Genomic DNA, 254,816 nt, shown 5'->3' with positions numbered 1-254,816 from the left:
GCTAGGGTGTTTCTAGGTGGTTGCTAGGGTGAAAAGCATGGTGAAGAGGTCGTGACCCGGGTGGGCGGGGTCTGCCATGATCTTCCTCGCCCTCCTCAAGACCCTGGAGGAATGTAGGGACTCGAGGGAGGGAAGGGAGCAGCCGATCACACTCTCCGCTGATCGTATCACCCGCTGCAGCTTGGCCTTGTCCCTGACCGTGGCTGCAGGGAACCAGGTGATGATGGAGAGGGTGAGGATGGACTGGATGATGGCTGTGTAGAACTGGACCATCATAGTCCTCGGCAGCCTAAACTTCCCTAACAGGGGAGGCATCATTGGGACAGGTCTCTGCTCATCAGCAAGGAAAGGTACTGCTTTGGGGAGAAAGTATATCATCTATCACTACTTGCACCTCATGGTACCAAAGCACCTCAAAGGCGCTAAGGCCTAGCAGGCCAGCCTGGGTTAAGTACACATGATTGTTGTGTGATAGCCCAGCATTTCAACCCTAACAGGGGAGCCTAGGCATCATTGGGACAGGTCTCTGCTCATCAGCAAGGAAAGGTACTGCTTTGGGGAGAAAGTATATCATCTATCACTACTGCCACTGGGTGTTGGAGGGTGCAGGTAGTATTAGGAGAAGTGTGGGTGTGTGGGGAATTACTGCGAGTCGCCCTGGAGGGCAAGAAGGACCAGCGCACTACCCCTAGGTTTGTAAATCCTAGTCCTGTGTTGGAGTTTGCTGCCTGGACTGTAAAAGTATTTCTTCGTTTTCTGTCTTTTGTCTTTCAGATAAAGATATCGATGAGGAGGCGTTTCAACTTTTAGATGACGAAACAATCCGGAACTGCATCCCCAAAATAGGCCCCCAGCTCAAGTTCTCAAAACTTTACAGAGAATTTGTAAGTGATCACTAAGTTAAGAGTTCTAACATATCAAGGCAGATGGCGTATACATGCTTTAAATGCAAAAGGCTAATTCCTGGTGATGCCAAGTCTCTCTTTTCACATTTACGAGGAGCACACAATATAAACGCTTCATCCACTTATATCCAATGTTGTGAGGGAGTTTGTAGCAGAACATTTTCTTTCATTCGGTCTTACAGAAAGCACTTGCAAGGAGAACATAACGATAACCAGGCCCTGGCCCAGCCACCTAATGTACCAAATCAGGCTGCTAATATTTTCAATGCTGAAGAGCTTTATTCTGTTCTTCATCTTGGTTCTCATCCTGTTCTTGTCCTGGTCTCTGGTCCTGCCAGCCTGGTCCTGTGTTTGAGTTTGCTGCCACTGGATGGCACTGAAATTACTGTAAAAGTCTTTCTTTGTTTTCTGTCTTTGTCTTTCAGATCAAGATATCGATGAGGAGGCACCACCAGTACCCCCCTCACCAGAACCAGCAGTACCTCCCCTCACCAGAACCAGCAGTACCTCCCCTCACCAGAACCAGCACCTCCCCTCACCAGAACCAGCAGTACCTCCCCTCACCAGAACCAGCAGTACCTCCCCTCACCAGAACCAGCAGTACCTCCCCTCAACAGAACCACCAGTACCTCCCCTCACCAGAACCAGCAGTACCTCCCCTCACCAGAACCAGCAGTACCTCCCCTCACCAGAACCAGTACCTCCCCTCACCAGAACCACCAGTACCTCCCCTTACCAGAACCAGCAGTACCGCTTTTGGAGTCCGCAAAAGAGGGGTGGAGTTCTAGAGGAAGCAAGGTAAGCAAAAAAAGCCATATAATGCGCAGCTCCTCCCCCTCAGGGAATGCTACACCCATTTGCAAGGGGGCAGAACAGGAAGCACAGCCCCCCTCGTCCTTCACATTGGCTTAGCGGGGCAGGCAAAGCAGCAAGCTTCAGAGAGCCTATCTGCTGCTTCAGAGAGCCTATCTGCTGCTTCAGAGAGCCTATCTGCTGCTTCAGAGCTTCAGAGAGTCTATCTGCTGCTTCAGAGAGCCTATCTGCTGCTTCAGAGAGCCTAGCTTCAGAGAGCCTATCTGCTGCTTCAGAGAGCCTAACTGCTGCTTCAGAGAGCATAACTGCTGCTTCAGAGAGCCTAACTGCTGCTTCAGAGAGCCTATATGCTGCTTCAGAGAGCCTATCTGCTGCTTCAGAGAGCCTATCTGCTGCTTCAGAGAGCCTATTTGCTGCTTCAGAGAGCCTAACTGCTGCTTCAGAGAGCCTTCAGAGAGCCTATCTGCTGCTTCAGAGAGCCTATCTGCTGCTTCAGAGAGCCTATCTGCTGCTTCAGAGAGCCTAACTGCTGCTTCAGAGAGCCTAACTGCTGCTTCAGAGAGCCTATCTGCTGCTTCAGAGCTTCAGAGAGCCTATCTGCTGCTTCAGAGAGCCTATCTGCTGCTTCAGAGCATCAGAGAGCCTATCTGCTGCTTCAGAGAGCCTATCTGCTGCTTCAGAGAGCCTAACTGCTGCTTCAGAGAGCCTATCTTCTGCTTCAGAGAGCCTATCTTCTGCTTCAGAGAGCCTATCTTCTGCTTCAGAGAGCCTATCTGCTGCTTCATCTGCTTCTAACTGTCTATCACTGTGACAGACCCTCTAAACACTGTGACAGACCCTCTAAACACTGATAGACCCGACAAACACTGTGATAGACCCAACAAACACTGTGATAGACCCGACAAACACTGTGATAGACCCGACAAACACTGTGATAGCCCTCTAAACACTGTGATAGGTCTATCACAGTGTTTAGATAGAGGGTCTATAACAGTGTCTATAACAGTCTATAACAGCCCTAAACTCACGCACCACGGCTTATAACCTGGGCAGAGAGTCAGGAAATATGGAAGAATACAAGGCTTCAGTCTACACTCTGCGCAAGGCTGTTAAACTTGCTAAGAGGACATATGCTGAGAAACTGGAGACACAAATGGCACAAAACGACACAAGAGGCTTGTGGAGGGGACTGAAGACAATAACTGACTACAAAGTCAGCGCCCCCGCAATGGGGAGCGACGACGCCTCTCTAGCGGACAAACTCAACTCCTTCTACGCTCGGTTCGGTGTAGACAGTGTCGCCACTAGCCCTCTGGCTAGTGACGTCACTGGCGCACCGGCTGTTGTGGAGGGGGGGGGGCAACCGCGGGGGGGCGGGGGCGCTCTCTCGTTGTCGGAACACAGTGTGAGAAGAGCATTTATGCAGGTGAACACCAGGAAGGCTGCAGGCCCAGATGGTATAACAGGACGCATACTTAAGTCCTGTGCAAACCAGCTTGCCCCGGTGTTCACCGCCATATTTAATCAATCCCTGGCGGAGTCAGTAGTCCCTGCCTGCTTCAAGATGTCTACCATCATCCCTGTACCGAAGAAACCCTCCCCAACATGTCCAAATGATTACAGACCGGTGGCACTCACCTCTGTGGTCATGAAATGTTTCGAGAGGCTGGTCAAGGACCACATTTGTGCCTCTCTCCCCAGTGATATGGACCCTATGCAATTTGCATACAGGACAAACAGGTCCACTGATGACGCGGTCTCCCAGGTACTGCACAGCACTCTCTCCCACCTTGACCGTCAGAAGGGGGGCTATGTGAGACTGTTGTTCATTGACTACAGCTCAGCGTTCAACACCATAGTCCCCACCAGACTGGTGGACAAGCTGATCGAGCTAGGCCTGAGCTCCGCCCTGAGCGCCTGGGTACTGGACTTTCTGAGTGAAAGACCCCAGGCGGTCAGGGTGGGGGGTCAGACCTCCAACACCATCACCCTGAGCATCGGGTCCCCCCAGGGCTGTGTTCTAAGCCCCCTGCTGTACTCACTCTACACACACGACTGTGTGGCCAAGTTCAGCTCCAACTCCATTGTGAAGTTCGCCGACGACACGGTGGTGGTGGGGCTGATCTCGGACAACGACGAGAAGGCCTACCGGGAGGAGGTTGAGGTACTGGAACGTTGGTGCCAGGACAACAGCCTGCTCCTGAACATTGGTAAAACCAAGGAGCTGATCGTGGATTATAGGAGAGGACAGCGGGAGACACACACACCACTGAGGATTAACGGGGCTACCGTGGACAGGGTGAGCAGCTTCAAGTACCTGGGGGTCCACATCTCAGAGGACCTGACATGGTCAACACACATAGGCACAGTAGTAAAGAAAGCGAAGCAGCGCCTCTACCACCTGAGACAGTTAAGGAAGTTCAGAGTATCGGGGAAGATACTTCAGTCCTTCTACTCAGGAGCTGTAGAGAGCATCTTGACCGGAAACATCACTGCCTGGTATGGGAACAGCACGGCACAGGACAAGAAGGCCCTACAGAGTGTGGTGCGCTCAGCCGAGCGTACCACGGGTATTGCGCTACCTCCCCTGCAGGCTCTATACAACAAGAGGTGCAAATCCAGAGCCTGCAGGATAATGAAAGACCCCCACCACCCCAATAACAGCCTGTTCCAGCTGCTGAGGTCAGGCAGACGCCTGCGAATTCTAGAGACTAAGACGGAGAGGCTTAGGCTAAGCTTCTTCCCCCAGGCCATCAGAGCCTTGAACAATGAACATTGAGAGACACAGAAACTGAACTATCCACACACAAGTACATACACGACACGCACGCTGAGCACGCTCACACACTAGCAGCCACTTTAACACTCATGCCGCACACACGCACACTTATGGCCAGAGGAAAGGCCACTTAAAATAGTATAACATCAGGAACAGTGTATTGCACTACTAAAGCTAACTAGCATGTCCTATATGCTCTGTAAATACTAATGTACAGATACCGAGATGGCACACCATGTACCTGTTTATTGCACTGTTTTATTGGATTCTATTAATATGTTGTACCACTGTATTTTATTGGATTCTATTATATGTTGTACCACTGTATTGCACATCGTCGCGGGCAAGACCAGCCGCATTTCATTGTATACCTGTATGCCGTGACAATTAAAACTCTTGAATCTTGAATCTTGAATCTTGAGTGTTTGTAGGGTCTATCACAGTGTTTAGAGGGTCTATCACAGTGTTTAGAGGGTCTATCAGTGTTTAGAGGGTCTATCAGTATCAGAGTACCACACACTTCCGATTCATTCATTATTTATTTATGGTATACTATACCATGGTATGGCATTGTAGTATGGGCTACCATACCAATCTTAAGGTAGGGGTAGTAAGTCTGAATGTAGACAAGCAGCCATATATATGAAAATGTGATTTTGGCGGAAATGGTGGAAATCCGCCAAAAAAGATATGCACATTTTCAATCAAAAAACGGGGTAGGTAAATAAAGTCTAACCCAATTTTTGGCTTTTGATTATGGTTTATTATATCGTAATACAGCTTAAAAGCATAGGGCCACATCTCATTTAGCTATTTTCCATTTCTTGACACATCCTAGGGGGCAAGAACCTTTTTAATTTTTTTTTTACATTTTAAAGTTAAATGCATCAATTTGGTGCACTTTGAGAGCAAAATAAAGAGGCTAGATCTATGATGAACTTTGTGCTCAAAACACAAAATCGACTAGACTAGTGCTACCAAATCATCTCCTCGAAGCACCCCAGCCGTTCAATGCATTTGTTAAATTCCACCACCAGCACACCTGATTTAACTTAACTAGCCCTTTATTAGTTGAATCAAGTGTGCTGGTGGTGGAATTTAACAAATACATGGAACGGCTGGGGTGTCTCGAGGAGAGGTTTGGGAACCACTGGACTAGAGCAGGGGCTCGCAAGCTGCCGTGGGGGGGGGGGGGGAGTCGCCAGATGATAATAAAAAAAAAATACTTTTATTTCATTAAAAAAAAAATGTATGCAGTCAGGCCACTAAACTTAGAGTCAGGCCAGGCCAATAGTTAGATAACCTAGGTGGGGTACAACCAGAATCGTTCACTGCAACCCACACAAGTTGGAGAACTGTCTCTCTCTATCACTCTTGCTCACACACACACACACACACACACACACACACACACACACACACACACACACACACACACACACACACACACACACACACACACACACACACACACACACACACACACACACACACACACACACACACACACACACACACACACACACACACACAGCCGCATGTGATTGGTGGAGGCGGGACCCTTACAAAAAACTAAAGATCCATCAAAATCAGTGTTATATGCTAGCCTGTTTTTTAACAATAATTTGTGATGCCATCACAAACACTGGCATTTAAAGGGTACAAATAAAAAAAATGCCTACACCAGAATGCAGGAAATGAAGTCTTTGTAACAAAATGTCCTGGTGGGGACCCCCAGACCCCCGCTTAAAAAGTGGCCTGACTGGGGCTATATTTCGCACTATATTTCCTGGCCTGAATGATTTCCCCAGTCCGGCCCTGGTTAAAAGCCTCCAATGCTTATTAGTGTGTGTGCGTTTGAACGTTTGCATGTTTCAACCATACATTTCCATTTATAAAAAAAATTATACATTTAAAAAATAATTTATTACCTCCTGTAATAGTGGGGGTCGCGGCTCTCTGACACTGTTATTTCGGGGGTCGTGGCCTGAAAAGTTTGGGAACCCCTGGACTAGAGCATACATTTGAGCCATCAAAGAAATTAAGCAAAAGTGGTTACCTGTGTTGAACTGGTTTATTTTTTAGAAAATAAAAAAATATAGTGGATTACTATCATGACTACTACAACTGCCAATACTACTGATACATCCCTATTGGCAAACTTTATATTTAAAAAAATAGTACAAAAATAAAAAAATAATAAATAAATAATTTTTTTTTTTAAATTCGTTTTTTTTAATCTTTTTATTGTGAGGATGATCCAACAAGTTTGAACTAGTAGCAGTCTTCATCAGGGTGTGGTGTGGGAAAAGACACAGGTGAGCACCTTGATAAATGCTGAGTCTATTTAAAACTGAAACGTATCTTTGCTTATTAACAGGTGCTTCTTGGGCATCAACCCGGAGAAAGGCTCGAGGGCAAAGAAGTGAAGCGCCATCAACCCTCAAGTGACCACCCTTCTTCGTAAACTCATAGACTTTGAATGGTCTGCATAGACAATCGTCCTTCTCCTGTCGTCCCCTGACGTGACCACCCTTCTTCGTAAGTAAGCTCATAGACTTTGAATGGTCTGCAAAGACAATTGTCCTTTTCCTGTCGTCCCCTGACGTGACCACCCTTCTTTGGAAGCTCATAGACTTTGAATGGTCTGCAAAGACAATTGTCCTTCTCCTGTCATCCCCTCACGTGAACACCCTTCTTCGGAAGCTCATAGACTTTGAATGGTCTGCAAAGACAATTGTCATGCTCCTGTCGTCCCTGCGCCTCTTTTGTTCTTTTGAGTGCCTCTTTTGTTCTTTTGAGTGAGTGCATGAAAAGTGTATTCATTAGTTCCATTTTCGGGTAAGACCTGGAAGTACTAGTTTCATGGCGACAGTGGCTCGGGAGGTAGAGCAGTCGTCTGGCAATCCGGAGATTCCCGGGCAGTGTGTCGATGTGTCCTTGAGCAAGACACTTAACCCTTACGTGCTCCCGATGAGCAGGTTGGCATCTTGCATGGTTGCCGCTGCCGTCGGTGTGTGAATGGGTAAAATGTGCACAAATTGTAAAAAAAATTATTAAAAAAAAGCAGCCATTTACCATTTTACTTACGAATATGATTACTTTGTCTTAGTTTTGCCGTTTTGAGCAGTGTTGACCAGCAGTTTATAAAATAATATTTAAAATGTTTATTAGCAATGCCATTGCGTTTCTCTGTCCGAAACTCTCGTGCAACTGTGTACCTTTGAATTTTCTCTGTGATACTTGTACAACGAGCGTTTCGCAGAGGACCAGTTCTTCAGAGTTAATATGGGATTTTCCTATGGGTAAAATGTGCACAAATTGTAAAAAAAATAAAAATAAAAAAAAAACTATTTACCATTTCAAGAATAAGAATATAATTCTTTGTAATATAATTCTGTCTTTTGACAATAAAATCCCATAATTAACTCTGAAGAACTGGCGAAACCCTCGATGTACAAGGCGCATCAGTCAGCTAAAGCCGTTTTGAGCAGTGTTGACCAGCAGTTTATAAAATAATATTTAAAATGTTTATTAGCAACGCCGAGCTTTCAAACCATTGCGTTTCTCTGTCCGAAACTCTTGTGCAACTGTGAGTACCTTTGAATTTTCACTGCGATACTTGTACAACGAGCGGGATTTTCCTATGGGTAAAATGTGCACAAATTGTAAAAAAGAAAACAGCCATTTACCATTTCAAGAATAAGAATATAATTCTTTAATATAATTATTTGTAATAATTCTGTCTTTTGACAATAAAATCCCATAATTAACTTTGAAAAACTGACGAAACGCTCGTCGTACAAGGCGCATCAGTCAGCTAAAGCCGTTTTGAGCAGTGTTGACCAGCAGTTTATAAAATAATATTTAAAATGTTTATTACCAATGCCGAGCTTTCAACCCATTGCGTTTCTCTGTTCGAAACTCTCATGCAACTGTGAGTACCTTTGAATTTTCTCTGCGATACTTGTACAACGAGCGGTTCACAGAGGACCAGTTCTTCAGAGTTAATATGGGATTTTCCTATGGGTAAAATGTGCACAAATTGTATAAAAAAAAGAAAGAAAACAGCCATTTACCATTTCAAGAATAAGAATATAATTCTTTGTAATATAATTCTGTCTTTTGACAATAAAATCCCATAATTAACTCTGAAGAACAGGCGAAACGCTCGATGTATCAGTCAGCTAAAGCCGTTTTGAGCAGTGTTGACCAGCAGTTTATAAAATAATATTTAAAATGTTTATTAGCAACTCCGAGCTTTCAAACCATTGCGTTTCTCTGTCCGAAACTCTTGTGCAACTGTGAGTACCTTTGAATTTTCTCTGCGATACTTGTACAACGAGCGGGATTTTCCTATGGGTAAAATGTGCACAAATTGTAAAAAAGAAAACAGCCATTTACCATTTCAAGAATAAGAATATAATTCTTTGTAATTCTTTGTGTAACTGAGGGGTTACAAAACCCTGACTGTATTAAAGATTGTGATAGATTAAACCACTGCTAGGTATGTACTTTAATTACTGGCCAGACAGTACATCGAATATAGATGGTGAACACTCATAATAACACGGCATTGACAAAGAAATAGTATTTGAGGGTATTTTATTATTATGCAACATTAAGTTACAGAATGAGAATTAGGGTTGCGCTTGTATGGCGAAGAATATGCATAAAGTCAGTCAGTAGCATGAGTCACTGGGAATAGCAGGATTCCTACGATGGGTACTAAGCTGACGCCACCTGGCGTATAATAGCAATTATAGAAGGCAACGCTGGTACCGCCTGGAGACACTGGGTTCCTCTCAGAGTTGTAAGTCTAGAGGATAGAGGAATGTTCGGATACTCAGTCTGATTCAATGAAGAATAAAGGGACTCCACGTACAGAAGCCAGTCCTTGTAAATCCAACGATCAGCAGCAAAAGCAATAACTGTAATCCAATGCTCGATAGCAAACGATGATAGCTAGCCAGCCTCTGTCCATGAGGCCAGCCCGAGTGTAATCCTCACGAGGTTAAATCCCAAACGATAGTGGAAATCAACGAGGCTCTTCTCCGGGTAACACGTTCCAAATCAATATAATCCAACCAGTAATGGTTCTGCAATCGCCGCCGCTGGTTCTCCTGTGCACATGTCCAACGGTTCTCCGACTAGGCCTCCTCGGGTACTGGCAACGTATTTAGGCCACGCACCCTGGCTAAGGTTCACTAGCTAACACGAACGAACCGTTAGGTAATGCTACACACGAACGAACTGGGTTGCACGATATACAATAATGAACGACTATTTACTTCACATTAAACTAGGTCGAACTTGACGTTACTGCATTAAACTCTGACACTTTACTATTCTATTCGCACGTGTTCTCAACGCACGGTTGCTCACTTTACTACCCGCTGACTCGGGATGAACGAAGTGCTGCTGTGCGCACCTGCGCCGTATATATACTTAAGTGATTATCTAGTCCCAAACCTCAGTTCTTGTCTGGAATCAATACGCTGTCTCCGGGCATGTTACGACATGCCTGAGCTTGTCTTTGAACCTGACGTTGGGGGCTTGCGGGCTGGCGCCTAGGGCGCTATCCAATAAGGAGAGCGAATATTACTATGGTTCGAACGCCGGTTTAAAGGGATATACCGTGTATATATAAATAATATACAATGTATATAAAACAATAAATGTAGATTCTCAGCTTTAATCTGGCCCTTCACAACACTTTGTATATAATTATTTGTAATAATTCTGTCTTTTGACAATAAATGCCGGCTTACCTCATTTGTGCGTTTGGACTGTTGAATATCCTACGTGCATTTTTGAAGTCCAGCTCCAGTATACTTCCTGGCAGAAGCTCACACTTTGGTTTCCTGTCGTGATTAATCACGTCATCCAATAGTATTTGACAGGAAACTATTGTATGAGCTTCCTCCAGAAGTATACTGGAGCTGGGGACTATACAGTTATGCATACCATTGTAAATTGACAGTTATTTTGCCAAATTATTTATAATTATATAATATAATTATTATTATTATTCAATTATTTTGTTGGCAAGTCTGAAAAGTAATGCAAAAGACTTGCCAACAAAATAATTGAAAAATAATAATTATTATATTATATAATTTGGCAAAATAACAGTCAATTTACAATGATAGACATGCATAACTCTATAGTCCCCAGCTCCAGTATACTTCTGGAGGAAGCTCATACAATAGTTTCATGTCAAAATACAATAGGATGACGTGATTAATCACGACAGGAAACCGAAGTGTACTGGAGCTGGACTACAAAAATACATGTAGGCTATTGTAAATACACAATACATTGTTGTAATATATATACAACAAAATAATGTGATATCACAGTAATTTCTTACAATTTGATGTTGTGAAGTCACAATACATTGTTGTAATATATATACAACAAAATATTGTAATATCACAGTCATTTCTTACAATATGATGTTGTGAAGTCACAATACATTGCTGTAATATATATACAACAAAATAATGTGATATTACAGTAAATTTCTTACAATTTGATGTTGTGAAGTCACAATACATTGTTGTAATATATATACAACAAAATAATGTGATATCACAGTAATTTCTTACAGTAAGAAGTTGTGAAATTACAACAATGTATTGTACTACCATTACTGTGAAATTACAACACATTGCTGTGAAGCCATTCACAGTAAATTATTGATGATAAAAAAAATATTGCCAGTAAGCTATTGTAACTTTACAGTGAAAAATCTTACAGTGTAGTTTTCGCTCTACTAGATGGCTGCTCAGAACTTGGTAGAGCAGCTTTCTCCTATTCTGCACCCTGGTCATGGAATAACCATCAGAACACAGTACACACTACAGCTTCATGATTTAGTTTCCATGGGAGAGTTAAAAGTTCTGGTAAAAATATGTTTTTATAACTGCTATTCGTAAACAGGACTTTGTATTGTGTATTTGTTTTTAATGTGCTCAACTGTTTTTAACTGGCTCTATTTTATAATTGTCCTTTGTCTGTTTTTAACTGGCTCTATTTTATATTAGTCCTTTGTCTGTTTTTAACTGGCTCTATTTTATAATTGTGTAACTTTGTAATGGTGTGCTATCTTGGCCAGGTCTCTACTTTTATTCTCATGGGACTTCCTGTTTAAATAAAGATGAAATAAAAAATAAATACAAACAGTAGAACCTTTTGTTATCAAACCCCTTGGTAATGGAAGTGATATGGATTACAATTCATATGACTGAAATGTATTGAATTTATGAGAAAAGCATATACAAAACATGAAAGATACCTAAACAGAATATCCTAAAAAGCCCTGCACAGTGTAATATGCAGCTAGGAGGCTTCTGATAGCAAGGGATGAACAGGGAATTTACAATAATGTTGGAGGAATTAACAAATCATGTCTGCAGTTTGGTTTACTGGTTTGGACAGCTGAGGTTTAGATAAACAAGGTTCACATTTATTCACAGTGAATGTTTATTGAAGATAGAGATGACTGGAATTTGTTACGATTCGGCATGAAGAAGGACCCAATATGCGGTTAGAAGTACAAAGGAGACGGTGGTTACTCTTCTCAACGGTGTTCTTTAATATAGAACTCAAGGCAAGAGCAAGGCAGGAAATATATATCATACAAAACAAAAGGGCACAGCGGCGCTGGCGCTCACTATTAACACGGACTGAGATACGAAAACAAAGATGACAAAAACAGAATTCTAAATCACTTACTGACTCTAAATACAACAGCAGGGCAAGGTAGACGACAGCAAGGTACAACGAACGGGTAACACGGAGGTATGACGCCACAACAGGAAGTGGGAACAGGACAACCTAATATACTCAACCTAATTAACAATGATTACCAACGATCAACAGCTGGGGGAAGACACACTAGAACTGATACAATACAAAATACAATACAACCATCAAAGAACAAACACAGGCTAAATACCAAAACACAGAATAAGAATACTAACACAGAACAAACCTAAACAGACAACACTTGTAATAAGGACGCTAATTGCCACATTAGGACGTTATTGATTTGAATCAACATGTTCAGGGCTGAGTGCATTGTCTGCAGGTGGCCGCTGGTGGCTGGTGACATTCTCTCTCCCAGGCATGAGTTGATCTTGGAGCGTTACAGGAATTGATAAGATGATGTGATCTCCCTCCAAATAAAACACATCCAAAAGAAAAACATGTATGTGTTTGTTGCTGTTTGAGTTCCTTCCTTTCCTCTCTCCTTCCCTGTCACCTTATCCTTCCCTGACTGTGAGTCGCTATCAGGGACCGTGTGAAACACCTGGCGCTCCATCAGCTGTCAGGGACCGTGTGAAACACCTGGCGCTCCATCAGCTGTCAGGACCGTGTGAAACACCTGGCGCTCCATCAGCTGTCAGGACCGTGTGAAACACCTGGCGCTCCATCAGCTGTCAGGGACCGTGTGAAACACCTGGCGCTCCATCAGCTGTCAGGACCGTGTGAAACACCTGGCGCTCCATCAGCTGTCAGGGACCGTGTGAAACACCTGGCGCTCCATCAGCTGTCAGGGACCGTGTGAAACACCTGGCGCTCCATCAGCTGTCAGGACCGTGTGAAACACCTGGCGCTCCATCAGCTGTCAGGGACCGTGTAAAACACCTGGCGCTCCATCAGCTGTCAGGACCGTGTAAAACACCTGGCGCTCCATCAGCTGTCAGGGACGTGTGAAACACCTGGCGCTCCATCAGCTGTCAGGGCCGTGTGAAACACCTGGTGCTCCATCAGCTGCAGTGTCGGCGCCATGGGGGGGCATTCGCGGGCCATGCCCCCCCAGATGGGGCACTGTGCCCCTCCAACCGGCATGGTCAATTATTATAAAAAAATAAAATAATTAAACATACATTTTTTTTATTATAGTAAAAGTCAGATGTTTTCCTTTATAAATAGGCTATTTAGCCTATTATTAAACGAAATTAAACAAAAAAAAGTCTTAAAGGAAGTGTATGTTTGATCTCACGCCACGGCTCACGCACGCGTTATTATTGGTCACGTTGAGTTGACGGGTAGGGCGTGACTGCATTTGAATTGATTTTGATATGGGTAGGGCGTGACTTGAGTGAGGTCAGTGAGCGCGAAAGTCAAAGATAGAGTCAGACTCAGGTAAAATATAATAATCACTTCTTGGAGACGGACATACAAATAAAATGGATATACGAAAATGGTTGGCTGGGGCAGGCGCACCTAAGGCTTCTTCACGGCAATACCGGCAAGGAGATTTCGACACTTGTCAACACAGACCAGCTACGAAGGAACAGGTACTACTTCTCGGCTCTCGTGGATGTTGTCGGGTTTTTGGTAGAAAACCAGTTGCCTTTACGTGGAAACCTAGATGCTTTTGGTGACATGTCTGAGTGGGGAAGTGGTCTTTTCCTGTCCTTATTGGACTACACAATTAAAAAGGACCCAGAATTGGCTGACATAGTGAAAACTATCCATCGAAACGCCACATACACTTGTCATGACATGCAAATTGAACTTATAAGTACACTTAGCAGTGTGGTGACTGAGGCTATAGTGGAAGAAGTAGGCGACTCGCATTACACATTAAAAGTGGACGGAACACGCGATCCCACGGGATGTGAAAATATATCTGTTGTCATTCGTTTTGTAGACCAGTCATTTGAAGTGACAGAGCGCCTGGTAACCATAGTGACAGCTGACGCAGGTGATGCACGGACATTGACAGACACAGTCTTAGCTGAGCTAAAAGAATGCTGGTTTGGACTCGTCAAAGATTCTCAGCCAGGTGTATAATAATACGAAAACGAAATACGTGATCTTTCACTTTGTGTGTGTGCGCAAGACGCCAGTGTGTTTGTGACGTGACGTGCGAGAGAGAAAGAGAGAGAGAGAGAGAGAGAGAGAGAGAGAGAGAGAGAGAGAGAGAGAGAGAGAGAGAGAGAGAGAGAGAGAGAGACTGTCTTATCTCTTATGCCTGCAGTGCGCTCATGTTTTGAAATGCGTGTTGGTTTGCGGGAAATGCGTTTTCTGAAGCGTATATTTTATGCCCCCCCAAAATTACCATATGCCCCCCTGATAAATTCGTTCTGACGCCGACACTGATCAGCTGTCAGGGACGTGTGAAACACCTGGCGCTCCATCAGCTGTCAGGACCGTGTGAAACACCTGGTGCTCCATCAGCTGTCAGGACCGTGTGAAACACCTGGCGCTCCATCAACTGTCAGGACCGTGTGAAACACCTGGCGCTCCATCAGCTGTCAGGACCGTGTGAAACACCTGGCGCTCCATCAGCTGTCAGGACCGTGTGAAACACCTGGCGCTCCATCAGCTGTCAGGACCGTGTGAAACACCTGGCGCTCCATCAGCTGTCAGGACCGTGTGAAACACCTGGCGCTCCATCAGCTGTCAGGACCGTGTGAAACACCTGGCGCTCCATCAGCTGTCAGGACCGTGTGAAACACCTGGCGCTCCATCAGCTGTCAGGACCGTGTGAAACACCTGGCGCTCCATCAGCTGTCAGGACCGTGTGAAACACCTGGCGCTCCATCAGCTGTCAGGGACCGTGTGAAACACCTGGCGCTCCATCAGCTGTCAGGACCGTGTGAAACACCTGGCGCTCCATCAGCTGTCAGGACCGTGTGAAACACCTGGCACTCCATCAGCTGTCAGGACCGTGTGAAACATTCCTTCCTGGTAACCTATATGCAATGTTTTTTTGTACTTGTAACTTGTAACTTCAGGTTTAATCCAAGGAGTAAGTTTCCCCATATTGTTCAGCAGCATTCTTGTTTTGTTATATTATGTATTGCCAAGAGACAGGCAGAAATGGAGTTAATAGCTGCAGCATCATTTGGTTCAGTTTGGTTCAATTGTGTGTCATCCGCGTAGCTATGGAAGCATACATTGTGTTCTCTAATGATGCCTCTTTTCAGTTTTGTGTTTAGAGTTTTGAGAAATCGAGCTATAGTTTCAGGAAATGCATTTAAACAATTGAGCAAAAACTAGATCTACTGGACAATGAAACACAAGGAAAAGGGAAACAAACACTAGGGGGCAGGATAGAGACAGAGGGTGAAAGTCACAACAGGGACAATAACAGCGTCATTCGGGTATTTCGGAGACACCATACCGTTGCCCCGCGGCTTCCCACAGTATCTCTTCCCTCAGGCGACACGTTTCCTCCTCACTGCAGATGTGAACGGGTCAGGGAGGCTGTTTAATATCAGAGTGCAATTTTGCAGCTTTCGCCTCCGGGCAACAGTGGCAAGCATGGGGTGGGGAGTGGTTGGGGCTTGTAGGTCTATAGTGTGTGTGTGTGTGTGTGTGTGTGTGTGTGTGTGTGTGTGTGTGTGTGTGTGTGTGTGTGTGTGTGTGTGTGTGTGCGTGCGTGTGTGTGTGTGTGTGTGTGTGTGGGGGGGGGGGGTTGCACGTCTTGTAGCATGCTATTAAAAGGCCCCCATCCATCTGCCTGTGCTGATCTTTAATACACTGTGAAGGATTCAGTGTGTGTGTGTGTGCCGCATTTGTGTGCTTGTGCGTGTTTGTGTGTACATTTGTATGTATGCGTGTATGGAGTGCACGCACACACCCCCCCCCCCCCCCCAGACACACACACACACACACACACGCACGACCCAACCCCCCTCACATTTCACTACATGTAAAGCAGATAAATAACTATTTTCTTTTGCAGCCATACAAAACGGTTAGCATGAACGGTTAAATGAACATAGACAAATAATCTGGTGTGTGTCTGTGTGTTGGGTAGCGTGGGGGTGGGTGGGTGGGGGGCTTGTCCAGTGGAACAAGCTGGAGAGAGAGAGACCAGCTTTGCCGTTGAATTTTATGACCCACAAGTCAAGACAGATTAGGCCTGATCTGATCGACGACACCATGTGTGACCCACAATCTGTACTGCGCTCCTATTGGCAGATCGGGAGAGTCACTGATCTCCCTGGGTAAAGGTTTCCATGGGAACCAGCCCAGGGCTCCCTCTCTCTTCCCCCCTCTCTCCCTCTCTCTCTCTATCTCTCTTCCTCTCTCCCCCCTCTCTCATTCCTCCACCCTCTCTCCCTCTCTCTCTCCCTCCCTCCATCTCTCTCTCCCTCCCCCCTCTCTATCTCTCTCCCTCTCTTCCTCTCTCTCTCCCTTCCTCCCTCCACCTCTCTCTCTCCCTCTCTCTCTTGTTCTTCCGCCCTCTCTCCCTATCTCTCTCTCCCTATCTCTCTCCCCCCTCTCTCATTCCTCCACCATCCCTCCCTCTCTCTCTCCCTCCCTCCATCTCTCTCTCCTTCCCCCTCTCTCTCTCCCTCTCTTCCTCTCTCCCTCCCTCCCTCCACCTCTCTCTCCCTCCCTCCCTCCACCTCTCTCTCCCTCTCCCCCCTCTCTCTCTTGTTCTTCCGCCCTCTCTCCCTATCTCTCCCCCCTCTCTCTCCCTCCCTCCATCTCCTCCCATCTCTCTCTCTCCACCCCCCTCTCTAATATGCTGTTGTGCAGCTCTCACTCATCTTGAGGCTGAGTTCTGCTGGATTCCTTTATGTCAGGCCCATGTCCTTCTGCTCTATTTCCTCAGTCTCTAGATCCACTCTCTCACTCTGCCGCCCCCCACCCCTCCCCTCTTCCCTCTCTCTCTCTGTGCTGCCTGCGCTCACTCTGCTTAACCTCTCTCTCTCTCTCTCTCTCTCTCTCTCTCTCTCTCTCTCTCTCTCTCTCTCACTCCAGCATGTTTAGAGCTTCATTGAGTAACGAATCAGCCTTTGAAACCCTCAGCCAGGCGGTTCATCTCTGATAGACGTGTTTATGTTCAAACAATCTAGATCTCTGTCTGTCTGTCTGTCCGTCTGTTGGCATCAAATACAGAATTAAAGTAGGTTTCAAAGGGAAGTAATGTTTAAAAACACTATGGGGAAATGTATTGTGAAAATGTAAAACAAATGTTTGCAATTTAGGCAATTTAAGCCCACATGAAGCAAAGGGGGTAAATAAGCTACAAGTTACCCTAGACCTTTATACTTATTATAGCATGTCTGCCATTTAATTTTCTTTATCAACAATACTAAGAGGCATTTGAGCCATTGGTAATACTTTACAATACTTACTTACTTACTTACTTACTTACTTACTTACTTACTTACTTACTTACTTACTTACTTACTTACTTACTTACTTACTTACTTACTTACTTAGGCCCATCACTCCCAATGGAGCATAGGCCATCTACGACTTTTCTCCATCCAACACGGCTTTGGGCTGTCCTTTCTGCCTCCCCCAGCTAGTTCCTTGTCTCTTGAGCTCCGCCTCAGTGTCCCGCCTCCAGGTGTTCTTAGGCCGCCCTCTCTTCCGCTTCCCCTGGGGATTCCAAGTCAGGGCCTGGCGTGTGGTACTGGTAGCCGGTTTCCTAAAAGTGTGGCCTATCCATCCCCACTTTCGTCTCAGGATCTGCTTCTCCACTGGTTCCTGTCTTCCTTTCAGCCATAGTTCCTCATTCTTGTCTGTATCTTCTGCAATGTTCTTTTCGTCATTCTCCAAGTCTCTGAACCGTAGAGAAGGAATTTGAATTGAAGAGCCGCACTTTGGTTGTCATGGTGATGTCCTTGGAGGACCATATGTTCTTCAGAATGATGAAGGCTGCTCTGGCTTTGCCTACTCTGGCTGTGACGTCGCCGTCTGTGCCGCCCTTCTTATCCAAGATGCTGCCTAGGTAAGTGAAGGAGTTGACTTCCTGTATGGATTCATCACCTACTGTGACTGTGTTGTTGGTAGAGGTGTTGATCATCATTAGGTTGGTTTTCTTCCTGTTTATTCTCAATCCAGTCTCAAGGGATGTAGTTGCCAGCTTGGTTGTCTTGTCCTGCATCTGGTTGTAGTTGTGTGACAGGAGAGCCAGGTCATCAGCAAAGTCGAGGTCATCCAGTTGTGTCCATAGGGTCCACTTTACAATAAGTGTACATTAATTAACTTTAGTTACAGTAATATGCATGAACCGTTAACTAATTGGCACTAGGAAAATGTCAGGTCACCAAAATCAATAGGTTTCTTCCGCTAGAGGTCATGAATATTCACAGCAAATGTTGTGACTGTACAACTAACGAGTCAGGAGATAAGCTCCTTTGATTTTGGCCTGATGGTGGCGCTAGAGGAAAGGTCATGAGGTTTTGTTAAACACCCATATGCATTTAAGAAGTGTTACTTAAGGGACACCCGTTTGTAACTTTACTCTTAATAAGACCCCCAAGAGCATGAATCAATGGCTAATTATGGTTGAATAATGCTTATTAAAGCGTAGTGTGCATTTAGTTAGTGTTACTTAAGGGATAAATGTTTACAACTTTACAATTACAACATTAACGCACATCTTTATACACTATTTAATAATATATAAATGACTACCTTAGTTAACATGTACACCATTAGTAAATGGTTACTAAAAACATTGGATAACTGTTAATTAATGCTTTTGACTGTATTAACCAATATCAATTGATCCTTATTGTAATTTATTACAATAATGGTTATGGAGATGGTGATGGAGATGGTGGAGACACAAACGTTCCTTGGAGTACACCTGAACAACAAATTAGACTTGTTAGGGATTGTGTTGTCGAGGACCCAATTGCTGAACAGGACGAGGAGAGAATAGGCAGACAAGACGTGGAGCCAGGGGTGAAGTGTATCAAAATGACTTTACTTAAAAACTAAGAGTAACTCATAATGAGAGCATGTACAAAGGCACAACAAAAAAAACACTGCAAAGCAGGCAAGGAAAAAGGGAACAAGCTGACAAAACGAGACAAACTTTACACGAAAACAAAGATGGAGGAAACAAACAAAAAAACACTAACACTTACTGACAAAGGGAGGAGGCTCACGGGAGAACATGGTACATGGTACAGCACAGAGAACATGGACGAGGAAGCAACAGCCAGGAATAGTAGACATGTTATGGTTTGTTACCAACCCCAACAGCACGGCACAGACAGGTAGTTCAGAGTTAGCCAAAAACCAGGGCGTATTTATTTCCAATAACAGAGAATAGCAAAAACAACAAAAGCACAAGTGGGGAATGTTCTTGGCAGAGTTGTCTGCGGCTCTGCAGCTCGTCTCGGTGCAGAGACGGCACAGTGGCGTTGCGCCTCTGACTCTGCGGCTCTGCAGCTACTCGAAGATCCAACTCGGGGAGGAACGGAGAGAGAGAGAGTTGTCAACAAACAAGCCAACGGAATACAAGGCAGTCCAGTCCTCCTTAGCTGAGTCCAGTATAAACACAAGTGACTTAATCTTCAGTGTTACCAACACACAAGTTTAGCTGAGTCCAGTACAAACAAAAACAGCAAATCTTCAGTGTTACCCAAACACAAGTTTAGCTGAGTCCAGTACAAACAAAAACGGCAAATCTTCAGTGTTACCCAAACACACAAAAACAGAAAGGTCCCGAGTCAGGAAGATGCAAAGAAAAACAGAGTATCCAAACTCACCAAGGCGCAATTGCGCAAAGCGGGCAACGAGGCACAGATCCAACGGATGACAGAGAAAAGCAACAGCGGCGACTTCCATAGACGTCCTGGAGAAAAACAGACGAGGTACAACACGGGAGGGAACAAGCAGCAGCCAGTGGTAATCCAAAACGACCCGACACAAAACGTTAGGAACACCAGAGTATATAAAGGGCTCCACCGAGCTGATTAGAACTCACTTCAGGTGCGCGAAGGTAATTGGTACCTTGAAGCGTGCGGAATCGGACCAATCCTCACAAGACATCAACAGCAGACAGACCAGGAACACAAACACAAGCAATGAACCGACACAGGGACGCTGGCAGACAAGACAGATATACACAGACTAATTGACACATGAGGGTGATTGGGAACAAGACACACCTGGGAGGGAAAACAGACTGAACACACTGGGGCAAAATACTAAAGACAACACAAGGCCAAAACACACTGGGGAAAACACTAAAAGACAGAATAACACTTAACAAAACCACGGGAGCACAGAGGGTAACAAATATACAGGGAGGGACAGCAAAATGGGGAGAAAACACAAAAACACTGACACTTTAACAATACGAAGAAGCAGGCCCGGACGTAGAGGCGGGACCAGACGAGGAAGCAGACCCGGACATAGAGGCAGGACCAGACGAGGAAGCAGACCGGGACGTAGAGGCGGGACCAGACGAGGAAGCAGACCCGGATGTAGAGGCGAGACCAGACGAGGAGGCTGGGCCGGGGTGTAGCGGCTGGGCCAGGTGTAAGAGCCGGACCAGGTGTAGAACCGGACTCGGGTGTAGAAGCCGGACCGGACGAAGAGGCAGGGCCAGGCGTAGAAGCCGGACCAGGTGTAGAGCTGGACTCGAGCATAGAACCGGAAGCAGGTGACTCCCCGGGGACAGGAGCAGAAGCAGGGCCCGGACCAGAAGTTGGGGTCTCCCCGGGAGCCGGAGAAGGGACAGGAGCAGCCGGGGCTACACTAGCAGGGGCTAGGCTGGCAGTAGAGGCTGGGTTAGCTACCTGGGCAGTGCTAGCTGCAGGGCCTATGCTAGCTGTAAGGGCTACATTAGCAATAGAGGCTGTGCTAGCTGCCTGGGCTGTAAAACACTGACACTTTAAAAATATGCAAATGTGGGAGGAGCAATGGCAGCATCTGTCCAGTAGGTGGGGACGCGATCGGACCGTGTGTCTGTGGTGTGTGTGTGTGTGTGTGTGTGGCGTATTACGTTGGTTGTGATCAAAGCACAGAGGGGCGGCTTTCCACCCCCCCCCCTTTCATGCATCCATGATGAAACATAATACTGTTGATTTCAGATTGATTATTGATCCAGGCGAGGAATGGCACGATTTATAGTGAAATGCAGTAAAACGCTGTTTGGCGGAGTTTCCTGGGATTACACAGGATCACTCTAAAACTATACTCATATTCACCACGGTATAACGGGAATGTATTGATGAACAAATTATCTGTTTTTTGCATATTGATTGGAAGAAACTCAATGATAATCGACTATATCATTTGATACATAGCTATAATATTTAATATAGTTTTAGCACTACAAACACCGGCATGTACCCCCATTTCATTACAGTTCTGGCACACGCGGCCATACGCCCACAGCGACCTCTGGCGTCCAATGAGTTAATTATATTGTTTATACTGTTTATTTTTCCCCACATTTTTGTATTCAGAGTCAATTATATTGTTTACACAGTCTTTCTTTTATTACTTCTATTATTCTATATTTATTCTATATAGGTCTTTCTTCTATCACCTGCAGCTTTATCTACAGCATTCACCTTCACTTCATTTCACTTCTCTCACACACCACAGCCCTCCAGATGTTGTGGAAGCACTGGTCTTCTGACCTCTCCCTCATGGACTACAAGCATTATATCACTACCAGATCTCACCATCTTTTCTCTCGTATTCAGTCAACCACTGTGGTAGAAAATAGTATATGTATTGTATGAATTGTATGCATTTAACCAAATAGTCTGTCTGACACATGATGACACATTTCACAACCAGTAAACACACAGCCCCTCACACATTTCACGTGTGACAAACTTCCCACCACAGTCAGGACAGCTGAAACCGACTAAAACACACCTCTTCAAACAATATCTTAAAAAAATTATAATAAAAACATCTTACTGCCTTTTTTCTATTATGTACCTTACTATTTATGCTAATATGTCTATACTACTATGCGCTCATAGTCTAACACTCAAGTTCAACACTATTAGACTTGTTGTTCACAATTTGTAAGTTCTTTGGATAAAAGCGTCAGCAAAATGACTAAATATAAATGTATTACCTTGCCCATACCTGAACCCCCCCCATGCTGCTATGACACCCGAATTTCCCCAAGGGGATCAGTAAAGGAATATCTTATCTTATCTTTCTGAGCCCCATGTCTTCAGTTTTTGGGGTCACTTTAAGTGGTGTCAGCGACTTGTCAGAGAAAGGCGATGACTAAATTGGGGTTAATACCAGGTTACTCTGTGTTTTTTTTGGCTGTTCTGTTATGGTCAAAGATCAAGTGTTTGTCTCAATATGCCCTGTAGCCCAGATAAGAGTTTTTCAAAGTGTGGGTCAGGACCCACACGTAGATCTTGGGAAGATTAAAATAGGTCCCCAAGAAGGATCTCAATTCCATTGAAAAATAGACGTGTTGAAAACACAAAACTCTTTAAAGGAACATGCCAACATTATGATGAATGCACTTACCGTCTTCTCCAGAGTCAAAGAAGAAGATATGTCCTCTCTGTACGTTCAGTAGAAAGATATCTGGCTGAAAGCTAGCCTATAGCCTAGCACAAATGAATGGAAGCAGATACGGACCAGCTAGCTTAACCAATGGCCAAAAACATGCCCCTCTCCCGGAGTTTTATGCTTGTGGTCTGTATCTGCTTCCATTCATTTGTGGCAGCTAGAAGATAGGCATTATGTCAGAGTGTACTATTTCCCCACTAGCATTCACAATGGCGATGGAAGTAATTATTAGAGCCTGAAAATGGGTGGTAGGTGGGGAGAGACGGCAGGGCGGGCTGCGCCAATTAGGGCTTACATGGATGACATGACATTAGTGACCAAAACAGTGTCTTTTACAGAAAGGTTACTAGAGAAGTTAAATGATAATGCTAAATTGGCTAGGATGAAGATTAAGCCTAGTAAATCGAGGAGCATTTCATTGACCAGAAGGAAGGTATAGTAGAAAGAACGTTTTATGTATATGAGGAGGAAATTCCATATAAGGACAAGCCAGTGAAAAGTTTGAAGTGGTATAATGAGGAGTTGAATGATGGTAAACAGCAACTTAGGAAGGATGTTGTAGAGGGGATAGAGAGGATAGGGAGGATAGAGAAGTCAGGGCTTCCAGGCTTGAAGTTGGGGTTTTTGCAGTTTGGTTTAATGCCTAAATTGATGTGATTGTCAATATATGAAGTGCCAATATCAAAGGTAGAAAGAGAGGCTTGAGAGATTGGTTAATTTGTCTATTCGGAAATGGCTAGGAGTTCCTCTGTGTATTAGTAGTGTGGCATTGTATGGGAAAGGCATTCTCCCGCTATCAGTAACTAACAGAGGAGTTTAAGTGTGTGAAGGTGAGAACAGAGCTGTTGCTATCAGGAAGCAAATATACAGTAGTTAGTCATTTGGTCCCAAATCCAACTAGAGCCTATAAGAAATGGAATCCAAGACAGGCAGTACAGGAAGCAGAGGCAGCTCTTAGGCATACAGACATAGTAGGAGTTTGCTAAAAGCTGTAAATGAGATGTCTGAAGAAGCAGAGCACACAGAGATACATAGATATAACATACAAAACATTGAATGAAATTAGAGTTTATTTGCACAGTTTTGACTTTTTAAATACAACCAAGGACTGGTATGGGTTTATTGTAATTATTATTATTTATAAGTTATCCGTTTAATATTGTTTTGTTTATGGATATGATGATAAAATTATCATCTTTCACTATTATCAAATACAATGTTGTGAATGATCATGGTGACATGTGAATTATGATTTAAAAAAAATACCATGTGTAATAAACTATTTATTGAGGAATTTAATTATTAATTAATTATCATTTTATTTTATATTCTGTTTATATTATTTTTATTATTTCTATTCTGTCATTATTCTTATGATTATTATTGCTGTTATTGTCCTGTGAATTTTTGCTTATTATTATTGTTACTGTAATTGTTGTGTCTTGTTTCATCATGTGGGAGAAAAAATTAAATAAAATAAAAATTGTATCACAATTATTTTTATTGAGAAATGTAATTCATAATACAGCCTTCAACGCTTTACCCTTGTGTGTGTGTGTGTGTGTGTGTGTGTGTGTGTGTGTGTGTGTGTGTGTGTGTGTGTGCGTGCGTGCGTGCGTGTGTGTGTGCGTGCGTGCGTGCGTGCGTGCGTGCGTGTGTGTGTGTGTGTGTGTGTGTGTGTGTGTGTGTGGTGTTCAGGTCTGTGTGATTTTTATTAAAAAAAAATTACTAAAAGAGAAATTACAATGAATTGTTTTTTCTACTTGAGACTCAATGGCCTTGGCTCATTTTCTGTGAAGAACATAAAACAACACATTCATTGAGTGCACACTGTGCAGTGTGCACCCCCCTATGTATATTATTACGTGGTGTTCGTTTTTTTTTTCAGACATCACATTCTATCACAAAAGATAATAGCACTTTTATTGATAAATGTGATCTAATAGAGGTAAATGGCAATAGTAACCATGCTGTCATTGTTTGTAATTAAGATTGGATTTAATTTTTTAATTTTTTACATTCATTGTTATTCAGTGTTTTTAAATACCTATAATGTTGTGGGTCCACCAGACGGTCCAGACCCGTGAACATTGTGTGAGTAACAAAAATGCTAACACCACACACGACACGGCCCACGGGTTAAATGGTCAGTTAGCCTGATATCATCTGATTGATTGATTGAAAACTTTATTAACAGATTGCAGAATGGGTACAATACAGTACAGCTCAATACACACAATTGTTAAGGGGATGCAGACCAGAGAAAGACTTTCGTCTTGTTTACATCAGGGTCCCCCATTTTCAATTCATCATTCATCTGCCTGCCATGTTATTAGTTAAATGGTCCGAACATGTAGACATTCTTTCAGATTTTCCGTGTACCTTACTGCTAAAGAATTGTAAGGCAATAAGTTACTGATGTCAGATAACAGCCAACAGCCTTTTCTACAGCGAGTCGCGCTGACAGACATGCCCCCCCCCGGCTCTGTCTCTTTTGGTTTAACCCAAAGTTGCCTGAAGATCGGTGTTTCTCCGCAACTGCAGTTTATTCTTTGGTTGGGACTCGGGAGCGTTTGCGCGTCCGTAGACAAATGCTGTCAATGGCCTGAACGTGGACCCGTTTTATATGAATGCATTGGCTTTTTTAGTGTCAAATGCGAAGCATTTAAATTATTATGGATATATTGTGTTTTTTATGGATACTGCCGGCGGTGTGGGCTGTCGAAGGTAAGATGTTACAGTATTATGTCTCATTTGAATGTACATAACATAACGAGCGACATGAAGCAATAGGTAGCCTACGACCAAATTATATACCCATTAGTTAGGCGCACATTATTCGTTGTAAGGAATATTGTAATTATTGTAACCGCAATGTATAGAATGATGTGGAACGCAAAAAAGTGGTGTTTGCTGTGGTTGCACGGGGCGCTGACTGTCATTATGCTGGTCTTTACACGCATCAATGTTATCCTTACGACAAAGTATCATGGTATTACCAAAAAGCCATTAAATAATGGTTTGAATTGGATTATATAATGGATTGTAAATGCAAAATGAAAAATCTGTAATCACTTACTTTTCTGGCCATTAGCCTATATCATTGCCACTTTGTAACAAGACTCGTCTACAGGTTATGATTACTTTGTAACAACATGATGTAGACTAGTCTACAGGTTATGATTACTTTGTAACAACATGATGTAGACTAGTCTACAGGTTATGATTACTTTGTAACAACATGATGTAGACTATAGTCTACAGGTTATGATTACTTTGTAACAACATGATGTAGACTAGTCTACAGGTTATGGTCACTTTATAATAATAACATGATGTAGACTAGTTTACAGGTTATGGTCACTTTGTAACAACATGATAAACATGCCTACAGGTTATGTCACTTTGTAACAACATGATGTAAACATGCCTACAGGTTATGTCACTTTGTAACAACATGATGTAAACAGGTTATGTCACTTTGTAACAACATGATGTAAACATGCCTACAGGTTATGTCACTTTGTAACAACATGATGTAAACATGCCTACAGGTTATGTCACTTTGTAACAACATGTCACTTTGTAACAACATGCCTACAGGTTATGTCACTTTGTAACAACATGCCTACAGGTTATGTCACTTTGTAACAACATGCCTACATGCCTACAGGTTATGTCACTTTGTAACAACATGCCTACAGGTTATGTCACTTTGTAACAACATGCCTACAGGTTATGTCACTTTGTAACAACATGCCTACAGGTTATGTCACTTTGTAACAACATGCCTACAGGTTATGTCACTTTGTAACAACATGCCTACAGGTTATGTCACTTTGTAACAACATGCCTACAGGTTATGTCACTTTGTAACAACATGCCTAGGTTATGTCACTTTGTAACAATGATGTATAGACTATACAGTTTATGGTTGAGAGAAAGGAAACAGCAGCAGGCTACTATAAAGGTGTCAGTGTTGGTGGTTTAGGGATGGTGCAAGGTGTTTTTTTCTAATATGATTGTGGGACACTCGTCTCCCAGAGGACATCACTACACCTGTTTTAGATGATGGAGCCTTACAATAGTAGGAAACATTTCAGAAAATCCAACTGACACTGTTTTTCGATTATATTACTGTTAAAGCCATGCAATTCATCATGGCCATGTAATAGTTTGAATGAAGTTGATTTCAAGCTATGTTAGCATGTACAAAAAATTACATACACAAATCAATTAACATAAATTGGGCCGCTATGGCATAATGAGCGTGCAGTACAGTGTAGTGATTCATGATTCAGAACGTGCCTCGTTTTTCCCAGTATTCCAACACTCCTTGCTAACTTGGACCTGACATAATTGATATGGGGTTTCCAGCTGAAATTGTGGTAGATTATGACTCCATATACTTTTTCCATGCTAACGCTATAAATCTTTTTATTTCACCGAAGTATTCAAATGTAGGTTCCATTTCCCAAAAAACATGATTTTTTCTTTTTATATTCAAAGATCATTTCTTAACATCAAACAACAACTTAAGCTTGCCCAGTTATGCTGAGACAATCTCCAAATGATTCTGAAGGTTCTCCCCTGCACAGAAGACATTTGTATCATCAGCAAATATAACGCATTTTAATATATTAGAAATACATCATTAATGTATTGTATAGTAAAAACTATTTAGGTCCTAAAATGTACCCTTGTGGCACACCACATGTAATGTCTGAAATTGGAAACCTATATTCCTCTATCTGCACAAATTGTTGTCTATATGTATATCACTTTTTAACCAGAGTGTAGCCCTACCCCTCTAATCCCAAACCTTTCCAGTTTTTTTTTACAGAATCTCATGATCAATTGTATCAAATGCTTTCTTCAGATCTATAAATATGCCTAATGCAAACATCTTATTGTCAATTGTACTAGTTAGTTCTTCTACAAGATCCATTATCGTCATTGAGGTTGATCGATTCCTTCTAAAACCATATTGACTATCTGTGAGCAACTCATATTATTCCAAGAAACTGTCCAAACGTACAACAAAGAGTTTTTCCATACTTTTAAGCAGGGAAACGGGCCTGTAAAGAGATAAATTGTTAGTAATTAGTAGGGATGGGATAGAATATTCGAATTTTCGAATAGTCAATGCCAGTCTCCACATTCGATTTTCATGTCAGAAAATCGAAAATCGAAAACAAAATATATATATATATATATTTTTTTATAAAATACTTTTTTTTAAATTGAAGCAAACCATTCTTATTTAATTCCTTTTTATATTTAGAGGCAGCCTAATTTTCATAGCCTAATTGATCTAAAAGATGCACATGCTGTTTCTGTTTGTTTATTAAAACCGGTTGATATGCCAATGCAATGCTGTTACGCTACGATGGTGAATGGTGTCATTTTGATTTATTGTCGGTCAGCTGAGACAATCAACGTTCTGAAAGATTATCTGAACTTCAGATTCTGAAGTACCTATTTATGTGCAATACCCTTTGATTTTAATGATCAATTCTATTAAAAAGAATAACTGAATTGAACTGAAACTGAACATTTTAACTGAATTTAAACTGAAACAGAAAATAACAATATATTTTAAATATAATAAAGAATTAAATTCCAATATTCAGTCTTAAGAACCAGGAAACTAACTTTTGTCTGGAATAATCTTTGCCCTTATCACCTAATCATGCAATCGGGCCATGAATAATGCTACGACAGTGTCTACTCTCTCAGTCATGCTAGCAAAGAAAGATCATATTCTCAGAGTTCTGCAAAGCAACCGACCAGAGGGCAGCGGAGTAAGTAGGTCAGGGGCTGTTTTGATGCTGGATATTCACTGCTCCCAGAAAGGGATGAGCATTATGTACCGCTGTATTGGCTCAACTCTGAATATTGATTGGCTTAGATGGTGTTGTGGAATATTCAAATGAGCCAAACTGTTAGGGTTTGAAACCGACCTCAACAGCACGGCACAGACAGGTAGTTCAGAGTTAGCCTAACACTAGGGCGTATTTATTTACAGAATCAAAAAGAGTCAAGTAACAATTCTGAACAACAAAAAAAGGAGACTGCCTTTGGCAGAGTTATCTGCGGCTCTGCAGATCCTCCCGGTGTTAGAGGTGGGGAATCGGCGTAGACGCCGTTGCGGCTCTGCAGATACTCCCAGCTCCAACTCGGAGTGGAAACGGAGAGAGAGAGAGAGAGATCAACAACAGTCCAACAGTACACAGAGGCAGTGCAGTTTAGTCCTCCCTTAGCTGAGTCCAGAACAAAACAAAACGGTACTTCTTCAGTGTTTATCCAAAACACACAATTTAGCTGAGTCCAGTGCAAACAAAAAACGATACTCTTCAGTGTTATCCAAAACACACAATTTAGCTGAGTCCAGTGCAAACAAAAACGATACTCTTCAGTGTTATCCAAAACACACAATTTAGCTGAGTCCAGTGCAAACAAAAACGATACTCTTCAGTGTTATCCAAACACACAAAACAGATCATCCAAAAAGGGTTTGGTTCCAAAACTCACCAAAGCGCAACCGCGCAAAGCGGGCAACAAGGCGCAGCTCCAAACGGAGGATCAAGATATTCACCAGCGGCAATCCTAAGATGTCCTGGAGGGAAAGTAGACGAGGCACAACAACGGGGGGAAAGCAGGCAGAAGCAGTAGTATTCAAAACGACCCGACATCGATTGAAAGAAGGTCCCAGTATATGAAGCCTCTGGAGCGCTAATCACAAACTACGACAGGTGCGTGATGGAATTGGATAATCGCTCCTGAAGCGTGTGGCGGGGAATGGACCAATCATCACAGTACCTTAAGAAGCGTGTGGCGGGGAATGAACCAATCCTCACAGTACCCCCCCCTCCACGGGAGCCACCCGGCGACCCACTCGGCCCCGGCCTGCCCGGATGGGACCGAAGGAAGCCGGCGATCAGGGGCACTGGAGAGGGGGACAGAGACAGAAGCCCGGAGAGGGGGACCGGAGACAGGGACAGAGGACCGGTGAGGGGGGCCGGAGACAGGGACAGGGAACCGGCGAGGGAGGTCGGAGACGGAGACAGAGGCCCGGAGAGGGGGCTAGAGACAGGGACACAAGGGGAACCCCGGGGCGAAGGACTGGACGGCACCTGAAGACACTGGGCATGACAGGAGGGGCTCCACCCCCTGATGGTGCCGGAGGACCAGGCAATGTGGGGCTCATGCAGCGCGAGCCAGGGCCGACCCAGGACTACCGGGACAAGAGGGGATCTGGTAATGAAAAACTGGAGTCTCTCAACGTGGTTACCAGCCACGGTGAGGAGGACAGGACAGTTGCGTTGAGTGATGTCAGCCAGGTGGCGATGATCCAGCGCGAAGACCTCCAAGGGCCTCACGAGGTCCTCTAGCGGAATGTTGGCCTGGGTAGCAAACTCGAAATCCAGGAAACTCTCGTCAGCACCCGAGTCGATGAGTGCCTCCACCGTCGCCCGTTGGTCTGCCCAGGCCAGGGTGACGCTCATCAGACGACTAGGTGGTGCACGGTTCTGGGAACGAGAAAAACGGCTCACCAGGATCTCCCGGGGTCCCGGCGAGCCTGGTCTTTTGGCCGGGTGGGGCAGTTGGAGATACGGTGCCCATCCCGGCCGCAGTAGAGGCAAAGGCCGGACCTGAACCTGGCCTCCCGTTCAGCCGGGCTAAGGTGTGAGCGTCCCAGCTGCATGGGTTCCTCCTCGGGCACCGAACGGGAGGGGAAGGAACCACCAGTTGTGGTGGGAGCAGGACGGACCGCTGTACCGTCACGAGTGCGGGGGGTCTGGGGAACTTCTGGAGGTCCCAGTCGGGCTCTCTCACGCCTTCTCTCCCGGAGGCGTCAGTCGATGCGAATGGCGAGGCTGAATAGGTCCTCGAGGGACTCAGGTTCCTCACGGGTCGCGAGCTGGTCCCTTACAGCGTCGTTGAGCCCCCTCATGAAGGTGAGACGAAGCGCTTGATCGTTCCAACCGCTCTCCGTTGCCGCCAGTCTGAACTCCAGCACGTAGTCGGTGACCCCACCACTGCCCTGCCGGAAGGTGCCCAACCAAGCTCCTGGGTCCTGGCCACGGGCTGGGTGGTGGAAAACCCTGCGGAGCTCTGCCACGAAGTCTGGGTAGGAAAAACAGAAATCAGCCCCCATTGCCCAGGAGGCAGTAACCCACTGTGCTGCCCGGCCTGAGAGCAGGTTAGTCATGTAAGCCACCCGGGCTCCCTCTGAAGTGAATCGGCTGGGTTGATGAAGAAAAACCAACTCACATTGCATGATGAATGTGGCACAATCCTCGAAGTTACCATTGAACAACCGTGGTTCGGAGAGACGGGGCTCCCGAGGTGCGGGATCGGGAGGCGCGGGGCCTGCCACGGCTGCGGGTGGTGCTCTGGCCGAGACTCCTGAAGCAGGTGGGGTTACAAGCAGGGCGTTAAATGCTTCACTCAGAGTTTGCAATTGGTGAAGAATATCAGCCTGCTGATTACCCTGGGCTGTCTGCAGGGTAGCCAGAGAGCCAAGGGACTCCTGAATAGGCAGGACCTGGGCTCGGAGCTCCTGTACAGCAGCCGCAGCCGCACCTAACTGTAGGCTGTGGTCGTTGGTTAATTCAATCTGGACCGCCAACGCTGTTCTGACTCTGTCTGTGTCGGCTGAGGTCGTCATGGTCGGGTCGTAATGTTAGTGTTTGAAACCGACCTCAACAGCACGGCACAGACAGGTAGTTCAGAGTTAGCCAAACACTAGGGCGTATTTATTTACAGAATCAAAAAGAGTCAAGTAACAATTCTGAACAACAAAAAAAGGAGACTGCCTTCGGCAGAGTTATCTGCGGCTCTGCAGATCCTCCCGGTGTTAGAGGTGGGGAATCGGCGTTGTGGCTCTGCAGATACTCCCAGCTCCAACTCGGAGTGGAAACGGGGAGAGAGAGAGAGAGATCAACAACAGTCCAACAGTACACAGAGGCAGTGCAGTTTAGTCCTCCCTTAGCTGAGTCCAGAACAAAACAAAACGGTACTTCTTCAGTGTTTATCCAAAACACACAATTTAGCTGAGTCCAGTGCAAAAAAAAAACGATACTCTTCAGTGTTATCCAAAACACACAATTTAGCTGAGTCCAGTGCAAACAAAAACGATACTCTTCAGTGTTATCCAAAACACACAATTTAGCTGAGTCCAGTGCAAACAAAAACGATACTCTTCAGTGTTATCCAAACACACAAAACAGATAATCCAAAAAGGGTTTGGTTCCAAAACTCACCAAAGCGCAAACGCGTAAAGCGGGCAACGAGGCGCAGCTCCAAATGGAGGATCAAGATATTCACCAGCGGCAATCCTAAGATGTCCTGGAGGGAAAGTAGACGAGGCACAACAACGGGGGGAAAGCAGGCAGAAGCAGTAGTATTCAAAACGACCCGACATCGATTGAAAGAAGGTCCCAGTATATGAAGCCTCTGGAGCGCTAATCACAAACTACGACAGGTGCGTGATGGAATTGGATAATCGCTCCTGAAGCGTGTGGCGGGGAATGGACCAATCATCACAGTACCTTAAGAAGCGTGTGGCGGGGAATTAACCAATCCTCACACAAACAGTAAGCTGTAGGACAGGGGTCGGCAATTAGGTTTGGCCGCGGGCCAGATTTTCCCCAAGCCGTTGCTTGGCGGGCCAGGATCAAAAACAATGGCTAATTTAATATACTGATATTGAAAAAAGACAAACGTTTTTCTCTGGTCTGCATCCCCCCAACAACCGTGTGCACTGCGCCGCACTGCACTGCACCCACTCTGCAATCCGCCAAACAAAGTTCTCACTCATCCATTCATTCATGAACAGCTCTCAGCTGTTGCAGATCACCGCGGCGCCGGCGGGTGATGAACAGATCAGAATGCATGAAAACACGACTCACCATACCTCCTTGTTTGTTGTTAAGTCCTCCAAAATCCCTGCTAATGTTTGAAACATGTCATATCCACTCGCCGCCCTCCAATTCCAGATTGGCGTTGAATGCAGCTACTTCATCTGCCAACTTGCCTCGTTGTTGTTGTTGTTGTTGTTGTCGCCACATATTATGCAGAGAGGACGTCGGCTCGGCACGCAAGAATCACCGACCTGTTGCGATAAACCCGTATTTTAAGTATGGCTCCTGTTTATTAAAAGAAGCGTTATATTTCCCCGTTGCTATCCAAAGATGTTTGTTTTGTTTTCTTCAACTCGCTCGCGAGTCGCATCTCGAACGCGGAAGTGAAAGTGCGTTAGGGAAATAGACACGGGGCCCGGTGGGACTATTCCATTGGTTCTCCCAGTCCACCTGACCATTTCTAGCATTTCAATTGGCTATAGTGACAGACATGCTTTTGATGACTGCCGGTAGATAGATACAGCTTCACAATAAAAGACACCCTGGCGTCCCGAGTGAATATTTCCCGCGCGTCAAATAAATATCATATTCTCAAAATAATCTGACGGGTCAGAAATTATTGCTGGCGGGCCAATGTTGGCCCGCGGGCCGCCTATTGCCGATCCCTGCTGTAGGAATTCAGACGAGTCAATTTGTAATAGGAAAATATAGAACATATAATCTGTTTCCACAGAGCTCAGTTTACAATCAGACATGCTAAACGTCTGACCAGAAAGTGAGAAAGAGCTCTGGTCAGAACTTAGATTAATAATAAACTTTATTTGTATAGCACCTTTCATACAGAAACTGCAGCTCAAAGTGCTTCACAACAGAAAAAAGACAGGCATAAAATGAGCACATAAAGTGCAGACATATAAAATCACAGTTTTTTACATTAGGATCTAACATCCCAACAGGCCACCTTGTTAATGATTTGATTCAGTTTTAAATAGACAATAATAAAAAGAGTAAGATAAAATAGACAGAGTAAAATAGTGCAATAGTGTGCAGTGCAATAAAATTATAGAATAGAATAGATCAAAAAAATATATATATTTTACAGTGCAATAAAATAGTTCTGGATTACTGTTCAACAGTTCAAAGTCGTCTTTTCCTTCTCTGTTTGGTATCCACAGTTTAAAACTTGACAGTCTTCCCTCCTGTTTTATACCCACTTTGACCCTTTGAATCTCCCCACCCAGGGCAAACCTCCCTCTCAGGGTGCAGTTCCCTCTCTCAGGGTGCAGTTCTAGGCCTGGGTCCTACACAGTTTTAAAGCCTGACAGTCTCTTGTTTGATACCCACACAGTTTAATACCTGACAGTTTTGAACCTGTAATAAAAAGCAATAGACAGAGTAAAATAATACAGTGCAATAATAGAATAGTAGAATAGAATAGATAGTAAAATTATGCAATAGAATGGACAGAGTAAAATAGTGCTACAGTACAATCAACAGCGGGGTGTATTAGAAGGCTATGGTGAAGAGGTAAGTTTTTAGCTTATTTTTTAAAATATTAAGAGATCTAGCTTCCCTAGTAATGTCCATAGGTAGTGTGTTCCATAACTTTGGTGCATAGTTTGCAAAGGCTGCATCCCCAATTTTCCTTAGACTGTGGCTTGGAACCTTCAATAGACCAGTAGTAGATGATCGCAATGTTCTAGGAGGCACATAGTTGACTAGAGAATTTGCAAGCTTGGTCCTGTTCCATTTAGTGCTTTGATTATAAGATTAAATAAATACATAATCGAAATGACGTACATGAGATACCAGATATGACAAGAAAAGGTAAACAAAATATGCCCTAGTGAGAGAATGAATAACAAAGATTGGCTCTAGGGCATAGGCGGCGCGTGAGCCGAACATTAGGGGAGGCTATATCGCGCACAATTTTTCCTTTTTTGTCAATACACACACCCACTAGGCTATGCGAGGCGAGCCCCACTCATTTAATATATAGTGCAAATTAAGTGTTCAAATGAAGGCATCCAATAATAGATTAACCATTGTCTTATCTTAATGCAGCAAAATGCGACGTTTCGTCTTGGCATCCATGATCTTTTCTGCTTTAACTTTGTCTGTCTCTCCTGGCGCATTGTTGTTCAGTTTCGGATGTGATGTGCCTCATTGCTGAGAAAGACCGTTCACTACTTGAATCACAAGTTGCGGTGCTGACAGCAATGAAGGGAAAGTTTTTCCTCATTTGGATCTCATCATTCTTTGAAAACAATGTACCGGTACATACAGTAGCTCTAAAAAGTTTCCACTCTGACTCTCATCATGTCCTCTTAGAGCAAGCCCTTGTATGCCAAGATAAAGCAACATACAGCCTCAGGTGATCCGTAGTTATGCCCAGGGGCAGCCCGTTGCAGCTTCTAAATAACTTTGTTTATATGCCTTGGAAAAATACCGTATATCCATTTTGCTTTTTGAAATGTTCGCTACAAAGCGAATTCGGAACGCAGATGTTTGCTTTGCTGCGGCCTGCGGGATCAGGATGATCATGTGATTGGCTACATTATTTAACCTGAGCCTACGCGTGATTGGTTACTGCCTGTACTTGGAATGTTAAACGCCGCCACCTAGCCGATTGACACATTGGCCGGCCAGCGGGCTGCAGCACAAGAAACACACAATATAGTAGCCTATATAATGCTGCGCTGCAGCCTGCACACATATATTATAATATACATTTAAAAATTCCCAGCATAACATTTGATTTGGGTAGGCCTAGCCTAGCCTAGCCTTCATTACCCGCCGCCTATGCTCTAGGGCAGTGATTCCCAACCTGGGGTCCGCCAGACCACAGATTTATTTTTATTTTTTTACTTTTTTTTTTTATTATTTTTTTCTTTCAGAGAAATATTTAATTAGCATATTTTTATCATCAGAAGCATGAATAGTCTCTCCACTACAATACAAAATAAAGATAAATAAATAAACATCTAGACATGATTTTTGAACGTTAACAGTAGGCTACCGGGTAGCCGCTAAAACGCGAATCAGTTGACTGTATCACTTTCCGTAGCTAGCCTAGCACGCTAGTTAACTTTCTCGGCTCGTCTGCAGTCAGCCGCCAGAGGCGAAAATGTGTGACAAACTAAAAGGAGATGACGGCAGCTCATCTGCAAAAAAAGTTAGGACCTACAGCAATCGTGAAAATTACATCACCATGGGCTTCACTGAGGGACCAGACAAACGACCTGAGTGTGTGATTTGTGGAGAAAAGTTGGCAAACTCGAGCCTGAAGCCCAGCAAGCTGAAGAGACATCAGGCATCTAAGCACCCAGAAACCGTTGGGAAGGATCCAGACTTTTTTCGGAGGAAAGAACAGTCTCTCAAGGCGAACAAGCCCGTTGATGTTAGAGTAGCGTGGAGCAGGGGTGGCAGTGATTTACAGAAGACTACTGAAGCCTCCTTTGAGTGTTCGCTTTTAATTGCAAAAGCAAAGAAACCGCACAATATTGGCAAGCAGCTCATCAAACCAGCCTGCATCAAAATGGTTTAGAAACTGTGCGGCCCACAGGTGGCGGATAAACTAAAATTAGTACCACTCTCGAACAATGTAGTGAAAGACCGAATTGATAAGATGTCAAGTGATTGCGAGCAGCAGCTGTCAGAAAAGCTTAAAGGGTCCATTTGCCATACAACTTGATGAAACTACAACTGTCGCAGACGAGGCTGTGCTCATCGTTTATGTGCAGTATATCGAAAATGAGGATCTGAAGCAGGACATTCTCATGTCAGTCAACCTTACTACCACCACTCGAGGTGAGGATATTTTTACTGCAGTGGATTCTTACTTCATTCAACATAAATGCAAACCGTTCACCATTAGGGCCTGATTTGAGAGGATGAATACAGGATTTGAATATTGGCCAACATTTTGAAATACATATGGTGCAAGATGAGATTTGTTGATTGAAGGCACAAGTCAAAGAAGCATAGTGGGTCTAATTATGATGCATATGCCTGTGTATAAGCAGTTTGTTATTCAAATGAAAAAAAAAGTATTAAAATGACAAAAAAAAGTATTTTATGGTATTTTATTAGGAGGGGGGTCCAGGAATTTCATCAGAGATGTTTGGGGGTCCCTGGGGGAAAAAGGTTGGGAACCCCTGCTCTAGGGCTTTGTTATGGCTTCACACTAGAACTGGCCCTTTGGCTGTTGTTTATAAGAACACCGTTAGACTGTCACCTAGTGTCTTTGCCTAGTCAGACTAGTTATAGCTGTACAGAGATTTAACACAGATGGACATAGATAACATTTCTATTACAATGGCAAAAAGAAAGACAAATGTATACAAAGGCCAATGAGGCCAAGTATTATTTCAGACGAAGAAAGTGACACTTGCTAGGGCTATCACTTTGTCCCCAAATCAGTAAATCCTTCATGTTGTATTTGGTATTACGAAACAACACTGTAGGCTACTAGAAAAATGTAGCTATTATTACCTCTATTGCCCCCCCCCCCCTCATGCTGCTATGACATCTGAATTTCCCCAAGGGGATTAACAAAGGAACACTTGACCTGCCTTGATAATGGGCTGCAGCAACTGTCACATTAGCTAATGTCATCATTTAAGGTACCACCAGCATTATAGCTTCAGCTACCTGTTAGAAGGGGCATGGACACACTAGGCTACATTCATACTGCAGGCAAAAGTGGCCCAGATTAGTTTTCTTCATGACAGTGTGAACAGCACAAATCACAACAAATCTGATCTTTTAAATTCAGATTTAGGCCACTTTCAGAATTGTCCTAAATCAGATACAGGTCAGATTCTTTGCAATGTGACCTCAGTCTGAACAGTCATGTGACTTTCATGCCACTTTTATGTCACGCTAGATTGACATTGATCACAATTTTCTATTTCTTTATACTTTTCTTATTGTTCATTTGTGCACATGGGTCAGTTCAGGAGTGTGACCAGTTTGCACTGGAATCTGATATTGGCCACATTAAAAATAATAATGTGAACAGCCAAACAAAAAAAAATCTTATTTGAGCAATAAATTGTAAATTTGAATTGAGGACTAAAGCTAGCCATAGCCACTCAAGCACACATTGAGGGGTTTGGAGGGAAGCTAAACCCTGGTCCTGACAAACCACATGTTTCTCTGGGGGACTCTGGGCCCGTTGCGGTGTGGGGTGGTGGTTGTTTCTTTCATCGCCCACTGTGTGGCACCCGGCCTTGGGCTGTGCAGGCGCGGGGGCCCACATTGCTGGTGCCAGGTACCCTAAACCGGGTTCATATCCTATTCCCTACCCCTACACCCCTTACCCTAAACCGGGTTCGAAGATATTTTACCTGGAAGAGAATGAAACATCATTACCATGGACCCCGAAGGTGAGACAAGCTAGACGCCCAGCAAGCGGACAATGCTAAGCTAACACTAGCCCCAGTTACAGACCAAACGACCAACTACCACAGGCCCCTGATACAAAGGAAATGTGCCGAAATATACCAATAAACAAGATAACAGTAGCGAAAACAACTATTGGAATAAGCGTGGAGCTAATAAGACCGAAAAGGAAAACCATCCCCAACAAAACAGCTCTCAAAGTGAGAGAGAGTGATATCGACTGGCTGGTGCTAACTAGTTTAACATCTACAAATGTCAGTCCCATGCTGCTCAAATAGAACGGGGTGCCGAGGATAGGCGCAGGACAGAGGGCTGTAACAGTAAATAAAAGATAAATGTGAGCCTGCACCACCATCGGAGGACCTGGCTCTCACACCACACCACTCAAATAGAACGACGTGCAGAGGTGCGCAGGACAGAGGGTCACGACAGCATACCACTGAGCCAAAGTCGCAACACTAATTGTTGGTGATTCTAATGTAGCAAATATCAACATTGATGGTAAGAGAAATACCAATATATACTGCAAAATATACTACGAGACCTGGCTAAACGACATTACTGGAATGGCACCGCTGATAGAAATCTGTCCTCCAAACTATAGCTAAACATTATTAGTCGGTCAGGCAAAATAAAAAAGGGGGAGGGGTTGCCGCCATTTTATCCATTGTTTAGCCTATATGTAATGAGATTGACCTGGGTGAATTTACATAATTTGAATACCTTGCTATTGAGCTCAAAGCTGAACTGTTTTGGCTCATCATCCCATTATACTTACAGACCACCAAAATACTACATGGATATCTGAATATTCATATTAATAAGGAGAACGACCCCAAGGCTATTGAGCTTATCAACCTGGACAGCTTTGCGCTAATACAACATGTAAATGAACCCACTCACCAACACGATAACACTCTGGTGAGTTACTTGGTGATAACAAGGTTGAACATTGTTAGGTATCAGTAATCTAATCACCCATATCTGACCATCACTGTGTATTTCTTGATGCTAACCTAACCTAACGATGACCAAAAACTGTAGTTGCACCCATTCTGCAATCTGTTAAATAAAGTTTTCATTCATTCATTCATTCATTCAGTTATAAGAATAGTACTAGATGACATGGCAGAGGAAAGATAACAGTAGCAATCCAGCTTGGAATGTTCTTTAAACTGCATGGTTGAAAATCTCAACAACATCCTATCATTTACACTGAGCAGGTCCTGCATTATTATTATAATTATAATAATAATAATAATAATTATTATTATTATTATTATTATTATTATTATTATTATTATTATTATTATTATTATTATTATTATTATTATTATTATTATTATTATTATTATTATTATTATTATTATTATTATTATTATTTATTATTATCATTTACACTGGATGATGTCACTCCACTGAAGGTAAAAAAGAAGTCAACTGAGAAGATCTCCCCGTGGTTAAACAATAACAGTGTTGGTCAGACGATAATCTGTAGAGCTGCTGAACGAAATTGGAGGAAGACTAAACTCACAGTTCACTGCAATATATATATATAAAGAAACCATGACTGCCTATAACAAAGAAATACGGGTGATAAGAAAGGACAACTTTTCTAAGGTTATCACAGAGAATGCCTGAAACTCTAGAATATTATTCTCTGCCATTGATCCAGCTACTCAATACTGCCCCCATCCCTCCGCAGTTCTCTGCATCAAAATGTGAAGAACATCATTCTTCAATAACAAAATAGCATCAATTAGAGCCAGCATTACCTCTGATGCAAACACAGATAACATATGTAAACCCTGCAAAAAAGATGTAACCATGGGGAAATTCACTTGCATTATATCAACTGAGCTCTATAAAACTGTCATGGAATGTAACTCCCCAACTTCCTGTATTGACACTATACCTACAGCATTTTGTGAGTGGATAATCAAAAGTGTCTAGAGATAAACACATAGATTCTGATAGGCATCTTCCCAGATGCATTCAAAAAAGCCATCGTAAAACCCCTGCTAAGGAAACACAAACTAGACAGTAATGTACTGACCTAGTATATGTCTATAGGTTTTTCAAGATACTTGAAAAAACTGTCTCAGTCCAAATAAACTCCTTCCTTAAAGAAAACGACATCATGAACACCCTGCCCTATAGACATTAGGGGGGCTACTGTAGCTCAATCAATAGATATATTTTAAAAGTAAGCTAAAAACATGCTCTTTACCGTAGCCTTTTAATGCACACTGTGATATATTGTACTGTAAATGAGAGCTATTTTATTGCACTGCTTTATTCTGTCTATTTTATGTCCATTTTCTTCTGCACTCTATGCATTGTGAAGCACTTCTTGTGACTTGTGAAATTTGTGACTGGGGTCAGAGCCTATGTGATATCGAAGCGACATAGAACATAAAGCCAATGGATACAGTATTAAAGCATTGCGCAGGTGCGGGTGCAAGAAGGCTATAGAGGCACTTCTCATTTGTGACTGGAGTCCGAGTGTATATGGTGTCGAAGCAACATAGAGTATACAGCTATTAACAACTTGTTGATTAATAGTGCATCATCGATCGATTGATAGGACACGTAGTGCAGGTCAATTGTGATAGCATATGAATGCATGTTCAGCGACTTCGGGTTCCTGAGAAGCGCTTTATAAATACAATTAATTATTATTATGTTGTCTATTTTATGCTAAAATGTGATTATTGTACTATAAAGGAAGGAGAGCACTACTTTTATTTTATGAATTATATGTTCAATTATATATATATATGCTAATTTATGTCTATTTTATGTCTACTTTACTGCTGTGAAGCACTTTGGGCTGCAATCAAATAAAATAGATACATTTATTTGTATAGCCCGAGATCACATGGAATAGCGTCCATGGGCTATTTTCTTGTACAAGTCAAGAAGAAACATCACAATAGATAAAAAATGTTTTAATTAAAAAACATAAAATTTAAATATGCGACACTCTCAGACTTTCCCCAATGAAGATAAGGAACGATAGGGGGGAAAAGCACCACAGGCGGCATGGAGGAGAGAAACCTCAGATGGGCTGTTCAAAGGGGATTCCCAACAGGATGTCGGGATAATAATTATAGTGTTGCAATGGATGATAGATGGATCTAAGGTACATAAGAATTATATATTTTTATTTTAATAAATAGAGCTAAGAACAACAACAACAAAAAAGCATAGGAAAACTATGTAGGAGGGCAATGTAGAGTGGATCCATCGCGCCGCTGCTGTCGACGCTGTCAAGGACGGCGCAGGGAGGATCACACCACCTTGATAGGCTACCTGTGTATACCTGTATATCAACACACCATCACTGGAGACATCCACTCACAGAGAGACAGGGACAGGGGCTAGAGAGCTCCCGTGTTCGCAATGGGAAGACATAGGCGCAATAAATACATGTAATAAGCATATATATATGCATACATAGTAATAATAATAATAATAATAATAATAATAATAATAATAATAATAATAATAATAATAATAATAATAATAATAATAATAATAATAATAATAATAATAATAATAATAATAATAATAATAATAATAATAATAATAATAATAGCTTCATTTTATATAGCGCCTTTCAAGAGACCCACGGTCGCTTTACATAGGGGGGAAAAATAACAAAGTAACAAACATAGTGGACAGACACAACATATAGTCAAGTCAAGTCAAGAGTTTTATTTGTCAAGCATACAGTGAAATGCGGGGGGGTCATGCCCGCAGCGATGTGCAACACAAGTAAAATAAATATAAAGTGAGTAGCAATAGAATCAAGGTATATAAGACAAGTATCAAATTAAAGTAATAAATAGAACTAAGAACAAAGAGGCATATGACTACACATTAGACGTTGTAGGTCAGACTGAAGACGGCATGAAGCAGAACCATGGCGCCATTGGTGGTCAGAACCAGTTTGAGGTAGAGCAGTCGCTGCAATCTGTATGTCAACACACTATCACTCGATACATCCACTCAGAGAGACAGGGACAGGGGTTAGAAAATCTCCCATGTCTGCAATAAGCAGACATGGGAGAAAATAAACAGGTCAATCCCCGGCCAGGTGAGATCAGGGTAGGCTGAAAGAGAGAACTCATTGGGCGCCAAAAACATAATATCTCGTTTTTTGATCCTTTGATCTTTTTCCTTTGATCCCCGTTCTAAACACTCAGCCGGAGCTCCCTAGGTCTCCCTGGCTCATCTGCCTACGTTGGAATTGCAATGATGATCGAATCTCACCAGGTGGCAGTATTGCCTACCTTTTGAACTTGGGATATCACTTGTCCCCAGTACTAGGAGTGGATCACAACATAGCAATCGGTGGAAGATTTGCTGCCTCAGAGATATTCTTTCTCATATGGTAGCCATGCCCAATATACATGAGTAATTGCGATCGCCATGGGATCGATTGATTGATTGATTGAAAAGTTTATTAACAGATTGCAGAATGGGTACAGTACAGTACAGCTCAATACATACAATTGTTAAGGGGATGCAGACCAGAGAAAGACTTTCGTCTTGTTTACATCAGGGTCCCCCATTTTCAATTCATCATAACATATATGACATACATGACATACAGATAGACAGTACTGCTACATCTATACATTTATGACATATCAGATTTGCAAATACAGTACTGTTTGTGATACAAAAGTGTCCAGAAAAGGAGTGTATATACATTTGGCGTAGAAACTGTACATTGGAGGAGGTTGGTTGGGTGGGGTGGGGTTGGGTGGGTTGGGTGAGGGCTGTACATTGGAGGTTGGGGGGGGGGGGTTGGGTAGGGGACACACACACATTTTACACTGTACATTGGAATATTGACAAAGCCTTACTTGGTCATTTACTGTACAACTAGGTTAGGACATTTGTAGGGGCCAGTTTCGAATTGCAGTCTCACGTAGGTGTTTTTTGAGAGTGTTTTTGAAAGTGGGTAGTGATTCACATTCCTTTACAGCTTTAGGCAGGGCGTTCCACATTGATGTGGCATAATTGCAAAACGTGTTTAGTCCCTTGTTTGAGCCGAATCTGGGTTTTACATGATTTGTGGAGCTCCCTCTGGTGTTGTGATCATGGTATTCACTGACCTTTGGGAAGTATTTTGACATGTACATGGGTACCTTGGTCGCGTAGTGTATCTTGTAGACCAGGCCCATTGCAAGTTGCTGTACTCTGTCGTCTAGGTTGTCAAAGTGGGCAGGGGTGAGGTGGGTTCTAGGAGTCAGGTCAAGTAGTAGTCTGACTAGCTTGTTTTGAGATGTTTGTAATTTGTTTTTTAGTGCCTTTGAGGTGCTTTGGTACCATGAGGTGCAAGCATAGTCGTAGTACCCTTGAATGAGTGCTCCTGCTAGAGTCTTCAGGGTATTCTTGTTTACCAGAGAGGAGATCCGGTACAAGAATCGCGTTCGTTGGTTGACTTTTTTTATTACATTGGATGCCATTTTGTCACAGGAAAGATTAGGCTCTAGGATGGAACCCAGGTAGGTAATTTCATCTTTCCTTGTGATAATATTGTCACCCACTGTAACCGAGAAGCCGTCGGTCTTGCTGAGTTTGTTATTTGAACCGAAGAGAATGGACTCTGTTTTGCCCATGTGTAATGATAGTTTGTTGTCGGCGAGCCATATGCAGATTTTGCCTAGTTCCGAGCTGAGGGCTTTTTCAACCTGGGTTTTATTAATTTTGGAGTACTTTCTGACTGAGGTAAGGTCTATCTTAGGTAACCTGCTGGTATTTCTTTTACGTAAAACATGCTTCTGTACCCCCCCCACCTTGATGATCTTGTGCAGACACATTATGTACATGGTATATACCTTTGATTTGGAAGTATTTGGGGTTTCAGGTGATCAACCAGAACGATTTGGGCATATTGCATATAACGCGTCATATCTCGCAATCTATGAAAAAAGACTGGATTATTTTGGAAAGGGGCGATGTTTAGCGTGTAATAGCGCACACACTACAGTATGTAGAAATTAACTGATTAGTCAGTGATGGACTATGACCAGTGCCTGTCAAATAAGCCATACTATTGTCTCCATAGCTATAATACAGAACACACGATGGGTCTGCAAACACAGCTAAAATGGTCAATAACGCTGGCATCATTGAGTACAGATGGGGAAAGGGCGTGGCGCCCAATGAGTTAACCTCTTTCCCCCGTGCGGTCCGGGGCCGTACCGCAAATGACATCACGTCATAAATCAAGCTCTCCAGACTGTCTGACATAATTATATATATTTTTTTTTCAAACGTATTCAAGAATAAACATCATAACCATGTCACAACAGCAGTTATAATGTATATTTTCATCAATACGTTTGTTAACCAATAGGTGAAAGTGTTATCAGTGAGGTTTTAGTTTTTTTTTTAAATGTGTTGTTGTCATCGCGGAAATCGGCCATTTTGAATTACTGGCCGTCGGTGAATGTAGTCATTTTTTGTCATTTTGAGAAGAGGACATCCATAGCTTTCAATGAGCGTTGGCATTTTTCAAAACTACACTTCCCAAAGGCTTCTAGTTTTCTGCAAGCAAATGACTCCCTGATTATTATTTAAAATTTTTCTTATTACTCAGGATTATATACCACAAAACTGAACGTTAGATAGATAGATAGATAGATAGATAGATAGATAGATAGATAGATAGATAGATAGATAGATAGATAGATAGATAGATAGATAGATAGATAGATAGATAGATAGATAGATAGATAGATAGATAGATAGATAGATAGATAGATAGATAGATAGATAGATAGATAGATAGATAGATAGATAGATAGATAGATAGATAGATAGAAGATAGGTACTTTATTGATCCCCTTGGAGAAATTCCAGTGACATACACATACAGCTCATCGTCTTATTACCAACATCATATCACATTACATTTTTACAGTAACAACGGCACAACATAAATTCAAACAGGCATGTACATTTGTTGACACATGTCGACTACAGAATGCCTGAGACACCATATGCGATTGTCGGCTGCAGCAACACCGGGGTGTCGTTGCGCCAGGCGGGAGGGAGGGAGGATAGATTGTCCAGCAACGGGAGGGGCGGGGAGCTGGGGGATAGGACTTTGGTGATGAGACAGTCTTAGGCTCCCCCCTCCAGCACGCGTACTACTCGGCTGCCGTCATAGGCGCCAGGCGTACACACAGGAGGGGGGATTGGGTATAGGGATTGGGGGTGGGGGGGCCACTTGCCACTCTTATCTCCCAGAGGGCCTTCGACTCCAGCAGCTCCCTGGTTCGACCTTGGTCCAGGAATTAGTTTTGGCTGAACTGACTGGCAATTTCTCCCAGCCACGTCACTTTAAATTTGATTTGAGTAGAGTGAAATATAACTCTATTGATTTGAGTGGAGTGAGTTTTAACAACTCCGTCCAAATGACTGAATGCATTAGTCCAAGTGTCCAAGTGTCTTAATCAGCTCATTTTGGTAGGTCCTGTGCTGTGTTATTGGCATATTGGAGCGCAGTTAGTTTGTCTCCCCTATTTTGAGCATTTAGCAACCATCCGATTTGAAATCAGTTTCAAAATAGCAGAGCTCTTGCAAGAATAAACAACCTACTGTACATACAGTAGATTTCATTATCTGTTCTTCATGCACGCCATGGTGATACTAAATCCAAATTGAACTCTGCCATTTGAAAGAGAAGATTTGGCCCAATCCATAAATGTGCGAATTGGCTATAATAAAGTCATTTATAGGCCTGCTATTCTATATTCTATAATAATATTTCAAATGGCATTGGTCCGGATGGGAGAATTCAGTACTGTATCTACAAAACCTTCTATTTAATCATCTTCCCTTTATTCATTTCCTTAGATTCTTTGTACACGTGATCTCAAGAAGGTACTGAACGAGCTCAGTGGCAGTTTTCATGCAGTTTTTCATGTCTGGTCATTTCTAGCATGGTGTTATTCACTGTCAAAAAAATCCTAATTCATATTCTCCTTTGTTTCATCACAATTTAAGCAAGCCTAGTAATAGACAGCGTCGGCCAAAGTTAAAATAGTGCGAATTTCTGCGATATTTTTGTGAAAGGTGCAATACAAATAAATATATATGTATATATACACACACACATATAAAGCCTCTGTATATTCCCAGCTATTTTTGTTAGGAAGCACTGTGGTGTCAGTATCTACAAGTTAAGGTGAAAAAAGTTAAAACGTTTGTTGAGTAGCTTGGTTTACAGACAAAGGCAGAGAGAGAGAGAAAGCAGGAGAGGTGTAAACCGGAGGAACAGTGGTGGACGGGTTACAAGACACATCAATTATGTGTACAAGCTTTTCCAGCTGGGAGGCACTCTCCTGACGCTTCCATCAGACAAAAGAGTCATCGCGTTCACACGGTCGAGCACTCTGCTTCCCATCTGTGCCTGTGTGTGTGCGTGTGGCATCAGAGAGAGACAGATATAGAGAGTGAAACTGTGAGACAGTTGAGTGTGTGAGTTTAACCATTCATTATTATTTGATTCATAACAATAGTGAGAAAATGAGAGAGAGAAAGAGACAGACAGACAGAAAGAGATAGAGACACATACACAGAGTCGTGAGTACATTGGCCTGACTACAGATGCCGGCTGGTGCTGTGTTGAGTGGATGCCTTATGACATGGTTGAAACCGGTCTTAGTCTGACCTAGTCTTACATAAAGAGTAGGGGGTGGGGGGGCTAGACCAGAGCAGACCAGCATCACATGACGGGTCCCACCGACACGCGGCACAGACGTCACATGACGTTTCCACCGGTCACCAAAGCTAAGAATTCAAGCGCTCCAGTGGATGAGAGGGAATATGGGCCATTCCCTAGTGTGTTTGTATTAGAACCCTAACCCTAACCGATACTGGATTATTGGGGCTGATGCCGATACCGATATTAGGGAGTAAAATATTACAATATTGATATATCGGCCAATATTTTTTATATACTGTATATATATATATATATACATATATATATATTTTTTTAATGTAGTCCCACACTTCTTCTTCCACCCTCACCCTTAATCTTCACTAATGATGAATTTATCTTTATATTTAAATAATACGTGTACTCTTTTTACTCTAAATAAAATAGTATTTTGTTTGAAAACCAACCTCTCGTCTTATCGGTTCTGCACTGCACCTGGGTCCTACACACCTACCACCGCGTAACAGTTCTCTACTCTATCAAGCTAGACGTCTGATGTCCTCTCTACTAACTTTAAACTACGTATTCTCTTCTATCTTATTGTTGTATTTTTGCACAATCAAGGCGGGCATGGCCACCTTCATTTCATTACATGTCTGGATGTGTATGTGACAAATAAATCTCTTGAATCTTGAATCTCAATGTCCTCTCTACTAACTTAAAATCATGTATTTTCTACTCTATCAAGCTAGCTATGAGATTAATGTGTGATTCATGTGCTGCTGTGCTGAGTCTGTTAAGAGTATTGTAAACAAGGAGTGAGTTATATGTAAACAATGAAGTCGGAGTGTGCTCTGCTGGACAAACTGTGATGGCAACATTTCTAAATTACCCCAAGAATATTTGTCTGCATTATGTTCTGTAAAAAAAGTGATAATATCGGCACCTATCGGCCAACATATCGGCCAATGTCTGTGGTATGGACGTTGGGCTCTAGTGTCTATCCCTCTATTTGTCTCTTTCTCTTTCTCTCTTTTAGGCCGTAAGGTGAAGGCTATATCGTTTCATCCCGTTTCCACCTTGGCGGACTACACAATTTTCACTCTGGGTGAAAGATATATTGGTGTATATTTAGGAATAAAAAGTTCTCCATTTACAATCCTGCCCGTTTTGCGCAATCATAATTTTAAAGTCAGGACTAGATCTTTCCTCGGATACTTGGTCACCACAGAGTTTTATTTGACGTAATTGGTGCGAGTTCGGTCACATATCTTGCGCTCGACCAATAGCAGCTTTCTTTGTTGCGAGGATACGGCCATCTGGTGACAACTAATGACATCCACAGAGTAACGTTACGGACGAAAATGGACAAAAAACACCTTCTAAAGTTCGCAAAAAGGTTTCTAAACAATGTTATATGCATCTCAAGTCCAGAATCATACTATTACGGAGACATACAAACATTGTTTAGAGATAGATTTGTGTGTCATAAATGTCATGATATATGTCGTGTATGTCATAAATGTCATGATAAATTGAAAATGGGGGACCCTGATCATGTAAACAAGACGAAAGTCTTTCTCTGGTCTGCATCCCCTTAACAATTGGGTGTATTGAGCCGTACTGTATTGTACCAATTCTGCAATCTGTTAATAAAGTTTTCAATCAATCAATCAATCAATCAATCAATCAATCAATCAATCAATCAAGATGTGGATACACTATTAATGTGTATTTCAGAACTATTTCAGAACTATTTCAGAACCCCCTCATCCACCACCACACTTCCCAGGCAACACTGATGTTAATCATCCTCACCACTGTCATCTGAGTCATCATCCCATGTAGCCCTATATCCTCTGTTTCCTTATAAACATTTGCACAGTTTTGGCATTTACAAAGATCTGTACATGGCAGTTTTGCAGACACACAGGAACATCTTCTTGTCTCACATTTGAGTTGCCTTAACTGAGAACGAAGATTATCCTATAACCCTAGTTATATGAGTAATAGCGAGCGCTTTGCTCTATTGGAACTATCCCTTTAATCATATACTATCAAGAAAACTTTCACCACGTGTATGCACCCATCTGCCTGACCACTCCCACATCCACTCCTATATAAGCGGGGTCATGGCCATACTATCAGCCCCTTCCCCAGTCTTTCACCGCCGAAACGGAAGACCGTGGGGTCCTCAGTGAGTCAGAGCAAAGCGCTCGCTATTACTCATATAACTAGGGTTATAGGATAACCTTCGTTATATTTCGTATATAGCTTACGCTTTGCTCTATTGGAACACAAGAGCTGAGCAGAGCGGAAGCCCGACAGATGTACCCGCTGAGGCCCCCTACAACCATCAGAATACCGGGGAGGATCCGGGCCCCCCCTAGCGAGGGATGGGAGGGAGATCAGACCCTGACTGTGCGAAGAGGGTTTAGCGCCTCAACACACAGGGTGAGCAGACCGTGGGATTTACCTTTGTTTAGAAGGGCCTGCGACTACTCAGACGCGCATCCCACACACCACCAGGGAACGGACGTGAGCAAAAAGCCCTGTCACAGCCCCCAACATCGCGGGGTCGGGGTCAAAAAACCTCAACCCCGTGGCAAGGCCGTAGCAGCAGGGCGTGGAGAAAAGGGGCCTGGTGAGGTCAATGAGGCCGCGGCATTCGAGACCCCACCAGACGGTCACTGGTGAGACGACCCCCCACATCGCCAGCGTATCGGACAGAGCCTAAACCAGGTGAAGGCCCTTCTCCCCTTGGCACGCCGCTCCGAAGCGCTCCCAAGGAGGCTTCCCCCCCCACAACATCAAGGGGCCAGCCGGCGCGCCGGGAGACAACCCTCCAAGGAGGTTGATCCCTCAATCCAGGCCGACAGGTCCCAAGAGTAGAACTCTACCTGTTCCCGGAGCACTGTGGACTAGACAGGCACCTAAGGGACTTACTGTAAGAACAGTATCCCGGTGGAAAGGGTGTTTTGGTATGCTGTGCACCATGTCACAATTTCCACGAACCCCGACCCCGCCAATTTAATAATCTCGTGGGGTCGAGGTTCAGAGAAAGAGTTTGACACAATTGGCAGACATCATGAAAGATGCAGGGGCATACTCTCGGGCAGCCGGGGTCTTAACCGGGCTCAACCCGAGAGTCGACTCTGCTACCAACACACCGGAGAGACAACCACCCCCCTATGTTTACTAACAGAGAGTGGTTGCTCCCTTAACCCACTAAAAAACCCTGGAAACATAACTGCGCGTATACACAGGCTATACAATGCAGTTCAAGCGTTTTAGGTTTAAAGAGGGTTAACCCAGGCCAACAGGTCAACGAGGGCAAGGCCCGACCGGGGCCTGGAGGACTGGAACTTACACAGGGATGCATAGAGGAGTTGACAGAAGCAGCCTCCCCGACAGCCCCCTCCCATCCCCGGCTCAGCAGGGAGGGAGGGGTGAAATGAATGGAGAAGGACCACCCACCTAACATTGTGCAAAAAAGTACAGTATGGACCAATGCACACCACTGTTAAGGGCAACTCGTAGTGACATCTACATGACACACACATTCATGACATCAACCCCTGTGACGTCCAGTCCGCCCTGGCATTTTCCCCCTGGAAAAGCTCAGGGTCCTTCGCGGTACCAGGAACTTATCTGCGCCCCGGCGGACAACGGGTTAAACTGATCTGGTCCGGCGCGACCAGGACAAGTCCTGTGCCCTTGTCACGCCGCCGCCCCCAGTCCTAAGAGGGGGGTAGGTACGCGTGTCGATCCAAAACATCACAGAGGGCGCCACAAAGACGGTCAGTACGCGAACGCACTGCTCCTGGTGGCCCACCTGACGGGCATGAAACCCCCCTGCCAATGTTTGATCTACTCCGTCATCTCCCCCCGGAGATGCATGCAAGTCCTCAAGTCTAACCTAGTGCACTGGCGCTCGGTAGAGAAAAAAAATCTACTTCCCAGCCGACCGCATAAAAAATGCCGTTTTTATGATGTTGAAAAACACCCTGAGCCAGCGCTGATCGGTCTCGTAAGACCACACGCCGATTTCATAAAACATTGTGTATGCTCGTAAATAACCAAAGAACAGTGACAGTGAACTTCTAACAAGAAAGAACCCCACAATGTTTCCCCTTGCTGTCTGGGACAAGCAGCAGGAAGCCGGTCTACAAAAGACACAGACACGGGTCCTCACATGACGAGCCTGGGAATAACAACCGCGTCAATTCTGCTCTTTATGTAAGAGGGGAAGACAGCGGTTTTCCCAGAGAGACCTCAACGTGAGTAAAACAATTGAAAAAGGTTCATGTAACACATTGGACTAAGTCTCTCTGAGGAGGAGGCTCTGAAACTCTTAGGAGGCTCCCTCACTGAGAGGGAGGTTCTGAAACTCAGAGGAGGCTCTGAAACTCCCTGAGGAGGAGGCTCTGAAACTCCCTGAGAAGGAGGCTCTGACCCAATATACACTACTGGTAGGGAGCAGAGTAGAAGACAAATAGTCTCTACTGCATTGCATCACCTATCCTTTACAATGACAACGGTCTGCAGCACAGGCCCTGTAACTCATGGACATGTCTCTTGGCCAATAAGAAAACGCGATTGGGCTTCAATGGCCTCTCGAGCCTGGGAATAAAAACCGCGTAAATTCTGCTCTTTACGTAAGAGGAGAAGACAGCGATTCTCCCAGAGAGACCACAACGTGAGTAAAACAATTGAAAAAGGTTCATGTAACAATTGGACTAAGACTCTCTGAGGAGGAGGCTCTGAAAACTCTGAGGAGGCTCCCTCACTGAGAGGGAGGTTCTGAAACTCAGTGGAGGCTCTGAAACTCCCTAAGGAGGAGGCTCTGAAACTCCCTGAGGAGGAGGCTCTGACCCAATACACACTACTGGTAGGGAGCAGAGTAGAAGACAAATTGTCTCTACTGCATTGCATCACCTACCAAGCTCAAGACACATACAACAGAGCAGAACTTCTTTTTAAGTTCAACTCATCTTGACAATAACAGAGGTCCACAACATGGAGCGTGAAAAGAACTCACGGAAGTCTCACAACCAATAGAAACGTGCCCAGTGACGTACTCTATGGCGGGGGGAATTCCGTGACCCACCGTTCAAATATGGCGTGGGACCAGGAAACTCCCTTCCCCCCCCCCCCTCCCTACCCTGTGACGCGCTGACCCAGCAACGTGACAGGAAGCCCGAAGGACAGGAGGTCCAACCCCCTGACCAATCAGAAAAAGGGGAGGGAGGGTTTACCTGTTCACCCCTCATGACCCCTCACCCCTGATACGATGCAATGACAAAGCAGAGCCATGACACCAGTCATAGCGTGCTACATGAAACGCATGTATACCTGTCAAGGTAACAGCTTCACATAGGCTCATGTGCGAACCTGCCACCTACATTTTTACACCTTTTCCTAAAGGAAGAAAAACACAGACCAAGAGAGGGCCAAGGGCCCTGGTACAAGAGCTTACACATGTAACTTCTGTAGGCCAACACCTAACCCAGTTGTGGATCTTAACGACACACACAACCCTCCATCACAACAAAAAAGGGCGAAAGTACACTCTCACTACCGTAAGAGGAACGCCGTTTTTCATAACGAGAGAAGACACAAGTCCTCGATTAAGTACTGGTCACAGGCCTTGCTAAGTCCACATGACAGCGACCAAACAATTTTCAGAAAAAAATTGCCCCTCTAAGCAAGAGCACAACCCCAGCAGAAGCTGAGGGGTTACACCGTATCCCCCAAAACATAGTGAAACAATATATTGTAAACAAAATCATGTTTGAGGGGAGGGGGGGGGGGGCCCAGGGGAAAACCGGGGAAACCCACCCCTCACCACCTTACCCCTGATACGACGCCAATGTGTAGAGTAATCACCTGTTTATTGTCATCACAAGCAGAGAGGGACTCATCCCTCGATCACATGCCACTATGCACAGCATTGTAGGGCAACCCAGCCAGTCATGGGCTCAGCCACGTTGTCTAACGTTACATGAACACACACAACTTCTCATCATACCACATGTCGTATCGCCAAATGTATTGAAGCCACATACGTTTTGGAAAAAACATCGTTATTAACAAAACATTTGGGAGGGGAAGGAAGGAAGAGTGGGGTAATGTCCAATGGACACCTTACCTGCACCAAGGAACGCAGGATGAAAGACTGCAACAGGCTGGTCTCCACGTTGATGAAAGGCCTCTCGCTGGCGGGGCAAAAAGCAGCTAAGGCCGGAGCCTCGCACCGGCGAGACGGCCCCCTCCTGCAGCCGGTCATGGTGCAGGCCCGACTACACCTTCTGTCAAAGATGACGTCGTAGTCAGAGTGCTAGGGCCTGCTATTCTCACGGCTAATGTTCAATGGTTGTAGCACAAGCTAACAGCTAACTCTAGGCTAACTGATAGCATCAAGCTAACGTACCCAGCCGAGCGAACGTACGGAGCTAACGTCGTAGCTAACAGCTAACTGACTAACAGGTAGCTCAACCCGGCTAGGAAGCAAGCTAAGCAGCTACCACTGAAACTGTGCAACGTGAGAAAACAATATAGGCCAACACTTTGCCATCACCCCAGTCATCACACACATAATAAACCTCTCCATAAAACAGGGACACGTCCCCAAGGACTTCAAAATTGCGAGAGTAACACCCCTGCACAAAAAGGGCAGCAAATTAGACCCGGGTAACTACCGCCCTGTTTCTATCCTTACATCCATCTCGAAAGTCATGGAAAAAATAGTATACGAACAGATCGAAAAGTACCTCGCGGAAAAAAATCTAATCTACGAATTCCAATCTGGCTTCAGAACATCCCACTCCACTGACACATGCCTTCTCTACTTGAACGACCACATCAAACAAGAGGTGGACGCGGGCAAATACTGCGGCATGGTCATGCTGGACCTACAAAAGGCCTTCGACACTGTCAATCACACCATTCTGATTGACAAGCTAAAAGCAATTGGTTTTGATAGTTTATCAGTGAGCTGGATACAATCCTACCTGGAGGGGAGGGAACAGATGGTGGAAGTAAACGGTACCCTATCCCCCCCCCTCACAGTGAGCTGTGGTGTTCCACAAGGAAGCATACTAGGACCGCTACTATTCCTAATTTATGCAAATGACATGTCGTCAGCTTGTGACTGCAACTTGTTCCTGTTTGCGGACGACTCAGCCCTGCTGGTCTCTGACAAGAACAAGTTACAGGTTGAAAAAGCCCTCAGCTCGGAACTAGGCAAAATCTGCATATGGCTCGCCGACAACAAACTATCATTACACATGGGCAAAACAGAGTCCATTCTCTTCGGTTCAAATAACAAACTCAGCAAGACCGACGGCTTCTCGGTTACAGTGGGTGACAATATTATCACAAGGAAAGATGAAATTACCTACCTGGGTTCCATCCTAGAGGCTAATCTTTCCTGTGACAAAATGGCATCCAATGTAATAAAAAAAGTCAACCAACGAACGCGATTCTTGTACCGGATCTCCTCTCTGGTAAACAAGAATACCCTGAAGACTCTAGCAGGAGCACTCATTCAAGGGTACTACGACTATGCTTGCACCTCATGGTACCAAAGCACCTCAAAGGCACTAAAAAACAAATTACAAACATCTCAAAACAAGCTAGTCAGACTACTACTTGACCTGACTCCTAGAACCCACCTCACCCCTGCCCACTTTGACAACCTAGGATGGCTTAGAGTAGACGACAGAGTACAGCAACTTGCAATGGGCCTGGTCTACAAGATACACTACGCGACCAAGGTACCCATGTACATGTCAAAATACTTCCCAAAGGTCAGTGAATACCACGATCACAACACCAGAGGGAGCTCCACAAATCATGTAAAACCCAGATTCGGCTCAAACAAGGGACTAAACACGTTTCGCAATTATGCCACATCAATGTGGAACGCCCTACCTAAAGCTGTAAAGGAATGTGAATCACTACCCACCTTCAAAAACACTCTCAAAAAACACCTACGTGAGACTGCAATTCGAAACTGGCCCCTACAAATGTCCTAACCTAGTTGTACAGTAAATGACCAAGTAAGGCTTTGTCAATATTCCAATGTACAGTGTAAAATGTGTGTGTGTCCCCTTCCCAACCCCCCCCCCCCCCCCCCCCCCCCACCTCCAATGTACAGCCCTCACCCAACCCACCCAACCCCACCCCACCCAACCAACCTCCTCCAATGTACAGTTTCTATGCCAAATGTATATACACTCCTTTTCTGGACACTTTTGTATCACAAACAGTACTGTATTTGCAAATCTGATATGTCATAAATGTATAGATGTAGCAGTACTGTCTATCTGTATGTCATGTATGTCATATATGTTATGATGAATTGAAAATGGGGGACCCTGATGTAAACAAGACGAAGGTCTTTCTCTGGTCTGCATCCCCTTAACAATTGTATGTATTGAGCTGTACTGTACTGTACCCATTCTGCAATCTGTTAATAAACTTTTCAATCAATCAATCAATCACACTTCAGACAGCCGCTGTCTGTCCCTCCCCTCATCCGAAGAGAGAAGAGAAAAAGAAGGCAACACAGTCTTCAGAACGGTGTTACCAGACACAGCGGTGTCTGCAACAAGTCCCTCACGGGCTGCAGCCCTCTTGAGCATGGGGATATTCTCATAATGAAACACCAAGCTCACCTCCCTCGTGCCGGGTATTTTTCATCTTGTTTACACTGCTTGTTTTTACTACCTGTACCTCCCCTCCCCTCCCCATGCTAGAATGCTTTATGTAAACAAAAACACAGCTAAACTGTCTCAGCACAGCATCAAATAGTGTATCCACATCTTGATTGATTGAAAACGTTATTAACAGATTGCAGAACTTTAGAAGGTGTTTTTTGTCCATTTTCGTCCGTAACGTACTCTGTGGATGTAATTTGTTGTCACCGGATGGCCATATCCTCGCAACAAAGAGAGCTGCTATTGGTCGAGCGCAAGATACGTGACCAAACTCGCACCAATTACGTCAAATAAAACTCTGTGGTGGTGACCAAGTATCCGTTTGTGAGGAAAGATCTAGTCCGGACTTTAAAATTATGATTGCGCAAAACGGGCAGGATTGTAAATGGAGAACTTTTTATTCCTAAATCTACACCAATAGATGTTTAGCCCAGAGTGAAAATTGTATAGTCCGCCGAGGTGGGAACGAGAATCGTTTTCTAGCCACTTCTCAGCCTTCACCGTATGGCCTATTTCTCTCTTTCTCTCTCTCTCTCTCTCTCTCTCTCTCTCTCTCTCTCTCTCTCTCTCTCTCTCTCTCTCTCTCTCTCTCATGTCGACTGCAGCGTGATTCCCATGGGTAATTTGCATGGACAATGCCATTCGTCTGGAAACGGAAGTGAGAATAGGCAACAATGACGGTCTCTAATGTGAAGAGCTATGTAACCGCACCAAGAGGCTGGCTGTGGTCTACTTTCCATAAGAAATGTTGGAATGTTATAAGCACTGGTGCCATGGGGCTATCCCATGGAGTTACCAATACCAAATGCTTGACAGATCACTGTTCAAAAACACAACTTTCTCATGGTGGAAAATAATGTGAAATGGAATGAAAGAACAGCCCAACTGAACAGGATATAATTGGAATATGCATGAAAGACTTGAATCATTTTGAGAATGAAAGCCTTATTGACAGTGGCAGACTTAGGCATGGGCAACATGGATAGCCGGCCTGAATGTCACCTGAATGGTTTTCTATCGCTCATCGCACGCCATGTCAGGTCTATTAACCTTGTCGGAGAGGGCACCCTGTTTGTGACTGTGAGCTAGGCAGGCAACTGCCTGGGAAGGTTCCACTCACTCAGTATGACATGGGGAGGGGGGCGAGGTCGGGGGATTCGGGAATCTATTTTATCTATGAAAAAAGCACACCTCTATAATGCAATTAGTCAAATGAAATCTGTCAATTTGAAATGCTACCAATTAAACAATTGCAATTGTTTAACCCTCTAAAGCCGAGCGGCATGCCAACACTATACAAAACATTAAATATCCTGAAAGTAAAGTTCGGCTTAGAATTGACTAAAATCTTGAAACATCTATTTTTCTGTCTTCCGAATGCAGGCCAAGTAAATCCACTTTATCTATCGATCTCTTGATCAGTTGACATTACAGATCATAATAGCTATGATAACGTTAACGGAGTGAGAGTATGGATTAGGGAAACGTTGATGTAGTCAGAGTGTAGCGGGAACGGCAGAGAGAGGCAGCACTTAATTTGCGTGTAACGTTAGTCGATAACAATATCACAACTTGTGTCATTGTTCATGAAAACTAGCTAACATTATAGATAGCGAACGTTAACTAACGTTTGCAAACAAAGCTAACGTTATCCAGTTGACATTACAGATCATAATAGCTATGATAACGTTAACTAACGTTAACTAAGTGAGAGTAGGGAAACGTTAATTTAGTCCCCAGTGTAGCGGGGACGGTAGAGTGAGGCAGCACTTAATTTGCATGTGATGTTAGTCAATAACATTAAGAATAGAGAGCTGCAAACGGAAATGAATGCCCAGTCCTTGAGAGAACGGTTTTCTTGGTCTACTGTCACCACCTTACAGAGGGAATTACCCCGAAGTCCGGCTAGTTATAACAAGCAAGTTACATGACCGGCACTTCGCCCCGGGAGTGTTAGGAGAACGCTCCCCTGTACTCTACTACGGTTCAGATTAATACAGGAAAAGGTATACATTGGGGGCTCGAGTCCGGGTTATGAAAATAAATCCTGATTTCATCTGTGAGTTGTAAACTGTATCGAAACGTGAAGTTAGCTCATGCTACTGGAAAATGGACGCACGAGGCAATCTCGTCATTAAATGAACAGAGTTAAAAATGATGACGCCTTTGGTATTTAATTACATTTTTTCACGGTTGTCGCGGTTGTCTGATCTACATCCGCGGGTGCCTTGACACACCGCGGTATTGCGGTGATGCGGTTACCGCGACAGCCCTACATTAAGAGAAGAACCGGAATTGCAAAGAGCACATTCTGGAACCATAAAGAATTCATTTTTTTTATCCACTTTTTATCCTTATTTTTTTTCTATTTTTCTCTCATCCCAATTTCGCCTCGCCAATTCTCCCTTCAATTCTCCCCTCCCCTGTCTCGAACGTTGCTAGACTATGCCTCCCACTGGTCGGCTGCAATGAGGACCAAGCCTTGCATCACGTGTCCCCTCCGGTACACGAGGAGGCAGCTGTCGCATCTTTTCACCTGAACAGCGCAATCTCTCAGTGGCGAGGAGTAACGCGTGGGAGGCTCACGCTGCCCCCGAGAACCATAACAAATTATTGAGAGTTTTGAGACGAAACATAAGTTGGAAAACAAAGACCAGGATTTTGGAAATGTATGTTAATGTCAGTCTTTTTATACGGAGCAGAAGCATGGACGCTGAATGAAGAGGCAAAGAGGATAATAGACTCTTTTGAAATGTGGACGCTGAGGAAGATGCTGAAGATCACATGGAAGGATAAGATCAAGAATGAGGAGGTACTGAGAAGAGCGGGTAATGGGTATGCAAGGAGGACAGCTGCTGGAGAGGTTGAAAAAGAGAAAGATGGAGTTGTGCGGGCATGTTCTGAGAGGATCCAGCGGGGAGATGTTCAAGAAGGTTGTGATGGGGAAGGTGGATGGAAAGAGAGGAAGTGGAAGACCAAGAAGAGGCTGGGTAGACAACGTCTGTGATTGGAAGTGGAGTGAGAGGCAGAGTCACAGAGTTGGAGAGAAGAAGTGGGGACAGAATGGGTTGGAGAGTGATAGGCAACCTTCGGAACGAAGAAGCCACCTGATGATGATGAAACAACTTTGGAAAGTAATTAATGAGGCAATGGGTAGAAGTAAAATTAGCAAAACACCTTAATTTATTGAACAGAATGGAGAATTTATCACTAAACCATCTGACATTGCAAATTACTTTTCAAGAAACTAAACATTCTGACTGTGTCTGAGGTTAATTCTTTACAGATATGTATATTTGTGTACAAATGCATTCATGATCACAATCTACCAAATGGTTTTAATAGTTTTTTTTCTTTTTATTCAGATGTTCATTCATATGCTACACGTCAGTCCAGGGACCTGCATATACCTTATTGTGGTACTTCACTTAGGCAGTTCTCAGTGAGGTATAGAGGGTCCAATCTTTGGAATGCAGCTGATCCTATGCTGAGGAAATCTCCATATCTGCTTATTTTTAAAGCAAACTACAAAGAAATTCTCATCCAAAAGTAGTAGATAGATAACAGGTCATACATGTAGGTATGCATTTGGTTATGTGGGTGGGTAGGTTTATAGGCAGGTGGGTGGGTTGTTATATATTATTATGTACACAGTATATCCATGTATGTACTGTGTGTATGTATGTTTGTATTAACACGAATCTTTTAATGTATTCTGGTATTTTATAATATGCATATTTTTGTATTTTTGTATGTTTGATTTTATAAAACGGGGGACGTTCTTGATAAGCCTCTAGGCTTCTAACTTCTCCTTCACAATCGTTATAACTTATTATGTATTGTTTTTACTTCTGTTTAACTGTGTTAATAAACAAACAAACAAACAAACAAACAAACAAACAAACAAACAAACAAACAAACAAACATTGCAAATTACTTTAAGAATTACTTCCTCAGCAAAGCAAATGTAATATGTCTGAATCCATTATAAAAAATCATATGCTTGTCAATGATTGTTGGTTTGAATTCAAGCATATCAAGGTTGTGGATATGGAAAAACTTCTCCACACAATTAAGTGTGGATCCCTATGGATTTGATAATCTTGATAGCAGACTGCTACAGCTATTAGCAAGTTCATTGGTAAATCATTGTGTCATATTTTAAATCTATGTTTTGAGGAATGTGTTTACCCTAATTTGTGGAAGATTGCAAAGGTTACTCCCTTGCCAAACATTTTCAGAGAATCGTTTACAGGGCCGAACAGCAGGCCTATCAGCATATTACCTTTCTGGAGGGAATTGTATTTATGCAGATCCAGCACTACTTTGCAGAGACCAGCATTAACTCTGATGCACAGCATGCGTATACAGTAGGCTACTCCACAAGCACCGCACTGACATCCCTTACTGATGACTGGCTAAAACAGATTGATGGGAAATCAGTTGTGGGTGTTGTGCTTCTGGACTGCAGTGCAGCCTTTGATGTCATAGATCATAAGCTGCTACTCATGCAGCTTCCGTTTTATGGATTTAATGACCACGAGGAGTTACTTAGTTAACAGAAAACAATTATGGTGTTATGGTACCTTTTAGAATATTGAAACACTTCAGTGTGGCATTCCACAGGGAAGCTGCCTCAGTCCTCCTCTTTTTATACACTCATACCCGCAAATGCCCCTATTATTGCAATACTTATTAAGTTAAGCTGTAATGTCCCCTTATAAGGGGACCCTGCTTTTCTTTATCATAAATCAATCAATAGCGACCATATTAGCCACACTCATTGGCTACAACCCTGTCCAAAATGTTTCAAGATCGCCAAATGATTGACCGGGCTAGAGCCCCGGGAGTCGGGGTGGTAATGTGTACTTTGGCGCACGCCTCACATATCGGCATGTAACTCGAGAACCGCTGAACGGATTTTGTCACCTGAAGGGGCAATGGGCAGGCAACAACTAGGGCTTTAATTCTTTATATAATATAATTTATATATTGTATTAAAAGGAATGCACACCCGAGCCACTAGAGGTCGGCAAAGTGGTGCATCGCGAATCGTTGTGTTAACACTTTGGTTGCCTTGGGTTAAATTAATGATATACCATAGATTGCCAGCGCTATTTGTCTATGGAGAAAGTCCCCTTCTTTGCAGGGCTATAACTTTTTAAATTCTATTGCTACATTGCCATTATTAGGGCCCATTCAAAGTCCTATATGTATTGTTCATTGTGTAGCAACGTTAAACTTTTTCATTCACATATTCATAGTAAAGTATGGTCTAATGTATAAGTATGTTTTCATCTCTTTCTGCAGCTTTCTCCAGAACGTGATATATAGCCCCAAATGCATTATATTGATGATGAAATACAGTTTGATGGCAATCAGCGCGATATAAAAAATTCCAACTAGACGTACTTCTAGAAGTTACTACACGTCATCTGATGTTGACCGGATGGGCGAGGGGGCGTTTATAATTCCGTGGGCAGCGTTATACCAATCATCTAATGTGGGTCAAATGTTGATAATAGCAGTTAGTATCTAAGACGGTAACGTTACACGCTAAAACTCACCCCAGTCTCCGCGCGCCGTTGGGCGATCATCGTCGAGTAGAAATTTTATCATTATGGGATATATTTTTACCCGGTCCATCTCCAGCTTGTATAATGGTATATACGTCCAAATCATGTTGTTTATCGAGTTATTGCCAATCGATCACTGTGTAGCGTGACGAGCCAGAGTCCCATGAACCATAGCGAGCGCCCGGAAGTACTACGGTCGTCATGACAACCTCTATTCAATATCCTGTGTGGCGATTGCGCCGATCGGCCACCAGATGGCGCTCCTGAACCGCCAGAGAGCTCAGTGGGTCCTGCTGGTGGATCTCAGGCCAGCGGAGGGGGAATATGAATCCGATCGCAGATTTTTGAAATATTGATATAAGGACGCTGTACAGCGTCCCCCGGCAACTTTAGCATGGCCAGCAAAGACGTGAAAAGACGTGTCCCGGCAGTCAAAGTGTTAAGAGGTTAATGTTGTGTTTTTTTTCAAATGTATCCAAGAGTAAAGACCTTAACCCTATCAAAACAGCAGTCAAAGGGTATATTTTCGTTTTTATCGGGAAAATGCTAATTATATCTCTTTTATCGTAAAACCGTGACGAAATGAAAAAATCTAGATTTAACACTGCCATTGGAAAGAGGAGCCTTTTCCCTACCCATATATGTATGATTTGGCCATAATAAGGTCAAGGTCAAGTTCAAGGTCAAATATGAATTTATAATTTAAATTGATTATAATTTATTACTGTATCTACAAATCCTTCTGTTTAATCATCTTCCCTTTATTCATTTGCTTAGATTATTTGTACACTTGATCTCAAGAAGGTGCTGAATGAGCTCAGTGAGCGTAATCAAAAGAACCACTGGTGTTATGGTGTTATTCACCGGCACAGATGCAAAATAAAATCATAATTTATATTCTCCTTTTTTCTATTACAATTTACTCAAGCCTAGTAACAGACACAATATTTCTGATACTGGGAATTAGGGCTGCAACTAACGATTATTTTGGTAATCGACTAATCTGTAGATAATTTTTTCGATTAGTTGACTCAATCTCTGCTTCCTGTGGGCATGGCTCCTTCTCCAATGCATGTTTTACCTCACATGCTCAAGTCTGCACACCTGTGAATGTCACCCTGTTGTCCAGTCCCTCTGCCTTAAGCAAATTAAAATAATAACTCATGAAACATTTGAATTTGGATCTTAAGCAACTTTAAATCAAAATGTATTTGAACAATACAACAATCACTCATAACAAGATAAATACATTAAATAATACAAATTAAAGTGGAAGTGTTTAAATAACTAAAATAAATATATAGCAGACTTCTTAGCTTAACATCCCAGGGAACAAATGGGATAACTGGGGATGTTGTTTGCTCCTGACAAGAGTCTCAAAGTCTGGGGTGATGGTAATGACTAATCGACGCAAAATGTCTGCGTCAACGAGTTTTTATGATCGACGTCGTCGATTATGTCGACTAATCGTTGCAGCCCTACTGGGAATACATACCCCCAGGTCCCTAGATGTTCCTAGATACAAAGAACATGCTAATTTACCTTGTAGAAGTGGAGAAATCTTCCATTTACTTAGGCATGCAGGGGCGTCGTTTTGGTATGGCAAGGTATGGCACTCGCCATATCTTGGCTTGTGACAAAATCATCTAATTTGCGTATCATTTGTGACGCGCGCTGCCGCGTTGTAGTTGAGCGCCAGACAGAGATGGCTGCTCTTTGTCTCAGAATAAACAACCAAGCTGCCAAGTACCCACCTGGTTACCTGTCTTTGCATAACAATAGCCCAGGCCAATGTATCGTCGCAGCCAATGGATCCAATGGAGCCAATGGATCAAGCAAATAAATTTGGCCTATCTGATTATCAGGGTCTTCAAATATGATGTCTGGGGGCGCATACAGACAGTGAAATGAGGGTGGACTGGCCAATGTGCCATGCCTGCTTTGTAGATAATAAATAGCGCAATATCTCTCTCTCTCTCTCTCTCTCTCTCTCTCTCTCTCTCTCTCTCTCTCTCTCTCTCTCTCTCTCTCTCTCTCTCTCTCTCTCTCTCTCTCTCTCTCTCTCTCTCTCTCTCTCTCTCTCTCTCTCTCTCTCTCTCTCTCTCTCTCTCTCTCTCTCTCTCTCTCTCTCTGTCTCTCTCTCTCTCACCTTTAGGCAAAATTTCTGTAGGGCTACAGCTTAACAGGTTAAATAATTTCCAAAACCCACAACAGCATAAATCCTGCTGTTTGTCTATCCGGTCCATCCTGTTATCTGGAGCTGACTGTAATTTTAGTTACTGTACATTGTAGTAGACGTCAGATTAATCTGGTCTGTTTCATAAATCCTATTGTAGTAGACCCCAGATTAATCTGGTCTGTTTCATAAATCCTATTGTAGTAGACCCCAGATTAATCTGGTCTGTTTCATAAACTACTTAAGCCTACAGCTTATTTCTGCTCCAGCTCCAGTTTCAAAAGCTTGGGTGTTTTCAGCACCATGGACAGCGACGATTCATATTGAGGGTCTTTGGACACATTTTAGATGGTGTTTCTAATTTTGAGGAAAAGGTTGTTGGTCTTCAGCAGCGATTATGGATGGATACATCGTCACTTGTTAACTAATGTAATAGAGTCAGACTATAGACCAATTCATAATCCCTGTGAAGAAAGGGAGCCATAGTGTTGAGGTTTCATGCATAGTTACGTTAGGAAATAAGCTGAGCTTCTGTTTGCTTATTTTTCCCAAGATAACGTTTGTTGATAAATATGTTACCTGAATCGTTTTCTTTCTTTACCATCTTCTTCAAGAGAGGCACTTTATTTCTAAGTGAAATGACGCCCATAGAGGCAAACCCTATTGGGCACATGCAGGCAACCAGCCAATCAACAACACATGAGAGTTCATGTGGATTGGTACTTATTAATGTGAAAGTTCACATGCATTGGTTAATTTATGACATTGCACGCATTGCACACACACACACACACACACACACACACACACACACACACACACACACACACACACACACACACACACACACACACACACACACACACACACACACACACACACACACGCATACACACACACACACACACACATCTTTTGCCCCCCACACCTTATTTATTAATCCTTCACCCCTGTAGAGCAGGCTTATCTGTTTGAGCAACAGATTTGCCATGTGCCTACCGATATCCGATATACCGATATTGTCCAACTCTTAATTTCCGATACCAATATCAACCGATCCCGATATATAATTTCAAACTGAATAATTTCATATTTCATTTCATTTCAAACCTTTATTTATACTCGTGAAAGCACTGAGGTTTCCCTCATTTACAGTGATGACGAGTTATCTCTTGTCGTGGAATGAATACAACATTATACATACTTTTGACAATAAATAAAGTAAGAATTTGTTCTTACTTGCTTGCCTGGGTAAATAAAGGTTAAATACATTTATATATATTTTTTTTTAGCCGATACCGATCATTTCCGATATTACATTTTAATGCCAATATCGGCCGATAATATCGGTAGGCCAATAATATCTGACATCACTAATACTGACGTATGTTTTGATGATCTACAGACAAAAAGGGTCAGCTAGGCTAATATTTTAGCTAGTTTTGTCATCAAAATGAAAAAGAAAATATTTTATTTACATATTGACATTCCTGATATTTAAACAGTCAATTGCTATTGCACATCAGTTTGGTTAATGACGTGGCATTGAGTTTTCAGTGAGGACATCGCTTTTTAAGAATCGAAATTAAGAATCGAAATGCAAAAATGTTACTTCCGGTTCGGAACCCTAGTCTACATCCCTGTCTAGTGTCTACTAGTGTCTACATCCCTGCATCATGTCTACATCACTGTCTAGTGTCTACATCCCTGTCTAGTGTCTACATCCCTGCATCATGTCTACATCACTGTCTAGTGTCTACATCCCTGCATCATGTCTACATCACTGTCTAGTGTCTACATCCCTGTCTAGTGTCTACATCCCTGCATCATGTCTACATCACTGTCTAGTGTCTACATCCCTGCATCATGTCTACATCCCTGTCTAGTGTCTACATCACTGCATCATGTCTACATCCCTGTCTAGTGTCTACATCCCTGCATCATGTCTACATCCCTGTCTAGTGTCTACATCACTGCATCATGTCTACATCCCTGTCTAGTGTCTACATCCCTGCATCATGTCTACATCACTGGCTAGTGTCTACATCCCTGCATCATGTCTACATCCCTGTCTAGTGTCTACATCCCTGCATCATGTTTACATCACTGTCTAGTGTCTACATCCCTGTCTAGTGTCTACATCACTGCATCATGTCTACATCCCTGTCTAGTGTCTACATCCCTGCATCATGTCTACATCCCTGTCTAGTGTCTACATCCCTGTCTAGTGTCTACATCCCTGCATCATGTCTACATCCCTGTCTAGTGTCTACATCCCTGTCTAGTGTCTACATCACTGTCTAGTGTCTACATCACTGTCTAGTGTCTACATCCCTGTATAGTGTCTACATCCCTGTCTAGTGTCTACATCCCTGTCTAGTGTCTACATCACTGCATCATGTCTACATCCCTGTCTAGTGTCTACATCCCTGTCTAGTGTATACATCCCTGTCTAGTGTCTACATCCCTGTCTAGTGTCTACATCACTGTCTAGTGTCTACATCCCTGTCTAGTGTCTACATCACTGTCTAGTGTCTACATCCCTGTCTAGTGTCTACATCACTGTCTAGTGTCTACATCACTGTCTAGTGTCTACATCACTGTCTAGTGTCTACATCCCTGTCTAGTGTCTACATCACTGTCTAGTGTCTACATCACTGTCTAGTGTCTACATCACTGTCTAGTGTCTACATCCCTGTCTAGTGTCTACATCACTGCATCATGTCTACATCCCTGTCTAGTGTCTACATCCCTGCATCATGTCTACATCCCTGTCTAGTGTCTACATCCCTGTCTAGTGTCTACATCACTGTCTAGTGTCTACATCCCTGTCTAGTGTCTACATCACTGCATCATGTCTACATCCCTGTCTAGTGTCTACATCCCTGTCTAGTGTCTACATCACTGCATCATGTCTACATCCCTGTCTAGTGTCTACATCCCTGTCTAGTGTCTACATCCCTGTCTAGTGTCTACATCACTGCATCATGTCTACATCCCTGTCTAGTGTCTACATCCCTGTCTAGTGTCTACATCCCTGCATCATGTCTACATCCCTGTCTAGTGTCTACATCACTGTCTAGTGTCTCTACATCCTAGTGTCTACATCACTGTCTAGTGTCTACATCACTGTCTAGTGTCTACATCCCTGTCTAGTGTCTACATCCCTGTCTAGTGTCTACATCACTGTCTAGTGTCTACATTCCTGCATCATGTCTACATCACTGTCTAGTGTCTACATCCCTGTCTAGTGTCTACATCCCTGTCTAGTGTCTACATCACTGTCTAGTGTCTACATCACTGTCTAGTGTCTACATCACTGTCTAGTGTCTACATCCCTGCATCATGTCTACATCACTGTCTAGTGTCTACATCCCTGCATCATGTCTACATCACTGTCTAGTGTCTACATCACTGTCTAGTGTCTACATCCCTGTCTAGTGTCTACATCCCTGCATCATGTCTACATCACTGTCTAGTGTCTACATCCCTGCATCATGTCTACATCCCTGTCTAGTGTCTACATCACTGCATCATGTCTACATCCCTGTCTAGTGTCTACATCCCTGCATCATGTCTACATCCCTGTCTAGTGTCTACATCACTGCATCATGTCTACATCCCTGTCTAGTGTCTACATCACTGTCTAGTGTCTACATCACTGTCTAGTGTCTACATCCCTGCATCATGTCTACATCCCTGTCTAGTGTCTACATCCCTGCATCATGTCTACATCCCTGTCTAGTGTCTACATCCCTGTCTAGTGTCTACATCCCTGCATCATGTATACATCCCTGTCTAGTGTCTACATCCCTGTCTAGTGTCTACATCCCTGTCTAGTGTTACATCACTGTCTAGTGTCTACATCCCTGTCTAGTGTCTACATCCCTGTCTAGTGTCTACATCACTGTCTAGTGTCTACATCCCTGTCTAGTGTCTAGTGTCTACATCCCTGTCTAGTGTCTACATCCCTGTCTAGTGTCTACATCACTGCATCATGTCTACATCCCTGTCTAGTGTCTACATCCCTGTCTAGTGTCTACATCCCTGTCTAGTGTCTACATCACTGTCTAGTGTCTACATCCCTGTCTAGTGTCTACATCCCTGTCTAGTGTCTACATCACTGTCTAGTGTCTACATCACTGCATCATGTCTACATCCCTGTCTAGTGTCTACATCCCTGCATCATGTCTACATCCCTGTCTAGTGTCTACATCCCTGCATCATGTCTACATCCCTGTCTAGTGTCTACATCCCTGCATCATGTCTACATCCCTGTCTAGTGTCTACATCCCTGTCTAGTGTCTACATCACTGCATCCCTGTCTAGTGTCTACATCACTGTCTAGTGTCTACATCACTGCATCATGTCTACATCCCTGTCTAGTGTCTACATCCCTGCATCATGTCTACATCCCTGTCTAGTGTCTACATCCCTGTCTAGTGTCTACATCCCTGTCTAGTGTCTACATCACTGCATCATGTCTACATCCCTGTCTAGTGTCTACATCCCTGTCTAGTGTCTACATCACTGCATCATGTCTACATCCCTGTCTAGTGTCTACATCCCTGTCTAGTGTCTACATCCCTGTCTAGTGTCTACATCCCTGTCTAGTGTCTACATCACTGTCTAGTGTCTACATCCCTGTCTAGTGTCTACATCCCTGTCTAGTGTCTACATCACTGTCTAGTGTCTACATCCCTGTCTAGTGTCTACATCCCTGTCTAGTGTCTACATCACTGTCTAGTGTCTACATCCTAGTGTCTACATCACTGTCTAGTGTCTACATCACTGTCTAGTGTCTACATCACTGTCTAGTGTCTACATCCCTGTCTAGTGTCTACATCACTGTCTAGTGTCTACATCCCTGTCTAGTGTCTACATCCCTGTCTAGTGTCTACATCACTGTCTAGTGTCTACATCCCTGTCTAGTGTCTACATCCCTGTCTAGTGTCTACATCACTGTCTAGTGTCTACATCCTAGTGTCTACATCACTGTCTAGTGTCTACATCACTGTCTAGTGTCTACATCACTGTCTAGTGTCTACATCCCTGTCTAGTGTCTACATCCCTGCATCATGTCTACATCCCTGTCTAGTGTCTACATCCCTGTCTAGTGTCTACATCACTGCATCCCTGTCTAGTGTCTACATCACTGTCTAGTGTCTACATCACTGCATCATGTCTACATCCCTGTCTAGTGTCTACATCCCTGCATCATGTCTACATCCCTGTCTAGTGTCTACATCCCTGTCTAGTGTCTACATCCCTGTCTAGTGTCTACATCACTGCATCATGTCTACATCCCTGTCTAGTGTCTACATCCCTGTCTAGTGTCTACATCACTGCATCATGTCTACATCCCTGTCTAGTGTCTACATCCCTGTCTAGTGTCTACATCCCTGTCTAGTGTCTACATCCCTGTCTAGTGTCTACATCACTGTCTAGTGTCTACATCCCTGTCTAGTGTCTACATCCCTGTCTAGTGTCTACATCACTGTCTAGTGTCTACATCCCTGTCTAGTGTCTACATCCCTGTCTAGTGTCTACATCACTGTCTAGTGTCTACATCCTAGTGTCTACATCACTGTCTAGTGTCTACATCACTGTCTAGTGTCTACATCACTGTCTAGTGTCTACATCCCTGTCTAGTGTCTACATCACTGTCTAGTGTCTACATCCCTGTCTAGTGTCTACATCCCTGTCTAGTGTCTACATCACTGTCTAGTGTCTACATCCCTGTCTAGTGTCTACATCCCTGTCTAGTGTCTACATCACTGTCTAGTGTCTACATCCTAGTGTCTACATCACTGTCTAGTGTCTACATCACTGTCTAGTGTCTACATCACTGTCTAGTGTCTACATCCCTGTCTAGTGTCTACATCACTGTCTAGTGTCTACATCCCTGTCTAGTGTCTACATCACTGTCTAGTGTCTACATCCCTGTCTAGTGTCTACATCTCTGTCTAGTGTCTACATCACTGTCTAGTGTCTACATCCCTGTCTAGTGTCTACATCACTGTCTAGTGTCTACATTCCTGCATCATGTCTACATCACTGTCTAGTGTCGACATCCCTGTCTAGTGTCTACATCCCTGTCTAGTGTCTACATCACTGTCTAGTGTCTACATCCCTGTCTAGTGTCTACATCCCCTAGTGTCTACATCACTGTCTAGTGTCTACATCACTGTCTAGTGTCTACATCACTGTCTAGTGTCTACATCCCTGTCTAGTGTCTACATCACTGTCTAGTGTCTACATCCCTGTCTAGTGTCTACATCACTGTCTAGTGTCTACATCCCTGCATCATGTATACATCCCTGTCTAGTGTCTACATCCCTGTCTAGTGTCTACATCCCTGTCTAGTGTTACATCACTGTCTAGTGTCTACATCCCTGCATCATGTCTACATCCCTGTCTAGTGTCTACATCCCTGTCTAGTGTCTACATCCCTGCATCATGTATACATCCCTGTCTAGTGTCTACATCCCTGTCTAGTGTCTACATCCCTGTCTAGTGTTACATCACTGTCTAGTGTCTACATCCCTGTCTAGTGTCTACATCCCTGTCTAGTGTCTACATCACTGTCTAGTGTCTACATCCCTGTCTAGTGTCTAGTGTCTACATCCCTGTCTAGTGTCTACATCCCTGTCTAGTGTCTACATCACTGCATCATGTCTACATCCCTGTCTAGTGTCTACATCCCTGTCTAGTGTCTACATCCCTGTCTAGTGTCTACATCACTGTCTAGTGTCTACATCCCTGTCTAGTGTCTACATCCCTGTCTAGTGTCTACATCACTGTCTAGTGTCTACATCACTGCATCATGTCTACATCCCTGTCTAGTGTCTACATCCCTGCATCATGTCTACATCCCTGTCTAGTGTCTACATCCCTGCATCATGTCTACATCCCTGTCTAGTGTCTACATCCCTGCATCATGTCTACATCCCTGTCTAGTGTCTACATCCCTGTCTAGTGTCTACATCACTGCATCCCTGTCTAGTGTCTACATCACTGTCTAGTGTCTACATCACTGCATCATGTCTACATCCCTGTCTAGTGTCTACATCCCTGCATCATGTCTACATCCCTGTCTAGTGTCTACATCCCTGTCTAGTGTCTACATCCCTGTCTAGTGTCTACATCACTGCATCATGTCTACATCCCTGTCTAGTGTCTACATCCCTGTCTAGTGTCTACATCACTGCATCATGTCTACATCCCTGTCTAGTGTCTACATCCCTGTCTAGTGTCTACATCCCTGTCTAGTGTCTACATCCCTGTCTAGTGTCTACATCACTGTCTAGTGTCTACATCCCTGTCTAGTGTCTACATCACTGTCTAGTGTCTACATCCCTGTCTAGTGTCTACATCCCTGTCTAGTGTCTACATCACTGTCTAGTGTCTACATCCCTGTCTAGTGTCTACATCCCTGTCTAGTGTCTACATCACTGTCTAGTGTCTACATCCTAGTGTCTACATCACTGTCTAGTGTCTACATCACTGTCTAGTGTCTACATCACTGTCTAGTGTCTACATCCCTGTCTAGTGTCTACATCACTGTCTAGTGTCTACATCCCTGTCTAGTGTCTACATCCCTGTCTAGTGTCTACATCACTGTCTAGTGTCTACATCCCTGTCTAGTGTCTACATCCCTGTCTAGTGTCTACATCACTGCATCATGTCTACATCCCTGTCTAGTGTCTACATCCCTGTCTAGTGTCTACATCACTGCATCATGTCTACATCCCTGTCTAGTGTCTACATCCCTGTCTAGTGTCTACATCCCTGTCTAGTGTCTACATCCCTGTCTAGTGTCTACATCACTGTCTAGTGTCTACATCCCTGTCTAGTGTCTACATCCCTGTCTAGTGTCTACATCACTGTCTAGTGTCTACATCCCTGTCTAGTGTCTACATCCCTGTCTAGTGTCTACATCACTGTCTAGTGTCTACATCCTAGTGTCTACATCACTGTCTAGTGTCTACATCACTGTCTAGTGTCTACATCACTGTCTAGTGTCTACATCCCTGTCTAGTGTCTACATCACTGTCTAGTGTCTACATCCCTGTCTAGTGTCTACATCCCTGTCTAGTGTCTACATCACTGTCTAGTGTCTACATCCCTGTCTAGTGTCTACATCCCTGTCTAGTGTCTACATCACTGTCTAGTGTCTACATCCTAGTGTCTACATCACTGTCTAGTGTCTACATCACTGTCTAGTGTCTACATCACTGTCTAGTGTCTACATCCCTGTCTAGTGTCTACATCCCTGCATCATGTCTACATCCCTGTCTAGTGTCTACATCCCTGTCTAGTGTCTACATCACTGCATCCCTGTCTAGTGTCTACATCACTGTCTAGTGTCTACATCACTGCATCATGTCTACATCCCTGTCTAGTGTCTACATCCCTGCATCATGTCTACATCCCTGTCTAGTGTCTACATCCCTGTCTAGTGTCTACATCCCTGTCTAGTGTCTACATCACTGCATCATGTCTACATCCCTGTCTAGTGTCTACATCCCTGTCTAGTGTCTACATCACTGCATCATGTCTACATCCCTGTCTAGTGTCTACATCCCTGTCTAGTGTCTACATCCCTGTCTAGTGTCTACATCCCTGTCTAGTGTCTACATCACTGTCTAGTGTCTACATCCTAGTGTCTACATCACTGTCTAGTGTCTACATCACTGTCTAGTGTCTACATCACTGTCTAGTGTCTACATCCCTGTCTAGTGTCTACATCCCTGCATCATGTCTACATCCCTGTCTAGTGTCTACATCCCTGTCTAGTGTCTACATCACTGCATCCCTGTCTAGTGTCTACATCACTGTCTAGTGTCTACATCACTGCATCATGTCTACATCCCTGTCTAGTGTCTACATCCCTGCATCATGTCTACATCCCTGTCTAGTGTCTACATCCCTGTCTAGTGTCTACATCCCTGTCTAGTGTCTACATCACTGCATCATGTCTACATCCCTGTCTAGTGTCTACATCCCTGTCTAGTGTCTACATCACTGCATCATGTCTACATCCCTGTCTAGTGTCTACATCCCTGTCTAGTGTCTACATCCCTGTCTAGTGTCTACATCCCTGTCTAGTGTCTACATCACTGTCTAGTGTCTACATCCCTGTCTAGTGTCTACATCCCTGTCTAGTGTCTACATCACTGTCTAGTGTCTACATCCCTGTCTAGTGTCTACATCCCTGTCTAGTGTCTACATCACTGTCTAGTGTCTACATCCTAGTGTCTACATCACTGTCTAGTGTCTACATCACTGTCTAGTGTCTACATCACTGTCTAGTGTCTACATCCCTGTCTAGTGTCTACATCACTGTCTAGTGTCTACATCCCTGTCTAGTGTCTACATCCCTGTCTAGTGTCTACATCACTGTCTAGTGTCTACATCCCTGTCTAGTGTCTACATCCCTGTCTAGTGTCTACATCACTGTCTAGTGTCTACATCCTAGTGTCTACATCACTGTCTAGTGTCTACATCACTGTCTAGTGTCTACATCACTGTCTAGTGTCTACATCCCTGTCTAGTGTCTACATCACTGTCTAGTGTCTACATCCCTGTCTAGTGTCTACATCACTGTCTAGTGTCTACATCCCTGTCTAGTGTCTACATCTCTGTCTAGTGTCTACATCACTGTCTAGTGTCTACATCCCTGTCTAGTGTCTACATCACTGTCTAGTGTCTACATTCCTGCATCATGTCTACATCACTGTCTAGTGTCGACATCCCTGTCTAGTGTCTACATCCCTGTCTAGTGTCTACATCACTGTCTAGTGTCTACATCCCTGTCTAGTGTCTACATCCCCTAGTGTCTACATCACTGTCTAGTGTCTACATCACTGTCTAGTGTCTACATCACTGTCTAGTGTCTACATCCCTGTCTAGTGTCTACATCACTGTCTAGTGTCTACATCCCTGTCTAGTGTCTACATCACTGTCTAGTGTCTACATCCCTGCATCATGTATACATCCCTGTCTAGTGTCTACATCCCTGTCTAGTGTCTACATCCCTGTCTAGTGTTACATCACTGTCTAGTGTCTACATCCCTGCATCATGTCTACATCCCTGTCTAGTGTCTACATCCCTGTCTAGTGTCTACATCCCTGCATCATGTATACATCCCTGTCTAGTGTCTACATCCCTGTCTAGTGTCTACATCCCTGTCTAGTGTTACATCACTGTCTAGTGTCTACATCCCTGTCTAGTGTCTACATCCCTGTCTAGTGTCTACATCACTGTCTAGTGTCTACATCCCTGTCTAGTGTCTAGTGTCTACATCCCTGTCTAGTGTCTACATCCCTGTCTAGTGTCTACATCACTGCATCATGTCTACATCCCTGTCTAGTGTCTACATCCCTGTCTAGTGTCTACATCCCTGTCTAGTGTCTACATCACTGTCTAGTGTCTACATCCCTGTCTAGTGTCTACATCCCTGTCTAGTGTCTACATCACTGTCTAGTGTCTACATCACTGCATCATGTCTACATCCCTGTCTAGTGTCTACATCCCTGCATCATGTCTACATCCCTGTCTAGTGTCTACATCCCTGCATCATGTCTACATCCCTGTCTAGTGTCTACATCCCTGCATCATGTCTACATCCCTGTCTAGTGTCTACATCCCTGTCTAGTGTCTACATCACTGCATCCCTGTCTAGTGTCTACATCACTGTCTAGTGTCTACATCACTGCATCATGTCTACATCCCTGTCTAGTGTCTACATCCCTGCATCATGTCTACATCCCTGTCTAGTGTCTACATCCCTGTCTAGTGTCTACATCCCTGTCTAGTGTCTACATCACTGCATCATGTCTACATCCCTGTCTAGTGTCTACATCCCTGTCTAGTGTCTACATCACTGCATCATGTCTACATCCCTGTCTAGTGTCTACATCCCTGTCTAGTGTCTACATCCCTGTCTAGTGTCTACATCCCTGTCTAGTGTCTACATCACTGTCTAGTGTCTACATCCCTGTCTAGTGTCTACATCACTGTCTAGTGTCTACATCCCTGTCTAGTGTCTACATCCCTGTCTAGTGTCTACATCACTGTCTAGTGTCTACATCCCTGTCTAGTGTCTACATCCCTGTCTAGTGTCTACATCACTGTCTAGTGTCTACATCCTAGTGTCTACATCACTGTCTAGTGTCTACATCACTGTCTAGTGTCTACATCACTGTCTAGTGTCTACATCCCTGTCTAGTGTCTACATCACTGTCTAGTGTCTACATCCCTGTCTAGTGTCTACATCCCTGTCTAGTGTCTACATCACTGTCTAGTGTCTACATCCCTGTCTAGTGTCTACATCCCTGTCTAGTGTCTACATCACTGCATCATGTCTACATCCCTGTCTAGTGTCTACATCCCTGTCTAGTGTCTACATCACTGCATCATGTCTACATCCCTGTCTAGTGTCTACATCCCTGTCTAGTGTCTACATCCCTGTCTAGTGTCTACATCCCTGTCTAGTGTCTACATCACTGTCTAGTGTCTACATCCCTGTCTAGTGTCTACATCCCTGTCTAGTGTCTACATCACTGTCTAGTGTCTACATCCCTGTCTAGTGTCTACATCCCTGTCTAGTGTCTACATCACTGTCTAGTGTCTACATCCTAGTGTCTACATCACTGTCTAGTGTCTACATCACTGTCTAGTGTCTACATCACTGTCTAGTGTCTACATCCCTGTCTAGTGTCTACATCACTGTCTAGTGTCTACATCCCTGTCTAGTGTCTACATCCCTGTCTAGTGTCTACATCACTGTCTAGTGTCTACATCCCTGTCTAGTGTCTACATCCCTGTCTAGTGTCTACATCACTGTCTAGTGTCTACATCCTAGTGTCTACATCACTGTCTAGTGTCTACATCACTGTCTAGTGTCTACATCACTGTCTAGTGTCTACATCCCTGTCTAGTGTCTACATCCCTGCATCATGTCTACATCCCTGTCTAGTGTCTACATCCCTGTCTAGTGTCTACATCACTGCATCCCTGTCTAGTGTCTACATCACTGTCTAGTGTCTACATCACTGCATCATGTCTACATCCCTGTCTAGTGTCTACATCCCTGCATCATGTCTACATCCCTGTCTAGTGTCTACATCCCTGTCTAGTGTCTACATCCCTGTCTAGTGTCTACATCACTGCATCATGTCTACATCCCTGTCTAGTGTCTACATCCCTGTCTAGTGTCTACATCACTGCATCATGTCTACATCCCTGTCTAGTGTCTACATCCCTGTCTAGTGTCTACATCCCTGTCTAGTGTCTACATCCCTGTCTAGTGTCTACATCACTGTCTAGTGTCTACATCCCTGTCTAGTGTCTACATCCCTGTCTAGTGTCTACATCACTGTCTAGTGTCTACATCCCTGTCTAGTGTCTACATCCCTGTCTAGTGTCTACATCACTGTCTAGTGTCTACATCCTAGTGTCTACATCACTGTCTAGTGTCTACATCACTGTCTAGTGTCTACATCACTGTCTAGTGTCTACATCCCTGTCTAGTGTCTACATCACTGTCTAGTGTCTACATCCCTGTCTAGTGTCTACATCCCTGTCTAGTGTCTACATCACTGTCTAGTGTCTACATCCCTGTCTAGTGTCTACATCCCTGTCTAGTGTCTACATCACTGTCTAGTGTCTACATCCTAGTGTCTACATCACTGTCTAGTGTCTACATCACTGTCTAGTGTCTACATCACTGTCTAGTGTCTACATCCCTGTCTAGTGTCTACATCACTGTCTAGTGTCTACATCCCTGTCTAGTGTCTACATCACTGTCTAGTGTCTACATCCCTGTCTAGTGTCTACATCTCTGTCTAGTGTCTACATCACTGTCTAGTGTCTACATCCCTGTCTAGTGTCTACATCACTGTCTAGTGTCTACATTCCTGCATCATGTCTACATCACTGTCTAGTGTCGACATCCCTGTCTAGTGTCTACATCCCTGTCTAGTGTCTACATCACTGTCTAGTGTCTACATCCCTGTCTAGTGTCTACATCCCCTAGTGTCTACATCACTGTCTAGTGTCTACATCACTGTCTAGTGTCTACATCACTGTCTAGTGTCTACATCCCTGTCTAGTGTCTACATCACTGTCTAGTGTCTACATCCCTGTCTAGTGTCTACATCACTGTCTAGTGTCTACATCCCTGCATCATGTATACATCCCTGTCTAGTGTCTACATCCCTGTCTAGTGTCTACATCCCTGTCTAGTGTTACATCACTGTCTAGTGTCTACATCCCTGCATCATGTCTACATCCCTGTCTAGTGTCTACATCCCTGTCTAGTGTCTACATCCCTGCATCATGTATACATCCCTGTCTAGTGTCTACATCCCTGTCTAGTGTCTACATCCCTGTCTAGTGTTACATCACTGTCTAGTGTCTACATCCCTGTCTAGTGTCTACATCCCTGTCTAGTGTCTACATCACTGTCTAGTGTCTACATCCCTGTCTAGTGTCTAGTGTCTACATCCCTGTCTAGTGTCTACATCCCTGTCTAGTGTCTACATCACTGCATCATGTCTACATCCCTGTCTAGTGTCTACATCCCTGTCTAGTGTCTACATCCCTGTCTAGTGTCTACATCACTGTCTAGTGTCTACATCCCTGTCTAGTGTCTACATCCCTGTCTAGTGTCTACATCACTGTCTAGTGTCTACATCACTGCATCATGTCTACATCCCTGTCTAGTGTCTACATCCCTGCATCATGTCTACATCCCTGTCTAGTGTCTACATCCCTGCATCATGTCTACATCCCTGTCTAGTGTCTACATCCCTGCATCATGTCTACATCCCTGTCTAGTGTCTACATCCCTGTCTAGTGTCTACATCACTGCATCCCTGTCTAGTGTCTACATCACTGTCTAGTGTCTACATCACTGCATCATGTCTACATCCCTGTCTAGTGTCTACATCCCTGCATCATGTCTACATCCCTGTCTAGTGTCTACATCCCTGTCTAGTGTCTACATCCCTGTCTAGTGTCTACATCACTGCATCATGTCTACATCCCTGTCTAGTGTCTACATCCCTGTCTAGTGTCTACATCACTGCATCATGTCTACATCCCTGTCTAGTGTCTACATCCCTGTCTAGTGTCTACATCCCTGTCTAGTGTCTACATCCCTGTCTAGTGTCTACATCACTGTCTAGTGTCTACATCCCTGTCTAGTGTCTACATCACTGTCTAGTGTCTACATCCCTGTCTAGTGTCTACATCCCTGTCTAGTGTCTACATCACTGTCTAGTGTCTACATCCCTGTCTAGTGTCTACATCCCTGTCTAGTGTCTACATCACTGTCTAGTGTCTACATCCTAGTGTCTACATCACTGTCTAGTGTCTACATCACTGTCTAGTGTCTACATCACTGTCTAGTGTCTACATCCCTGTCTAGTGTCTACATCACTGTCTAGTGTCTACATCCCTGTCTAGTGTCTACATCCCTGTCTAGTGTCTACATCACTGTCTAGTGTCTACATCCCTGTCTAGTGTCTACATCCCTGTCTAGTGTCTACATCACTGTCTAGTGTCTACATCCTAGTGTCTACATCACTGTCTAGTGTCTACATCACTGTCTAGTGTCTACATCACTGTCTAGTGTCTACATCCCTGTCTAGTGTCTACATCCCTGCATCATGTCTACATCCCTGTCTAGTGTCTACATCCCTGTCTAGTGTCTACATCACTGCATCCCTGTCTAGTGTCTACATCACTGTCTAGTGTCTACATCACTGCATCATGTCTACATCCCTGTCTAGTGTCTACATCCCTGCATCATGTCTACATCCCTGTCTAGTGTCTACATCCCTGTCTAGTGTCTACATCCCTGTCTAGTGTCTACATCACTGCATCATGTCTACATCCCTGTCTAGTGTCTACATCCCTGTCTAGTGTCTACATCACTGCATCATGTCTACATCCCTGTCTAGTGTCTACATCCCTGTCTAGTGTCTACATCCCTGTCTAGTGTCTACATCCCTGTCTAGTGTCTACATCACTGTCTAGTGTCTACATCCCTGTCTAGTGTCTACATCCCTGTCTAGTGTCTACATCACTGTCTAGTGTCTACATCCCTGTCTAGTGTCTACATCCCTGTCTAGTGTCTACATCACTGTCTAGTGTCTACATCCTAGTGTCTACATCACTGTCTAGTGTCTACATCACTGTCTAGTGTCTACATCACTGTCTAGTGTCTACATCCCTGTCTAGTGTCTACATCACTGTCTAGTGTCTACATCCCTGTCTAGTGTCTACATCCCTGTCTAGTGTCTACATCACTGTCTAGTGTCTACATCCCTGTCTAGTGTCTACATCCCTGTCTAGTGTCTACATCACTGTCTAGTGTCTACATCCTAGTGTCTACATCACTGTCTAGTGTCTACATCACTGTCTAGTGTCTACATCACTGTCTAGTGTCTACATCCCTGTCTAGTGTCTACATCACTGTCTAGTGTCTACATCCCTGTCTAGTGTCTACATCACTGTCTAGTGTCTACATCCCTGTCTAGTGTCTACATCTCTGTCTAGTGTCTACATCACTGTCTAGTGTCTACATCCCTGTCTAGTGTCTACATCACTGTCTAGTGTCTACATTCCTGCATCATGTCTACATCACTGTCTAGTGTCGACATCCCTGTCTAGTGTCTACATCCCTGTCTAGTGTCTACATCACTGTCTAGTGTCTACATCCCTGTCTAGTGTCTACATCCCCTAGTGTCTACATCACTGTCTAGTGTCTACATCACTGTCTAGTGTCTACATCACTGTCTAGTGTCTACATCCCTGTCTAGTGTCTACATCACTGTCTAGTGTCTACATCCCTGTCTAGTGTCTACATCACTGTCTAGTGTCTACATCCCTGCATCATGTATACATCCCTGTCTAGTGTCTACATCCCTGTCTAGTGTCTACATCCCTGTCTAGTGTTACATCACTGTCTAGTGTCTACATCCCTGCATCATGTCTACATCCCTGTCTAGTGTCTACATCCCTGTCTAGTGTCTACATCCCTGCATCATGTATACATCCCTGTCTAGTGTCTACATCCCTGTCTAGTGTCTACATCCCTGTCTAGTGTTACATCACTGTCTAGTGTCTACATCCCTGTCTAGTGTCTACATCCCTGTCTAGTGTCTACATCACTGTCTAGTGTCTACATCCCTGTCTAGTGTCTAGTGTCTACATCCCTGTCTAGTGTCTACATCCCTGTCTAGTGTCTACATCACTGCATCATGTCTACATCCCTGTCTAGTGTCTACATCCCTGTCTAGTGTCTACATCCCTGTCTAGTGTCTACATCACTGTCTAGTGTCTACATCCCTGTCTAGTGTCTACATCCCTGTCTAGTGTCTACATCACTGTCTAGTGTCTACATCACTGCATCATGTCTACATCCCTGTCTAGTGTCTACATCCCTGCATCATGTCTACATCCCTGTCTAGTGTCTACATCCCTGCATCATGTCTACATCCCTGTCTAGTGTCTACATCCCTGCATCATGTCTACATCCCTGTCTAGTGTCTACATCCCTGTCTAGTGTCTACATCACTGCATCCCTGTCTAGTGTCTACATCACTGTCTAGTGTCTACATCACTGCATCATGTCTACATCCCTGTCTAGTGTCTACATCCCTGCATCATGTCTACATCCCTGTCTAGTGTCTACATCCCTGTCTAGTGTCTACATCCCTGTCTAGTGTCTACATCACTGCATCATGTCTACATCCCTGTCTAGTGTCTACATCCCTGTCTAGTGTCTACATCACTGCATCATGTCTACATCCCTGTCTAGTGTCTACATCCCTGTCTAGTGTCTACATCCCTGTCTAGTGTCTACATCCCTGTCTAGTGTCTACATCACTGTCTAGTGTCTACATCCCTGTCTAGTGTCTACATCCCTGTCTAGTGTCTACATCACTGTCTAGTGTCTACATCCCTGTCTAGTGTCTACATCCCTGTCTAGTGTCTACATCACTGTCTAGTGTCTACATCCTAGTGTCTACATCACTGTCTAGTGTCTACATCACTGTCTAGTGTCTACATCACTGTCTAGTGTCTACATCCCTGTCTAGTGTCTACATCACTGTCTAGTGTCTACATCCCTGTCTAGTGTCTACATCCCTGTCTAGTGTCTACATCACTGTCTAGTGTCTACATCCCTGTCTAGTGTCTACATCCCTGTCTAGTGTCTACATCACTGTCTAGTGTCTACATCCTAGTGTCTACATCACTGTCTAGTGTCTACATCACTGTCTAGTGTCTACATCACTGTCTAGTGTCTACATCCCTGTCTAGTGTCTACATCCCTGCATCATGTCTACATCCCTGTCTAGTGTCTACATCCCTGTCTAGTGTCTACATCACTGCATCCCTGTCTAGTGTCTACATCACTGTCTAGTGTCTACATCACTGCATCATGTCTACATCCCTGTCTAGTGTCTACATCCCTGCATCATGTCTACATCCCTGTCTAGTGTCTACATCCCTGTCTAGTGTCTACATCCCTGTCTAGTGTCTACATCACTGCATCATGTCTACATCCCTGTCTAGTGTCTACATCCCTGTCTAGTGTCTACATCACTGCATCATGTCTACATCCCTGTCTAGTGTCTACATCCCTGTCTAGTGTCTACATCCCTGTCTAGTGTCTACATCCCTGTCTAGTGTCTACATCACTGTCTAGTGTCTACATCCCTGTCTAGTGTCTACATCCCTGTCTAGTGTCTACATCACTGTCTAGTGTCTACATCCCTGTCTAGTGTCTACATCCCTGTCTAGTGTCTACATCACTGTCTAGTGTCTACATCCTAGTGTCTACATCACTGTCTAGTGTCTACATCACTGTCTAGTGTCTACATCACTGTCTAGTGTCTACATCCCTGTCTAGTGTCTACATCACTGTCTAGTGTCTACATCCCTGTCTAGTGTCTACATCCCTGTCTAGTGTCTACATCACTGTCTAGTGTCTACATCCCTGTCTAGTGTCTACATCCCTGTCTAGTGTCTACATCACTGTCTAGTGTCTACATCCTAGTGTCTACATCACTGTCTAGTGTCTACATCACTGTCTAGTGTCTACATCACTGTCTAGTGTCTACATCCCTGTCTAGTGTCTACATCACTGTCTAGTGTCTACATCCCTGTCTAGTGTCTACATCACTGTCTAGTGTCTACATCCCTGTCTAGTGTCTACATCTCTGTCTAGTGTCTACATCACTGTCTAGTGTCTACATCCCTGTCTAGTGTCTACATCACTGTCTAGTGTCTACATTCCTGCATCATGTCTACATCACTGTCTAGTGTCGACATCCCTGTCTAGTGTCTACATCCCTGTCTAGTGTCTACATCACTGTCTAGTGTCTACATCCCTGTCTAGTGTCTACATCCCCTAGTGTCTACATCACTGTCTAGTGTCTACATCACTGTCTAGTGTCTACATCACTGTCTAGTGTCTACATCCCTGTCTAGTGTCTACATCACTGTCTAGTGTCTACATCCCTGTCTAGTGTCTACATCACTGTCTAGTGTCTACATCCCTGTCTAGTGTCTACATCCCTGTCTAGTGTCTACATCACTGTCTAGTGTCTACATCCCTGTCTAGTGTCTACATCCCTGTCTAGTGTCTACATCACTGTCTAGTGTCTACATCACTGTCTAGTGTCTACATCCCTGTCTAGTCTCTACATCACTGTCTAGTGTCTACATCCCTGTCTAGTGTCTACATCCCTGTCTAGTGTTTTTTTTAAGAACGGCGGTGCTTTAGTAACACGGCCGGCAGCACAGTGACATAAAACAACGTGGAGCTCAGACATTGTTTCCCTGAGGGTTTAATCCAGTGTGACGTGCAAAACAGCGCAACCCACAAGGATTATATGTGCTGGACTCAGTTGCCCAGTTTCTCCTCCTCATTGCCCTACTTTTCATTGAAATATGGAGAGAAAGGGAAGAGGAGCGAAGAGGAGCTCTCTCTCTCAATATGGTATATATGTGTATATAATATATATGTTGCAGGGATGCAGGAGACAGATGGAGCATGTGGGATGGGGAGGGAGGCCTGTGTGCACATGATACAGATGGTACAGTATGCTTTCATACAGGGTTACAATAATAATACATGTCACTTACTGCACAGAAATAAATGCAGCTCCACATCTCCCACAGATGCGTGTGTGTGTGTGTGTGTGTGTGTGTGTGTGTGCGTGCGCGTGCGTGCATGCGTGCATGTGCGTGCGTGTGCGTGCGTGTGCGTGCGTGTGTGTGTGTGTGCGTGTGTGTGTGTGTGCGTGCGTGCGTGCGTTCGTTCGTGTGTGCGTGTGTGTGTGTGTGTAAGAATTCCAGCAGCACATTGTGTAGCCTTTGATTGAAGTCGCTCGAAACGGTAGAAAACTCCCGTGATGAACGTCTAGTCACAAAAAGGAGGGCAACATATATTATTGCCCCCACCCTCACCAGCCCTGCCATGGCCCCATTTCCCACGCTGCCACTCAACCTCCGCAGCCCAGAGCCTACTGTACTGTATGTCGGCTTGGCTGCGTCTCCAATGTACAGCCGCGTGAACGAAAGAACGATGGAAAACATAATTGCTATTTTTAAAGGATTGTGGAAAATCCCTGCTGTATGCAGTATACACTGCTCACATTTCATTTAATTTCAACCCTTTATTGACCTTTTCCAAGCAAACTCAGGGGACCAGCCAATCATTGGAACGGGTTCAATAGGGTCCACGTTCCATTCCAATAATGATGTGATATAAGTAGGTAGCTTACCAGTAAGGGCCATACAAATGTACATGCCAATTTAACATTATTATTATTATTATCAACATTATTGACGTAAAATTATAAATTTTTAATAAACACCCCAAGAAGAATAGATTGCAGTGTGATGCTAGTATTTAATACTACAGTACTGCCTGAGACGAGGAGCGTCACAGAGAGCACATTGTAATCCTGCCTCCATCCCTCCCTCACTGTCCTGTCCCTGAAACCCTCTTGGCTGAGTCCATGTGAGTGTGTTTGCGGGTCAGCGACGCGGCCTCTTTATTCCCATGTAGTGGTGGTGCTGACACCTGGCTCGCCACTCGCTCCCCAGCTCCTCATTAATCTCCACTGATACAAACAGGAAGCAAGCAGCTGGAATAATGGCTCATTTGGATCATGCAACACAGTGGTCGGCGGCAATCCAGACACCCAGTACAGGGCTTGTCACGAACTTGGCAATGAACGCTGTGGCGATTGCTGTAGTTCCCTATGGTACATGGGGCGTCGCTGTGTGCTCATTGTCATCCAGTGAGTGCTTACATGCACAATAATATTCTACGGCTGCGTTCATACTGCAAGCTTTAGTGCACAATTCTGATTTATTGCTCAGATTTCTTTGTTTGGCTGTTCACATTTTTTATTTTTTATTTTTTTTATGTGGCCAATATCAGATTCCAGTGTGAACTGGTCATGATCCTGAACTGACCCGCATGCACAAATGAACAATAATGATGATGGACATAAACATGGAAGACACTGAAGTCACAGTTTATTGTTTAATTTATAAATTGAATGCAGTTGGGCGGCTAGGTGGTGCAGTGGGCAAGGCACTCACCACCAATGCTGGAGACGCTGGGTTCGAGCCCAGCGCTCCACATTGCTTTAAGTTTAGCTGGTCGTTCATACTAATACAATTGGCAGTATTAGGGGGAGGGAAAACTGAGGGGTGGGGATCGGACGTTGTGGACAGCGACTCCTACAGGTCGGTTGGTGCGCCTGCGCAGTAGAATCAAGAAACGATGGGGGCGGCGTACCTCCAAAGCGCAGACCCCTGACGCTGAAAGATCGAGCCGCGCAGGTGAAAAGATGCGACGGCTGCTACCTCGAGTATCGGAGAGGACTCGTGCTATGTATGGCTTCGTCCACATTGCAGCCGGCTTGTGGGAGGCAAGAAACAGCGTTCGAGACAGGGGAGGGTTGAATTGGACGATACGAAATTGGGATGGGGGAAAAATAGAAAATGGGAGAAAAAGTGGATAAAAAAATAATTAATTTAATGCAGTTGAGGCTAATTAAAACTAATCAGATTTGGGCCAGCTGCAGCCTGAACGTAGCCTAATAGTGTTTTGTCTGTCTAGCACGTATGTAAACACCATCCTACTGACAACAACTGGGATACATTTACATCCAGAGACGATGAGAAACCATCATACTTAGGTAGCGTAGTATAGAGACTATGATAAACCTGGATATCATACTTGGGCAGCGTAGTATAGAGACTATGAGAAACCTGGATATCATACTTGGGCAGCGTAGTATAGAGACTATGAGAAACCTGGATATCATACTCTTGGGCAGCGTAGTATAGAGACTATGAGAAACCTGGATATCATACTTGGGCAGCGTAGTATAGAGACTATGAGAAACCTGGATATCATACTTGGGCAGCGTAGTATAGAGACTATGAGAAACCTGGATATCATACTTGGGCAGCGTAGTATAGAGACTATGAGAAACCTGGATATCATACTTGGGCAGCGTAGTATAGAGACTATGAGGAACCTGGATATCATACTTGGGCAGCGTAGTATAGAGACTATGAGGAACCTGGATATCATTTTTTTGTATTTTATTTTTTTATTATTTTTTAAACAAACACATAAACAAACATGACAAAACACGATAAGATATACAAGCATTAGTTGACAGTGAACATCCAATGAAATCACATTTTAGTTAATTGTCTTATATAGGATATACCCTTAATACCTGTTATCTAAAAACCTACACAAATATGCTCCAGCTCGTACCCCCCCCTCCCGGACCCCCCATTGGATAATCCATCCATTTTCCCTCGCTCCTAACCAGACATTACCATTATATGCTAGCTTTTATTTTCTCCACCACTTCTAACCACAATGTCATTTTGGATTCATTGAGACCCAAAATTCTTGCTGTAGATATTTCTTGATAGATCACATCGAGATATGTAATAATCCAGACCTTTCGGCACATTTTTTCCGGTTGGAACCATCGTGATGCTATCAGCTTTTTAGCCACTGTGATACCCGATAAAACCAATCTCTTTAGCTGTGGATGTACTGCACACTCAAAAACATCATTCAGCAGTAATACAGAGGGGTGTACAGGTATATTCCAAGTTAAGAGATTTGATAATTGCTGGGTCACCTCTTTCCAGAATATCTTAACTAGTGGGCAGTCCCAGTACATGTGCATAAATGTCCCCTCGTCCCCATTTGTACATAAGGAGCATTTGGAGTCTTGTATAAGACCCATTTTTTTCCAGTCTTATAGGAGTCAAGTATGTCCTGTGAATATAGTTAAGATTGATTTGTTGATGGTCCGGGTTCCTTGATGTGAGTCGAACATTTGCCCAGGCTTCTTGCCAATCAAAATCACTTTCCAGGTCTGGTATATCCCTCCTCCAGACGGAGTCTAGGTGGAGGGTTTCATATGAGGACGTTAGTAATTGATGATAAAAATCTGAAACAAAACCTCTTGATGTCTCTCTTTCATAGAAGAATTTGTGGTATCTGTGGTGTTCAATTGGGTTTGTTAATGGAACACCTTGAGTCTGCAAACATAACAATAACTGTATGTAAAAAAGATGTGTGGACTTGGTGAGATAAAACATTTTCCGTATTTCTTCATAACTACAGAAACCCTGTTTGTTAAAAACATCCCCTAATGAGTGTATGCCTTGCTTTTCCCATATAGGGAATCTTATAGGTCGTTTTCCAATCAAGAGTGCATTGTTATTGAATAAGGGAGTATGATTGTGCCATTTATGTGGGTTAGGATATTTTTTTTGTGTTTCACGCCATATCCGGATCGCATGAGTAATTATGGGGCCAAATTTCCGTTCGCAATGCTTGATTGATAGTTTAGTGTATGCTATGTCCTTCAGTCTATGTGGGGCTACTATGTTTTCTTCTAATTTTCTCCAGGATACTAATGCTTGGGGATCAAACCATGTTGTCAATGGTATTAATGTGTACGCCTTAAAATAGTGGAAAAAATCTGGAAATGCCATGCCACCGTCTGCTTTATTTCTCTGTGCGGTGGATCTTTTTATACGTGGTGGTTTGTTATTCCAAATAAATGTGTATGTGGAGGAGTGTAATTTTTTCCATTAACCCTCTGGAGGGGGTAACGGTAGCATTGAGCGGAATAAGTTGATTCTAGGTAGTACGTCCATCTTAACTATTGATATCCGTGCCTGTACTGAGTTTTTAAGTTTTGCCCACCTATCAAGGTCGTCTTTGATTTTGTTTTGGATTTTTGTCTAATTGTGCTTCACCGTTTGTCTTATGGTGGGGAATATTTCCACTCCCAAACATCTACAAATGTTTTACCATAGGTATCTCTCCTGGGAGGGTTATATCTTTTTTTGCAGGGGCGTTAAGTGGAAGGAAAGCCGACTTCGGCCAATTTATCTTGAATCCTGATAAATCTCCAAAGTTCTCAATCAACTTGAGCAGATGAGGCAGTGTGGTGTTGGGGTTTTGCATGAACAGTATTACGTCGTCCGCATATAAACTAATTTTATGTTGTGTGCCCTTGATTACGATTGGTTCTATGGATTGGGATTGTCTTATATATTGTGCTAAAGGTTCTAATGATAAATCGAATAGTCCGGGACTAAGAGGGCAACCCTGTCTAAGAGGAACCTGGATATCATACTTGGGCAGCGTAGTATAGAGACTATGAGGAACCTGGATATCATACTTGGCCAGCGTAGTCCGAATCATGTCCGTAACACAGAGTATTGAAAGACGATTTTTCCAGTTCTGTCACCTGCTTTCTGCTGCTGACTCTTCGTTATGCCTTATTCTATATTGTTACACTGGTGAGGGGGCCTTGCGTGTGTGTGTGTGTGTGTGTGTGTGCGTGCGTGTGTGTGTGTGTGTGTGTGTGTGTGTGTGTGTGTGTGTGTGTGTGTGTGTGTGTGTGTGTGTGTGTGTGTGTGTGTGTGTGTGTGTGTGTGTGTGTGTGTGTGTGTGTGTGTGTGTGTGTGTGTGTGTGTGTGTGTGTGTGTGTGTGTGCAATGCGTGCAATGTCATAAATTAACCAATGCATGTGAACTTTCACATTAATAAGTACCAATCCACATGAACTCTCATGTGTTGTTGATTGGCTGGTTTCCTGCATGTGCCCAATAGGGTTTGCCTCTATGGGCGTCATTTCACTTAGAAATAAAGTGCCTCTCTTGAAGAAGATGGTAAAGAAAGAAAACGATTCAGGTAACATATTTATCAACAAACGTTATCTTGGGAAAAATAAGCATACAGAAGCTCAGCTTATTTCCTAACGTAACTATGCATGAAACCTCAACACTATGTGTTGTGAAGGGCCAGATTAAACCGAATATATATATTTATTTATATATATATATTTAATTGTATTTGTATATTTTCTAATATTCCCTGATATCCCTTGTATATTCCTTGTACAATATGCATTGAATATCCATTCTAGCCTACTGAACATCCCATAATAGTCTCCATTCTACTATTGGTCGAGACCTTGGTGCCAGGCTGCCATACCCCCCAGACCCAGTTCAAACGTACCGCTCAACATGTACGAACAAGTCCTAGTTCCGCGTAGGAATCTGGCTACCGCACCACTAATGGTACTATTTGTTCATAGTGCGTATATATACTGCGCTACTGAATGAATGAATGAAAACTTTATTTAACAGATTGCAGAATGGGTACAATACAGTACGGCTCAATACATACAATTGTTAAGGGGATGCAGACCTGAGAAAGACGTTAGTCTTGTTTCCATCAGGGTCCCCCATTTTCAATTCATATAGACATATATGACATACATGACATACAGATAGTCAGTACTGCTACATCTATACATTTATGACATACCAGATTTGCAAATACAGTACTGTTTGTGATACAGAAGGAGTCAAGAAAAGGGAGTATATACATTTGACGTAGAAACTGTACATTGGAGGAGGTTGGGTGGGGGGGGTTGGGTACATTGGGATATTGACTACCATACTGGGTAATTTACATTGGAGGTGGTTGGGGGGGGGGGGGGGCGGGGGGCACACTGTATAAACAAGTAACACTGTACATTGAGGGGGGGGGGGAGGAGACACTGTACAAACAAACACTAAAGTAGGACTTCCTTTTTTAGTCCAGTTTCTTACCCTCCAATAGAGTGACAGACGTAAAGCCTCCCCGCGACGCCACGTGTGGGAGTAAGGCCAAGTTCGGCCTACCATCGGTATTGAGACATCGTGTATATTAATATTTGAATAGTCATATTTGGCACTATATCGTCGAGTTGGACGTAGTCTATTAAGCTAATAATAGTCTATTCATATGTAGTGCTTCGTGCGGTGAGAATACTATCGTAGTCAGTACCCCCATCGTTTCGGGTAGAACTGGCTGCTTATCCAGGGTGGCCGACCCCATGTGAGGCTGCACCCGAGGAGCCCCAGAGCCGACGAGCGAGTGGACCTGCATACCGGATTATTCTACCGACGACAGCCCGCCTTCCCAGGCACGGATTATGCTTTGTATACAGTGATTATTCTATGGATAAAGACCAACACTGCCGTGTGTTGGAAACCCCCCCCCCCGGAGAGGACGACAGGTGAGGAGACGCTCTACACGACGAGGTCGCTTCACGTCTCTCCATCGTGGACCGGAGGAAGCCGGCCCACAGAGAGTCCAACTGCTTTCATCTGTGGATCGAGGATCGCTGAGGCACCGAGCCGCACAACCGTGGGTTCTCCCAGGATACCCTCGGCCAGACGGATACAGCCAGACTCTACCCCCCCCCCCCTTCTCCAGTTGTCTTACAAGCGACCGGAATTCCCCCCTAGTGTATCCAGTTCTATAATCATTAAAGTATCATTGCTATTATTCCTTAAATATTCCAGGTTGTATATTTACCGCCTGCGCCACCAGAGATTGGACGTTCTCTATTGATATACCAACGAATACTCATTTGCCATAAAAGTGCATCCTATTGCAAATCATAAATGTAATTAAGTGATTGCTCTACATACCTTTTGCTATGTATTAATTATTATTAAACGCAGACTTTCGACTTGGTACATTTGTGTTGGATCGTTTCATCTACGTGGGAGTGTTTACCATAATTATTTATGCCTAGTACTGGGTGGCCAGAGTCTAAAGTACAAGAGGTAGTGGTAGTAAGTATCATATCTAACAATACAGTCAGGGAATTGTACCCCTCAGTTACAATTGGTCCTTCGAGCCGGAGGGTAATTAGTGTAATATTAATATAGTGTTATTAATATTGAAATGGCCTATGATGAACACTCCACGAAACGATCCTCCTAACCAACGCCCGCAGCGCGAACGACGGCTCCCTCAGTACTTAGAGGCTTACGCTGTCAGTCAACAACCTAGTCTTCTACTAACAGTAAACGCGGTAAAACTAGAAAGTAAAAGTATGTCTAACCCCAACGCCCAGACTACCCCGACCATAGAGGCCCCTACGGGTTCTAATGTAACTGACCAAGCTCACGGTGGGGACCAGTGGGAACCAGACATGACTTCACACCCCGCCAGTACTGAAGAAGTAGTCCCCGATGAGTCCCGGGAGGAATACAACGCTACCGAGAGAGAACTCGGCACGGAAGAAGACGGGGAGAGCACCGTGGAGATAGAGCTCCAAGGCTCCGCAAGGAGTACCCCGAGGGAAGGCTCCCCTATACAACCGCCTTCTCCCAGCGAGGCAGAGAGGACCCTACAGCAGGCCTTCCTCATCAGCCTGAACGCCGCTGCTGAACGCGACCGACTGCAGATCCAGCAGCGGAGCGAAGAAGAGCATATACGTCTAGAAATAAGACGCATTCAGATGGAAGAGAATGTGGCCCGAGACCGAGCAGACAGCCAGCGAGCAGCTGCTGGTGCTCTACGGGACGCAGAGCGCGACAGACAGCAAGCGCAACTAATAGAACAGCTGATCAGACGGACAACACCCTCTCCCTCCGCCAGAGGCTCCAGGAACTCGTCTAGACACACCTCCAGGGCGGCATCCCCTAGCCGAGTAAACAACCCTGAACTTGACCAACAGACGAGGTCTATACCCCCCACAGACCACCTCCCCCCACCGGTCCAAGCGAGACCTAGCAACCGGGAAGGAGCAGCATATCCTGTGGAGAGGCTAAACCAGAGACTACAAGCACTGGATGACCTAACTGAAGACGAAGAGGAAGAGGAGGAGAACCACGCCCGACGACAGCACAGTACTCTACCGGACCAGGAGGTCCGGTACAGCCCAGGCTATACTCCCGCGGAGCTGCGCTACAGACCCCCGACTCTATACACGGGTGAGCACGACGCACGACCCGCACCGAGGAACAGCACCTGGACAAGCGGGCCATGGTACACTGCCGGTACCAGCCCATACCAAGGAGCGGGAGGAGACTCGCCTAGGAGGCCTCTCCCCCAACGCTCGCCGATGTATCCACAGTCAGCGTCATACATTGGCACGCCTATGGTACCCGACTTCACCCAAGAGAACCGGGCCCAGTATACAGAACTCTGCATGTGTCTGGAGACCATGTTGGTGGATGTATTGGATGAACGCCATAAATACGCCATCCTACTGAAGCACTTAAAGGTACCCCGCGCACATAATATAGCGCTCGCCTACGCGACTTCCACCACCCCATACACAGCAGCGCTGGTAGCATTGGACCAGAGGTATGGGCGCATATGGGATTACGTGATCCAGGAGATCCGACACATCGACCGCTTACCCCCAGCAATAGACAATCGAGCACTGGACGACCTGTCCATCAGAGTGCAGTCCCTGGTAGGGATGTTGGGAGCGCAGAGAGAGAAGGGGAGGCATGAACTTTACGCCAACTCAAATGTGGAAAGGATATTGGAGAAGCTGCCGCCCGCTCGACAGGAGCGTTTTAGGCGGCAGAGAGACCACCGAGACCCGAATGGCCCCGAACCGAACCTCCTCGATCTAGCAGACTTCCTGGCGAGAGAAGTCAGCAGCCTACGGCTAGATACATTCGGACGGAGCACCCCTGGCTCCAGAGAAGGAACCAGACGACTAAATGATGGAAGAAGATCGGTGACTGTGATGCACCAATCGGAGTCAATACCGAGCAGCAGGAGCCACAGTACCCCCTCCAGAACGGAGAAGTGGAAGATAGTGTGCCCCTACTGTGAGAAAGAACACTGGCTAGCGCAATGTGACTCCTTCCCCAAGCTGAACGCGGAGGAAGCAAGTCAATGGATAAAGTCCAACAAGCGCTGTTTTCGCTGTGCGCGCTCACACATGGCAGCCGAATGCCGCTTAAAGAAAAGGTGCACCAAGTGCGATGGAGCCCATCTGGACATACTTCACGACAGTAACAGACGGCGCCCTTCACCCGCACCATCCAGCAGCAAAGCGAGCGTCATGTACATCGATCCCGCCAGCAGCAGTGGAGCCCGAGTACTCCTAAAAGTAGTGCGTGTGACACTAAGCTACCAGAATAAAGTCCTGGACACTTACGCCGTCCTCGATGACGGGTCAGAGAAGACCCTTCTGCTCGCCTCCGCTGCGGCCCAGCTAGGGCTGCGGGGAAGCGAAACCCAAATGACAATTCGGACAATAAGACGAGATTTGAAGACGATAAAGGGCGAGAATGTCTCATTCTCTATCGCAGCAAGCGGCCAGCCTGAGCGACGGTACCAGATTACAGACGCTTTCACCAGCCAAGAAATAGGACTGTCGCGGTACACATACCCCGTCGCCAAGCTGATGGAGAAATATGCACATCTGCGCAAGTTACCGATCCCGCTCATAGACAATGCTACGCCGACCCTGTTGATAGGCTCCGACCATGCAGACCTCATTGTCCCGATAGACCGGGTTCATACCGGACCCCGAGGCTGTCCTGCAGCAGTCGAGACCCGTTTGGGATGGACTCTCCAAGGCCCGCTCGCCAAATCTCTCAACCGAAGTACAGCCACTAGATGTCTCCACTCCCGAGTCACAGAGGGAGAAACCGCACTCCTGCAACACGTAGAGCGGCTATGGACCTTGGAACAAATGCCCTTTAAGAACGGAAAGAAAGACATTCGCTCTAAAGATGACATTTACGCCATTCACCTCCTCGAGACAGGGACCAAAAGAGTCCCGGTCAACGGCGTGTTGAGATACGCCACGCCACTCCTGCGGCGAGAAGGAATGCCTACTTTCCACGCCAAGACAGACGCCACAGAACGGTACCTGCTGAACACGGAGCGGCGCTTAGCCAAGAACCCCGCCCAAGAGAGTGTATACCGCGCCGAGATTGAGAAGCTCATCACAGCGGGACACGTCACAAAGATGGACATTAAAGAGGCTGACCAGACCACTGAATCGTGGTACGTGCCTCACCACAAGGTCCATCACAACGGTAAAGACCGCATAGTATTTAACTGCAGCTACCAGATCGGATCCCAAAATCTGAATAAAGAGTTACTGCCCGGTCCCACACTCGGCCCCTCCCTACTCGGCATTCTACTCCGCTTCCGCCAGGAAAAGGTGGCTATCAGCGGGGACATTAAAGGAATGTTCCTGCAGGTGAGATTAGTAGAGGAGGACAAGCCCCTGTTACGGTTCCTATGGAGAGAGAAGCCAGGAGATGAGCACCCAGCCATCTACCAATGGGAAGTCCTCCCCTTCGGAACGACGTGCAGCCCCTGCTGTGCTACATTTGCACTACAGAAACATGTAGCAGAGGACCCAGCAGCGGACGAAGAGGTCCGACACAGCGTAAAGAACAGCTTCTACGTAGACAACTGTCTACAAAGCCTTTCAACCCAGGAAGAAGCCGAGGCTCTCCTGATTAAACTCCGCGCCTCATTGATCAAAGGCGGCTTTGATCTCAGGCAGTGGGCCAGCAGCGATCCGCAAGTACTGCGCAGCCTCTCCTCCGAGGACAAGGCAGCCAGCAGCGAGACCTGGATGGCTACAATCCCGGGAGAAGCCCAGGAGATGACCCTGGGATTGGTGTGGCGATTCAAAACAGATTCGCTTCACTACAGACACAAGCCCCTGACTACGGAGCAGGGAAGGCCGGCGGCGGCGCCGACCACCAGACGGAGTGTGTACACAACACTCGCCCGACAATATGACCCGCTAGGGTGTATTCTACCGTACACCACCAGGGCAAAAATGATTGTACGAGCATTGTGGGACAAGGACCAGGGCTGGGACGACCCCATTCCCGCACATCTTGCATCCACCTGGAGAGAGTGGGAGATGGAGCTCCACTCACTCCCAGGCGTTAACATGCGCCGAAGCTACTTCCCACCCACGGTGAGGCCAGAGACATGTAAAATGGACTTACACGTCTTCAGTGACGCCTCAGAGGTCGCATACGGATCAGTAGCCTACTTGCGGGCCCAAGAAGAGGGGGGAGAGATCTACACAGCATTTGTCCTCGCCCGCTCGAGAATAGCCCCACGCAAGCAACAATCTATCCCACGTCTAGAGCTCTGCGCAGCCCTAGCCGGAGCGCACCTAGCCACGCTCATCCAACGTGAGCTCACCATACCGGTGTCTAGAACAATCCTGTGGTCAGATTCCACGACAGTACTCGCCTGGATCAAATCGGACTCATGCAAGTACAAAGTCTTCGTGGGAGTCAGAGTCACCGAGATTCAAGACTTAACCGAAGAGTTAACCGGAGAAACAGAGTGGCGCTACGTTGATACAAAACAGAACCCAGCTGACGTCATCACCCGGGGAATGCCCCTAGATTACCTCACCCGTCGCAATGTCTACAGTGACGGCCCAGCATTCCTAAAGCTCCCGGAAGGAGAGTGGCCCACGCCTATCCCGAGGGAAGCCAGTCAAGAGGAGGCTGAGAATAAGAAACCTATGTTCTGTGGATTGAGCACTGTTATCTCCGCAGACCCCAACATAGATGATTGCACTACTATAGAGAGTGCACAACAAAGGACATTCCTACTGCACTACCTACCGTCTCTACAGACCCGCCAGAAGTGGGTAAAGGAGAGAGACAATTTGACAGAAGGAACAGTCGTCATGATTATTGATCAATCACTGCCCAGAGCTATGTGGCCGGCCGGCCGCGTAAACAAAGTGATCACCGGTGCCGACGGCAAGGTCCGAGCAGCTGAAGTGCTTGTCCAGGGTCGCACTTACACCCGTCCCGTGGCGAGGCTCATAGAACTGCCCCGACTCCCAGACACAATCGATGATGACCATGACCCTATAACCCTATGACTTTGTGAAGTTGACTGACCCCTACAGCAAACCCTTATGTGTAAATAGACAACGCGATTAATCTGTCTCTGCTTAACTGATTAGGTCTGGGACCAATCAGGGGGTGGCTGTTGTGAAGGGCCAGATTAAACCGAATATATATATTTATTTATATATATTTAATTGTATTTGTATATTCTCTAATATTCCCTGATATCCCTTGTATATTCCTTGTACAATATGCATTGAATATCCATTCTAGCCTACTGAACATCCCATAATAGTCTCCATTCTACTATTGGTCGAGACCTTGGTGCCAGGCTGCCATACCCCCCAGACCCAGTTCAAACGTACCGCTCAACATGTACGAACAAGTCCTAGTTCCGCGTAGGAATCTGGCTACCGCACCACTAATGGTACTATTTGTTCATAGTGCGTATATATACTGCGCTACTAAAGTAGGACTTCCTTTTTTAGTCCAGTTTCTTACCCTCCAATAGAGTGACAGACGTAAAGCCTCCCCGCGACGCCACGTGTGGGAGTAAGGCCAAGTTCGGCCTACCATCGGTATTGAGACATCGTGTATATTAATATTTGAATAGTCATATTTGGCACTATATCGTCGAGTTGGACGTAGTCTATTAAGCTAATAATAGTCTATTCATATGTAGTGCTTCGTGCGGTGAGAATACTATCGTAGTCAGTACCCCCATCGTTTCGGGTAGAACTGGCTGCTTATCCAGGGTGGCCGACCCCATGTGAGGCTGCACCCGAGGAGCCCCAGAGCCGACGAGCGAGTGGACCTGCATACCGGATTATTCTACCGACGACAGCCCGCCTTCCCAGGCACGGATTATGCTTTGTATACAGTGATTATTCTATGGATAAAGACCAACACTGCCGTGTGTTGGAAACCCCCCCCCCCGGAGAGGACGACAGGTGAGGAGACGCTCTACACGACGAGGTCGCTTCACGTCTCTCCATCGTGGACCAGAGGAAGCCGGCCCACAGAGAGTCCAACTGCTTTCATCTGTGGATCGAGGATCGCTGAGGCACCGAGCCGCACAACCGTGGGTTCTCCCAGGATACCCTCGGCCAGACGGATACAGCCAGACTCTACCCCCCCCCCCCCCTTCTCCAGTTGTCTTACAAGCGACCGGAATTCCCCCCTAGTGTATCCAGTTCTATAATCATTAAAGTATCATTGCTATTATTCCTTAAATATTCCAGGTTGTATATTTACCGCCTGCACCACCAGAGATTGGACGTTCTCTATTGATATACCAACGAATACTCATTTGCCATAAAAGTGCATCCTATTTCAAATCATAAATGTAATTAAGTGATTGCTCTACATACCTTTTGCTATGTATTAATTATTATTAAACGCAGACTTTCGACTTGGTACATTTGTGTTGGATCGTTTCATCTACGTGGGAGTGTTTACCATAATTATTTATGCCTAGTACTGGGTGGCCAGAGTCTAAAGTACAAGAGGTAGTGGTAGTAAGTATCATATCTAACAATACAGTCAGGGAATTGTACCCCTCAGTTACACTATGGCTCCCTTTCTTCACAGGGATTATGAATTGGCTGGCAATGATAAAGGTACAAAATAATTGTATTTTGTTTTGTTTAATAATTCACACTCTGTTTAATCAGGATTGAATTCTGCACAAGATATTACGACAGATGTATAGACTCGTATTTGTTTTATAACAATTTATTGATGCTACCTGTGACACCGTTATTCTAGTGACAGGTGTTTGCTTTCATAGATGTAATGCAAACTTGTCACTCCCACATGCTGATGAATTTGTCATTATTGAGAGATTATCTTTGGTAGCGGTCAAACAAAACCTTCCCTTTACTACCATTAATGGACATCATTGCAGGACCGACGTCAATTAGATGGATGACCGATGTCACAGTGTTTGCTGGAGGCACTACTGAAAATAGCTGATGTTACCCAGAAGGCTTTGCCCACTTGTGTGTTAGTTGTGGGATATTTATAGATATCCTGATGAAGAATGTTCTCGTAGATATCCTGATGAAGAATGTTCTCAGTCAACCGAGGTTTGGATAATAACAAAGGTTTATTAACCAAACAGATAGTAAGTACATAGAGAGAATGGCTGAGGGCTTCCCCCAGGTGATCAGCTGAAATGACCCAGGTAAAAGACCTCGATTGTGGTCGGGAGGAGCCCTTTATAGTTCAACAAGGGGGGTGTGTGGTCCCATTTGATAGGTCAATTGGGGGGGGGTACAGGTTTGGGGAGAGGAATGTCTTATTCCACAGAGAGGGGGGGGGTGTATTTACATGAGGACATATTATACCACAATACTCACTTTTCTTTCTTATAATGTGGGTGAGATTAATGTATAATATACCAGGATTGTTTGGAACAGGTAAAAGTGAAAATAGAAAACAATTAAAATAATGAAAATTTTGGCCGATGTGATGTTGGTTGGCATAACAGTTTAAAATAGAATTATTTACATCTATGATTCATGACATGATCGACTGGACTGCGGTCTGTGTTATTTTGATATCAGAGATGTGGGAATAGATATCACCCTTTTCTTTTATTAATTGCTCAAAATACCTATGTCAATGAGTGGTCCTCAACTCTGATATCAAACCACAATTAACATAAGCTATAGCTGTGCATATATCTTGGCATACCTTCAGTCGTTCATGTCGTGACTCAGGGGAGCTAATGTGATGGTTGTACATACAGGCATCGTAATAAACCAATTAAATACATGCACTGTCTCTGTGTGGTCAGAGTGCACAGGGTGAAAAAACAAAATTGTGTGCATAATTATTAGGAATAGGATTTACACATAAGGCTAATGTGTACAAAAACATTTTAACAACCGTTAACCTGGTGGTTAATAAAACTAACATGATTGATTATGGGAAACTGTTCAAAAATATATATATATATGCACATTTTATAATGATTCTTGATGAAATTACTTAGGATCCAGTTGTATTTAACCTGAGTTTGAGTGTCACTTTCATCTGTGATTGAAAGATTGATCTTTACTTAGAATCAGGCAATTTTGTAACCTAAGTAATTCAAATGTGATGTAATGTGACCACTTCTTCCTTCAGCAATACATTTTAGCTCATTATTACTAACCATTGTTAATGCTTTCTCATTGATTTCTTTTCATCACATCCCTAGTTCATCGTTTTGCAGATACATACAATTGTGTGAAAAGTTTCCTGCTTGTGAAGGTATTAATCTGAATGATGTTGCGTCATTGTTGACAAGGTGTTCTCTGTCGGTCGTGTGGCAGGGCCAAACAGTAACACATAAAAATTTAATAAATACATAACAATGTGGACACTGTGTGTTCAGAAGTCTCTTGGTTCACAGGTCTCTGATGATGTGTCTCTTGTTGACGATGCAGTCGGGAACATTCACTGGTCCATCATTCAGAGGGGGCCTACAGGAGGTCGCCGTCCACTCCCTGTGTACCTTGTCAAGGGTCACCGGTAACAGTCAACTATAGTGGCCTTGCAGACTCTTTTCCTGGAGCCTATGTTGTTCTCCACCACCATCACATGTCTGCCACTGTGCTCACGCTTGACCTTTATCAGGCCTTGAGGCATGGCGGTAGGGTGGTCTTGAACGTGCTGTGTGGTGGTTGGTCCCCCGCTCCCCGTCATCGCGGTACCAGAGGGGCGAGGGTTTGCTGGTGTAGTGGCCTGTCTGTAGGACGCTCTCTCTCACACGGATGACAATCTTGTCATGGGAATCCATCTTGATGGTCGGGGCTTTGGTTCCCATCTGCAGGTGATGGGTTTGGTCTGCCGTGGTCTGCAGTGCCGGGGTGGGGCTGCATGTCGTCCTTTCTGTCTCTGCTCCCCTTCCTTTGGGGACGTCTGTGTTGTGTGGGCTGGTGGTTCTCCCACGGTTGTTGTCGTCGTCTCTGGTTGTGTCCGCAGCTCCTTGGCGGCGTCCCTGGTGATTCTATGCTGTCGTTCGTGGTTCAGGTCATGTGTCGTCTCACTCGTCCTGTCCTCTCACCAATTTGTGATCTGAGGATGATAAAAACTGCCTTAGAAAACTCCTCACATAAATGATTCAACGCCTTTCTGCTACAGAGGAAAATCATTTAGGGTTAATTCATTTCATTGTGTAATACCATCGTGCATTTGATATCGTTTGGATCCGATCTTTGCATGGAATCAGAAACATTTATTTTTTATCTTTATAATCTGTGATGTCAAATTTAATTTGATCTTACCTCAGGATGCGTTGGGTGTATCTCAGGATACTTACCTCGCCACGCCTTCTCTGGCGTTATTCACGTCTCAGTGTGGCTCGTCATAATTTAGCATGGGGAAAAAACATAAAATCTAGGTAGCCAGTTAATTTTGCATGAAAAACAATCATTCATTTTCTCGTCTACTCTTAAGTAGTATTAATTTAATTACCTCTAATATACCTTGTGCATTTTGATAATCATTGTGTAAATGATTATCCTGCTTTCAACTGATACAAATAATTCTAACCCTAGCTAACCTTACTGTGATGCATTTGTCCTAATAAACTAACCTACACTGTAGCACTCAACACTCTGATGACCATTGTTACTCAGCTGATAGAGTTGTGCCCTTTTTGATGTCCTGTCATACAGACCCTGTGAGTCGCTTTTGCAGTCATGGAAATGTATTAGTTGTTAAAAGAATAGTCTAAGGAATCATGCATGTTATTGGTTATAAACAGAGAATAGAAGGAGGAGATTGTAAGTAAAGTTGTTTTCATCATTAATCTTTCATCTCGGGCACTTCTACTTTGTCTGGTTTTATTCAGAATTCATCTCTAATTCGTGTGCCTCCTGAAAAGAGATGATGAAAACGACTGGTTAGTTATTGTTAGTATGGGAATTAGGTAGATTTTCATGACTGCAAATTCATCACTATTGTCTGATTCATGTTAACTAAGTGGTTCCATCCATTGTCATGTGAGTCCACCAAGCCTGTGGTCAGAGTGTAGGCATACCCTGTGGGTTTCAAGTGCCCATCCTAAATAGTGTCTGCTATACGTCTTACAATTGATTTCCCTTTAGCTCCAAACTGCTTTGTTCTAATGTAGATTAACTCAGTCCCTTTCTGTCTCTTGATTGTCTGTTTGCTTCTTGTAAACACAATTTACATGTGGGTGTTTGGATGCAGATTTGTTTTAAATGGTCAATCGATTGTCTCTCAGCTCCACACCATCTTCGGTTGACATGCAAATTGTTGGAGTTTCAGTCTTTTGTGATACAAGTGTGTTTAAACACTGCTTTGTAATTCAATTTAGAGGTAAATCCGTCTGCCTCTCCTGATTGTCTGCTTGCTTCCTGTAAACACAAAAATATGTTAGTGACGCTTTGACTGTCTGGGTTGTGTTGATTAGAATCCTATTTAAAACTAGCTTTATGTGACTTATAATGTGTAAATTAAAGCAACATAAACATTCAAGTGATCTGAGATAGTTGTAATTTACTGTAACTGAGATGATAATTGTGTATACGTTTCTACGTCAAATGTATATACTCTCTTTTCTTGACTCCTTTATATCACAAACAGTACTGAATTTGCAAATCTGGTATGTCATAAATGTATAGATGTAGCAGTACTGACTATCTGTATGTCATGTATGTCATAATATGTCCTGATGAATTGAAAATGAGGGACCCTGATGTAAACAATTCTGGTATGTCATAAATGTATAGATGTAGCAGTACTGACTATCTGTATGTCATGTATGTCATAATATGTCCTGATGAATTGAAAATGAGGGACCCTGATGTAAACAAATCTGGTATGTCATAAATGTATAGATGTAGCAGTCAGTACTGCTTATCTGTATGTCATGTATGTCATAATATGTCCTGATGAATTGAAAATGGGGGACCCTGATGTAAACAAAACGAAAGTCTCTCTCTGGTCTGCATCCCCTTAACAATTGTATGTATCTGCAATCTGTTAATAAAGTTTTCAATCAATCAATCAAAGCATCTATATTTATAATTTTCATACTCACCGGGGAAAGCTGTTGTGTTGACGTCGTATATTATAATCGAATAGTGGTTCCAGAGGCTGTAGCACGTTACCTGTCGTCAATGCAATGTTCGGCTCGTTTCTCCGGTGGTCTGGGATAATGCACTCTGGAAACACTCTTCTGCATCTCGCCACCGCAACTCAACATTTTCCAATAGCAGCGCGCACATACATATACAAATAAAACATATACTACACGTGGATTTCACGCACCCTCGCCTTGGGCACATTAAATTTTACGTTCGCTAGTGATGCACCGATGTGAAAATTGTGGCCGATACCGATAACCGATATTAATATTGCTGTTCTGGCCGATACCGATATTTACCGATGTCGATATCTCTGTATAGAAAACACTTTTTTATGATAATCAAATAAAGAGCTATTTTCCAAAACGCATACTTTTTTTACTTTTGTAACTTATTTTCAGAAATGACTGATTTTTTAAACTATTTAAGGCCAAAACATGTAAAAAGAAAAAAAAAAAAAATTTTTTTTTTTTTTTTTAATATCGGATATCGGCCCCATCTTGATATCGGACCGATACCGATGTGTAAAAAAACGGCCATATCGGCCGATATTATATCGGCGGCCGATATATCGTGCATCACTAACGTTCGCCTATGGATAGTTTTATATAAAATCATAACTCCACGGCGCGCATAGCGTGACGTCATCGCTCCAAGCGACGTTCGTGCGTTCTCATTCGCCTCGGAAATAACGCTTTGCAATTCATACAGTATTTTTCCCACGAGCTCTCAATAGCCTGGAATTCCTAAACCAGCGTTTTGTTACCGAATGAACGCGCCTGTGCATATGTGAAATGTAAACAAACTGAAACGATAAAACTATACTTCCCCAAATGGTCGTTCCCGTGGGCCGGTTTTGTTGATTCCGGAAATTACTATCCTAGTTTGTCCCGTGAGTTGCACCTCAATGTTATTCTCTGTATAACGGTACTAGTCTCTCAATGCTCAGCGCGATATCAGTCGGCATATTGTGCGCATACAAACGAGACTTTAAACAGACGAACAAACATTAATACATATAAGTTAACGTGTGTGTATATCTGACTGTATTGGATCGCTGTACGTTTAGTCGACCAGCATCTGCTGCGACAAGGCATTTATCCCTTGATATAACTACACATCGTTATTAAAGTCATAACGACCGAACCTGACTTCGAAATTTACCAGCGATATATTAGATTAGATTAGCTATATCCCCATCTGCGCTGCCTGTGGCCACGCTTAAAAAGTCTCTCGTCCAACATGTAAAAAAGAGTACATTTGTTTATCCCGTGGTGAATATTTTATAGTTTCAGAGTGATCCGGGCTAATTCCTGGAAGCTGAGTTATGGAGCGCTATGTGCATTTTGCGAAAGTCGTTTGCGTTGCTCGCCTGGACACGATACTGTTTTCAAATCAAAGGTATATAATAGGTATTATGTTTCATCATGAAGGCATCAAAGAGGGGGGGGGGTCGTTTTGTGATGATCTGATCGTGAGCAACGGCATACGTTTTGGAGTATGTCACATGATCGTTGCGATCGATGTGAAATCATTGTAGGATCAAATTGATGTCATATAGTCCTTACCTTTGCTAGGAGGTATTCCAAAATGAATATTCCATTTGTCTGATAGCGATTTCCAGTATTGATGTCCATCGGGTCCCTGACATGAAATGGGACAAACTATGCATCAAGTGTGCTGGACGCGTTCCAAGTGGCTCGAATGAAGCATTTCACTTGCCCAGGTCCCATTCTCCGCCCGGACCATATACAATGTAACACAGTAGGCATGGGCCGGTTACCGGTTCCACGGTTTACCGCGGTTTGAAAACGTTTGTGTCAAACGGTGTCAAAACCACTAAAATTACGTTCAGATGGTAGACGCCAACGATATGAGTTACATTTCGAATCATGAACTTCGGAACATGCCTGTCAGAAATATCAACTGGAATAGCTGGGAGTTACCATGGATAGCTAGTTATGGTTTGCCGAGTGGTTTGCCCGGAAAGTAATGTTAGCTACATATCTAGTAAGCTATACAAAAAGAAAGTTTAATGTGACTGATCTAGTGAGCTAGAATCTGAATATTCCACCCATAAATAGCTAATGTCAAATATAAATAACGTAACATTTTGACAGGAGCTAGCTAACGTTAGCTAGTTAGCCAGCTAGCTAGCTAGTAGCACAGTGATATGTTGCCAATTGATTTCAGTCGAATAACGTTAGCGAGATTGGCCTATGTTCCGTTACATATTCATAATCATGAAAGTGTATACTGAAGGATATGATAGGATAGACAACGCTAAACATATATTAAACATCAACTCAACGTCAACACTCTGCTAGTTTGCAGACAGGAATGTAACAAACAATATGGTCCGTGCGGAACCCTTATCCCCAACACATAGTTCCGTCTGTGAATTATGTTGAGCCACCACAAAAGATGAATTGTTTAAATGTATGTTTAATCCAGTAAGAATAGTACTAGGCTATATAACATACATTTGTGCAAGTAGATTACATTAACAAAACATATTGCCCTTTTGACATGTAGCCTACATATTCATGAAGGTTTATTTGGAAGTATTTTTTATTCTGTACTTAGTTTGAAAGTGGTCAGACAGTTCCCTCTGTGTGTAATACAGAGTCTTCACACATTCATAAATAACACTTACAGAAAAGCTGATAAAAGATGTTTTGTTCAATGGGGGATTTTTTTAATGCACCAAAACCGTGATATACCGTGAAACCGTGGTATTTTTGCCCAAGGTTATCGTACCCTCAAAATGTCATACCGGCACATGCCTAACACACAGTGTGAAATAAGGTTTCAAAGGGTAGGCGATACTGCCACCTAGCAGGATTCGGCCGGCATTGCAATCTCGAGGTCTCAGAATGAGTCCCAATGATACACAGAGGTCCGTGAGACTGTATAGAATATTAAAATCGAATAAAAGAAAAAACTATGAAAACCAGAGTATAGTCAGGTTCTGGCGCTCAACCGCTGGCGAGATAACCCGACTATAGTCGGGCATGGCGCTGAATGTATAGATCTCCTACGTTAATGTATAGATCTCCAAAGTTAATGTATAGATCTCCTACGTTAATGTATAGATCTCCTACGTTAATGTATAGATCTCCTACGTTAATGTATAGTTCTCCAAAGTTAATGTATAGTTCTCCAAAGTTAATGTATAGATATTCTATGTTAATGTATTGTGACAGACTCTGGGGTGTTCTGAGCTGTCGCTGGATTGGATTTACCAAAATACACACGCGGCACATGGCAGAAGCAAGTTTAACAGTAGTTTTAATATGTTGTTTAGGGGGAAAAGAGGGGTTAGTGTGATCCTCAGCCAGTCTGTAATCCTAGAGAAGCGTCTTGGTCCGTTAGCGGGGTTCGGTCCACAGTGAACGGTTCTCGTACGGGCGGGGGATGATCCGGGAGAAGAGACGTCAGACAAGCAGGGGTCGATGCACAGGCGGGTTCTCATACAGTCAGGGGATATAGCACACAGCATGCAGGGTCCTCCTTCCGAAAGTAGATAAACAAAGCAGGGGTCACACAGACAGCAATCTTTCCTCCTCTTCTTCTCTTCTCTCTTACTCACGTTCATTCCGGTTTCGCCTCAGCTATTCCAATTCATTCTGTCACTCCGTCTCCATTTTCTATGGTGTGGTGATTGCGCTCACCTGTCTCGGGCGCGTCTGGCACAGGTGTGCTTCATCTGCGCTGATGCGCTCTGCTCTGGCGGGAGTTTCTCCGGAACTCCTAATATGGGCATATGCCTGATAAAATTGCAAATGGTACAAAACAAAGCAGCATGTATAGCACTTCGCTGTGAGTACAGAACTAATGTCGCAGCGATGCACAGTTGTTTAACTTGGTTACTTTGCAGTGGTGCAGTGGTGATTTCATAAGGGTGACCAAACGTCCTCTTTTGCCCGGACATGTCCTCTTTTCACGCCCTGTCCGGGGCGTCCGGGGGGGGTTTATAAATTCATGGAAATGTCCGGGGTTTCATTGTTTTTCAGTTTCAGTTTCACGGCCCTTTGCGAGCATCTGAAGGCTCGGGACTGCATTTTTCGTTGCCGTTCGAATGCCATCTGAATCGCCAAAATCCGTGCCTCGGTTCTTGAGTTACATGCCGATATGTCAGGCGTGCAACTTTTTACATGGCGCGCCAGATTATCACCCCGGACCATGCAGCTGCAGAGCCGCAGAGCCAGCGGCGCTCTCAGGGCCGCGCGCTGACGGCCGCGCTATGAGGGCCGCTCAGCAGCACCACCCACCCAATGGCTGAATTGCCAATGGCTGATTGGAGTATTGCACTGTGCGGGCACAGCTGCGAGATCCGCGCTGGGCCAGACTCGAGGGAGTAAATTACCTATACCTTTGCTCACACAATATCTTGAATGAATGCGTTTATTTTTTTTTAACATAAATTGAAAATAAATAATAATAAAAAACAAGTAATAAACAGATTAAAAAACAAACAAGCAGGAGTATAGAATGAAGTGTAAACGTATGTATTCCTACCCCCTTGATTGATTGAAAACGTATTAACAGATTGCAGAATGGGTACAATACAGTACGGCTCAATACACACAATTGTTAAGGGTGCAGACCAGAGAAAGACTTTCGTCTTGTTTACATCAGGGTCCCCCATTTTCAATTCATCATAACATTTGACATACATGACATACAGATAGACAGTATTCAGTATACCTTCACACTCTATTATCTTATGCAACTCATATTCACTCCACAAACTGAAATATACATACATTGTTGAATGAACAGCCTGTTTCTTGAAGTTAGACTCTCCTCTAAATTGTAACCCCCCTCTCTATAACAGAATTTTTGGATGTTACCCGGGAGTGAATTGTTTCGTGCTTTAAACATGATTTGTGCAGTCTTAAATTCAGCCAGGTCCCAGTTTCATGGCATGTGATTTAAAAAATAGTGTGTTTGTGTGTTTCAGATATCCTACCTTATTGATAATCAAATCAAAATCAAATGTATTTGTAAGGCCCGACAACACACGTTAATGTCCCTTCAGGCCCATGTCCCTTCAGGCTATGGATTTGCGGTGTTTTCCAGCTTATACAAAAAATATATATATTATTTTGGAATATTGCAACTATACTACACAAAAACGTGAGTACACAAGTTCAACTCATGTTCAGCCCTATGTTACTCATTAGCACTAAAAGTGATTTTTCTTTATTGTGTACGAAACTTCAGAATGTTATCTTTCAAAAGAGACCAGGCTTATGCATGTGCTATAAGCATAAAGTATAAAGATAAGCTTTGCAAAAAAAGTATGCAGTCCTCAAGTTCATGTAAAAAAAAAATCCACTTTTCTGGGCGCATGTTATGTGGTTAAATTTGGGATATTGCAACCACTGCAGAAAAGTGAGTACACAAGTTCACGTTCAACTCAAGTTCAGACATATATGCTACTCTATTTCATTAGCACTAAAAGTGATTTTCCTTTTTTGCATTAGTAACTTCAGAATGTTATCTTTCAAAAGAGACCCATGCTTATGCTTTTGCAAAAAAAGTATGCAGTCCTCAAGTTCAAGTATAAAAAAAATTGCCGCTTTTCTGGGTGCATGTTTCCAAGCATATGTTAAAACAATAAAGGCATCTTTGAGTAAACTTTGAGTAGAGATTCAAGATTCAAGAGGTTTATTCATCACATACAGTACAGTATACAAGACATAGTGAAATGAAGGTGGCCATGCCCGCTTCGATTGTGCAAAGTATCATTAAGTATCTCGAGGCTGGGGCCAGCATGTCCTCTTTTTTGGAAATCAAAATATGGTCACCCTATCATAAGGGGTTGCACATGCTCCCGCGTATGTGCATAAATGTTCCCTCGTGAATAAAGACGATGTCTAATTGCCTCTAGGAATGGAATGTAACACATTTCATTCACAGGATTTGTGTGAATCGTCCAACTGTAGTATTTGAACACAACTGACGCTCTGAGCTATTGTTATGCAAAGTAGCCAGGTGGGTACTTGGCGCAGAGTTGAGTGGACATTCTTGTGTGCACGCGCGTGCACATCCATGCATGTGCGTGCGCATGCTCCTGCTCAAAAAGCAGATGGAATGGCGTGCAACCCCGTCCCATGACCACTGCACCACACTTGTCAAGTTACTTTGCTCACTCCTTGTATTCACTAGGAATATTCTTGTTAGAAAGATCCCCTCAATTTTATATAACAATTTATCTATAAGTCTTGACAGACAGAACCATTCCACCATGCTTCTGCACGAGGTTTTATTGATAGATTGAAAACTTTATTAACAGATCGTAGAATGGGTACAATACAGTATGGCTCAATACATACAATTGTTAAGGGGATGCAGACCAGAGAAATACCTTCGTCTTGTTTACATCAGGGTCCCCCATTTTCAATTCATAATGATTTTACACTTCCAAAAGTGAGGTTGAATGCAATGAAGCGAACTGTCATTTTCCGTGGTATGCAGGAATGGAACTATCTTCACAGACATGAGAATAGTAAATGTCGGGTCAGAATCTTGGTAAAAAAATAAAATAAAAATTTATTATCTTTTTTCACCCTCCTTTTTTCCGATTTTTCTCCCATCCCACTGTTAGTCGTTATGCCAATTCCCAACCCCCTTCCTGGTTGTTGCGCACTCCCCCCTACTGTTTGTCCGGGAGGCCGGAGACTGTCACATGCTTTCCTCCGACGCATGTGCAGCCAGCCGGCAGCCAGCCTGGCAGCGCAGATTCTCACCGGGAGAGTGTAACGTGTGGAAGGTCACACTACCTCCCTCCAGATCCTACCCTCGCTGTGCAGGCGCCCCCACACCGAACTGTAGGGGTCGCTGTCCACAACGCCCAGGACCCATCCATCAGCTTTCCCACCCCTAACACTGCCAATTGTGTTAGTGTGAACGACCAGCCAAGCTGATAGCAACGCCGAGAGCTGGATTCGAACCCAGCGTCTCCAGCGTTGATGGCGAGCGCCTTGCCCACTACACCACCTAGCCGCCCTAAAACAACATCTTCAACCAAAGAAATTGACATTTCCTAATAGATAGTGTGAAGGTAAATGAAAATGTATGTGTCTGTCTGATAAAGAGATAGGGATATACGTAGATGAAAAGGTATGTGTCTGATATGGATATATTATTAGAAGATTGGTTGATATGAACATAGATAATGTATGTAAAAGCTAAATAGTATATTATGCTGTATTGTATTATGAATTAATTATGAGTAGGTATAGTTGTATTGTATTATGAATTGATTAGGAGTATGTATTGTTGTATTGTATTATGAATTTGATAAGGATGTTGTCTGTATGCCATGTGAATGTTGTGAGTGCATAAAGTCTGTAACTGTATTTTATGTGTTATGGACCCAAGGAAGAATAGCCACAGCACTGCTGTGGCTAATGGGGGATCCAAATAAACTTAAACTTAAACTTAAACTTAAACCTTGGCCGACACATAGGGTGACCAGATGCAAAAAGTCCAAAAGCAGGACAACAGTAAGATTTTGGTGGGACAAAGTGGGACAAAGTGGGACAGATAGATCATGTAAAAATTTGTATTAGAATAACTCGTCTTCACCGAATAGATAAAGGTTAAATCAAAATAAATACAAATTAAATACAGAATTATATCTCTCCACATTCATCTTGGCACTGGCAACCGGCTTGTTACCACCTAACATCTGTTTTAAATATTCAAACTTTATCACTTGACAGGAATGTCTTGTGTTCGATTTATTAATATTTTGCTTCGAAAAGAGGGACATCCTCTCAATATGTGGGACGCGGTCTCAAATGGTGGGACAGTACAAACAAAAGGGGGACACCTGGTCACCCTACCGACACATATTACCACGCCAGCTGGTCTGCCACAGTATATATCTCCTATGTTAATGTATAGATGTACAAAGTTAATGTATATATGTCCAAAGTTAATGTATAGATTACCAAAGTTAATGTATACTGTAGATGACCAAATGTCATACTATATATGTACAGTATATGTACAAATATATGTGTATTTTTCGTATAGAGTCACGGCGCGGCACATTTCTAAGACCCTAAACACTCTGCACACATCCTCAATCAAACAAGCCTCTACTTCTCCTGGTATAAGTGATTTTACATTGCACTCCTGCATGTTTTTCTAGAGCTGGTGACATAAGTAGCCATAGAGACCAACATCTCACTTCTTATAGAAGAAGATATTTCATTATATATATTTTCTTTAATATCAATGTACACAAAGCAATTGAAAGGCAATTGTCTTTTTGCATATCCCTCCTAGTTACATACATCATGCACAGTCCCTGACACATTGCAGTCCCTGGCATTGCATCAGAGAGGTCAGAGCGCAGGGTCGCAGTGCAGCACCCCTGTAGCAGTTTTGGGATTCAGTGCCTTGCTCTGCAGGATGGTAGGCACCATAGATGTAATACCAGCCACCCTTCAGTCACCAGCTCACAGCTGGAACACACCCTCCTATCAGTGGTGGGCATCGAACCGGCGACCTTTCGCTTACTAGCTGGCCTCTTTAGTGCCTCAGGCTAAACAGTCCTCCATCCTGCCTCCCACAGCAAGCGGTGCCTCAGGCTAAACAGTCCTCCATCCTGCCTCCCACAGCAAGCGGTGCCTCAGGCTAAACAGTCCTCCATCCTGCCTCCCACAGCAAGCGGTGCCTCAGGCTAAACAGTCCTCCATCCTGCCTCCCACAGCAAGCGGTGCCTCAGGCTAAACAGTCCTCCATCCTGCGGGGCGGCTAGGTGGTGTAGTGGGCAAGGCACTCGCCACCAGTGTGGAGACGCTAGGATTCGCGTGTTCGAATCCAGCTCTCCACATTGTTTTTCAGTTTGGCTGGTCGTCCGCAGTAATACACATTGGCCGTATTACGGGGAGGGAAAAACTGAAGGGTGGGGATCGAACGTTGTGAACAAGCGACTCCTACAAGTCGGTTGGTGCGCCTGCGCAGTAGAATCAGGAAGTGTCGGGGGCAGCGTGAGCCTCCCACGCGTTACTCCTCGACACTGAGAGATCGAGCTGCGCAGGTGAAAAGATGCGACTGCTGTTACCTCAAGTACCGGAGGGGACTTGTGCTATGTATGACTTAGTCCACATTGCAGCCGGCTTGTGGGAGGCAAGAAACAGCGTTCGTGACAGGGGAGGGTTGAATTGGATGATACGAAATTGGGATGGGAGAAAATATGGAAAAATGGGAGAAAAAGTGGATAAAAAAAAAAAAAACAGTCCTCCATCCTGCCTCCCACAGCAAGCGGTGCCTCAGGCTAAACAGTCCTCCATCCTGCCTCCCACAGCAAGCGGTGCCTCAGGCTAAACAGTCCTCCATCCTGCCTCCCACAGCAAGCAGTGCCTCAGGCTAAACAGTCCTCCATCCTGCCTCCCACAGCAAGCAGTGCCTCAGGCTAAACAGTCCTCCATCCTGCCTCCCACAGCAAGCGGTGCCTCAGGCTAAACAGTCCTCAGGCCTTGTCCCTCACGCTCGTGTTTTCCAGTACTTTCTCAGTATCTCCAAGTCAGCAGCACTGGACTCATACAACAGTGTAAATAATTGAACCAGTGCCAGGGGCCCAGGGCATTCAGAAGCACGGCCCCACTTGGTTTCAGTCCCCTCTACGGTGGGGGTTGGAATGGAGATTATGGGGCTTGACTCAGTGTGTATGTCATGTGCGAGAGAGAGGGAAAGAGAGAGACTACAAGAGAACAGGTTAGAGAAGAGTGTGTGTGTGTGTGTGTGTGTGTGTGCGTGCGTGCGTGCGCGCGCGTGTGTGTGTGTAAGAGAGAGAGAGGGAATGAGATTTTCTGTGTGTGTGTGTGTGTGTGTGTCAATTTGCGAGTGTGTCCATGTGCAAAATAGATATTATTATTGACACGATTATGGATCAGTAACAACATGTGTGGGCTTGTGGATGTTGGTTAGAGAGAGAGAGAGAGAGAGAGAGAAGAGAGAGAGAGAGAGAGAGAGAGAGAGAGAGAGAGAGAGAGAGAGAGAGAGAGAGAGAGAGAGAGAGAGAGAGAGAGAGAGAGAGAGAGAGAGAGAGAGAGAGAGAGAGAGGATGTCAATAGGCTCACAGCGAGGTCTGTCATCATTTCTCACTAGCGGTATGAGCACATGGACATCACTAGTGTAGCACACAGTCACTAACTCATCGCCTCTAGTTTATCATGGTACAGTTGGAAAGAGGAGAATGACAAACTTCCTAACAATCCCTGTAATATTTACAGCTACATGTACGATCAAGCCAACTATGTTCCAAAGAATATCAAGTGGCAAACTTTTGTGAGGAAATTGCCTTGAAGTTACATGGTTAATACATGAATGACGCAATTGTAAAGTGTTACTAGTGACATTCTGAGCCGTAAATACTGTAGATATGTTAGCTAAGTTATTGACATTCTGAGTTGTGTTTATACTGTCGATACGTTAGCTAAATTCTAAGCATTTTTTTTCACCAAAGATTAGGCCCTATGTTCCCACAGCCCAATGGTCCCACAGCCCTATGTTCCCACATTTCTAAGATTTCTCTCTAAATCCATTGGGCTATGTTCCCACAGCCCAATGGTCCCACAGCCCTATGTTCCTAGGCGAACCCTCTACTACCAGAGGACAATTGGATAATAGGTTGGGTGTAATTGGCTACCAAATTAAGAGAAAGGGGGATAAAATCAGATACAAATGTATGAAAAAAGGAAATGTGGGAACATAGGGCTGTGGGAACATAGTTGTTTATACGGTAGATACTGTATGTTAGCTAAGTATTGAAGTTAGTGACATTCTGAGTCATGTTTCTACTTTAGCTACGTTAGCTAAGTATTGAAGTTACTGACATTCTGAGTCGTGTTTATACTGTAAATAAGTTAACTAAGTATTGAAGTTACTTGCATTCTGAGCTGTGTTTATACTATACGTTAGCTAAGTATTGAATTTACTGACATTCGGACTGGAGTCATGTTTATACTTTAGCTACGTTAGCCAAGTATTGAAGTTACTGACATTCTGAATCATGTTTTGTTATTGGCTTTGGTGATTTGGAGGAGAGAGACAGGCATGACACTTTGTGTAAGATCAGTTCAATATACGAGAATGCTTCAATCACATCTATGTGTTAGAGTTGGGGGGTGTGTTGGAACCCAAATGCAGGACAGAACTTGGAGAGAGCAGGCAGGAGACGGCGAGGTGGAAATCAAAGGCTTTACTTGAATGAACAGGAAACACAGGATACAGGGGAGCTTCACGAATGACAGGATAACAGACTACTCATGGGGATACAGGATATACGGCCAGGGTAACAGAGAGTACAGAGCACTGAGTAGCAACCAGGAAAACGGGGTAACAGGAGACAGGGGAACAGACTACTCACAAACGACCAGAATACAGAATAATGAATCCACAATGGAGGACAGGAAGAGCACACATATATACACAGACTGATTGGACGAGGGACACCTGGGGGGAATTACAGACTAGGCTAAAGACTAAACAGAGAAACACAATGAGACAAGACTAGACAGTAACCACAATACAAGGAGACTAACATAATACCAGGGACTAAGACACCTAACACAGACCGGGGAACAGAAATGGCAGGAGGCACACTGGGAGGCATAGAACAGGAGAAAGAACACAGAGATGAACACAGAATGCAAAACTAGGCCCAAGTGCCTAAGCAGTAGTACGGCCACTTGTCCAGCAGGTGGGGGTACAGGCAGGGACCGAAACTAAAGCCTGCCGCCCGCCAGGGGCGGTCTGTTTTTACCTTTGGCGCATGACACTTAGAGGGCTGCCCGCCGTGTGGCGTGTAGACGTGTAGTTCATAAGCAGGCCCCTAAAAATATTTGTATGCGAACGGTAAAAATCAATTACGCGCACGCTGTGCGAATACAGATTATAGCCTCTCTCGTCTTTTTTTTCCTCCGCTGCGAGATCGTTAAAAAACTACAAGTCCCACATTGCACTCAAGCCAACGGTCCAATCACAGTAGAGTGAAGTGACTGGTTTCATGGGAAATAAAGCAAATGACCAATCGGAAGCTCTCATTTTTCTTGTTTACTTCCTGAAACTCCGCGATCAGGGCTCTCGTTTTCCGAGACACCAACTTATTATAGTCTCTCTTACCAATAGCAATAGATTTTAGAACACCTAGATTTATCGATAGCAATAGTAATATAACGTTAATGCAACAAAACGAATGCCTTGCTTTGTTAATCATAACGTTGATGCAGTAGCGTATGTCGGTGTGTTGGCTGTAACGGACATGACAATAACATAACGTGTACACATTAAAATTGCGATAATCTATTCTAACATTTTCAAATCGATGCAGTTGAATTTCCCCCTTAGGATCGATGCATTGTTACACCCCTACACCAAAGTCACTGGCCCACTGTGTATCTGTGTGTATAATAACTTGGCTAGCGTTATCAACAGCAGAGGTGGGCAATGGGTCCAGCTGCAGCACCGGAGTGCAAGCGATGTGATGTAATTGGCAGACTCGACTGTCAATCAATGGTCTACCTGACACGCAAACTCAAACAATGTTTCTGTACTGGAGGTGTGATTGATTGATTGATTGAAAACTTTATTAACAGATTGCAGAATGGGTACAATACAGTACAGCTCAATACACACAATTGTTAAGGGGATGCAGACCAGAGAAAGACTTTAGTCTTGTTTACATCAGGGTCCCCCATTTCAATTAATCAGGAAAGTGTACAGTAGGAAAGTGTACAGTATTTCAATAGGCAACCCTGAAAGGATTATTTTTCTATAGCAACACAGCCAAAACAGACAGTGGAGCTGTTTGCAGATAGCAAGCATTTTGACTTATTGCGTGGTGGCGATGTCTCGCAGATAATACAACTACAAGTATGATTATATAATATATATTTTATTTAAAAAAAAATTGTATATATAAAATATATATTGGCAGGTAAGAAATATGCTTGGCGGGTAGACTCTTCCCATCTACCCGCCACTGGCCGGTGAGTCAAAAAGTTAATTTCGCTCCCTGGGTACAGGACCAGGATGAGAGGAGAGTTCAGGTGGATTGTAACACTATGAGAATTGAAGATTATTAAAAAGAAGGCTTGGGTGCCTTAATTTTTCTATCAAGGCAAGAATGATTGGTATGGTCCTCTTAATTAACAGTCCTGCTAATTTTGCATAAAATGCCTGTCGATTGCATACCCAAAGTAAATTGAAAGCTATCCTTGAGCCATTTATAGCACATAAGCATTCTTTTGCAAACAGATGCCTCTTACAGGTTCCAGCTGAGAGGCATTAGCTGGTGTGGATGAATATAATTACTTACGCAGTCAATGGAGATCCAGTTAATACAATTTATTAACTCAGAATGAACGTATCAAATACAGAATAGTCAGAGAATATGGCTTGAATGGCTCTTACCATGGTGACTAGCTAGGAGACCTGAGACCTCTCTTTATAGACACGGGAGAGAGGGGGACAATAAAACTGTGGGGGGGGGGGTTGGGTGAGATAACTCAGAGGGAGAAGACAAGTTCTGTTATCCTCCACACTGGGCCATAACCTGAAGTCTTATCTAGTACAGGTTGACAATACCACAGAAAATGATGATTGACCATTGCAGTGCATAAACTGTTGGCAGTATAGTTTTTCATTTACTAATTTTTGTTTGATTGTGACTGGGTTTTAGAGTTTTTCCAGGGACTCAATGTTCATAGTATCTATTTGGGTTCTTTGTTTTAAACGGGTTTTTGAAATTGAACCCCTGCTACAGAACATAGAGACGTTTGTAATATTTTTTTCCTGCCCAAATAAGGGAGTCCAGCTACACCCATGACTATGGAAAATTGTACAGGTTTTTAAAAGATCAAACGGTTTGCACAGGCTCTTTATCTTGAAATAAGATCTTCTAATATCGATTTGTCTTTTTGATAAGGCAGGGGATTTAGAATCTTTTATAAAAAAAAGAAAAGAAGAAGGATAAATTGTTAGTCAAAACTAGCATAAGATTGCAGCATCAGCTGCTAGTGTGGACATAAACCAATTGCAACATATCTGCTCCTTTAGTGTTAGCATTGTAGCTCTTAAAGGAACATGCCAACATTATGGGAAATGTGCTCTGGAAAAGACGGTACAGTAAGTGCATTTCCCATAATACAGTAAATGGTGCATTTATATAGCGCTTTTATCAAAGCGCTTTACAATTTTTTCCTCACATTTTACCCATTCACTCACACATTCACACACCGATGGCGGAGGCAACCATGCAAGGTGCCAACCTGCTCATCGGGAGCAATGAGGGGTTAAGTGTCTTGCTCAAGAACACTTTGACACGCTGCCCAGGAGGAGTAGGAATCGAACCTCCGGATTACCAGGCGACTGCTCTACCTCCTGAGCCACTGTCGCCCCTACATACACTAATGCTGGCATGTTCCTTTAGAAATAGGCTAGCCTGTTAAGCTGTAAGGTCCCCCAATGTGGGGACCCTGCTTTTTCTTTTTCATAAATCGATTAATAGAGACCGTATTAGATCCCCAATTATCATATCATGGGGTATCATTGGAAAGCCACACTCATTGGCTACAACCCAAAATCTTTCGAGATCGCCAAATGATTGACGGAGCTAGAGCCCCGGGAGTCGGGGGTGGTAATGTGTACTTTGGTGCACACCTCACATATCGGCATGTAACTCGAGAACCGCTGAACAGATTTTGTCAACTGAAAGGGCAATCGACAGGCAACAAATAGGGCTTTAATTCTACTTATATATTGTATTAAAATAAATGCACACCCGAGTCGCTAGAGGTCAGCAAAGTGGCACGTTGCAAATTGTCCTTATGAGGGCCCACATGTGGGCCCTTGGATGTTAAGAGGTTTTAATGTTGTTGAGAAATAAATAAGAATTTATCGGAAAAATACAAATTATATCTCTTTTATCGTAAAACCGCAAGGAAATGACTAAATCCAGATTTAACACTGTCATTGGAAAGAGGAGCCTTTTCCCTATCCATAGATGTATGATTTGGCCATAATAAGGTCAAGGTCAAGTTCAAGGTCAATATGAATTTATAATTAAAATGGATTATCATTTATTACTGTATCTACAAATCCTTCTGTTTAATCATCTTCCCTTTATTCATTTGCTTACCCCCAGGTCCCTAGATGTTCCTAGATACCAAGAACATGCAAATTGATGTGGACAAATCTTCTGAAAATAGGGCTACAGCTTAACAGGCTAGTTAGTAAAACATAATATTCCTGTAAACCATCACCTTACCTCTCACCCCACATGCACTGTGAAGGACACAATTACTGGGGAAAGACTCAGGAAAGGATGACAGTTAATTTCAACATAGGTGGGAAAAACGGACCTGGAGCTTTGCATTGTATATATATTTGTCTTTACAACACATGACAATATGAACTACAATGACATCTTTCTCTCAGGACTAAAACACTTGTTGTTGTTGTTGTTGTTGCTGTTGTTGTTGTTGTTGTTGTTGTTGTTGTTGTTGTTGTTGTTGTTGTTGATGATTATCTTCTATGGGATTGTTGGGACATGCTGGATGGGCACCTTTTTATGGATAATTTGCTTACTGTTAATTGTATTGGTTATTCTTGGTTTTCTTTGTACTTATTATTTGTTTGGTGTGGGGGTGGCTGGTTTAAGCCACCTGGGTCAAGGTAATCAGACATGGGAGCTGTTACATGAATAAAATACTAATAAAATTCAGTTGAATTGTCATTCAGGTTCAGTCCTCTTCATGGGAGTTGTTCAGAATAAGGCACTGACCTCTTTCTCTCTTCTATCCCTAGAGGTACTAATGGATTCTACAACAGCAACAGCAGAACTGGGCTGGACTATATACCCATCGCAGGGGGTGAGTGGAACAAACAAACTGAATGCCCACATTCATGGATGTCATGAACAAGGGGCGGTCGGACGGCGTAGCGGAGATTGTGCTCGTCACCAATGCAAGAGGCTGCGGAGTCAGCATTGCCCTGCGGCTTGGCCCGATCGTCATACTAACTCGTTTGGCTGAGTTAGAGGGAGGGAAGTCGAGGGTGGTAATCTGGCGTTGTGGACAGCGACGCCTACAGGTCAGGTCTGGGCGCCTGCTCAGCGAAAGGGAGGAAATGGTGAAGGCAGCGTGACCTCCCACGCGTTACGCTTCACCAATGAGAGTCCTCGCTGCCAGGTGAGAAGAGAGCCACTGGCTGTCTCCACATGTGTCGGAGGAAGCATGTAGTGGACTTCAGGGTTCCCTTGTACCGACCAGTAGGAGGAACATGCGCACAACAACCAGGTAGGGGAGGGGGGGAATTGGCATAACGAATAAATTGGGGTGGGGAGAAAAATAGAAAAATCAGGCGGAGAAAAAGAGGATAAAAAAAATGGATGTCATGAACGTGAAGGTGCATGTTGACAAAACTACAGTATGTCCCCTACAGCCACTATACCCTCCCCATAACACTGAAACACACACCACGATAATCTTTTTTTTATTTTTTTTTATTGATCTTTTTCCCCCTCCATTTTCCTCCGATTTTCTCCCATCCCAATGTTAGTCGTATGCCAATTCCCAATCCCCTTCCTGGTCGCTGCGCACTTACCCCCCACAGTCAGATCATCTGGGAGAGTGGAGGCTATCACGTGCTTCCTCCGACACACGTCCAGCCAATCAACCGCTTCTTTTCACCTGGCAGCGCGGATCCTCCCAGAGAGGGCGTAGCGTGTGGAAGGATCACACTATCCCACTCAGGTCCTATCCGCGCTTAGCAGGCGCCCCGACCGAACTGTAGGAGTCGCTGTTTACAACGACCCGGACCCACCCTGCCAGCTTCTCCCACCCTCTAATACAGCCAATTGTATTAGTGTGAACGGCCAGCCAAGCTGGTGACAACCCCGGAGCGCGAATCCAGCTCACAGCTCCGGGGTTGGTGACGAACGCAATCTCCGCTACGCCACCTAACTGCCCCACCACGATAATTATTAACAATTCTGTTTATCTGCAATACAAATAAATGTGTTTTATCTAATAAGATAGAGTTTTCAGTCTGTCCACCTCACTCCAATAATGCAAAATGAGATTTATATTTGTATTTTTATTTGTGTCTCTCAGTGGGAGGAGGTGAGCGGCTACGACGAAAACATGAACACCATCCGGACCTACCAGGTCTGCAACGTCTTCGACAGCAACCACAACAACTGGGTGCGCACCAAGTACATCCGCCGGCGCGGCGCCCAGCGCATCCACGTCCAGATGAAGTTCTCTGTGCGCGACTGCAGCTCCATACCCAATGTCCCCGGCTCCTGCAAGGAGACGTTCAACCTCTACTACTACGAGGCGGACACGGACGTGGCCACCAAGTCGTCCCCGGCCTGGATGGAGAACCCCTGGTTCAAGGTGGACACCATCGCGGCCGACGAGAGCTTCTCCCAGGTGGACCTGGGCGGCCGCGTCATGAAGATCAACAGCGAGGTGCGGAGCTTCGGACCCGTGTCGCGGAGCGGCTTCTACCTGGCCTTCCAGGACTATGGCGCCTGCATGTCGCTCATCGGCGTGCGAGTCTTCTACAGAAAGTGTCCGCAGGTGATTCGAAACGGCGCCATGTTCCCGGAGACGCTGTCCGGGGCCGAGAGCACCTCGTTGGTGGCAGCCCGAGGCGTGTGTGTTTCCAACGGGGAGGAGGTGGTCGTTCCCATCAAGCTCTACTGCAACGGTGATGGCGAGTGGATGGTGCCCATTGGGCTTTGCTTGTGCAAAGCTGGGTACGAGTCGGTGGAGAATGGCACGGTCTGCAGAGGTGAGGACAAGCACTTGTGGTTTGATTGATTGATTGATTGATTGGGAAATTCAACTGTAACACTTGCTATGAAACCTGTGTTTATAATGCATCATAACTAGGGACATGAACGAAATGAACGAAATGTTTACTAGTCAACATTTTGGAGGCATCTACCGACCAGTCGTAATTTGTGTGCATTTTATTAAGATTCTGATGTAGACCTATTGTTAGGGATCGTGTTGGTAGAGGACCCAATAGCAGAACAGAACAGGTGAGCACAGGCAGATAGGCAGACGAGACGTGGAGCCAGGGGTGAAGTGTAACAAAAAATTGCTTTATTTCAAAAAGGAGCAGTAGCAACAAACAAAGGATTCTCCAAAGGACAAGGACAAACTCAGTAAGGCTGGCAAGAAAAGGATTGCAAAACCTAACTACAAAATAAACACTAACCAAAAAACCGAACTGTAAATGCAAAAACAAGGAAAGTAACAAAACAAACACTAACACTGGGAACACTTACTATGAGGCAAAAACTGGATCACGGGAGACAGGGTGAGACAGAGAGCAAAGCAACATCAAACAGCAAACCGGAATCTCAAACAATGAACCCACAAAAAAGGTTAGGGAACAATTAACACTAGAGAGACAGCAGGGCAATTAGCAAAACAAGACGCACATGAGAGGTAAAGCAGAACTAACACACAGGGCTACAGGAAAACACAAGGCCAAACACACCGGGGAAATAAACTAGACTAGAACACAATACAACACAGGGCTCAAGTTTCAAGTTTCAAGTTTCAAGTTTCTTTAATATTTGTCATACAGAAGTACAGAATACTTTTATACAAAATGCTTCTTACTGTTACGCTCCAGAGACTGTGCAAGACAAGATAAGTATGAAATAAAATAACATAGTAAAATTAGAAGTAAAAAAATGAGGTCACAGTGTTCAGTTTAGACATATGTACAATGTTCGATGCAGAATAGACGTAGTTACCATACAATATACAATACTGTGCAGTGTACTAATATACAATACTATATAGTGCAAGGCAGAAATGGGACGAGGTGCAATTTAGGTACAATTCACAGTAGGTGTACGAGTTGTAGTGCAAATCCTTTATCAATAAATATAAAGTGTAAAGTGTGTTTGTGTGATCTAAGGTGTGGAGAGTGGGTGCTGCAGTGTGTTGTTTGTTTGAGTGAGTGTGTGCGTGTGGGTGTGTGTGCTGTGTGCATTTGATGGTTGTTGCATAGTGTTTATTGTTCGTTTAGCAGCCTGATGGCCTGGGGATAGAAGCTTCTTCTGAGTCTTTCTGTGCTCGCCTTAAGACTCCGGTATCGCTTGCCTGACCGCAGCAGTTCAAAGAGGCAGTTGTTCGGGTGGCTCGAGTCCTTAATAATTCTCTTAGCCTTCCCCTTGCACCGCTTGTTGTAAATGTTCTGGAGGGTGGGAAGCAGGGGCGGAGCTAGGGGGTGGCTACCTGGGCTCAAGCCCCGGATGTAGTCTGAAAAGCCCCGAATCTATTTTAAAAAAAATAAAAAAAAAATAAAAAAAAATAAAAAAAAATATTTTTTAGTTTTTTGTTTTTTTTTACAATTCATCATTGTTACATGAAAATATGTTTGCACCAGATTTAGCAGAAGCTAATTTCCATCTGTGGTCTATCCAGCTGCTAACTGTATTTGAGTGAGTTAAGTCTTGGTGTTATGGTAGACTCAGACCTAAGCTTTAAATCACAATCAACAAGTTGACAAAAACTTAATTCTTCCACCTTAGAAACATAGCTAAAGTACGGCCATTTATAAATCAAAAGGACGCTGAAAACCAGATCCATGCCTTTATCTCAAGCCAACTCGACTACTGTAATGCACTCCTTACCGGCCTCCCGAAAAAATACGATGATAACTATTTTATTGCAATGCACTATTGCATTATTTTATTCTATTTTACTAACTAGTTTATTGCACTGCACTATTTTACTTTGTATCAGTGAATCATAGACGCCTGGCCATAAGAGCATTCGGAGCATCTCTGCTCTCCCACTATTGAACTTGGGGGAGCAAAGGTATGATCTTGCTCCACCACTTTTTGATTATATGAAAAATATGATATATCCCCCCCCAATATATAAATCTAACCATAACTACGTTATGGTTAACTGAGTTTTATAGTGAAAAGAGCAGCTTTATTGGTCAAGATTGAAGGCTCTATATTGCAGGAAATTGCACGTACAGGTTCATTAAATTCAAATAAAATCTGTCGTGGAGGGGGTCGTGTCTGACCCCCTCCTACCCACCCCTTGCCTGCAAAAAAAAATAAAAATTTAAATAAAAAAAATAAAAAAAAATAAATAAAAAAAAATAAATAAAAGGGGGGGGGCCCATCTGGGCTAAGCCCCGGATCTCCTACAATCCTAAATCCGCCCCTGGTGGGAAGCCCCCCTCCAATTGTGCGTTCGGCTGAACGTGTCACTCTTTGTAGTCTGCTACGGTCTTGTGCAGTGCTATTCCCAAACCAGGAGGTGATGTTGCCGGTCAGGATGCTCTCTATTGTACATGAGTAGAAGTTCCTAAGGATCTTCTGACTGACTTGGAACTTCCTTAGGCGCCTGAGGAAGTAGAGGCGTTGTCGTGCCTTCTTCACAACACTGTCAATGTGTGTGGTCCATGTCAAGTCCTCGGATATGTGGGCTCCGAGGTACTTGAAACTGTTCACTCTCTCAACCGGTGCCCCGTCGATGCTGAGGGGGCTGTAGTCCTTGACCCCCGACCTCCTGAAGTCCACAATCATCTCTTTTGTTTTGCTGACGTTCAGGGAGAGGCAGTTCTCCTGACACCACTGTGACAGGTTCTCTACCTCTTCCAGGTAGGCCCTTTCGTTGTTGGCAGAGATCAGGCCCACCACTACTGTGTCAGACAAGAACATATGAATATACTGGGAACACAGAGAACAAAAGACTGAACACTAGACAGAGTAAACATAACAATCAACAAGGGAACAAGAGACAAAGTAGCAGGGGAAGGGCACAGAGAGACATGTAGACATTAAAGATACACCAGTGCACCAGGAGGGTATGCATGGGAGAGATAAGGGGAAGTTCAGATAAATGTCCAGCAGGGTGAGGTACAGATGGGAAATGTCTGTGCAAAGGTGGGGGTAAATGTGGGGGTAAATGTGGGGGTTGTTGAGGAGTACAGACAGGGGGGAAGGGTCCTAGAATAGGCGGAGGAATATTGTTCATGAGTGGAGGGAGACCATGGGAGAGAATGTGAAAAGGTGGGGGCTCTTGAGGAGTACAGACAGGGGAGAAAAGTCCTGGGAATTGTGGACCCTTACACCTATTGTCTTAAAAACACACTAGAATATAAAAGTGACCATATCTCAGCATATCTCTGATCGACTCTCGCTTGGTTTTAAATAGTTCGGGAGACTCATGTCATGTGCATAAAAAGCTAATTATGATCATGTCTCCCACAACGACAGCCCGAGCTGTGAGTGAATTACGCAAAGGGGAGCAAAGCCATTCTCCCCCAACCAGTGTTCATCTCCATTATGTTACAAATAATCTGACGCAAACAAAGAATATACTAAATAAACTTTTTTATTACAAATGTGCAACTTTCAAAGAGTACAGTCCATTATGATGGGAAAGTATTTAGCTTGTTTCACCTGTTTGACTATCTCATCACTTATTTTACTTATTAGAGGCAGGGCTGCTCTCAGACTGAATGTGTCAAGTCAGGGGGGGGGGGTTACATTGCTTTCTGGGTAAAGTAGTCATTATGCATGGCAAGAGAAATGGCTACAGTTTCTTTGAAGCCCGATAGCTCAGGAATGAGTAGTGTGTTAGCAGCATGATTCATAAGACATAAAAAAAAAAAAAAAAAAAAAAGTAAGACCCTTCTAAGAGTCTGTGTCTGGTCACATATGTTACATGGCTTAATTCACCAAAACATGTAGCTTAATGTACGTTTATTTTCCCAGATAGGCCTATTTATTTTCCCACATCAGATATGGATTTGCTTTTTCCACGTATCACCACCATTGCAACAGTGTCTGTGCTGTCCTTTCAGCACCACAATTATGGAGAGAAGATGGATGTTCCCTTCTCTGCTGTATTCTGTATAACAGTATGCGGCTACACTGATCCATTGTGTCTGACCATCGGCTATATTGGACATATATTCTGAATAGAACATTGAGGGGGGAAAAGAGATTGTAGGACAGTGGCAAGGAGAAGAGAGAAGAGGGGGGGAGAGAATAAGGGAGGAGAGGAGAAGAGAGGAGAAAAGATGAGCGAAAACAGTCCTGGGATGATAGATGAAAAAAGGCAGAATTCACACCAACCACCATGTATTGGATTTGGGATAGTTCTTCTTCAATTTGGGACAAATAAAAAAAAATTAGATGGTTCTGAGACATAAATTTATTGTATGCTCTGTGATTCCCATTGGTTTGCCCCTAGACTCATCATCTCAGAAGCTACTCTGTGACTGATTCCACACGACAGTCCTTATGTGGCAACCGTACGAGAATGTCCATGTTACAGCACCAGGAACGTCCATGTACTCATCCACGCTGCCATAAATAGCCTCTGGCCGCCTCATATATAATACACCACGCTTTCAAGCATATGTAGGGCTCTCTGAAAGCTGCAAATGCTGTGTTTTCCGGGAGAAGACTTGACATTGTGTCACCGTGTCCCAAAGGCAAAGCACAGAGAAGGAAGAGTAATAAACAAACCATTACCCACGTATCCTCTGCTGACGACTCGCTGAGCCTTGTGACTTTTCCACTCTAATAGTCTGCATGGAGAGAAACAGAGATCTTATTAACCATTAACCATCTGCATGCTGCTCGCTGGCAGGACACACCGGAGAGCTGCTATGGCTTTAGTCTCATAGCCTCACGCAGTATCTTTCTGTTTGTCTTTTTGGGTAGACATTTTTTAATCAGAACAGATTGGCATCGCAGTCTTTGAGCTATGAGCTTGGAGTTGAAGAGACTCTGACATGTCCTTTTATAAAGTAGCCATTTTGGAAAAAGAACTAACTTACAGTTTGTAATGTGGATTCATTCTACAATGAAGACTTCAATTTCTTCCTGCCATTTGACATTCTGTTCTCTGGCAGACGCTACAGGATTGATTGATTGATTGATTGATTGATTGATTGATTGATTGATTGATTGATTGATTGATTGATTGAAAATTGTATTAACAGATTGCAGAATGGGTACAATACAGTGCAGCTCAATACACACAATTGTTAAGGGGATGCAGACCAGAGAAAGACTTTTGTCTTGTTTACATCATATGCTGTGTGTGGATGCTAAGGGCAACACACATACAAACACACACAAACACACACATGTGCATGCGCATGCACACAAGTGACAAGCATGCACCCACACACACACATACAAAACGTTGTTGCATTAGCTTCTTAAGATTCTTGTGAAATGTTGCCCTACCTTGCACCCCCCCAATTGCACTTCCTTCAGGAGCTTAAAGTGATACTGCAGTCTCTGTGTTTTAATTACACTTCCCATGAGCTTCTTGGCTTTGTCTGTGTTTTCTTTCTTTGCATGCAGACATTCTGCAGAACTAATTCTTGGTTTTGTGATGGTCTAGTTGGCTGTATATTTGTTTTCCATTGCTGCAAGAAATACCTCACATTCTGTGTGTGAAGAATCTATTGCGTCTCGTATGTTGGAGGCAAACGTCTGATATTATATCAGAAGGCTGACCAAGCTGGTCACACTAGATCATTTGAGGCTAGAGTAGCAAAAGTGAGTGGTGTGTTGAAGCGCTGGTGGTCTCAATTTGTTCTGTACATGCTCCAAATCTTAGAATGAAAGAAAATTATGAGCACATCTCTGGTAAACACTACATTTTAAGAGATCACTCTGCACGACTGCATGTGGGAAACACAAAGTGGCTGCAGCTGTGTAGGTCTGTCTGTCTGTGTGTGCATCCCCACAAAAGTAGACCAGATGATTTCACTGACCAGCTGGCCATCAGAGCAACTCCACATCAGACCAACATTTTCCCCTGGTCTGTAGTTAGGACGTCTTCCCCAAATAAATATTATTTGAAATAGTAAATATATTTCCCAAATTAAAATCCAACTGATGTCTATGTCATGTCTGGTCGTGTCCTACGCGTGTTTATCATGTCTTACTAGGATGTTCTGTCAACGTGTTTTCTAGACCAATTTTCAATATGATGTCATCTATATTATCAATATTAGTAGTCAATCATTTGCATTGTTGGTATTAACTCATCTATTTGATTTTGCAGCGGCTTTTAGAAAACATTACAATGCAATTTGAAAGGTTTTATGTCGACTTTCTGCCATAAAATTACAGGACTTGGCAAAAATGTCAAGAAAGAAAGAAAGATATATTTTTATATAAAAAAAAAATAGGGCTGTCAATATTAATGTAATTTTTTGGGATTAATTTTTTTTAATCTTAATTAATCAATCAACCGTCTCAAGAACAGCTTCTTCCCCTCAGCTGTCATCTCTCTGAAATCTGTACAACAGTGACAGCCCCTCCCCCCTCTCTCTCCCTCTCTCTCTTGCTCTCGCTCTCTCAATCTATCTCTCTCTCTCTCCTCTCTCTCTCTCTCTCTCTCTCTCTCTCTCTCTCTCTCTCTCTCTCTCTCTCTCTCTCTCTCTCTCTCTCTACCGTATAACCTCTGAACTCCACTGCCTATACTCTAGGCTCTGCCCATACCGTACAAACTCTGAACTCTGTTGACTATACTCAATTTATACCTCATCCTATAGCCTACACATATATTACTGTTAGTGTTTACATACATTACATACCTGTATGATAGCCATGAACAGTAATTATATTATACTGTATATATTGTATATATATTTATAATAATAATAACTTTATTTGTATAGCACTTTTCATACAGAAGTTGCAGTACTTCAAAGTGCTTCACAACAGTAAAAATACAGGCGTAAGCGAGCATGAGCAAGGTAAGGTAAATCACAGTGTTTCACATTAGGATCTAGCATCCAAATAGGTTCTCTATTTACAGTTTCATTCAGTAATACAAATGACAAAAATTGTTTAAAATGATTTGGTTTAAAAATAGTCTAAGAATTATCAAATGGAACAGACATATAAAATAGTTCAATTTTGAATTACAACAGAGCAGTGCTCTTAAAATTACAGTGCATCATTATAGTAATATTCAATATTCAAGCGGGTTTTCACAATTATTACATTTGATAGTATTTATCTACAACTGTTGGATATATCTGCATACATCCCTGTTCTCATACCTGTATACTGTATATTACATATATATATATATATATATATATATATATATATATATATATATATATATATATATATATATATATATATATATATATATATATATATATATATATATATATATATATATATATATATATATATATATATATATATATATATATATATATATATATATATATATATATATATATATATATATCCCTGTTCACATACCTGTATACTGTATATTACATCTATATCTGTATATATCCCACACCTACTCTTAATAGTTATACCACTAGCCAGCCTGGATTACTACCATAGTATATTTATACCTGTTTCAGCTTTTATAATAAAGTTTGAAAACATTCTTCCTCTGAAAACTTAAAACAGACTTATGGTTCTTTGTCTGAGGTACTCAATTATAAATTACTAAGGCTGTCAAAGTTAACGCGGTATTAACGCGTTATTGCCCGATTCTATTAACGCCACTATTTTTTTTAACTCACGATTAACTTTAAAAAATATATAATAATAATATTTTTTTTTTTTTTTTTTTTTTAGACTTCACTCAGGTGTATTATTGATGCTCTCATTGATACTATGTTTGTTTCTTAAGTGTGTGTGTGTGTGTGTGTGTGTGTGTGTGTGTGTGTGTGTGTGTGTGTGTGTGTGTGTGTGTGTGTGTGTGTGTGTGTGTGTGTGTGTGTGTGTGTGTGTGTGTAGGTGTGTGTGTGTGTGTGTGTGTGTGTGTGTGTGTGTGTGTGTGTGTGTGTGTGTGTGTGTGTGTGTGTGTGTGTGTGTGTGTGTGTGTGTGTGTGTGTGTGTGTGTGTGTGTGTGTGTGAGATATATATAGAGAGACAGGGGGGTGAGAGAGATGAGGAAGGGGCAAGAGAGAAAGAGAGCTGGGAGAGTGTGTGTGTGTGAGAGAGAGAGGGGGGGTGTGTGAGTCCTCAGCCCTTGTGTGGGTGAATGTAACAAGTTCCTAACGTTTTCTTCCCCCTATTATTTCATGCACACTTTCATTGTTTTAAATTATTATTTTCTTTTAAGTTATTTTGTGCATCACTCTGTTTTGAATTTGATGCAAATTTGCAATGCATGAGGGTCATCCTTTTGTGTTAAATGGCTGCATAAAGCAAGCATTTGTTGACTCTCATGTTGATTATTAAGAGTATTAAAACTTGGAACTTGAAAAAGATCTGTTTAAGGTAGATAAAAAAAATACGATTAATTTGCGATTAATCACGAGTTAACTATGGACAATCATGCGATTAATCGCGATTAAATATTTTAATCTATTGACAGCACTATAAATTACATACATTTCAATGCAACATAAACGTCATCTTATTCATAAATAGGTGTACTTTTTCCTGAATTCTCAGTTCAGTTCTACCTTGATGAGGGGGGATAATTATTTTGCTGGACAGTGTCATGACTTGATGTTGGATATCTGACCAATTTGAAGCTGGTATCTTTCAGGGCTGGTTTGGACCTTCTGAATGTCGAAATATCCAACATCAAAACAAATGTAAAGCAGTGACTCACAACAAGCTGCTAAATAAATCTTACAAAATACTTTTTGTTTTGTGATGCAAGAATATTTGGGGGAATTTTGTGGTTTCCCTATAACTTTACTGGCCATGTTAACAATCCTTGCCAATTCTTATTCTTGGCCCCAAGGTTTCCTTACCAGGTTGAGATATCAAACGTTATAACACTTTCAACAAGACTTTTGTATACCAACTGAAATTACTGTAACAATCATGTTCCACAGATTCAAGGACGTTGTTGATTTATGAGCTACATTTATGAGCCCTTTAAATGTAGGGCTTCCAGCTCTGAACAAATACTGTAGTAAGATCACCTGCTGTCATAGTGTCCTGGGAGTTATGCCATTATTCATTGTCACTGGAGCAGCTCCAGGATTTATCTCAGTAAGATAAGAGGTGTGTTCATTAATCATCTTGGGGAAACCCTGGTGCCGTAGCAGCATGGGGGAGAGGGAGGGGGAAGGGAGGTACAGGCAGGGTAATATAAATTAATAAAATATAGAGAATACAAATATCAGAGTAGAGGTAAAGAACAAGATCAAATATGAATACAAAATAAATAAAAGTGAGGGTCTGGCCAGTCAGACAGGTGAGACATATACTATCAATAATAATAATAATAATAATAATAATAATAATAATAATAATAATAATAATAATAATAATAATAATAATAATAATAATAATAATAATAATAATAATAATAATAATAATAATAATAATAATAATAATAATAATAATAATAATAATAATAATAATAATAATAATAATAATAATAATAATAATAATAATAATAATAATAATAATAATAATAATAATAATAATAATAATAATAATAATAATAAATAATAATAATAATAATAATAATAATAATAATAATAATAATAATAATAATAATAATAATAATAATAATAATAATAATAATAATAATAATAATAATAATAATAATAATAATAATAATAATAATACACTGGGTGTGTGCAGGGTTCAGTACTTAACCCTAAAGCCTACATAGACAAATGTTCGCCTGGACAGCGTTATATCTTTGCCAATTCTGAGCTTATTCTTTGAGTCAGTATCGAGTGCTATATATTTTTATGAGTCAGGGGAACCTACCCTTTATTTCTGGGGCAGTGTAAAGTCACCATCATACATTACCATTGTGTGAGCATACAATATTTGACATAAGAAAAATGCACAGAAAAACTGTGTTTTGTTGAATAACACCAGGGAATTATTGTTTTTTCAACATGCTGTGACGAGCCTGGTGGTGTTCAGACTTGTTGCGGTTCAAAAACAAACTAATTCAAATGTCCACACAAGTGCAATATCAATCAATAAGAATATTTATTGATTTACAGGCAGAATAATAGTACGATGGGCAAATAGAATGGTCATAATACAGTCCGACTCTGTATACAACAATCTCTCTCTCACTACAATAACTCCAACCTCACCTCCACTCAACTCACCTCTCTCTAACCTAGTGTATTTGTAGTGTGTGTGTGTCTGGGGTGTGTGCGTGTGATATGTGGGTGAACTAATGATGCACAGCTGTGTTCTATCAGTACTAATCAGCTACCTAATTGTTTCCACTCCTTCCGTGGCAGTAATATCTCCCGTCCTTCACATCCATCCTTGTTGAACATTATAAAAACATAAATGTATTTTTGGTTTTATTATAAAACCAGGGACAAGTGCCTCTCTAGTCTCTATCCTCTGTTATGTGCAAGCAGCGTGTGTCTGATGGCCTGATCTGCGGCGCGCACAGGAGTATAGAGAAACGATAGGAACTTTCCATTGGTTCTCCCAGCCCATGTGACCATTTAAATGGTTTAAAGTCCTAAAGCAACAAATAAATGATTTAAAGTCCTAAAGCAACAAATAAATGGTTTAAAGTCCTAAAGCAACAAATAAATGGTTTAAAGTCCTAAAGCAACAAATACATGGTTTAAAGTCCTAAAGCAACAAATAAATGGTTTAAAGTCCTAAAGCAACAAATACATGGTTTAAAGTCCTAAAGCAACAAACTAGCGGTTTAAAGTCCCGTGATCAATTGATCACTAAAGCAACAAATAAATGGTTTATAGTCCTAAAGCAACAAATTAGTGGTTTAACCTCTTAAGTCTGAGCGGTCCGGGGACCGGTACAAGATTGATATCACACCGTAAATTCATCTCTACAGAATGTATGAATTCATGTAAAGAGTAAAGACCCTAACCAGGTCAAAACAGCAGTCAAAGTATATTTTCAGCACTACATTTGTTTACCAATGATTTTAACTGTTATTAGTGAAATATGAGTTTATAGAAAGCTCAGGGCATCGAGTCGAAAAAAGGCGCTTATAGAGGCGAGGATTTGGCACAACCTAATTAGAGTTAGGGCTGGGCGATATATCGAGTATACTCGATGTATCGCGGCTTGTTCTACATGATATGTAGTAAATTACTATATCGTGAACATCGAGTATATGTTGTCACGTCGCGGCTGAGATGAGACTTGCTTTAGCGCAGAGCTTTCCTCTCATTTCATTATAGACAGACCAGCGCGGATCTTAAATGACATGCAATTGTAATTTCATTAGACACAGACTAGCGTGGACCTTTAATGACATGCAATTTAATTGACGCAAGCAATGGCCTAACGTTACCTGCTAACTAAGTTATCCCACATAACTAGGCTAAGCTAACTAGCGTTAGCTGCTAACCCTGAAAGCGCTCAAAGCGGACTCCACGACACTAGTTCCATTCGTGAGGAAAGGGGGTGGGGTAATATTAATATTGATGAGGCTTGACAACAGAAATTCAAACATAACTTCATATTTATTGGTTATTCGTTTCTTCATATCGGGCATCCAGTTCGCATCACCGTGTGTTCAACTTCCTGTGTTGACATTCGAGTGTGACATCATCACCTACGGCAGCTTATACGCTCAAAACGCAAACCTACAAAACCAGGGGGGGGGGGGGGGCTGGCTCTCTCGCGCGTTCTCGCTCTCTCTCTACCAGTGGCAGCTGCTGACCAGTGAAGCACACATTATTATATTATATTATATATTAAATTATATTTTTAAAACATCCCCAAGGCTGCAACACCCCCATTCCTCCCAGGTGTCAGGCTCCTCATTCGCTTCCATTCATTTTGGGGACCATGTTTAAATATCATACTTCTGAAGTATAAACAAACTATACTGCTGTGACGATTTCAATAAAACAGACCATTCTGAGTCAATGGTACATGCTTGTACAACTGTACAAGCAAAACTGTACATTGGAATATCGAGGGAAAGGTGAATAAGAGCAGCACGGTGAAAACAAGCTGCTGAACCTCAGCCTCTTAGCCACAACACCTGATTACTTCAGGAACCGATTTTATCTGAAGGAGCTTCCCATAACCTTCTGACAAACTTCCTGAGAAACATCCGCCTGGCCCCAGACTTCAGGAACAGCTGGTGACCAGACAGACACTGATAGAACCCCTTCCTCAGTCTCCTCTAACATGTATTTACCACCTTCCTCTGCACGAGGCCACAGATGGGTTTTATATAACACAAGGACAATTACGTGGGTAATTCGAAAGTAAACTCACGCATTTCAGCCACACACACGTCACTGACACACTGGACGCAGTGGCCCAATATATATATATATATTTTAAATCCACTCACCATTTGATGTACTTCTTTACGAGGAAATAGTGTCCCTCCCATCTGATCACTTGTAAATTAAATCCATCCTTCGATATTTTTTGATGAAACGTTCAATGACCTCCTCTGCTTGCAAACAGTTGCAAATCAGGCAATGCAACAAACAGCAGTCTTTTGTGATCTAATCGATCCTTCATTTGCGTGAGGATGCTGTCGAAATCCACTAAACATTGTTCTGTTGATGCGTGAGACACGTTCCATTTTCGGGACTCCGACTCCGACAGGTGGTCACTCAGACAGTCACCCAAGCGATTGCCAAAGCAGTGCACTCATCAAAGCTGTGGGCTCGCCTCACCTATCCCATCTTCCTCTTCTTCTTCTTCCTCTGGGTGAACGTTTCGATGACTTAGCTATTAGCTAACGTTAGCTATAACAAGTTAGCTTACAGAGTCCAAGACGGCACGTTCACGTCAATTACACTACTTCAAATGAGATAAAAAAATATATATATCATCAAACAATGCACAATAAGTTCATGAACAATTGAATAAAGATCTTAAAATATGAATTATTATATTAGGCAAATTAATCTTCTTTTCTCTAACGTTATGTCAGTCTCTTTCAAATCAAGTTGCACACACACTACAGTCAATAGGGTCCAGCTGCAGTTCCGTATCATTAGCTGGCACCATTCTCTGATTGGATCTCAAGGTTGTCAACACAATGTAACACTGCGTGAACGCCAATCAATCAAGTGCGCATGGCCTCACTAACCGCCTTCTTTTTAATAAAAATAATAAAAATTCGTTTTTTTGTATACTAGTGAAGCACTGCCTCACTAGTAGTCATGCAATAACCTTCACTCAATGATTTAAAGTAGCCAAACGTTACAGTATAAATACTAACTGGATAGTTGATGATATAAACATTTAATTTCATTATCTGAAATATTCTAAAATCATTAAGTCTGCTATAAGCCATTATCCCTTTGTGTGTGATTATTATTTTCTCACAGTGTGTATATATATAATATATATATATATGTGTGTGTGTGTGTGTGTGTGTGTGTGTGTGTGTGTGTGTGTGTGTGTGTGTGTGTGTGTGTGTGTGTGTGTGTGTGTGTGTGTGTGTGTGTGTGTGTGTGTGTGTGTGTGTGTGTGTGTGTGTGTGTGTGTGTGTGTGTGTGTTTGGCTAAAGTGGATAGAAAACACAGTACTGTACAAAATAGTTTTTATATAAATATTCTGTGTGTCAGTAGACTACTCTTAGTACATTTTCATTAAATATTTTTTTAAAGCATCTTCATGGTTTAATAATGCAAACATATGTTGCAGGGACTTATTATAATCATCATATTGGTGTGACTGTATGCATCAAAGGGTTAAATCAAGCATTTTTAAGTGCTTTAGAGGAAATGTCAAAATATCGCGATATATATTGTGTATCGTGATATGGCCAAATAATATCGCAATATCATTTAGAGGCCATATCGCCCAGCCCTAATTAGAGTGTAGTCATTTGAGAAAAGAGACCCAGGGCTTTTGATAAAAAAAAAACGCCAGCCCCTGACTTTTTTCTTTCTCTTATTTTTCGGGATCATATCCCACAAACATGAATCGCGAGATAAAATGTGTTATGTGCAATAAGCCCAAACCGTTCTGGCTGATCCCATGAAACTCCAAATACTCCCAAATCAAAGGTATATGACATGTATATATGTACCATCACAAAATCATCAAGGGGGGGGGGGGGTAGTTTTAACTCAAAACGAATCATTTTTGCCGACCATGTTTTTCGTCCGGTGAAACACAGAACTGTGATCGTTAGAAAAACACGTTTCAGATTCGGTAAAATAAACATAGAATGTACCTTACCTTAGCCAGAAGGTATTCCAAGAAGAATAATTCCAAGTGATCGCATCGCCATCACGATTACCAGTGTATTTGTCTATACATGTTTCGATGGTCAAATACGCTTATGCAACGGAATTCCTAGGCGAGCAATGTGAATTTCTGTTCCAGCAGAAGGAGGGGCCACTAACCGTGGAGAAATGAAAGTGAAGCTGACTATCAACCCCAAGCCATTGCAGTTCAGACACAGACGATACTGGTGATAGTCGATCAGCATTGCAGTTCTAATGTGTGGGGAAGTGCCTAAATGATGCAGATCGCTCCCGGCAGGTCTGTAGAGCAGGGATCAAAGTAAAAAGATCAAACGATCCAAAAACGTAATAGTCGTTTCTGGCACTCAATGCTTGTCGGGCAAAAGCGTTATATGTCGTTTTTGGCACTGAATGTGTTAAGAGTCAAACAGTTCTAACAGTTGGTATGTATACAGATTATTGTCTGTCCGCAGGCGGCTGATTGGCGCAGTGGGCAAGGTGCTCGCCACTAACGCAGGAGACGCTGTGTTCAAGCCCAGCTCTCGGCGTTGCTACCGGCTGGCCGGTCGTTCATACTAATACAATTGGCAAGTGTTAGAGGGTGGGAAAGCCGGTGGGTGGGGATTGGACGTTGTGGACAGCGACTCCTACAGGTCGGTTTGGTGATGCTGGTGCGGCGGAAGCAGGAAGTAGCGGGGGCAGCGTGAGCCTCCCACGCGTTACTCCTCGCCACTGAGAGTTCGAGCTGCTGCTGTGAAAAGGCGACAGGCTGCCTCCTCGTGTACCGGAGGGGACACGTGATGCAAGGCTTCTGTCCTCACTACAGCCGACCAGTGGGAGGCATAGTCTAGCAACGTTCAAGACAGGGGAGGGAAGAATTGGAGAATACGAAATTGGGATGGGAGAAAAAATTTGAAAATGGGGAGAACAAGTGGATAAAAAAAACTAAAAAGAAAGATTATTGTCTGTCCGGTGTTCAGCTTAAGGAAACACTTGTTCAAATTCATTGAAACTGAGCTGTACTATATTAGAGAAAAATTTGCATTCTATTTGAACCCTCGAGTCACCCTTGTCGCAGTTCTGGTCAAAAAGCCCTTTTTTTTTTACGTGTGTTTGTGGATAGCGTTGGCTAGATTTTATGTATATGCCAAAAAAGTAGCTCAGTATCACATCTTGGACTCACATTACAATAATCAATTTTTTTTTTTTTTTTAACAATCACTATTTAAGCGTGTGAACAACAAGTGTCACACCTTTCAATATAACCCTAACCCTAAGCCCAACCATAACCCTAACCCTAATTTAAGAAATGGTTAAAATCCTGAAAATTTATAAATATTCTATATGTATGGTGAGGACTGAAGTTAATAATGATATTCATGAAAGAAAATAGGAACAATACATGAAAAAGATATGTTTTACTGAGCTCGCAGTTTCGGTCACTAGGGAGCCAGGTAGTGGGTTTTTTGAAGGTTGACTCGAGGGTTAAGGTGGACTTTCCATTTTAATATTACCAGTGGCAGAGCTTACATCTTTTAATATTACCAGTGGCAGAGCTTACATCTTTTAATATTACCAGTGGCAGAGCTTACATCTTTTAATATTACCAGTGGCAGAGCTTACATCTTTTAATATTACCAGTGGCAGAGCTTACATCTTTTAATATTACCAGTGGCAGAGCTTACATCTTTTAATATTACCAGTGGCAGAGCTTACATCTTTTAATATTACCAGTGGCAGAGCTTACATCTTTTAATATTACCAGTGGCAGAGCTTACATCTTTTAATATTACCAGTGGCAGAGCTTACATCTTTTAATATTACCAGTGGCAGAGCTTACATCTTTTAATATTACCAGTGGCAGAGCTTACATCTTTTAATATTACCAGTGGCAGAGCCTAAATCAGGCTCTGTGCAAAAAGAGTCATCTGAAGCAGCCAGCGCTCGGAGAGAGAGAGAGAGAGAGAGAGAGAGAGAGAGAGAGAGAGAGAGAGAGAGAGAGAGAGAGAGAGAGCGAGAGAGAGAGAGAGAGAGAGAGAGAGAGAGAGAGAGAGAGAGAGAGAGAGAGAGAGAGAGAGGCTATGTAAGGGCACCCACCCAATGCCGTTTAGTTATGGGTCAGTGCACACGTAAATGGAAGAGGGGCAAAGACGCGTTCAATTCCCCACCAATCACAATGAGTCATTGACCTCTCTCTTTGTCTCCGTCTCTCTCTCGGTCTTGCTCTCTCTCTCTCTTTGTTCTTCCTATCTCTTTTCCACTCTGTTTTTCTCTCGCCTCTCTCTCTTGTTCTTTACCTCTGTTTCTCTCTCCCTATTTCTCTCCCTCATTCTTTTCCTCTTTTATTTCTCTCTCTCATTTGATGTTGTAATGAACTGCTATCTTTATCTATCTATCTAGCGATCTATCTCTCTCGGATGTCTCTTTCTCCTCCTCTCCCTCCTCCCATCTTCCTCGTCCCTCATCTCTTCAACTCGCATAGTCTCTCTCACTATTTCTATTACACACACTCGCACACATGCACATGCAAAAACAGTACAGTGCCATTTAATTTTTAATCAAGTTGAAAGATTCATGGAGTTGTGTGGTGATGTTGTGGGCTCAGGGAAGCCATGTTAGTGTGTCTCTGGTGTTTCACACACAGTGGCTCCACCTTCCACACACATTTGAATACTTTATTTGGTTCCACAAATTATATTACATAAACAGCTAATCAAATATATCAGGGCCAAGCTGCACTGAACACTTAAGGGTACACATAGCACCTCCTTCTCCACGCGGCTAAGCTGCCAATAATAGCTGAGACAGAGCAATATTTGTCTCACACACACACACACACGCACGCACGCACGCACACACACACACACACACACACACACACACACACACACACACACACACACACACACACACACACACACGCACGCACGCACGCACACGCACGCACACACACACACACACACACACACACACACACACACACACACACACACACACACACACACACACACACACACACACACACACACACGCACACACACACACACACACACACACACACACCTCACTTCCTGACATAACGAGAGGCTGGAGAAACACAGTGCAGACTAGGGCTGAATAATTAATCAAAATGTAATCTAATCGAAATCGCAATATGGCCTTGCGCAATATCCATATTCCAATATTTGTTAAAGTCGAAATGTATGTCAAAATAGCACTCTAAATTTGGTGGTCAGGTGGCGTAGCGGAGATTGCGCTCGTCACCAATGCAAGAGGCTGCGGTTTCGACTCCCGGAGTCAGCATTGCTTGGGGCTTGGGCTGATCGCTGTGTGCGGATGACTTCAGGGTTCCCTTGTACCGACCAGTAGGAGAACATGCGCACAACAAACAGGTAGGGGAGGGGGGGAATTGGCACAACGACTAAATTGGGACGGGGAGTAAACAGAGAAAAATCTGAGAAAGAGAGGATTAAAAGAAGAAATAAAAGAAATAGCACTCTAAATTAAAGGTATCCAATGGAATTTTCTACTACTACGTACTATTTCTGAAAATGTTGCTATAGAGCAGCAGGGTAGGAGAGAAGGGGTTCCTGTAGCATGTGTTCTTACAGCACAAGGACGCACAACCACGCCATGAGCACAGGGGGACGTAGAGCACAACCACGCCGTGAGCACAGGGTGACGTAGAGCACAACCACGCCGTGAGCACAGGGTGACGTAGAGCACAACCACGCCGTGAGCACAGGGTGACGTAGAGCACAACCACGCCGTGAGCACAGGGTGACAAAAACAGTGCACTGAACATGTATTTTTTTATTTGATCTTTATTTATCTCGAACAACCATAAACACACAAACTTGAAATAACAAAAAAAATAACAACAACTAAATAGAATATTTAATAAAGAAATAATAAATAAAATACAAATACAAATCAAATCAAATATATCTTCCTAGACATGGAAGCAATTGTCAACATAGCTCAAGACAAATGGTTTTGTTCGAGAAGGGACAGAAAGAAGCAACGCTTATCTGGTCCTGCCCCTACCTTACACTATCATATTAATATGTAATAAGTTATCTATCAATATCAAAAATAATATACCTATCCACTACAGCAAAATATAAATAATTACAAAAATACTAGTTCACGTTATTTTCAAGCTCCTCTAACTTATACTTGTCCAATAATTCCTGTTTATATATGTTTATATCTGTTTAGATACCCCACAAACTGAGATGCACTTGCTTTTGAGAGTAGTACGGACAGTGTAAACATGCCCTTGTGCTTCAAATTGATTACTTGACTTAATTGATTAATTGACTGTACGATCTCCCCTCGAAATCTAACAAGCCAACTGCCTGTCAATCAAAGCAGGTCAGACTCATTACAACTTTGCCAAAACTGGAAGTGAAACTTCAGTGAAACACGAATGGGATGTAAACATTGTGAGATAAAATAAAATGCAAAAAATAAAAAATAATAAAAATGTTTTCAATGAAAATCTTTATAATAACACAACCATGATCATTCCATTCATAAAGGTTTACACGTTGTGACGAGCCTGGTGGGTTTCAGACTAGCCACGGTTCAAATGCAAACAAATTCGAATGTCCACACAAGAGCAATATCAATCAATAAGAATATTTATTGAATAAGGGCAGAATTCAGTTCGATAGGCAACAGAATGGTCGTAATACAGTCCGATGGTCAAAAACACAAAACAGGCTCTCGTACACAAAAAGGGATTGTTCAATACTCAGGGTAGTCGTCCGGTCCAGGGTCAGTACACAAGGGGGTTTCTCAGCCAGTCTAGGGTCCAGTACACAATGAACACCTTCTCGCCTTCACCTCTCCTCTCACTACCTCTCACCTTACACAACTCAGAATATCTCAATCTCTCTCTCTATGTCACAACTCCAACCTCACCTCCACTCAACTTACTTCTGACTAACCTAACCTTTTTTTTTTTTTTTTTTTTTTCATTGGCCAAAGAGACTTTTATTCTGGGTGTTAAGATCCCTCTTCAACATTCCTGTGTGACAACAACAACAACAACAACAACAACAACAACAACAACAACAACACTGGTGGTCCAGAACAGGGCAGCACGGTTGGTACTGGGCTGCTCACTAAGGTCTGATGTGAGCCGTATGCATGCCCGCCTCTCTTGGCTTAACGTTGAAAATAGATTGTCTTTTAATATACTTGTGCTGTTCAAGTTGGTCATGAGCAGTAAAACTCCTGTTTTTATACATAATCAGATTGTTTTTAGTAATACTGTGCACGAGCATTACACTAGAGGTTCCAGTAGTGGGCAGCTTGAATTGCCAGGTCCTAGAACCAGCGCTTTAAGGAGATCTTTTATTTTTAGAGCATTAACTCTTTGGAATAACCTGCCTCAAAACCTCTGCTGCATTTACAGTAGATTCACTTTAAAAAAGAATCTTAAATAGTTTTTAAATTGCTTTTAACACTGTAAAGTAATTTTTTGTTTTTGTTTTACACTGTAATGTAATTTTAGCTATCTTAACTGTTACAGTAGTTTCATTATGCACTGTGTGTACTGACTTTTAATAATTTAGTCTTTGCAACAATAATTGTTTTTGTATGTTTTTTTGTGTGTGGACCCCAGGAAGACTAGCTGGTTGCTATGGCACCAGCTAATGGGGATCCCTAATAAAATAAAATAAAACACTGCCTCCAGATACAAAATCCTTCATCACACTTGGGATGGAAGACTCGTCTAACTTTGTTTCCGTTTTTATATTCTTAGTGCCGCTAAATGCTCGGGGGGCGGAGTGTATTTTCTTTGATGTAGTTAAGATTAGTTTTTTTTTATATATAGGACGGGGGAGGGGGGGGGGGGGGCTGGTGAGGGGGGAGGAGTTAGGTCAACAGGTTCATCACTTCTGGTCGGGCATGATGTCGTCGAGGGACTGGCCCGCCTCCAGGCGCTTCTCCATCTCCACCAGCAGCTTGACGCCGTCGATCACCATCTGCATCAGCTCCACCTCGGAGAAGCCCAGACGGTCGGCGTTAGAGATGTCGAAGATACCCCCCACCGCTGCTGCGTCCACTCCACCTGTGCCGCGCTTCTGAAGCCTCAGCCTCTTGAGGATCTCTCCGAACTTCTCGTGCTTGCTGACGCTGGGCAGCTTGACGTGCACTCCGGCGCGCAGCCCGGTGCCCAGGTTGGAGGGGCAGGTGAGGACGTAGCCCAGGTGCTCGTTCCACATGAACTCGTGACCCTTGTTCTTGAACAGGGACTCGATCTTGGTGAGGCCGGTGCAGAAGCGATTGAACACCTCCTTCATGTTGCCTCCCTTCTGCATGGAGATCACACGCAGGTGGTCCTCCTCGTTCACCCACACCAGGAAGGTCTTGTTGTTGTTGTGCCAGATGCCCCTGCCGTCGGGCCAGTCGCGGGCCATGTTGGACGCCAGCAGCAGTGGAGACACGGGCTTGTCGAACAGGAAGTGGTCATCGATCAGCTTGTTCTGTTCCTCATCCGTCATGTTCTTCAGGGCGTAGTACGTGCCTTTCAGGTCGCCGTCCAATGAGTCTAGAGTTGCAATGGAGAGGGTCTCGATGGCGCGTCGCTCCCCGCGGCTGCAGTGGGGGGGCAGGGCGATGCCGCGCACGCTCCTTCCAGTGCGCACCCTGGAGCTCAGCACGTAGTTGGGGTCCAGGTCGTCGCCGCCCTGGAGGTTGTCTGGGTTCAGGTCCGTCTTGTGTTTGTCTGAGGGCTTGTAGCCCCCGTGGCGATCCTCGATGATGGGGTCCAGCAGCTCCTTGAAGACCTCGTAGGTCTCCTCGTCTCCGGCCACGCAGCCCACGGTCATGATGAAGGGGTGGCCTGGGTTATCGACGCCGGTCTGAATGACGTCGTCCAGGGTGAACCCACTGGGGGTCGCCTTGTCCCGCAGGCTGGAGTAGATCTCCGGGGTCAGGATCTTGGCCATGTGGTTGTTGTGCTTGCTGAGGTCGGGGAACTCCTGCTCAGCAGAGTAGTTCATCTTCAGCTTGTTGTGCGGCATGATTGCTCTCACCTTTCCACAGCAAACCAACACCTTGGTTGAGAAATGCAGGCTTCAATCTATATGTTGTTTAGTCTATTTGTTCAGTACTGTTCAGTACTGTTTCAAGATGCACAATGAGATATTCTGAGAGAATTGTTGAATATATATAACAAATGTTGTAGAATGTTTGATTATGACATCATACTGTGACATCACAAATGTTCTAGAATGTTTGATTATGACATCATACTGTGACATCACACTGTAACATGTTTGAGTACCATTTGAATAATATAAATAATATGTACGGTAAGGCTGTCCCCGAAGCCTGTTTTTGGGATTCAAACTTCGTCAGGGTTTTTCGAACAGACGTTCGAACCTTTGTTTTTAATTAAACAATTAAAATTAAATCTTTTTTTTTTTTTTTTTTTTTTTTTTTTTATTATTGCAAAACAAAAATTATTAAAAGTCAGTACTCAACACATAATGCACAATGAAACTAACAGTCAAGGTGGTTAAAATTACATGCAAGTACAGAAACAAGATAAAAAAAGAAAAGTCTATAATAACATTTTAACCGTATACAGTGTATATCCAGCGAAATTACAATTATATAAATGTTTATATAGAACATACCCCTAATACCTATTTTCTAAAACCCTACACACATATGCTCCAGCTCGAACCCCCCCCTCCCGGACCCCTCCTTGGATAGTACCTCCATTATCCCTCACTCCTAACCAGACACTACCATTATAAGCTAGCTTTTATTCTCTCCACCACTTCTACCCACATTGACATTTTGGATTCGTTGAGACCCAGAATTCTTGCTGTAGATATTTCTTGATATATCACATCGAGATATGTAAGAGACCAAACTTTCCGGCACATTTTTTCCGGTTGAAACCAGCGTGATGCGATCAGTTTTTTAGCTACTGTGATACCCGATAAGACCAATCTCTTTAGCTGTGGATTTACTGCAAACTCAAAAACATCATTTAAAAGCAATACAGAGGGGTGTACTGGTATATTCCAAGATACGAGTTTTGATAATTGATGGGTCACATCTTTCCAGAATGCCTTAACTGGTGGGCAGTCCCAATACATGTGCATAAATGTCCCTTCGTCTCCATTTGTACATTGGGAGCATTTTGAGTCTTGTTTCAGGCCCATTCTGTTCAGTCTTATAGGAGTCAAGTATGTCCTGTGAATATAGTTAAGATTGATTTGTTGGTGGTCTGGGTTCCTTGATGTAAGACGGACATTTGCCCATGCTTCTTGCCAATCAAAGTCACTTTCCAGGTCTGGAATATCCCTCCTCCAGACAGTGTCTAGTTGAAGGGTTTCATACGAGGACGTTAGTAATTGATAATAAAAACCTGATACAAAACCTCCCAATGTTTCTCTTTCATAGAAAAATGTGTGGTATCTGTGGTGTTCAACTGGTATGTGTAATGGAACACCGTGAGATCTCAAACATAGGCGTAACTGTATGTAAAAAAAGCCATGTGGACTCGGTGAGGTTAAACTTTGTGCATATTTCTCCATAAGTACAGATGCCCTGGTTATTAAAAATATCCCCTAATGAGTGTATGCCTTGCTCTTCCCATATAGGGAATCTTATAGGACGTTTTCCCATTAAGAGTGCATTGTTATTGAATATGGGAGTGTGATTATGCCATTTTTGAGGGTTAGGATATTTTTTTTGTGTTTCTCGCCATGTTCTGATTGCATGGGTAATTATGGGGCCAAATTCCCGCTCACAGTGCTTGATTGAAAGTTTAGTGTGTGCTATGTCCTTCAGTCTCTGTGGGGCTACTATGTTTTCTTCCAATTCTCTCCAAGATACCAACGCCTGGGGATCAAACTGTCAGGATCCTAGGCCCGGTCCTGGCTGGACTGGGCAGGATGGTAACATTGGGCAGTACCCTCCACCTAACTTTGGGCAATGCCCTCTATCTGACATTGGCCCTCGGCCTGACATTGGCGCCCTACCACCCTCTAGTGGTGACAAACAATCGGTGCGCTCCAGTACACTGGACATCCTGACTACTGTGATAACAATAATTAATAGTATGATTAATGTGGTGTCATGGTGTGTACTGTTGTTGACTTTCCCTTCCCTTGTGTGATGTGGTGTACTGTTGGGTTGTCATGAGTTGCTTTTGTGTTTGTCATTGACTGGTGTCTAGGTTGTTGTGTTCTGTGTGGGCCAGGTGTTTCTGTTTGTTAATTAGTCGGGGTATTTAGGTGTCTGTCTGTCTCCCCTTCGTTGTGGCGACATTCCTCCAGTTACCCCCTGTTCCTCCACGTCGTGTCGCACCGTTCTCCCTCTAGTAAGTCTTAGTGTTTGTTGTTTTTGTATTGTGAAGTTTGTTATTTAGTTTCTGTATTCTCCTTGTATTGCACTGGATTCTACAGTAAACACCCTTCTCCAAGCTTCACTCCTCGCCTCTGCCTCCTCCATTCCTTCCCTTTCTGTATTATTGCATTCAACCTAACCCCATCGTGACATCAAACCATATTTTCAATGGTCTTAATGTGAAAGCCTTAAAATATTGTAAAAAATCTGGAACTGCCATGCCACCGTCTGCTTTATTTCTCTGTGCGGTGGATCTTTTTATGCGAGGTGGTTTGTTATTCCAAATAAATTTGTATGTGGAGGATTGTAATCTTTTCCAGTAGCCCTCTGGAGGAGGTAACGGTAGCATTGAGCTGATGAAGTTGATTCTTGGTAATACATACAACCTAGTGTCTTTGTAGTGTGTGTGTCTGGGGTGTGTGCATGTGGGGGAACTAATGATGTACAGGTGTGTTCTATCAGTACTGATCAGTTACCTAATTGTTTCTACTCCTTCCATGGCAATAATATCTCCCATCCTTCACATATCCATGAGAGGGGGGGGTGATATCTGCCACAACATTTACAAGTAGCAATAATACTTTCAATGCTGAGTATGGACGGTATAGAGTAGACCATTAGTTTGAACTGAATAGGATATTTAGCCAGGCGACAGAAGTTGCTGCGTGATCATCGCTCGAAAATCTCCTGCCGTGTGGGTTGTCTCATTCATAACAATGGAAGCGATACAATTCTGTCGGTCGCCTTGCTTAAAATATTTTTTGAAAAATATACACTAATAAGTAGGCTACTCTTGCAGTGTGTGCAGAACGCAGCATTTACGTTTCCGCCGGGTACTTTGCGAAGGGAGGAGTAAGCCTCCTGGAGCTCTTTAGAAAAGACAGACTTGATTGCTACACATAATAAAATAAATAAATTACAAATTCTACGTGTCTGAAACTTCGACAGGGATGGTGGACACATTGACTGAGAAAAGAACGGGGGATCAAACCTGTGACCTTGAGATTACAGGACAGTCTCTACAACCACCAGGCCACCCTGTCATCCTGGAGTTACAGGACAGTCTCTCCAACCACCAGGCCACCCAGATTTTGGCTTTCCACGATCATGAAAACAAGATAATTGAGATAAAACGATTATTGTGCAGCATACCGTGTTGCTCAAACAGTAGTATCAGGTCGTGTTAAGAGGGAGGAAAGAGCCACGGCATGTTTCTTCAGTTATTTTGAAATGTATATTATAACCTGATGTTTAATAATCATGATTTCAATATCAATCAAAATAATGATTAGTAGCCCTAGTGTTTATGTGTATTTGGTACAGTAGTTTTGTCTTTGTGAATCGAACACTTCAAATTCTGAACCAATCATTCCCATAGCCTGCCCACTGCAACCCCGTTGTCAATGGCAACCCTTTGCCATAACGGCCTCACAGATCTCCACGGGGGGCATGCATTCATTCTGTATACACACACACGCGCACACACACACACACACACACACACACACACACACACACACACACACACACACACACACAAATTGACACTTAACCCACATGTGCTCAATCATTTACATACACATTCACACATATACATGTAGTCATTCTGTGTACACACACACACACACCCATTGACACTTAACCCACACACACTCAATCACCTATACACCTTCAGACATGCATTCATTCTGTATACACACCCACACACAGAAATTGACACTTAACCCACATATACTCAATCATTTATACAAACACATTCACACATAGTCATTATGTGTGTGTACACACACACACACACACACACACACACACACACACACACACACACACACGTCACACACCTACAAACAGTAGGGCACATATGATGGAAATGGGTTTTGTCTAGTCTTTGTATGGATTTGGCTCCAGTCTGAAATGTTATTTAGGCGCTCATTTTCACTAGCAACAGTCAAGTGGCAGGTGGTTGTCAGGCCTTTTGTTACAGTTACATACTTATGCCACGTAATTGTGGCTTGCATGTAGAACCAAGTCTGCATATAAACTGGCACATGTCTGGTACATGCTTATAGCCACGAAATTGTGGGTTCTACACGTCCACATAATAAGACTGTTGACTTACAAACATCAGTCTGAGGTGAAAGCTCTCATCAGTCTGAGGTGAAAGCTCTCAACAGGCTGAGGTGAAAGCTCTCATCAGTCTGAGGTGAAAGCTCTCAACAGGCTGAGGTGAAAGCTCTCAACAGGCTGAGGTGAAAGCTCTCAACAGGCTGAGGTGAAAGCTCTCAACAGGCTGAGGTGAAAGCTCTCAACAGGCTGAGGTGAAAGCTCTCAACAGGCTGAGGTGAAAGCTCTCAACAGGCTGAGGTGAAAGCTCTCAACAGGCTGAGGTGAAAGCTCTCAACAGGCTGAGGTGAAAGCTCTCAAAGCTCCTCTTCATGACTCTCTCCTCCCCACTCCACCTCTTTCCCATTTGATTCTAACATTCTCCCTCTCCCTCGCAGCCTGTGTGTCTGGGTTCTTCAAGGTGGTGCAGGGGGGCCACAAGTGTCTGCAGTGTCCCAGCAACAGTCGCACCACCAACGACGGCGCCACCACCTGCGTGTGCCACAGCGGTCACTACCACGCTGACTCTGACCCGCCCCAGATGCCCTGCACCAGTACGTACCACGCTCACCTGCTTTCACGCCAACACAACACGCTCGTCACGTATCGAGCCATAGTACAGGCTCAAACTAGGTTCATATGTATTGTATATGACGTGTGTGTGTGTGTGTGTGTGTGTGTGTGTGTGTGTGTGTGTGTGTGTGTGTGTGTGTGTGTGTGTGTGTGTGTGTGTGTGTGTGTGTGTGTGTGTGTGTGTGTGTGTGTGTGTGTGTGTGTGTGTGTGTGTGTGTGTGTGTGTGTGTGTGTGTGTGTGTGTGTGTGTGTGTGTGTATCACCATGTCTGAATGTGTGAAAACATTTTGTATGAATCAATGTATGTTTGAATGTGTAATACGGTTTTGATACCAATATGAAAGGAGGGCAGTCACACAGTTGTAGCCTCCATGCAAAAATAATGTATTCTATTTTCAACTATTGATATAAGGTCAACAGTAGATGCCACATAGAAGTGGTAACATCATCTTAAAGCTGGGAAACTGAAGATTAATTTGAGATGCAGTTTAGCAGCTGTCTCAGATTTTCTTAGGAGAAGGTTCAACTTTCATCTTAAGTCTATATTGTTTAAATTGAGTTCCTGGAAAACCTGGAAAAGTGTGTGCCAATAAAAAAATTGTGGGAATTTGAAAATGTTGTGGACATTTTTAAATTGTGTTTTTCAGGCCTGAAAAAGTTCTTGAAAATAATAAAAGCTTTTGGAAATGTAATTGAAGGTGGGCCAAAATAACAACTGGAATACTCAAATCAACTGTATTCAACAATGAAATGTATTCAAATTAAATTTGTCAATTGAATGTAGACATTGACAAATTTAGGTCATGGAAATTGTGGTATTAGTCATGGAATAGTCATGTGAAAATGTGTAGGAATCCTTATTGAGCGTTCTATTCAGAATTAGAAGCACTTTATTCACCAAATACAATGAGTGTACAGGAGGCTGTCTCTATGACAACGGTGCAAAGACATCAACAACAGTATGACACACACATACTGTGTGTACTTTTCTGAGAGCATAATTTTGATGTATTACAACTTCTGTTACTGTTACTAATATGCTGTAAGTGTAATCTAAGGACACTTAGAATTTACCAAATTTAAGTTGTACTTTAGTATACGTATGAGTATTTTGAAAGTGACTGTACTTTGAACTTTGTACTTTGAAAATGAAAATATTTCGGTAAGCAAACATAACCAGAAATACATCAAAAGTATAATTTCAATATATCTAAGCACATCTTAAGTACAACATTTAACACATAAGCTAAGATAAGATAAAATGATGAAATAATCCTTTATTAATCCCCTTGGGGAAATTCAGGTGTCCCCCCCAAACAAAATGTATGAAATAATCTCTTATTTAAAAAGATTTTGCAGGTCCAAAATTAATGCTGTTGTTTACATGTTGCATGCATGTATTTCCTTCCTACATGCCATTTCCCCACCTGGAATGCACCTAATTAGATAAATGAAATGCTGGTGCTTTAGTGCTGAATGTTATCTTTAAATACAACTTTTAAGACATTAAGTACAACTTAAGTGGTTTCAATTCAACACAACATCAGTACACTTTCTGAATACACAAAACGTATACTAAATATAGAAAGTATCCTTTCAGAAAATATACTTATAGTAGTATACTTTTTTTAAGTTGTATGGAGATATAGCCTATAGCACTGAGACATTGACAACCAACAGACGCTCCATACATATAAACACTAGCGCATTCTCTCTTTCCCTCGTAGCTGCCCCGTCGGCACCGCAGAGCGTCATCTCCATCGTGAACGAGACGTCTCTGCGGTTGGAGTGGGGCGCACCGCGGGAGGACGGGGGCCGCGACGACGTGGTCTACAACATCATCTGCAAGAGCTGCGGGGGCGTGCGGAGCGGCTGCACCCGCTGTGGAGACAACGTGCAGTTTGCGCCGCGGCAGCTGGGCCTGACCGACACCCAGGTCCAAATCAGCGACCTGCTGGCGCACACCCATTACACCTTCGAGATCCAGGCTGTCAACGGGGTCTCGGACCAGAGCCCTTACTCCCCGCAATACGCCGCCGTCAATATCACCACCAACCAAGCCGGTAGGTTGACAAGACCCCTCTCCCAAACAACACTGGTCAAGTTGGGGAACTGCTGTGATAGTTTTCACAGTGATCTATATCTAGGTCGTCCTTGGACGGGCCCTCCATCGGTGCTTCCAGTCATCCCGATCCTCCATGCATCTGGCTAGCTCGCCGGTGCATTCTGTTCGCGCATCTCTCCTGAGTACGTCCACGTAGGTTAATGTGGGACGTCCTCGTGATCGATGCCCGTGTGTTGGTTCCCACAGCACAAGTTTGCTGGTTGGCAGCTCATGGTGTCTCTGGCAGTGACCTGCCAGCCTCATTCTCCTGACTGCCACTTTATCGCTCACCTTTAGCACCCCCCCATACAAGTTTGCATTAGTGACATGCTCATCCCTGTTGATGTTGAGCACCACACGCATCATTCTGGTGTAGCACCTGTAGTAAATTCCCAAACATAGACTCATGATTAACTAATGTGTGGAAATATTTAGGCCTCAAAACAATAATTCATAGATTTGTGTGTGTGTGGTTACATAGACTGATTGTGCAAATGCCCTCCTGGGGTGACAATGGCATAGTGGCAGCTGGGGTAAGACTACTTCCTTTTAGGGGGTAGATCAAAACCAAAGACAAAAGGTCACGTAGACATGTTATCTCGCTGGAGTATCCTGTCACACACACAGACACTCACATACTCACACACACACATACACTCACACACACATTTTCACATACACATCCACACACACACACACAGTGATGAGGTTAAAAGGAAACAACTGTTACATCAAAGCGCCCATGAAGTGTTATCAGCTGCTTACGGCCTGGGGACACAGACAGACACACACACATACTCACACACACACATTTTCGAATACACATCCACACACACACACTCACACACACAGAGACACACACAGAGACACACACAGAGACACACACTCACACACACATAGTCACACACACACACACCCACACATTCACACACACACACACACACACTCACACAGAAGATCTCCAAACTAACTATTTCCTGGTATATTGTTAAAATAGTAATTTGAATCATTGAAGTAAGTTAAAATATAATTAGGTTTGGTCATACCTAAATGTCTACAATTAGTTAATGTGTCTGTGCTATTTTCATTTAGATTCAATATGATTAATTGGTTGTTCTATATGGTATTGAAATGTATTCTATTAAGCTAACAGAATGATTAGATTTGTTAGATATATGTTCTGAAAGTCAAACAGACTTAGTAATAAAGAAATATATCTGTGTTTAGGTAATCAATATATTTTGAGGTTCATCAAAGTATTAACAAGTCAAGTAATGTGTTTAAGTAAAAGATATAAGGAAATGAAAATAATGCAATGTTAAAGGTAGATGGTTAAGGCCAGCCTCTGTTTGCATTTATGTGAAGAGGGTTTGGCCTATAAGCCAAACCCCTATTTTCAAAATGCCAGCTTAGCCGGCTTGTGATTGGAGGAACTAATGTGATGATGTCATCAACTCCGAGACACTGGGCCGGGCTATAAGATGGGTGTGTGATGTGGGGAGAGGGACTCAGAAGGAACAACAGAAGAACACTCTGAACCAACCAAAACCCACAAGGAAAAGACCTCTCTCACCATCTCCACCATCAACCCCAAGGAGGCCAAGGCAGAACGAGAACAAAAGGACTTTTTGGAGGGAAAACCAACTTCTTTGTTTTGTCAGCCAAGACAACACAAAGACCAGCAACAACTTATCAATTATCATTCTTTATACTGTAATATTAGGCTGGTTGTATCATCTTACGGCATAGTGTTTGTGATCAACAACCATAGCATCTTCTTATTGTAATTTGTATACATTCTTAAACTTTGATTAAACAACTGTTAAACTATCTTTCCTCCTAAATTCCTTCTGCCTTTCGGCCTGCTCAGTCAGTTTGAAGAGAAGTGATTCCCAGCTTTAAAGTATTGAGACACAACGCCGAGTACTAGCCAACAGGTTCTGAAGCAGAGCAGAACCGAAACAGCCTGGGAATCCACTTCACACCCATCCAAGGACTTCTGCAGGGTGGGCTTCAAGGTCCAGCATTCACTGCCATACAAAAGGACAAACTCAACTGTTGCATGAAAGAAGTTGAGCTTGATTTGACGGGGGGGGTTGGATTTCCACACACTGGTCATGCCGTTCAGAGCCCTCCACGCAAGCGCCTTCCTCCCTTTAAGGTCCTGCTCGGACGAGTTGACCCACAAGCCCAGGTATTTGAAATCACCGACTTCCTTTAGAGCAGAGCCTCCTGTTGTCCTCAGAGGTGGATGATCCGGGAGGATGTTATACATTATGACCTCGGTTTTCTTGGCATTTAGCCTAAGGCCAACCTTGGCGCACTCAGTCTCCACTCTGCACAGGAGTTCCTGTGCCTGCTCCACGTGGTCCGAGAGCAGGCTGATGTCGTCCGCGTAGTCAAGGTCTGTTAAGACTATGGCGGGGTGTCGTCTCGATCTCCTTGGGGTTATTGTGAGACCAAGTTCCTGCTCCCGTCCATTGATGGCCTTCCTGAGCGCATAGTCGAGGACTATGACGAAAAGGAAGGGGGCAAGGGTGTCCCCTTGCATCACTCCAGCCAGGATGTCAAATTCTTCACTGTTGCCGTCTGGGGTTACCACCTTGGCCCTTGTACCCGTGTGCATGGTCCCTATGGCCCGGAGTAGATTGGGAGGGACTCCGTAGGCCTTGAGTATCCTCATCATCACGGCTCTGTGTATCGAGTCAAAAGCCGGTTTGAAGTCGATAAAGCACAGTACCGCTGTCAGGTTGTTCTTTTTCACCTCCTCGATGATTCTTCTCAAGGCCAAGATCTGGGCCACAGTGGTCCTCTTCTCTCGGAAACCATTTTGGTTCTCCCTGAGGTGGGGGTCGATGGCATTCCGTATCCGGTTTAGTATCATGCGATTGTACATCTTTGCAATGACACATGTCAGACTTATGCCACGGTAGTTGTCTGGCTTCGAGAGATCTCCGGACTTAGGCACTACAGTGATCCTATGTTTTCTTTCTGTACATTTGAGATACTTGATTAATTCTGTCTTGGAGTTGGTCCATGTGAAAATGTCATATCCTGTTTACTATTGCAGGGATATGCTCATATCTGTTACGGGATGGCGCAGCAACTTGGGGAGCGTTACACATATCCTAACTAGGGGTTAAGTTGAATGATAGCTGCGATATCGGATATGCCAATATTGGTTATGTACATGGTAGTTTTACTTTAGTTGAGACTGAATCCATCAATCTGCTAGAAAGTCACAGTGCGGCTTAGTCAGAGTGCTTCGAGGATCTGGACAGTATGGACCATCCTGGAAGAAGACTGGAGAATTCTGCCTGCTGACGACTCTTAACTTTCTCTGCAAATTGTTTGAGACATAGAGAAATTATCCTGACGACGGTTTGGTACTTACAATAATAATAATAATAACAATAATAGAACTAATTATTCAGCATCATCAGTGTTTTTTCTGTGATTATTATTATTTTTTACTAGGAGTGATCGTCAATAGACACAGTCAGAGTAACCTCTGTATTTGAAAGCAGCCGGTTTGTATGGAGCTCACTGTGCAACACATCAGATACACTGATATTGGGTAAAAAAATCACAAAAGAAACACTGATGATGCTTTAATTGCAGGTAATTATTGAATTATTGTAAGTCCCAAACCGTCGTTAGGATAATTTCTCTAGGTTTCAAACAATTTGCAGAGAAAGTTAAGAGTCGTCAGCAGGCAGAATTCTCCAGTCTTCTTCCAGGATGTCCAGATCCTCGAAGCACTCTGACCAAAACTCACACGCCCAGTCTTATCTCTCCCTTATAACCAATCATAAGTCTATTACTACAACTATTTTTGGCCAATCATCTTTGAACCCCTCTCATAAGCTCATTCTCTGCTTTGTGGATAATTTCTTTCTATTATATATTTATATGTCTTGTATGTCATAAATGTCTTGATGCATTGAAAATGGAGGACCCTGATGTAAACAAGAGGAAAGTATTTTTTTGGTCTGCATCCTCTTAGCAGTTGTTTGTATTGAGCCGTATTGTATTGTACCCATTCTGCAATCTGTTATTAATGTTTTCAAGGGCTGTCAATGCTTTAACTCAATGCTAGAATTATTTATTTTTTATCTATTGACAGCACTAGTTTTCAATCAATCAATCAGGTACTTTCCAGGAGCTCTCCCTCTAGGAGTGCTTTTATTTATTTATTTATTTGTTTGTTACTTAGTTTACTTGTCCTTATCTGAATCCAGTTACAGCCATTGTAGTGATTTAATCATCCACTTGGTTATTACTGATTAAAGTACAATGTTAAGTCATGCCTTTACCCATTCTTGCCATTCTTGTTTGTATTGTTTCCAGCACCGTCCGCGGTGTCCATCATGCACCAGGTCAGCAGAGCCCCTGACAGCATCGCCTTGTCCTGGTCTCAGCCTGACCAGCCCAATGGCCTCATCCTGGACTACGAACTGCAGTACTACGAGAAGGTAACGTCAGTGTACATTTATAAGAAACACCAAGGAAATATCAGCCAAACCGCTGCCTCTCAGAAACAACAAGAGAATATCAGCAAAAGCACTGCCTCCCAGAAATTGGAATGAGCAATATCTTAATAGAGATCTGGAGCACATGGTCAATATCTGAATAGAGATCTGGAGCACACAGGGGTTCATAACAGTTATTCAGCCTAACTAAGATAATAGAATGCAACCGTGAGCTCAACACACTATGAGGAGGACCCGTGAGGAGACTAACCAGTAGGCTAGACCTGCATTCATAGAAATCTAATTCAAAGTAGTATAGGGTTGCTCTGTCTTCTGATGTGATACAATTTGAACTAAACTGCCTATTGTGTGTCCTTGTTATTTTTGTTTCTAGAACCAGGCTGAGTGGAACTCCTCTGTGGTGAGGAGTCAGACTAACACAGCCGCGATCGGAGGCCTGGCGGCTGGAACTATCTACGTCTTCCAGGTACGGGCTCGCACTGTGGCCGGATTCGGGCGCTTCAGTGGCAAGATGTACTTCCAAACCATGACCGAAGGTAAGCTAACCAGCTAGAAGAATGAATCAGAAACGTGAGGGTTTGAGTTGTAGGTTGATGATAAGCATAAGTATGTATCTTTCTCAACCAATCTTAATTACACCAGTGTTCACAAACATGAGCAATGCAGGCTAAAGCATGAAACATTAAAAACGAACATTCCGTGGTTGTCTAGTGTTAGACCTCAGATTAAAGGGGCAGTGCAACCACATTTCTAAAATAATTCCGTAGAGACGTATGCTGTCACTCCAATAAAATGGAGTTGAATGGCCCTCAGGTTGTGGTGCTCAAAATGGCAAAAAAAAGGAAACTCAAAAGCTCTCTTTCCAGAAATCATGATCCGGTTACTGAATATAATCCACAGATCTTGTTGTGAGTAGTTTCATGTAGGAAAAAATTTCGACTGAAGTACACCCTTCCCCCCCATATTTTCGGGGTCTAGACTTTTAAATGTCATTATACAATCATTAATGATTGTGGTAATCTGCCTCGCTCTGGACTCATGAACCTCATGAACAATCGTGTCCCGTTCATAAACAGTCCTCTGCTGCCATCTTGTGGACTCTCGTTGCTACTTCCTCTGGTCATGTTCACCCACTTCTTTGTCAATCTGTCCTTAGTGATTAATGTACTTTCTGTCATGTTGTCATTCCCTGCTTTCCTGTACCTGCTGTGTCATGTTGTCTAGCCTAGCATTATGTCTCCTGTGTTTGCATCTATTTGTCTTGTTGTGCTCCAGTCTAGTCTCTGTCTTATTCATTAATCTGCTCCCTGTCTGTGTAGCCCCCAGCTGTGACTCATTATCATTACCTCCTGTATATATACCTGCCTCTCCCTTGTTTCCGGTGTTGCGTCATTGTTCTGTTAACCTTGTCTGCGTGAAGCTCCCCGTCTACCCTGTTTGCCGTTATCCTGTCGTGTTCCTGCTATTCCTGCCGTTCGCAGAATTGCCCTTTATCTTGTATTTTCCTGTGAGTCCGTTCCTGTTTATCTAGCCACGTTTTCCAGCATTGCTGAGGTTTTGGTTTCCGTGTTTTGAAGTACGCTTTTGTTTATGCCGTGTAACGTTCCTTTATTCTTGCCCTGCTAGTAAAAGCATTATCGTTCCTCTCTCTGTCTCTCTCAACCCGTCATTGTCCAGCGCTTGGGTCCTACCCCCACACACTCCGCTCTACACCCCACCTGATTATAACAATGATGCAGCCTTCTCGGCCGTGCGGCGCAAGCCCTCGATGGGAGGTTGAGAACAAGTGTCTCCGAGGGTGGAGGTCGGAGCTGGGATCAGAGATGTTTTTAATTTTTATTAAATGTTTTTTCATAAAACATTTACCAAAATATGTTAAAAACAATAGCCTATATTGAATAAAACAACATGTACAATGATTTTTTCTTTTTTTAAGGCGTCATCTTATAATCAGGGTCGTCTTATCTTAGTTACAACAAGATTGTGCTAGCAAGGCAGTGTTGTGTTTATACGTGGAGTATGCTCACTAGTTTAGATTAGATTATAATGTATTGTCATTATGCAGCACAAGTACAGTACAAGAAAAGTTTGATATCCAACCAGAGTGAAAATGTAACAGTAAAGTGCAATGGTAATATACAATGTACAGGTGATTAAACTGGGTATAAAATATATAAATTAGTACTACTGAGTATAGTGCTAAGATGTATGTACAGAGTTGTATTAATATGCACAGTGATACAGGTATAAAGACACTATTGTAGTAGTCATACTGACCAGCAGCATAACTAGTAAGAGTAGGTAAGGGATATGTACAGATATATACTGTAGTATCTACAGATATGTAAAAAGGACAGACAGATGTGGATAGGTATATATGTAAGGGATAATGTATAGCTACGAGGTCATTGTCGCAAAATAATTGACCGACACGGAGTTTAGAATACAGAGGCGCCTCGCCGAGGTGTTCTAAACGTCAGTGAAGGTCAATTATTTTGCGACAATGACCGAGTATAGCTATACATTATCCGGCTTATTACATGGCTAACTTACTAACAATATACCTAATTCATTTTACACCATCGACAAGACGAGATCAAATGCAGACGCAGTTCTGTTCTGTCGCTCGCGCTGTCATCGCCGGCAGCTTCGCCAGCAGCCGGCAGGTGTGTCTGATTGCAGTGTGTGTCAGTGGGCTTGATTGCTACAGCTGCGAACAGCGGTCATTATTGCTCGGCAGAGGTCCGTTATCGAGTAATAACGGACCTCTGACGAGCGCTATTGACCAATCACAATCAAGCATTTCGGTGAATGTTAAAACGCCATGTAATAAATGGTAATAATATATATATATGGTATACTGTATACAGCATTATTGTGGGAGGGAGGGGGCTGTGAGTTTGTTTACAAGGCTCTTTACTGCCATCTAGCTGTCACAAATAAATGATTGCAGCTTTAAATTAAGAAATGAGAATGATGGATAACTCATTGTAACTCTTTATTAGAAGATGCATATCTATTGTATGTTCTTCTATGTTGTTTTACAGAGGAATACAAGTCCAATATACAGGAGAAGCTTCCCCTCATCATTGGTTCAGTAACGGCAGGCATGGTCTTCATCATCGCCATCGCTGTTCTCATTATTGTCTGCAACCGGTGAGCAAATCACATTCCCTGCTCTATTAAAGTGTTGGGGAGTAAATCTCATTCCTTGCTTTATTAAAGTGCGTGTCTGTGTGTAATATTATATGTAATATAATTTGTGGAACCAAATAAAGTATTAAAATGTGTGAATGCAGATGCATGCACATACTGCTGTTCATAGCTATTGTGAAGTTGCACTTGTATTATTGTCGCTTTGTCCTGAACAACTGCTTCTTCATATTAAGACACCCTCTCAGGCCTGGTGATTGGCTGCCCTGGCCACTAAATCAAGCACATCAACACTTTATTACCCCGTCTGTTGGTCGATCGGTCCACAAACATTTCCTCACCCTCTAAATAATAATATTAAAAAATTCAAAAATTAAATAAAATAACTCTAACCCTAACTAACCTTACTGTCATGCACTTGTCCTAATAAACTAACCTACACTGTAACACGCAACACTTTGATGAACATTGTTACTCAGCTGATAGAGTTGTACCCTTCCTGATGACTTGTCGTACAGAACTTGTAAGTCGCTTTGGATAAAAGCGTCAGCTAAATGACTAAATGTAAATGTAAATGTAGCGGCCACAGTTTTCCAATGTATGCCTGTGTGTTCATGTCAATTGGCTAAAAGGGGGCATGGGAATGGGAATAGCCTGTATCACAGCTGTTGTGAATTTGCGCTTGTTTTGTTGTTGCTCCATGCATCTTCATAACATTCCAGACTCAGGTTAGACCATTTACTACAATGTAGTTTGGTTGTAGTTTAACACATCTTTCAAGTAGTGTTAGTTGCATGAGCTCCATTTTTTAAAGTAGTTCATTGTGAGCAGTTTGGTAAACTACAGTTTTATAATGGTCATTGTTGACAGAGTCACCTGGGGAGCAAAATAACTGGTCATGACGACGAGGTCTTCTTTAGCCTTAACTGGCGTGGTTTATTTCATATGTACATTTCCACCACGAGACCTGCTCTCCGTGAGAGCTAGAGAGAGAGAGACAGTAAGAGATAGAAGGGGAGGAAACATTCCCTTATATGTGATACATGACGTCAGCTACAATAGCTGCGTCTCCTTACGCCTATAGCGCCCTCTTGTGGAACAGTTAAAGTGCAGTTACATACAATCATATTATTACTTACACTTAACAGTCATAATATCAGTGATAAGGGCATAGAAAAATGTAAAGTAGTTGTACTAAAATACCGCTGTGAAGGAAGTGTTTTTATGATAATGGGAAGCCAAAATCATAATTGAAATTGAAACTCGATTAATCGCCCAGGTACACATGGGGGTTAGATGCCAGACATATACTGTAAGTCTGTATGTTTGTCCCCAACAGACGGAGCTCAGCGAGGCCAGAATCTGAGTACACAGACAAGCTACAGCACTACACCAGTGGTCATAGTAAGTCACATGCTTGACACTTTGCTATAACCTCTGAGACCTTCCTCAAAATGTCCTCGGTCCTTAGCCAGTCTGTTCTGTGTCCCTCCCTCCTTCGTCTTAGTGTCACCAGGAATGAAGATCTACATCGACCCCTTCACGTATGAGGACCCAAACGAGGCAGTCAGGGAGTTTGCGAAGGAGATTGAATCTTCCTGCGTGAAGATTGAACAAGTCATTGGTGCAGGTAATAAAGAAGCTGTCCATGTCGACCCTCGAAAGCAATCCATACTGCACTACATAAAGGATACTAGGGGTGTGCAGAGACTTTTTGAGACAGTATCTGTATTTGCATCGTTATCTGTTTTCAACCAACAAAATAATCTGTATCTGTATTCAGATTCGGAAATGGGTGTGGTTTATGCCAGATTATAATTATATATTATATATTATAATTTTTATAAAAAATATATATATTTCTTTTTTTTGCAACAATTATTGTACAATACAAGATTGTAACAGATGTAATCAAATTAACATTAGATTAAAGGAAGTCACATTAAATCCAGAAAATGTATCTTCTAACCTAAATTCATTGAAAATGCAATTGTTGTACCGTCATAATGAGGGGTGGAAGTAACACAAATTGATAAATGAATGTGTAACCGATTAAAATGCAATACAATTGTCACTTGATGAATTAGCAAATGATTTAATTCATTCAGAACCAAACTGAATAAAACATCATCAATAAAATGAAATAACAATCAAACACATCATTTAAATAAACTAGACTGGTTTTATCTAATCACCTTGAAATTCAATGCAGTGCACCACAATAGACACTTCAATAGACTCTTCAATAGACAGGGGTGGAAGTAACAAAAATTTATAAATGAATGTGTAACCGATTAAATTTAATTAATAACCTATATTATTTCCAGGTCAAAGGTAAACACGACGGGGGGGGGGGGGGGGGGGGGGGTTTACGACGCTGGGATAATTACAAAGGCATGTTTTATGATGGGGTTTGATAAAATAGACGTTACCTTTTGTCAGCAGGTCCACCAAAACCCTGTCCACTCTTGTTCCAAGTGTCTTAGGTCAGAACAGGATCAATAAATATAATGTTAGTTGGCCCGTTAGCAACGCCAGGGTAATGTTATATCCAGGAACGTACATGTTATGGATGGATCGTCACCGTTTGTCCTCTTCAAAATAATCTCCAATAGTTCGCTCTATATTGAAAATGGGGGACCCTGATGGAAACAAGACAAACGTCTTTCTCAGGTCTGCATCCCCTTAACAATTGTATGTATTGAGCCGTACTGTATTGTACCCATTCTGCAATCTGTTAAATAAAGTTTTCATTCATTCATTCATTCAGGCGATCGCCATTGCGGAATGTTAGTTGGCTATAGTAGTCTGGGGAGCTCTCAACTGCGACAAATAATGTTACCTCCTCGGCCGGTTTGACTATAGTATTTTTATGATTTACCAGAAGTGCTGAGTCCAATGTAGTCTGGTGAAAACGCACATAAGTGTGATCTTCTTCTTCTTCTTCATAATATTCTCCAAAAGTTGCGATCGCCATTATACCTCTCTATCACTGCTGCTCACTGCTCTCTAGTGCTCTGGCTGCGGCGTGGGGGGCCCCACACTAAACTAGCCCAGTTCAAAAGGTAGGCGATACTGCCACCTGTCGGGATTCGATCGTCATTTCAATTCTAACTAACACAGAGGTCCCTAGAACACACACTAAGGTCTGTGTGAGTGTTTAGAATAATAATAATCAAAAAAAGGAAAAAGGACAAATAAATTAGATATCTCGTTTTTTGCACTCAACTGCTGGCTTTTAAAAACTAGATATCTCGTTTTTGGCACTCAATGAGTTTTAACAGTATTACATTACAGTAATTGTATAGATTAATTGTGGGTTTTTTTTTGTTAAATTTTTTATAATTTTTCATGCAGCCTGTAGATGATTATGAGCCAAATAACCACTTTTAGTGCTATTTAGCACCCTTTTTGTTAAGAGTATAGAACAGCAGGCCTTTGCGCACATCCCACCTTCCCTCCCCTGATAAACCAGTTGTCTTCTTTTTACGGCTGCCCATAAGATTTGTTGTTCTCTGACAATACAATTTAATCTGATCTAATATTTGTGTGATGTTCTGAAAACAGCTTTATAGAGCAGATACTGCACTGGTTCCAATAACGTGCCAAACGTGGTTTTCGTGTCAGATCAATTATATCTATAAATCATATTTCTGGAATTTGCGTAAGTAAAGGCTGCTCTGTGTAGTAACTGAGATGAGAGGTGGGGAGTGCGTTGTGTGTCTCGGGTTGGTTCTGAAATAGGTCTCCAAAGGAGCGCACACGCAAGTGATAAATATAATACATTTTACATCTCATGATGATTTAAGACAAGCTTAAAACAAGCTTTTGAAAATGTAGGGGAGACCTTGCTCGACATGGAGCAGCCGATATACAAAAGACAACTCTGCCTTTTTCTTTCTCTCATTTGACACACAAATGAGATTATATGAAAATATGATTACTGATATGTCCATGACCATGGGTCCAAATGAAGAAACAGGGCAGTCCTACAGGTAGTTTTTGATGGCGAACAGATGGTGCACCTAGGGGGAGCATCCTGCATCAATGGATCTCATAGCATAAAAAAATATATTGTTTCCAGAATAATAATATGAATATCTGTGTAATAAAAAATATTTGTGTCCATCTCATTATCTGTGCTTTCCTGAATTAATATTCGGATTTGAGCTCATCCCTAACAGATACAACAATACTTCACTGCACAGTTATAATGAATATAAAACAACTATGGAACTAAGACTAATTATGAGAAACCTGAATGATGATGATGATGATGATGATGATGATGATGATGATGATGATGATGGTGATGATGATGATGATGATGATAGCTGGGATATGCTGATATTAGCCAGGATACGGAGATAAGATAATATATTCCTTTATTGATCCCATTGGGGAGATTCAAGTGTCATAGCAGCCTGGGGGAGGGGGGAGGAGAGGTACAGGTATTGACAGGGTAATAGGAAGACAATAAATATAGATAATAACTATCTTTAATATGAATATAAAATAAATAAATGGACAAAAGAGGAGGGTCTGTATACCCTATCGGTCATAATACACACTGCACTAGAGTCCGTGTAGGGTTTAGTAGTTACAGTAAGAGTCAGTTCTAAATGTTCTCAAGTTCTGCCACTAGCCACTCTAGTTTTCCAGCTCCTGGCAGCACTTCATGCCCATGGTTGTGGAGGCTGATGGCTACTAAGAAACTCACATCTAAAAGGGCTAAAAACCAGTAAAGGCAGTTTGCAGTTTTGTAACTTGACCTTATTACTAATTACCCTCACCCTCCCACTGCCTCCCTTCCTTCTTCCTTCTGGCAGGGGAATTCGGGGAGGTGTGCAGCGGGAACCTACGTCTCCCAGGGAAGCGCGAGATCCTGGTGGCCATCAAGACACTCAAGTCCGGCTACACTGAGCGCCAGAGGCGGGACTTCCTGCGTGAGGCGTGCATCATGGGCCAGTTCGACCACCCAAACATCATCCGCCTGGAGGGCGTGGTCACCAAGAGCAGCCCCGTCATGATCATCACAGAGTTCATGGAGAACGGCTCGCTGGACTCCTTCCTCAGGGTAAACACAGATAGACAAAGACCTGTGCTAAACGTTCACCCCTTTTAAAATTTTTTTAAAATGATTTAGCCAGGGTAAATCTGCTGAGCGAGTGTGCTCTTTTCAGCAACACCCTGCTTCATGTTCACACAGTTCCACACATTCACACATTGGAGCTGCCCAGTATAATCACAGTCTGACACTGTTGACCACTAGGAGCTGCCCTGTATAACTACAGTCTGACACTGTTGACCACTAGGAGCTGCCCAGTATAACTACAGTCTGACACTGTTGACCACTGTTGGCCTGGTTGTTCACACCAGACGAGCAGGAGCCTGGTTGTTCGCGCCAGAAGACCAGGAGCCTGGTTGTTCACACCAGAAGAGTAACTTGTAGGACTAGTAGGGTGTCATTCCTTTTCATTTCATGAATGTTTGCTCTCATTTGATAACCTCAGAAAATTGCAGACCTATAGCATGTGCCGTTGATTTTTTATGCATTTTCTTACTTTAGAATTTTGGCCTGATAGTGGCATTAGAGGAAAGGTTGTGGGTTACCAAATGATCACTGTTGATAGTAGACATAGTCCCCGTCACTGTGGCGAGTATCATAAATAGTGTGTAGCTAACATCAGTTTGGATTGCATTTGGACGGCATTTGTTGTGAAGGGCCAGATTAAACCGAATATATATATTTATTTATATATATATATTTAATTGTATTTGTATATTCTCTAATATTCCCTGATATCCCTTGTATATTCCTTGTACAATATGCATTGAATATCCATTCTAGCCTACTGAACATCCCATAATAGTCTCCATTCTACTATTGGTCGAGACCTTGGTGCCAGGCTGCCATACCCCTCAGACCCAGTTCAAACGTACCGCTCCACATGTACGAACAAGTCCTAGTTCCGCGTAGGAATCTGGCTACCGCACCACTAATGGGACTATTTGTTCATAGTGCGTATATATACTGCGCTACTAAAGTAGGACTTTCTTTTCAGTCCAGTTTCTTACCCTCCAATAGAGTCACAGACGTAAAGCCTCCCCGCGACGCCACGTGTGGGAGTAAGGCCAAGTTCGCCTACCATCGGTATTGAGACATCGTGTATATTAATATTTGAATAGTCATATTTGGCACTATATCGTCGAGTTGGACGTAGTCTATTAAGCTAATAATAGTCTGTTAATATATAGTGCTTCGTGCGGTGAGAATACTACCGTAGTCAGTACCCCATCGTTTCGGGCAGAGAACTGGCTGCTTACCCAGGGTGGTTGACCCCATGTGAAGCTGCACCCGAGGAGCCCCAGAGCCGACGAGCGAGTGGACCTGTATACCGGATTATTCTACCGACGACAGCCCGCCTTCCCAGGCACGGATTATGCTTTGTATACTTTGATTATTCCATGGATAAAGACCCCCGACACTGCCGTGTGTTGGAACCCCCCCCCCTGGAGAGGACGCAAGGTGAGGAGACGCTCTGCAAGACGAGGTCGCTTCACGTCTCTCCCCCGTGGACCGGAGAGAGCCGGCCCACAAAGAGTCCACCTGCTTTCATCTGTGGTCCAAGGATCGCCGGCGCATTGAACGGCACTACAGTGGGTTCACCTGGGATACCCTTGGCCGGACGAGGCAGCCGGATTCTACCCCCCCCCCCCTCCTACTCCTGTCGGCTTACAAGCGACCGGATTAACCCCCTCTAGTGTATCTAGTATATAATCATTAAAGTATCATTGCTGTTATTCCTTAACTATTCCAGGTCGTATATTTACCACCTGCGCCTTCAGAGATTGGACATTCTCTATTGATATACAGACTAATACTCTTTGCCATAAAAGTGCATACTATTTCAATTCATAAACGTAATTAAGTGATTAAGTGCTTGTTCTACACACCATCGCTGTGTAGAAATAAAGACCTGTTTCGACTTCGTACATTTGTGTTGGATCCGTTTCATCTACGTGAGAGTGTTTATGATAATATATTTATGCCGTGTACTGGGTGGCCGAATATTAAGTACAAAGGTAGTGGTAGTAAGTATCATATCTAGTAATACAGTCAGGGAATTGTACCCCTCAGTTACAATTGGTCCTTCGAGCCGGATGGTAATTAGTGTAATATTAATATAGTGTTATTAATATTGAAATGGCCTATGATGAACACTCCACGAAACGATCCTCCTAACCAACGCCCACAGCGCGAACGACGGCTCCCTCAGTACTTAGAGGCTTACGCTGTCAGTCAACAACCTAGTCTTCTACTAACAGTAAACGCGGTAAAACTAGAAAGTAAAAGTATGTCTAACCCCAACGCCCAGACTACCCCGACCATAGAGGCCCCTACGGGCTCTAATGTAACTGACCAAGTTCACGGTGGGGACCAGTGGGAACCAGACATGACTTCACACCCCGCCAGTACTGAAGAAGTAGTCCCCGATGAGTCCCGGGAGGAATACAACGCTACCGAGAGAGAACTCGGCACGGAAGAAGACGGGGAGAGCACCGTGGAGATAGAACTCCAATGCTCCGCAAGGAGTACCCCGAGGGAAGGCTCCCCTATACAACCGCCTTCTCCCAGCGAGGCAGAGAGGACCCTACAGCAGGCCTTCCTCATCAGCCTGAACGCCGCTGCTGAACGCGACCGACTGCAGATCCAGCAGCGAAGCGAACACGAGCAGATACGTCTAGAAATAAGACGCATTCAGATGGAAGAGAATGTGGCCCGAGAACGAGCCGGTGCTCAACGGGACGCAGCGCGCGACAGACAGCAGTCGCAACTAATAGAACAGCTGATCAGACGGACAACACCCTCTCCCTCCGCCAGAGGCTCCAGGAACTCGTCTAGACACACCTCCAGGGCGGCATCCCCTAGCCGAGTAAACAACCCTGAACTTGACCAACAGACGAGGTCTATACCCCCCACAGACCACCTCCCCCCACCGGTCCAAGCGAGACCTAGCAACCGGGAAGGAGCAGCATATCCTGTGGAGAGGCTAAACCAGAGACTACAAGCACTGGATGACCTAACTGAAGACGAAGAGGAAGAGGAGGAGAACCACGCCCGAAGACAGCACAGTACTCTACCGGACCAGGAGGCCCGGTACAGCCCAGGCTATACTCCCGCGGAGCTGCGCTACAGACCCCCGACTCTATACCCGGGTGAGCACGACGCACGACCCGCACCGAGGAACAGCACCTGGACAAGCGGGCCATGGTACACTGCCGGTACCAGCCCATACCAAGGAGCGGGAGGAGACTCGCCTAGGAGGCCTCTCCCCCAACGCTCGCCGATGTATCCACAGTCAGCGTCATACATTGGCACGCCTATGGTACCCGACTTCACCCAAGAGAACCGGGCCCAGTATACAGAACTCCGCATGTGTCTGGAGACCATGTTGGTGGATGTATTGGATGAACGCCACAAATACGCCATCCTACTGAAGCACTTAAAGGTACCCCGCGCACATAATATAGCGCTCGCCTACGCGACTTCCACCACCCCATACACAGCAGCGCTGGTAGCATTGGACCAGAGGTATGGGCGCATATGGGATTACGTGATCCAGGAGATCCGACACATCGACCGCTTACCCCCAGCAATAGACAATCGAGCACTGGACGACCTGTCCATCAGAGTGCAGTCCCTGGTAGGGATGTTGGGAGCGCAAAGAGAGAAGGGGAGGCATGAACTTTACGCCAACTCAAATGTGGAAAGGATCCTGGAGAAGCTGCCGCCCGCTCGTCAGGAGCGCTTTAGGCGGCAGAGGGACCACAGAGACCCGAATGGCCCCGAACCGAACCTCCTCGATCTAGCAGACTTCCTGGCGAGAGAAGTCAGCAGCCTACGGCTAGATACATTCGGACGGAGCACCCCTGGCTCCAGAGAAGGAACCAGACGACTAAACGATGGAAGAAGATCGGTGACTGTGATGCACCAATCGGAGTCAGTACCGAGCAGCAGGAGCCACAGTACCCCCTCCAGAACGGAGAAGTGGAAGATAGTGTGCCCCTACTGTGAGAAAGAACACTGGCTAGCGCAATGTGACTCCTTCCCCAAGCTGAACGCGGAGGAAGCAGGTCAATGGATAAAGTCCAACAAGCGCTGTTTTCGCTGTGCGCGCTCACACATGGCAGCCGAATGCCGCTTAAAGAAAAGGTGCACCAAGTGCGATGGAGCCCATCTGGACATACTTCACGACAGTAACAGACGGCGCCCTTCACCTGCACCATCCAGCCGCAAAGCGAGCGTCATGTACATCGATCCCGCCAGCAGCAGTGGAGCCCGAGTACTCCTAAAAGTAGTGCGTGTGACACTAAGCTACCAGAATAAAGTCCTGGACACTTACGCCGTCCTCGATGACGGGTCAGAGAAGACCCTGCTGCTCGCCTCCGCTGCGGCCCAGCTAGGGCTGCGGGGAAGCGAAACCCAAATGACAATTCGGACAATAAGACGAGATTTGAAGACGATAAAGGGCGAGAATGTCTCATTCTCTATCGCAGCAAGCGGCCAGCCTGAGCGACGGTACCAGATTGCAGACGCTTTCACCAGCCAAGAAATAGGACTGTCGCGGTACACATACCCCGTCGCCAAGCTGATGGAGAAATATGCACATCTGCGCAAGTTACCGATCCCGCTCATAGACAATGCTATGCCGACCCTGTTGATAGGCTCCGACCATGCAGACCTCATTGTCCCGATAGACCGGGTTCATACCGGACCCCGAGGCTGTCCTGCAGCAGTCGAGACCCGTTTGGGATGGACTCTCCAAGGCCCGCTCGCCAAATCTCTCAACCGAAGTACAGCCACTAGATGTCTCCACTCCCGAGTCACAGAGGGAGAAACCGCACTCCTGCAACACGTAGAGCGGCTATGGACCTTGGAACAAATGCCCTTTAAGAACGGAAAGAAAGACATTCGCTCTAAAGATGACATTTACGCCATTCACCTCCTCGAGACAGGGACCAAGAGAGTCCCGGTCAACGGCGTGTTGAGATACGCCACGCCACTCCTGCGGCGAGAAGGAATGCCTACTTTCCACGCCAAGACAGACGCCACAGAACGGTACCTGCTGAACACGGAGCGGCGCTTAGCCAAGAACCCCGCCCAAGAGAGTGTATACCGCGCTGAGATTGAGAAGCTCATCACAGCGGGACACGTCACAAAGATGGACATTAAAGAGGCTGACCAGACCACTGAATCGTGGTACGTGCCCCACCACAAGGTCCATCACAACGGTAAAGACCGCATAGTATTTAACTGCAGCTACCAGATCGGATCCCAAAATCTGAATAAAGAGTTACTGCCCGGTCCCACACTCGGCCCCTCCCTACTCGGCGTTCTACTCCGCTTCCGCCAGGAAAAGGTGGCCATCAGCGGGGACATTAAAGGAATGTTCCTGCAGGTGAGATTAGTAGAGGCGGACAAGCCCCTGTTACGGTTCCTATGGAGAGAGAAGCCAGGAGATGAGCACCCAGCCATCTACCAATGGGAAGTCCTCCCCTTCGGAACGACGTGCAGCCCCTGCTGTGCGACATTTGCACTACAGAAACATGTAGCAGAGGACCCAGCAGCGGACGAAGAGGTCCGACACAGCGTAAAGAACAGCTTCTACGTAGACAACTGTCTACAAAGCCTTTCAACCCAGGAAGAAGCCGAGGCTCTCCTGATTGAACTCCGCGCCTCATTGATCAAGGGCGGCTTTGATCTCAGGCAGTGGGCCAGCAGCGATCCGCAAGTACTGCGCAGCCTCTCCTCCGAGGACAAGGCAGCCAGCAGCGAGACCTGGATGGCTACAATCCCGGGAGAAGCCCAGGAGATGACCCTGGGATTGGTGTGGCGATTCAAAACAGATTCGCTTCACTACAGACACAAGCCCCTGACTACGAAGCAGGGAAGGCCGGCGGCGGCGCCGACCACCAGACGGAGTGTGTACACAACACTCGCCCGACAATATGACCCGCTAGGATGTATTCTACCGTACACCACCAGGGCAAAAATGATTGTACGAGCATTGTGGGACAAGGACCAGGGCTGGGACGACCCCATTCCCGCACACCTTGCATCCACCTGGAGAGAGTGGGAGATGGAGCTCCACTCACTCCCAGGCGTTAATATGCGCCGAAGCTACTTCCCACCCACGGTGAGGCCAGAGACATGTAAAATGGACTTACACGTCTTCAGTGACGCCTCAGAGGTCGCATACGGATCAGTAGCCACGGTGGTGTAGTGGTTAACACTGTCGCCTCACAGCAAGAAGGTCCAGGGTTCGAATCCCGCTTGGGGACCAGGTTTCCATGATGCCAGTTACCCAGGTGGGGTATCTCCCAGGCCTTTCTGTGTGGAGTTTGCATGTTCTCCCCGTGCTCGCAAGGGTTTCCCCCCCCGATAAGATAAACCCAATGGAAAAACATGCACAACAACAAGATCGCTAACGCTGTGGCGTCCTTGACGAAGACGGACAGGAGCACTTGGATTGGTCCCCTGGCGCGGCTCACGTGGCGCCTGTCTGCTCCCGGCTGCCCTTGGGGGGGAAGGACGACGGGATGGGTTAATCGCAGATACGCATTGTATGCATGGTTCGCATGTGTGCCAAATGGTGACCTCGGAGCAGGTCCTAAATTATTATTATTATTATTATAGCCTACTTGCGGGCCCAAGAAAGGGGGGGAGAGATCTACACAGCATTTGTCCTCGCCCCCTCGATAATAGCCCCACGCAAGCAACAATCTATCCCACGCCTAGAGCTCTGCGCAGCCCTAGCCGGAGCGCACCTAGCCACGCTCATCCAACGTGAGCTCACCATACCGGTGTCTAGAACAATCCTGTGGTCAGATTCCACGACAGTACTCGCCTGGATCAAATCGGACTCATGCAAGTACAAAGTCTTCGTGGGAGTCAGAGTCACCGAGATTCAAGACTTAACCGAAGAGTTAACCGGAGAAACAGAGTGGCGCTACGTTGATACAAAACAGAACCCAGCTGACGTCATCACCCGGGGGATGCCCCTGGATGACCTCACCCGTCACAATGCTTACAGTGACGGCCCCGCATTCCTAAGACTCCCGGAAGGACAGTGGCCCACGCCTATCCTGAGGGAAGCCAGTCAGGAGGAGGCTGAGAATAAGAAGTCTGTGTTCTGTGGATTGAGCACTGTTATCTCCGCAGACCCCAACACACTCCTGATGGGGCGGCTAGATCCCGCGTTACCCCAGACAATGTACCGGCCTGAAGAAGCGAACGGCCGACGAATGTGGAGGTACAGCCAAGTATTAGCCGACAAGTTTTGGAACAGTTTCCTACTGCACTACCTACCGTCTCTACAGACCCGCCAGAAGTGGGTAAAGGAGAGAGACAATTTGACAGAAGGAACAGTCGTCATGATTATTGATCAATCACTGCCCAGAGCTATGTGGCCGGCCGGCCGCGTAAGCAAAGTGATCACCGGTGCCGACGGCAAGGTCCGAGCAGCTGAAGTGCTCGTCCAGGGTCGCACTTACACCCGTCCCGTGGCAAGGCTCATAGAACTGCCTCGACTCCCAGACACAATCGATGATGACCATGACCCTACAACCCTATGACTTTGTGAAGTTGACTGACCCCTACAGCAAACCCTTATGTGTAAATAGACAACGCGATTAATCTGTCTCTGTTTAACTGATTAGGTCTGGGACCTATTCAGGGGGTGGCTGTTGTGAAGGGCCAGATTAAACCGAATATATATATTTATTTATATATATATATTTAATTGTATTTGTATATTCTCTAATATTCCCTGATATCCCTTGTATATTCCTTGTACAATATGCATTGAATATCCATTCTAGCCTACTGAACATCCCATAATAGTCTCCATTCTACTATTGGTCGAGACCTTGGTGCCAGGCTGCCATACCCCTCAGACCCAGTTCAAACGTACCGCTCCACATGTACGAACAAGTCCTAGTTCCGCGTAGGAATCTGGCTACCGCACCACTAATGGGACTATTTGTTCATAGTGCGTATATATACTGCGCTACTAAAGTAGGACTTTCTTTTCAGTCCAGTTTCTTACCCTCCAATAGAGTCACAGACGTAAAGCCTCCCCGCGACGCCACGTGTGGGAGTAAGGCCAAGTTCGCCTACCATCGGTATTGAGACATCGTGTATATTAATATTTGAATAGTCATATTTGGCACTATATCGTCGAGTTGGACGTAGTCTATTAAGCTAATAATAGTCTGTTAATATATAGTGCTTCGTGCGGTGAGAATACTACCGTAGTCAGTACCCCATCGTTTCGGGCAGAGAACTGGCTGCTTACCCAGGGTGGTTGACCCCATGTGAAGCTGCACCTGAGGAGCCCCAGAGCCGACGAGCGAGTGGACCTGTATACCGGATTATTCTACCGACGACAGCCCGCCTTCCCAGGCACGGATTATGCTTTGTATACTTTGATTATTCCATGGATAAAGACCCCCGACACTGCCGTGTGTTGGAACCCCCCCCCCTGGAGAGGACGCAAGGTGAGGAGACGCTCTGCAAGACGAGGTCGCTTCACGTCTCTCCCCCGTGGACCGGAGAGAGCCGGCCCACAAAGAGTCCACCTGCTTTCATCTGTGGTCCAAGGATCGCCGGCGCATTGAACGGCACTACAGTGGGTTCACCTGGGATACCCTTGGCCGGACGAGGCAGCCGGATTCTACCCCCCCCCCCCTCCTACTCCTGTCGGCTTACAAGCGACCGGATTAACCCCCTCTAGTGTATCTAGTATATAATCATTAAAGTATCATTGCTGTTATTCCTTAACTATTCCAGGTCGTATATTTACCACCTGCGCCTTCAGAGATTGGACATTCAAGTTCAAGTTCTCAAGTTCAAGTTCTTTAATAGTTGTCATACAGAAGTACAGAATACTTTCATACAAAATGCTTCTTACTGTTACGCTCCAGAGACTGTGCTAGCCAAGATAGTATCAAATAACATAATAACATAATATAGCATGAATTTAGAAGAAGAAAATGAGGTCACAGTGTTCGGTATAGACATATGTACAATGTTCTGAGTTACCATATAATATACAATACACAATACTATGCAGTGTACTAATGTACAGTACTATCTAGTGCAAAGCAGAAATGGGATGAGGTACAATTTTAGGTACAATTTACTGTAAGGTGTACGAGTTGTAGTGCAATCCTTCATCCATAAATATAAAGTGTGGGGAGTGGGTGCTACAGTGTGTTTGTTTAAAGTGGGTGTGTGCTATAAGTGTGTGGAGTGGGTGCTACAGTGTGTTTGTTTAAAGTGAGTGTGTGCGTGTGGATGTGTGTGCTATGTGCGTTTGGTGGTTGTTGTTGTGTAGTGTTCATTCATTGTTCGTTTAGCAGCCTGATGGCCTGGGGATAGAAGCTTCTTCTGAGTCTTTCTGTGCTCGCCTTGAGACTCCTGTATCGCTTGCCTGACGGCAGCAGTTCAAAGAGGCAGTTGTTCGGGTGACTGGAGTCTTTAATGATTCTCTTAGCCTTGCCCTTGCAACGCTTGTAGTAAATGTTCTGGAGGGTGGGGAGCCCCCCTCCAATTGTGCGTTCGGCTGAACGTGTCACTCTTTGTAGTCTGCTTTGGTCTTGTGCAGTGCTATTCCCAAACCAGGAGGTGATGTTGCCGGTCAAGATGCTCTCTATTGTACATGAGTAGAAGTTCTTAAGGATCTTCTGGCTGACTTGGAACTTCCTTAGGCGCCTGAGGAAGTAGAGGCGTTGTCGTGCCTTCTTCACAACACTGTTAATGTGTGTGGTCCATGTCAAGTCCTCGGATATGTAGGCTCCGAGGTACTTAAAGCTGTTGACTCTCTCAACCGGTGCCCCGTCGATGCTGAGGGGGCTGTAGTCCTTGACCCCCGACCTCCTGAAGTCCACAATCATCTCCTTTGTTTTGCTGACGTTCAGGGAGAGGCTGTTTTCCTGGCACCATCCCGCCAGGACCTTGACCTCTTCCAGGTAGGCCCTCTCGTCGTTGGCAGAGATCAGGCCCACCACCACTGTGTCGTCAGCAAATTTGACGATTGTATTGCTACTCTGCTGAGCCACACAGTCGTGTGTGTACAGGGAGTAGAGGAGGGGACTCAGAACACAGCCCTGGGGGGCCCCTATGTTGAGGGTGATGGATGAGGAGGTGCAGTTGCCTGCTCTCACCACCTGGGGTCTGCCAGTCAGGAAGTCCAAGACCCACTGGCAGAGGTCATAGCCCAAGCCCAGGTCCCTGAGCTTGGCTATGAGTATGGAGGGGACTATGGTATTGAATGCCGAGCTGTAGTCGATGAATAGCATTCTCACATAGTTCCCCTGCCTCTTGTCCAGGTGTGATGCTGCTGTGTGCAGCACATGGGATATGGCGTCCTCCGTGGACCTGTTGGGGCGGTATGCAAATTGCAGGGGGTCCATGTTGATGGGGAGGGAGGAGCAGATGTAGCCCTTTACTAGCTTCTCGAAGCACTTCATGGCTATGGAGGTGAGAGCTACAGGGCGGTAGTCGTTGAGGCAAGCAGGCTTGGATTTTTTGGGTACAGGGATAATAGTGGACTTCTTCAGGCAGGTGGGGATGACAGCCTGTTCTAAGGACAGGTTAAATTCTCTATTGATATACCTAGGCTCTATTGATATACCGACTAATACTCTTTGCCATAAAAGTGCATACTATTTCAATTCATAAATGTAATTAAGTGATTAAGTGCTTGTTCTACACACCATCGCTGTGTAGAAATAAAGACCTGTTTCGACTTCGTACATTTGTGTTGGATCCGTTTCATCTACGTGAGAGTGTTTATGATAATATATTTATGCCGTGTACTGGGTGGCCGAATATTAAGTACAAAGGTAGTGGTAGTAAGTATCATATCTAGTAATACAGTCAGGGAATTGTACCCCTCAGTTACAATTGGTCCTTCGAGCCGGATGGTAATTAGTGTAATATTAATATAGTGTTATTAATATTGAAATGGCCTATGATGAACACTCCACGAAACGATCCTCCTAACCAACGCCCACAGCGCGAACGACGGCTCCCTCAGTACTTAGAGGCTTACGCTGTCAGTCAACAACCTAGTCTTCTACTAACAGTAAACGCGGTAAAACTAGAAAGTAAAAGTATGTCTAACCCCAACGCCCAGACTACCCCGACCATAGAGGCCCCTACGGGCTCTAATGTAACTGACCAAGTTCACGGTGGGGACCAGTGGGAACCAGACATGACTTCACACCCCGCCAGTACTGAAGAAGTAGTCCCCGATGAGTCCCGGGAGGAATACAACGCTACCGAGAGAGAACTCGGCACGGAAGAAGACGGGGAGAGCACCGTGGAGATAGAACTCCAAGGCTCCGCAAGGAGTACCCCGAGGGAAGGCTCCCCTATACAACCGCCTTCTCCCAGCGAGGCAGAGAGGACCTTACAGCAGGCCTTCCTCATCAGCCTGAACGCCGCTGCTGAACGCGACCGACTGCAGATCCAGCAGCGAAGCGAACACGAGCAGATACGTCTAGAAATAAGACGCATTCAGATGGAAGAGAATGTGGCCCGAGAACGAGCCGGTGCTCAACGGGACGCAGCGCGCGACAGACAGCAGTCGCAACTAATAGAACAGCTGATCAGACGGACAACACCCTCTCCCTCCGCCAGAGGCTCCAGGAACTCGTCTAGACACACCTCCAGGGCGGCATCCCCTAGCCGAGTAAACAACCCTGAACTTGACCAACAGACGAGGTCTATACCCCCCACAGACCACCTCCCCCCACCGGTCCAAGCGAGACCTAGCAACCGGGAAGGAGCAGCATATCCTGTGGAGAGGCTAAACCAGAGACTACAAGCACTGGATGACCTAACTGAAGACGAAGAGGAAGAGGAGGAGAACCACGCCCAAAGACAGCACAGTACTCTACCGGACCAGGAGGCCCGGTACAGCCCAGGCTATACTCCCGCGGAGCTGCGCTACAGACCCCCGACTCTATACCCGGGTGAGCACGACGCACGACCCGCACCGAGGAACAGCACCTGGACAAGCGGGCCATGGTACACTGCCGGTACCAGCCCATACCAAGGAGCGGGAGGAGACTCGCCTAGGAGGCCTCTCCCCCAACGCTCGCCGATGTATCCACAGTCAGCGTCATACATTGGCACGCCTATGGTACCCGACTTCACCCAAGAGAACCGGGCCCAGTATACAGAACTCCGCATGTGTCTGGAGACCATGTTGGTGGATGTATTGGATGAACGCCACAAATACGCCATCCTACTGAAGCACTTAAAGGTACCCCGCGCACATAATATAGCGCTCGCCTACGCGACTTCCACCACCCCATACACAGCAGCGCTGGTAGCATTGGACCAGAGGTATGGGCGCATATGGGATTACGTGATCCAGGAGATCCGACACATCGACCGCTTACCCCCAGCAATAGACAATCGAGCACTGGACGACCTGTCCATCAGAGTGCAGTCCCTGGTAGGGATGTTGGGAGCGCAAAGAGAGAAGGGGAGGCATGAACTTTACGCCAACTCAAATGTGGAAAGGATCCTGGAGAAGCTGCCGCCCGCTCGTCAGGAGCGCTTTAGGCGGCAGAGGGACCACAGAGACCCGAATGGCCCCGAACCGAACCTCCTCGATCTAGCAGACTTCCTGGCGAGAGAAGTCAGCAGCCTACGGCTAGATACATTCGGACGGAGCACCCCTGGCTCCAGAGAAGGAACCAGATGACTAAACGATGGAAGAAGATCGGTGACTGTGATGCACCAATCGGAGTCAGTACCGAGCAGCAGGAGCCACAGTACCCCCTCCAGAACGGAGAAGTGGAAGATAGTGTGCCCCTACTGTGAGAAAGAACACTGGCTAGCGCAATGTGACTCCTTCCCCAAGCTGAACGCGGAGGAAGCAGGTCAATGGATAAAGTCCAACAAGCGCTGTTTTCGCTGTGCGCGCTCACACATGGCAGCCGAATGCCGCTTAAAGAAAAGGTGCACCAAGTGCGATGGAGCCCATCTGGACATACTTCACGACAGTAACAGACGGCGCCCTTCACCTGCACCATCCAGCCGCAAAGCGAGCGTCATGTACATCGATCCCGCCAGCAGCAGTGGAGCCCGAGTACTCCTAAAAGTAGTGCGTGTGACACTAAGTTACCAGAATAAAGTCCTGGACACTTACGCCGTCCTCGATGACGGGTCAGAGAAGACCCTGCTGCTCGCCTCCGCTGCGGCCCAGCTAGGGCTGCGGGGAAGCGAAACCCAAATGACAATTCGGACAATAAGACGAGATTTGAAGACGATAAAGGGCGAGAATGTCTCATTCTCTATCGCAGCAAGCGGCCAGCCTGAGCGACGGTACCAGATTGCAGACGCTTTCACCAGCCAAGAAATAGGACTGTCGCGGTACACATACCCCGTCGCCAAGCTGATGGAGAAATATGCACATCTGCGCAAGTTACCGATCCCGCTCATAGACAATGCTATGCCGACCCTGTTGATAGGCTCCGACCATGCAGACCTCATTGTCCCGATAGACCGGGTTCATACCGGACCCCGAGGCTGTCCTGCAGCAGTCGAGACCCGTTTGGGATGGACTCTCCAAGGCCCGCTCGCCAAATCTCTCAACCGAAGTACAGCCACTAGATGTCTCCACTCCCGAGTCACAGAGGGAGAAACCGCACTCCTGCAACACGTAGAGCGGCTATGGACCTTGGAACAAATGCCCTTTAAGAACGGAAAGAAAGACATTCGCTCTAAAGATGACATTTACGCCATTCACCTCCTCGAGACAGGGACCAAGAGAGTCCCGGTCAACGGCGTGTTGAGATACGCCACGCCACTCCTGCGGCGAGAAGGAATGCCTACTTTCCACGCCAAGACAGACGCCACAGAACGGTACCTGCTGAACACGGAGCGGCGTTTAGCCAAGAACCCCGCCCAAGAGAGTGTATACCGCGCTGAGATTGAGAAGCTCATCACAGCGGGACACGTCACAAAGATGGACATTAAAGAGGCTGACCAGACCACTGAATCGTGGTACGTGCCCCACCACAAGGTCCATCACAACGGTAAAGACCGCATAGTATTTAACTGCAGCTACCAGATCGGATCCCAAAATCTGAATAAAGAGTTACTGCCCGGTCCCACACTCGGCCCCTCCCTACTCGGCGTTCTACTCCGCTTCCGCCAGGAAAAGGTGGCCATCAGCGGGGACATTAAAGGAATGTTCCTGCAGGTGAGATTAGTAGAGGCGGACAAGCCCCTGTTACGGTTCCTATGGAGAGAGAAGCCAGGAGATGAGCACCCAGCCATCTACCAATGGGAAGTCCTCCCCTTCGGAACGACGTGCAGCCCCTGCTGTGCGACATTTGCACTACAGAAACATGTAGCAGAGGACCCAGCAGCGGACGAAGAGGTCCGACACAGCGTAAAGAACAGCTTCTACGTAGACAACTGTCTACAAAGCCTTTCAACCCAGGAAGAAGCCGAGGCTCTCCTGATTGAACTCCGCGCCTCATTGATCAAGGGCGGCTTTGATCTCAGGCAGTGGGCCAGCAGCGATCCGCAAGTACTGCGCAGCCTCTCCTCCGAGGACAAGGCAGCCAGCAGCGAGACCTGGATGGCTACAATCCCGGGAGAAGCCCAGGAGATGACCCTGGGATTGGTGTGGCGATTCAAAACAGATTCGCTTCACTACAGACACAAGCCCCTGACTACGAAGCAGGGAAGGCCGGCGGCGGCGCCGACCACCAGACGGAGTGTGTACACAACACTCGCCCGACAATATGACCCGCTAGGATGTATTCTACCGTACACCACCAGGGCAAAAATGATTGTACGAGCATTGTGGGACAAGGACCAGGGCTGGGACGACCCCATTCCCGCACACCTTGCATCCACCTGGAGAGAGTGGGAGATGGAGCTCCACTCACTCCCAGGCGTTAATATGCGCCGAAGCTACTTCCCACCCACGGTGAGCCCAGAGACATGTAAAATGGACTTACACGTCTTCAGTGACGCCTCAGAGGTCGCATACGGATCAGTAGCCACGGTGGTGTAGTGGTTAACACTGTCGCCTCACAGCAAGAAGGTCCAGGGTTCGAATCCCGCTTGGGGACCAGGTTTCCATGATGCCAGTTACCCAGGTGGGGTATCTCCCAGGCCTTTCTGTGTGGAGTTTGCATGTTCTCCCCGTGCTCGCAAGGGTTTCCCCCCCCGATAAGATAAACCCAATGGAAAAACATGCACAACAACAAGATCGCTAACGCTGTGGCGTCCTTGACGAAGACGGACAGGAGCACTTGGATTGGTCCCCTGGCGCGGCTCACGTGGCGCCTGTCTGCTCCCGGCTGCCCTTGGGGGGGAAGGACGACGGGATGGGTTAATCGCAGATACGCATTGTATGCATGGTTCGCATGTGTGCCAAATGGTGACCTCGGAGCAGGTCCTAAATTATTATTATTATTATTATAGCCTACTTGCGGGCCCAAGAAAGGGGGGGAGAGATCTACACAGCATTTGTCCTCGCCCCCTCGATAATAGCCCCACGCAAGCAACAATCTATCCCACGCCTAGAGCTCTGCGCAGCCCTAGCCGGAGCGCACCTAGCCACGCTCATCCAACGTGAGCTCACCATACCGGTGTCTAGAACAATCCTGTGGTCAGATTCCACGACAGTACTCGCCTGGATCAAATCGGACTCATGCAAGTACAAAGTCTTCGTGGGAGTCAGAGTCACCGAGATTCAAGACTTAACCGAAGAGTTAACCGGAGAAACAGAGTGGCGCTACGTTGATACAAAACAGAACCCAGCTGACGTCATCACCCGGGGGATGCCCCTGGATGACCTCACCCGTCACAATGCTTACAGTGACGGCCCCGCATTCCTAAGACTCCCGGAAGGACAGTGGCCCACGCCTATCCCGAGGGAAGCCAGTCAGGAGGAGGCTGAGAATAAGAAGTCTGTGTTCTGTGGATTGAGCACTGTTATCTCCGCAGACCCCAACACACTCCTGATGGGGCGGCTAGATCCCGCGTTACCCCAGACAATGTACCGGCCTGAAGAAGCGAACGGCCGACGAATGTGGAGGTACAGCCAAGTATTAGCCGACAAGTTTTGGAACAGTTTCCTACTGCACTACCTACCGTCTCTACAGACCCGCCAGAAGTGGGTAAAGGAGAGAGACAATTTGACAGAAGGAACAGTCGTCATGATTATTGATCAATCACTGCCCAGAGCTATGTGGCCGGCCGGCCGCGTAAGCAAAGTGATCACCGGTGCCGACGGCAAGGTCCGAGCAGCTGAAGTGCTCGTCCAGGGTCGCACTTACACCCGTCCCGTGGCAAGGCTCATAGAACTGCCTCGACTCCCAGACACAATCGATGATGACCATGACCCTACAACCCTATGACTTTGTGAAGTTGACTGACCCCTACAGCAAACCCTTATGTGTAAATAGACAACGCGATTAATCTGTCTCTGTTTAACTGATTAGGTCTGGGACCTATTCAGGGGGTGGCTGTTGTGAAGGGCCAGATTAAACCGAATATATATATTTATTTATATATATATATTTAATTGTATTTGTATATTCTCTAATATTCCCTGATATCCCTTGTATATTCCTTGTACAATATGCATTGAATATCCATTCTAGCCTACTGAACATCCCATAATAGTCTCCATTCTACTATTGGTCGAGACCTTGGTGCCAGGCTGCCATACCCCTCAGACCCAGTTCAAACGTACCGCTCCACATGTACGAACAAGTCCTAGTTCCGCGTAGGAATCTGGCTACCGCACCACTAATGGGACTATTTGTTCATAGTGCGTATATATACTGCGCTACTAAAGTAGGACTTTCTTTTCAGTCCAGTTTCTTACCCTCCAATAGAGTCACAGACGTAAAGCCTCCCCGCGACGCCACGTGTGGGAGTAAGGCCAAGTTCGCCTACCATCGGTATTGAGACATCGTGTATATTAATATTTGAATAGTCATATTTGGCACTATATCGTCGAGTTGGACGTAGTCTATTAAGCTAATAATAGTCTGTTAATATATAGTGCTTCGTGCGGTGAGAATACTACCGTAGTCAGTACCCCATCGTTTCGGGCAGAGAACTGGCTGCTTACCCAGGGTGGTTGACCCCATGTGAAGCTGCACCCGAGGAGCCCCAGAGCCGACGAGCGAGTGGACCTGTATACCGGATTATTCTACCGACGACAGCCCGCCTTCCCAGGCACGGATTATGCTTTGTATACTTTGATTATTCCATGGATAAAGACCCCCGACACTGCCGTGTGTTGGAACCCCCCCCCCTGGAGAGGACGCAAGGTGAGGAGACGCTCTGCAAGACGAGGTCGCTTCACGTCTCTCCCCCGTGGACCGGAGAGAGCCGGCCCACAAAGAGTCCACCTGCTTTCATCTGTGGTCCAAGGATCGCCGGCGCATTGAACGGCACTACAGTGGGTTCACCTGGGATACCCTTGGCCGGACGAGGCAGCCGGATTCTACCCCCCCCCCCCTCCTACTCCTGTCGGCTTACAAGCGACCGGATTAACCCCCTCTAGTGTATCTAGTATATAATCATTAAAGTATCATTGCTGTTATTCCTTAACTATTCCAGGTCGTATATTTACCACCTGCGCCTTCAGAGATTGGACATTCAAGTTCAAGTTCTCAAGTTCAAGTTCTTTAATAGTTGTCATACAGAAGTACCGAATACTTTCATACAAAATGCTTCTTACTGTTACGCTCCAGAGACTGTGCTAGCCAAGATAGTATCAAATAACATAATAACATAATATAGCATGAATTTAGAAGAAGAAAATGAGGTCACAGTGTTCGGTATAGACATATGTACAATGTTCTGAGTTACCATATAATATACAATACACAATACTATGCAGTGTACTAATGTACAGTACTATCTAGTGCAAAGCAGAAATGGGATGAGGTACAATTTTAGGTACAATTTACAGTAAGGTGTACGAGTTGTAGTGCAATCCTTCATCCATAAATATAAAGTGTGGGGAGTGGGTGCTACAGTGTGTTTGTTTAAAGTGGGTGTGTGCTATAAGTGTGTGGAGTGGGTGCTACAGTGTGTTTGTTTAAAGTGAGTGTGTGCGTGTGGATGTGTGTGCTATGTGCGTTTGGTGGTTGTTGTTGTGTAGTGTTCATTCATTGTTCGTTTAGCAGCCTGATGGCCTGGGGATAGAAGCTTCTTCTGAGTCTTTCTGTGCTCGCCTTGAGACTCCTGTATCGCTTGCCTGACGGCAGCAGTTCAAAGAGGCAGTTGTTCGGGTGACTGGAGTCTTTAATGATTCTCTTAGCCTTGCCCTTGCAACGCTTGTAGTAAATGTTCTGGAGGGTGGGGAGCCCCCCTCCAATTGTGCGTTCGGCTGAACGTGTCACTCTTTGTAGTCTGCTTTGGTCTTGTGCAGTGCTATTCCCAAACCAGGAGGTGATGTTGCCGGTCAAGATGCTCTCTATTGTACATGAGTAGAAGTTCTTAAGGATCTTCTGGCTGACTTGGAACTTCCTTAGGCGCCTGAGGAAGTAGAGGCGTTGTCGTGCCTTCTTCACAACACTGTTAATGTGTGTGGTCCATGTCAAGTCCTCGGATATGTAGGCTCCGAGGTACTTAAAGCTGTTGACTCTCTCAACCGGTGCCCCGTCGATGCTGAGGGGGCTGTAGTCCTTGACCCCCGACCTCCTGAAGTCCACAATCATCTCCTTTGTTTTGCTGACGTTCAGGGAGAGGCTGTTTTCCTGGCACCATCCCGCCAGGACCTTGACCTCTTCCAGGTAGGCCCTCTCGTCGTTGGCAGAGATCAGGCCCACCACCACTGTGTCGTCAGCAAATTTGACGATTGTATTGCTACTCCGCTGAGCCACACAGTCGTGTGTGTACAGGGAGTAGAGGAGGGGACTCAGAACACAGCCCTGGGGGGCCCCTATGTTGAGGGTGATGGATGAGGAGGTGCAGTTGCCTGCTCTCACCACCTGGGGTCTGCCAGTCAGGAAGTCCAAGACCCACTGGCAGAGGTCATAGCCCAAGCCCAGGTCCCTGAGCTTGGCTATGAGTATCGAGGGGACTATGGTATTGAATGCCGAGCTGTAGTCGATGAATAGCATTCTCACATAGTTCCCCTGCCTCTTGTCCAGGTGTGATGCTGCTGTGTGCAGCACATGGGATATGGCGTCCTCCGTGGACCTGTTGGGGCGGTATGCAAATTGCAGGGGGTCCATGTTGATGGGGAGGGAGGAGCAGATGTAGCCCTTTACTAGCTTCTCGAAGCACTTCATGGCTATGGAGGTGAGAGCTACAGGGCGGTAGTCGTTGAGGCAAGCAGGCTTGGATTTTTTGGGTACAGGGATAATAGTGGACTTCTTCAGGCAGGTGGGGATGACAGCCTGTTCTAAGGACAGGTTAAATTCTCTATTGATATACCTAGGCTCTATTGATATACCGACTAATACTCTTTGCCATAAAAGTGCATACTATTTCAATTCATAAATGTAATTAAGTGATTAAGTGCTTGTTCTACACACCATCGCTGTGTAGAAATAAAGACCTGTTTCGACTTCGTACATTTGTGTTGGATCCGTTTCATCTACGTGAGAGTGTTTATGATAATATATTTATGCCGTGTACTGGGTGGCCGAATATTAAGTACAAAGGTAGTGGTAGTAAGTATCATATCTAGTAATACAGTCAGGGAATTGTACCCCTCAGTTACAATTGGTCCTTCGAGCCGGATGGTAATTAGTGTAATATTAATATAGTGTTATTAATATTGAAATGGCCTATGATGAACACTCCACGAAACGATCCTCCTAACCAACGCCCACAGCGCGAACGACGGCTCCCTCAGTACTTAGAGGCTTACGCTGTCAGTCAACAACCTAGTCTTCTACTAACAGTAAACGCGGTAAAACTAGAAAGTAAAAGTATGTCTAACCCCAACGCCCAGACTACCCCGACCATAGAGGCCCCTACGGGCTCTAATGTAACTGACCAAGTTCACGGTGGGGACCAGTGGGAACCAGACATGACTTCACACCCCGCCAGTACTGAAGAAGTAGTCCCCGATGAGTCCCGGGAGGAATACAACGCTACCGAGAGAGAACTCGGCACGGAAGAAGACGGGGAGAGCACCGTGGAGATAGAACTCCAAGGCTCCGCAAGGAGTACCCCGAGGGAAGGCTCCCCTATACAACCGCCTTCTCCCAGCGAGGCAGAGAGGACCTTACAGCAGGCCTTCCTCATCAGCCTGAACGCCGCTGCTGAACGCAACCGACTGCAGATCCAGCAGCGAAGCGAACACGAGCAGATACGTCTAGAAATAAGACGCATTCAGATGGAAGAGAATGTGGCCCGAGAACGAGCCGGTGCTCAACGGGACGCAGCGCGCGACAGACAGCAGTCGCAACTAATAGAACAGCTGATCAGACGGACAACACCCTCTCCCTCCGCCAGAGGCTCCAGGAACTCGTCTAGACACACCTCCAGGGCGGCATCCCCTAGCCGAGTAAACAACCCTGAACTTGACCAACAGACGAGGTCTATACCCCCCACAGACCACCTCCCCCCACCGGTCCAAGCGAGACCTAGCAACCGGGAAGGAGCAGCATATCCTGTGGAGAGGCTAAACCAGAGACTACAAGCACTGGATGACCTAACTGAAGACGAAGAGGAAGAGGAGGAGAACCACGCCCAAAGACAGCACAGTACTCTACCGGACCAGGAGGCCCGGTACAGCCCAGGCTATACTCCCGCGGAGCTGCGCTACAGACCCCCGACTCTATACCCGGGTGAGCACGACGCACGACCCGCACCGAGGAACAGCACCTGGACAAGCGGGCCATGGTACACTGCCGGTACCAGCCCATACCAAGGAGCGGGAGGAGACTCGCCTAGGAGGCCTCTCCCCCAACGCTCGCCGATGTATCCACAGTCAGCGTCATACATTGGCACGCCTATGGTACCCGACTTCACCCAAGAGAACCGGGCCCAGTATACAGAACTCCGCATGTGTCTGGAGACCATGTTGGTGGATGTATTGGATGAACGCCACAAATACGCCATCCTACTGACACATCGACCGCTTACCCCCAGCAATAGACAATCGAGCACTGGACGACCTGTCCATCAGAGTGCAGTCCCTGGTAGGGATGTTGGGAGCGCAAAGAGAGAAGGGGAGGCATGAACTTTACGCCAACTCAAATGTGGAAAGGATCCTGGAGAAGCTGCCGCCCGCTCGTCAGGAGCGCTTTAGGCGGCAGAGGGACCACAGAGACCCGAATGGCCCCGAACCGAACCTCCTCGATCTAGCAGACTTCCTGGCGAGAGAAGTCAGCAGCCTACGGCTAGATACATTCGGACGGAGCACCCCTGGCTCCAGAGAAGGAACCAGATGACTAAACGATGGAAGAAGATCGGTGACTGTGATGCACCAATCGGAGTCAGTACCGAGCAGCAGGAGCCACAGTACCCCCTCCAGAACGGAGAAGTGGAAGATAGTGTGCCCCTACTGTGAGAAAGAACACTGGCTAGCGCAATGTGACTCCTTCCCCAAGCTGAACGCGGAGGAAGCAGGTCAATGGATAAAGTCCAACAAGCGCTGTTTTCGCTGTGCGCGCTCACACATGGCAGCCGAATGCCGCTTAAAGAAAAGGTGCACCAAGTGCGATGGAGCCCATCTGGACATACTTCACGACAGTAACAGACGGCGCCCTTCACCTGCACCATCCAGCCGCAAAGCGAGCGTCATGTACATCGATCCCGCCAGCAGCAGTGGAGCCCGAGTACTCCTAAAAGTAGTGCGTGTGACACTAAGTTACCAGAATAAAGTCCTGGACACTTACGCCGTCCTCGATGACGGGTCAGAGAAGACCCTGCTGCTCGCCTCCGCTGCGGCCCAGCTAGGGCTGCGGGGAAGCGAAACCCAAATGACAATTCGGACAATAAGACGAGATTTGAAGACGATAAAGGGCGAGAATGTCTCATTCTCTATCGCAGCAAGCGGCCAGCCTGAGCGACGGTACCAGATTGCAGACGCTTTCACCAGCCAAGAAATAGGACTGTCGCGGTACACATACCCCGTCGCCAAGCTGATGGAGAAATATGCACATCTGCGCAAGTTACCGATCCCGCTCATAGACAATGCTATGCCGACCCTGTTGATAGGCTCCGACCATGCAGACCTCATTGTCCCGATAGACCGGGTTCATACCGGACCCCGAGGCTGTCCTGCAGCAGTCGAGACCCGTTTGGGATGGACTCTCCAAGGCCCGCTCGCCAAATCTCTCAACCGAAGTACAGCCACTAGATGTCTCCACTCCCGAGTCACAGAGGGAGAAACCGCACTCCTGCAACACGTAGAGCGGCTATGGACCTTGGAACAAATGCCCTTTAAGAACGGAAAGAAAGACATTCGCTCTAAAGATGACATTTACGCCATTCACCTCCTCGAGACAGGGACCAAGAGAGTCCCGGTCAACGGCGTGTTGAGATACGCCACGCCACTCCTGCGGCGAGAAGGAATGCCTACTTTCCACGCCAAGACAGACGCCACAGAACGGTACCTGCTGAACACGGAGCGGCGCTTAGCCAAGAACCCCGCCCAAGAGAGTGTATACCGCGCTGAGATTGAGAAGCTTATCACAGCGGGACACGTCACAAAGATGGACATTAAAGAGGCTGACCAGACCACTGAATCGTGGTACGTGCCCCACCACAAGGTCCATCACAACGGTAAAGACCGCATAGTATTTAACTGCAGCTACCAGATCGGATCCCAAAATCTGAATAAAGAGTTACTGCCCGGTCCCACACTCGGCCCCTCCCTACTCGGCGTTCTACTCCGCTTCCGCCAGGAAAAGGTGGCCATCAGCGGGGACATTAAAGGAATGTTCCTGCAGGTGAGATTAGTAGAGGCGGACAAGCCCCTGTTACGGTTCCTATGGAGAGAGACATGTAAAATGGACTTACACGTCTTCAGTGACGCCTCAGAGGTCGCATACGGATCAGTAGCCTACTTGCGGGCCCAAGAAAGGGGGGGAGAGATCTACACAGCATTTGTCCTCGCCCGCTCGAGAATAGCCCCACGCAAGCAACAATCTATCCCACGCCTAGAGCTCTGCGCAGCCCTAGCCGGAGCGCACCTAGCCACGCTCATCCAACGTGAGCTCACCATACCGGTGTCTAGAACAATCCTGTGGTCAGATTCCACGACAGTACTCGCCTGGATCAAATCGGACTCATGCAAGTACAAAGTCTTCGTGGGAGTCAGAGTCACCGAGATTCAAGACTTAACCGAAGAGTTAACCGGAGAAACAGAGTGGCGCTACGTTGATACAAAACAGAACCCAGCTGACGTCATCACCCGGGGGATGCCCCTGGATGACCTCACCCGTCACAATGCTTACAGTGACGGCCCCGCATTCCTAAGACTCCCGGAAGGACAGTGGCCCACGCCTATCCCGAGGGAAGCCAGTCAGGAGGAGGCTGAGAATAAGAAGTCTGTGTTCTGTGGATTGAGCACTGTTATCTCCGCAGACCCCAACACACTCCTGATGGGGCGGCTAGATCCCGCGTTACCCCAGACAATGTACCGGCCTGAAGAAGCGAACGGCCGACGAATGTGGAGGTACAGCCAAGTATTAGCCGACAAGTTTTGGAACAGTTTCCTACTGCACTACCTACCGTCTCTACAGACCCGCCAGAAGTGGGTAAAGGAGAGAGACAATTTGACAGAAGGAACAGTCGTCATGATTATTGATCAATCACTGCCCAGAGCTATGTGGCCGGCCGGCCGCGTAAGCAAAGTGATCACTGGTGCCGACGGCAAGGTCCGAGCAGCTGAAGTGCTCGTCCAGGGTCGCACTTACACCCGTCCCGTGGCAAGGCTCATAGAACTGCCTCGACTCCCAGACACAATCGATGATGACCATGACCCTACAACCCTATGACTTTGTGAAGTTGACTGACCCCTACAGCAAACCCTTATGTGTAAATAGACAACGCGATTAATCTGTCTCTGTTTAACTGATTAGGTCTGGGACCTATTCAGGGGGTGGCTGTTGTGAAGGGCCAGATTAAACCGAATATATATATTTATTTATATATATATATTTAATTGTATTTGTATATTCTCTAATATTCCCTGATATCCCTTGTATATTCCTTGTACAATATGCATTGAATATCCATTCTAGCCTACTGAACATCCCATAATAGTCTCCATTCTACTATTGGTCGAGACCTTGGTGCCAGGCTGCCATACCCCTCAGACCCAGTTCAAACGTACCGCTCCACATGTACGAACAAGTCCTAGTTCCGCGTAGGAATCTGGCTACCGCACCACTAATGGGACTATTTGTTCATAGTGCGTATATATACTGCGCTACTAAAGTAGGACTTTCTTTTCAGTCCAGTTTCTTACCCTCCAATAGAGTCACAGACGTAAAGCCTCCCCGCGACGCCACGTGTGGGAGTAAGGCCAAGTTCGCCTACCATCGGTATTGAGACATCGTGTATATTAATATTTGAATAGTCATATTTGGCACTATATCGTCGAGTTGGACGTAGTCTATTAAGCTAATAATAGTCTGTTAATATATAGTGCTTCGTGCGGTGAGAATACTACCGTAGTCAGTACCCCATCGTTTCGGGCAGAGAACTGGCTGCTTACCCAGGGTGGTTGACCCCATGTGAAGCTGCACCCGAGGAGCCCCAGAGCCGACGAGCGAGTGGACCTGTATACCGGATTATTCTACCGACGACAGCCCGCCTTCCCAGGCACGGATTATGCTTTGTATACTTTGATTATTCCATGGATAAAGACCCCCGACACTGGCGTGTGTTGGAACCCCCCCCCCTGGAGAGGACGCAAGGTGAGGAGACGCTCTGCAAGACGAGGTCGCTTCACGTCTCTCCCCCGTGGACCGGAGAGAGCCGGCCCACAAAGAGTCCACCTGCTTTCATCTGTGGTCCAAGGATCGCCGGCGCATTGAACGGCACTACAGTGGGTTCACCTGGGATACCCTTGGCCGGACGAGGCAGCCGGATTCTACCCCCCCCCCCCTCCTACTCCTGTCGGCTTACAAGCGACCGGATTAACCCCCTCTAGTGTATCTAGTATATAATCATTAAAGTATCATTGCTGTTATTCCTTAACTATTCCAGGTCGTATATTTACCACCTGCGCCTTCAGAGATTGGACATTCTCTATTGATATACCGACTAATACTCTTTGCCATAAAAGTGCATACTATTTCAATTCATAAATGTAATTAAGTGATTAAGTGCTTGTTCTACACACCATCGCTGTGTAGAAATAAAGACCTGTTTCGACTTCGTACATTTGTGTTGGATCCGTTTCATCTACGTGAGAGTGTTTATGATAATATATTTATGCCGTGTACTGGGTGGCCGAATATTAAGTACAAAGGTAGTGGTAGTAAGTATCATATCTAGTAATACAGTCAGGGAATTGTACCCCTCAGTTACAGCATTTATATAGCGCCTTTATCCAAAGAGCTTTACAACTTATGCCTCATATTCACCCATTCACTCACACATCGACGGCAGAGGCAACCATGCTAGGTGCCATCGGAACTCATCTCATCTACCTCCTGAGCCACTGTCATTCCTTGTTCTTAAACATAACAAAGAAAACATACATTTACAATAGATGCCTCACACCTTCTGTGTATCGCCCCTAATAATAGGAATTCCAGCAGTTACAATAGGGTTCTCTGCTTCGCAGCAAACAACCAAACAATATGGTCACGAGAGGCGCTGGACTAATTCCACCTCTTCTCAGCAACCTGTATCATGCAGCCAAAATGTACTTCAGTTGCAAGTCTCAAGACTACCTTGAGTCACACCTCTACCACATACACAACTGGTAATGAGCCACTTAATACCAAGGATAAGTCACTTAATACCAATGATAAGTCACTTAATACCAAGGACAAGCCACTTAATACCAAGGATAAAGAGAAAGAGATACCACACAGAACTACTGAAAGAGCTGCCACACTGAACCAAATAAAAGTACAAAACAGACCATTGCAACTACTGTATGTAATAGTATTAGTCTTTGCCCCCCACTAGATCATAGAATGTATCTTTAAATGAAAGGGCTTCATTCCTAAAATGCTTTGAATCTATTTTTGTAATCAAGTTATTATCTAATATCCACTATTAAATCCACAAATAGGTTGCTTTGTTGCAAGTAAAAGCCAATAACTTTTACTGTCATACCAACCATAGTTTTGTCAAGAGGGTGGAAAAAGATCTCATTGTAGAACGATTATGTCTTCAATATTTGTTCCGTTTTTTCCTCTCAGCAAAATGACGGACAGTTCAACGTCATCCAGCTGGTGGGCATGCTACGTGGCATTGCGGCGGGCATGAGGTACCTGTGCGACATGAACTATGTCCACCGGGACCTTGCAGCACGCAACATCCTGGTCAACAGCAATCTGGTGTGCAAGGTGTCCGACTTTGGCCTGTCGCGCTTCCTGGAGGACGACGCCTCAGACCCCACCTACACCAGTGCCCTGGTGAGTGGGGAATGTGCACGCAGTGGTGATAAGAGTACACAAGTTTTCTACGTAAGTAAAAGTTTAACTAACACAGTAGAATAGTACCCTGGTGTGAAAGCCCTCCGGTAGAGAGTTCTAACTTGAGTTCAAGCCTTGAAATGTTTGCTGTTAAATATACACATCTTTAATGCAAGTAGAAGTGGAAATATTCCGATGGTGAATAGGATATCTTGAATAGTACCCTGGTAAAACAAGTATATGTTTGATATAATGTCCTCATACTGTAATTCAGCACCAGGAAGTAATCCATGTTCAAGGCATTCATTTCTTTAAAAGGACCATACCAGTGAAATTTTGACTTCTCGCCATTACCAGATATTGTGCATACAGCTTTTGTGCATTGGGTAGATATCAGCCTACCTTCCACACTGCCATTCAGGGCTTGACATTAACTTTTTGGCTCACCAGCCACTGTGGCTAGTGGTTTTCCAAAGTCACTAGCCACTCAGCATTTTCACCAGCCAAAAATCCCAGCGCTCGCACCCCCACCCAAAAAGTAATACATATAGGTAATTGGATAATGCAACTGCATGCTTGGACATAAGATTTTATTTGAACAGACATCTAAAAAGTGTTGCGTGCTACAGTGTAGGTTAGTTTATTAGGACAAGTGCATGACAGTAAGGTTAGTTAGGGGTAGATATATATATATTTTATTTTTTGTATAATTTCAGATAATGGTTGAAGAAGTGCGTCTTTAGTCGACAGCGAAAGTTTGGATGGGTTTCGGCTGTCCTAACTGGGGTGGGTAGTTCATTCCACCATTGTGGGGCAAGGACTGAGAATAGGCGACTTCTCTTTGATGACCCTCCCGGAGCTTGGATAGGAGTAGGTCTGAGGCGGCCAGAAGATGCAGAGCGTAGGGGTCTTGAGGGTGTGTAGTTAGAGACCATTGACCGGAAGTAGGCGGGAGCGGTTCCCTTTGCCGCACGGTATGCCAGGTCGAGGGCCTTGAAGCGGATTCGTGCAGCAATGGGGAGCCAGTGCAGGTCCCTAAGAAGTGGGGTGACATGGGCCGACTTCGGTAGGTTTGAGATCAGGCGGGCCGCTGCGTTCTGAATGAGTTGAAGAGGCTTGGTGGCAGTGGCCGGGAGGCCAGCAAGCAGTGTGTTGCAGTAGTCGAGGCAGGAGATGACTGTTGATTGGACGAGGAGTTGGGTGGCTTCTTTTGTCAGGAAGGGGCGGATCCTTCTGATGTTGCTCAGGAGGAATCTGCAGGTTCTGGTTGTCGCTGCGATGTGAGCAGAGAAGTTCAGCTGGTCGTCGAGGACAACGCCAAGGTTCTTGCCGGTCAATCTGCAGGTTCTTGCTTAGGTTCAGTTTGAGGTGGTTGGTCGTCATCCAGGCGGAGATGTCAGACAGACATGCCGAGATCCGCTTAGAGATGTGGATATCTGAGGGAGGGAAGGAGAGGAAGAGTTGAGTATCATCAGCATAACAATGATACGAGAAGCCATGAGACGTGATAATGTTAGCCAGTGATTTAGTGTAGAGGGAGAATAGAAGGGGTCCTAGGGCCGAGCCCTGGGGGACACCCGTCCACTGGTCTACTCCCCGAAGACGCCCATAGGCCAGGAACAAAGCGCATAAGACGGTATCGTGATGGAAGTCAGAACGGATGGCATAGAGCTGGGGCGGTGTTGAGACCCACGCGGGCCTGGGACCAACTCGTGCTAGGAACAAATAAGACGGTATCGGGACTGAAGTCGGAACAGATGGAGGAGCGGACAAGGAGGACAAACACTTCCAGCTGCGGAATGCTGGGGCTGGCTACCGAGACGCTCCGGTCTCTGCGATTGGGGGTCGCAGGCGCAAGCCTTCGTCCCCTTAAATATAGACTTTAAGTCTCGCGAAACCTAGTCTAGGATCCTGTCCTGACCGGTGTCCGGATCCCCTTACTGTGGATTTTGGCTCAACCGAGTCGTAGGGGGTACCGGGCGAGTCCGGGCGTGTCCGAAAACACGTAGTCCCAGGACCCTGTCCCGACCGGTGTCTGGATCCCCACTGGGGGTACCCAGCCCGGAAGACCGGGCGAGTCCGAAAACCAGTAGTCCTAGGACCCTGTCCCGACCGGTGTCCTGATCCCCACTGGGGGTACCCGGCCCGGGGAAGACCGGGCGAGTCCGAAAACAAGGAAATCTAGGACCCTGTCCCGACCGGTGTCCGGATCCCCACTGCAGCTTTCGGCTGCGACCTTCGGGCCTTGTCAGGGTTGTGTGGGGTACCCGGCCCGGGGAAGACTGGGCGGGCCTAGATAGGCAACAAGGTGGTGAGCACCCAGCCGGAATCAAAAACGGTGTAGCTGTTTCTGCGGTTGGGGCGTCGCAGGCACGCGCCTTCATTCCCTTAAGCTCAGACTAAAAGCTCACCACACTAGTCTGGGGCCCTGTCCCGACCGATGTCCAGATACCCTTACTGCGGCTTTTGGCTCGACCGAGTCGTAAAGGGTACCCGGCCCGGAAGCCCGGGCGAGTCCCAAAACTTCATCATGGTAGGTGTCGGTGGAACTAGGGTCGCCACTGGGTTGCAGGGGAGGGGAGGCGGGTCCCTGCGACACGAGGTGGGTGGAATGTGGGGTTCGCCCGCAGTTGTCACCGAATCCCGTATTGATAAATCCATGCTGAAGCGATCTAGTTGATTTTGTAAGCCTGCATAGCCGGATGGTCGACCTGCTGAGGGTTGTAGGTGCCAGTGAGTTTAACATTCAACTGACGAAAGTCAAGTCACACTCACTGGCGAAAAAGACGGTATCGGAGCAGCCAGGCTATGGAAATCATCGGACCGTTAATTTAGGCCGTTCTGGCTGAATGGACAAGGGCCTCGGAAGGAAGTAAGAGCCTGCGGGCAGGAGTGGCAGACAATAATAAATTGTATTTGTATTGCACTTTTCGTTCACTAGGATCCCAAAGTGCTATAGGGTTAAAACATAGTTAAAATGTTTTATAATTATTAATAATAATAAAAAAAAAATACAGAATAATAAAAAAAAAAAAAAAAGAACATAGTTAACCTCTTAACACATTGACTGCCAGCTATTGGCCCCATCCTGTTCTAGCTAGGCCACGCTTTAAAATATAGGAGTGTGACACCTTGTTTGTAGAGCTATATCTATATTCTATAGTATAGCTATGGATACAATACTATGGTCATTTGACAGTCCAAGATGCAAAAAATTATAAATTTTGGACCAGCTGAAGAAGCAACAGTGAGGCCTGGCCAACGCCAACGTAAAGTGCATTACAATAATCCAGCCGTGTTGGTACAAAGACATGCATAACTGTCTCAAAGTCCTTAAAAGAGAGAAGAGGCTTGACTTTGGAGAGTTGCTTCAGCTGGAAGAAGCTGGACCTAACCACAGAGTTAATCTGTTTGTCCATTTTAAACTCACCGTCTATTTTCACCCCCAGGTTGGTAACTATGGGTCTGACACATGAGTCAAGGGGCCCATGTCTGGAGGTGAGGTACCAGGCCTGCTTGGTCTGAACATAATGACCTCGGGTTTTTTGTCATTGAAATTTAAAAAGTTCCGAGCCAGTCAAGCTTTTATGTCACTGAGACAGTCTAACAGGGGTTTTAGAGTGTTGGGGTCATCACGCTTTAAAAGCAGGTATATTTGTAAATCGTCTGCATAAAAATGGAACGAGATGCCATGGTTCTTGATAATAGACCCTAAGGGGAGCAGATACAGAGCGAAGAGGAGGGGCGCCAGGCTGGAACCTGGAGGTACACCACAGGGGAGAGAAGCAGATGATGACTGAAAATGGCCCTGACGCACAGAAAAGCTCCTATCTGACAGATATGACCTGAACCACTCTAATGGAGTAGTCTACTGTATCGAAAGCAGATGTGTAGATTAGAGCTGACTCTGTGCTGTGGAGGGATTTGAACCCTGACTGGAATACCAAAGAAATTGTGTATTTAAAAAGGACTGTAGTTGAATGGCTACCACTTTCTCTAAAATCTTAGAAATAAAAGGGAGCTTAGAGAGAGGTCTAACATTTTAAAAGACAGGTGTCCAGACTGCCTGTTTCAAGCTTGCTGGTACCTCTCCTAGGGACAAGCTACGGTTTACTAATGTTAGGACACAGGGTCCAATGGTGTCCCAGACCTCTACTTAACTGTCACCGGCACCTATATGGGACGTTTTGCACTTGCGGTACTTTGGCCTCGTTTTTAAGGCGATCCAATGCTTTTATGCCAATGAACCAATACATTGCTTGAAAGCTAAGATTGTCACTGTTCGATTGATACCCTACTCAAGGTATTAGGTGCTCGCATAAAATAAATACTTTTAATAATATATCTTTTTATTTTATATATTTTTTTATTATTATATTTCTTTCTTTTTTTTATTATAAATAATGTGTAACTATGTGGAACCTTTCATTAGAGCCCAATATTTTGACTGTACGTTGAAGCGTTCAAGAGTTATAGCATTTTGAGACATAGGGTCTCCAAGTGGCAATTTTTTACAAAATTTTGCTGTGAAGGGGGGGGGGGGGGTAAATGTATCTATGTTCCAGTTTTATGTACTGTAGAGCTTCAATACACTCTGTACCAATCACAAACACCACCAACCTGGTTGTGTGGCAATAAATGAATTAGAGGTGGGCATAGATACATTTTTTTAATCTAGATGAATCTATCTGCAATCCTGGATTTAATCTAGATTAATCTAGATTAATTTGTCTCAAAAAAAAAAAAAGTCTGCCGAAGGCATTCAAAATATGTGTGTTCTACCCAAATAATGACCAGAAGTAAGTCCTTACTTTTTCTTTCCTCCTTACGTTTCTCAGGCCAGGTGGCCCATTACACCATGAGCCCATCTCCCGTTTCCAAAATGCATTACAGACTGTTTGAAAAAGCTGTTTTGTTATGATAATTGGTAATGAAATATCAAAATAATGTTCAATAAGATGTACTTGTGTTTAATAAGTTGTTTTATTCAGAAGTTAACACAAATAAATAATATTACCAGTACAGAACAGTACAGTATCTAGCACACTCTCAGGAGCAAAACAGAAAGAAGCATTTCAAACTTGAACTATGTGACATGGCTTGACTCAATCAGTCCAATCTCTATTTCTCCTTCTTCCACCAGTCACTCAGGCAGACCAGCTTGTTTTATGTAGCAGTGTCTACTTATAGTGCCTATAATATTTTTCCCGTTGGGTGCCAGACAGGGCCAAACCCTGCCAATGCAAATCAAATTACCTTTTTAATTGGTTAATTAGGCCTATAGCTCCGGCATAAGACTGTACCACATAAAGGTAGACAAATAATTTAATTAATAGTAGGCCTAGACTACTGAGCAAGCTAAATCATAGGTTAGTTTGCTAAAATGTAACAATCAATTACCTTTTCATAAATTCAAAAACCACTCAAGAGTCATTCAAAATCAAAATGTCCATGTATTGGATTCAATTCAAATCATAAGCAAACATTTCATAAAACAAACAATTCATTTTCAGTCCAGCATGTGTGTTAAACTCCCATAAACCAGTCAGGTCACTCAATTCAGTTCAGTCCGTGGGGCAGCGGTGGCCCTTTTTTTTTTATAGATTAACAACGTCAATTATATTATCGCGCGATACTAGTCTCGCGTTAACGCAGCACGTTAACGCCGTTAACGGCCCAGCTCTAACATTAATCTTGTATTGTTTATCTTGTATCTTGTATTTGGAGACTCTTGTGATGTTAATGTATGTGCGCTATACGAGACAGTGTACAGGCCACCGTACTCAGGGTCAGGCAGAGTACGACAGGAACTTGGAATGGACTCCTGTGTAATGTAGCTACGGATAAGCTAATAAAGATACTAACAACCAAAGCAGAGGACTCACTATTTGTTACCGTGTGAAGTAACACAACATGGTGTCAGAAGTCCTGCAAGAGTTGTTCGGTCGGACGATAAGTGCCATTTGAGACTCGTTGATGACAAAGGAAAAAAAAGAGAGGAAAAGAAAGATGAACGTAGCCAATAACGCTGTAGCCCCGGGAGCGGCAGCGGTTCCAAGTGCTACATTTAGGATCCAGCCTCCCGAGTCCTTCGACTTTTCAAAGCCGCAAGAGTGGGCCAAGTGGACACGCTAATATATTGTATGGGCGATGATGCAGACGATATTTTACGTGGATTAAATCTGACTGTTGCTCTACGACGTACATACCAAGGAGTGCGGGATGGATTACAGGGTTTCTTCGTGGTCAAGAAAAATTTGATCTACGAACGCGCCAAATTTTATATGCGCAAACAGGGAGAATGTGAAACGGTCGACTCCTTTGTGACGGCATTGTATGCGCTGGCGGAGTATTGTACATACTGAGTGTTACATGATGAACTTATACGTGACAGGCTTGTCGTCGGTCTGATGGATAAGCAGCTGTCAGAACGCATGCAGCTGGACCCGGACTTGACCCTGGAGAGGGCAATAAACATGGCGAGGCAGAGCGAAGAGGTGAAACGACAGCAATCCTCTCTGCGAGGGGACGCCAGGACAGAGGCAAGTGACATTAAATCGGTGGACAGGGTGTTTAAGAGCAGTAGCAAGAATTATGCTAAGAACAGCCCCCAACAGGCTAACAGCTACCCAGCCAAATCACACAGTGCCCAGTACTCAAGGGGGAGAAGTGTCCAGTGTCATAAATGTGGCAGTTCTCAGTTCCACCCACAGCGTGATTGCCCTGCTAATGAGGTGAAATGCCATTCATGTGGGAAGATGGGGCATTATAAGCGTGTGTGTAAATCATCCAAAAATGTACATGAGGTTGAAGAGGACTATTCCTGCTCCTGTGATGGTGAGGAGGAGCACATGTTCTTGGGCAGCATCACAACTGATGGGGAGCCATGGATGGTCGACATAGACATCAATGGCAGACGTGTGCCATTCAAAATAGACACTGGCGCTGATGTTACTGTGATGCCTCACACAGTATTCAGAGAGATATACAGACACAAGGATCCACCTACCCTGCAGAAAGCATCAAAACCACTGATGGGACCTGGGAGGAGTCCACTAGATGTTGTGGGCGTCGCCAAGCTGTTGCTGAGGAGAGGAGAGAGAGAGGTGTTGGAGGACGTGTACGTCGCTCGACACCTGCACTCAGCGTTGCTGGGGAGACCTGCTATCAACAAGATGGAGCTTGTGGCACGTCTAGACAGTATCACGATGGAGACGCTCAAGACGACCTACCCGAAGATATGCAGTGGTCTCGTGAGATGAAACAGCCGTATGCAATTAGGCTGAAACCGGGGGCTCAACCATTCTCGCTGAAGACGCCCAGAAGGATTCCATTGCCACTGATGGACAAAGTCAAGCAAGAACTGTCCCGCATGGAAAGCCTCGGAGTGATCAGCCGTATCGAGGAGCCAACCGACTGGTGTGCCGGCATGGTAGTAGTCCCTAAGAAGAAGACAGAGGAGGTACGTATATGTGTCGATCTCACAAACCTCAATGAGTCAGTGAGCCGGGAGAAATACACCCTGCCAACAGTCGAGGAAACACTGGGAATGCTGGCCGGAGCCAGGATATTCAGCAAGTTAGACGCAAACATGGGATTTTGGCAAATACCCCTGACTGAGGATTCGTCAAAGTACATGACCTTCATCACGCCGTTTGGTCATTATCACTTTAATCGCCTACCCTTCGGCGTCACCTCAGCCCCAGAACACTTCCAAAACAGAATGGTGACCAAGGTCACAGAGGGGCTGGAGGGTGTCGTCTGCCACATGGACGATGTGCTGGTGTGGGGCCGATCACAAGAGGAGCATGACGCTCGTCTGCATGTCGTGCTGGGGAGGATCGAGAAAGCAGGAATCACCCTGAACATCGATAAGTGTGACCTGTCAAAAGAAGAGGTGACCTTTCTAGGCCATGTGATCTCCAGCAGTGGCATTAATCCCGACCCGAGTAAGACAGATGCCGCAAGGAGGATGGAGGAGCCGACAAATGTTAGTGAGCTGAGAAGCTTTCTCGGCATGGTAAACCAGCTGGGGAAGTTTATCCCGCAGCTGGCGGAGAGAGACAAGCCCCTGCGAGACCTTCTGTCAAAGAAGAACTGCTGGCTGTGGGGCATCGAGCAGGCCAGAGCCTTTCAAGATTTAAAGGATGCACTAATATCCCCACCAGTGTTGGCCATGTACGATAACCACAGGGAGTGCAAGGTCTCAGCGGATGTGTCGTTGTACGGCTTGGGGAGTGTGCTTCTTCAAAAATGGGATGGAGTGTGGAGACCAGTAGCCTATGTGTCGCGGTCTCTTACACAGACTGAGCAGAGATGCGCTGGTTGAGAAGGAGGCCCTGGGCTTGACCTGGGCTTGCGAGAGGTTTCAAAATGTTCTCATCTGCAGACACTTCCAGCTGGAGACGGACCACAAGCCTCTCCTGGGGTCTCCTGGGGTCTCAGGCGTTGGATGATCTCCCTCCACGGATTCTGCGCTTCCAGATGCGCCTGATGCGCTATTTCTATTCCATTGCTCATGTGCCAGGGAAGAGCCTGTGGACTGCTGATACGCTCTCACGTGCTCCTGTGAAGAGGAGAGAGACACCAGAGGAGAAGGAGTTATTTGAGAATACAAATATTTATGTGGACATCATAATGGAGAACCTGCCAGCGAGCACTGCCTACCTGGACGAGCTGAGAAAGCAGTTGGAGGGGGACAGTGTGTGCGCACAGGTGAAGCAGCGGTGTGCAGAGGGATGGCCAGCACACAACAATGAACCGGCTCTCAGGCTGTACTGGGCAGAACAGGCGTCACTCACAGTAGAGGATGGACTGTTGCTGAGGGCAAGGCCAGATTAAGAATTCAGAGGCTTCTGGGCCAGACTCTTGTGGAGGCCCCCACACACGCATACACGTGCACGCACGCACAGTGGCGTTTTTATATGAAATATAATATCTGAAAATAGGGCTACAGCTTAACAAGTTAGCCACATCCTTAACCTTAACCATAACCTAACCCAGGGGTCAGCAACCTTTACTATCAAAAGAGCCACTTTTCCCCCGTCCCACAAAATAAAATGCTCAGGGAGCCGCATAACCTATTTACCCTTAACATGAAGATAACACAATGTATAACGTTTTATATATCCCCAAGCATACCCCACATTTAGCATAAAACGCCTGACAATTGCATACCCAAAGTAATTTGCGATTAATTATACTTATTGCATTAATGGAATTATAAAGCAACAAAAATAAAAGTTTTTACTTTTTATTGCTGTTTTTACCTGTTATAACAAAGGAAAACCTCAAACTCTTATGAAGAGGAGAAAAAATACTGGCTGTGTAGACCTATTTTTATATAAAACACAGAAGAGGAGACAAAACAGGTGTCTGTAGACCGACTTTGAAATAAAACCCTGAACTATTCAGGTATATTTGAGTCCTTCCCTTATTTGTGGAACATTTATAAAATAAAAAGTAGTCCACTTTAAAAAAAAGACTACCATGTGTAGACCTACTTTGAAATAAAACACAGAAAAGGAGAAAAAACACTGGCATCTGTAGACCTACTCTGAAATAAAACACAGAAGAGGAGACAAAACACAGGTGTCTGTAGACCGACTTTGAAATAAAACCCTGAACTATTCAGGTATATTTGAGTCCTTCCCTTATTTGTGGAACATTTATAAAATAAAAAGTAGTCCACTTTAAAAAAAAGACTACCATGTGTAGACCTACTTTGAAATAAAACACAGAAAAGGAGAAAAAACACTGGCATCTGTAGACCTACTCTGAAATAAAACACAGAAAAGGAGAAAAAACACTGGCATCTGTAGACCTACTTTGAAATAAACCCTGAACTATGCAGCTCTATTTGAGTCCTTCCCTTATTTGTGGAAAATCTATCAAATAAAAAATTAAAATTTCGCACCACATATCAGGCATAGGCTACGCTACAGGTGCATTGTTAGTCGTGAAAGCAAATTAATCTGTCCACGCTGAATTAAACCCTCTATTTTCCTCAGACGTTCCTTTTTTTGGATTTATCCATGGTTAGCTTACTGGGGGGTCAGAAACTCAAGATTAGCCACTTGCAGACGGCAGGGAGAGGCACGGGGTGTGACATACAGTACTGTATATTTTTGTTGATGAAATATTTTTAGTTGACTAAATATTTTAGTTGATGAAATATTTTTTCATGTCAGTGTCACAGTATGACATCGATCTCAAAAATAATAAAAAAAAAAAAAAAAAAGTACAAAAAAAAAAAAAATTGGAGGCCCCTCGGCACTAGAGGCCCACGGGCCGCGGCCCAAGCGGCCCGTTCGTTAATCCGGCCCTGGCTGAGGGGAAGCAGGCTTGTAATCCCTTCAACAATGAGAAATGATGTGCTTGCTAGGCTGCATGAAGGCCACCAGGGGGTGGTAAAGTGCAGGGAGTGTGCACGGCAGTCTGTATGGTGGCCCGGGCTCAGCCAGCAGCTGAATGAGCTAGTCCTCAACTGCCGAACATGCAGCAAAGAGAGACAGAACCAAAGGGAGCCCCTGATGCCATCTCAATACCCGGGGCGACCGTGGCAGAAGTTGGGAGCAGACCTGTTCATGCTGGAGAGCAAGACTTACCTGCTGGTTGTGGATTATGCATCAAGGTACGTGGAGATCGCTCTGCTGACAACAGACGTCATCCACCACCTGAAGTCAATTTTCGCACGGCACGGTATCCCGGAGGTACTGGTGACAGATAATGGGCCACAATTCTCCGGAATGGCCTTTGCAGCGTTTGCAACATCCTATGGGTTTCGCCATGTCACGAGCAGCCCGAGATATCCCCAGAGTAATGGGGAGGCAGAACGTGCTGTCAAGACGATAAAAGGCCTCCTGAAAAAGGCAGCCGATCCATACCGTGCTCTGCTGGCATACAGAGCCACCCTGTTGCATAACGGATACAGTCCAGCTCAGCTTCTTATGGGAAGGAGACTCCTGCTCTACTGGTCCCTACTCTTCCCGACAGTAAGGCGGTTGTTCTGAAGGAAGAGGAGAAGAGAATGAGAGATTCACAAAGCTACAACCGCCGTCATCGTGCACGAAGTCTCGACAGGCTCACTCCAGGAAAGGAAGTGTGGGTCACAGATCAAAGGGCAACTGGAGTTGTGGTCAGCAGTCACCCCACTCCACGTTCGTACATCATAGATGGACCCCATGGAACATTAAGGCGAAACCGTTGCCATCTCATCCCCATGGAGCCCTCACCGGTGCAGAGTGCAGCAGAACCTACGGAGCAGGATGTCGTGGAACCACCAGCTACTCCCAGAACCAGGTCTGGGAGATGTGTGGTGAAACCAACTAAGTTGGACTTGTAAGAGACAGTAGAGAGAGAGTAAATAAAAGTGACATTCCTGCAATAGAATGAAAGAGGTTTATGGTTAAGCTAAGACATGTGTTTCATGTTTATATATATATTCGTTTAGATATAGTGTTCAAAAGAAAGCAATTGCTATGTTTAATATAGCCTATGGTTTATATGGCGTTAAAGAAATTTTTTAGATCAGTTCAGATAGGAACAGACCTTTTAGATATAGAGGCAGAATAATCCTCTAAGGTCTGGGGAATCAATGGCAGTCTACCCATTGATTCTAGAAAGGGAGATGTGGTGTTATGTTAATGTGTGTGCGCTATACGAGACAGTGTACAGGCCACCGTACTCGGGGTCAGGCAGAGTACGACAGGAACTTGGAATGGACACCTGTGTAATGTAGCTACGGATAAGCTAATAAAGATACTAACAACCAAAGCAGAGGACTCACGTATTTGTTACCGTGTGAAGTAACACGACAACTCTGAGCGGCCATTTTGGAAAAACGCATAGACATGCCATTATATAAAGTTTAGTAAAACACTCATTTTCTGTGGTATTGTTATCAACTTTGGACCTGTACTAGATAAGGCTTTAGGCTATGGACCCATTGTGGTTTCCAGGTCATACCTATCAGCTGGAACCTGCAATAGGCCTCTGTTTGCAAGATAATTCAAATGGCAGTTAAAAAAAAACTTAACTTAACTTCAAAGTTTAAAAAGCACTCAGAGTGATTCTTCCTGTTGTGGATGAAAATTCAGAATGTTTCCTTTCAAAAGAGACCAGAGTCATGCATGTGCTATAAGTATAAAGTATAATAAATTGCAGATTACTTTGGGTATGCAATTTCCAGGCGTTTTCTGAAAAATTTGCCCATCAGTGGGCTTCATTTGAGCAATAGTTTTCTTCAGACAGGAGAGTGACATTGGCTCAAAATTATTAAAAACGGCAGAGCCATTTACAATAATAGGTGGTAAAATACAGGCTCTAATAGTTGCAATCTTGGCAAATCATGATGAATTGAAAATGGGGGACCCTGATGTAAACAAGACTAAAGTCTTTTTCTGGTCTGCATCCCCTTAACAATTGTTTGTATTGAGCCGTACTGTATTGTACCCAGTCTGCAATCTGTTAATAAAGTTTTCAATTAATCAATCAATCAAACAAAGACATTTTAAAACACTTCACATGTTTCAGCAGAGGCTACATACACTACAGCTGGATTGGGGGGGGGGGGGTTAGAACGGAGTTAAGAGTGTTAAATAGGACAAGGGGCTTGTGACAGTTGTTTTCAATAATGTCAGCAAAATACTTATTTTTCTGGGCTTTGGCAATGTTCTGATATTTACAACAACTATCCTTTAAAAGATCATAAGAAACCTGCAGCTCATCTTTCCTCCATTTTCGTTCAGCTTTCCTACATTCCTGTCGGGCAGCCCAAGTTATATCATTCACCCATGGCTCGGTTTTAGGCTTGGGGCGCCTGTCTTTGAGTGGAGCGACAGTGTCAAGCGTGTTTTGATAGATGGAGCGAAATCTAGAGTTAATCTCCTCTGTGTTACAGTCTGAGAACTCTGAGACACTCTTGATTGTATTATTAAAAGCAACAGAGAACTGAGCGACAGTAGAGGGGTTAATCACATGACAAGGCCGGGAAGGTGTACTTTGTATAGCAATATGACACAGGATAGAAATCTAAAATAAAACAGGCGTGTGATCAGAAATAATGGCATCACAAATGTCAACGTTAGAGACAGGTAAACCACAGGATAAGATCAAGTCCAGGGTGTGTCCAGGTTTTTGTGTGGGACCAGTCACAGTAGCATTAGTTACTATAAGAGATGGGCGATCTGATAATGGCGAAGAGTCAAAGTTAGACTGGTATCGTCCGTTAAAGGGATTTTTGTACATTAACCCTGTCACTACCACACTACCAAATGGTTAACCCTTTCACTACCACACTACAGAAGGTTAACCCTTTCACTACCACATCTGTAGTGTGGTAGTGAAAGGTTAACCTTCTGTAGTGTGGTAGTGAAATGGTTAAGTGTCATGAAATACTTACTAGTAGTATAGTTGATGCAATGCCATTAGTTTAACTCACAAGTACCATGGTCGGAGTTCTGGCCAGGTTCCGAGCGAACCGGGAAGCATCAGACAGGTAGCAAACGGGGTCACGAGACAAAAAAAATTTAATCCACACCAGAACATGCAGGCAAACGTTTTACTACTACAGAAAACTGTGGTCCTCGAGCATTTCCTATGCTCCGAGCAACGGCACGTGTTAGAACTGTGTCCCCATGTGACGCCTTGTTCCAACGGGAATCAAGCGTACTGTACGCATTCTCTGCTCCGGATGGTTAAATCTTTTGCTTGCATATTTTTTTCAGTTAAGTATTTATTCATTTATTTTCCATTCAGTACACATATTCATTCCTTCCAATCACCTTAAATTTCACATTATTATCTTATTCAACCTTCAAAAACAGAAACAAACTAGTAATACAAAGACAGTAATTTAAAACACACAAGGCAGCACCCACACTATTATATTGGACAGTCCCAGTAATAATCAAATCTGTACTTTTCTCAACAACTTTTAATGTAGTAAGCCCTTAATATATAGGAGGAAGTGATCCCAGACGTGGCTACATTTCCTAAATTTTATTATTTACTAAATAATTAAATATTATTCATTCTAGCTAAAGGAGGCTGTCTCTGTCATAAGTCAAATTCTGGTTAGCTTGTACTCTACCAATTGCACAAAACAAGTCTCTCTGCAGTAATAAAGCCTGCCAGCACCAGTCCAAATGGTGCCTTGGTGACCTCTTGTGGTAGAAGTGTTCCCTCTCCAAATTTAGACAAATTTATAATTACCATTTGGGTAATTCCACCACTGGATGTTGTTTGTACCAACGACCACCAGGTGGCATCTCTTTACTCTTGTGAGCGGTGCAGACAGTTGAGGGTAGTCTGGTAAAGGTTGTCCTATCCATTCTCCCAGCACCAGCACCAAGTGGCATTTCCATATACTGTAGCATGTAAAGATATCCCATCTGCCTGGATATGCAGCAGTTACTATCCTGTATCAGACCCATTTTGCATAGTTTGAGTGGGGTTAAATAAGACCTATGTACAATTTCATAATGGATGTGGCTTCTAACATCTTATGTGGCCCAGCCAACACTACATATTATATCTTGCCAATGTCTACTTTCACCTACATGTTATGGTCTGGATTAACACTTTTTTGTCTCGTGGCCTCGTTTGTCTGAAGCTTCCTGGTTCGCTCGAAACCGGGCCAGAACTCCAAGCGCGGGACCCGGTGAGTAAGACAACAGCATCGATTATACTAGCAAGTATTCCATACCACTTAATGTCCAAAATACCAAACTATCTATTTAAAAAGTCGAATGTCGGCGGCTGGGTAGCGCAGCGGACTAAGCGCCTGCCTACCACCGCAGAGACACTGGTATCGAATCCAGCTGTCAGCGGTACCTCCGGCTTGGTCGGTCATCCATACTAACACGATTGGCAGTGTTAGCGGGTGGGAAGCCGGTGGGGGGTGTATCCTGGTCGTTGTAAACAGCGACTCCTACAGGTCGGTCGGGGCGCCTGCTCAGCGAGGAAGGGAACTGGGGGAAGTAGTGTGAGCCTCCCACGCGTTACGCTCCCCCAGTGAGAGTCCTCGCTGTCAAGTGAAAAGAAGCGGCTGGCTGACTCCACATGTATCGGAGGGGACATGTGATAGTATCTATCAACCCTCCCTAGACCGGCAAGTGGGGGGCAAATGCGCGCAACAACCAGGAAGGGAGGGAAGGGAATTGGCATAACGACTAAATTGGGATAGGAGACAAATACAGAAAAAATTTGAGAAAAAGTAGATAAAAAAAAAAGTCGAATGTCGTCAAACAGCGACCTCTAGGCAAAAGGGCCCCCACTTGGTATTAAATTTTTTTTTTTTTTGATCCACTTTTTCTCCCATTTTTCCATATTTTTCTCTCATCCCAATTTTTTCGTATCATCCAATTCAACCCTCCCCTGTCACGAACGCTGTTTCTTGCCTCCCACAAGCCGGCTGCAATGTGGACTAAGTCATACATAGCACAAGTCCCCTCCGGTACTTGAGGTAACAGCAGTCGCATCTTTTCACCTGCGCAGCTCGATCTCTCAGTGTCGAGGAGTAACGCGTGGGAGGCTCACGCTGCCCCCGACACTTCCTGATTCTACTGCGCAGGCGCACCAACCGACTTGTAGGAGTCGCTTGTTCACAACATTCGATCCCCACCCTTCAGTTTTCCCTCCCCGTAATACGGCCAATGTGTATTACTGCGGACGACCAGCCAAACTGAAAAACAATGTGGAGAGCTGGATTCGAACACGCAAATCCTAGCGTCTCCACACTGGTGGCGAGTGCCTTGCCCACTACACCACCTAGCCGCCCCATGGTATTACATTTTTTTTTTTTTTTTTTTTTGTCTGATGTGTGGGTTGGGAGTTTAGTGACTTATTATACTGTACATTTCTCCAGACCTCTCTTGGCAGACCCAGAAATAACAACCTCTCCCCTCTACACCCACTCAACTTCAACCCACACATCAGACCAAAAACAAAGGATGTAAACAAAGCACAGTACCAGTGGGGGCTCTTTTGCCTAGAGTTCGCTGTTTGATGATATTATACAGTAGATTCAACCTAAGGTTAGACAGTTCAAAAGTGGTTGAAATGTTTTATGCACTTTTCAAATGTTTCTGTCAAAATAACGCAGTACTATGTGTGATGTAGTGTAGTGTTAGCAGTGTGGCACACTGTTCAGTGGAGGGCTTTTGCTGCATTCCATTATGACTCCGGGATTGGAAATTCCAACTTCCTACTGGGAAGAATCAAATAAAACGAGGATAGGAGTTCCTATCCACAAACTTGTGTATGATTTCTCAACCCCCAGTTCAAGCCTCAGCGTAATTTGATCTGTCATTTCAACATTGTATAAATGTTAATGTTGTTATTAGCTGTACATTTGTGAGTATATTAGCTACAGTATATGTTATTGTAAACCGTCTTTGTGAGTAGTTCACGGAGAGATGATTGATTATTTTATTTCCGTGTCATGCACACAATGTGCCCAACCCTGATGGGTTTATAAAACACCAAAAACATGTCCCATTATTACATTATATTTCATCTCATTACCTAAATACAGATTACGTAAATACAGATTACAGTTTGGTCACATGCATTATAAATGGCCTTTTCCAGTGTTTAGCATGTTTTCCTAGCAATTGGGGATTATATCAATGTGGTCTGTGTCGTTAATTATCATATTGACTCATCAGTCTAGTCTCAAGTTCACGATATCCTCCCTCACTCAGCTAAACTGTTCTGATTTGACAGTTTTGCTGACGTGAATATAGCACTGATTTGCATAACTAACGCCCCCTCTATGGTTGACAGCGACAGCAGAGCGAGTGGAAATATCTTCACTTCCTCAAACAGAGCGAGGCATAGAGCGCATAGTGTAACCCGACACTTCCTCAAACAGGTTTTGACTGTGAGGCAGGGAGCGGACGAGCGAGAGAGAGGGAGGGAGAGAGATGGAGAGAGAGAGATGGAGAGAGAGAGGGACCCGTCTTCTCTCACACACACAGGGAGCGTTTACATAGGTTGTGTAAGTGCTCCGGGCCTCCGTGTGTCCCTCTCTCTCTCTCTGTCTCTCTCTCTCCCTCTCTCCCTCTCTATCTCTTTCTCTCCCTCGCAGTCGGGAGCACCAGCATATCACTGTAATATCTTTGCGCATGCTCCCACGCGCACGCCCGTATTCCGATCCGTACAATAATATTCACAGGGGTATATATTGTCAAACAAGTTACCAATGCATTGTCCCGTGGGATTATAATAATAATAATAATAGATTCAATTTGTACCGCACTTTATATTCGCGAGAATCTCAGAGTGCTACAGGAGATATAGACAAAAAGTTAAATGAATAAAACAATTAAAATTAATAAAAACAATTATGCCCCCCCGCAGCGAAATTAGTATCCCCCTCAGTCTCTCTCTATCTCTCTGTGCCAGTCGGAGACTGTGTGGATGACTGTCACTCAAAGTGCTTATGGGCGGAGCCAGGCCAACACAGCCTGAAATCCAAAGGGAGAAAAATTTGTCTTTTGAGTACTTGATTAGAAATATAAAACAATGATTTTTATTTATTTTTTTACTTACAGATGTGTTCAATAGACTCACAGGAATTGTGTAAAGTTGCCCAAATAGTGCTAGGGATAGCAATGCATGTCCCCTTTAAACAAGGTATTCTGCCTTCTCTCTCAAGCTTGGCAAATAAAGTCTTCTAGAAAAAACGTCCCCATCCTGAAGCACAACTCAAGTCTTTCATATTCATCCCGCTCAAAATCAACATAAATTGGAGGACATTTTATTAAAAGGTACTTCCCTTAGGGCGGTCAGGTGGCGTAACGGAGATTGCGTTCGTCACCAACCCCGGAGCGGCTGGATTCGCCTGTTCGAATCCAGCTCACAGCTCCGGGGTTGTCACCAGCTTGGCTGGCCGTTCACACTAATACAATTGGCAGTATTAGAGGGTGGGAGAAGCTGGCGGGGTGGGTCCGGGTCGTTGTAAACAGCGACTCCTACAGTTCGGTCGGGGCTCCTGCTAAGCGCGGATAGGATCTAAGTGGGATAGTGTGATCCTTCCACACGCTACGCCCTCTCAGTGAGAATACGCGCTGCCAGGTGAAAAGAAGCGGTTGATTGGCTGGACGTGTGTCGGAGGAAGCACGTGGTAGCCTCCACTCTCCCAGACCGACTGTGGGGGGTAAGTGCGCAGCGACCAGGAAGGGGATTGGGAATTGGCATAACGACTAACATTGGGATGGGAGAAAATTGGAGGAAAAAGGAGAAAAAAAAAAAAAAAAAAAGGGTACTTCCCTTACGTCCTTGTAGACACGACAGTAAAACAAATAATCAATTTCGACCTGCAGTAGCTCACACACCAAACAAAGTCTGTCCTCCTCTGGGGTGGCATTAAACCTGCCGGTCTCTAGGGTTAGTGGTAATGTTCCTGACCGACTCTTTGTCTTTTGTTTAAATTATACTCCACATAAGGTTCTCCACAGTAAGATGATGCGTTTTCCAATTCACCACCTCCAACCATAAACGAATGCAGCATTAGACCGTGTGTACCATGTACCACAAGGTGTACCACAAGGTAGTTCTACTGAATAGAATGATATATATTTTACTCAGTATGTCCCTCACCTCTCGGCTGTCTTCCCAGGGAGGGAAGATCCCTATCCGGTGGACCGCTCCAGAAGCCATCCAGTACAGGAAGTTCACCTCGTCCAGCGACGGCTGGAGCTATGGCATCGTCATGTGGGAAGTGATGTCGTACGGAGAGCGGCCCTACTGGGACATGAGCAACCAAGATGTGAGGAATTCATGGACTCCCTGGAGTCTCTACTCTGCATGCAGTACAGAGAGAGAGACACGCAGCACGCTAGCTAGCTTACACAATGACTGCAAGTGGATACAGACCATTAACACTTTGGATGCCACCAACGCTATAAGTCGTTAGTTCATGCCGCCAGTTGAGTGCCGCCAACGACATATATCGTCTGTTTGCCGTTTTTTTTTAATTTATTGGCGATTTGAATTCATATTTCATCAATCGAGCCTCGGGTTAGTGCTGCAGAGTCTCTCTGAGCTCAATTGGGAAGATACCGCCCCTATCATCTCTCCCTGTGTAACTGCACCCCATTAGTTCAGACTGATGCAGGGGGAGTGGTTAGTTTGCTCATTTTATTTTTCCGTAAAGGCATCTGAAAAGACCAAGTGATCGCCGGCCCTCAGAACAGCGACGATTATGTATTTACAGTACCAACACTGTAATCAATAAGCGTGATCGATATTTGGAATGGCGATCAGGAATTGGAATAATCTTTTTGGATAACATCTGATCTCAGGTAAGGAATCTATTTTACCAGTCTTAGGATAATCAGACCTGTTTTCACGGAGATATAAGCTTTTTCCCTATGCGTGTGTGTGTGCGTGGTGATTCCTGATCAGGAAATGAGAGAATCGATTTTTCAGCCCGCCTCTATAGCGTGCATAAGTACACATATACTATCGATAATCTAGCGTTTATTTGAAAACGATTCATAAATAGGCCGAAAAATTACAACGTTTTTGTGTTGTTCTAGAATATTCCAGTAAATGCCGTTTATCACGGAATCTATATATTTTCCTTGAAAACGAGGGCTTTTCAAAATGCTATAAAACGAAAATGAACCGATAAAAAAACAATCCGTTTCGACAATGTTGACTGCAAACAAGTCATTGATAAACGACAGGCAGATTAGACACATAGCCATAATTTAAGAGAGAGAATATGCGTTCACAACGCTATCATTGAAGTGGGTGCTGGCATTTAACGGGGTTTTCAATGTTAAATGGCCGACACTGAAAGTGTTAAGTAAAAGTAACAAAATACACTCCAAAACAATCTTATTTACATGTTGTGACTTGTGTATTTACCATGTGTAATCAGGATTGAGGATTAGTTCTAATTCACAGATCATGGTGATCAATGAAGCAGTCTGGTTTTTCACTTTGAGATATAAATTATGTTAGATCAAATCGATAGAAAGAAAATGTATTAAAATATTTTATTTTATTTAAATAAATTAAATTATATATATAAAAAAATTATGATCTTGTGTAACCAAGACATTTTCTAAAACAAGCCTTGGTTAATGGTCTCCGTATGTCCTGTTAGGTCATCAATGCTATAGAGCAGGACTATAGGCTACCGCCCCCTATGGACTGTCCCAGCGCACTGCACCAGCTGATGTTGGACTGCTGGCAGAAGGACCGTAACAACAGGCCCAAGTTCAGCCAGATAGTCGGCACCCTGGACAAGATGATCCGTAACCCCAACAGCCTCAAGGCCATGACGCCGCTCTCCTCAAGGTAAGCAGAGGACAGGGAGAGAGCATGATACGTTTCAGATGCACCGTCTAAAATGTTCCATCGTTTGGAATGAGGACTCTCAGTCACGTAATGACATGGAGTAAATTGTCAATGACATGGTCCTCACTTCAAAGGAACATTCGAATGCATCTTTAAAGACCTGGGTATAATATTATTCAAGTAGTCAGAGTACACACACATCTCTTTTCCAGGTGCTGAGTTGAACAAGTTAATCTGTGTGATTCAAAATGACTGGCAACACTGTATCGGCTCCCAATATGGTTCTTACTTTATTTCATTAAAAGAAAAGCACAGATTCAGCTAGTGATCACAGAAAAGATCAATTGACTTTCAAATAGTCCAGCCTTCTGGAACTAATTTCATATTCTTATGTGGCAATTATGCCATCCATCTGGTGCTCAAAGCAGGATAAACAAACGCTCAGAAATATTAGCAAATACTGAAAGATATTTTCATGTCATGCCATCTAAATGGCCCATCCCACATGGGATTACGTAACACACAATCACAGCCACATATAAGACACTGTCTTCCTGATCACGCAGCATAATAATACAAATAAATATAGCTCCAAGCGGGAATTAGCAGGAGTCCAAGCATTGTGCATTGAAGCTTAGCCATTATGGCATTATGGGGTTTTTGCATTAAGCATTATGGTATTTTGGCATTAAGCATTATGGTGTTTTGGTATTATACAGTAGGACCTAAAAGTTAAAAAATAAAAATTACCATTAGCAGAGGTTGCCCCCATCTTCACCAAATTATGTACATACAAGTTGTGGCATATATCATCCCCCGTCCCATGGTTACGTGAAGGATGGGAGATACTACTGCCACGGGAGGAGGGGAATCAATTAGGCAGCTGATTATGACTGATAGAACACATCTGTGCACCACAAGATCACCCACACCCCACACACACACACACCAGACACACATAACATAAAACACTAGGACAGATAGAGTATTGTTGAGTGGAGGTGAGGTAGGGGCGAGTACAGAGAGAGAGAGATATTGAGATACAGAGTTTTGTGAGGTGAGAGGTTGTTGAGAGGAGAGGTGAAGGCGAGAAGGTGTTCATTGTGTACTGGACCCTAGACCAGCGTTTCCGTTAGAACATATTCGTGCCGGTCTGGGTGTCCTGCAAGATTTCTATCCCCGGACATATTCGAGGAATTCCGGTCAGAGTTTTAAACAGCAGTCTGTTATAATCACATTTTTATGAGCTAACGAATTCCGTTATATTGGACATTTGTATTAATTACATCAAGCGAAGAATGAGAAATTGATTTGCAGAATCAAATTACTATCTCTCGCCTCCCAAGTTAGTGCGATACGCTAATCCAGCATCAAGCTCCCGCCCCGCAGGCTTGCTCTGCAGCAGCTGTCACACGCACCCCCAAATGAATCTCGAGTCGACATCGCTTCACCTCGTTGTATCAGACACGTCACACATATCATAATGTTCAACTTCACACACAGCAAACTGTAGTTGATCATCACATTGCCTCGTTTTTGCTAGCTCGTCGCCACATGCAGAGAGGACGAGCCACATGCGCGTAACGCATTTGTTGATTTCATTATAGCCTACATTTAGTTATAATCAATAATATGCATTACTATGTGACACGGCAGTCAACCAACAGTTGCATATGATTAAAAGATTTCAACACTCACTCACCCCGTCTCTCGTTGTGCCTATCCGTTTTGTACCTGCGAGAACAGCGGGGTCGTGACTCGTCTGGTAACGGTTGGTTCGACTTTGATATCCCCATTGGAACAGGTGGACGTCTGCGAGGCTCGCAACGGTAGCAGCAGACTGGGGATGCTCTTTGTGGTTCAATCAATAAAGTGTACTTTGTGTACGTTCAATCAATGTTATCTCTCGTACATCATAGAGGCTAGACTACTAGACTATAATATCGCACCTCAGCCAGGAGAATTTTACTTTCCACTCTGGCCTGAACGCTAGACATTTCTGTTTCTTTTCCGCGGGAGCCACCACCGGCATCAGCGGCCTCTGTGACTTCAAGTTCAGAAGACTCATCTTCGTTGTCATTATTATTAGACCTGCTTGTGCTTTGTTTCATGAAATATTTGTTAAGCTTAGCTTGTTTGGCCATCTCTCTCTCTCTCGCTCGTATACCTGTTTGTCGTTATGGTGGCTGGCCAGACAGGCTCAAAAAAAGAAAGAAAAAAAATATTCACATCTGAGCGGCGCCATCCGCGCTTTATCAGAGTGAAGCAACAATGAAACAAATGTAATGATTGTTTCGTTCGTCGCATAGGCTATTTAATTTTAGCCTATTTTAATACAATTCAAATAATAAAATTGTGCTTAGAGGAATTATTTTCACCGGACATTAAGACCGGAAAGATTTAAATATTCGGACTTCAACATATTTTGCCGGTCAAATACCGGTAATTACCGGCTAACGGAAACGCTGCCCTAGACTGGCTGAGAAACCCCCTTGTGTACTGACCCTGGACCGGAAGACAAACTCTGAGTATAAAACAATCCCTTTTTTGTACGAGAGCCTGTTTTGTGTTTTTGACCTTGGACTGTATTACGACGACTACCCTAATTGCCCATCGGACTATTAGGCCTTATTCAATAAATATATTTTATTGATTGAAATTGCGCTTGTGTGGACAGTTGAATTTGTTTGTTTTTGAACCGTGACGAGTCTGAACACCACCAGGCTTGTCACAAAGTGTATACAATGTATACTTTTTAAACGTCATCCACTGCCTTTCATGTTGAAACAGTGTGTGAAAAATAGTAGGTAGGTAATTGACTCTTTTGAAAATCACTGCGTAATTAATTTCATCTAAAATGATTGTATTTCTGTAATACAAGCCATTCAAATTTGCACATGGACATCAAATCACCTCTACTTACAGAGTCCCGTGGTCAGAGATCTGGACGAGGTCTGAGCGAACTGGGAAGCTTGTGAAAATGTATTTGCTCTCTTTTTCGTATTTGTACCACAGCCTTGAGCCAACACAACATGTTGTTCACACTGTGGCTGTAAAAGGTTTGTTTACATTAAAATCTAGTCTTTCGGGGCGCCCAAGTGGCAAACCATGTAACACGCTGAGTCGCGGCACGGCCGACCCGGGTTCGATTCTCGGACCCGGCGTCATTTGCCGAATGTCTTCCCCCCACTCTGTCTCCCGCTCTTCCTCTCTCTCTCTCTCTACTGGACTGCCCAGTAGCAAAAAGCGATAAGCGCTAAAAAAAAAAACGTAATTAAAAGAAAAATTATCTAGTCTTTCTCCAGGGCATAGTCTTTCTCCAGAGTCTAGTTGTTTTTCAGGGTCTAGTCCTCCAGGCCAGGTGTTCAGTTTATTTGGGGGGTTAGTAGGTTGGATTCAATTAAATTATCATATAAATAGTTTACTGATGCCCACATCAGACCCAGACAATTAATGTTACAATGGGCGTGTCTATGCAAATAACATTTCAGATCAGGACGGAGAGAAAAAAGTGTCAAAGAATCCGTTTATGAGACATATTTTCATGCACTGTGGACTACATTTTGTGTTCAAATGTGAATACATTTACAGGTTCTGATTGCGGAGGTTTGTCTGTATAGACTAAATCTGTACAACCTATAGGGTTTAATTCATTTAGCAAATTTTAAAAGAAGAGTGTTGGACTTCATAATTGACCATAGAAACCAGCGTATGAACATTTAATCTAATTAGGGCAGACGATTACAGACCTCTGGCGCACACTATTGATTTTTAATGAATGTACAAAGATTTGAACTTAAGGCTGCTATGGTAGCGCCACCATCAGGACTATTGGCCCCATATTTGAGGCGGAATCAAACCGGGAACCTTCTGATTACTAGACGACCGCTCTACCTCCTGAAACACTGTCCCCCATTTCCCACCTTCAGGAAGTATAATAAGAAATGTATAGTTTCTGCCTTCAGATATTATGACCTGATATCATTATATATCATTACCTGATATCATTATCATTAACTGATATCATTATCAGTATATATCATTACCTCACTCATCTCATGTATGTTTCATTGTATGTTTGATTATTGGTTGTCCAGCCATATAGGACGGAATCTCTAAATTCCTTGTATCACATACAGTACATATTTTCCATACGGGAGGGCTCTAAATCCAAATCTACAATCTAAATGTAATACTCAGGTTATGGTTAAGGTTAGGGTGAACCTTTATTAATCCCCTTGGGGAAATTCAATGACTCTTCCTATCTATTTATGAGCAGTGGGCAGCTACACACAGTGCGGTGCCCGGGGACCAACTCCAGTTTGTAATGTCAGTACCTTGGTCAAGGGCAATGGCAGGAAACCTAGCATGCATCTTTTATGGTGTGGGAGGAAACCGGAGTAGCCAGAGGAAACCCATGCAAACACGAAGAGAACATGCAAACTCCACACAGAAAGGCCCCCAGCTGGGGTTTGGAACCCAGGACATTCTTGCTGTGAGGCAACAGTGCTAACCACTGAGCCACAGTGCTGAGGGCCGAAGGCGCCACCTCCTGGAAAGAGATACACACTGCATGGGAATGTATTGAGCCAGACATTTATATTCATGTAAGTGTGCAGGGATGTACAGGAGTGTGGTAAAAACACGTGCCCTTGAACACACACACACACACACACACACACACACACACACACACACACACACACACACACACACACACACACACACACACACACACACACACACACACACATTAAGTTAATCAGGCACAGCGGAACAACAACACAATCATCAAATTTGCTAACGACACAGTAGTGGTGGGCCTGATCTCTGCAAACAACGAGAGGGCCTACCTGGAAGAGGTAAAGGTTCTAGCGGGATGGTGCCAAGAGAACAGCCTCTCCCTGAACGTCAGCAAAACAAAGGAGATGATTGTGGATTTTAGGAGGTCGGGGGTCAGGGACTACAGCCCCCTCAGCATCGACGGGGTACCGTTTTAAGTACCTCAGAGTCCACATATCTGAGGACTTGACATGGACCACACACATTGACAGTGTTGTGCATGACAACGCCTCTACTTCCTTAGGCGCTTAAGGAAGTTCAACGTGAGTCAGAAGATCATCAAGAACTTCTACTCATGCACAATAGAGAGCATCCTGACTGGCAATACCACCTCCTGGTTTGGGAATAGCACTGCACAAGACCATAGCAGACTACAGAGAGTGGCCCGTTCAGCCGAACGCACAATTGGAGGAGGGCTTCCCACTCTCCAAGACATCTACAACAAGCGGTGCATGGGCAAGGCTAAGAGAATAATCAAAGACTCCAGCCACCCAAACAACTGCCTCTTTGAACTGCTGCGGTCAGGCAAGCGATACCGGAGTCTCATGGCAAGCACAGAGAGACTCAGAAGGAGCTTCTATTAGAGCCATATGAAATCCGCGTTCACGGAATCGTGGACGGAATCGCGGAATTAACCAATAAAAATGGAATCAACTGCAAAACGTGGAATATTGCAGAATTTGGCCTAATCTGGACTGAAATTCCGTTTTTGGGTGGAACGTTGGTGCACACGCGACCGGGGAGGCGGGGACGCTACAGCGTGTTACACACAACACAGCGGTGCTAAAGCGTCTGGCTGCTTCAGTGTTAACATCGTCAAGAAGCTAAGAAATTCTGCAATAAGCCCTCAATTCAGAGCAGAACAGTATCCTAATGACTTTTATGCCTCCGGTGATAAGGTGTTTTGTAAATTCTGTCAACGTTCCCTGGACTGGACCCGCAAAAACACTTGCGACACTATTGTGATTAAATAGCTATAACGTTAGGACATGATGGCTTCTAGCTAAATCTAGTGCACCCATCCATTTGTTTAATGCAAACGATTGTCATTATACACTGACCTTTATAATCTAAATAAACTTAAATAGCTATGAAACGTTACAGTACATAGGACTATAGATGGAAATGATAGCTTCTTGCTAAATCTAGTGCACCCATCCATTTGTTTAATGCAAACGATTGTCATTATACACTATCCTTTATAAACTAAATAAACTAAACTAAAGGTGCCTAAATTATGCATTACTATATTTCATCACAATATAATAGATATAGCTAGGCTACTGACATTGTCATTGTGATAATGTCAGTAGTAGCTAGCTGTATCTATTGTTTACACTTGAAATGTGTATTTTTATTTTGTCACAATATTATTTGAAAAGTATTGTGTAAAATGTAACTGTATTTCTGAGTTGCAGCACTTAAAAACATTAAATGGACTGTTATATCATATTCAATTGTGGACATTTATTCATTCCCACTTATTAGACACTATTTCTGATGATAAAATGAGCATAAAAAGCTAAATACAGAATTCTGAAATATTAAAACGGAAAAAACTGAATTTGGGAAATAATAAAATGGAATTTGGAAAATAATAAAACGGATTTCATATGGCTCTAGCTTCTATCCCCAGGCCATCAGGATGCTCAATGAACAATGATTGAACAATGAACAATAACAGGCCATCAACACACCCACAGCACACACACTCACTTTAAATAAACAACACACTGTAGCACCCACTTTACCACACTTTACACTTTTACACTTTACACTTTATATTTATTACATTATTGGTAAGGAAATTGCAGATCTCTCATTCCTTATTGCACCTCACCACCACAAGGTGGCACCACAAGCTAAGCTATACCTCACAATTCTTGTACCAGATGTACATACTGTATATAGAGGTATACTGAACAATTTTGTTGTTTATACTTGTTTTTACTTGACTTCTTGACTTTCTATTTTATACTTATTATACTTATTTATACTATCTTGTTATCTAGCACACTCTCAGGAGCAAAACAGAAAGAAACATTTCATGCAAAGTATTCTGTATTTCTGTATGACAAATAATAAAGAAACTTGAAAACTTGCTGTTTCTCATCTCCTGCTCTCTGTTCTCTCTCCAGTGTTCACTTACCTCTGCTGGACCGCAGCACTCCTGACTTCTCCTCCTTCAGCACGGTGGATGAGTGGCTGGATGCCATCAAGATGGGCCAGTACAAGGAGAAGTTCGCCAGCGAAGGCTTCACCAGCTTTGATGTGGTGTCCCAGATGACCACGGAGTAAGTCAATCCGGTGTTGCTTTCGTGTTCATTTAAATAGCATTATGTTTTAAGGATTATTATCAAAACCTCTACACTCCAGAAGTAATAGGTGTGGACCCACAGAAAATTAAACAATACCCAGACATTTTAAACCTTCCCACAGTGTCCGTTAAACAAAATTATGAATTAGTACAACCAATAGTAGAGACAGAAATCCTAAGGGTCATCCAGAAGGGTAAACCAGAAAGAAGTCCTGGAAGTGATGGATTTACTTACAAATTCTACAGGGAGTTTAGATACCTAGTTACTCCCATCTTATGTAGAGTTTTTCTTTTTTTCTTTTTTAAGATTTATTTTTTGGCGTTTTATCGCTTTATTTCTACTGGGCAGTCCAGTAGATAGAGGTAGAGGAGGAATGGGAGACAGAGTGGGGGGAAGACATTCGGCAAATAACGACGGGCTCGGGAATCGAACCCGGGTCGGCCGTGTCGCGGCTGAGCGTGCTATGTGGTTCGCCACTGGGGCGCCCCAATTATGTAGAGTTTTTAATGAGATCCTACAAACAGGAAACTGGCCGGACACATGGAATTTGGCAATCATTACTGTTATACCTAAAGAAGGAAAAGACCCGACAGACTGTTCATCGTATAGACCAATATCCCTCTTAAATATAGATAAAAAATTATTCACATCAATTATAGCAACCAGACTCTCACATATACTACCTAATATAATTAACCTGGACCAAACAGGATTCATTAAAGATCGTCTCTTAAGCAACAATGTGCGGCGTACTCGTAACATCATTGATTATGCAGTACAAACAAAGCAACAAATGCTGACATTGACATTAGATGCTGAAAAGGCCTTTGATCGGGTGTCATGGCCCTTCATATTTCGAGTCGATTGATTGAATTGAAAAGTTTATTATCAGATTGCAGAATGGGTACAGTACAGTACAGCTCAATACATACAATTGTTAAGGGGATGCAGACCAGAGAAAGACTTTCGTCTTGTTTACATGGAATTTTGGATTCCACCAAACTTTTATTAAATTGATTAAGGGAATATATAAAGAACCTAACGCAAGAGTAAGAGTGAATGGGACACTACAAACTTTATTTTAAAAAGGGGGACAAGACAAGTGGACCCATTATCGCTCCAAATATTAGCTTTATGCATAGAACCCTTAGCCGAAAGCATAAGTAAAAATATGAGGATAAAAGGTCTCACAATAAAGGAAGATGAACATAAACTAGTATTGTACACGGACGACGATCATAGTGTATCTTACAGATATATATAGTTCACTACCAAAGTTACTAGATGAAATTACAAACTATGGGGTTCTGTCTGGATATAAGCTTAATTTAAATAAAACTGAAGCTATGGAAATAGGTGACCACTTGGAGAAGACTTCAAAAAACAGTTTAACTTTAAATGGGACCGGAACAAAGTGAGATATCTGGGAATAACTACCGTACTTCACGCACTATAAGCCGCACCTGTATATAAGCCGCAGCAGCTAAATTGAATGATGTGTACATATATAAGCCGCACTGGACTAAAAGCTGCAGGTGTTTTAATGTTTAATTACCATGTGTAATTTGCATTGGGACACAATACTGTCGGACAAATAACAAGAATTAACTCATTTACAAGTTGTATTAAGTTTAGCAAATAAGGGAACAGATAAATAACGTTTCAATGCAGTCAAAAAAGCAATATTTCGATTTTTACATTTTCGGGTTTGGTCACGTCGAGTCACATATAAGCTGCACGTTATATAAGCCGCAGGGTCGAAAAATGGGGGGAAAAGGTGCGGCTTATAGTCCGAAAATTACGGTATACCTAATAACCTAGACCAGGGGTCTCAAACTCGCGGCCCGCGGGCCAATTGCGGCCCGCTGGATGATATTTTGCGGCCCCCTACTTGACATCAAAGTTTAGTGTTAGTGCGGCCCGCGCGCAACTGTTTGCCGCGTCGTTGTGCGAGTTGGATGTTTTATTTATTTGATCACCTGTAGGCTACCATAGCGCAGGCTCATGGCAGCAATGTTACGTTAGTGACTTGGTTGAAACGTGATTCCGGAGTGATACCAAGTGGAAGGAAAATATATCCAGTGCGTATGGCAGGTCCAATCACATTCAGCGTCCCGTCAGCGTTTCCCCCCCCCCCACCCACAGTCTGCGAATCAGAGCAGAGTAGGGCGGGTCTTCACGGAATGCGTGTTATCTTTCAGCGGGTCCCAGTCAGAGCGAGTTGACAGCGCATCTACAGTAGTAGTCTAATCTGCAGGTACTGTAGCTAGCAACCTCTTTCCCAGTTTTATCCCCGTGAGATAAATGTAGCTAACCTAGTTTCGCCAGCAGGCAGTTAGTAGAAAAATGTGGCATGTTCAAAGAAAGTAAAAGAAAAGTCGACAGTGAAAATCGCTGCAATTCAAAGGTGCATGGACTGAAAAATATGCGTGCATCCTCCTCCCAGCACCAAGAAACGGTAGCTCTTATGAAGAGTGGCAATTTGAAACGCCACTATGAAACAAAACACAGTTATTTTGATGCAGCCTTTCCTCAGAATTCAGTGCTAAGAACCACAAAAATAAATGGAATGAAATCATATCAAGCTGCAAGCAGAATTATTGTCAAATCTATGTCACAACGAGAAAAAGCAACAAAGTCCTCACTCAGTGGCATGGGTGTTGGCTAAACACAAGAAGCCATTCTCTGATGCATAAATAATAAAATAATTAGTGCTGTCAAACGATTAAAATATTTAACTCGATTAATCGCATGATTGTCCATAGTTAACTCGCGATTAATCGCAAATTAATCGCTTTTTTTTTTTTTTTTTTTTTACCTTAAACAGATCTTTTTCAAGTTCCATGTTTTAATACTCTTATCAACATGCGAGTCAACAAATGCTTGCTTTGTGCAGCCATTTAACACAAAATGATGACCCTCATGCATTGCAAATTTGCATCAAATTCAAAACAGAGTGATGCACAAAATAACTTAAAAGAAAATAATAATTTAAAACAATGAATAAAGTGTGCATGAAATAATAGGGGAAAGAAAACGTTAGGAACTTGTTACATTCACACACACAAGGGCTGATTAATCACACACCCCCCTCTCTCCCTCACACACACACTCTCCCAGCTCTTTTTCTCTTTTGCCCCTTCCTCATCTCTCTCACCCCCCTCTCTCTATATCTCACACACACACACACACACACACACACACACACACACACACACACACACACACACACACACACACACACACACACACACACACACTTCAGAAACAAACATAGTATCAATGAGAGCATCAATAATACACCTGAGTGAAGTCTAGTAAAAAAAAAAAAAAAAAAAAAAAATTGTTAATCTTGAGTTAAAAAAATTAGTGGCATTAATAGAATCGGGAGTTAACGCGATATTAACGCGATATATTTGACAGCCTTAAAAATAATGTATGACTGAAGTGATGGATACCACACAGAAAACAAGCAGGACAATAAACTACAATTTAAACGAGTAAGGACTGAAGAATCAATGAACGCTTTCAAAAATGATTTGCTACTACAAAATTGGGAGATAGTATATAAAGAGGATGACACTGATAAAGCATATGAAACATTCTTATCTATATTTAACTTACTATATCACAAACATTGTCCAATAAAAGAATATAGCAGTAAACATAAACACTCAGACAGCCCATGGATCACAAGGGGATTACAGAATGCATGTAAAAAGAAAAATACACTATATAGAGAATTTATAAAACATAGAACTAAAGAGGCAGAAAATAAATATAAGAAATATAAAAACAAGTTGACTAATATTATGAGAAGATGTAAGAAGGATCATTATAGTAGAATATTAGATAACAACAAATATAATATTAAAGGTGTTTGGAAGATATTAAATGGTATTATCAGGAATGGATCAAGACAAATAAACTATCCTCAGTATTTTATGGAAGAGGATCAAACTATTAGCAATATGGATGATGTGGTTAACAACTTTAATACATTTTTTGTAAATATTGGACCAGAATTAGCGGGAAAAATCCCAGATCCAGTGACTCCTGAAGACATAAAAGACAATTACATTGAAAGAAATCCTAGTTCAATGTTTCTGGAAGCGGTAGATGAAAATTAAATTATAGAAACTACTAATAAATGTAAAAACAAGACATCTACAGACAGTAATGAAATAGATATGAAAATAGTAAAAAATGTCATTATTGGGATTTCAAAACCACTCACGCACATCTGCAATTTATCATTCAAAACTGGTCGATTTCCGAATAAAATGAAAATAGCAAAAGTCATACCTCTGTTCAAGACTGGAGATAAACACCACTTCACAAATTATAGGCCTGTTTCTCTACTTCCTCAGTTTTCAAAAATATTAGAAAAACTCTTCAACAACAGATTAGATAAATTCATTGATAAACATAATTTACTCACCGATAGCCAGTATGGATTCAGAACACACCGGTCAACATCACTAGCGTTAATAGAACTCATTGAAAAAATCACAAATTCCATAGATCAAAAAAAACATGTAGCTGGAGTATTCATTGACCTAAAAAAAGCATTTGATACTATTAATCATGATATATTAATCAGGAAATTGGAGAGATATGGGATCAGGGGGGTAGTATTGGACTGGGTAAGAAGCTATCTAAATAAAAGACAACAATTTGTGACAATGAGAGATTATAAATCTGAATGTTTGGACATTGCTTGTGGTGTCCCCCAGGGGTCAGTGTTGGGTCCAAAACTGTTCATCTTGTACATTAACGAGATATGAAAAGTATCCAATATATTTAAATGTATTTTATTTGCGGATGACACTAATCTTTTTTTTTCTGGTGAGAATGTCCAGCAGCTTTTAGAGGTCATCACATCTGAAATGAAGAAATTGAAGGAATGGTTTGATAGAAACAAATTATCATTGAACTTGAGCAAAACTAAAATTATGTTGTTTGGAAACTGTAGATTGGATACTCAGGTACAAGTTAAAATAAATGATGTGATTATTGAAAGAGTTTATGAAAATAAATTCCTAGGTGTAATAATAGACCATAAAATCTGTTGGGAACCTCACATAAAACATGTCCAATCTAAACTCTCACGAAGCATTTCAGTCATGAGTAAAGTAAAGCACATCCTGGATAGAAAATCACTCTACATTCTCTACTGTTCACTAGTTTTACCATATTTAAATTACTGTGCTGAAGTCTGGGGAAACAATTATAAGTCTACACTACAACCACTTTTTATACTCCAAAAAAGGGCCATAAGGATAGTTCACATTGCAGGTTATCGTGATCACACTAACATATTGTTTCTGGAGTCAAAGACATTGAAGTTAAATGATCTTGTGGAATTTAAAACGGCACAATTAATGTATAAAGCAAAAAGTCATGCACTTCCAAGAAACATTCAAGAATTGTTCTTTGATAGGGAGGGGGGTTATAATCTGAGGGGAGAACACAATTTAAAGGTGCTAAACGTACGCACTACCATGAGAAAACACTGCATCTCAATATGTGGAGTGAAACTGTGGAACAGTCTTAATGTGGTGTTAAAGCAATGTCCAAACATGAGACAATTCAAACTGATGTATAAGGAAATTGTGTTCACAAGGTACAGGGATGAAGAAGGGACTTGATATTCACGGGTGTTTACATTTTTATTTTGTTTCTATTTTATTTTATTTTATACATATATAGTTTTTGTTTTTTGTTTTGCATATATATATATATATTTTTTTTTTTTCTTTTCTTTTCTTTTCTTTTTTATGTTTAAAGTAGTACACTCATTTGAGTAGTGGAAAAGGGGTAGGATTAAATAAGTGTATACTTCTTCCTACTCCTTTTCGAACATGCAGATTGAGTTGTTTTTCTTTTTTATTATTGTTTGTTGTATTCATTGCATGTTCGAAATAAAGACTTAAAACAAAAAAAAAAAAAAAAGGCAAACAAAAGCAAATCCTCCTCAGATAGCACAGCAACCAGAATAACTGAAATACTGGCTGATGATTTGATTAAACAGCTTTGTGATAGAATAAAAAAAATGCACAGTGCATTTCCATAGCTGTGGATGAGTCCACTGACACCACTGAGAATGCTCAGTTGCTGTTGTTTGTGAGGTTTTAGTGAGTTTGTGAGAAGATTGGATCAGTTTAACTTTTTTTTTTAATACTTTAAACCCTTTTTTTGTGGGATATTTGATGCGGCCCAGCCTCACCCAGATTCTACCTCCAGCGGCCCCCAGGTAAATAGAGTTTGAGACCCCTGACCTAGACCATCTACATCAGTGTAATTATGGAAATTTGGAGAATTCTGTAAAGGAAGATCTAATTGTACCTCTGACTTTATTTGAAAAAAATTATATTATTATAATGAACATCTTGCCACGTTTTCTATTTTTATTCCAAAACATGCCATTATACATAACACCTAAATGTTTCAATGTTTGGGAGGGGCTGCTGAGAAAATGTATATGGGATGAAAAGAAGCCTAGAGTCAAACTCAAAATCCTGCAACAAAAAAAAGAAGGAGGGGGACTTGCATTACCTAATTTAATTAATTATTATTACGCAGCACAGGTAAAACCGATTTTAATATGGATGAAAAACGAGATGAGACCCAAATGGAAGTCAATTGAGTTGAATTTAGTGGAATCACTCAGCACATTGATCTTCTCTAGATATAAAAAAGCACAGATCAAAATACACAATTACTCTATATATAACACATTTAAAATCTGGAGGGAAATATGGGGTATCTAGAAAAATATGATATACTGTTAGGAACACGAACATCGTTCGGGAGGCCAAAAACCGCACAACATGGAAAGAAAACGTCAGTGGCCTATGCTCCGCAGGGAGTGCAAAGGCTTAAGTCAGTAAGTCAAGTTAGGCACACGCCCCAAAAACCTACAAAAAGAAGAATTATACCTTTTTTTATTTTGAGAGCTGCAGCAAATAACAAGAGCTTGGAAAAAACTTGACCCCCGAAAGTAAACAAATGGTTAGAAACTGTAGAGGACATATAGTATGGAAAAGGTAACCTACAAAATCAATAAGAATGAAAATATGCTGGGAAAAAGATGGGGTCTCTTTAAACTATGGAAAGGTATTAGATGACAGTCTTTGAGAAGAGGATTTAAGTAACATGAAACAGTAATATCTTGATCTACTACTCAATTGTTGGGGAACACCCCTTAGGCCTACACCTACAATGAAAATTCAGCCTTTTTACTTATTATTTATTTAAATTTTTTATTTTATTTTTTCTATTAATATTTTTTTAATTTTTTATTGTTTTAATTTTTTTATATATGTATGTGGGAACGAGTAGGGATGGATATTAGATGTATACCATGGATGGATGGATGGATGGATAGGTATACCAGTCCAGGATCTATACTGGTACTCACCCTTTTGTTTGTGTTTTTGTCTCTTGTTTTTGTATGGGTGATGGGTAAAAAAGTGTCAAGATTTAAAATATGCATATGTACATTTGTGTGTGTATGTACGTATGGATATGTGCAGTTATGTATGTGTATGTGTGTACTATACCTAAATGTAAAGTGACTTTCTTTGACACAATAAAGTATAAAAAAAATTATAAAAGAAAATGCTAAATAAGTTCATACATACAGTTCAGCAGTGTTGTGAAACATGTCCCGCAAGTTTTGTAATGTTTGGACAAAAACCTTTTGATTTATAGTCCGTTTTGTGTTATGCCACTTACATTTCGTGATGATTGGCCTAACGGTTGTTGACTTGCATCTATTTATGTACTTAGCCACGCCTTTTTGAAGTGAATTGGTTAATATCTTCAAAACAAAAAAATATATCAACAATCCTTATACTACCTTTTATACGCTTCATCCAATAAGGATCCACAGCTAATTTGGTAGTAATCGGACATACGGTTTAGGAGATGTCAAATATGTGTTTTACATCAAATCCAAGATGGCGGAAAATCCAATATGGCGGACTTTATGGGTCTTTGAGGCAAATTTGTAGAGGGCATAGATATATGGATGTCTGCATCAAGGTTTGTGTAAATCGGACTGCGTTCTGATCTTTTAAAGCTGACCTTTAATTATAGCGCCCTCTTTTGACCAATTGGGGTCATATTTGTTGGAGACCATTTGCACACAACTTCCAATCAATTGTTCAAAGTTCATTTACCATCTAACGGGAATTTGCAAAACCAATGTAAAAAAAAGAAAAGGAAAAAAAAAGAAATTCACACAAAAACAATAGGGGTTCTGCACTTTGCGCTTGAAACCCTAATAATAATAATTAAAAAAATAAACATCCACAGAGCTTTTAGAAAGGTGTGGAATAAAAGTATTGCTTTTCCCCCAGATTAATTATTGATTAATTTATCATGAACATTTTTTTGGCAGGTCCAAAATGTATGTTGTTGTTTACATTTTCCATGCATGTATCCTCTCCCTACTTCCCATTTCCCCACATGGAATGCATCTTATTGGATAAAGGATATGATGGTGCTATGTTATCTATAGCACCATTTAATCATTTTGAAATGAGGACCATGTACACTCAACCACATGCAAATAATATGGAGTGCAATTTCCTCCTTTTGCCGATAAGCTAGCATAAGCATACCAACATGATTGCCAAAGTGTCTTCTTTTTAATGATACCTCTATCTTCGTTGTAGTTGTAAAATTGAGCCCACTACGACCTCTGAAACATACTATATCTAGCTAGTGAGCTACTTTCGCAGGTGGTCTGGGCCACATATGGCCATATTCCTTTAGTGGTGTCTGTACGCAAATGCATCCTACATTAAAGGACCGCCTAGTCATCTTCAAAAATGCCCATCTTCTGTGCCTTGGTAGACCAGCTAGCAGAGCATTGCAATAGTCTGTTGAGTTGGGTGGCTTCTTTTGTCAGGAGGAATTATTCACGTTGTTCAGGAAGAATCTGCATGTTCTGGTTGTTGAGGCAATAAGAGCAGTGAAGTCTAGCCAGTCGTCAAGGACTACACCTAAGTTCTTGGCGATGAGGGACTGATCCATGGCAACATTCTCCGCAGCGATTGAAAGGTCGACCATTGGGGAGGATTCAGCCAGCAAGTGAAGTAGCTATGTTTTGCTCAGGTTTAGTTAGTTTGAAGTGATTGGTCGTCATCCAGGAAGAAATGTCGATCAGGCAGGCCAAGATCCATTCAGAGACATGGGTATCTGAGGGAGGAAAGGAGAGGAAGAGTTGAGTGTTACCCAAAGACTTGTGGTAGAGAGAGAAGAGAAGGGTCCAAGGACCGAGCCCTGGGGGACACCTGTCTGACTGTGTTGAAGGCTCCTGACAGTTCCAGGAGAATCAGGACAGAGGAGAGGCCTTTCGTAAAAGATAATCGGAGATCTGGTTGGATACGGCACATACAGTACAAGTGATTTAGAGAGAAAAGAGCGAAGAGAATAAGGGCGATAGTTATCTATAATGGTCGGTGTGACTCTCGCTTGTTTTAGAGAGGTGCAACCACCCTGGAATTGAAAGAGGAGTTAATGGTTGCAGTCAGGGAATGGAAGGATGTCTTGTGTAATGGTTTGGACCTTTTTAGCATGTCCTCTCTGCAGCTCTCAGGCTCTGTCTTTCTTCTCTAACTGTGTCCGTCAGCCACAATCTGGGTGGGGGTAACAAATGGCAGGCTTCTTGGCAAGGGGACAGAGCTTGTCGAAGGAGGTTGAAAGGCAGTGATGGGAATAACAGCGTTATAAATAACGGTGTTACTAACAGCGTTACTTTTTTCAGTAACGAGTAATCTAACGGATTACAATCTTAATAACGCTGTTACCGTTACTGCCAAAAAATGCGGCGCGTTACTATGACGATTGGCTGAGGTTGAGTACAATTTCATGGTAAGCCAATCAGAGGTAGAGTTGGGCGGGTGTTCGAAAACATGCATAGTCGGACACACAACGAAGACACAAGCGAGTCAGTCAACGAGAGACCGCTGTCCGCGGGTCCATGTACGTTTTGATAGTTTGTTTGGCAAGCATCGTTGACAACATGTAAACATGGTTCTCGTTAAAGGTGCTATATCGGAGATTGAGCCACTAGATGTCGCACTAGAGCACCAGCATCTCAGACCATAACAAAGGAGCGCTTACAGTCTATGCTTCGGCCACACCTCCCTTTGCATTCTCAGCAAACCAATTATTTCTTGATTATTTAACCTCTTAACCTCTTTAGCCTGTACTGTATTGTACCCATTCTGCAATCTGTTAATTAAAATGTTCAATCAATCAATCAGTATATATTTGTTATTTATTTTTGGTATAGTGCTTAACAAGCATAATTTAATGTTGCCCAGTTGTAGCCTGTTGAGGGGCAATACATATCAAAAGTTCTAAAACATCTATTGTGTTTGTATTTGTATGATCAACTATATAAACATAGTAATTATAATATCTACATACATGGCATTTGATTGGAGGCTAGTCTCACTTTGTCCCACAGCAACATTAAAATAGTTTTTGAAAAGTTGTGTCGTAACATTGTAAATTGTAAATGCTGCATGCGGTCTTATTGTATTATACGTAGGCCTACGTGTTTATTTTTATATTGAGCGGGAAAACACATGGTCAGTCGAGGCACATGTGGAGACGCAATCTAACGGCAGGTGTGAACAGACGTACTTAGAGCTGACCACTTGTGATCGGATCACAGCCTTACTGACTGACCATTGTCTCTCTCTCTCTCTCTCTCACCCCCCCTCTCTCTCCCCACAGGGACATCCTCAAGATGGGTGTCACCCTGGCCGGCCACCAGAAAAAGATCCTCAACAGCGTGCAGTCAATGAGGGCCCAGATGAACCAGATTACCTCAGTGGAGGTCTGACCTCTCCCGGGCCACCTCCAAGCCCCTCCTCCTCCCACCTCTCACAGCTGTCTCTAGAAGCATCTAGAGTCGGGGGTCACTGGCCACGTTGAGTTAGCTAGTGGTGAATCCAGGGTTTACCGTCGTCACGGTTGAGCAAGGACAGAACCCGGAATCACCCCCAAAACCCCATGTGTTCAGTCTGGTCAGTCCTGCGTAATATGCCCCTTAAAGGTATACTTTCAAATGTTTTATATCAGGTCGGGTTTTTTTTCTTAACTTTTCTTATGCAATTGTTTGTCTCTACCAGTCACAGGTGACAATGTGAGGGGAGCAGCGTTTCCACACTCCTTCATTGCATCGTCAGCAATGTTGACATCGTCTTGTTCAAGCCAACGGATGGAGCGAGCTTGTTAGCTATCGCCGTCATTTCAACCCGGGAACGCTAGCAAAGTTAACAAAGTGTATTTTATTTTCTTCTTCTTGCGTATCAGAAGGACAAACGTAGATACCCGTCCACCATGATGTGATTAGTGCCTCATGAAGAAACAAGGAACTAATATTCAAAACATAGAGACCTCCTTTTAACAGACAGTTGTTCCATCCACGTACACACACACACCCCTCCCCCGATGTTCCATCTGGTTTACACTAGTAATCTGTGTGAACCATCTTTAAGCTACAGTGTCCTGTGTTGCCAGACAGTGTTTGTATTACTTTTTTCATTATTTATATTAGCTCCCAGGCTGGAAGATAAAAGGACTGCCCTTCACAAGGGTTTCCAAAGACATCATCATCATGTTCATTTTCTCACTGTTTTGCTCTGAGGGCATCATGGACTTCAATGCCTAACGACCAGGGCTCGTCAAAGGAAATAATGGATGATGTCTTGACTTGGTGACATCACAAACAAAATGGAAAGAATGCAGAGTCTAATGAGGTGTCACAGACTTCATCAATGCCTGTTTGTTATGACTGTACCAGATGAATCAGAGAAATTCTGAAAAGTGCCATAGAATGGCTCCTCTTCTTCCAGACAAAGAGACCGTTTTGGGACAGAGTGACCTTTTGAAAAAATGTTGACGACTTGTGAAGAAAAAAGAAGAAAAACTAATATTCTTTATTTCTTACACACTCAACTCATTCCCAAAGTTTGCACACCTTTGTTTTCTCCAGGTTCTCAGAGTAGTGAATTCATCTTGAATTGAAAGGAATATACTCAAGCACACTGGTATTCTTGCTTCCTCACTTTATATGGAAATAATTAAAACCAACGTTTCTTACACACTACCAATCACTTTACAAAGAGAAAAAAGGTGCTATATCTCAGATTTTTTTACATGAATATAGCAGTAAACAACTATTTGCTATGTAAAGATATAGTGGAGTAATGGTGTCCTGAGCAGGGAATGACGTCTATGTAAAGATATACAGTAGTGGAGTAATGGTGTCCTGAACAGAGAATGACATCACAGGTCCAAAATTGATAACAATCCCACGGAAAATGTGAGTTTTACAAAGGTTTTTGTAATGTGTGTACCGGCGTTAATTTGGCATGATTATCCAAAATGGCCATCTGCTGCCATTGATTCCGAGGCGCTAGTCAAAACAAAGAACTTCCCCAGCTTCTTCTTTGTCTTTCTCGTTGCAATCAACCCTCGTGTGGGACACCCCTGGCTCATGAATTTCATTGGCTACAAAGGTGGTCAATCATTTTTGCTATCAGAGGTAACTGGTCCGGCAGACGAGGGCAAAGTGCTGCAACGTGTTTAACCTGCTTAACCTGTTAAGCCCTAGCCCTATTTCAGAAAATCCGCCCAAAAATACATACCTAAGTAAATGGAAGATTTCTCTACTTCTACAAGGTCCATTTTCATGTTCTTGGTATCTAGGGACATCTATGGATCTCAGGGAATGTATACCCAGTGTTAAACATATTGTGTCTGTTAATAGGCTTGAGTAAATTGTGATGAAACAAAAGAGAATATAAATTTTGATTTTTCTTTGACGGTGAATAACACCATGCTAAAAATGACCAGACATGAAAAACTGCCACTGAGCTTGTTCAGCACCTTCTTGAGATCACATGTACAAAAAGTCTAAGGAAATGAATAAAGGGAAGATGATTAAACAGAAGGTTTTGTAGATACAGTACTGAATTCTGCCATCCATGCAATTTGAAATATTATTATAGAATATAGAATAGCAGGCCTATAAATGACCTTATTATAGCCAAGTCGCACATCTATTGATCGGGCCAAATTGTCTCTTTCCAATGGCAGAGTACAATTTGGATTTAGTATCACCAGTCATGCAGCAAGAACCGTGAATGAAATCTGTAAATACAGTTCGTTTTTTATTATGGAAACTGGTATACCATTTTTTATCGGATTGCAACATGAATTTTTGCTAAACATTCACAGAAAGGTAGATAAACTAACTGCGTTCTAATTTATGCCAATAACATTCAGTTTTGTGGTAGATACGAAAAATAAGAGAAATAGAAAAGTTCATCCACAATCATTTGATTGACAGAAGCTCATTGATTGTTTGTCCTTCATCATAATGACTACAAATAAAACGGCGGTGCACATTCAAAATGGTAAATATTCGCTAGTAAATTAATGCATTTCAAAAACGAATATTTCACTAATAACACTTTAACCTATTGGTAAACAAACGTATTGCTGAAAATATACACTATGACTGCTGTTGTGACAGGGTTAGGGTCTTTACTCTTGGCTACATTTGAAAAAAACTCAACTTTTATCCATACAGTCTGTAGAGATGGATTTATGACGTGATGTCATCTGCGGTCCGCCGACGGACTGCACAGGCTAAAGAGGTTAAGAGGTTAAATAATCAAGAAATAATTGGTTTGCTGAGAAAACAAAGGGAGGTGGGAGGTGTGGCCGAAGCATAGACTGTAAGCGCTCCTTTGTTATTGTCTGAGATGCTGGTGCTCTAGTGCGACATCTAGTGGCTCAATCTCCGATATAGCACCTTTAACGAGAACCATGTTTACATGTTGTCAACGATGCATGCCATTCACTGTGTTTTCACGGTCCTATGCAACAGTTAGGGGAAACTTAAGTTGCAACAAGCTTGATAAACCTTTGTTTAGGAGAGTTAAGGTACAATATTATTGACTTTCCAGTTAACCCTTTCACTACCACACTACCAAATGGTTAACCCTTTCACTGTGACAATACAGAAGGTTAACCCTTTCACAACCGGAAGGTTAACCGTCTGTAGTGTGGTAGTGAAAGGGTTAACTTTCTGTTGTGTGGTAGTGAAAGGGTTAAATTGGTGAATAATACAAAATTGATCCATAGAAATCAATGAACTCACTTTTTGAGCCACATATCAGATGCATTTGATTTTCTGTTGTTCACATCCAAAAGGCGATAGCCAGTTAACCAACACCTATTATTTTTAAAAGAGCACTTCACCATAAATGATCATTCATATATCAATTACTCACCCTGTGGTGCCTTTGATTCATGAAAATGTTTCTTTCTTCTCGCATGTCTCCATGGTGAACATAGAATCCCAAAAAACTGTAGAAATACTTAATGAATTGAAGTTAATGGAGATTTGGTTTAACAACAGCAAAACTATATGAAAACAACTTAATCAATATCTCACAACTTGTAGTATTGTCAAAGTCTCATTCATCCAGTCATATGCTCAGTACTTCACAAACACATGTTTTACCGAAAACATTTACGGTTAAGTGCTAGCTGGCTTCAAATGGAACTTCACGAGAAGAGTCCATACTGTATGAACGACCCACCATTGTGGTATTCACAAACTTGTAAGTGGAAAATCGTTAGCCTCAGTGGCTTCAAGATGCATTGCCCAGTTGCAACGGTGTCCTCACAAATTCAACCCACTTGAAGTCGAGACCACAAACTCATGAGTTCCATTTGAGGGCAGCATTGAACCGGAAATGTTTTCGTTGGCAAGGTTTTTGCGAAAATGCATGTGTTTGTGAAGTACTGAGCATACGACTGGATCAATGAGACTTAGACTATACTGCACAAGTTGTGAGATATTGATTAAGTAATTTGATATATTTGATATAGTTTTGCTGTTGTTAAACCAAATCTCCATTAACTTCAGTTGATCAAATATGCAAGAAGAATCTTCATGAATCCATGGCATCACAGGGTGAGTACGGTAATTGATATACAAATGATCCTTTTTGGGTGAAGTGCTCCTTTAACTCAGATCCAGAATTATAACCCTATGATGTGCAATCTTTGTTTTGAGTGATTCAGTCACAGTTTGTTTTTGTTCAACATTTATTTACAGTGTTTTACTACTTAGTAGATCCTTTTCATATATATTTGGTCCACTGATTAGAATTATTATACATTTTCTTCTTTTTCTTTTTTTTGTGGTTACAGAAAAATGACATTAGTAAAAATGTATTCCTCTGTTAATGGTGTAAAAAAATCATTCATGAAAGTACTGTGAAAATGTATACAGGGCACCTTAAAAATCGGGCACTGTGAATTCTCGTTTGACGAAAAACATGATAGGCTACTGTGCTGAATTGAGTGCGACTGTCCACATTCGTTTGCACTGACTGTATATCTTCTTTTGTCTCATTATGAAAAAATACTACTCCTTCCCTTTATGGTTCAAAATGTCTGTCTTATAGGTCAGTTCCAAAGGTTCACAGTGTGCTCGCGTCTTATCCTTGATTCCTCTGTGAAACGTCACAGGAAACCGAGGAAGGGATGCGAGGAGAAAAGGAGGAGGAAAGGAAATGTGAGAAGCACAGGTTAGAAGCGATGAAACGTCTTCCTTCACTCACCGGCCATTTTGAAGTGTCGTGTGGGAGGAGCTTCATACGCTCAACAGCCTACGTCAGAGATCTTCCAAAAACACGTCCGCATGAGGAAACACATCCTCCACTGTGGGAAGACATGAGGAAACATATCCTCCACTGGGGGAAGACATGAGGAAACACATCCTCCACTGGGGGAAGACATGAGGAAACACATCCTCCACTGGGGGAAGACATGAGGAAACACATAATCCTCCACTGGGGGAAGACAAGTGAGGAAGCCTCAGTTTCCTATAGTTTTCCTATGGAGGACGGCAGAAGGGAATGGACCCCTGGTGAACTGTGATTTTCACAAAATACCAGCGTCACAAGTTCTACAAGACAGGTTTATTCTCAAGGGACAGAGCGTTTCTTGAAAGACATGGAAACCCATTTTGTAAGTTTTTTTAATGTTTTGTGCTTTTTATATATTATACTACTAAGACAATAATTACAATTTCACAGTATAAAAGGAGAGGTGAATTATCACTTATAGGATATGTATTGATACCTATTCCTCACTGTTATTCCAAAAGCCAAGAGAGGTACATGCCAAGGCAGATATTTGTAGGAAATGCAAGAAGGGTGGATTCTATTTAAACATGGTATGTTTTTAGAGAGACATGTCTATACTGTTACTATTCTTCATATTGTGCACAAATCACAAGTTTACACACACACAGTCATTTCACTAATCACGTACTGTACTTGAGGTTCATGGATTGGCAAGGTACCTTTTAATCACCATTAACAAGTTGCTGTTTTGTCAACTTGTCATGCAGAAAAGTTCCAATAAGCTGTTATAACTGTTATATTTTGTCAGCGATTTCTTTCAAAGCTTGCACTGTGTGTAATATCCAAACCAGCCGCTGGTTCTGTGGTGGAACCGAAGAGGTAAACTATGCGCATGGTCAGATCTTCATGGTTGATACAAATGTATTGTTAAAGTGTCGATAGTCAAATACACACAGATTAGGAGCTGGTTGGTGGCCTTATGCCTAATACATTTATACTGGTTGCGAAGGTTGACACCTACATGCAGCTGGCCAAAACTTTTACTGCACCTCAAATCGGTGCAAGTTGATGTGGACAGCAAAGAGCTGTGATTGGCCACTGCCCTGGGCTGGACTGTAACGTCCCCAGGGCCGGCCCTTGGGCCGGCTATGAGAATGACAGTGAACATTTCCTCCCTCCTGACAATGGTCGCCTACCTGGTCCCCTACCTCCTGACACTGGTCCCCTACCTCCTGACAGTGGTCCTCTACCTCCCTCTTGTGGCCAGACGAGCCAGTTGGTTCAGACACTGATTCTACCCTTGATAACTCACATGCTTACTTTAATTAATGGGATAATTAATGGGATGTCACTGTGTGTGTTATTGTTGAACTTCCCCACCCTGGTGTGAATTGGTTTCCCTGGTTAGTGTTGTTTGGTGTATTGCTTATTGTCTAGTGGTTGATTGTTTGTTTTGGTCTGTGCCTGTCTCTCTCCAGCTGTGGTGATTGTTAATTGGTTTCAGTAAATATTGTTTGTTGGTTGGTAGAGTTATTGTGGCGTCATTGTCTACGCGTTCTCCCCATGTCGTTCCCTTGTTCCTTTGATGTCAAGTGAGTTCATGCCTGTCTACCCCTGTCGTTTTCTTGTTTTCACTCGCTGTTTGTTAATATCTGTCAGTGCCTTTTGTTTGTTTTGTATTTTGGTCTTGTCTCAGTAAAGCTCCCTTCATTTAAGTATCACCCTTCGTCTCTGTCTCAGTTTCCTCATCCTCTGCAATTGTGCTCTCTTCACCTTATCGTCACCCTTGATCCTAACACTGGACTGCGTACGTGTTCCTCTGACGTACTTCTGTATTTACCATTTATCATCTCGGGAGCTTGGTTGGAGCATTCCATTATCAATCATGATTAACGACATCACAAACATGGACTGTAACGTCCCCAGGGCCGGCCCTTGCTGGGCCGGTTATGAGAATAACAGTGAACATTTCCTCCCTCCTGACAATGGTCGCCTACCTGGTCCCCTACCTCCTGACACTGGTCCCCTACCTCCTGACAGTGGTTCTCTACCTCCCTCTTGTGGCCAGACGAGCCAGTTGGTTCAGACACTGATTCTACCCTTGATAACTCACATGCTTACTTTAATTAATGGGATGTCACTGTGTGTGTTATTGTTGAACTTCCCCACCCTGGTGTGAATTGGTTTCCCTGGTTAGTGTTGTTTGGTGTATTGCTTATTGTCTAGTGGTTGATTGTTTGTTTTGTTCTGTGCCTGTCTCTCTCCAGCTGTGGTGATTGTTAATTGGTTTCAGTAAATATTGTTTGTTGGTTGGTAGAGTTCTCCCTGTGTCGTTCCCTTGTTCCTTTGATGTCAAGTGAGTTCATGCCTGTCTACCCCTGTCGTTTTCTTGTTTTCACTCGCTGTTTGTTAATATCTGTCAGTGCCTTTAGTTTATTTTGTATTTTGGTCTTGTCTCAGTAAAGCTCCCTTCATTTAAGTATCACCCTTCGTCTCTGTCTCGGTTTCCTCATCCTTCTCTGCAATTGTGCTCTCTTCACCTTATCGTCACCCTTGATCCTAACACTGGACCGTGTACGTGTTCCTCTGACGTACATCCGTATTTACCATTTATCATCTCTGGAGCTTGGTTGGAGCATTCCATTATCAATCATGATTAACGACATCACAAACATGGACCAAATTGAAGAAAGACTGGCTGGCCACTTAGTGGTTCGGTGGTGTACAATACTGCAATCCATGTGTTGAACTGACGTGGAAGTATGTCAGCCTTGTTATCATTTTAAACAATAATACGCCTGATCAAATTCAATAATAGATGGATCTCCTTTTAACATCATGAAGCACAAAATGCTTTTCATAACAGCCATAAAGAGTTGAGAAGAAAGATGTAGGTGTGAACAGAAAGAGGACTGAGATCATCAGAGCTGAAGTGAACCAGAAAAGGACCCGAGTTCTCTTTCAAAAAAGAGGATCATGTGAACAGAAACAGGACTGGTCATTTGTTGTCGGTCTGCTTAAAAAGGACTGAGTTTGGTTTGTTTAAAAAGGACTGTATGTGAAAACACCCTTAGATTGGCTGAACTAGTGAACTAAAGACGAGGAATAAGGTCATATATAGCCACTGGGGGCATGGTTTGTTAAAACTTTACTGTGCCATCCTGGTTATATGATTGGCTGGCTGAAAAGGTAGACAGAATGTTTAGAACCAATGGCTGGTTGGGTTATTCCCCATATAGCGCAAGCTTTGAAACGGGTTTCTAACTCTTATAACTAGTTACATTCGTGACCATAATTTTTCACAAGTTCCTTATGGGTTATTAGTAGGGATGCTCGATATTGGCTTTTTTACCGATACCGATATACCGATATTGTCCAACTCTTAATTTCCGATACCGATATCAACCGATACCGATATATGCAGGGTCCCCCCCCCCCCCCCCCCAAAAACTGAATAATTTCAGGTAATTAACATTACATATCTCTTGTTGTGGAATTAACATAACATTATGCATACCTTTGACAATAAATAAAATCTGAATTTGTTCTTACTTGCTTGCCTGAGTAAATAAAGGTTATAGAAATGTAAAAAAAAAATTAAAAAAAATTAACCGATACCAATATTTTCCGATATCACATTTTAATGCCAATATCGGCCGATAATATCGGTAGGCCGATAATATCGGACATCCCTGGTTATTAGATGTCCAGGTTATCATTTATTTTATGAGCAGCTCACCTACTTGCCTAAATTAAGGATACCACAACAAAAAACCGAATTCACTGAAGACACAGAACTTATATAAACACGTATTACAATGTGTTTCCATGTGTATCACACTTTAGTATCTCTCAGCTCTGCACACCCGACAGGTCATGATTTTTTAACAACACATTGTGAGGTCATGTAGGAGGACTGTAGGCTGAATATGAAAAGGTGCTTCCTCCAAAATATCACAGATTACTCCTTCCAGATCGAATATCCTTTTTTCATCGCTGTTGACTATTTCATGATGGTCAACATGCTGTGTTCAGATTGATTTTCCTACACATACTACAGCAGTCTAAATAATAATAATAATAATGACTTGGATTTATATAGCGCTCTTCACTGACCCAGAGCGCTTAATGACAGTTTTGTGGCATTGTAACCATGTATTATGTAAATTTTTATCAGGTATTTGGGCATCTTCTAAGTCTGCATACATTCCTGTGGCTACCCAATCTGATGGCTGCCAAATCTGACTGGGGTCCTTTTTCCAATTGCATAGCATAGCAACATCATAGATGTTTATCACACTGTACACAGCTTCACGGCAATAGCGTCAATTTAATCTGTACCTACAGTAGCATCTGGAGTGAATTAGCGTTAGCTGATGCAATTCTACAATGAGTGGAAAATTATATGAGAAATTGTTTGCAACTGAAGATTCTGACCAGTGCGTGAACATACCAGAGGATTTGATGCAGCATAGATCTTGTGAAGAAGCAAATTTTTCTCTGACATGCCTAGAGTTTTATAAACATCGTCTTTGTCAGAAGGCTCTAAGCAGCACTGTCATTGTTTGAGGCTGTAGAATATTTAAATTCCCGTGGTCTATTTACAAACATGTGCATGTTTATGGTCAAAAACCACCTGGTTACATCTATACAGACTGTATGATTCAGCAGCAGCCTCAAACAAGCAGTTTCTATTAGGGATGTTCGATATTGGCTTTTTTACCGATATCCGATATACCGATATTGTCCAACTCTTAATTTCCGATACCAATATCAACCGATACCGATATGCAGGGTTTCCCCCCCAAAAAACGGAATAATTACAGGTAATTAACATTACATGTCTCTTGTCGTGGAATTAACACAACATTATGCATACTTTTGACAATAAATAAAATCAGAATTTGGGTAAATAAAGGTTAAATAAATGTAAACATATTTTTTTATTTTATTTTTTTTTAAACCGATACCGATAATTTCCGATATCACATTTTAATGCCAATTCGGTAGGCCGATAATATCGGACATCCCTAGTTTCTATAAATTAAAACTGTAAAACTAGACATTGCAGATCAGATCCATCTTATATCCTTCTTATAAAGGAACATATTCTAGAGAAAAAAAATAGTTTACGAGCAAACTTGACAAACAAGAGATTTTATTTTATTTTACAAACAGAGAAACATAAGTCAGGAGTCACACCAGAGCATTATCTGGATTGTTTTTATTGCCAGAGTGAACAATAATAAACATCAATAGACACAATAGAAAAAACTATTGTGTTACATAGTGACGTAGATATTCATGGGAGAAAAAAATAGGCATTTTAGCAAGAAAGGCTGGACTACAAACAAGGCATTTCAAGCAGTTCAGGAAGAGTTATTCACGTCGGAGAGAATAACTCCCTTTGGCGTCAGGGACTTTGTATTCTGTAACTCTATGCGTTCTACATGCACCTCCAGTTAAATATACACACTAAAGGTAAAAGAAAAATATAAAAAAGCATAACATGGCCTCTTTAATCTCCTTCCATATGCTGGTCTGTTGTTCAAACTTCACTATTGCTGTTCCTAAGCCTGTAAACAGTACCCTTTCCACAGTATTTTTTTTATTTTATTTAGCTAACCTGAGGTGGCCCTGAAATACATTTAATACTCTGTGCTGTAGCTATGTAGCTTAGTGCTAGTCAAGTCAAGTCAAGAGTTTTATTTGTCACGGCATACAAGTATACAATGAAATGCGGGTGGTCTTGCCCGCAACGATGTGCAATACTAGTGTAACAGATATAATTCATGCTAGCAAGGACTGGCCCGGTCTCTACGCAGTCTTGAATCATAAGTCCAGTTATTTGCCAGCAGCTCTACAGTACCAGCTGAGCCAAATAATTTCTACTCTATATTAAGTAGAAAGACAGTATTCCTACCTGAGGAGTTCAGTTTCACAGACTTTTCAAACTCTGTAATCCACCCCACCCCACCCCCAAACTCACTCCACTCATGGCAACAACAGCAACCCGGGCTGGAGCTCAGGCTCACCATGTGGATCATCACGACAGCAAGGACTATACAGGAGCTTCCTCTAAGGCAGGGAGAGTCCTCTGCTCGGTCAGCATGAAGCACGACACCAACGACCACACTAAATCTAAATCAGTGCTCTCGATTTGGTTGACGGGCAGTTGTTTCTACCAGCAGAGAGAGAGAGAGTTAAACTGACTTTTCCCAAATCCTGTCGCACTAGTTTCACCTTTACACCCCGATTTGTGAGAATTCTGTTCTGTGACCTGTTTCAGTCCAAAGCACAAGGGACACACAGGTCATTGGGTTGTACAAAATGCAACTCGCTCTCCTCTCAGTCACTGTGATCTGCTTCTGGAGCTTCAACTGTCTTTATGTATAAAAGTATATTTGAATGTGTCCCTGTGAATGATGTATCCATTTAAATTATTTGTAATATTGTTATTGGTCTATTTTGTAAAATACATTTTTAATACAATTTTAAAAAATGAGTGAGAAAATAACAGAAAATAAATAACAGGAGTTTTGTAGCAACTGTCTTCAATAAAAAAAAACAGAATGGTGATTATTTTGCTGTCATTATATCAAATCCACCTACAGTATATAAGTGAATCATGTTAAGGTTTTGAATGAAATTCATAGAGAATATAGACAGGTTTATTTTTTGTAAACACTGTTCAGCAATACCCGCTGAGTCACGTTACTTTAGTTGCCCCTCTACCTGCGTTGAGGTGCAGTGCTAAAAAAGTACAACAGGGCTCTATGGAGATACAGTGGTACTCCCCTGACCAAAAGTATAATGGAGCTCTATGGAGAAACCTGTTATGATCTGGCATGGTGGTGGTGGTAGTGTGTAGAACAGGGACGTGCACAGGACTTTAGAGGGGCAGGGGCTCAAAGGCTGAAAAGGGCACTGGGCCTGTGCTATTTTTGGGGGCCCTTTTTGGGTGGGGGGCCCCCTTTTTATGCTTTTTGGGGGGTTTTGGTGATCAAATATTGAATATTGAACTATAATAATCACTGCAGGAGCTCACTTATCCTTGAAAGACACTTTTATCACTGACTTAAAAGGCCCATACATCTCCATAAATGTTCAGGGCGGAGGGAATAAGTGCTTACCCTACAGACCCCAAGTCTGTTAGGACAGCAGACTCGGTTGGCACTGCTCAAAACTTACCCTTTTAAAATAGCTTTTAAATGAATTATTATCTTTATTTCATTGTCTTATTTTTCTTTATTTCTATACATTTTACTTAAATATTTTATTATAATTTGTATCATTGTTTATGTAGTTTTTTTAATCATTTTATTTGTTCTTTTTTAATGTCAACATATTATTTTAATTATTCAAATGGAACTCAAACATGTTCCGTTGTGACGTCACAGTATGATGTCATAATCAAACAATCTAGAACATTTGTGATGTCACAGTATGATGTCATAATCAAACACTCTAGAACATTTGTGATGTCACAGTATGATGTCATAATCAAACATTCTAGAACATTTGTGATGTCACAGTATGATGTCATAATAGAACATTCTAGAACATTTGTGATGTCACAGTATGATGTCATAATAGCACATTCTAGAACATTTGTGTACAGTATATATTCAACAATTCTTAGAGGGGGCAAGGAGGGTCCCGCGGAGGGGGGCTCAGGCAGGAAGTAGCAGCAGTAGCTGCACTCCAATGGACAATGTAGTTGATGACGGGGTCCAGTAGAAGAAGAAAAAGAAGGTGAAGAAGGAGAAGAAGGAGAAGAAGAAGAGCCCATAAAAAGAATTGCGGAGGGCAGTAATACGCCACGATGCGTCTACTCTGCCGGAAATTCAAATAAGAAGAAGAAGAAGAAGAAGAGAGTAAAGGTGTTTACATTTTTGGGAGTTTGGTTTGACGAAAGACTGAAATGGGCTGTTCATATAGAGAAAACCCTGGCAAAGTGTGAAAGAATAGTGAATGTGCTGAGAAGTTTGGCTGGGAGTGGGTGGGGAGCAGATAGAGAGACCACGTGCATGATATACCAGGCGATGATCAGGTCAACAATTGATTATGGTTGTTATGTGTACGGCTCTGCGGCCAAGTCTAATTTGCGAAAGCTGGATGTGCTTCAGTGCAAGGCTCTGAGAATCTGCTGTGGAGCTTTTAAGACCACCCCAGCTTCAGCACTATTGGTGGAAATGGGGGAGTTGCCCCTAAACCTGAGGAGAGTAAAGTTAGGGCTACAGTACTGGGCAAAATTGAGTGGGACAAGTCTGTCCTTCCCAGCTAGGTGTTTACTTTCAGGAGATGGGGATAAGTATAAACCTTTTTTGGCCAGTATTGATCAGTGGGCCAGGAAGTTGAGATTGCATCAGGGGGGAGTGGCGGAGCACACTCGGTGGCTATCAGTGCCATTTTGGCTAGTGCCTGATCGAGTCATTGAACTTAGGTTCTTGAAGGAGGAGGATAAGGGCGAGATTGTGGAGGAAATAGAGAGGTTCCTTCTGGAATCAGGGGCTCTGGAGGTGTACACTGATGGCTCTGTGGATCCTGAAAGTGGGAGGGCAGGATTTGGGTGGTGGGTGCCTCGGTTAGGGATCGGTAAGGGACAAAGAATATCCGATGGCAGCTCAGTATTTGTGACAGAGTTGCTTGCCATCCTCTGGGCATTGTGGTGGGTGGAGGAAGTGGGACCAAGCCAGGTGATTATATGCTCTGACTCGGCTGCTGCACTGATGGCTCTGAGTGCAGGTGGGTCTAAAGCTCGCCCTGATCTCATTCAGGAAATAATGTTGGTTTTATATAGGATTGCGAAGGCAGGCTGGTCAGTGGAGTTTTGTTGGGTCCCGGGGCACGCTGGGATTGCGGGGAATGAGATGGCTGACTCCCTTGCCAAACAGAGCCTGGGAAGGGAGGAAGAGATAGGTATTTCAATGGGAAGAGTAGAACTCAGAGATAAGATAAAGAAAGGAGTTGAGGCTGAGTGGCAGGATGAGTGGGAAAGGGGGACCAAGGGAAGGCACTATTTCTCTCTGCAGCCTCGGGTCAAGATCAAGGTGGAGGGATATGGGTCAAGGAGTGATAGGGTGAAGATGTGTAGACTGAGGCTGGGACACTGTGGGTTGAACAGTAGCTTGTGCATTGTGGGCAAACATCCAGATGGGGTGTGTGAATGTGGAGAGACTGAAACTGTCGGGCATGTCTTCCTAAAATGTGAAAGGTATAGGAAAGAGAGGGAAATCTTTTATAAAAGTCTGGTAGAGCTGGGAGTCTCTTCCTTCTCTCTTAAATCATTCTTTGGCATGGATAATGAGAACCACCAGTTGATCACAGAGGCAGTGCTGACATTTCTGCATGCTTCAGAGTTGTACCAGAGGATATAGCGTTAGTGTATGTATTAGTATTGGACAGGCAAGAGGAGCAGAGAAAAAGGAGAAAGTGTGAGTTGAAGAGGCCTAAAGATGGCACACCACTAGTGTAGTATAAGAACTGAGGAGGGAAGAAATACGCCAAGAAAGAAGAAGAAGAAGAAGAAGAAGAAGAAGAAGAGATCATCAAAAGAAGTGCGGAGGGCAGTAATACGCCACGATGCGTCTACTCTGCCGGAAATTCAAAAGAAGAAGAAGAAGAAGAAGATCAGATCTCAGAAGACAAGTGAAGATATCACTTGTTGTTTCCGGCTACTTGTCTGTAAGCTTCAATATATTCTGTAGATACAATTTAAAATCCCCACATGGAAAAGGAAACAATGTCCTGTACAATCCTTAATGAGCTGCCTCTGGAGGGAAGGTTCTGTGATGTGGTTATTAAAGTCAACAGCACTGAGTTGAATGCCCACAAGGCCCTCCTGTGTGACTGCAGTGACTATTTCAGGTAAGTTTAGCTTGGTTCAGGTTAGCTTGGTTCAGGTTAGCTTGGTTCAGGTTAGTTTGGTTAGTAAAGAGATACCATACTGTACTTCTACTGTAAACAGATACTATACTGTATGTCTACTGTAAAAAGATACTATACTGTACTTCTACTGTAAAAAGATACTATACTGTACTTCTACTGTAAACAGATACTATACTGTACTTCTACTGTAGACACTAGATAATATACTGTACTTCTAATGTAAAAAGATACTATACTGTACTTCTACTGTAAACAGATACTGTACTTCTACTGTAAACCAATACTATACTGTACTTCTACTGTAAACAGATACTATACTGTACTTCTACTGTAAAAAGATACTATACTGCACTTCTACTGTAAACAGATACTATAATGTACTTCTACTGTAAACAGATACTATACTGTACTTCTACTGTAAACAGATACTATACTGTACTTCTACTGTAAAAAGATACTATACTTCTACTGTGCTAAGACCCTATACTTCTACAGTGAAAATATATTACTACTAGGGCTGTCCCCGACTAAGGATTTGGATAGTCAACTATGATTGGCCAAAATGTGCCGACTCTAAAAAAAAAAAAAAAAAAAAATATATAATATATATATATATATTTTTTTATCATTCCATTTGGGCTGTGGGGGGTGCTTAATGTCTGAAGGAGTCGACTGAAGGCTTCTTGTCCTCTGCAAAAGCATGCAATTGGTCCACTGATGGATACATCTTGATATTTGTCTAGTCTAGTGTGTTCATTAGATGGGTGAAATCCTCTTTCAGTGCCTCTGTGCCTGTTTACTTAGGCAGTTGGCCTCTAGTATGTGTGCCATTAGCGTTAGCCACGCTTCTAAGAGGTTGGCAGTCGACTACGGCTCCTTTCGACCGATTAGTCGACTATTCGACAGGGGTCAGCCCTAATTATTACACAGGACAGAATGTTGCTTACTGTTTACTCATCAGATATCTCTATACTCTGCGTCCCACAGAGCCCTCTTCACTCGCTGGAGCGACTCAGAGAAAGCAGTCTACACTATCCCTGGGGTGTCCCCGGGTATGATGCAGCTCATCATAGAGTACTCCTACACACGCTTTGTGCTGGTGACAGCAGAGAATGTGAAAGAGCTTCTGGTGGCTGCAGACCAGCTTCGCGTCACTGGCATAGTAGGAGCATGCTCTGACTTCCTAGAAGGCCAGCTGTCTCTGGAAAACTGTGTCGGCATCTGGAGGTTCGTGGACATCTACTGCTGCCCTGACCTGAGGCGCAAGGCCCATCTCTTCATCGTGTGCCACTTTGAGGAGATGTTGCACGTCTCACAGGAGTTTGTGGAGCTGTCCCTGCAGCAACTGGTGGACATCATCGAGAGGGATGATCTGAACGTGAAGAGCGAGGAGACGGTGTTCGAGGCCGTCCTCCGTTGGATCGACCACTCCTGCTGCTGCCCAAGGTAACTAATTGTATTACGGATACACAAACATGGTTGCTAGTGCCTGAGCCACATTTATTTTTAATTTTAATTTTATTATTTTACTTTTTCTTGTTTGTCTGTCTCTTGTCAAGTTCATTATGATTCATGTTACTGTTATTATAGTTGTCGTCGCTGTTGTCATTGTTATTATTATTATTATTATTATTATTATTATTATTATTATTATTATTATTATTATTATTATTATTATTATTATTATTATTATTATTGTACTGTTATGTTCTGTTTTATGTATGAAAAGAAAAGAAAAGAAAAACATTTAAATAAAAAAAACGAATTGTATTACTGTGCATTACATTAGAACAACACTAGGTTCCCTAGTACAGTGGTTCTCAAACATTTTGGTCCAAACTGTTCCCTAGCAACAGAAACCGTCTACAACCGCTGTCTAAGTTGTACCCGCTGTCTGCTTGTCTCTTCCCAGGTTCGCATGGGCTTGATGAGGCCTGACTACTTCCTGAACAACGTCCAGAACAACCCTGTGGTGAGGGACAGCCACGACTGCAGGCCCCTCATCCTCAGCGTCCTGAACCCCCCTGGCTCCGACAGGCTCCCAAACCCCCTGACCCGTCCACGCCGGCCCCAGGAGGTCCTATTGGCCATCGGAGGGGAGAGTGGCGGCAGCATGACCATGGAGGCTTACAATACCCGAGCCGGTGGATGGATGGACGTGAGCGTTGAGGGGGAGAGTCCCCAGGCCTGGCACGGCACCGCTTATCTCCACGGTCTGGTCTACTGCGTCGGCGGCTGGGACCGCGTACAGCATCTCAGCAGTGTGCGCAGGTTCAACCCCGTCACTCGCAGCTGGCTGCAGGCGGCTCCCATGCACTCACGCCGCAGTCACCTCAGCGTGGTCGTGTTGGACGGCTGTATCTACGCCATGGGAGGGAACGACAGACACATGTCACTGAACACCGCCGAGCGCTACGAGCCTAAAACCAACCAGTGGACAGTGATCTCACCCATGCTGGAGCGCAGGAGCAGCGCCGGGGCAGCAGCCGTCCAGGGCAAGGTGGGTGGAACTGAGGGACACAGGGTGCTAGATGAACACAAGGAACGTTAGATCAGAAATCATAAATGTCTTTATTGCCAAGTAAGCTTGCACATACAAAAGATGTGTCTGGGTCCTTTGGTGCATCAACATTAACAGACAATTAAAGTAGAATGAAATCAAATGTATATATATAAACTAAATTAGAATATTCTTTCTTATAACAGGTTTACATCTGTGGTGGCTGGTGTCTGCTCACAGGCTCAGCTGAGTGCTACAGCCCAGACACCGACCAGTGGACTCTGATCGCCCCCATGAGCAGCAGGCGTAGAGGACTGGGAGTCGCTGCATACAGAGGTCAAGTCTATGCGGTAGGTGCACACAGAGACAAATGCTTTATACTAGATATTTTTATAGATATGTATCATTTGACTTTCAATGCTTCTATGATGCCCTCATTTCCCTAAGTGGATTAATACAGTGTCTGCTTGCCTGAGCCACACACTAAAACATTCCTCTCATGTGTCCTGTCCTCAAGTGGGAGGGTCTGACGGTGCAGGAAACTACCTGCGTAGCGCGGAGGCCTACAGCCCCTTGACTGACTCCTGGAGCGCCCTGCCCGACATGCTCACCCCCCGCAGAAGCTTTGGCATCGCGGTGCTGGACGACCTGCTCTTCGTGGTCGGAGGCAACACGCACTTCAGCACCATCTCCAAGGTGCAGCGCTACGACCAGAGCAGCGACAAGTGGACTGTAGCCGAGGACATGGAGATCCAGCGCTGGGGCCTAAGCTGCTGCATAATGCATGGCCTGCCATTTAACATGAGCCAGTACGCTGCTCCCGGTGGAGGAGGAGGAGGAGGAGGAGGAGGAGGAAGAGGAGGAGCAGGAGGAAGAGGAGGAGGAGGGGGATTAGGAGGAGGAGGAGGAGGATAAGGAGGAGGAGGAGCAGGAGGAGGAAGAGGAGGATGAGGAAGAGGAGGAGGAGGATTAGGAGCAGGAGGAGGAAGAGGAGGAGGAGGACGAGGACGAGGATTAGGAGCAGGAGGAGGAGCAGGAGGAGGAAGAGGAGGAAGAGGAGGATTAGGAGCAGGAGGAGGATTAGGAGGAGGAGGAGGAGGAGGAGGATGAGGAGCAGGAGGAGGAGGAAGAGGAGGATCAGGAGCAGGAGAAGGAGGAATAGGAGCAGGAGGAGGAGGAAGAGGAGGATTAGGAGCAGAAGGAAGAGGAAAAAGAGGAAGAGGAGGAGGAGGAGGAGGAGGAAGAGGAGGAGCAGGAAGAGGAGGAGGCAGCAGGGGATCCATCTAAGAACCTTAAACATTTATTAGACCAAAAGAAATCCTAAGAAATTAATAAATTACTATCACTGTTTAGAATTTGATGCAAATTTGCAATGCATGAGGGTCATCCTTTTGTGTTAAATGGCTGCATAAAGCAAGCATTTGTTGATAAGAGTATTAAAACTTGGAACTTGAAAATGAAGGTAGAAAAAAAAAGAGAAAAAAATGTGATTCAGACTGTCCAGGTCCGCTCCCACCACAGAGCTTGCTTTTTCTACCAGTTTGTTTATTTTGTGTGTGTTGGTGTTGCCCCCCCAGCATACCACAGCGAAGAAGAGGGCACCAGCAACCACAGACTGGTAGAACATCTGCAGCAGTTTGCTGCAGACATTAAAAGACCTGAGCCTTCTCAGGAAGAACAGTCTGCTCTGTCCCTTCCTGTAGGGCCTCAATGTTGTTCGTCCAGTCCAGTTTACTATCACTTGACCCAGGGTTGTTCCCAGCCTAGTGCGACTCAAGGTTCTTTGGTAGACTATTGCATTGGTCCATTCATTGAAGATGAACGCAATGCGACATCCTTTACTAGGCTCACCCACCAACAGTGCAGGTGCTGAACTGCTGATCCGAATGTATAGGTAAAAACCATATTATGAGTTTTCATAATACGCGCGCTCGCATTTATTGGTGGGCCCACTAATACTTTCTTTCATGGGGCCCAGAATCTACAGCTACGCCCCTGTATACGTGTTATAAAAGACAAATATGTGCATGCAATAGCAACTGGGGTACATAAGAAAATTTTTGAAACATTTAAATATATTACAACTCTGTACATACATGTGATTAGCATTATACTCAGTAGAACAAATGTATATATCTTATACCCAGCTTAATCACTATATTAATATTACTATTGCACTTTACTGTTACATTTGCACTCGGGTTGGATGCCACCCTTATTTTCATTGTAATGTACTCATGCTGTATGATGACAATACATTTCAATGTAATCTAATCTAACTGGTACTATGACCTGAATGATGGTCCTAGATGTCAGTGATTTGATGCTCTTTTGGTGTTTTGGCGATGGTGGCTTAAGAGAGTGCTGTCTTAACGTAAGAGAGTGCTGTCTTAACAGGTCGTGGGAAATCTCCCATATAGGCATTGGATTGGGTGGAGAGCTGGTGACTGCATGCGAATGCCCTCGTATACCCTGTGTATGGGGACATGTCACCCATATAGAAACACACCTCTTCAATCAATATCTGAGATGCAAATAAATAAATAACCTTCTTAATAAATATAATATTTATATTGTAGTGGGTTCTATAGAGACATAATTCCCCATGGTATTGTTTTGATGTGTTGATGGGGCACTGTCACTTTAAGGAGGTTGGTTTTGGGTTGGGCTGAGAGGAGACGCCCTGTGTGGGGTTTCATTGGTAAATGTTTGATTACTACGAGCTGTCAGAAGCTAGCCCGGCATAGTTCTGACAGCTGTCACTTGTGCTACTGCGAAATAAATGACACACGGCTTTGTGTTGTCAACTGATAGAAATTGTGCGTTTCTCTATTCTGACGATTTCTACAATATAATATATATATATATAAATAACTGTCTTTTACATAACAAAAAGCGGCACAGTCCCTTTAAGGGAGAACACAAAAACACTAGAGTCAAAGAAATATGGAAAATGCGGCACTGTGCCTTTAAGAGGCGAACAGGCTAAGGGACTAAGGCTAAGGGACAGGGCTAAGGGACTGGGCTAAGTGTCAGGACCAGGATCAGGGGCACTGGAGAGGGGGACAGGGACAGAGGCCCGGAGAGGCGGGCTGGAGACAGGGACAGAGAACAGGGTTAAGGCCTTGGACAGGGCGAGGGCCAGAGCTGCTTACAGGGATGAGGACAGGGTTCCGACGGCGGAGGCCTGGCACGGGAACAGGGGCCCGACGGCGGAGGCCTGGCACGGGGACAGGGGCCCGACGGCGGAGGCCTGGCACAGGGACCCGACGGCGGAGGCCTGGCACGGGGACAGGGGCCCGACAGCGGGGGCCGGGCGCGGAGATCCTCCTCCTCCTCCTCGCTTCAGACGGGCAGCGCAGAACAAAGGGGGTCCCAGGGGACCGGGATGGGAACACGCCGTCCTCCCGTGGAATACTAGGGAGCGACGACGAGCCTCACCCCAGGAACGAGGATCACGAAGAGACGCCTTCCTCCCGTGGAATCGGGAGCGATGGCGTGCCGCCTTGACGTCTGGAGTGGGAACACTGGAAAACCTCCCGTAGAGAATTAGAGAGCAAAGACGGTGTCCCACTCCAGGCAAACAGCGACAGGTGGTGATGGCTGGCACGTCGTCTCACGCCGGAGACGCGGCAGGAGATGGTAACGTACAGGATGGTAACCGTACAGAACTCCATGAACACAGAGTGAACATAGATACAGAGTCCAGAACACAGAATCCAGAACACAGAGTCCAGAACACAGAATCCAGAACACAGAGTCCAGAACACAGAATCCAGAACACAGAACGACCCGACAAGGACTGGAGGGGAGTCTGCAACCTATGTACTCTCCCGAGGTGATTGCAAACTCCCAACAGGTGCGTGAAGGTAGAGGATCAAGGAAGTCCAAGGGTGGGGGCTGGTGAAGAGTAGAGGAGAGTAAATCATTGCAAGGGTGGGGGCTGTTGAGGAGAGTAGACAGGGAAAAAAGGTCCAGGGAACAGGCGAATCCTCACAACTACTACCTACCATGCTAATATGTCTATTATACTATGCACTCAGGGTGTAACACTCAAGTTCAACACTATTTGACGAACAATGCCACTGACCATTAGCTGCCAGAGATGCACATCTCCTGCTGACCAGAAAACCACACACTTTTCTGATAGTGGGGTGCCTGGACACATTTAAAATGTATGCAAAAGTTTGGTTTTCACTTCTAATTTGAAGATAAGGATCTATAGAACAATTTTGGCTTGAGTGTCAAGAAACCAGTTGAATTTAATAAAAATGTATCCAAAATGGCCACAATCGAAATCATGAATTCTTTAAAAACGTCTTAATGTTCACACAATTGCTGTGTAATATAATTTTGTATTGCTATTTTAAGTTAATACTGTGTGAGGAATCAACTGGAGTTCGAATATTGATGTTTTGAATATTCTGGTATGGCAAAAATCAAAGATGGCTGCAATTTCTGTATTTATTTCGAATTACGCTTCATAACTTTTATTCTATTGAACCTAGAATGGTGATGTTCAGGGACGTGCACAGGACTTTAGAGGGACAGGTGCTCAAAGGCTGAAAAGGGCACTATACCTGTGTCTTTTAACCGAGCGCGCATAACGCGCAACCCCTGATTTTTAAGGGCCCTTTTTGGGCGGGGGGTCCCCTTTTTACACTTTTTTGGGGGTTTTGGTGATCAAATATTGAATATTGAACTATAATAATCAGTGCAGGAGCTCACTTATCCTTGAAAGACACTTTTATCACTGACTTAAAAGGCCCATACATCTCCATAAATGTTCAGGGGGGAGGGAATAAGTGCTTACCCTACAGACCCCAAGAAGTGCTGTATATTCTGTATTGTTTAATATAAATGCATTTTTTATTCCAATCCCGATTTGTATTTGAGATTCCCAAATCCCATCGGACTTGACTTCTTCGTGTCCCTCAGTGAGTATAATACCAGCATTCAACTGTATGCGCCACATCGGTTTCTATCATCATCATCATCATCACCATCATCACCCACGCTATGCATAAAATATATAGGTCCGCGGAGAGGCACGCTGAGGAGGCCGTGCAAACTGAAATGGAATATGGGGCATCTCTCTCTCTTTACCTAATATTTTTATTCTATCCTGACATTTTTCAGTTGGAAGGGCAGTCTATATGCGTAACGGTAAAAAATTAAAATAAATATATATATATATATTTTTAAGGGCACTTTTTTATGAGGCTCAAAAAGGCAGGTGCTCAAGCACCCCTTGGGCTCTATGTGTGCACGTGCCTGGTGTAGAACCCAAACGCTGGACAATGATGAGTGAGAGAGAGACGAGGCACGAGTCGACATTGAAGATGAACAGGCTTTTACTGAGCAGCAGTAATAATGATACAAACACAGGCATGGAACATAAAAGGCGCAGCGAAGGTTGGTGCCGGTATGAGAGCAGACGGGTAACACACGTGCGATAGAGCTCCTGGTCAAATGAGCGAAAAAACGGATAAATAGAGACCCGAAAAGTGATTAAAAATAAAAGATGCACACGAGAAGTAAGGAAGAGATAACGATTGTGAAGGAAAGAGAAATGGAGAACACACGAGAAGAGGAGAATTTGAAGAAACAGAGCCCCCGAAGCGAAGCCGAGAAGGGACAGGCGGAAGAAGGGGGAGGTCCCGCAGAGGCAGACACGGGAATGCCAGGATGGGCCGTGGTCATGCAGGCCGGGATATTGGAGACCATAACAGCGACGATAAGAGAGACTCACCAGCTTGTTGTTGTTAAATTGACAGCAGAGCAGGCAGCAGGTCTTGATAAAGTATAATCCACTCCATGGCATTGTCCATTGTGCATGTCCCTCCAACTCACTTTGTTTAATTGAAACGTGGTGGGCTTGATAAAGTGTATAATCCGCTGTTGATGATGTATATCCAGAACACTGTCCACTGTCCACCAGACTGCATCCGCCATATAGCTTGTTAGCTGTTAGCACCACAACAAGACAGTTTGTCCATTTCCGCGTCGAACAGACTGCAAACTACCTGGCGTTCTATCGCCATGCTCTAAGACAAACTCTAACCTTAACCAACTTTGAAAGAGTGCCTAAGCTTAACCGTCGAAAGAACTTGCAGTCACGCTCTAAATAGCTGCATCTCAGTCACAACAACACAACTCTCTCCCGAATAAGCTAGAAGTAGAATTGGAACATAGAAAGTGGATTCGGCCAATCAAAGATCGTCTCCGCGAAATGCTGCTACGGAAAAAAAAACTGACGTCGGCCAATCAGAGAGCGTCTCTGCGAAATGCGGCTACAGAAATTCTTGACGCTGCTGCCTAGACCGCTTCAAATCGCGCCCGGATTCCAACATAATAGTCATATTTCAACGCACAACGCGTTACGCACTGATTGGCTGCGACGGATACAGCGATCGAACAGTGACGCGCACTCAGAGCGCTATCGCGTCTAGCCCGGGCCGAGAAATACAAAAAAATTTAAAAATTTAAAAAAAGTGAGTCACTTCCTGTTCAGGAAAACAAGTATTTTTTATTTTATATAGTAACGTTATATTGTGCATTGGAAACACAAACATACTTAAAATGAGTAAATATTATTAATTTTAAACATGTTTATATTATTTATAGGGCTATAAAACAAAAAACTAAAAAATAATTTTTCTTGTTCTCTCATATAACCAGGGCAGGGCCTGAAGGGGGGCGGCGCCCTAGCGCCCCCCAGTGGCGGCCGCCACTGTAGGCAGTACATGGGGTGAACAGAACAATGACGCCACAGGGAGACACAAGGCAGGCAGGCATAAATACGGACGTTGATTACAAGGGGCAACAGCTGGGGGGAGGACAGACTAGCATAATACAATAGATACAGACACCGGGGGGACATACTAGACTAGACAATGGGGCACAGCACAGATAGTAGATACACAGGGAGCAGATTGGCGATGACAGACAACAGACTAATAAATACAGATAAACAGAGACACAGGCAAAGGGTGAACACATGTAGTAGCGCCGACAGGCCGCAGGATGGCAGCAGAGGATTGTTTGAGCAGCACATGATTGTTCGTGGGGCCAGAGCCAGGCTGATTGTAACAAAACCATGGCACTCCCCTGACTAAAAGTATAATGGAGCTCTATGGAGAAACCATGACACTCCCCTGAATAAAAGTGTAATGGAGCTCTATGGAGAAACAGTGGTACTCCCCTGACCAAAAGTATAATGGAGCTCTATGGAGAAACCATGACACTCCCCTGACTAAAAGTATAAGTATAAAGTATAACAGGACCATGAAGTTTCTTCCCCTCAGCTCTCAGACTTGTGAATCAAAACTCTACTAAGGTCGCTTTCACATAGGGGCTGTTTGGTCCGGACTTTCGGACCAGAATTCGATAGTCCGGTTTTTCGGGTCTGTGTGAATGCGCGTCGAACTCGGTCCGCGGACCAAGCAGGCGAACTCTAGTCCGCCTGAAAACGTAGGTCTCGGTTCGGCTTCAGCGGACCAAATATAGGAAGTGATTATTATTACCACTGCTTGCAGCATGAACTCACTGCAAAACAAGCACACTGCATCTAATCTCTCTATCTATCTATCTATCTATCTATCTATCTATCTATCTATCTATCTATCTATCTATCTATCTATCTATCTATCTATCTATCTATCTATCTATCTATCTATCTATCTATCTATCTATCTATCTATCTATCTATCTATCTATCTATCTATCTATCTATCTATCTATCTATCTATCTATCTATCTATCTATCTATCTATCTATCTATCTATCTATCTATCTATCTGTAATATATCTATATATCTAACTGTGCATCTTGGGAAGAAGGAAGAAACACGCGGCTTATTATTATTACCGAGGCGCACGGCATTAATAATGGATCAATGCCACGTCAATACTATTATTATTATTATTATTATATTATTATTATTGGTCTACAAGTTGTTTAGCGAGAGGATGGTGGTAATGTGCTTCAATAGAACAATGGATCAATGCCATGTCAAAACTCGCTCCGCTGATCTGGAGTCAGACAGAGCTCGCAGACAGCACACACAGACACACACACGCGCGCGCGCACACGGGCTTGCAGCCGCACACACACATTTCCACTGTCCAATAGACAAGCGCCCTTTTCGACCGCGTGACATTGTTCAGAAGGTCTCGGTCCGCTGACAGATTTCTCTATGTGAACGCAGGCGAACCAAATGAAGAATGCAACAATGTTGCAACTTCACCCCCAGAACCGCACCGAGTCCACCAAAACTATATGTGAAAGCGACCTTAGCCCACTGCATACCTGTGTATATAGCCATAGCTTTATTTTAATTATTATTTTAATTATTATTTTTTATTCTCACCATTGCACATTGTGCTAACCATTGCACTTTACTGTACAGTTTTATTTATATGTGTCTTATATTGCAACTGACTGTTGATTGTCACATCCTGGTTGGACGTACAGAATCTTGTTGCACTGTCTTGTACTGTATAAGGGCAACCGAACAACAAAAAGATGCCAGTGAGGGGTACGGAGCTCTTTCCAACGCGTGGTGCTGTTGACAGTAAATCAGGTCGTCTTGTTGAGTGCATTTAAAAAGTTTTATTTTCGCTTGCAGGGTGGATAAAGCAAAGCATAACATAAACTCAGTGTTTAAACTGTAACTTAAACAAATAAACTTGTGTTGTAAAATAAACCTTAAAATAACTCAAAACAACTGAAAACAAACAAAACATGCACGGTTGAAAAACTGTGTGGCTCCCCTGTGGCGTTTCCCAATTCCCTCCCGCTGTGCACCTGGTGACACATACAAATAGGCTGTGCCCGAGATCATCTGAGCCCCGCCTATGCCCACTGCCCAGCTAATTAGTCAATAATCTCATAACACCTTCACAATAACACAGCACCTTCATACAATAAAGTAACCATGGTAAGATCATCAAATTGGCTACAACACACCGGCCCCTAATTGCTACTGTATAAGACTATAACAATTCAACACATGCAAATCATTGTAGCCAAATAAATAGTCCACATCAGTATTCACATCAGTATTCAACTCATAATGTTCATAGTTCATGTAATCCAATAGCGTTGGTAACCCCACTAATAGGAAATGTAATAGACATCGCTAGCTGTCGATGGAATTTTTCAAAAGTACACTTCCTGTAAATTTCTATGGGGTTCAAGGTTCAAAGTTCTGTATGGATTATTTCAATAACTGTTATTATTCGGGATAATTCTACCACAAAAGGTAACGTTTTTGACAAATATTGAAACCCAGTTAGTTTCTCTTCCCTATTGTTAGCATGTAGCAACAATTAGATCCGAAATTAGTTTCAAAACGGTTGCACTGGTGAAAATAAAAAAGTACAGTAGATTAGATTTCATTATCTTATGCACGCCTGGTGATACTAAATCCAAATTGAACTCAGGCATTTGAAAGATAATATATATATATATATATATATATATAAATGTGCGAATTGGCTATAATATGGTAATTTATAAGCCTGCTATTCTATATTCTATAATAATATTTCAAATTGCATTGGTCCGGATGGGAGAATTCAGTACTGTATCTACAGAACCTTCTGTTTAATCATCTTCCCTTTATTCATTTCCTTAGATTTTTTGTACACATGATCTCAAGAAGGTACTGAACGAGATAATTTTTTTAATGTTTGGTCATTATTAGCATGGTGTTATTCACAAATACCCATCCTGTGTGGATAATAACGTTCTATTGTATTAGCTCTATTGTTAGACATTACAAACAAATTTGACATTACAAACAAATTTAATTTTTTTACCTTTGTTTAACCAGGAAGTCCCATTGAGATACAAGATCTATTTTGCAAGGGAGACCTGGCCAAGATGACAGCAATAACATTTTGCAATATATCAGACAGCAATAAAATGTGCGGTACATCACACAAGAACATAATAAAAGTGCATGTATACAATATACAATACATCACATGTAAACACAAAAACACAAAACAGAATAGTCTACATAATAGTAAAAGTGTACAACAGTAAAATACAGAGTAATACAGTAATTTTGCAGTTTTGCAGTTGGGACCCGACTACAGAAAGCAGCGACATTCTTCTTGTAGGAAGTTATGTAATACAGATTTTAATTCGCAGAGAGAGACCAGGGTATCTAAATGGATATGGTCCTGTAGCCCATTCCATGCCCAAGGTGCGAAGCTTGAAAAAGCTGTTCTTCCTAGTTCAGTGTTTATTCTCGTTTTTTTTTTTTAAAGTAGCCATCTTGTGGACCTGGTATATAGCTGCTATAGAGGCAAAGCTAATTCGATTGGAAATATATAGGGGAAGCTTCCCTAGGATGGCCTTATATATAAAAACAAACATGTAGGATTTCCTCCGTACGTAGAGAGGTCCATCCTACCATTTGGTAAAGCACACAATGGTGAGTAAGCCCTTTGGCACTAGTGATGAAGCGCAGAGAAGCATTGTATACACTGTCTAGCTTTTATAGCATTGAAGAGGCAGCATGCATATATATTATGTCACCATAGTCAATTACAGACAGGAATGTGGCTTGAACAAGTTTCTTTCTGGCCTCAAAAGAAAAGCATTGTTTGTTGCGAAAGAAAAAAAACAAGTTTTAGTTTAAGTTTCTTAATCACAATCACAATATCTATCTATCTCAGCTGTCATCTGCTTGAACTCTGTGATACATTGACAGCCCATTGACAGCCCCCCCCCCCTCATACTGAACTCTGACTCCATTGCCTAAGGCCTAGGCTGTTACCCATACTGTATGACTCTGAACTCTGTTGCCTTCTCAATTTATACCTATACCTAGTGCTTTCACTCTCTACAACTGCCCTACACTGTAATCATAATAATCTTGACTACCCACCTCACTATATACCCATATACTCTGTATGATAGCATGTACAACACATATACATCATATATATTTATATTTACTGCATATATAAATTATATATTTATATTTACCACATATATACATATCCATATCGGTCTGAATTTACCTGTATATAATACAGTCTGGAGTTAGAGATAAAACATAAATCAGTTTAAAAATATGTAAAAAAAAAAATTAAAATAAAGGGTATCTGGAAGAGGAAGTGTGTTGATTGGGAGTATGTGTAAGATGTAAATAAAAAATAGAAGAAATTATGTATATCATATGGTATTTATTTAGTATATATATATTATATATTACATATTTATAGGTATATTTATATAAATGTAACTATTTATATATAAATGTATTGGATTGTATAGAGATACAGCGTTTTATATATATAATTAACAATAGATTAAATTATAATTTGTGATAGTTAAAAAGGGGTAGGAATACAAATAAAAAAAAGTGTATACTTCTTCCTACCCCTTCTCGAACAGGGTAAACTATAGGATTTGTTTATCTGTTTATCTTTTTGTTGTCTTTTTTTTTTGTATATGTCAAATTAACAGATATATTTTTGTTTTTATACTTGTTCGGGAAAAAAAATCTTTCATTCCTTCATTCATTATAATTTAATAATACCTATTTATACAGCTGCATATAACCCATATAACGCTGTGTGATAGCATACAATAATGCTGTATATACTGTATATATATATATTTATTCATTTATTCTTACTGTATATCTATCCACCTACCTGTACATACCTGCACAGCAGTGCACACAATTTTTACATCGTTTTTACATAGTTGTATATCTATATATGTACACAACTCTTACTAGTTATGTTGCTACTGCTAAAGGAATGTGAATCACTACCCACTTTCAAAAACACTCTCAAAGAACACCTACGGGAGACTGCAATTCAAAACTGCAAATGTCCTAACCCAACCCCCTCCAATGTACAGTAAATGGCCAAGTATGGCTTTGTCAATATTCCAATGTACAGTGTACAGTGTCCCAAGCCAGTATGACTACGACCATACTGTCTCTTTATACCTGTATCACTACATATTAGTATTACAACTCTGTACATACATCTGATTAGCACTACACCCAGTAGTACTAATTTATATAATATTTATTCTATACCCAGTTTAATCCCCTGTACATTGATTGATTGATTAATTGATTGATTGATTGAAAACTTTATGAACAGATTGCAGAATGGGTACAATACAGTACGGCTCAATACAAACAACTGCTAAGACTCGCAGGCACGTGCACACATAGAGCCCAAGGGGTGCTTGAGCACCTGCCCTTTTGAGCCTCATAAAAAAAGTGCCTTTAAAAGAAAATAATAATCATTTGAATTTTTGTTTACCGTTACGCATATAGACTGCCCTTCCAACTGAAAAATTTCAGGATAGAATAAAAATATTAGGTAAAGAGAGAGAGAGATGCCCCATATTCCATTGCAGTTTGCATGGTCTCCTCAGCGTGCCTCTCCGCGGACCTATATATTTTATGCATAGCGTGGGTGGTGATGATGATGATAGAAACCGCTGTGGCGCATACAGTTAAATGCTGGTATTACACTCATTGAGGGACACGAAGAAGTCAAGTCCGATGGGATTTGGGAATCTCAAATACAAATCGGGATTGGAATAGAAAATGCATTTATATTAAACAATACAGAATATACAGCACTTCTTGGGGTCTGTAGGGTAAGCACTTATTCCCTCCCCCCTGAACATTTATGGAGATGTATGGGCCTTTGATAAAAGTGTCTTTCAAGGATAAGTGGGCTCCTGCACTGATTATTATAGTTCAATATTCAATATTTGATCACCAAAACCCCCCAAAAAGTATTAAAAAAAAGGGCCCTTAAAATCGGGCTTGCGCGTTTCACGCGCTCGGTTAAAACACACACAGCTAGAATGCCCATTTTCAGCCTTTGAGCACCTGCCCCTCTAAAGTCCTGTGCACGTCCCTGGCTAAGAGGATACAGCCCAGAAAAATACTTTCGTCTTGTTTACATCACGGTCCTCCATTTTCAATTCATCAAGACATTTATGACATACAAATGTACACTACTGTGTAAGAAAAAGAGAAAAAGATAT

At 43.7% G+C, this 254,816-nt stretch overlaps 2 protein-coding genes across 2 annotated transcripts; one reads left to right on the top strand and one right to left on the bottom strand.

Annotated features, from left to right (window-relative positions):
* Positions 1–25,457: 25,457 nt before the first annotated feature.
* Positions 25,458–224,549, top strand: LOC311244582 (ephrin type-B receptor 2-like; the record flags this gene model as incomplete). Its single annotated transcript, XM_084334168.1, has 16 exons — positions 25,458–25,509; positions 116,415–116,479; positions 117,722–118,406; positions 144,650–144,805; positions 146,552–146,887; positions 151,279–151,403; positions 151,795–151,957; positions 154,469–154,577; positions 155,914–155,978; positions 156,082–156,204; positions 159,404–159,651; positions 185,991–186,206; positions 204,832–204,981; positions 206,329–206,522; positions 213,503–213,658; positions 224,441–224,549. The coding sequence occupies 16 exons, from the start codon at positions 25,458–25,460 to the stop codon at positions 224,547–224,549; spliced, it is 2,952 nt and encodes a 983-aa protein (XP_084190294.1).
* LOC311244583 (creatine kinase, testis isozyme-like) lies at positions 138,671–139,792 on the bottom strand (the record flags this gene model as incomplete). Its single annotated transcript, XM_084334169.1, has 1 exon — positions 138,671–139,792. Exon 1 carries the CDS (start codon positions 139,781–139,783, stop codon positions 138,671–138,673), a length of 1,113 nt encoding a protein of 370 aa, XP_084190295.1. The 5' UTR covers positions 139,784–139,792.
* Positions 224,550–254,816: the final 30,267 nt, after the last annotated feature.

The sequence above is a fragment of the Notolepis coatsorum genome (assembly GCF_963971535.1).
Source record: "Notolepis coatsorum genome assembly, chromosome: 17".
In the NCBI taxonomy this organism is placed as follows: Eukaryota; Metazoa; Chordata; class Actinopteri; order Aulopiformes; family Paralepididae; genus Notolepis; species Notolepis coatsorum.
This window is presented reverse-complemented; position numbering and strand designations above follow the sequence as displayed.